We start from the raw sequence: 269,113 nt of genomic DNA on the forward strand, positions 1-269,113 counted from the left end.
AATCGACCTGGTGTGTTGTCTAAATGTGTGGTCTGTAATGCCAGTGGAAGTGCCACAGGCAGGTAAATTGCAATGTTTAAATGACATGTGGGTAAGGGCATGGATAGGAAAGATTTAGAGGGATATGGGCAAAATGCAGGCAAATGGGACTAGCTCAAAAAGGCTCCTTGGTTCCCATGGGCTAGTTAAGCTGAAGTGCCTAATTCTGTGATGAATAACTCTAATGTTGATTACAGAAAGACACTCTTTTGCAGCTGTCCTAGTAAGCTCAGAAAACCAAATGGTGCAACACGTTAGACCATAAGATCATAAGACATAGGAACAGAATTAGGCCATTCAACTCATTGAGTCTGCTCAGCCATTTTGTCATGGCTGATTTATTAACCCCCTTCAACCCCATTCTCCTGCCTTCGCCCCATAACCATTGACACCCTTAATAATCAACGTATCCACCTTTGCTTTAAATATACCCAAACACTTGACCGCCACAACAATCTGTGGCAATGAATTTCACAGATTCATCACCCTCAGACTAAAGAAATCCTTAAGAAATGTTCCTGCTTATAAGCAACAAATGGGTAATTCCTTAACAGCAACAGCCCTGCTGTTGGAGGTGAGTGGGAGGGTGTTATCGGGTGCAAGTTGAAGGGAAATACCGAAAAGGATGATCCAGCTGAATGGTGGAGCCAGCTCAAGGGGCAAGCGGCCGTCTCCAGCTCGTTGTGCCCTTGTGTTCCTGGAGAAGCAGCATGCGATACACACTGGTACAATGGGGGAATACTGAGACCCGTGGATGTCGCAGAGGCTTAAGTGCAGTCTGATGGGGTGACTGTGTTACAATTTGAACTTGTAAATAGTGTGAATTATTGTCAGTCCCTCCAGTTGAACTTTGTCTTTTTGTGTGTTTTCCCCCTAGCCGTCAGTCTGTGGTTTTGTATTGCCATGTGCTTGTTTGTTTTCATGCCCAATGTGCTCCTGTCCCTGCTCCTGCTCCACTCCAGCCCCTGTATTACTGAGTACTCCGCCTCGCACCAGTTTCTCATTATTACCTGTTTTGCTGCCACACCTGTCTCATTGTGCTCCACCTAACATCTGCCTCTCTGTTTATTGCTCAGTGTATTTTAGTCCTGTGTTTTCATCAATTTATTGCCAGATTATGCCAGTGAGTTTTAGAACACAGAATAGAAACATAGAAAACCTACAGCACAATACAGGTCCTTCGGCCCACAAAGCTGTGCTGAACATATCTCTACCTTAAAACTACCTAGGCTTACCCATAGCCCTCTATTTTTCAAAGCTCCATGTACCTATCCAGGAGCCTCTTAAAAGACCCTATCATTTTTGCCTTCACCACCACTGCCAGCAGCCCATTCCACACACTCACCACTCTCTGCATAAAATACTTACCCCTGACATCTCCTCTGTACCTACTTCCAAGCACCTTAAAACTATGCCCTCTCATGCTAGCCATTTCAGCCCTGGGAAAAAGCCTCTGACTATCCACACAATCAACGCCTCTCAATATCTTATACACCTCTATCAGGTCACCTCTCATCCTCTGTCGCTTCAAGGAGAAAAGGCCAAGTTCACTCAATCTATTCTCATAAGGCATGCTCCCCAATCCAGGCAACATCCTTCTAAATCTCCTCTGCACCCTCTCTATGATTTCTACGTCCTTCCTGTAGTGAGGCAATCAGAACTTAGCACAGTACCCCAAGTGAGGTCTGACCAGGGTCCTATATAGCTGCAACATTACCTCTTGGCTCTTAAACTCAATCCCAGGATTGATGAAGGCCAATGCACCGTATGCCTTCTTAACCACAGAGTCAACCTGCGCAGCTGCTTTGAGTGTCCTATGGACTCGGACCCCAAGATCCCTCTGATCCTCCACACTGCCAAGAGTCTTACCATTAATGTTATATTCTGCATTAAATTTGACCTACCAAAATGAACCACCTCACACATATCTGGGTTGAACTCTATCTGCCACTTCTCAGCTCAGTTTTGCATCCTATCAATGAACCGCTGTAACCTCTGACATCCCTCCACACTGTCCACAACATCCCCAACCTTTGTGTTATCGACAGATTTACTAACACATTCCTGCACTTCCTCATCCAGGTCATTTATAAAAATTATGAAGAGTAGGGGTCCCAGAACAGATCCCTGAGGCACACCACTGGTCACTGACCTCCATGCAGAATATGACCCATCTACAACCACTCTTTGCCTTCTGTGGGCAAGCCAGTTCTGGATCTACAAAGCAATGTCCCCTTGGATCCCATGCCTCCTTACTTTCTCAATGAGCCTTGCATGGGGTACCTTATCATATGTCTTGCTGAAATCCATATACACTACAACTACTGCTCTTCCTTCATCAATGTATTTAGTCACATCCTCAAAAAATTCAATCAGGCTATTACTGTATGACCTGCCTTTCACAAATCCATGCTGACTATTCCTAATCATTTTATGCCTCTCCAAATATTCATAAATCCTGCCTCGCAGGATCTTGTCCATCAACTTACCAACCACTGAAGTAAGACTCACTGGCCTATAATTTCCTGGGCTATCTCTATTTTCCTGAACCTTTCCAGCATTCGTATCTGAACTCTGTCCATCCGAATATTGACTCTGCCTGTTTCTCGATTCTGGTTTTTGGACTCCTCTGGAATTTTTGATCTCCGCCTGAACTTTGATGCTGACTTTGTTGCCTCTCTGGATTTGCTGCTCAGTAAATATCACAGTACGCATAGTACTTGGTCTGCAATTGGGTCCCTGCTTCAGTACCCTGACAGTAACAGAGAGAATGCTCAGGCTTTGATTATGCTGGCTGTCTTAAGGAAGCAGTGAGAAACTCATGGTCTCTGTGACGTGCTAAATTACATCCCTTACTCTCAAAGTCTAAGCCAAAGACAAAGTAAATTTATTATCAAATGTATATGTCACTTTATACTGCCTTGAGTTCATTTTCTTGAAGGCATTTACAGGAAAATAAAGTACAATAAAACTATACATAAATAATGACTGCAGCCAACCAATGTTCAAAAGAAGACAAAGTTTGCAAGTTAAATATGTCTAAAAACAAAATAATCCTCAGGACACGAGTTGCAGAGTGCTTGACACTGAGTCTAGAGATCGTGAAACCAGTTCAGAACATTCTGTGGCTTCTTGTGGTCCCAGGCAGAGTGGATTGGATAAGGTGAGTGTATGTGGCCTTATAGCCTATCAATAGGGTTATGACAGAGAGATTCACCAGGGTGTTGCTGGGATTAGAGGACTTCAGTAATGAGGAGACTTTGAATAAGGTTGTCTTCTTTTCCCCGAAGCTAGAGGTTGGAGGATGTCCTGAATTGACATTATTTTATTTCTTACATCCTTCACATACATGAGGAGTAAAAATCTTTATGTTATATCTCTGTCTAAATGTGTAATGTGCAATTTACAGTAATTTGTAATAACTATGTACAACAGGACAGTCTATATAGCATAGAAATACAGTTGTATCAGTGTGTATGAGATTATGAGAGGCATAGATAGTCAGAACTCTTTACACATGGTTGTAGTATCAAAAAGCAGGCATAAGTTTAAGGTGAGAGGAAAGAGTTTTAAAGAGAAGTTTGAAAAATAACTATTTTCTTTAAAAAAACAGTTTATATCTGGCCTCACTGGCAGAGGAGTCATTGTTAGATATCATCACTATACTTAAGAGATATTTAGGCAGACACTTAGGTGGGAAAGGCATAGAAGATATAGCCCGAATATAGGCGTGGGATTAGTGTATATTGGCAAAAAGATTAGCGTTGACTTCAACGTCGAAGTCAATTAATTATCAAAGACTCAGATTCAGAATATCACTGGCATGTCATGAGATTTGTTGTTTTGTGGCAGCAGTAATAAAAAACTATAAATTACAATAAAAAAAATGCAAGAGCAAATTAGAAAAAAATAGTGAGGAAGTGTTCATGGGTTCATTGTCCATTCAGAAATCTGATGGTGGAGGGGAAGAAGCTGTTCCTGAAATGTTGAGTTTGTGTATTCGAACTCCTGTACCTCCTCCCTGATGGTAGCAATGAGAAGAAGGCATGTTCTGGGCGACAAGGGTCCTTAATGATGAATGCTGCCTTTTTGAAATATGTAAATGTCACCATATAGAACCTTGAGGTTTATTTGCTTGCAGGCATTTACAGGAAAATAAAGAAATGTAATAGAATTTGTGAAAACTGACTGACAAATAACCAATGTGCAAAAGATGACAAATTGTGTAAATAAAAAATGTAAATAGTACTGTGAACATGAGTTGTGGAGTCCTTAAAAATGAGCCTGTAGGCTATGGAATGAGTTCAGAGTTAAGGTGAGTGAAGTTATCACACTGGTTCGGGAACCTGATGGCTGTAGGGTAATAACTGCTCTTGAACCCGCTGGTGTGGGACCCAAGACTCCTGTACCTCCTGCCCAATGGTAGGAGCAAGAAAGATGTGATGGGTCAAAGGCCTCTTTCTGTTTTGTACAATGCCTTGACTCTATCACTTTACGATAATATGGATCAATGTAAACATCTGCCCCCTTACCATCCTGAGGCCAGTACTTAACCTTAGTGAATGAAATGGCCTGAGTTATTCTAACATTGGACCCAAACGCACCTACTGTTGGCCAATGGTTTGGAAGAGAATCTCTGGCCAGGATCTCCTCATGAATCACTGGATTTTCAGCTTGCACACCACAAATGCATTGGAGACCTTATACCAGCATATCCTGCCCTTGGCGCTGTCACTGGGACTCTGCAGTGAGTGTGTATGACACAAGTTCTCCACAAGGCAGGACACCAGCATTGTGAGAAATCCAATAAACTGGCTTGAGTCTTTTTAAAATTAATTATTTATTTCAGTTAAATGTGTTTTAAATAAATATCTGTACAATCTTATTTAAAATACTTTGAGAGTTTCTAAACATCTCTGAGCATCAGAGAGACATTGGAAGAAACATAGAAACATAGAAAATAGGTGGAGTAGGCCATTCGGCCCTTCGAGCCTGCACCGCCATTCATTACGATCATGGCTGATCATCCAACTCAAAACCCTGTACCTGCCTTCTCTCCATACCCCCGATCCCTTTAGCCACAAGGGCCTCATCTAACTCTCTCTTAAATATGGCTAATGAACTGGCCTCAACTGTTTACTGTGGCAGAGAATTCCACAGATTCACCACTCTCTGTGTGAAGAAGTTTTTCCTCATCTCGGTCCTAAAAGGCTTCCCCTTTATCCTCAAACCGTGACCCCTCATTCTGGAATTCCCCAACATCGGGAACAATCTTCCTGCATCTAGCCTGTCCAATCCCTTTAGAATTTTATACGTTTCAATCAGATCCCCCCTCAATCTTCTAAATTCCAGAGAGTATAAGCCTAGTCAATCCAGCCTTTCATCATATGAAAGTCCTGCCATCCCAGGAATCAATCTGGTGAACCTTCTTTGTACTCCCTCTATGGCAAGGATGTCTTTCCTCAGATAAGGGGACCAAAACTGCACACAATACTCCAGGTGTGGTCTCACCAAGGCTTTGTACAACTGCAGTAGAACCTCCCTGCTCCTGTACTCGAATCCTCTCGCTATAAATGCCAGCATACCATCCGCCTTTTTCACCGCCTGCTGTACCTGCATGCCCACTTTCAATGACTGGTGTACAATGACACCCAGGTCTCGTTACACCTCCCCTTTTCCTAATCGGCCACCATTAAGATAATCATCTGTTTTCCTGTTCTTGCCACCAGAGTGGATAACCTCACATTTATCCAAATTAAATATCATCTGCCATGAATTTGCCCACTCACTTAACTTATCCAAGTCACCCTGCATCCTCTTAGCATCCTCCTCACAGCTAACACTGCCGCCCAGCTTCGTGTCATCCGCAAACTTGGAGATGCTGCATTTAGTTCCCTCATCTAAGTCATTAATATATATTGTAAACAACTGGGGTCCCAGCACTGAGCCTTGCGGTACCCCACTAGTCACTGCCTGCCATTCTGAAAAGGCCCCGTTTATTCCCACTCTTTGCTTCCTGTCTGCCAACCAATTCTCTATCCACATCAATACCATACCCCCAATACCGTGTGCTTTAAGCTTGCACACTAATCTCCTGTGTGGGACCTTGTCAAAAGCCTTTTGAAAATCCAAATATACCACATCCACTGGTTCTCCCCTATCCACTCTACTAGTTACATCCTCAAAAAATTCTATAAGGTTCGTCAGACATGATTTTCCTTTCACAAATCCATGCTGACTTTGTCTGATGATTTCACCGCTTTCCAAATGTGCTGTTATCACATCTTTGATAACTGACTCCAGCATTTTCCCCACCACCGATGTCAGGCTCACCGGTCTGAGGCAGCAAACTCTCCAAGGATATTTGGGTATCTGGGTCCCAGAGCCTCATGTTCCAGCACCTGAAGCCTAGTTTCTGGCAGGGCAGGACAGGGCAGCTGGCAGGGCAGGACAGGGCAGCTGAAGCAGTAGGTTCTGAGCTCTGTTTGAACCACAGGACAGCAAACAGTTCATGCGACTGCCCAAGCAAGTCATGGGCTGGATCATGCACCATCTGATCCATTTTTGACAGTGGGAGCTATTTGGCCACAAATTGACTTCCACACTGCCCTGCATTGCAGCAATAATGGACAAGTGGCTGTGACTACATTAGGATAGGAAAGGTCTGGAGGGATATGGGCCAAATCCAGGCAAATGGGACTAGCTTAGATGGGAATCTTGATTGGCATAGGCTGATGGGACTAGTCCCATGACGTACGACTTCAGGAGGATGAACTGAGGTAGCAAAAGGTGGGAGGTACAGTGTATTGAAATTCCAGCCTCTCTACCAGTGACTCACTGCCATGAGGAGGAGTCACGGGGAAAGATGCTGCTTGCCAACTGAACACAGCCCTGATGAATTCATCAGGCATTCCACTATCTGATTAGAAACTCTCCTCCTCCACAGAGGATTTAGCTCCTTCTCAATGACCCAGCCCCTCCACAGCAGGGCAGCCAGCCTCTCTCACTAATTCTTCATCACGTACCTGGTTCAGAGGTTTACTTTATAGATTCATTCCTTTCCTGAAATGCCGCAGATGGCAATGGTGGAATTTATCGATTACCCTTGAGACAGTGGGTGCGTGACCCCTCTGGTGATAAGGTTTTGATAGCACTGTTCTGGAGGGAACTCCCAAGTGTCGACCCAGTGAAAATGAAGAATTATGTGGGACTTGTAGAGGGGAAGCTGCTAGTTAGTGGTGGTGGTCCCACTGTTGACTTGACCTGCAGGTGGATCCAGACACATTAAACTCCTCTGAAGGACGATGGAACATTTTCCAAATAATGCAAGTTGTTTATCATAACACTGTAAAATTTTAATAGGCTAGCACTCTTGGTCAGATTGTCCAAGTAATTGGATGTTCATTATTAAAATTACAACAAACTTCTATTTCACTTTTACAGTAGTTGGAATATTTTTTAACAAACCTGGAGAGTTTAAAGAGAGCCGGCTGTATCGATGTGCTTTGGATCTCATGTTCCTGACTATTATTATTCCAGACTGTGGCCCCTCCATTCCGGATACACACACTGCTCACATTCGGAATCCTGGCTCACCTTAAAACAGTTCAGCCACCATCCTGCCTTCTGGGCTGATGATCGAGTCAGATGCCAGACCATCAGGGTTACTGAACAACTGGATGCCGGATTAACAGAGTCATTAACAGAGGATTAGCTCCGTTTAGCTGCCTTGTAATGATGCAATTTAACTCCGCGCTTTAGGCCAAAGGGAAACGATTCACAGGGCAGTAAAGTGCACCAGAAAGAAAGACCCTTCCTTTGTCAACAATGCATTCGTCCGAGTGGAGGGAATTCACTCATTTTCCTAATGTCGTTGTTGAGGGAACCCGGGGGCAATGTTGAGGGTCCCTATTCCTCCTGGACGCTGAATCCTCCCAGACAGATTTCTAGTTAGGTTAGTTCCTGGGGAAATCGGATTGCTAGCTGCCACAGTATTACAGACGGTAGAGCCACTGTTTCACAGTGTCAGACCTCACAGTTCAGTCCTAGGGTGCTGCCCGCATGTCCTCCCGATGACTGTGGGGTTTCCCCAGGTACTCCGCTTTCCTCTCATATCCCAGAGACACGCTGGTTGGTGGGTTAGTTAACTTACTTATTGAGATCCAATGCACAACAGGCTTTTTTGCCTCTTCAAGCTGTACCACCCAGCAATTCCCCCAGTTTAATCCTAGCCTAATCACAGGACAAGTTACAATTGACCAGTTAACCTACCAACTGATAGGTCTTTGGTCTGTGGGACGAAACGCGAGCACTCAGAAGAAACCCACGGGGAGAACATACAAACTCCTTACAGGCAGGAATTGAACCGGGGTTACTGGTACTGCAAAGCGTTGTGCTAACCACCACACTATGTGTAGAATCTAGGGGTAGTTGATGAGGATGTGGGCAGAATAGAATGGGACTGACATAGGATTAGTGCAAATGGTTGCTTGAAGGTCAGCACAGTCTCAATGGGCCGAAGAGCCCATGTCCTATCTGTATCTCTCCATGACTGTGAGAGCTCTGATCAAAAGACTGGAGAACAAATGGCCTAGCAGTCTTAGCAAGATTGAGCTGGCACGAAGTAAGAGAAAAGCATAGTGCAAATCTCTGACCACATAGCAACAAATAAACTTAAAAACAAACAGTAAAACCATTTATTTTAAATGTTTCCAGCCTCTGAAAATTTGGCACTATTCTTATTGGCAGTGCAAGAGTCGATTGTCCTGGGGAGATGCTAGCTCTCCAGCCGAGAGCCGTGTTGTAGCAATATGACCTCTTTCAGGGTGGGGGTCTGTGGTTGCCACACTAAGGGGTACACTTTATGTACGCAGCCAACATAATCAAAGACCCCACGCATCCATCTCTCTTCTCCCCCCACCCCACAATCGTGTAGAGGATACACAACCCTGAAAACATACACCATTGGGATCATGAACAGCTTATACCCTGCTGTCATAAGATGAGTACAATAAGATGAACTTCTGGCCTTGCACTTATTGTCTGCCTACATTGCGCTTTCTGTAACTGTAACACTATATCTTGCATTCTGTTATTGTTTCACCTTGTACTACCTCAACACACTTGTAATGAAATGATATGATTTGTATGAACAGTACACCAAAGCTTTTCACTGTACCTTTCTACGTGTGCCAATAATAAACCAATATTAATAATAATAATGTTACTGATGAGTGAATGTTTGATCTGTACTTGTTCAGGATAATAAAGGTAATGATTGCTGCGTCGGTGACCAGTTACTCAGAAGACTAAAGAAATTCGACCTTCATTTTTTTAAAAGCAGATGAACCAAAGAAAGCATTCTATCTAGATACAGTCACAGCTTGGTATAGCAATTGCTCTACCAAAGATTGCAAGAAATTGCTGAGAGTTGTGGACACAGCCCATTTCCAACACAAAAACCAGCCTCCCCTCCCTTGACTCTGCCTACACTTCCCACTGCCTTGGGAAAGTACCCAACATAATCAATGACCCTTACACTCCAATCATTCCTTCTTCAAACACTTAAATTTGGACAGAAGATCAAAAAGCTTGAGAACACATGTCGAGGACAGCTTCTATATCACTCATCACATTCTTGAATGGATCTCTGGTATACCAGAGATGAACTCCTGACCTCCAAACCTACCTTGTCATGGTCCTTGCATTTGATTTATCTACCTACACTTTTCTTGGTATATTCTGCATTGCTTTGTTTTTTCTTCCTCATTGTAATTATGTATGGAATGACCTGTATGGATGGCACAAAAGGACAGAAGTTTTTCACAGCATCTCGGTACATGTGACAATAATAAACTAACAACCAAGTTGGTTTTACCTTGCCCTTCCTGAACTATTCACCAATCCTGCATCTTCACCGGAGCAAGGCTTATGCAAGCTACAAAACGAATTGAAGTGCTTTTGAAAAGCCACAAGGAGCACAGTGGCACAGCAGGTCGAGCTGCCGCCTCACCCCTTCAGCATCCACTTCGGGCAATGCATTAGTCCACATGACCTTCCACATTCGTTTCCCCCAGCAACTCCAGTTCCCTTCCACATCCCAAAGGCACAATGGTAGGCTAACAGACTGTTGAAAATGGCTCTTAGTGGAAGTTAATGGCAAAAAAACAAAAACCCAAGAGGAATTGATGGACTTCTGAAAATGAGTGGCAGGAGAAGGAAAATAAGGACGGAGATGGGATATGTGGGTTGATGTCCTCAAAGCTGGCAAGATCCAGTGTGTTCCCTGGGTTTAATCAGACATTAAACCACAGTCCCATCTGACCTCTCAAGCAAATAAAGTATTACAGGATTGTTAGAGCAGAAAAGGAGGCCATTCAGACCATGCTCTTAGTAAGAATAATCCTGTAAACCCTTTTCTTTTGAATGCTACAAATGAACCTGCCTCCTTCACTCTAGCACTGAGCTCCAGACCCCAACTATATGGTACTGTATGTATCTTCATGTTGAGCTCCTATTGCTAGCTACCTTGATTCTGTGGTTCTTGTTTCTTGACCCCCTTACTAACAGGGATAGTTACTGTCTGTATCCTTCGTGATTTTAAACACCACATCACCCGCTCCTCCACTCTAAGGAGGAGCCAGCTTCTTCAGTCTATCCCTCACTCCTGGAATCATCTTGGTAAACCTCATTGCCATTGTTTCCTGAGCAGCTAACCCTTCCTTGAAGCGCAATACCCAGAATCGGATTGGAAGAGGATTGAAAACAGCGACAGAAGGTTCTAAACTCAGCCAACTCCATCAAGGGCACTGGCCTCCTCAGCATTGTGGAAACGTTCAAAAGGCAATTCCTCAAAAAAAGAGATGACACCCATTATTAAAGACACCAGTCACCCAAGACACACTCTCAATATTTTAAAAACTGCTTCTTCCTTTCCACCAGGTTTCTGAATGAACAATGAACTCATGAACACTACCTCACTACTTTTTGCTCTCTTTTTGCACTACTAATATAATTTTTAAAATATGCATATATTTCTTATTGTAATTTATAGATTTTTTATGTATTCCACTGTACAGTTGCCACAATGCAACAAGTTTCACAACATACAGTTTGCCAGTAACATGAAACCCGATTATGATTCAGAACTGGACACAATATAGGGGTAGAGGCCAAACAAGTGTTTCATAAAGGTTCATTGTGATTCCCCTTATTCTTGTACTTTGCGTTTCAGCAAGGTCCTAGATCCCGTGCACTCACTGTACCTGCTCTGCACCACTTCACATTTCTCTGCATTAAATTCCATTTGCCATCTTTCGTCACAACTCCTCCAGCCTGTTTCTATGTCCTTAAGTGTACAGCTCACTACACCTCCCAGCACCGATTTACCTGCAGATATGCATGTTGTTCTCTGCACACCCGTCCAAATTCAGAAGACCTCAAAGGAGCCTGATAAAAGTTAATAAAATTATGAAAGAGATTGGACTAGACAGCCGGCATGATTCACCTAAGTTCTAAATGTCTAATACAAGTATGCATTCTCTTAAAGTGAGAGGGTGAAAAGTTCAATAGGAGATGTGCAGGGCAATTTATTTTAAAAGCAGTGATGGGTGCCTGTATTAAGCTGCCAGGGACATTGGTAAAGGCAGAAACAACATAGGTTCTTAGCCAGGCCCATGGATATATAGAGAATGGCGGGAAAGGAATCACATGCAGATAGAAGGAATTGGATGTCATTTGCTTAATTAGTTCAACACAATATTGTGGGCAGAAGGGCCTCTCCCAGGGTATTATACTGTTCTATTTTCTAAAAACATACAATACAGATATGAAAATGTTGGAAACAGCCAGGAGAATGGAATTCCATTACACTGTTCCATTGTTGATAACTGCAAGAAAATGAATTTCAAGGTAGTGTTCGGTAACATATATACTGTAGTATATACGTTGATACTAAATTTTCTTTGAGTTTTTGAATTCAGCTTTAAATGTAAGCACAATGTGAATACAGTGTTTACACTTCAAAACATGAGGACACAAACTAAGCATCACACAGGATGGTAGATACTTCGTCCACTGGCTGGAAGTGTCTTGGGAAATTCGGCATCCATTCCAGCAGCTCGGAATGCCTGACTCAGTGGGGAGAAGGCACGCTCCTAAATCTGAAGGTTGCCTCTTCAAGCCTCACTGTAAATAATTGAATTCAAAATCATAACCTCAAAATGTTGTCTACTATTTATATATTTGCAACAATGGAACACAATCAAACCAAATGTATTTGTCTTTAAAGAAAGTGTAGCATTTTATGGTCATGATTAATGAATAATCTCTGGATAATTGTTGTTATAGAAACATGACCTCCAAAAGTTCTTCATACTCAATTGAATAGATTGGAATTTTAGTCAGTATTGTAATGTTGGAAACGCAGCAGCCAATTTTTGCACAGTAAGCTCACACAAGGTGCTAAAAAAACAATTAATCTCCTTCTTTGACATTGGTTGACGGATTATTGTTGGCCATTCTCAGAAAAAAAACTTCCCATTTTCAGTTTTGCAAGAGTACCAAGAGATTTTTCATGCTGATCTCAGGGAATAGATGGTGAACTTAAATTAATGTTCCAGCTAAAGTGCACCAAACCATTGTTTTAAAAACTCCCTTAGATGTGTGAGTTGTTCCCAATACTACGTTGAAGTGCCAGTATAGTTAACATGTTTAAAGCATTTGCTTTGAAATTATTTTGCACTTTTGTCTCAAGCAAGATGTTAGATTTTAATCTGATGTGACACAGGGAAATGTACACACTAACATGGATTGTGACCAGAGGAGTGTCGTCCAATCTTACTCAAAACAATCACTGACACTGTTTATTCAAGTCAGGTTCAAGTTTATTGTCATCTGACTGTACATATACACAGCCAAACAAAACAGAGTTCCTCCAGACCACAGTGCAGCCACACAGCATACATCACATACAGCACGTAAACCAAAATCTTATGCTATAAATAAGTTAATAAAGAATACTTCAGAGTGCTTGTAGAAAAGCTCAGCACAGGTAAACAGTAAACAGCTCGCTGGCCCAGTGACGAGAGCTCAGTGGCAGGTTCATTAATGTCACAGCCTGAGGGAAGAAGCTGTTACCCAGTCTTGCAGTCCTAGTCCTTCTATACCTCCCTCATGATGGTTGTGAATCAAAGAGATTGTAGGAAGTGTTGTAGCAATGCTTCCTTCAGACCCTCCTCCTGCAATGCTCCTGGAAAATGTCACAAATAGGGGAAAGAAAATGCCGATGATCCTCTTGGTGGTTTTTACTGTCCGCTGTAGTGTCGGCAGTCCAATGCCTTGCAGTTTGCATACCACACAGTGATGCAGTCAGACAGGACACTTCTGATGGTGCTCCTGTAGAAAGTTGTTAGAGTTGGGGAGGGAGACTTGATCACCTCAGTCTCCTGAGAAAGTATAGATGCTGCTGTGCCGTCTTGACTGGTGAGGAGTTGTTGTGGGTCCATATTAGATCATCCATTATCTGCACACCAAGGAACTTTGTGCTCTTCACTCTCTCCACAGCAGAGCCATTGATGTGTAATAGAGAGTGGTCGACCTGTGCCTTCCTGAAGTCCACAAGTCATCTCTTTTGTCCACGTTGAGACACAGGTTGCTCTTGCACCACTTGACAAGCCTCTCTACCTCCTCTCTGTATGCCGACTCATCATTGTTGCTGATGAGGCCAAGCACTGTCGTATCATCAGCTAACTTGATGAAGCGGTTTCAGCTGAATGAGGCGGTGCAGTTGTGAGTCAACAGCATGAACAGCGTTGGGCTGAGCACACAACCCTGGGGGCACCAGTGATCAGCGTGGTGGAGCTTGAGATGTTGTTGCCAACTCAAACTGACTGCGGTCTTTCCATCAAGAAGTCCAAGGTCCAGTTACAAAGAGGGCTGTTGAGTCCCAACGAGGAGAATTTACCCACCAGCCTCTGAGGGATGATCATGTTAAATGCCGAGCTGAAATCAATGAACAACATCCTGGCATACGAGGCGTTGTTCTCTCAGTGGGACAGGATGGAGTGGAGATCTGAGGCTAAGGCAGCATCAGTGGGCCATTTGAGCAGCAGAGAAATTGGAAAGTGTCCAATGCAGCAGGAAGGTAAGATGTTATGCACTCCATAACCAACTGCTCAAAGCACTTCATGGTTGTTGAAGTAATCATTTAGGCCAGTTACCATCGCTCACTTGGGCACTGGTATGATGGTGGCTGTCTTGAAGCCTGTGGGGTCGGTGGACTGTTTCAGCCAGTTGTTAAAGATGACATTAAGACTACTGTGAACTGGGCTGCACAATCCCTCAGCACCTGACCAGGTATATTGTACGGCTCTGCTGTTTTGTGGCAGTTTATCCTGGCTAGGGTCCCCCTCACCTTGGCTGCGGCTAGATAGGGTGCCTGTTCCTCTGGAAGAAAGGGGACTTTCCTCGATGTCACATCATTCAATTGGTCAAATCGTTCAGAAAACACATTCACCCTTGTCAGGAAGGGATGTGTCACTGTCATCGACGCACAGGGTGGACTTACAATCAGTTATGGTTTACATACCTTGTCACATGCGCTGTGTATTCTGGGTTGAAAAAGAATTGCACAAATATGTAATTGAATTTTATGAATGGGATTTGATTCACCCTCTTCTCCTCGTCACGTACCATCAGAAAGTGGAAGAGCAATACAACACAGATGCAGGTAGGCCCTTCGGCCCAAGTTCATGCCAACAACGATGCCTACCAAAATTCCTGCACTCAGCTCAGATCCCACCAGGCCCCTCCACATCGAATCACAGATAGAGTGAAGTACTTAACGAATGGCAACCCAATCACTCTAATTTAGAAGACAATTTGAAGAAAGAATTTGCACTCATTCACGCAAACACGAGGAAATCTGCAGATGCTGGAATTTCAAGCAACACACATCAAAGTTGCTGGTGAACACAGCAGGCCAGGCAGCATCTATTGGAAGAGGTACAGTCGACGTTTCGGGCCGAGACCCTTTGTAAGGACTAACTGAAGGAAGAGTTAGTAAGAGATTTGAAAGTGGGAGGGGGAGGGGGAGATCCGAAATGATAGCAGAAGACAGGAGGGAGAGGGATGGAGCCAAGAGCTGGACAGTTGATTGGCAAAAGGGATATGAGAGGATCATGGGACAGGAGGCCTAGGGATAAAGAAAAGGGGGGGGAGGGACTCACAGGTGAGGCGACACTTCACCTGTGAGCCGGCCGGGGTGATATACTGCGTCCGGTGCTCCCAACGTGGCCTTGTATATATTGGCGAGATCCGACGCAGACTGGGAGATCGTTTCGCTGAACACCTACGCTCTGTTCGCCAGAGAAAGCAGGATCTCCCAGTGGCCACACATTTTAATTCCACATCCCATTCTGATATGTCTATCCACAGCCTCCTCTACTGTAAAGATGAAGCCACACTCAGGTTGGAAGAAAAACACCCTATATTCCATCTGGGTAGCCTCCAACGTGATGGCATGAACATTGACTTCTCAAACTTCCATTAATGCCCCACCTCCCCCTTGTACCCTATCCGTTATTTATTTATATACACATTCTTTCTCTCACTCTCCTTTTTCTCCCTCTGTCCCTCTCACTATACCCCTTGCCCATCCCCTTGTCTTTCTCCTTAGGCCTCCTGTCCCAAGATCCTCTCATATCCCCTTTTGCCAATCACCTGTCCAGCTCTTGGCTCCATCCCTCCCCCTCCTGTCTTCTATCATTTTGGATCTCCCCCTCCCGCTCCCACTTTCAAATCTCTTACTAGCTCTTCCTTCAGTTAGTCCTGACGAAGGGTCTCGGCCCGAAACGTCGACTGTACCTCTTCCTAGAGATGCTGCCTGGCCTGCTGCGTTCACCAGCAACTTTGATGTGTGTTGCTTGCACTCATCCAGTTGTCTTTCATTATCTTAATACATCCGAAGACATTCTACAGCCAATAATGTTTAACCACTGTTACAGTGTAGAAAAATGGGCCGGGTTCAACTGAGAAGTTTTTTTGCATAACAAAAACAAGTTCCCTTCCATTAGTTATGCTCAAATCAAGACCAGGCACATCACAACAACAACAAAAAACCGTTTGTCAGAGCTTGACCAGTCAATCCATGCTCATGGTTCAAATAACCATTCCAGTGAGACTGCCATTGGTTGGGGTCAACTATGGATGCTGCATCTCAGCAGTCTACATGATATGTAAACCAAGGCAGTACGATATGAGGAGCAAGCTGTTGAAGCTACCATTGTAGTACACAGAACCATTCGAGTATACATCAGAGTAGTGCTCAGTTTTAGCTGCTGAGAACAAGATATTTGGACTCTAGGAAGTCCAGCTTCTGGAGAATGAACTGTTACCTCCAATGGCCAAAGATATTCCCTCAAACCAAGCAACAGGGGAGCAAATTAAATAATTAAGCATGCCTGGGGATAAAGAAAGTACAGATAGATATTACCCAATCCTTGCAGATAGCTCACAATTCTCTAGGGCCTAGGCTATACAAGCCTCCATCTCCTGCTCCCATTGTTCACCAGCCCACATCCCTTTAAAGACAAGGGTCAACACATGACCATGAGATCATCCACCTTCAACCAATCAGAGCTGTCTTTACCTCTTTTACCCATATATGGACTTGTACCCATTCTGATTCTCCTTGAGGTCCTCGACAGACAATTTTAATCTCTCAGGTGGGAGTAACAGTACAGTGATTGCAAGCACAGGCACTCATCAAATGAAATTTTTAGAAGCAGTGTTTATATTTAACCGATGAGGAAAGAGGTGTTGATTATGAGGATTAAACAAAACAATGTTCCTTCCTTCCATCCTTTATAAATCAGAGCTCAAGTGAGCTGTTACAACACGTGTCCCCACACACACTGGTCCTCACACACCCATCATCCTGCACTCACCAACCGATGCAAGAATCGACTTCATTTCTTTTTGCTCGAATTGCGTTCTTCCTTGCAAGAATTGTGTATATACAATATTGAGTTTATGTTTTTTTTGTGAATGCTGATGATAAAATGCAACGTGCCATCGATGCTGCTCAAGTAGGCTTTACATTGCACCTGTGCCTACATGCACTTGCGTGTATGGCAATAGTCATAGTCATACTCATACTTTATTGATCCCGGGGGAAATTGGATTTTCATTACAGTTGCTCCATAAATAATAAATAGTAAAAAACCATAAATAGTTAAATAGTAATATGTAAATTATGCCAGGAAATAAGTCCAGGACCAACCTATTGGCTCAGGGTGTCTGACCCTCCAAGGGAGGAGTTGTAAAGTTTGATGGCCACAGGCAGGAATGACTTCCTATGACGCTCTGTGTTGCATCTCGGTGGAATGAGTCTCTGGCTGAATGTACTCCTGTGCCCAACCATTACATTATGTAGTGGATGGGAGACATTGTCCAAGATGGCATGCAACTTAGACAGCATCCTCTTTTCAGACACCACTGTGAGAGAGTCCAGTTCCATCCCCACAACATCACTGGCCTTCTGAATGAGTTTGTTGATTCTGTTGGTGTCTGCTACCCTCAGCCTGCTGCCCCAGCACACAACAGCAAACATGATAGCATTGGCCACCACAGACTCATAGAACATCCTCAGCATCGTCCGGCAGATGTTAAAGGACCTCGGTCTCCTCAGGAAATAGAGACGGCTCTGACCCTTCCTGTTAAACCTGACCTTGACCCTCTAATGCTTTGAAGACATCCCTCCTGCAAGACTTCCATTTTAAACAGTGCTTGATGGATCCACTGCCTCCCAGTTTCAGAGATATGGGTTCAATCCTCACCTTGGGATATATGGAGTTTGCAAGTTCTCCCTATGGCCAAGAGTGCTTCCCCTTGGGGCTCCGGGTTACTCCCACATCCCGAAGTTGTGCGTAATTGTTGGTTAATTGACAGCTGTAAACGACCCTTTGAATGAAGGTGAGGGGTAGAATCTGGGACATTGATGGGAATATGAGGAGGATGAATGTAAAAAGGTGGATGAAGGCCAGTGAAGAGTTTGTTTTGTGCTGTAGCTCTCTATTGCAACCCCATCCTTATATTCAGATCATTCTGCCTCTTCCCCATCTCATTCCTTAATTCCATATTGTCTCCTGTGATCTCCACACTTCTTTCTCCAAAACTAGCCTCTTGCTCAACTCTTCATCTTGTCTGTCCTGCAGTGGCGGCAGCCTGAGCCCAAGCTCTGGAAATTCTTCCTTAAACCTCTCACGTCCATTGAAAAGTTTCAATAGGGCTTTTTAACAGCTTCAGGATGATCCAATTGTCGACAGCCGAACACCTGTTTGTATGTCTGAATGGATGACACCCTTGTGGATGATATCAAACTTGGAGGTGTGGTTGATAGAGTAGGCTATAGCAGGATTTAGACCAACTGTAAAAGTGGGTCAAGCAATGACAGTTGGAATCTAGCCAGGACTTTACAGTGAATGACAGGGCTCTGAGGAGTGTTGGAGAACAGGGAGACCTAGGGGTACAAGTTTATAGTTCTCTGCAAGTGGTGACATACTGTAGGCGGGCTCTAAAGATGTACAGCACATCTGTCTTCATCAGGCAGGGCATTAAGTACATCACCTTATAGCTGTACAAGATGCTGGTGAGAGGGCATCAGGAATATGGTATACAGTTCTGGTTGCCTAGCATAGAAGGATGGCCTAAGAGGGCACAGAAAAGACTCACGCTGTGTTTCTGGGACTGAATTGTTTGATTTATAAGGAGATACTGGATAGGCTGGGATTGTTTTCCCTGGAGTGGATGAACCAACAGGTGGACTTTACAGAAGTTTATAAAATCATTTGGATGGGTTGTCATAGTCTTTTCCCCAGAGAATGGAAAGCCAAAACCAGAGGGGGTAGGTTTAAAGAGAGATAGAATTAAAGGGGACCCGAGGGAAAAGTCTCTCACACAAAGAATGAGGACATGGAACCACCTCCCAGAGGAAATGGTAGAGGCAGGGGCCATTACCTGGATAGGAAAGGTTTTGAGGAATATGGGCAAAATAAAAGGTAAATGGGACTAGCTCAGGAAAACGCTTTGGTCAGTTTGGACGAGTTATTGAAGGACCTGTTTCCATGCTGTATGTATCTAACCTTTTACATGATGTGTGCTCCATTGACAAGACCAGCATTTATTTCCCATCCCTAATTGTCCCAAAACTGAATGGCTTGTTGCGCCTTGTCAGAGTTAGACACATGAGGAGGCCTGGAGTGTGTTATAGACCAGACCGGGAAAAACAAAACTTTCCCTCTGTAAAGAACTTTATTGGGTTTTATGATAACCCACTATGTTCATCATCACCTTTATTAATAGGAGGTTTTGAATTTAGATTTACTTATGTAACAGAACTTTACCCAAACTGTCAGATCCAATATTTTAATAACCAAGTATTCTAAAATCTTATCCATGGTTTTACTTGTTCTCATGTCCTGCAGGTTAGTCTTTAATCTGTGGAGATTCCAGGCCAACCCTGGATAATTTGCAGCTCTAATGAAGTGTGAAGGTTACCAAAATGAGCTGAGCAGCACAAATTCACAGAGTCCTCATCCCACTGCTTGAAAAGTACAGCACCAAAATACCCAACCTGGTCAACACTGTGTTTTATAGCATTCAAAGCAAATTGGCCCCTTGTTTCTTTGTTATTTCTCTGACAGAGCTACCCACAGTATTATTTTCATTGGTGGTATCTAGAGGAGACATTGCCTCAACAAGGTAACATCTATCATTCAAGATCCTCACCACCTGGGCCATGCCATCTTCTCACAGCTGCCATTGGGCATGAGGTCAATCCCAAACCACCAATTTCAAGAACTTCTCTTTTCCTTCAACCACTTGGTTCTTGAACCAAACAGCACAACCCTTTTTTAGTACAGTTTAGAAACATTGACATTTTGATCACTTTGCACTAAATGGACTTCGTTTTCTTTTCATGATGCCATGAACCCATGATGCTGCTGCAAGTAGGTTTTTCATTGCACAAGTACATGTATGCACAAGTGTAAAGGACAATAAACTCGACTTAAACTTCAAAACTCATTCACTCCTTCAACAGAGACAGACAAAGTGCCACAAAATTAGTGCATAAAATTGCTTTATTTATTTTCACATATACTTGATCTGAAAAAAATGCATAAAAACCTCCCTAATTTTTTTCTTATCCCACATCATTTGATAAAAAAAAATCATCATTGCTAGCACAGAAAGTTGTTTATATTAATCCAACATCTCATGATGTTGCCATTTTTACCTATTCGGCAAGCTACAGTTAAATGCAACATCTTTACACTTCTCCCACAAGGGCAATCACCGGCCCTGTGGAGATTATTAGTGACTTAAGTGGCTCAAGGTGCATATGAGAGATTACAAATGTACACAGTCTATCACAGAGGGAGGAATGGGCTGAGGTTATGACTGGGAGTAGCAAGGCAGAGTTCATATACTGCCCATCCTTCACTGGTTTATGGTCCCCCCTTCAACCTTCGCTCCCAGAATTTACAGTAATGAAAATATTAACACAAAGTAATGAATGTTTGGTATTTCAGTGAATGATTGAAGTGATTCAGTAGTCAAATGCATTTCAAGTATAATCACATTGGAAGACTTCGTGTGCAGTGATGGGTAGAAGAAAAACACACTATGTCACATCCCAGGAGTCCTGTTAACCCAGCCCTGTACTCAGAGACCTACACTGGCTCCTTGCCTGGAAACACTGCCTTTAAAATTCTCATCCTCTTCATGGGCTCGCGTTGTCATCTCTGTCCACTGGCCCACCCCTGCTCCCACTGACAACTCTGTCTTCACCTGCCAAGACCGTTGCTGAACCTCCGATCCTCCCTCCTCCTTTAATACCCAGCTCCCTGTCCTCCTCAGTCTTGTCCTGCCCACCGCTTGGTTTGCTTGTGTTAGCGGGCTGTAGGTAGAAGCTGTAGTTCCCTGCTGCTCCCTGTAAAGGCTGAAATTTCAACACTGCTATTTTAGGAATGGATTAAATGAAACACTTTTCTACAAAAGACTGCAATCATTTGCCAAGTAGACTTAAATGTCCTGGGTGTGTGCCTCACATTGCGTAAGGATGTGTAGACTTGGATTGAAATGTTCAACATTACAATTCTCCTACCAAATTTCTGCTAGTTAAACCTCATGTGGCTTTAATCCATGACCACTGTGTTAGAGTATCCAACAGCAGTCAGTTTCCTGATAGATATGAGAGGTTATAAATGTCTCTCTCTCCTCCTAGGAAACAGAGAGCCAGTAACCAGTGCCAACGTTGCCATGAGTTGACTGGTATAAAGTGTCATCTTCTAAAGTCATCTTTCAGATTTCACAGTACGCAGAGCATACCTACCACACATCAGGTGACTGCTGAGATGCAGAATGCTTCAGAATTTTCAGTACGGCTCGGGTTTATCTTACAATGAACTTGCAGGATTGCTCATTTGACCAAACTGAATATATATCAGGATTACATTAAACCTGCATTAGGTCTGCGGGACTGTTTTTCTGTGTTTCCCCACCCCTATTTTACAACCCTCCATACCATCTCCCCATTCTTTACTACTGCCTGTCTGTCAATCTCCCATCCCTTCCCACTTCCACATTTTCCAATCCATCACCAACCTAATTCCCCAATTTCCTGCTCCCCACTTCCATCGCTTCCACCCCCTCTATACAAATTAGCCAATGATGTGCTCTGAGTGCAACTGATCAAGGCTAGGTAAGATGCCCATCCCTCTTCCTGTATCTACATTGACAAACACGCACTCCTCGACACTCTGAAACCACTTCTCCGATGAAATCACATCAACAACTATTGGCCCTTTGACAACGCTTACCCTCTCTGGTATTGGGGGGATGTAACAAGTAGAATGTCATATAGTGAGCTCTGAGAAAACCATCCTCACTCCAGAGCCCACCTCACCCCTCACTGACATTGGTAATACCGAACAGGGCAAACGTCATTCACAACTCTGGTTATATGAATTATTGATGCAAACAAGCATTTGATTGGAAGAGAGAGAGAGAGAGAGAGAGAGAGAGAGAGACAGACAGACAGACAGATAAAGAAACGCAGGTGGGTATCTCAACTGCACATTCTTAAAGAGCTTCAGCAAGAAGCACAAGGAATAGAAGCAGTAGGTCCTTCAGCTCTTCCAACCTGTTATGACATTCAATATGATTGTTGCAGATTCTGTGGATCAAGCCCACCTTCCTCCACCAGCCACCCTATGTCCCTGATTCCAGGTCTCCAAAACCTGACCAATAGCATTGGGCAACCAATCAGCCAAGCTTGTATATTCTCAGTGACTGAGTCTCTACAGTTCTCAAGGGAAGAGAAATTCTAGTATTCACAGCCCCCCAAGTGAAGAAATCCCTCATCTGTATTAGTTGGCTGGCCCCTTATAATGAGAGAATTTCTCCAGCTCCAGGCTCCACAGCCTGAGGTAACTGTCTTATACAGTGAGATTACCCCTCAGCCAGGGAATACCTTTCATCTCCACATAGGAAGATCCCAAGTCCCAGAGTATCTCTCTGCATTAGCCCAAACATCTCCAAGTATTCTGAACACAGTCAGTTCAATCTTCTAACATAACGGATAGTACATCCTTTCATGCACTGTATAGGAGAAGCTGAAACAATTCAAGATCACCAAAGGTTTTAAAGGAATAAAGAGGTTAACAGGGCTGATAGAGAGTATCTACTAGTGGTGGGGCAGAACCTTAAACTCAGCAGCCATTCAAGGATAATATCAGGAATGTCTTCCTCATACGAAGGTCAGTCTGGGGCCCTCCTGCCCAGAGAGTAACCAAGACTAGGGTCAAATGGATTTTTTTGAAACTGAGGGCGACTTTTGCTGGATGAGGGAATGAGCATTAAGGAACCAAGGCAGGGAGATGGAATTTGAGATGGGATCAAGCAGAGTTTAATTTTATCATGGACCAGGTTTGCATTTTGAGAATGTGACTACATAGATAAGGATAACTGGTAGATAAGGTGTACTGGAATTAGCAGGCCTTCTAGAATGTTCCGAGAAGGAGGGTGGCCAACAAGTTTCATCCACAAGGAATTGAGGGGAAAGCATTGTTGTGTTGAGGAATATTTGTCAGATATAAAGCAGAGTGGGGATAAATAGATCTTTCTTAGTTTGGAACCATAGGGACCAGTGCTTGAACCTCACTTACTCACAATCTCTTTCAATAAATTGACTGAGGGGACCCAATGTCAAATCTCCACATTTGCCAATGCTACAAATTTAGGTGGGACTATGAATAAGGAGAAGGGTGTAAAGAGGCACCCAGGGAATATGGACAAGTGAATGAGTGGGAAAGAACATGGCAGATGGAATGTAGTGTGGAAAATGGTATAAAAGAGAAAAGCAGAACATTTTTTAAACAATACATTGTTTTGAATTTGAAAGTGACCTGAATATTCAAGTACACAAGTCACTGAGATCTGATATGTGATTAGGGTGGCAAATAGTATATTAGTCTTTATTATGATAGGATATGAGAGGAATAAAGATATCTTACCCAAGTATATTGAGCCTTGATGAGACTGCATCTAAAGCATTGTGTACAGTTTTAAATCCCTTATATAAAGGAGGAAATAAATGCCATAGGAGGTATACAGAAATAATTCACGAGGATTGCCACTCATTGCCAGTCTATGACTTTACCATATCAGGAGAGACTGAGTGGAATTCTCGAGAGCCCAGAAGAATCAGAGATCTTATTAAAACTTACAAAATTCTTAAGGGCTGGACAGGGAGAATGCTATTCCTGGCTGAGGTGTCTGGGACATAAGGAGTCACAGAACAAGGGGTCGGCCATTTACGACTGAGAAGGAAGTTCTTCACTCAGTGGGTGACGAGCCTTTGGAATACATCACCTTGAGGTGTTGTGAAGGCTCAGTCACTCAGTTCATTTAACACAGAAATCAGTAGATTTCTGGATGTTAAGGGAATCAGGGAGATGGTACAGGGATATAGCAGTACAGAAATCATCCATGATTTTGATAAAACGAAGAACAAACTTGAAAGGTCAAATGGCTGCCATCTGCTCCTGTTATGTTTGTATGTGTGGATGAATGGTCTTCAGTTGCCACTTCCCTGGACTGAACCTCAGCTTGGTTGTGCCTAATGTAGACGTTACACTGAAGACAGTTGTAGTTCATTTCTGAACCTGCTTTGTGGATCCAACAGAAAGGTCGGAAGAACAGTACCCGACCCACACTTGGGGAGGACACCACCTCGGAACTCAGCGTAACCTTCTCTGTGGCCATTCCAACAGCACAGGCGGGCAGCACAATCCAACAATAAAGGGGATATCTGCCTTCTGTGCTCAAGCCAAGATTTATGAATTGAAATAGTTCCTCTGTACCAAGGGGCAATATTCTAATCCAACGTGACCATCACAAAACTACTGAGATTAACGGAGAGTGACAGAAGACGGGTTAAAATCAGCGCCTCGCCCAGTCCTGCAGGCTAAATTAGCACTGTGCTGAAGTTGTCCTCCGCTCAATCCCAGAAGCAAGTGGGCCGTCCACCAGCAAGTATGCATGAGCACAGAGCACGTGGGGTATTGAAGCAAAGGGCTTGCATCTTGGTCCCCGAGTTAATTAAAATCATTATTCTATTTTTACATGTGGGAGAATAAGGCTAAGCACTGTACAAAAAAAGTGTCGTTTAAAAATAATTATTTAAATTACTGCTTGGTCACAAATAAAGTAATAGTTTTAATCTCTCGCAATGCTTTAAAAAGGGCTTCAAAGATGTGTTCAAGAGTGTTAATGATCTAGTGACCCCAGTTTTAACTTTTCAGATTGAGATTAATAATCACAGCGGTATACAATAATAATCATTTGTACAGAATTTCTGTCACTCTAGAAATGAGAGGTAGAGCTTTGTCTGACTACAGACTGTGTCTGCCGCTAGATAATAATATATCCCACCTGATAATTACTGGATCAAATGATAAAAGGAGTTCAATATAAGATGTCAGGTGTGAAGAGACTATGATGTATCTGTAATTAGTTTATCCAGCAAGCAGGGCAAAAGTGTCATTGGAAAAATAACCTTTGCATAGTCAGCAATTCCCCGCTAGTCCTTCATTTTGGCTCTTAATAAGGTCATAAGGAATAACTGAGCTAGACTGGTCTGCAATGGCAGAATAGTTAAAAGAGGAGAGGAGCATCTTGCTGCTGTAGCGTACCAAACTGGCCTCTCCTCAATTCCCCACCTGCCTCTTACATTCTTCAAGAAGGACGTTAGTCCTGGAAGGGTGTGGAGGGCTCCTTGAAAGAGTTCGTGGGGTGGGGTAGGTTGCGTAGATGGAGAGCAAAAGAAAGGTGCCTCGTGCCTTCCCCAGCTTTCTGACCAGACTACAATTCCCAAACACAAGGTGAGTCTGTCTCGCAGCGTTGGCGGATGAGAGTGTGTGCGGACTGCACTGGGTCGCTGGCTCAGAGCGCTGTTTCTGTTCCCTTGCTTCTCCATAAGGAACCTGGTTCGTAGTCGGGCTCAAGTTCGATTCTTATCTGAGGCACAGTTCTCAATGGAGTGGTTGGAGGGCTGCAAAACAGATGGAACAAGCTTTAATGAGTGGGTAATTAAAGATCAACAAACCCCTCTCCACCACAGCAGTGCTCTGTAATGAAGCCCCACCACAGCACTGGTTTGGAATTGGAGCTAAACAGGACAGGTAGAGGCCACTCAGAGAAACATACAATGCTGCAGCAGCTGTGGACCTTTTGGCTCTTCGAGCCTAGCCCAGGACCTGAAACAATCCTGGCTAAACCTGACCGCAGTTACGAAGCACTAGGTCAGTGGCTCATATGCAAGGTTTTAATCTGAATCACTGACTATCCCTCTCTCCCCACAGATGCTGCTCGACCCACCGCGTTCCTCCAGAAAACCGTGGCTTGCTCCCAGTTCCAGCTTCTGCAGTCCCTTGGGTGATCCCAAAACTCGGCCTGGTGAACCTTTGCGGCACTCACTCTATAGTAAGTAGACCCTTCCTTCCTAAGATGTGGAGACCAAAACTGCACATAATACCCCGTAGTCTTACCAATCTCCTAGTCAACTTTATCATAGGCATAAAGGGAGGATGTCCTGAAGGGAGCATTTAAGGAGTTAGGTAGAAAATGGAAAAGTGGGACTTCCAGAGTAGTAATCTCTGGGTTGCTGCCTGTGCCACATATCAGTGAAGGTAAGAATAGGATGGTTTGGCAGATGAATGCGTGGCTGAGGAACTGGTGCAGGGGGCAGGGCTTCAGATTTTTGGATTACTGGGATTTTTTTTTTTATATAGATGCACCGTAGAAAGCATTCTTCTAGGGTGCATCACAACCTGGTACGGAAGTTGTCCTGTCCAAGATCGAAAGAAGCTGCAGAAGATCGTGAACATGGCGCAGCACATCACACAAACCAATCTTCCGTCCTTGGACTCACTTTACACCGCACGCTGTCAGAGCAGTGCTGCCAGGATAATCAAGGACACGACCCACATAGCCAACACACTTTTCGTCCCTCTTCCCTTCGGGAGAAGGCTCAGGAGCTTGAGGACTCATACAGCCAGATTTGGGAACAGCTTCTTTCCAACTGTGATAAGACTGCTGAACGGATCCTGACCCGGATCTGGGCCGTACCCTCCAAATATCCGGACCTGCCTCTCGGTTTTTTTTGCACTACCTTACTTTCCATTTTTCTATTTTCTATTTATGATTTATAATTTAATTTTTAAATATTTACTATATTTACTAATTTTTACTATTTTAAATATTTAATATTTGTAATCCAGGGAGCAGGAAGTGCAGAATCAAATATCGCTATGATGATTGTACGGTCCGGTACCAATTGTTTGGCGACAATAAAGTATCTCTTCTGGGGAAGGTATGACCTGTACAAAAGGGATGGGTTACACCTGTGGGCAGGTTTGTAAGAGCTTTTGGGGAGGGTTTAAACTAATTTGGCAAGGGGGATAGAAAACTGAGTGACAGGGCTGAGGATGGGCGGTTGGTATACAAGCAGATGCAGAGTGTAGTGAGGCTGTCAGGAAGGACAGGCAGATGACGGGGTAAAATTGCAGTCAGTGGGATGAGTTGCACAGTAGCATGGGGACAGAATCAAAAAGGATGATGAATACAAGACTGCAGGTGATATATTGAATGTACACAGTGCACGGAATAAGGTAGATGAACTTGCTGGAGAGGTATTAATGGAGAGTCAAGGAAATGGCTGATAAACTAAATAAGTATTTTGCATTGGTCTTCACTGCGGAAGACACCATCAAAATGCTGGAGGTTCAAGAGTGTCAGGGGGCAGAAGTGAGTGCGGATACTATAATTAGGGAGAAGGTGCTTAGGAAGCTCAAAGGTCTGAAGATAGACAAATCACTTGGACCAGATGAACTACATCCCAGGGTTCTGAAAGAGGTGCCTGAAGAGATCATGGGGTCATTAGTAATGATCTTTCAAGAATCACTAGATTCTGGCATGGTTCTGGAGGACTGGAAAATAGCAAATGTCACTTGGAGAAGGGAGGAAGCAGAAGAAAGGAAATTATAGGCCAGTTAGCCTGACCTCAGTGGTTGGGAAGATGTTGAAGTCAATTGTTACGGATGAGGTAGCAGGGTACTTGGAGGCACATAAAATAGGCCAAAATCAACAAGGTTTCCTTAAGGGGAAATCTTACCTGACAAATCTATTGGAATACTTTGAGGAAATAACAAATAGGATAGACAAAGGAGACTGGTAAATGTTGTGTACTTGGATTTTCAGTAGGTCTTTGACAAGGTGCTGCACATGAGGCTGCTTAACAAGATAAGAGCCCATGGTAGTACAGGAAAGATACTAGAAAGGACAGAGCATTGACTGACTGGCTGGAGGCAAGGGTGGGAATAAAGGGAGCCTTTTCTGTTTGGCTGCCAGTGACGAGTGGTGCTCCTCAGGGGTCTGTGCTGGGATTGATTCTTTTTACGTTATAGGTCAATGACTTGGGTGATGGAATTGATGGCTTTGTTGCAAAGTTTGCGGACGATATGAAGATAGGTGGAGGGGTAGGTAGTGCTGAGGAAGCAGGGAGTTTGAAGAAGGACAAACAGACTAGGAGAATGGGCAAAGGAGTGGAAGATAGAACACATTGAAGGGAATTGCATGGCTATGCACTTCGGTAAAAGGAATAGAAGTGTAGACTACTTTCTAAACAGGGTGCAAAGAGTCTTGGGAGTAAGGGCTAGATGAGTTAGGTCTTTTCTTTTTGGAGCAAAGGAGAATAAGAGGTGACTAGATAGAAGTGTATAGATAGAGTGGACAGCCAGTGCCTTTTTCCTAGGGCAGCAATGACTTAGCTCACCCAACCTTTACTCAAAAAACATGGTCTCTAATCTAGAGAGCATCCTAGTAGATTTTCTCCACACCCTCTCTAAGGCCTTCCTCATTTCTTCCCCCTGCAACATTAGCTCACATGATCCCTCTCCACAGATGCTATCTGATTTTCTGGGTGTTTCGACGAAATGCTGTTCTCTGCACTTAACACTTCTAACCAGAAGATCACAATCTGTTTGGATTGGTAATAACTTCTCCTCCTTGCCGATGATCAACGCTGGCGCACCTCAGGAATGTGTGCTTAGCTCACTGCTCTACTCTCTCATCTATCCATGACTGTGCGGCTTGGCATAGCTCAAATGCCATCAGTAAATTTGCTGATGATACAACCATTGTTGGCAGAATCTCAGATGGGGATGAGAGGGCGTACAGGAGTGAGATATGCCAACTAGTGGAGTGGTGTCGCAGCAACAACCATGCACTCAACATGAGTAAGACGAAAGAGCTGATTGTGGACTTCAGGAAGGGTCGGCTGAGGGAACATGAACCAATCCTCATAGAGGGATCAGAAGTGGAGAGAGTGAGTAATTTCAGGTTCCTGGGTGTCAACATCTCTGAGGATCCCAACATATTGATGCAGCTACAAAGAAGGCAAGCAGCGGCTATACTTCATTAGGAGTTTGAGGAGATTTGGTTTGTCACCTAAAACCCTCAAAAATTTCTACAGATGTATATTTCTCACCCTTATGGGTGGTGTGCATGTGTATTTTCCCATCAAACTAGGGTCCTCTGCCAGAGGTCTGGGAGCTTGAGGGTTTGGTGCAGTATTCTAGCTGTTCCTAGTAGTGCGCTCTTCTGCATAGAGATCTCAGATGTTGTTCCCGGGAATTGTTGGAGCCACTCTCCCAGTCCAACTGTCACACTCCAGGTGTTCCTATCACCACAGGGATTACTCTGGCTTTAACCTCCCACATCCTTTCTATCTGCTCTTTCAAGCCCCGGTATTTCTCCAGCATCTCGTATTCTTTCTTCCTGATGTTACTGTCATTCGGGATTGCCACAGCTATTGTTTTCTTCTGTTCCTTGTCCAGTATTACAATGTCTGGCTGGTTGGCCAGTACCTGCTTATCAGTCTGTATTTGGTCTGAATCCCACAGGATCTTAGCTCTGTCGTTCTCTGCTGCCTTCTCGAGTGTTTCCCATTTGGATTTGGGATTGTCCAATCCATACTCAGCACAGATGTTCCTGTACACAATTCCTGCAACTTGGTTATGCCATTCAGTGTATGCTGTCTCTGTCTGCATCTTGCACCCTGCTACTATGTGCTGGATGGTTTCAGTAGATTCCTTGCACAGTCTGCATCTTGGGTCTTGTCTGGTGTGATAGACCCCTGCTTCTGTTGCTCTTGTGCTCAGCGTCTGTTCCTGTGCAGCCATGAGCAGTGCCCTCTGTGCTGTCCCTCAGCCCTGCCATTTCCAGCCATCGGTAGGACTTTCTGATGTCAGCCACCTCTGATATCTGGTGATTGTACATCCCGTGCAGTGGCTTGTCCTGCCATGGCCTCTGCTCCTCTGGCTCTGCTTCACCCACTTCCACTTCCACGTCCCCTGCCTGCTGCCTGAGGTATTCTCCTAGCAGGTCGTCACTAGGGGCTACCTTCCTGACATACTCATGGATATATCACTTTTCTTCCAGGACCATGGCCTTGACACTTCCAAGTCCCTGTCCTTCTTTATTCCGACAAGTGTACAGTCACTCAGCGTTGGACTTTGGATGGAATCCTCCATGTATTGTTAGTAGTTTCCGGGTATCAATGTCAGCGGTTTCCAGTTCATTCCTTAGCCAGCACACTATTGCGGCTGGGTATCTGAGGACGGGTAGGGTGAATGTGTTGATGGCTCTGATCTTGTCCTTCCCATTCAGCTGGCTTTTTAGGACCTGTCTCACTCTTTGGAGGAACTTGGATGTTGCAGCCTTCCTTGTGTCCTCATCGTGGCTTCCATGCACCCACAGGATCTCCAGGTATTTGTAGCTTCCTGTACCTCTGGTATGTGGTCTTCAGGTAACTTGGCTCCTTCAGTCTGGATGAGTTTGCCTCTTTTCACTACCATCCAGCTGCACTTTTCCAGTACAAAAGACATCCCGATGTCTCGGCTGTACACCTTTGTCAGGTGGATAAGTGAGCCAATGTCTCTTTCATTTCTGGCAGACAGCTTGATGTCATCAATTACAGGAGGTCACTGATGATCACTCCACTCTTGAACCTGTACCCATATCCACTCTTTGAGATGAACTGGCTGAGTTTCCCTTCCTTTCTTATAACAGGATGACCAAAACCATACACTGCATTCCAACTGGAGTCTCACTGATGCCTTTTACAGCTCCATTTCCACTTCAGGTTTCCAGTATCTGCAGAACTCTTTCTGATTGAACCCTGGTCGCAGGTGCAGCAAGGCTGACGTTCTGTCAGTGCAGTCCCAGTTTTATGTCAATATGTTGAGTTGTGTTGTTGGACACTCAGTGCCTTTATCTGTCCATGGGACATGGACTTCATGGGCAATTAGGATCAATCACATTAGTTCCCCTGGTTACAGGTTGGTAAGACTAGGGAAGGAAGAACATTGGACGAGTTTTTGCTAGAATCCACTAGTTTAGCTGTGACGATAACTGACACAAGGTCTTCCTGTTCCAGATTAATTGAATTGACATGCCAAAATTCAATTTGAACTCATGTTTCTTTATCAAAGCTCCAAATTCTTGGTCCACTTGTTTAAAACACTGTAAGATTTTTTTCCTCTTCTAGTTGCCCAGAGAATGCAAGCAAGCTTGAACAATGGAAGAGTACAATCAAACCTGTTTGAAACACATTGTAGCTATGCTCGAAACTTTGCTAGAACTTTTTGCATAAACACAAAACTGTGATGGTGTCATTACTGCAGGAGTGTACCCGAGTACTGACAGTGAGACTGGCTTACCTTGGTATAGAGATTGACTGGAAGAAAGGGATTGGATCAGCACGAAGTGTGTCGTTCAAGGAATGTCGGTGGCTTTTCTCCTGGATTGAAAAGGGGCACAATTTGTTACTTCATCAGTCTAAAACTAAATTTACACGGCAACCATTCCACACAGGACACTGACACAAAGGAATAGACCTTCCTGCTATTGGAAATGGTGAACAGCTGTACTGTGCTCCACACTTTCTGAATTATGCCAAGGCCTTGGAGAAATATGGAAGGGATGTACCAGAACCGTCTCAGGGATACAGGGACGAGGTGTTGGTGGTGGTTGGGACTGTTCTCCACAGCAGAGAGGACGTTAAGGAGATATGGAGATGTGGGGAGGGAATCTCATTGAAACTTACTGCATGTTGAAAGGCCGGGATTGAATGTATGTGGATAGGATGGTTCCATTAGAAGGAGAGTCTGGGACCTGAAGGCACAGCTTCAGAATAAAAGGACATCCCTCTAAAACTGAGGAGAAGGAATTTCTTCAGGCAGAGGGTGGTGAGCCTGCTGAATTTGTTGCCTTGGAGGGTTATGGTGGCTACGTCAATGGGTGTATTTAAGGCAGAAATTGATAGGTTCTTAATTTATAAGGGAGTTTAATGTTAAGGAGAAAAGGTGGGAGATTGGGGTTGGAAATAAATCAGCCATGACTGAAGTTCAAAGCGGATTTGAACGGCTGGAGGGCCTAATTCCACTCCTGTATCTTGTGTTCAAAATGATGTGGAGTTTTCCATTGGGTAAATCAGAACCAGTGACAAGGACATGGATTTGATACAACCATTAAAGGAACCAGAGTGTGGGGAGAGGGAAATATTTGTATGGGTCTCTGTGGAAATGTCATGAACTGGATAGCAGTGGGTGGAAAGGCCTCCTGTGCACACTACGATTAGCAGTGGGTGGAAAGGCCTCCTGTGCACACTACGATTACCAGACGTGATTGTTCTATCTCAGTTCTTCTTTGTGTTGTCTCTATGGCCCCTTAATATACCCAAAAGCAGGAAAATCTCCCTCAGTGGATGCAAGAAGCTGGAACCATTACCCACTCATCCTGTGCCACAGGGTTTCAGGCTTAGCACAGACTTACTGCAAGTTCAAAACCAACCCACAAATACACTGTTCATGGTCAAAAGGTCTCAGCTTCATGTCCACCAAGATTTCCTTCAGTGTTCACTTCTGGATGGTGAGCAATCCACATCTGGGCAGTAGACTGCCCACATTCCTAGAAGAAGTCAGGCCATATGTGGTCCAAAGAGTCTCCAGACAACCAAGTGGTGGGAATGTACCCTCCAATTCAGATCCAGGTGGGAAACCCGGGATATCCAATTAATCTCATCTGCCAGGGACTGTTATCCAGACCAGTTACTGCTACAGTGAATGGAGAGTGACTGGTTGACTAACACCAATGGCAAGGGAAAGTGAGTGGGAGTTATCACTCACCAGTGGTCCAACAAATTTGTTCCCAGGGTGGTGGCATATTTTGGAAGGTGCTGAGCTCCTGAGACAAGTTGTGTGGGCATCATTACCATGAACAGTGATTCGAAGTGACAATTAGTACCCAGCACTTCCAATGTGCATGATTTGGAACAGATTGCCTACCTGTATGACCTTTCACCTCCTGCCATAGAGGCACTGCAGGCCGAGTTTGGAAAACCATGTGCTGATCACGTGTGAGTAGCTGTGTACTGTCATGCCTAACTGTAACCCCACTCCCACCCCATCCCATAATAACCTGAATGCAACTAGGCTGGGAAACATAGACTGAAGTGGGATGGGAATGGAGTTTGAACTACTGTTGAGCAGAAGCTGGTGAGGATGGTATTGAGAGACAGCAAAAATAACTCGCATTAATTTCATTCTACTTTCAAAACTCTGCCTATTTACTGCCACGGATGTGAAACTCTGACCAAAGGAAGGAGGTTGACCCCCCTCAGATCACTGCCCGGAACCCAGAGAGAAAAGGCCAGGGGGTCTGTACTGGAAGGGAGTAGGAAGTTGACTCCCTCAGCTTATCACTGCCCGGAACCCAGAGAGAAAAGGCCAGGGGGTCTGTACTGGAAGGGAGTATAGCACAGAGCCTATGGATCTATGATCAGCGGGCAAGGGTATGTTTCACCTCCATCACCAGATGGGGGCGTAGCATTCGATGCCCACTCCAATCACGAAAGATGATCATCTCAGCTAGATCATGGGACCTTCACATCTACCTGTGGTCCAGTCACCAAGCATTTCCAAGTGACTGACACCCAATAAAAAACTGAGCACCGAATAAAAAAAACTGGACAAATGTGGACAAGGCTACTGACTGCCCAACATCTTCATGGAGGTAGTTCTCAATTGCACAAGGTCAGACCCCTACCTGGGATCTGAGGAACACAGTGAAAGTCACCCCCCAACAACCCTGTTCTAACTGACCTTCAACCCCACAAAGGACAAGGACCTAGAAATTAAACTTTTGGTGCACATCTACTTTATTAGAGGCAGTACTGGGAGGAGAGAGAGGTCCAGTGTTAACATCTATTGTCAATTTTATGAGTAGCAAGTCATCAGAATGGCCTCTTAAGAGACAGGATGCTTCAGAAATATCAAAGGACAAGAGGAACATGGGAATCCATCAACCTTGTCTAGGACAAGGGGTAGTACTGTAGTGTAGCGGTTAACATAATGCTATTATTTTATCAGTGTGGAATAGACCCTTCTGACTCTTCAAGCCACACCTCCCATCAAACCCCCCACCCCCCCAATTTAACCCAGATTTAACCACGGGACAATTCACAATGACCAATTAACCTACTAACTGGTACGTCTTTGGACTGGGGGTAGAAACTGGAGCACCCAGAGGAAACCCATACATTGCATGAGGAGGACATACCGGTTCCATACAGACGACATCGGAACTGAACTCTGACCCCCTAAGCTGTAACAGCATCGCACTAACTGCTCCACTACCGTAGCGCCAGCGACCTGCGTTCAATTCCACTGCTGACTGTAAGGAGTTTGCACGTTCTCCCCATGACTGCCCGGGTTCCCTCCGAGTGCTCTGGTTTCCTCTCAGTCCAAAGACGTTTGGGCTGTTAGGTTAATTACCCACATGGGTGTAGTTGGGCAGCGTGTGCTCATTGGGCCAGAAGGGCCTGTTACCCTGCTGTACCCCCAAACAAATAAAAATAAATAACAAAATCTTGGAAATATATCACTGTCTCTCATTGTCAGAGGGTCCATATCCTGCAACGTCTCTCTGTGGGACTACCTCCACCCCAAGGGCTGCACTGTTTACTGGGGCAATAAATGGTGGTCCAGATCCAGGAGGGGCTTTGCCTCAGGAAAGAGAGGGGTAGGGACAGGGCGGAGTATGCCGTCTCTTACACGCACATGGTTTGCCTTTACTCCTACTGCGTGCAGTGGTCACATACTGAAGGGCAAATTTTCAGAATGATTTTGCAAAGCAGAAATCCATACCATGCAGTACGAAGGGCAGGTTGTAGTGGAACAGTGACTGCTTTCAAAGGACAGGGTGTAAGCACAACCTCCCAATCACATTCTCTGTGCTGATTAAGAGAAAGAGCGTGCGGATAAAGCAAAGGAATTCACTGACCTGAAACACAAAGGAAACGACAGCAAAAGGGAGACAAAAGACAGAGGGTTAACATTTGGTTATGGCTTCCAGTGAAGCACAGTTAGCTGATGATTGTTGGCCACAGAGCTTTAACAGCACAGTTCATGTGAGGTCCAGGAGGGTGGCAAGAAAAACAGAGAGAGAGAGAGACAGAGAGGCAGAGAGAGAGAGAGAGAGACAGAGAGGCAGAAAGAGAGAGAGAGATGGAGACAGAGAGAAAAAGAGAGGGAGACAGAGAGATGGAGGTGGGAAATGGTAGAAATGGGGAATAAGTAAAAGAGTTGGTGGTATTGGACATTGTGAGATGTGGGTGAGAGCAAAAAGTGTGAGTGAAATGATCCCATTGACAGAATGGAATTGTGGCAGTCACAAGGTTTTACTCACTCTCAGAAGATTTTTTACTGCCTAGGAAGGGTTCTTGTTCCATCATGTCCATTGAAATTTTAATTGCAGGAACTTTTTCTGAGTATGGGTAATCAGACTGTGAAGGAAATGTTTACAATGCTTAAAAACAGCACATCACAAATTGGACCTCAAAACTCATGAATGAGAATGACCATACCAGCTGCTGAGGATGGGTGAGGGTTTTGTGTGTGTGTGCTGGTAATGGGTACCAACTCTTAAATAAAAGATCTGAGTGGACTTTGTTATGGCATTAATTGCTTGTTGTAGATGTTGTTGTCTTTCAGTGGCTGTTAGGGCTGTAACCTGAATACTCAACAATGCAGAGGATCATCAGTCACCTGGTTAACTGACTGAAAACAAAGGGCTTACATCAATGCCACTGCACTGGTAAAGGAGGGACTGCCACCCTGTAATTCCACTCTTTCACGGGTGTTTCTGCAGCATGAACAGAATGGGTCCAAAAGGTACGTTGTTAGATTTAGTTCAGAGATCCCGCTGGATCTGGAGGGTGTCTCACAGACACACACAAACTCACAGAAGTACACAAACACACACTAGTATACAAGCACTCATAGAAGCACACTCTCAAACACACACACACTCTTTACACACTCACAGAAGCACTATACACAAATACGACACACATGTACACACTTACAGAAGCATGCACATGGACACACCCACAGCACACACATACTGTCATGGAAGTGTGCTCTCATTCACTCTCCCACACAGTCTTTCATACACACAGACACACGAGAAACACTCTTTCACAAGCACACTCACTCTCTCCTACACATGCACAACACGCACAAACACACTCACTCACAGATGCCTAAAAGGACAAGTGGAGAAATTTACAGGTACTGGCAGGAAGAGGCATGACATAGAGGACATGGGGGGCACCGGGGCAGTTACATTGCATTGAGGGTTACACAGATAATTCATGACATGTGGCAGCATCAAAGTCCATCTGGTCAAAGGACAAAGTTTCCCATGGGACATATTCACAAAGGAGCAGAAACATGATTCAGTACTGAAAAACATTTCAGAAGGTATGTTAAACAAGACAACAGCAATGCACAAAACACAAAAAAAGCTACTCCCAGCCAATAAGAAATGTAAATAATGAACTCTGTCAAGTACTATCATAAACATTTTGATGGGTGCAACAGGATTTGGGCTTGGCTTGCCTTGCTGGGATCCAACCTGGAGAAACACCATGCGAGTTAAGCCATCCTGAGTACATCCATTGCTGGCTGCTTAACCTCACTCCACATGATGTTTTGATATTGCAGCCTTGATCCTACGAGTCTGTGGTGGCCAGTGCTATCATGTTTGCTGTTGTGTGCTGGGGCAGTAGGCTGAGGGTAGCAGACACCAACAGAATCAACAAACTCATTCGTAAGGCCAGTGATGTTGTGGGGATGGAACTGGAATCTCTGACGGTGGTGTCTGCAAAGGGGATGCTGTCTAAGTTGCATGCCATCTTGGACAATGTCTCCCATCCACTACTGGTTGGGCACAGGAGTACATTCAACCAGAGACTCATTCCACAGAGATGCAACACAGAGTGTCATAGGAAGTCATTCCTGCCTGTGGCCATCAAACTTTACAACTCCTCCCTTGGAGGGTCAGACACCCTGAGCCAATAGGCTGGTCCTGGACTTATTTCCTGGCATAACTTACATATTACTATTTAACTATTTATGGTTTTATTACTATTTATTATTTATGGTGCAACTGTAACGAAAACCAATTTCCCCTGGGATCAATAAAGTATGACTATGACTATTACCAATGATAACAATCAGACCATTACTGAGAGGAAGGAGGTACAGAAGCCTGAAGACACATAGAGTTTCTTCCCTCTGCCATATGATTTCTAAATGGATATTGAACCCATGAACACCACCTCACTATTTTTTTTACATTTCTGTTTTTGCACTACTTACCTTAATTTAACTATTTAATATTTATTACATATACTTACAGTAATTCAGTTTTTTCTATATTTATCATGTATTGCATTGTACTGCTGCCACAAAGTTAACAATTTTGATGACATGCCAGTGATAATAAACCTGATTCTGATTCACCAATGGTCAACAGTCTTCAACGCATCACCTCAAGGTGATTGTCTTGGCCTCAGGCTGGGAGAAAGCCAAGCCAAAGAGAGAGAATGTACAGTAAAGGAGAGACTGAGATGACCTGGGCCAGCATTAAGCTTTTTCCCCAACAACAGAGCCTCAGCAAGAGCCAACAGAGCTCCTAACCTTGGCCTGAAGTTTATTCGTACTTAAGTAACCTTTTGGCCACTCATCAGAGATATCCAAGAGTCAAACAGTAAAGTCTTGCTGGTTGCAAGACAACTGGTAAATGAACTACTTGCTTTCCACAACCAAAGCATCCAATCAGGAAGTCAACTGACTGCTTGCTTTCTGATTGATGAGGAGAAAGCGGGTAACAGGAAGGACGAGCATGTCAAAGACCTACGGCAAGATGGCAGTCAGCGATGATCTAATGAAATCTCCAGGAACATGTAGCCTAGAACTGGCAACACACACAAAATGCTGGTGGAACGCAGCAGGCCAGGCAGCATCTATAGGAAGAAGTACAGTTGACGTTTCAGGCCGAGACGTCGACTATACCTCTTTGGATAGATGCTGCATTCCACCAGCATCTTGTGTGTGTTGCTTGAATTTCCAGCATCTGCACATTCTCTCATGTTAGCCTAGAACTGGCAAGCCTAACTCTCCAAATTGTGGAGAGTTAATTTTGACTGCAACAGGGGGTATTACAAAGGAGGTGTATGGTGCATTTTTTTTTTACACATTTCATGGTAGGTCTGTGGAATACTCTGCCAGATACGATAGAGGCAGTTAACTGATACTTAAATAGGTACATGAAAGTGTAGAGAATGGAGGGACGTGAACATTGTGTTGGCAGAAGGGATTAGTTTAATTATGCATTTTATTACCATTTTAATAGTTAAACAAGTTTACTAGTTTGGCACAACATCAAGGACTGAAGTGCATATCCCTCTGTTTACTGTACTGTGTTCTATGTTTACATTAACAAACGTCATCGTGCACATGAGTTTGTGCAGACTTTATGTTGGAAAACAACTGGGAACACTGGGGGCTATTTGACCACTCCTCCTCTTCATTGTTAATTACAGCAAGACCCCAACACCCACACTGACCTACATCAAATGGAGTGACCATGATATTGACGTGGATAGGTTTTATAGAGAATTGTCACCATCTCACCAAGACCCATAAACATGAAGAGGTTCCTCTTCGAGTCATGGAAACACAATTGCATTTAGCCTCAAGTCTTCCTGACCCTTCTGGTCATAGACAAAGGTAGTACTTAATAACCAGCAATTTACATATCAATTATTCATAGCACTCTTGGTTGTGCTGAGTTCCAACTGGGCGAAGGGATGATCACGTCTTCGACATGAGTTGGTTTCTGTTCCTGGACAGTAGATAGTTCACTGTGACAATGTATTCATATCATGAGAGTGAGAGGTAATTTTGGAATAATTGATTGTGATGAGTCCTGAACAAAAGAGTCATTAAGATTTAGAGCACGGCAGTTCAGTTGTGACCTCAGAAAGACTAGAAACAGGGAGAGGAGATCTGAGCTCTTTCTCCTAGACCAGAGGGTCAATACAAACCTTCTCTCTTAAAAGACACTTTCTTAAAATAAACAATATTACTGCAGTGATACAGCACCAATAACATCACTCTCAGCCAGGGATCACTTCCCTGGGTCAGTTTCCATGTGTTAAAAGGCAAACTGTGATTGGATGAGTTGCCAGATGATGAAGCAGGTCACATGGACCATCTGTGATGCAGAAGAGCTTCAATGGGGAGAAGTGGGAGAATTGGTAACCAGACGACACAGATTGAAACACCACACTAGCCAACCATGGCAACATGTTGCGGGCAGCTTAAAAAACTTCTAAATATATGGAACTACTCTCACTGCAATCTGTAGCCTGCAATTTCCCTCTAAGCAACATACTTTTGAACTGTCTTATAGCAAACTAGCAATTTCATGATCTTCTGATGGACTCGGCAGACAATTCTCAGGAATGCTTTAAGCAGACAAAGGTACATCACCAGGGCTGAAAGAAAGGTAGGAAGGGGGACCCCTAAGCAGCTAAAATGAAGAGGCATCAGACATACTCTACTCAGCATCTTGTTAGCAACCATACAGCCACTGGAGAATAAGGCTGGGGACCTAAGAACAAGATTATTGTATAAGAGGGAAATGAGAAATGGCTGCCTTCTGTTTCATGGAGACATAGCTCATTCTGGACACACTGGATGGTAAGACCCGAGGGCTTTTTGATACACAGGATGGATTGGACTGCTGATTTAGAGAAGGAAACGTCCCTGACCTTGAACATTTAATGATTAAGTGGCAACCATTCTACTTACCATGCGGTTTTCTTCATGATCCTGACTGCAGTTTACAAACTGCCACAGGGCAGGGTTGGGCAGGGTTATACAGGGACTCGCTGTATTGAATGCTGCCAACAGCAAATAAGAAACAGCCTTACCCGCTGTCTTTCAAATCATTGTCGGGGACTTCAATCAGGTTTGTTTGAAGCAATCTCTGCCCAATTATCATCAACATATCACCTGCAGCACCAGAGGTCCCAATACACTTGACCACTGTTACACTCTGCTTAGTAATGCCTACCGTTCCATGCTTAGACCACAGTTCAGGAAATCTGATCACTCAGCTGTCCTCCTCCGACCTGCATACTGGCAGAGGCTAAAGAACAAGCCTCCAGAGATAAGGACAACAAAGAGGTGGTCACAGGAGGCAAAGGGGCAGCTACGAGACTGTTTCTCGTCAGTGGACTGGGCCATATTCAAGGACTCATCAGAAGATCTGAACCAATACACCATGGTTTTCACAGACTTTATAAAAGCAGTTGTAGATGAGTATAACTCCACAATATCATTCACAGCGTTCCCCAACCAGAAGCCCTGGAGGAACCATGAAACGTATAATCTGCTGAGGGGCAGATCATTGGAATTCAGGTCTGGTGACCAAGTAAAATACAAGAGGTTCAAATAGGATCTCCGGAAAGCCATCTCATGAGCAAAGTGGCAAACCCAGATTAAACTTGAATCACTGAAGGATGCTCGACAGCAGTGGCAGGACTTGAATGCTATCACCTGCTACAAAAAGCAACCGAGCCACACAGGTGACCACAAGGCTTTGCCCCCAGATGAGCTCAATGCCTTTTATGCTCAGTTTCAAAAGTCAAAATGTGGCGGCACCTTCACAAACTCCCACAGTCTCCGATGAACCTGTGATTTCAGTCTTTGAAGATGACGTGGGAGCATCCTTCATGAGGGTGAACCCATGGAAAGCAGCTGGATCAGACAGCATACCTGGCTGAGTTCTACAGAATTGTGCTGTAATTGTCCAACTGACTGGGACGTTCACCAATATCCTTAACCTCTTGCTTCAGCCGTCTGAGGTGCCCACCTGCTTCAGGTAGGCTTCAATTACACCAGTGTCTAAAAAGAACATGGTAACCTGCCTCAACATCTCCATCAGCACGGGTGCACCACAAGACTATGTGCTTAGCCTCCGCTTTACTGGCTTTATACTCACAACTGTGAGGTTAAGCACAACTCGAATGCCATTTTAAATTTGCTGCTGACGCCATTGTCGCTGGCTGAATCAAAGGTGGTGACAAATCTGCATATGGGAGGGAGATTGAAAATCTGGCTGCGTGGCGTCACAACAACAGCCTCGCACGCAATGTCAGCAAAGCCAAGGAGCTGATTATTGACTTTAGGAGGAGGAAAGTAGAGGTCCATGAGACAGTTCTTATCAGGGGATCAGAGTCGGAGATGGTTAGCAATTTTAAAATCTTCGGTGTCATCACTTCAGAGGATCTGTCCTGGATCCAGCTCGTAAGTGGCACTAAGAAGAAAGCATGGCAGCAGCTCTACTTTCTTAGAAACTTACAAAGATTCAGCATGTCATCTAAAATTTTGATACACTTCCATAGATGTGAGGTGGAGAGCATAGTGACTGGTTGCATCGTGGTCTGTATGGAAACACCTATGAAAAAGCCTACAAAAAGTAGTGGATATGGACCAATCCATCACGGTGAAAGCCCTCCCCATCACTGAGCACATCTACATGGAGTTCTATTGCAGGAAAGCAGCATCCATCTCTAAGGACACCCACCATCCAGACCATGCTCTCTTCTCGCTGGTACAGGAGCCTCAGGACTCACACCGCCAACTTCAGGAACAGTTATTATCCCTCAACCACCAAGCTCTTGAACCAGATGGGATAACTTCACTCAACTTCATTCACCTGACCACTGAACTGTTCCAACAACCTGTGGACTCTCTTTCAAGGACTCCTCATTTCATGTTCTCGATATTTATTGCTTATTTATTTATTACTATTATTTCTCTTTTTTATATGTGCAGAATTTGCTGTTTTTTGTAAATTGATTGTTCTCTGTCCTGCTGGGGTGGTCTTTCATTGACACTATGGCATTTCTTCTACTTACTGTGAATGCCCACAAGAAAATGAATCTCATGGTTGTATATGGCGACAGATATATACACTTTGATAATATACTTACTTTGAACTTTGAATAGACAGAAATTCTTCAATAGCAGGTTTAGTGGGACCTTTCTCAAGGAAACTAGCAACAATTTTTTTAAAATGCAGGGAACTAGCAGGCCTAATAGGAGAGCCTGTAACAGGTATGACTGGCTGAAAGCCATCTGTGGTGGAAAAAATTTGAAATTCATTTCTGATGGATTATTGCCTAAAGTGGGAATTATATTTTACCATTTATTAGCCACATATTTCAGTTATGGTTGGATCTGGAGGATTAATTTAACAGCCAGTTACTAAATTACTTAGCTGTTCCTTACATCTTCGTTATCACTGTCTGCACTCATCTTCTTCTTTTTCTTCTTGTCATCCTCTTTCTTTTTCTTATCCTTCTCTGGGATGACATCATCCAGGAAGCTAAGGTTATGTTGGGTGAAGATGTAGTCCATTGCTTTCCTTACGGCTACCAGCGCCAGGATCTGTAGACACCAAGGAGAATCCATTATATTACTCCAAAGCTGCAGTGGTTAATTGAAACACAGCCAGCATATTCCAACCCTAATGTCACATTCTATCTGCCAGGGAATTAGGCTTCACAATCATCCTCATCTCGCTCCTGTGCTCTTGTGTTGATTTAGAGTGGCCTGGATTTGATCAATAGTAATCAGGGACATTACCACTCACCATAATTTTGGAGTAAATCAGACGTGACTTTACTGGAGAGGGAGTGGGGAGATTTGTGTGTACTGATGTGTGTTTTGGAAAGGGTACACTGGAGGTTCACCAGGATGTTGCCTGGATTAGACGGTATAAGCTACAGTACAAGGAGAAGTTGGAGAAATTTATGTTGGTTTCTCTGAAGTTATGGAGACTGAGTGGAATCCTAGTGTAATTATCGCCTCATTGCTACCGTCAATGTAACCAGAGCACAACTGTAGGCTGAGAACTTTGGAAAGACTTTTTCCTTAAATGCAGACCAGTAAAGGGATCCATGGTGGGAGGGAGTGGGGAAGAGATATAGAGATAGAGGTAGGGATAGAGCACCTGGGGGAAACCTAAGTGGTCACAGAGAGAATGTGCAAACTCCACACCAACAGCCCAACAGCACCCGAGGCTTGCAGTGAACTCTGTAAAAAAAAGTGAGGCAACCTACCATGACTGGAAAGATGATGGCTGCCACAGTTGACTTCAGGACCCACAGCAAGGTGAGGCAGACTGCTTGAATGAAGGTGAAGAGGTGCACTCTGCGCAGGGGGACGTGACGCAGGTAGATGAAGTCTGGTTGGTGCTTTGGAGGCATCAGCAGCAACTTCAACCGGTCCATGAACTGAAACCATGAAGCAGAGCCCTTACCCTCAATCCACTGCTCCCTCAGCCTCAAGAACAAGTCCTCTCACTGAATCCTCACCTCCTGGCACCTCAAGGCCCTTCACCATCTACAAGGCACATCAGGATTGTGATGGAGTACGTCCCACTTGCCTGAGTGGATGCGGAGGTTTGGCACCATCCAGGACAAAGCAGCCCCCTCAGTTGTCACTCAGAGAGTACAGGTTTAAGGGTAAGAGGGGAAAGGTTTAAAATGGACCAGAAAAGCAAGTTTTTCACACAGAAGGTGGTGGGTGTGTGGAACAAGGTGCCCAAGGAAGTACGAGCAATGGATATAATTGCAATGTTTAAAAGGCAGCTGGACATGTGTCCAGATAAGGAAGATTTAGAGGACTAGGGGGCAAATGCAGGCAAATGGGAATAGTTGAGATAGGCAATTTGCTTGGCATAGATGAATTGGGCTGAGGAGCCTATTCCCTTACTGTATAACTTTATGGCTCCATTAATAGGGAGATATGGGGTGTCCAGAGAGGGGTAGCACCTCTGGTGAAGGGGCTTGTTGTGTCCAACCTGGAGCTGCTCACTCATCTTTGGTCCCCACCGGACACTCAGCTCTCTTCTGAGGCTCCAAGTAGCTGTTTGCATGTGACAGTAGCCAAGCCCCACTAACCCAGTGATAAAGGGACATGCCTGTTCTAGCACATAAAGTCAGCTCCCGCGGACTGGGCAGACAAGATCTACAGTGAGACCCAGCAGCTAGGAAGGTGGTTTCTGCAACGTTCCGCGGAGAGCGAAGGGCATGATGAGGCACAGAAGTCACGGCCATCCACTGCAACCAAGGAAGACCCCAGTTGTGATGACTGCTCGTACCACTGGACCGAGACTCTGGAGGTTGAGAGAGTGGAATTGCCCCACTGCAGCGGCTTTTCCACTTTAAAAACTCACGCAGACAAGTTTCTTGTCATCAACCGTTCTGAAGGAGAACCACCATTAATTGGCTCAAGGTGGTTGAAGTCATCTGGAGTTTCAGGGAGAATCTCTTTAGTTATGGTCATAGTGAACTACAGCACAGTTACAGACCCTCTGACCCATCTAATCCATGCTGACCTGATCTTCTGCCTAGTCCCACCTACCTGCATCCAGGACATATCCCTCCCAACACCTCCCATCCATGTTACCTATTCAAGCTTCTCTCAACTGTTACAATCGAACCCACCTCTATCAATTCCGCCGGCAGCTCGTTCCACACCAGCATCAATCACCCTCTGAGTGAAGTTTCCTCTCAGGTTCCCCGTAAATATTTCACCTTTCACTATAAACCTCTTGTTCTAGTCCCACCCAACCCAAGGGGAAAAAGCCTGCATGGAGTCACCCTAGCGATACACATAATTTTGTACACCTCTTTGATTATATTCGCCCCATAGGTATTCACTCCAACCGTAAAGGTTATAATGGCCTAATAACCACAAGGGAGTTTGTCTGGAGTACTGTGAACTCGGAACAGTGGCTACTCACCTGCACACCATTCAGGGAGGCAACACCCATGTACAGAAATACTCCATAGAGTACTGGCATCGGGATGAACTAGAAGCAAGAAAGAAGTCATAGTAACACAGGTGGGGTACAAACGCAACAGTACAGTCGTGGGCACGGTCTGTCAGGTCAAGTCACGGTGAACCCATTGTCAGAAGCACAAGTATGGCGAGGTACAGGTACAATGAAAAACTTGCTCACAGCAGTATCGTAAGTATTTAAGGACAGACAACACAAAATATAAATTATACTTAAAATGATACCGTACAGTGACCGAGCAAAAGCAAGACCTTCATACAAAAACAAACCGAGACAATATGTGGTCCATAGTGTTCTGTGACTGAGCGAGGGCTCGTGCAGGTCAGTTCCAGAACCTGCTGGATGCAGGAAAGTGGCTGATCCTGGAAGTGGTGGTGTGGGGCTTCCGGGCTCTGTACCTCCTGCCTGAAGGTAACAGCAAGAAGGGGTCATGATCTGGATGGAGGGGACCCTTGATGCCGGATTCCGCCTTCTTAAGACTGTGGCTCCTTTGGATGCTGCCATTGGTTTAAAACGGAGGCTCCAAATGCTCTCGGCTACACACAAAAAGACTACACAGGAACCAAGGGAGATTTTCCTGACGTTTGGGCTGATGTTTATCCTTGAACAATCAGCTAACACCTTTCCTTCATTATTACAGCCCCTACACATCTCACTGGCTGTGCAGTGTTTGAGATGTCTGTAAGCTGTGGTGTGCCTTCTAAGCGCATGTTACTCTGATCTAACTCCATCTGCAAATGACTCTCCACTCTAGTGGGCTGGATCTCCAATAATGACAGGACAGACTACCAGTAGGGGATCAGACAAGAGATTGTCCCTCAACGTCAGCAAAAGCAAAGAGCTAGTCATTGACTTCAGGAATCAGGGCAGAACACATACCCCTCAATGCATCAGTGATGCTGAGCTGGAGATGGTCGACAGCTTCACGTTTCTAGGTATATACAACACTAATAGCCTGTCCTGGTCCAGCTATGGAGACACAATGGCCAGGAAAACTCACCAGTGCCTCAGCTTCCTCAGAAGACTAAAGAAATTGGCATGCTCTTGTAGACCCTCACCAATTTTTACAGATACACCATAGAAAGCATTCTGTCTGGATGCAAACATGAGGAAATCTGCAGATGCTGGAAATTCAAGCAACACACACAAAAAGTGCTGGTGAATGCAGCAGGCCAGGCAGCATCTATAGGAAGAGGTATAGTCGATGTTTTGGGCCGAGACCCTTCGTCAGGACTAACTGAAAGTAGTTAGTCCTGACAAAGGGTCTCGGCCCAAAACATCGACTGTACCTCTTCCAACAGTTGCTGCCTGGCCTGCTGCGTTCACCAGCATTTTTTGTGTGTGTTGCTATCTGGATGCATCACAGCTTGGTATGGCAAGTGCTCTGCCCAAGACCGCAAGAAATTCCAGAAAGTGGTGCACACAGCCCAGTCCACCATGCCAACCAGCCTCACTTACTTCCATTGACTCTGTCTGAACTTCTCGATACCTTAGAAAAGTAGCCAGTATAGTCAAAGTCTACCCATCCGAGACACTCTCTCTTCTCCCACTTCCATTGGGCAGGAGATACAAAAGCTTGAAAACACATACCATCAGGGTCAAGGGCAGGTTTTACCCCACTGCTATAAAAGTTCTGGAATGGACCTCTGAACCTCACAATCTACCTCGACATGCCCACTGCACATTATGGTTTGCTTGCCTGAAGTTTCTCTTTAATTACAACATATAATCTAAATGTTGTTATTGCTTATCCCTTCTACCACATTCATGTAACTTATGATGGCATTCAAAACAAAGCATTGACTGTATCTTCAGAATCAGGTTCATAATCACCGGCATGTGATGTGAAATTTGTTAACTTAGCAGCTGCAGTTCAATGCAATACATAATCTTGGTACGCGTGGCAATAATAAACCCATTTAATAACCAATTCCTTTATCTATAGCCATCAGACAGAGCACTGTGTGTGTGTTTGTTTGTTTGTTTGGATAGGGGAAGCAAGCTTCACCAGGAGTGCTGGACAGATATTTGTGCATCAGCCCACCTGATCTTCCAGACTGCACAGGGTCCAAATCATAACGATCATTGTCATACCTTCAATCAGGATCATCTTCACCTTCCCCACCCCATCAAAATACTCTCAGGGCTTAGCAAACACATGGACAGCATTTCTCTCACAGTGGGTAGAGAATCCCACACCTCATAGTCCACCTTAACCCACAGTAGGAGAAGGTGTTGATTTTCCAAAGTGAAAATAAATCTTTTTAGCATTTTGAGGGTGGGTAAGCCTCAACAAATAGCACGAGTCAGTTTGCTCGATATGTCTTTGAAGCACTGGCACACAATTGTCACAAGGAGGCAGAAGTGTGCTGTAGCAGTGAAACAAAGCAGCAGTTCACAATTTCTCTATGCGTGTGCGTGTGTGTGTGTGTATGTATGCTCGCATTGATTTCTGCATGTTTGACTGCGTGAGTAACTGTGTACATATATTTGTGCCTTTGAGGGTGAGTGTGTGTGTGTGTATACGCGCAGACATGTGCCTAGCTTGTGTTACTAATTTCCTGTTGCGATCATGAGACACACAGTAGGTTAAATGGTGTTCTCCTACCAGAGGGAAACTGAAACGTCAACAAAGAGACAACAGAAACACAGTGGGTCAATGGTGTTCAATTGTGCAGTCAATTACAACACATAAAAACATTTCTTTTTAAATTAATAAATGTTTAAATAAGGTACCTTTAGAATGGGAGCCAAGAAGACAGAGACTCCAGTCAGAATGAAGACAACAACACCCGTTACTCGTTGCTCCCTGGACACAAAGCAAATCAGCAGCAGCTCAACAAGGAAGTCAGCTTAAAACTCACAGAACTTTACAAAACAGGAATTGTGGTTGTCTGGTTCACTGAGCATCCCCATCCTACAGCACGTGACGGTGGAGTTTGGAGTGATGTACTTACACTGCTGACGAGCTCAGGGATTTGGGTACAAAGGTTCTTTCAGATGGAGTGCTGCACTGCCAGAGGAACAGACTCAAAGGTGTTGAACTGAGAGCCCACCCCCTCTCTCAGATAGTTGTGGAAGATCCTGGCACCAAGTCAACTCAGGAGCTGTCCCTGGTTTCCTCACCATCATAAGCATAGATGGACCGCTAGTTATCTCAGTGGCCTGATTGTCTTGCTGTCCTTGTTGTCACACACTCTTAGCCCTGGTTGGTTCAGTATCCTGGTTACCCCACTGCCTCCCTTATCTCGCTGGCCTGGTCTGACGAGGCTTTTGGCAGGTTGGCCTTCATCAGTCAGGATAATGAGTACAGAAATTGGGAGGATATTGCTGTCGCGTACAAGATGCTGCTGAGGTTATACTTGGAGTCCTGTTTTCAGTTTTGGTCACACTGCTACAGGAAAGAGGTTATTAAACCGGGAAGAGTGCTGGGAAGATATCAAGGTTGTTGCTAGGCCTTGTGGGACTAAGTTATAGGGAGAGGTTGTACAGGCCAGATCTGTTTTCCTTGGAGTGTAAGAGACTGAGGGGTAATCTTATAACATCACGAAGGGCACAGAGGGGGTGAATGCACTAAGTCATTTTCACAGATTTGGGAAATCAAGAACTGGAGGAAATGGTTTTAAGGTGAGAGGGGAAAGATTTAAATAGGAACTTGAGAGGCAATTTTTTGTTTAACATGAACGGTTGTATCTGTGTGGAATAAGCTGCCAGGAAGTGGATGAGACAAGTACTATAATCAACTTTTAAAAGACAGTTGGACAGGTACATGGACTTGTAGGAGGTTATGGGCCAAATGCTGGCAAATGGTACTAAGTTGGATGGCGGATCTTGATTGGCATGGACCAACTGGGCATACGGTCCGTTTTCATGCCGTGTGACTCTCCATTGAGGCAATATTCCCCATATCCTCTCTGCATTTTAGAAAAAGGGATATGGGAATTGGAGAGTAAAGTGAGTTGAGATGGAAGCTCAGAGGTTACTGAATAGTAGCAGAGACTGCTTATGCACTGATCTCTATCCTTGATAAGCAGTTTGTATCACACATTTGTTGCACAAATCCCAGCTTCCCAGCCCAGCACAGGAAATGTTACCCACCTGACTCCCAAGAACTTGGGCAGTTCTCCAGGTGCTGCGGTTTCAGTCTCCATCTTCAAGCTGTCAATGTGGGCAATAGAGATGACAGTGGCTGCTACGTACCACGGCAACCCCATGAAGGAGCAGATAGCCATCAGGACTGCCACCCAAAAGAGGTCGAGGTGATAGCCAGCCCCTTTCTGCAAAAACAGAGAACGCAGAATCTATGTCACAGTTGTGGCATTAAACATAGTTCATTGTTCCCTGGAAACGTATCACAGGTAGGCAAGGCGGTGAAGAAGGCTTCTGGCATGCTGGTCCCCGCCGGTCAGGGCACTGAGTATAGAAGTTGGTCTGCCATTTTGCAGCTGTGCAAGACACTGGTGAGACCACATCCGGAGTTTCGTGTACCAATTTGGTTATCCTGTTAAAAGAATGATAGCATTAAGCTGGAAAGAGCATAGAAAAGATTTATAAGGACGTTGCCAGGATTCAAGGGATTGGGTTACAGGGAGAGGGGAGAGGGTGGGTAGAGTAGGACTTCATTCCTTACAGCATAGCAGACTGATGGGTAAACTCATAAAGGTCTATAAAATCATGAGGGACACAGATAGGGTGAAGGCACAGTCTTTTTCACAGCTTTTCCAGAGTGTTGGGGTTCTAAGATTTAATAGAAATGCGGGGGTAACTTCTTACATAGGGTATGGTCAATATATGGAATGACCTAATGAGGTAAGGGGTTTTGATACAAAGTTTTTTTCGCCAGAGGAAGTGATTAAGACACATACATTAACACGCTAAAAAAAAATTATCAGGTAGATGGATAGGATAGAGGGATTTGAGTCAAACTCAGACAAATGGGACTAGCTATGGGCATCTTAGATGTCATGGATGAGTTGTGTTGAAGGGCCTCTTTCTGTGCTGTATGATGCTACGACACTAAATGAGGAGGCAGGCGTAAAGACAAATGGTCGTGGGAGGAAGAGACCTGCTGACAGAAAGGCTCCTTGAGCCAAATGGTAGGTTAGTGATGTGGTTGCTCCTTGTGATTCTACGCGAGGCTCACATCAGGTAGAGATACCCTGCCTTCCTCCCACAGACCCGATGATTAGTTCCCAGGAGTTGGGCACTACCTGCAGGACCAGCATTTATTGCTCATCCCTAAGTGCTCTTGAGAAGTTGGGGTGGGTGAACCACCTTCCAGTGAAGGTGTTCCCATGGTGATATTGGATGGTAAGTTCAACATTCAAAGTAAATTTAGTATTTAAACAACGTAGAGTACATGTTACCATATACTACCTGGAGATTCATTTTCTTGCAGGCAGTGATGGGGAAAAGAAGCCAATAGAATTCACGAAAACTATACATAAACACACAAAGACTGACAAACACCCAATGAGCAAAAGACGACGAACAATGCAAATAAGAAATAATACTGAGACCATAGCACATTACTGCACAGTACAGGAGGGTCAGCTCAGTTCATGGAGTTGTGCCGATGTTTTTAATCTACTCTATGTAACACTTCCCTCCTACATAGGCCTCCACTCTCTACTATCCGCATGCCTATCTAAGATTTTCTTAAATGCCCCTAACGTATCTAGTTGTAAAGACTCCTTAAAAAAGTGAGTCTGTAGGTTGTAGAATTAGTTGAGAGGAGCAGTGATTGGTAGTGGGAGTTCCAGTGGGAGTCCAAGTCCATGCTGCCTTGGATGTCATGACCAGCCTGACTCAGGAACATTTCCTCCTTCGCTTATTGATGATGCACAATCCACCGCTGACTTCTTTCAGCATCACTGATTTGCGTGAAGCTGCCTTGACCTGTTCTTGGCAGTCAGCTTCGGAACTAGTGTAAAATAGAGCAGGATTAGCAACGCCTTACATTTTTGTTTCTTTTTCTTGTTCTACAGGAATTGTTTTTAAGTGGCTGCAATCTCTATTCTTGCCTTTTATCTGACTGCAATCGCTCCAGTTGCTCTGGGATACACAGCCACCTCCCCGATTACCTCATTGTTTCAGAGAAAAGGCAGAAATAGCTTAAAGTCAGCTTGTTCCTAGGGAGGGGTACACTGAAAGTGTGAAAGAGGCAGGCGTGAGAGTGGGGGCACAGGAGGGTGGAAAGGTTACTGACACCATTCAATCAGTATTTATGATGGTGAATGTCGATGAGCCGAGTTCACCCTAAAACACTATTTCTGCTTTTTCTCTCTTTCTAGGCATCTAAGTTCAATCCAACCACTCGTTTTGTATGAAAACGTGGGCTTCACAGGCTTTTAATTGCCCATCATCGAGAAGGTGGTGGGGAATTTCCTTACTGAAGCTCTGCACTCCTTAAGGTGTGGGTGTACCCACAATGCTGTTAGGAAGGGAGTTCCAGGATTTTGATCCCAGAGACAGGGGAGGAATGGCAATATATTTCCAAGTCTGGATGGTGAAGGCTTGAAAGGCAACTTCCCAGTTGGCAGAGTTCCCCATAGTTTTGCTGCCCTGTCCATTGAGTTGGTAGAGGACTATCTCAACAACAGCAGCTTCTGTTTACATAAAATGCATGGAAAAATTACCTCAAAATATTTCGGGGAGTACTATCAAACAAAATCAAGCTGATTCCACGCTACAGCAGTAACTAAAGATGTGGCCAAGGAGATAAGGTCAAGGGACATCTCAAAGTAGCAGAGGTCTATGGGAGGAAAATCCCGAATTTGGTGCTCTGTCCGTAGGTGTGGCAACCAGTGGTTGAATAATGGCCTAAAGGGCAGAGCAAGAGGCCAAAGTCTGCACGGACACAAGAACAGGCAGGGAATGAAGGGGTATAGACCACGTGCGAGCAGATGGTATTAGTTTAGATTGGTATCTTAGTCAGCAGTCATGGTGGGCCAATGGGCTGTTCCTGCCCTGTGTTCTAGGGTGAAAGGGAGCAGAGATCTCGCATCGCTGTGGGGTTAGAGAAGGACTGCTAGACGTGTTCCTCTGCGTGATTAAAGTCAGCACGAACTCTTGCCAAGAAGGGCCTGGCATCAAGTGATCAAAATTCCTGGAAAGACAGGTGTGTGAAGGCAGAGCCAACAGATAACCCTTTATCCTGATGCAGGATGGTCCTCCCAGTCAGCATCTGAATCCCATATGGCCGAGCTGATCTTATGGTCACTAAAACCAAGTGCCTGGACCTCAGAAACCTAAGTCCCCAGCTGATGACACCAATAACTTGCAGCCCAGACACATTAGAGTGGGGCTACAGAATGGTTTCAGGGCTGTCCAGGGGTTGTTGGCTGAAGACGAGGAAATTTAATAGGAGTTTCAGGATTACAAATGATTCGGGTTAATGAAACATATAGAGTCAGAAAACATGGATTATACCAATTGAAAGATTTAAGATATTCTGAGAAAGAACCAGAGAGGATAATATCTTCTGTTATTAATTCATTAAGCCATTAATTCCATCATCCAAATCATCGACGTACAACATAACGGATCTGGGAATACAGATACAAAATTCTCTAAAAGTGGCGTCACAGGTAGATAGGGTCGTAAAGAGAGCTTTTGGTACATTGGCCTTTATTAATCGAAGTATTGAGTATAAGAGCTAGAATGTTATGATGAGGTTGTATAAGGCATTGGTGAGGCTGAATCTGGAGTATTGTGTTCAGTTTTGGTCACCAAATTACAGGAAGGATATAAATAAGGTTGAAAGAGTGCAGAGAAGGTTTACAAGGATGTTGCCGGGACTTGAGAAACTCAGTTACAGAGAAAGATTGAATAGGTTAGGACTTTATTCCCTGGAGCGTAGAAGAATGAGGGGAGATTTGATAGAGGTATATAAAATTATGATGGGTATTGATAGAGTGAATGCAAGCAGGCTTTTCCCACTGAGGCAAGGGGAGAAAAAAACCAGAGGACATGGGTTAAGGGTGAGGGGGGAAAAGTTTAAAGGGAATATAGGGGGGGGGCTTCTTCACACAGAGAGTGGTGGGAGTATGGAATGAGCTGCCAGACGAGGTGGTAAATGCGGGTTCTTTTTTAACATTTAAGAATAAATTGGACAGATACATGGATGGGAGGTGTATGGAGGGATATGGTCCGTGTGCAGGTCAGTGGGACTAGGCAGAAAATGGTTCAGCACAGCCAAGAAGGGCCAAAAGGCCTGTTTCTGTGCTGTAGTTTTCTATGGTTTCTATAAAAAGAAGTGGTCCTAATATTGACCCCTGCGGAACACCAACAGTCACTGGGAGCTATTCAGAAAAAGCTCCCTGTATTCCCACTCTTTGTCTCATGCCAATCAACCAATGATTTATCCATGCTAGCATCTTTTCTGTAACACCACGCATTTTTAACTTGTTAAGCAGCCTCATGTTAGCACCTTGTCAAAGACCTTCTGAAAGTACAAGTACACAACATCCACCAATTCGCTTTTGTCTATCCTGCTTATTATTTCTTCAAAGAATTCCAACAGATTTGTCAGGCAAGATTTTCCCTTAAGGAAACCATGCTGACTTTGGTCTATTTCATCATGTGCCTCCATATAACCCGAAACCATATCCTTAACAATCGACTCCAACATATTTCCAACTACTGAGGTCAGCCTAACTGGGCTATAATTTCCTTTCTTATGCCTCCCTCCTTTCTTGAAGAATGGAGTGACATTTGTATCTTTCCAGTCCTCCAGAACCATGCTGGAATCTATTGATTCTTGAAATATTATCACCAATGCTTCCATAATTTCTTCAGCTACCTTTTTCAGAACTCTGGGATGTAGTCCATCTGGTCCAGGTGACTAATCTACCTTCAGACTTTTCAGTTTCCCAAGCACCTTCTTCTTAGTAATGGCAACTGCACTAATTTCTACCTCCTGACACTCTCAAACTTTCAGCATACTACTCGTGTTTTCCACGGTGCAGACTGATGCAAAATACTTATTCAGTTTGTCTGCCATTTCCTTATCCCCCATTACTAACTCTCCAGAATCATTTTCCAGCAGCCCAATATCTATACTTACCTTTCTTTTGCTCTTTATATATCGGAAAAAAAAATGTTTGGTATCCTCTTTAATACTGTTAGCTAGCTTATGTCAATATTTCATCTTTTCCAACTTTATGGCTTTTTTAGTTGCCTTCTGTTGGTTTCTAAAAGCTTCCCAATCCTCTAACTTCTCACTAACTTTTGCTCTATTATATGCCTTTTTTTTGCTTTTATCTTGGCATTGACTTCCCTTGTCAGCCACGGTTGTGTCATCCTGCCTTTAGAAGACGACTTCTTCTTTGGGATGTACCTTCCGAATTGAACCAGATACTCCAGCCACTGCTGTTTTGCCATCATTGCTGCTTGTGCCCCCTCCCAATCAACTTTGGCCAGCTCCTCTCTCATTCCTCTGTAATTCCCTTTACTCCACCGTAATACTCATACATCTGAGTTCAGCTTCTTCTCAAATTGCAGGGTGAATTCCATCATATTGTGATCTATGTCCCCCAAAGAGTTCCTTTATCTTAAGATAAAGCTTCCTAATCAAATCCGGTTCATTACGCAACACCCAATCCAGAATAGCTGATGCTCTAGTAGGTTCAACCATAAGCTGCTCTAGAAAAGCTATCTTGTAGCATTCTAAAAACCTCTCATGGGACCCAGCACCAACCTGATTTTACTAATCTACCTGTATACTGAAATCCTCTATGACTATCATAACACTGCCCTTTTAACATGCCTTTTCTGCCTCTCGTTGTAATTTGTCGCCCATATTCTGACTATTGTTCAGAGGCCTGTCTATAACTCCCATTAGGGTTATGCTTCTTAACTCGACTCGTAAGGATTCTATGTTATCCAATCCTATGGCACCTTTGTTAAGGATTTGATTTAATTTTTTACTAACAGAGCAACGCCATTCTCTCTGCCTACCTGCCTGTCCTGTCGATACAATGAGTATCTTTGGATGTTAAGCTCCCAACTATGATCTTCTTTCAGCCTCGACTAAGTAATGCCCACAACATCATACCTGCCAATCTATAACTGCGCTACAAGGTCACCTACGTTATTCATATATTGCATGCGTTCAACTATAACAACGGGAACTCAGTGCCAATGTTCCCCAGAAAACTGGATAAAGATTTCCATATCCTGCATGCAATTAAGTATAACTCCGGGAGTCAGTGGAAACTTTCCCACTGGAAATTGGAAAAACATTCATGACTGGCCCTGCAGAAAGCAGAGGAGTCTGACCAACTGAAAACCCTTAGGATGAGACAATGAGTGGACCAAACCCCATCAGATCACCAAGAAACATCAAATGCTGACCTTTAGTTTGTGCTCCTTCCTGTTGACGATGACGGCTGTGATTTGTTGGTCCATAAAGATCAGGATGGTGATAAGGAGAGCTGGGAGGCCAGCGGCCAGACACACCCACCACGGGTTGCCTCCAAATGGCGGCACAAACCAGCCTCTCTTTGGGTTGGTTGGCTGAGGGAGGAACGGTAAGTTAGAAAGTTAGAAAACAAGGCAATAACCATCATCAGGAACACACATTCCTGTCGACAACCTCCCCGCCCCCGCAAAAACACATTAACTTGAATTAGTCATAGAGTCAATTAGAATGGGAAGAGGCCCTTCAGCCAGACTAATTCATGCCAACTGTGTTTCCCTGTGAGCTCGTCCCATTTGCCCATATTTGGCCTATAGCTCTCTAAACATCTTCTATCCATGTACTTACCTCAATGGCTTTTAAACATTGCTTATGTGCCTGGGTCAACCACAATTTCTGTCAGCTCATTCTAAACATGCACCACCTTATGTATGAAAAAGCTGCCCCTGATGTCCTTCATAAATTCCTTGCCTCTGCTCTTAACCTTTTCCCACTTTATTTTGGCACCTCTTCCCTGGGAAAAAGGCTATCTGCTTCACGCTGTGTATGCCCCCATGATCATACATGACCATACATGCCTCTGTCAGGCACCCCCTACATTCGAGGGAATAAAATCCTCTCCCGGTAACTTAGGCCCCCCAAGTCCAGGCAACATCCCAATATACCTTTTTCTGCCCCCTTTCTAGTTCAATAACATCTTTCCTATAAAAGGGTGATCAAAACTGATGACAATGCTCCAAGTGAATTATAATCACAGTACGATGAAGCACAGAACCCCAAGATCAATCATCCTTGCACCTTTGCCAGAGTCATGTGGGTCATGTCAGTCGCTGGATGACACCCCCAGGAGAATAACACTCACAACACGCTGGAGGAACTCAGCAGGTCGGGCCGCATCCGTGGAAACATGTGCTCAACCTCCCACACAGGATGTCTCAGCAGAACATCTGTGCCAATGCCCAAGTGTCAAATGAAGTGTGTGCTGCCTCTTTTGACTGAGATACTAAGCCACGCCACCACCTGGTTAGTCAGCGGAACCGGGGCATCTTAGTCGGCGTGGACTAGATTGGGCCTAATGACTCATTTCCACGCTGGCAAACTCTGTGCCTCTTAGCGGTTGCAGATAGTTATGGACAAGTCAAATGCGTGGGCAAAGATCAGGTAGCAGGAGTGTAATGTGGGGAAAATGTGAAATTACTCATTTTGGTAAATAAAATGAAAAGGAGGCATATTATTGAAATAGCGAGAGATTACAGCTATTGAGGGATCTGACTTCTCCGTGGATTGTCACCTTGTCGTGGTGGAGAAGCCTGTGTGGTCCTGAGATCCCGAGAGTGATACCGTCTGGAGCTATGCTCCTGGTAGGGTCACCCATGGCGGTAAGGTCGAGAGTGAGGTCCCTGACAAGGAACAATCCAACCAAGACCTCAACGGTGGAACAGGTGGACAAAGTTACTTTGAACTCAACGGCTGTGAAGGCGGATGAAGGCTGCAACAAGTCCAACAGCTCCAATCGTTGTGGTTTCCATGCCATTGGAATCAGTTGGTTGATTTGTGAAGTATCGTGTGCTTCTTGGAGTGCAACATCAAGTACACGTTAAACAAATACACGCTCAGGCATCTTCACTCTGTGGGCCACTTCTTCAAGTCTTTCGGCGATCGGGGGAGGGCGATGGGAGCAAGCAATGTGATGGCTGGAAGCTCCTGGACAAGAACCGGCACGAAAGCAGTGAATACTTGATTCTGTCGCTCAACTTTTGGACAGAAGCAAGAAAGTTGTTCGGTAGCAGTATTCACATCTGAGCAGCCCCACTTAGGATCCATTCTGCTCACCCTGAACTGGGAAGGGGCTAGAAAAGGTGCCCTAAAAATAGTCTGCTTCACCCCATCCTGTCCGGAAAGCCACGTCCAGAGTGATCACCATGATGAGGTCAAAAAACATCGAGAAGTGAAACTATGACATTTGGAACCTGGAATATACGAACTCTGATGGATAACACAAACTCAGACCGACCAGAGAGGAGAACTGCCTTTGTTGCCGGGGAACTCCAAAAATTCAACTTTGACCTTGTTGCTCTGAGTGAGACCCGCAGAGCTGGAGAAGGGCAACTAAAGGAAGAGCAAGGCCAATACACCTTTTTCTGGAAAGGACTTGATCCTGAACAACCGAGGATCCATGGAGTAGGTTTTGCCATCCGAAACAGCCTACCTCAGAAGCTGACAGAGCAACCACTGGGAATCAACGAACGTCTCATGACTCTGCGAATCCAGCTTGTCAAGAACCAACACGCCATCATCATCAGCGCCTATGCTCCACTCTGGACGCTGAAGATGAAGTAAAGATGAACTTCTACGCTCAACTTGACGACATCTTTTCCTCTGTTCCCAACAACGACAAGATCATTCTCCTGGAAGACTTCAATGTCAGAGTCGGGAAAGATCATAGGCTCCAGACTGGAATAATAAGCAAGGAAGGAGTTGGCAAGGTCAACACCAATGGAACACTCCTCCTCACCAGATGTGCTGAACACAACCTGGTGATCACAAACACTCTATTTTGCCAGAAAAACAGGCACAAAGTCTCCTGGCAGCATCTACGCTCCAAACACTGGCACCTCATCGACTACATCATCGTACGATCTCAGGACCAACAAGAGCTGTTACTGGTGCCGACGAGTGCTGGCCAGACCATCGACTTATCTCGTCCACCATGAGAATGAAGATTCGGCCCAAAAGGAAACATCAAAATCAGAACACTATTAAGAAATTCAATGTTGACATCCTTCAAGACATGAACCATGGAGGGGAGGAGAAGATGGCGGTGCGACGCAGCATGTGCGGCTTCTCCGAATTGATATCGTATTTGTGAAGTAGGAGGCTGCGCACAATCCAGATTTGATGGAGACAGCTGTGAGAAGCACGGAGGAACATCTGGAGAAACTTTTGAAATACCTGCTTCGCTGCCGCTGCTATTGTGCGATCAAGAATCTCTGGAGGGGAAGGCCCCAAATCCTTGGCTTTGCCTACTGCCTGTTGCCGGGGCCAGGGTCGAAGTGCTCGGCAGAGATGGTGCTCGTTGCTCAGTGTCGGAGAGCTGGTCGGAGGCTCAAAGTTTTCGGACGGACTCAGAGTCAGGTGCTTCCAGAATGCTGCATCAGCAAGTTTGCGGTGCTGGTCGCTCATGGCAGGAAGAGTTTTCTTCCTTGAACCGTTTGTGTGAGATGGTGGGACTTTCGAGAGATTTTGAGATTTTTTTTTACCGTGCCCATGGTCTGTTCTTCTATCAAGTTACAGTATTGCTTGCACTGTTGTAACTATATGTTATAATTATGTGGCTTTTGTCAGCTTTTTTTAGTATTGGTTTGTCTTGTGTTTCTGTGATATCATTCTGGAGGAACAAATTGTATCATTTCTTAATGCATGCATTACTAAATGACAATAAAAGAGGACTGCGTGTCCTCATAATCTAATCTAATGTACAGAAGTTCCAACAAAATCTTCAAGAACAACTGCATCAACAAATCCCACTATTTATAGAAGAACACTGGTATCAATTGAAGAATGCTATCACCACCCACTGCAAAGAAACAATTGGGTTCAAGACGAAAAAACATCAGGGTTGGTTCAATGATAACAACAAACTACTCCAACAACTCATCGACAAAAAGAGAAAAGCTTTCATCACCTTACAAAATGACCAACAATCGGCTACCAAAAGGAAACGCTATCAGGAATGCAAGGCTGCAGTCCAGAAGAGCACCCGAAACACCAATGGTGGAGGGAGAAAGCTCAGGAAATCCAACAACTAGCAGACACCAACGACACTTGAAGCTTTTTCAACGCAACTAAAGATATTTTTGGCCCATCCACTCATGGTCAAGCCCCCCTCAAAAGCAAAAATGGTTCAACCATCCTGAAGAGCAATGCTGACATCAATTCTAGATGGAGGGAGCACTTTGAAGATCTTCTAAATCAAACTGTCTCATTTGACAGGAATGTGATTAACAACATTCCAAAACAACCCGTTGATGACTCCCTAAGCAAAATACCAACACTTGAAGAAGTCAAGGAAGCCATCAAAACCTTGAAAAACCATCACATGGAGCAACCGTCATGATCTTCACAATGCGACAACTACAAGAAAAATGTCCTGAACAACTTCAACCTTTGTATATAGCAGCGGTCCCCAACCCAACCACAGGGCCGCGGGCTAGTACTGGGCCGCAAAGTATGTGCTACCGGGCCGCGAGGAAACGATATGATTTGGCGATATGAGTCAGCTGCACCTTTCCTCATTCCTGTCACGCCCACTGTTGAGCTTGAACACACGCGAGGTCATTACCCGCGCGTCATCCATGTTAGCGCGGGAAGGAGATCAACTCCTCGAGCTTGCAAATGATGGTGGGCTGAAAAGTATGTTTGACATAACATCTCTGCTGGCATTCTGGATCAAAGTCAAGACTAAATATCCTGAGATAGCCACAAAAGCACTGAAAACGTTGCTTCCATTTCCAAAGTATCTCTGCAATGAATGCAACGAAAACTAAATTGCGGAATAGACTGGACATACCCCCTTCGAGTATCGCTGTCTCCTATCACCCCTCGATAGGACCGTGTTGTTGCAGGGAAACAAGCCCAGGGCTCCCACTGATTCAGCGATATTGGTGTGTTGCAATTATCTTATATGTTCATACGGGGAAAATATGTGCTGTGTGTTTAATATCCAAACATTACTTAAAATGTTATGATGCTATTGACTTATAAGTGACTCATATAACCATATAACAATTACAGCACGGAAACAGGCGATCTCGGCCCTTTTAGTCCATGCCGAACGCTACTCTCACCTAGTCCCACCGACCTGCACTCAGCCCATAACCCTCCATTCCTTTCCTGTCCATGTACCTATCCAATTTTTCTTTGAATGATAAAATTGAACCTGCCTCTACCACTTCTACTGGAAGTTCGTTCAACACTTACTTCAAGCTCCGCTGTCCTCCCCTGATAATTGACTTATCACTATATTCATGTGAGGAAAATATGCGCTGTGTTTAATATTAAATTTGTTAGATAAACCCTTTTAGAAATGAAATTGAGTGTATTAGCCACTTATCACCTATATTCCGGTCGTGACTAACACCGCCCCCCACCCCCAAACAGAATCGTCAAAAACGATTTGTAGGAAAAAAATCGGCACGTACACGCATGTGCACTGGTGCCCGCACAAGGCTTCATGGTTAATGCAGTCTTTCTCGGGGTAAACACAATGTATTTGACTGCTACTCTTGTCCGTTGGCAACCCTATACCCCCCCCCCACCACCCCGTCGGCTGGTCCGCAAGAATACTGTCAATATAAAAGCAGTCTGCAGTGCAAAAAAGGTTGGGGATTCCTGGTATATAGCATTCATCGACCTCACCAAAGCCTTTGACTCAGTATCAAGGGAACCCCTATGGGATGTCCTATCCACCTATGGATGCCCTGAAAAGTACATTCGAATCCCGAGACTCCTTCACGATGGCATGCTTACCACAGTCATGGCCAGCAACAGTAACTGTGAGCCTTTTCAAGTTAGATCAGGAGTAAAACAGGGATGCGTGATTGCCCTACCTTTGCTCACCATCTTCATTGTGACAATCATCCACATTATTAAGGACGACCTACCCCCAGGAATCAAAATTGTCTACAGAACAGATGGCAGACTTTTCAATCTTGCCCGTCTCAAGTCCAAAAACAAGACATCCACGAGTTCCCTCATCGAGTTCCAATATGCAGATGACAACAGTGTTGCCGCTTTCTCAGAAAACCACCTACAACAGATTCTGACTGCCTTCAACCATGCATACACAAAACTTGAACTCTCCATCAATTCCAAGAAGACAGATCATCTACCAACCGTCACCAACTGAGACAAATTGGATAGAACCATCAATTCAACTTGGCGAAACAACCCTGGAAAACGTGGACCACTTTCCGTATCTTGGAAGTCACCTCTCATCCAATGTTGACCTTAGTGACGAGATCCAACATCATCTTAAATGCGCTGGAACAGCTTTTGGACATCTCCGAACAAGAGTCTTTCATGATCATGACATCTGAACAGACACCAAAATGTTAGTGTACAAAGCAGTGGTAATCCCACCGCTCCTGTATGCATCAGAAACCTGGACAACATACTGACGACATCTGAAGGCACTTGAAAAGCTCCATCAATGCTGTCTTCGGAACATCTTAAATATCAGCTGGGAAGATAGAAGAACCAACGTCAGCGTGTTAAATGAAGCAAAAAGAACAAGCAGTGAAGCCTACGTCATCAAGAACCAACTAAGATGGAGCAGTCATGTTGTTCGGATGAAAGACGAACATCTGCTGAAACAAATCTTCTACTCCCAGCTTAAAGAAGGCAACCGTAAAAGAGGCAGACAACGGAAGAGATTCAAAGATGTCTTAAAAGCCAATATGAAGAAATGTAACATCGACATCAACAATTGGGAAACCAATGCCAAGGACAGGAAACTCTGGCAAGCCATCATCCAAGAAGGAACAGCAACTTTTGAAGCCAACAGATGTGCAGAATTAGAAGAAAAGTGAAGAAAATGTAAAGAGAGACAGCAACAACTGAAGTCCGATCTGCCATCTGGAACTACCTGTCCTGAATGCCGAAGAACTTTCAAAGCCAAGATTGGACTCATAAGCCACTTGAGAGCCCATAAATAGATCAACAGAACGAAGACCATCATCTTCAACCTCGAGGGATAGTCACGATGACGATTGAGGGATCTCAGCATGATTTACTAAAGGCTCAGATGCAAGTACAGCAAGTATTTATGAAAGCCAATCAATAAATTAGACAGCTAATATCTTTTTCTCGGTGTCAAAATAGCTCATACCAGACAGCATGTACTTAGTGTGAGAGGGAGTAAGTTCAAAGATGATGTGCAGGACAAGTTTTTTTTTACCCAGAGAGTGGTGGGTGCCTGGAATGTGTTGCCAAGGGTGGGGGTGGAGACAAGTACAATAGAGGCTCTTAGATAAGCAGATGCAGTTCTGGTCTCCTTACTCCGGTAAAGATATACTGGCTTTGGAGGCAGAGCAGAGGAGGTTCACCAGGTTGATTCCGGAGATGAGGGGGTTAGCCTATGAGGAGAGATTGAGTTGCCTACAATTCAGAAGAATAAGAGGGTATCTGATAGAAACATATAAAATTATGAAAGGGATAGATAAGACAGAGACAGGAAAAGTGTTTCTACTGGTGAGTGAGACTAGAGAACTTAGCCTCAAGATTCAGGGGAATAGATTTAGGACAGAGATGAAGAGAAAATGCTTTTTCGAGTGGAGTGAATCTGTGGAATTCTCTGCCTAGGGGAACGATAGAGGCTACCTCATTGAATATATTTAAGGTAATTAGGTTTTAACATAGCAGGGAAATTATGAGTTATGGGGAAAGAGTCGGTAGGTGGAGTTCACAACCAGACCAGTCGTAATCTTATTGAATGGCAAAGCAGGCTTAACCGACCAGTTTGCCGTCTGCTGTTCCTATTCCTTTTGTTCTCATGAATGTACAAAGAAGGGAAGGATATGGATCGTGTGTAGGCAGAAGGGATCAGTTTTGTCAGCTGTTTAATTACTCGTTTAATTGGTTCAGCACAACATCATGGGCTGAAGGCCCTGTTCCTCTTCTACATTCAATGTTCTAATAAAAAGTTACCATTTATTGCTGATGGAATTGAAGGTAAAAGTTAGGGACATTTTGTCTTAGTTCAAATTCAAGATCAAGTTTAATAATCATTCAACCATACATGAATATAGCCAAACGAAACGGCGTCCCTCCGGGCCCAAGGTGCAATACCCATTATCAACAGCACACAGCACACTGCACAAGTAGCACATATGGTTATGATTTCAAAAACGTAGTCACAAAGAAGAAAAAAATTTTCCCCATGTCCCAGAGTAGAATGACTGTAAATTGATGGTAAGTTGTCCTGGTCCAGCTTGTTCTTCCACACAGTTAACATCGGAGACAGCAATGAGTGAACACCAGAGAGCAGTGCTGAGCGAACACTAGAGGGCAGCACCAACAGGCGAGACCAACCCCTAACCAACATGGACTCCAGTGCATCCTTCACACCTCTGCTCTCTCTCACACCAATTTTGGTATCTTTCCCCTGGACTGATGCAACAGTCGATCCTGTGGCATGGGCCTAATCCTCGCCATAACCGAAGCAGCACAGTTTCCTCATCGTCGGTCTCGCCAATGAACCAGTGAACTGGACTTGCAGTATTCTACACTACCAATGGTCAACAGGGTCTTGCAATTAAAATAAAAATGTCTAAGGCAGTCACTGGCTCTGTTTGTTGCATCACACTCCGCCTTGACACAATGGTACACAAGTCCAGGTGACAACACAACAACAAAACACAGCAAGTCCAGCTCCATCATTATCAAGCAACTCATTGACGAGATAGTCCTGCAGAACTTGATGTTTTTAGTATCCAGTCGTGACTTGCAATTGTAAAAAAGATGTACAGAACATACAAGTACACCTTTGAATGGACCTGGAGTGGCCACAGCAGCCAAGTGTGCCACCATCTTCTCGACTTGTTCTTTGGTGTGATTTGACTCCTCATTGAAGAAAGGACGTTAATGCATTAGAAGCAGTTCAGAACATTTACAACACCCAGAAAGGAAGGATTGGACTGGCCTGTGCCCTATACAGAAGAGTGAGTGGAGATTTGAGCACCAGCTCCTGAGGATGAGGACTGACTTGGAGAGGAAAATATGGGTGTAAGACCAAAACCAGTAGTGAGAATTCCTATGGATATATCCATCGGAAGGAGGGGGCTAAGGCACGTGTGGAACCTCCCCACCTGGCGTCCATGGACCCCCCGATTAATGGTAAGGGTCCATGGCATAAAGAAGGTTGGGAGCCCCTGCTCTAAAGAGCAATGTTTGTGAATTAGTAACTGGAACAAAGAAATAACAGATATGCTAGGCCATTTCTTTATACCAGTCTTCACAGTGGAAGTCACAGCAAATATCTGTAATGCGGAGGAATTTGTAAAAAATCCCAGTCACAAGGCAGAAAGTATTAGAGAATCTCACAGGTTGTAAAGGTGATCAAGTCATCAGGATCTGACAGCCTGCACCCAGGGTTTTAAAGGAGATGGAGCCATTCAGCCGAAATTTCTCAAATTGCAGGAGTCATCAATAGATTGGGAAATAGCCAATGTGGCTCCCTCGTTCGAAGGGGGAGGAAGACAGAAGTTTCATCATCTGTTGTTGGCTAGAGTCAGAGATAAGACCTTTCCACTTCCTCTTCTTCCCTCCAAGCACGTTAACTCTGAGTACACAGACAGACTGACCAGTGGCTTCCCTCAGGGGGAAGGGTTTTGTCATCCTTGTGCAACACACACAAAACTCAGTATCTATGGAGGAGAATAAACAGTCGACATTTCAGGCCGAGACACTTCATCAGCACCCTTTCATCTCTGTGACCGAGGAAGGGTTGTACATGTAAGGCAGACTCGCTGACTATTTGATCCCAATTGTATCTGTGTCGGATGGCATGGTGCTCATTGAAACTAAAGCTGGCAGTTTAAGTTTCTTTTCACCGCACCTGACATGTGCCCTTTTGTGAGTGTGCACTGCTGATGTGCGGACCGAGTCCAGCCGACCTTATCTGCACAGCTACCATTGGCATCTCCAGCTCGACCCGAGAGGGCCGGTTTAACAGGAAGTTTTGAAAAGGTTTGCTGAGCAGTGGGAATTGAGCTGTACCAGACATCTGCTTCAGAGTGCTGGCACAGGCATTGTGGAACAGCCTCCTTGTACATGGTATGTGACCGTCAGGTCTTTTCTTGAACAAACCACACGCCACCTCAATGCTTTACCTTCTGATAAAGCTGCTGGCGGCTCAGAATGGATGCATCAAGGGCTCTGAGTGGGCGCCTGGTGCAATTCCTCCCAGTTGTTCTGTGTTCTGAAGTGGAATGGGGAGCAAGCAGAGCCACTGCCCGACAACTCCAGCTGCGCAGGTTCTATCCCGGCCTCCAGCATTGTCTGTTTGGTGGTTGGATGTTCTCCCTGTGACCACCTGGGTTTCCCCTGGGTGCTTCCGTTTCCTCCCACCGCTCAAAAATGTGGGGGTTGGTGGGTCAACTGGCCACTGTAAGTTGCCCCTCATGTAGTGGAGGGGTGGTTGATGGTCCACATGGGGCAGGTAGGCCAGGAGGTCCATTGCCCTGCTGTACAGCTCTGCCACTCCATGAGAGCCAACCACTGTGGGCACAGTCTGCGGACCAGTGGTTTCACATGATCTGTCGCTTGGACAAAGGGAATCCTTCACAGTTTTGGGATGTGGGATGAAATTCAGCCCCGGCGGGGAACCCACCAGGTAACAGAGAGAGACTGCATCTAAGGTCAGGATTGATCCAGGATGTCCGGAGCTGCATTACTTGCTGCACCACTATGCCATCCCAGTGATGAGAGGAAACACAGTCACAGGGATCAGCAAAGGATCTAAAGGAGCAAAGGGGAGACTGACTCTTCCTTTTGCAGCAGTGTCCAGCAATGATTGACAGTTGCAGATTCAATAGGAAATTTCTAAAGAGAAATAGATAAACATCTAGAAAACACTAACTGGTAGTGTCATTAATTTGATTGTAATTAGAAAGAGCCAGGAGAGGCAGAACAGCCTCACGCAGCTGAATGTTTATGAGAAAGACAATGAGCAGATGTTCTGAAACTTCAGGAGTCTTTATCAACAGTGGTCAGTCACAGCAGCCAATATCAGTTTAAACTCCCGGAAACGCATTGAGAATGCTTCAGAGATGGACACAGAAAGACTCATACCTTGAACTCGCTTGGCACGATTAGCTTTGGTGTGTCGACTCCCACCAGGACATCCAAGCCGCAGAAGATCAGAATGGTCAGGATGATGGCAAAGTCACTGATCAGCTTCCGGATCTGATGTGGGGGGGGGGTTGTAAACAGAGGAAGAGATGAGTGAGTGGGGATCCTGCACACTAAGCCAGGCATTATTTGGGAAAATTTTCAGCAAGTGGGAGTCCTCCTGAGAAGTTTAACTCTCCTCCCAATCCTGACTGGCTCACCAAGCTGCTGCTTCCGTACAATTAGAAAGACACAGCTGAACCTGGGATCAGATACAGCCCCATAATCTGACCACTCCTGTGAGACCTTGTTCAGAATGTAAACCTTTTCACTGTTTTCTATTCCTCTTTTCCACTATTTATGTCTTGTAACTTACAGCACTTTTATGTATTGTGTTGTACTGCTGCCACAAAACAAAATGTTTGATGATATGTCAGTGATATTCAAACTGCTTCTGTTCATTTGTCTGTCCCCTTGAGCAGTTGGACAGTGGTGGAACTATCCCTGGCAAAACACTATTATTAAGCTCTCAACCATGTCACAAACAGCTTAATATTATAGTTATTATTTTATTTTGTCTCATTACATCTTTGTTTCAGACCACAATTTCAAAGGTTTCTGAAAGGTTCTGAATTTGACAGAATTCAAATTCTGAGGGCATAGGTCCAGAGGCAAGGGACTTAGAAGGGACATTGGGGCAGCAGCCTCTTCTTGAAAAGGGTGGTGTCTATTTGGAAAGAACAAATGTTTGAGTCAAGAACATCAGAAACATTTAAAAGCCATTTAGGTAAGTACAGTTGAAGTCAGAAGTTTACATACACCTTAGCCAAATACATTTAAACTCAGTTTTTCACAATTCCTGACATTTAATCCTAGCAAACATTCCCTGTCTTAGGTCAGTTAGGATCACAACTTTATTTTAAGAATGTGAAATGTCAGAATGATAGTAGAGAGAATGATTTATTTCAGCTTTTATTTATTTCATCACCAACTTTCCCAGTTGGTTAGAAGCTTACATACACTTTCTTAGTAGTTGGTAGCATTGCCTTTAAATTGTTTAACTTGGGTCAAACATTTTGGGTAGCCTTCTGGAAACTTCTCACAGTAAGTTACTGGAATTCTGTTCCATTCCTCCAGACAGAACTGGTGTAACTGAGTCAGGTTTGTAGGCCTCCTTGCTCGCACACACTTTTTCAGTTCTGCCCACAAATTTTCTATTGGATTGAGGTCAGGGTTTTGTGATGGCCACTCCAATACCTTGACTTTGTTGTCCTTAAGCAACTTTGCCACAACTTTGGAGGTAAGCTTGCGGTCATTGTCCATTTGGAAGACACATTTGCGACCGAGCTTTAACTTCCTGGCTGATGTCTTGAGATGTTGCTTCATAATTTTCCTTCCTCATGATGCCATCTATTTTGTGAAGTGCACCAGTTCCTCCTGCAGCAAAGCACCCCCACAATATGATGCTGCCACCCCCATGCTTCAAGGTTGGGATGGAGTTCTTCGGCTTGCAAGCCTCTCCCTTTTTCCTCCAAACATAACGATGGTCATTATGGCCAAACAGTTCAATTTTTGTTTCATCAGACCAGAGGACATTTCTCTAAAAAGTAAGATCTTTGTCCCCATGTGTACTTGCAAACTGTAGTCTGGCTTTTTTATGGTGGTTTTGGAGCAGTAGCTTCTTCCTTGCTGAGCAGCCGTTCAGGTTATGTCGATACAGGACTCGTTTTACTGTGGATATAGATACTGGTCTACCTGTTTCCTCCAGCATCTTCACAAGGTCCTTTGCTGTTGTTCTGGGATTGATTAGCATTTTTCGCACCATCTCTAGGAGACAGATTGTATCTCCTTCCTGAGCGGTATGACGGCTGCGTGGTCCCATGGTGTTTATACTTGTTTGTACAGATGAACGTGGTACCTTCAGGTGTTTGAAAATTGCTCCCAAGGATGAACCAGACTTGACACCATTTTCTGACCTCAATCCGACAGAAAATTTGTGGGCAGAACTGAAAAAGCGTGTGCGAGCAAGGAGGCCTACAAACCTGACTCAGTTACACCAGTTCTGTCTGGAGGAATGGAACAAAATTCCAGCAACTTACTGTGAGAAGCTTGTGGAAGGCTACCCAAAACATTTGACCCAAGTTAAACAATTTAAGGGCAATGCTACCAAATGCTAAGAAAGTGTATGTAAGCTTCTAACCCACTGGGAAAGTAATGAAAGAAATAAAAGCTGAAATAAATCATTCTCTCTCCTATTATTCTGACATTTCACATTCTTAAAATAAAGTAGTGATCCTAACTGACCTATGATGGGGAATATTTTATAGAATTAAATGTCAGAAATTGTGAAAAACTAAGTTTAAATGTATTTGGCTAAGGTGTATGTAAACTTCTGACTTCAACTGTATATGGAGAGGAGAAATCCAGAGGACAATAGGCCAAACGCAGGCAGATCTGATTGTCAAGTTCACTGATGATGGCAGTGGGGCTTATTGCTATCAACGATGAGATGGCCTACAGACAGGAGGTGGAAGAGCTTGAGGCCTGGGAAGACAAATCTCAGGGTAGTACGCTGCATACATACTTTGATAATAAAATAATCTTTGAACCTTTGAAATAGCCCCAGCCTGTCCGTTCTATCCTTGTAACTCAAACCCTCCAGTCCTGGCAACATGCTTGTCAAAAGCAAACTATTGGAGGACCTCAGCGGGTCGAGCAGCATCCGTGGGGAAGAGCAACAGTTGATGTTTTGGGTCCTGGTGCAGGGTGTCATCCCGAATTGTCGACAGTTCCTTTCCCATTACTGATGCTATTTGACCTGCTGAGTTTCTCCAGCAGACTGAGTGTTGCTCCAGAATCCAGCACCTTTCATCTCTTGTGTCAACATACCTCTGAACGTTGTCTGCATTTTCACTAGCTTAATCACTTCCTTCCTATAGTATAGCAGCTCGGACAGCATAAAAAGTGCAGTCTCACTGACATTCAGTCAGGTGGTCGTGCAGTGTAAGAGCTCATACAAGGCAGCAGACCCTGCTAACAAGGCTTCCGTTAGCAGCCTCTTGGCTGCACAGATATCTGATGGCAACAGAATTTCCATTCTGGTTTTGAGTTACAGGTTGTTTTTTGCCCTGATGCAGCTAGTTTATTATGTTTCTCTTTGTTCCCTTGCCTGCTGATCTCTCACGGTGAATCTGATTTCACGAAGACACATGCATGCTGAACTCACTCTGATGTTCCAGAGAGGCACATTCTGAACACCACACAGCAGCATCCCACAGATCGACAATCACTTGGTCTGGGCTGAATAAAAGGCATGGGGTGGAGGCTGGTACAGAATATGTCACTGAACACCAGGTTCCTCTGCTCCACACCAGTCATGACACCTGCAGAAAGCTCCTCCCAGTCCACACACCCACAGTATAATCTCATATGGCTTCACATAACTTGTGAAAGGCACCATAGAAATCTAAGGCACTGCACTTCACCCAGTTACGGCAGGTAGTACCACTGACTCGTGGCTCCAAGGGGTCCAAGACCTTGTTTGCCGTCTCTGTGGAGTTTGCATGCTCTCCCAGTGACTGTGTGGGTTGGCTGGTTAACTGCACACTGTAAATAGTAGTAGTGGAATCCGGAAGGTGTTTTAATACAGAGTTAAAGTTACAGGGAAAATTAATGAAGAACGGATTGCGCTGTGAGCCAACACAGACCCAATGGGTTGAATGGCCTTCCTCTGTATTGTAAATATGTAGTATTTTCTTTAAGTTGTAGAAATTAATCCTAGTGTTCAGTGAATGGTGGGAGAAGTTTGGGGTGGGAATGGATGGGGATGTGAGTGGAAAATTGTATCATTATTATTATTGTTGTGTGTTTATTTTTTCTCAGCTCAAGCTGGTAAACCCGAGGCTGGGAAAAGCCACGCACAAGTTACAGGAAGGATACTAGCATGGATAAAGCAGTGGCTGATTGGCAGGAGGCAAAGAGTGGGAAAAAGGGGAGCCTTGCAACACACATTAAAAGGCTGAAGTAACTCAGCAGGACAGGCAGCATCTATAGAAAAGAGTACAGTCGATATTTTGGGCCCAGACCCTTCAGTAGGTCTGCCTTAGATGCTGCCTGGCCTGCTGAGTTCCTCCAGCATTTTCTGTGCGTTGTTTGGATTTCCAGCATCTGCAGACTTTCTCTTGTTTGTGATAGAGGGAGCCTTTTCTGGTTGGCTACTGGTGACAGGTGGTGTTCCACAGGGGTTTGTGTTGGGACCACTGCTTTTTACATTATATGTCAATGACTTGAATGATGGAATTGATGGCTTTGTTACGAAGTCTGCAGATAATACGAAGGTAGGTGGAGGGGCAGGTAATTTTGAGGAAGTAGAGAGACTACAGAAGAACTTAGACAGATTAGAAGAATGGGCATAGAAGTGGCAGATGGAACACAGTGTTGAGAACTATATGATCATGCACGTTGGTAGAAGAAATAAAAGCATAGACTATTTTTTAAATGGAGAGAAAATTCAAAAATCTGAGGTGTAAAGGGACTTGGGAGTCCCTGTGCAGGATTCCCGAAAGGTTAATTTTCAGGGTAAGTCCGTAGTGAGGAGGGCAAATGCAATGTTAGCATTCATTTCAAGAGGACTAGAATATAAAAGCAAGGATGTAGTGTTGAGACTTTATAAAGCACTGGTGAGGCCTCACTTGGACTATTGTGACCAGTTTTGGGCCTGTTATCTTAGAAAGGATGTGCTGACACTGGAGATTGTTCAAGAAGGTTTCATGAAAATGATTCTAGGATTGAATGGCTTGTCATATGAAGAGCATTTGATGGTTCTGGACCTGTATTCACCAGAATTCAGAAAAACGAGGGGTGACCTCATTGAAGCCTATCGAATGGTGAAAGGCCTTGATAGAGTGCATGTGGATAGGACATTTCCTCCGGTGGGAGAGTCTAGGACCAGAGGACACAGCTTCAGAATAGAAGGGTATTCTTTTAGAACAGAGGTGAGGAGGAATTTCTTTAGCCAGAGAGAGGTGAATCTGTGGAATTCGTTGCCACAAGCAGCTGTGAAGGCCAAGTGTTTATGAATATTTATGGCAGAGGTAGATAGATTCTTGATTGGTCAGAGCATGAAAGGATACACGGAGAAGGCAGAAGATTGGGGCCGAGAGGAAAAAAGGTTTCAGCTATGATGAAATGACGGAGCAGACTCGATGGGCCAAGAGGCCTAATTCTGCTCCTATATCTAATGGCCCTATGATACCTGTTGCAGATATTACTATTGGGACAATGACTACTATATTATTATTTTTGTTATTATTATGTTTCTTCTTGAGTGTTTCCTGGCTTGCTTTACAGTAATTTCAAAAATGCATATTTTGGTAGTCAGTGGGCTAAAAGGCCTGCACCCAAGCCTGAGACCGACCAGAATTATTGATTGGCCCAGATTTTTGATACCGATGGGTTTGCTTCCTCGACCCACCATCTTGCTCCAGTAGCCATTGGGCTGTATCCGGGTTTCTCTGCTGTGTATCGCGGTGATATGAAAGAGCTGTGCTCCAACATTGAATTGACTGGATAGCTGGGATTGTTTTCCCTGCAGCACAGGAGACTGAGGGGCAGCTTTAGGGAGGTTGAGGGGCATTGATAAGATGAGTGTATACGGTCTTTTTTTCCCCCCAGTGTAGGGGAGTGCAGAACTAGATGACTTGGGTTGAGGTTGAGAGGAGATATATATTTAAAGGGGGTCTGAGGGGAGGTGGGTAGCAGTGGTGTGTTCCATCAGTATATTCAAGAAGTTCCCAAAACAAAGTTTTGCAGGACAGTTAACAATAGATTATTGGCAGGGGACAGGAGCATTCCCCATGATAAAATCTGCTCAATAACCCCAATGCCCTCCTGCACAGACCCCACTTTCTGCCACCCTCACATCATCCAGACCTCTGTCGAACTGTATCCCACACCTATCAGTCAACTGTGTTCCCAATCTAACTGCGTCCGTAGTTCCCTCCCAAATCACTGACCTCTCCCAGTCCCGTCACCCTGCGAGACCCCTGCATTCCCCCATCCCTGGCTCCAGTTTCCATGCCTCGGCCTCTGCCCTGGATTTACCATTTATTGGATAAGAACGCTCCCAGCATTATGTGTGACAGGTCCACCTCTGAGTTCACACTCTTTGCCGGTAGCTTAACATGTAATACAAACTAAATAGCCTCTCGTAGAAGTGTTGGTCTATATAACTCACCCTGGTTGGGAAATAGGGGCTGGTTTTGAAGTTCTTTAGTGTCATTGAACAGCTGTAGGTACCGAGGAAAAGGATGAATGACATCAGGGTGACATCTGGGACATAGTGACAGCTTGCACCAACCATGTGGCCTCCGTATTTCAGGCATTCTTTCTTGGACAGTAACGACCAGTCAATGCTTGTGTTCTGGGAAAAGCAAAAACAAAAATCACTTTCTTGGAAGTCCACACAATGATTATAATCCTTATTACATTGTATCTGTTTGAACTTTTCATGTGAGGTTTAATCAAGTTTCTGTACAAACTGAATGGTTTCCATTTGTTACTCAATTTTCAGCAAATGAACCAGATCAATGTTTTGATGGCTGCATTAACCCAGTTGCCCGTTGAATCATTAACCCATTCAGAGTATTTCTCAAGTTCAGCACATCTTCTTTGCATTTCACACCAAAATGCAACATCGCACTTGTCTACACTGAAGTTAGTTACTCTGTGCTGATGCATTGTAAAAGTTTATTAATTTCTGAATGTGTTGCATCTTCTTCAGCATAAATCATGTATCAACAATCAATTTCATTTGAAAATGTAGTAACTGCCTTTCATTTCTCAGGTCCAAGTTATTCCTGGTATTGATCACTGCTTCCCTGCTTTACCCTGTCCTTCCAGAGTTCTGCTCAGCAGCCAGTCTCCCAGTGATTCTGATACCCCGACTCAACAGTTCTGGACACTCTTTGAGCATTCTGTGAAACACCTTATCAAATGTCTGTTGTAATTTAAAATATATTCATCTGCTTCATTACCCTTATCTATTTCTGACGGTACTTCTTCAGTGAGCACAATCCTTCTTCAGAATTCACGCTGAGTGCTCTCTCTATTATATCACTAGTAATGAGATTATCTTTCCATTACATCTAGTTACTACCATCCATGTTAAGCTAATTTGTCTATAGTTCCCTCAGTTTGTTTCATCACCAACTTACATACACAGGAATCACATTAGCTGTCAGTCAGACCTTTGTCATTATCTTTAGATGAACAGTCTGTGCGTATAACAGTGCATATCATCCTTAAATCCTTTCAACACATTTGAATAGTCTCCCTAGACCTAGCAGTTTCACATGAGCCTTGCTCTATGATGTCAAGTGTACAGCACAAGAAAAAGTCATATGACCCGCCTGCTCAGAGCTAGCTCTCTGGACCTTCCACTGTCTTCCTGTGCTTCTGCAGCTTTCCCCTTGTGTGTTTACCCAGCCTCCTACAACCCATCCCCATTGACCTTTGTCAGCAGAAAGGAGATCTCTCTGAACTCCACAATGGATTCGTTAGTTACCTTCTTACATTGAAAGCACCTCAATAATGGCAAATTAAATTGGTAACTTCATTTATTGTTGTCACACTGTACATGAGCTATAGTGGAAAAATTTGTTTTGCATGCCATCCACACTGATAATTTCATCACATCAGTGCATTGAGGCACAACAGAATGCCTAATAAAGTGATACAGTTACAGAGAGCGTGCAGTGCTGGTAGACAATAAGGTGCAAAGTTGTGGCAACCTTGCCTTGGATTGTGAGGTCAAGAGTCCATCTTTTTGTACTAGGGGACCATTCGGAAGCTTTATAACAGCAGTATGGAGCTGTGCTTGAGCCTGGTGGAACAAATTCCCTGCACCTGTCCTCTTTGTGCTTTCAGCATCTTTTAAACAGTTATCCTCTGATTAGATGAGCAATCATCCCGCTCTGGTTCCACCTAAAATTCAGACAGATCTGTTTTGGAACATTTTGGAAATCTGAAATAAGACAAAATGCTGGAAGTACTCAGCATGACAGGCAGTATCTGTGGAAAGGGAAACAGATCAAAGACTCAATAGAATTGGGATAAGAGAAAACACCACACAAAATGCTGGAGAAACTCAGCAGGTAAGGCAGCATCTATGGAAATGAATAAATAGTTGATGTTTTGGACTGAGACCTGATAAAGGGTCTCGGACCAAAATGTCAAATGTTTATTCATAGATGCTGCCTGAGCTGCTGAGCCCCTCTGGCATTTTGTGTGTTGCTCTGGATTTCCAGCATTTGTAGAATCTCTTGTGTTTAAGAGAAAAAAAACAAGTTAATTTTAAGTTGCAAAAGAGGGTGATGGGGGGGGGTAGATATAGATGATGAATGCCACTGATAGGGTAAGGTCAGGTTTGCCATGGGGATGAGTGGCAGATGTCACCTAGCTGCTGAATTAATAGGGGCAGTTAGAGAGAGAAAATGCAATGAAAGCAGAGATGAGGGCTCCTAGAGAATGCAAACAAAGCTGGTTTAATGGAGAAGGAACAACTGAGTTCATCGCACAATGGGATGACAGTTTTGAAGCAGCCAGTGCAAATATAGACAGAGAAAGTGATTATGTGAATTTATAGAATTCAGAAAATTACAAAGTACTCAGATGGACGATGAAGTGCCATTCCTCAGGCTTGTATTGAGCCTCATCAGAACAGTGCAGGAGGTCATAGGCAGGTAGCTCAGATTGGGAGTGGGATCAAGAATTCAAGTGGCAAGCAATGAGAACCTCAGAGTTACTCGCTGGTGCTTAACAAAGTGGTCGTATCAAAGTGGCCAGCTGAGGTTGAGAATACATTGAGAGAAGTGCAAATGAATCACTTGGAAAGGCTGTCTTTGTCTCTGAATGGTGGGCATGGTAGAGGTTTAAGGACAGGTGAGACTTCACAGAGGATCTTCACTGGGTTAAAACCACTACCTTTGTATTAGGCCTGTCAAATACCTTCTTTGTCAGTCAGAAAGTTCTCCTGCTTCACTGGAAAATCAAGTGAATCTACATCAGTGTCCTCTCCCAGGCCAACATTCCCAATCCTGGATTGGCTGCATTAGGCAGGCCTCATCAATTGCATTTCCAAACTTGAAAACAAACACTATTCCGAGCTCTGTTGTATTAAAGGATTATCAAACAAGCAGAGGAAACAATTCAAGGATGTCCTCTAAAACTTGATAAAGAATTTCAACATCTCCACCATCCCCATTCAACATCCCCAGCCCGTGACTGCTCAAAATGGAAAAGGTGAGATTGGGATGAGGATGAGAATATCGAAGGCAAGCACATAGAAGTCCAGCGTACATAGCAGAATGGATGAATGACTTCATAAACTACCCACACACGTACCCCATCAGGCACCCCTTACCCCATCCATGGAAGTCTTTAAATTCCACATCAGCTTCACCAGTCAATTCAGAACCCAGACAACAGGAGACTCAGACCAGCAGGACTAAGAATGATAAGACTAGGCTAAAGGTGCCGTGTGAACAGATCATTTTTGAGGGAGGTTGTGTGTTTCAGAACTTCTATCAGTCATAAATCTCTTGCCTTCTCTTCCTCCAACTCACTAATTGAAGCTTGCCAGTTCTTCTATCTGCATCCCTATTAATTTGACAAAAGCAGTTGATGTGGGCAATCTCTCCAGTTAGCAGAGAAAACTTGTACATTCTCCTATTCTTCAGAAAAAGTTCTTCCCAATTAGAAAAGCTTAGCTGAAATTTGATAATGCAATTGCTTTTTTAACCACAAAGATACGAGCATGTGGCAGTATAATTCATTCACTCTCTGGATCACACTCTCCCCTTTGAGTCAGATGATTCTGGGCTCTTTCTATTCAGAAACTGGATCATAAGGTTGGGTGGTGGGGTGGACATACATCTCTATCAAAGGATGTGCAAGTGCTCTTTCCCTCCACTAGCCTGCAGGTCACCCTTGAGCAAAGTGTACTACCTGTTTAGCCCCATGATCAGGGTCATGAGAAGCTCTGGGAGCAGGTGGTGGATAGTCATATGAGCAGCTGGTGCATATCACAAGTACTGGTTATGTGACCACAGACACCAGGCATACAATCTTTGAAGAGTATTGATAATGCTGGGGTCACTTGTCTAGTAAAGACACTGTCAAGAAGGTGGCCATGGCAAACTACTTCAGCAGAAAACTTTGCCAAGCACAAACATGGTCATGGAAAGACCAAGATCACCTTCGTCATAAAACATGGCACATAATGAATAAACAAATGACTACAGTGCAGTACAAGGGGAGGACTGCACTCTTAGAGAAGTTGTACCTTGGATGCGAAGTTAAACCACCTGCCATCTTAAGCTAAAGTAAATTGTTCTGAAACATATTTGGGTACTCATTCCTCATGGTGTGGGACAATTTTTACTCTCTTCACCAACAGCTAAAAATAAAGATCCTCAAGCAGTTGTTCCTGCACATTTGCACGCTGTGGTCCTAGATTATATAAAATTTACACTTGAAAAAGAATTGTAAAGTGTTGGAGGTGTACTTAATTTATAAAAGTCCAGCACAGAAAAAGCAAACACTTTCTGTTGCTGTCTGATGAAGCAGGTTTTCATCATCACCAGCCATGTCAGGGACTGTGGAAGATCACCCTAACACCCGAGTTCATCTGAATAAAACCCAACCGTCCCAAGCTCAGTCCCCAGGGTTAAAAACTCAAGTTCAAGTGTAACTGTACATGAACACCCATGAATAGAACCAAATGAAATAGAGTTCCTCTGGGTCCAAGGTGCAAACTACAGAACCGGCAGTCACACACTGCACAAAGCACATAAGATAGCAGTAAACATACTTTCACACAAAACAAACAAAACACCCCATATAGTGAAGCATCAGCACCTCAGCCATGACATTAGGGTAGTCAGTCAGAATCTTCTTCCTATGATAAGGGGTATCAAAAACAAAAGGGCATAAGTTTAGGGTGAGAGCAAAGGGGATCAGTTTTTTTTCTGCAGACAGAATGGTTGATATTCGAACGTGCACCAGAGGTGGTGGTTAGATCAGACTTGCGAGTTATTTAGACAAGTAGGCAAGGCATGGTGGACTTAATATGGTCGAATAAGATTAGTGTAGATCGACAAAACAGTTGGCATAGAGATGATGGGGCAATGTGTCGCATTGTTCTGGGACTCCATGATGACAGCATGCATTTTTAAGGCACCCTTCTCATCCCCTTTGGACATCCTAAAGTGCTTTACAGTCAATGTTTCAAATGTTTGCAATGTCAGGAAACACAGAGCCTATTCTGCAGACAGCATCGTGGTGCAGCAGGGAGTGCAGATACATCACAGCCTCAGGATCAATCCTGACCTCTGGTGCTGTCTGGGTGGAGTTTGAGTGTTCTCCCTGTAACCATGTGGGTTTCCTCTGAGTGCTCAGCTTTATCCCACATCCTAAAGACAGATAGCATAATTGGCAGACTGCAAATTGTGCCTGGAGTAGGTTAATGATAAAAGGAATCATTCAATGGTCATATGAGAGAGAGCACGAGGGAGAGAGAGAGAGAGAGAGAGAGAGCATGAGAGAGAGAGAGAGCACGAGAGAGAGAGAGAGAGAGAGAGAGAGAGAGAGAGAGAGAGAGAGAGAGAGAGAGAGTGATAGATAGATAGAAAGAAAGAAAGAAAGTTGCAGGGCTACAATGGAGGAATATGACCAATGTTTGCTCCTTCGGGACCCTACATGATACTGATGGGCTGTACAGCTGTCTTCTGTGCCATACACTTCCTGTTGCTTTGGGAAAGCAGCAAAGGACCCAGTCGTTGTCTCTTCCCTCCACTCCCATCGAACAGAAGATTCAAAAACCTGACACGTCCCCAGGCTCATGGACCTCATCATGAACATTTCAGTTTATTTATATACATGCACTGCACTTTCTCTGTAACCGTGGCACCATATTAGGAAACATAGAAAACCTACAGCACAATACAGGCCCTTCAGCCCACAATGCTGTACCAAGCACGTACTTACTTTAGAAATTACCCAGGGTTACCCATAGCCCTTATTTTTCTAAGCTCCATGTACCTATCCAGGAGTCTCTTAAAAGACCCTATTGTATCCACCTCTACCACCATCGCCAGCAACCCATTCCATGCACTCACCACTCTCTGCATAAAAAACTTACCCCTGACATCTCCTCTGTACCTACTTCCAAGCACCTTAAAACTGTGCCTACTTGTGCTAGCCATTCCAGCCCTGAGAAAAAACCTCTGACTATCCACACGATCAATGCCTCTCGTCATTTTATACACCTCTATCAGGTCACCTCTCATTCTCCGTCGCTCCAAGGAGAGAAGACCAAGTTCACTCAACCTATTCTCATAAGGCATGCTCCCCAATCCAGGCAACATCCTTCTAAATCTCCTCTACATCCTTTCTATGGTTTCCACATCCTTCCTGTAGTGACGTGACCAGAACTGAGCATAGTACTCCAGGTGGAGTCCGACAAGGCCCTATATAGCTATAACATTACCTCTCGGCTCTTAAACTCAATCCCACGATTGATGAAGGCCAATACACTGTATGCCTTCTTAACCACACAGTCAACCTGTGTAGCAGCTTTGAGTGGCCTATGGACTTGGACCCCAAGATCCCTCTGATGCTCCACACTGCCAAGAGTCTTACCATTAATGCTATATTCTGCCACCATACTTGACCTACCAAAATGAACCACCTCACACTTATCTGGGTTGAACTCTATCTGCACTTCTCAGCCCAGTTTTGCATCCTATCAATGTCCTGCTGTAACATCCGATGGCCCTCCACACTATCCACAACACCCCCAACCTTTGTGTCATCAGCAAATTTAATAACCCATCCCTCCACTTCCTCATCCAGGTCATTTATAAAAATCATGAAGAGTAGGGGTCCCAGAACAGATCCCTGAGGCACACCACTAGTCACCGACCTCCATGCAGTATATGACCCATCTACAACCAGTCTTTGCCTTTTGTGGGCAAACCTACTCTGGATTCACAAAGCAAGGTCCCCTTAGATCCTGTGCCCCCTTACTTTCTCAATAAGCCTTGCAAGGGGTACCTTATCAAATGCCTTGCTGAAATCCATATACACTACATCTACTGCTCTACCTTTATCAATGTGTTTTGTCACATCCTCAAAAAATTCAATCAGGCTCGTAAGGCACGACTTGCAGTACAATACAGCACATGACTATTCCTAATCATATTATGCCTCTCCAAAGGTTCATAAATCCTGCCTCTCAGGACCTTCTCCATCAATTTACCAACCACTGAATTAAGACCCGCTGATCTATAATTTCCTGGGCTATCTCTACTCCCTTTCTTGAATACGGGAACAACATCTGCAACCCTCCAATCCTGCAGAACCTCGCCAGAGGCTCAGCAATCTCCTCCCTCACCTCCCACAGTAGCCTGGGGTATATCTTATCCAGTCCTGGTGACTTAGCCAACTTGATGCTTTCCAAAAGCTCCAGCACATCCTCTTTCTTAATGTCTATATGCTCAAGCTTTTCAGTCCGCTGTAAGTCATCCCCACAATTGCCAAGGTCCTTTTCCATAGTGAATACTGAAGCAAAGTATTCATTAAGTGTCTCTGCCATCTCCTCCAGTTCCATTCACACTTTACCACTGTCATATTTGATTGGTCCTATTTTCTTACGTCTTATCCTCTTTCTCTTCACATTCTTGTAGAATGCCTTGGGGTTTTCCTTAATCATGTCCACCAAGTAGTGTTGGATCTCTTAAAGAGCAGGAAGATGTACAAGTCCCCAGAGCCTGATGGGATATACCCTTGGCTATTGAGGGAGGCAATAGAAGAGATTGCTGGGGCCTTGACCAATATCTACATGTCCTCTTTAGCCACAGACAAGATCTTGGAGGACAGGTGAGTAGCTCATGTTCCATTATTCAAGAACCAAACCAGGGATAATCCTGGGAACTATAGACTGGTGACTCACACACTAGTGGTAGGGAAGTTACTAGAGAGAATTCTTGGTGATAGGATTCATGAGCATTTGGAAAACAATGGCTTAATTAAGGACAGCCAGCATGGCCTTGTGCACAGCAAACGGAATGTGGTCTTTCTAACTTGACTGAATTTTATGACAAGGCGATGAGGTTGATCGATGAAGGTGGAAATTTAGATGTTGTCTACATGAATTTTAGGAAGGCGTTTAACAAAGTCCCTCGTGGGAGGCTCATCCAGAAGATGCATGGGATCCATGGTGAATTGGCTATTTAGATACAGAATTGGCTTGCTTTTAGAAGACAGAAGGTACTGTCAAAGGGACCCATTCTAGCTGGAGGTCTGTGATTAGTGATGTTCCTCATGGACCTCTGCTGTTTGTGATGCACTACATATAAATGACCTCATAAAAATGTAGGTGGGTGGGTTAGTAAGCTTGCAGTTGATATGGTTGTGTTGTGGATAGTGTAGAAGACTGGCAAAGAGTACAGTAGGATATAGATCAGTCGCGGATATGGGTGGAGAAATGACAGACAGAGTTTAACCCCAGCCAGATGTGAAGTGTTCCACCTTGGCAGGTCAAATGCAAAGAGACAGTACACCGTTGAGTGCAAGACCTTTAACAATGTTGATGAGCGGAGGGATCTTGGGATCAAAGTTCATAGCTCCCTGAAACAGGATGCACCGGTTGATAGGCGGGTGAAAAAGGCATATGATATGCTTGCCTTTATTACTAAATTCAAAAGTCAGGAACTTACAATGCAGCTTTATAAAACTCAAGTTAGGCTGCATCTGGAGTTTTGCATACAGTTCTGGTTGCCTCATTATAGGAAAGATGTTGAGGCTTTGGAGAGGGTGCAGAAGAGGTTTACCAGGAGGGTCCATGGATTAGAGGGCATGTGCTATAACAAAAGGTTGGACAAACTTGAGTTGTTTTTTCTGGAGTGGCAGGCTTCTAGTGGGAGATCTGATAGAGTTTTATAAGATTATGAAAGGCATAAATAAGAATAGACAGATAGTGCCTTGTTCTCAGAATTGAAATGTCCAACACCACAGCCCATGCATTTAAGGTGAGAGGGGGTAATTTCAATGGAAATGTGAGGAGTAAGTTCTTCACAGAGAGAGTGGTAGGTGTCTGGAATGTGTTGCCTGCAGTGGTGCTAGAGGCAAACACATTAGGGACTTTTAAGGGATGTTTAGATAGGCGTATGAATGCGAAGAAAATGGATGGATGTAGACATTGTGTAGGTTGAAGAGCTTAGTTTAGTTGATCATTTGATAACTAATTTAATTGATACAGCACAACACTGTGTGCCAAAAGGCCTGTTCCTGTGCTGAACTCTTCTACATTCTATGTTTTAGGAGGCATTTCACAAGTTAACAGGAGGTGAGTATGCTGAGGCTGGGTGGCTGGTGGAGAGAACCGCTGTTAGGGAGTGGTACCTCTGGTTTGGGAGTGGTTAGAGACTAGCAGGCAGTGTTCTAGAATCAGATATGTGGGTCTGAATCCAAGTCATGTTGAGTCGAGTCTATTGTCATGTACACAAATACAGTGAGGTACAGGCACAATGAAAAACTTGCAGCAACATCACAGGCATGTAGTTTTAGATAACACGCAAAATATAAATGATATAAGTTATACTATATGTTGGAAAAAAGACTAGAAAAGCAAGACCTCAGCGCAAAATGCAACATTAACAGCTGAGAATTCAAGCAATGAATTGAAACAGTGGGCTCCAGCAGTTGTTACACAATCCACTTGGCTCACTGAAATACTTCAGGGGAGGTAACCCACTGTCCTTATCCAGCATGGTCTAACTGTGACTCCAGTCTCACCAACATGGTTAACTCTTAACTACCTCTTCAGTCCAGGGGCAGTAAGGGATGGACAATAAATATCAGCATTTCCGGTGAAGTTTACATTCCATAAATTAAAAAAAAAATCACTCTTTCATATCACAAATTTTTGTTGAGCTCTATAAATAACCAGAGATTGGTTTTCTGAACGTATACTCTAGATTGGTACAATCGATCTATGTGATTACATTAAATCTTCGCTTTCTGGACCTCTCATGTATCGGGGTAATTAGTAGTTATTGCAAAGGCTCTGTTGTGCAATGTCCTGTGTGTGCATTTGCTATAACATGAACAAACAGATAGCAATCTGATTTGGGCTTTGAACAGAAACTCTGCCAAGCCAACAATTCCTATGACCACAACAGTCATTTGATTTATGAATGGGATCCACAAATCCATTCAAGAAACAGCTTCCTTCAGGTAGGTCTCAGAGCAAACCTGGCTAGGTCCTGATTCTGTTATCACGATAGGTTTACCAAAACAAAACCGAGAACGAAAGGGTTGAGTATGAGACAAGTACAGACCCCAAATCCATACTTGAGAGCTGCCCTGGTATATATTGCCATCAAATACATTTGGGTCAATTACTTCAGTAACAACATCCATTTATAGAGCAGCAAATATGTAAATTAAGTAAGAAAATGTTCTTGGGTACACTACAAGCCATTACCAAACAATGAACTCAAACAAGATACATAAAGTAATACTTGAGCCACTTCTTGGGAAATTAAATCAGAGTAGGACATGCACAGCGAACGGCAGGGCCCTGGGGAGTGTTGTAGACCAAGGTTCGAACAGCTTTCCCTGAAAATGGGAACACAGGTAGACAGGCTGGCGAGGAAGTCATTTGGCATGCTCGCCTTCATTGGCTGAGGTATTCAGTACTAGAGTTAGAATGTCAGGTTGCAGATGTGCAAAACGTTAGCGAAGCTGAACCTACAACCCTTTGTGCAGATCAACACAATATGAACTCAGTGGCCACCTTATTATGTATAGGAGTGAAACCCAGTGTGGTCTTCTGCTGCTGTGGCCCATCCACTTGAAGGTTCAATATGTGTTGTGCTTTCAGAGATGCTCTTCTGCACACCACTGTTGTAACATATGGCTACTTGAGTTACTGTTGCCTTCCTGTTAGCTTGAATCAGTAGGGCCATTCTCTTCTGACCTCTCTCTTTAACAAGGCGTGCTGCTCACTGGATTTTTTTAAATTATTTTTTTGCACACTTTTCTGTAAACTCTAGAGACTATTATGCATAAAAATCCCAGGAAATCAGCAATTTCTGAGATACTCAAACCACTCCATCTGACACCAACAATTATTCCAGTCAGTCAATTAGATCATATTTCTTCCCCATTCTGATGTTTGGTCTGAACAACAACTGAACTTCTTGACCATATCTGCTTGCTTTTATGTACTGAGTTGATGCTGCATGATTGGTTGATTAGATATTTGTATTAACGAGCAAGTGTACAAGTGTACTGAATAAAGTGGTCAGTGTTGGAAGGATGAGATTAAGCTAGAAAGGGTACAGGAAAGAATCACAAATTTGCTGCCTGGTTTGGAAGACTTGAGTTATCAAGCTAGACTGGATAATCTGTTTTCCCTCGAGCGAAGGAGGCCGAGAAGTGACATGACAGAGGTATATATGTACAATAAGGAGGAATGCATAGATGGAGTCTGTTTCCTATTGCATAGGGACCTAAAACTAGAAGGCATAGGCTTAAGGTAAAAGGGGTTTACAGGGGATCTGAAGGGTAGGTTCTCCACTCAAAGAGTAGCTGGTATCTGCCATGAGTTGCCAGTGGAGATGCTGGAGGCAGGAAGGGTAGCAACACTTAGAAGGCATCTGGACAGCATTTGAAGGAGCAGGGTTCAGAGGGATATGGAATTAATACAGGCGAGAGGGATGAATATAGATAGGTATGCTACCAGCATAGACACAGTGGGCCAAATGGCCTTGTTTATTATGCTGTGCAAATCCAGGACTCTAGGACTCAATTTCTGGGAACAGAAAACAAAGTTAATGCTTCATGCCAAAGACCTTTAGTCTGAGCTTAGTAGCTTCTGTAGCATTTGTCCACATGCGCTTTCTGTTCATTTCCAACTTACGGACTGTTTGTCCAGGGATAGTTCTCAGGAATGGGACCTTCTTGTAACGCAAGGGATGCCTGTGCAGGGCATGTTGGAGACAGGGAGAGGGAGTAGTTCAGTTCAAGGGAAAAGAATCTCAAAATAGGACCTCAATGTTCAAGGTGACTTAGAAAGCTCTTACCCTTCCAGAGACTCCCACTACAATGTGAGACCATCTAAAGATTCCTTTGTTTGGTCAGGGGGATCCAGGGTTACATAACAAAGTGCGGTGGTGGACCTTGATCTGCCTGTGTGGGGGAACATGTTTGAGAGGCAACAGAATACCACAGACCACCTCTTCCATCGTCCTGGACATCTTCGATAGAACACAGAACATGGAAAAGTACAACACTTGGCAGGCCATTCAGCCCACAATTTTGTGCTGATCTTGAAGCCAGTTTATACCAAATGTCCCCCCCCGTGTATCATCCATATCCTTCCACATTCATGTGTCTATCCAAAAGCCTCTTAAATTCCAACCAACTGTCTGCTTCCACTAATACCCCTGGTAACCCACTCCAGGCACCCACTAGTCAAAATCAAAGATGGTGTCCTTGTTTTGTTTTTACACTGTGTTGTCCTTGCACACCTCTTTTTGTCACTGTATGGTATAATTTAATGTGTGTGTTGTCTGTACTTACATGCTTATAAAACTTCTGTAAGCAAGTTTTTCTGTTATACCTGACTGTACTTGTGCATCTGACATTAGGAATCAACTCAGCTTGACTCAACTGAGCGGCCTCCTCCTGTACATTTATAACCTGTACATCTATAACCATGTACATTTATAACCTGTACATTATAACCCTGTACATTTATAAACCAGGTACATTTATAACCCTGTACATCTATAACCGTGTACATTTATAACCTGTACTTCTATAACCTGTACATTTCTAACCTGTACATCTATAACCTGTACATCTATAACAAGGTACATTTATAACCTGTACATTATAACCTGTACTTCTATAACTGTACATCTATAACCTGTACATTATAACCATGTACATCTATAAACCATGTACATTTATAACCTGTACGTTTCTAACCTGTACTTCTATAACCTGTACCTTTATAAAATGTACATCTATAACCTGTACATCTATAACCATGTACATTTATAACCTGTACATTATAACCATGTACATCTATAACCTGTACATCTATAACCTTTACATCTATAACCTGTACATTATAACCATGTATATCTATAACCTGTACTTCTATAACCTGTACTTCTATAACCATGTACATCTATAACCTGTACTTCTATAACCTGTACTTCTATAACCATGTACATCTATAACCCCGTACATCTATAACCATGTACATTTATAACCTGTACATCTATAACCATGTACATTTATAACCCTGTACATTTATAACCTTGTACATTTATAACCTGTACATTTATAACCATGTAGCCACAACCCATTGTTTTGTTGAGTCATTTTGAAATCCCCTCCAAAAATTGCAGCTGGGACTTTACTGAACGTGAGAGAGCAGAGTAAAGTCCCACAGTTCAGCACAGAACTGGCTGATACAGGCTCCTCCTGGGTGACAAGCCCTCTCCACCTTTCGTCTCCTTATCTCACTTGGGATAGTACCTCCACCTGATCCTGTAGCTGGAGTGACATACAGAATGCCAGCAGGGAGGTCCGTCTGGCTTTCCAGCCCAGTGTCTCGGACTACAGCTGTTCTGAGGCACACTGTGAGAAAGAGGTAGACTTAGGCATTTAAACACCCCCAGCAAGCCGGTCAGGATCAACTACCCAGGACAACTGGTGTCTGAAGTAAAATGTGCAGCTGCCATTCACAAACGCATAACAATCTGCACATATTTCAAAGGCTGGAACCTGTTAAATGGAGTCAATATCAAATATCAGTGAAGGGATGAAAGGGAGAGGTTCTGTCTCAGCTCTGTCTTCCGGCACAATCCCTTAAAAACCACCACTGCTCACACTGCAGTACAGGCTCATCGCTTCCTTCCATCCACTCCATGTTCATGGAGTCAGGAAGGCTAACAGTATTGCCAAGAACATCGACCACCCTAATGCCCATTCTCTTTTCTCTTGTCAATGTACCTTCACGGGCAGGAGCTTGAATGCTTAATGTCTAGCTTCTTTCCCACTGCTATCAGACTTCTGAACTCATGACCTCTTTCACATCCCTTTCCTGCTGGGGCTGCTATGTTTTCAAATCCTTAATTCTTATCTCGTCTGTTATTGTCAACTTAACATTTCCTTTTGCAAGACCTCACTTTGCACTAGCTGGGTTTGGAGGCTGGCCCCTCCCATCAGTGCTCGCTTGGTGGAAGACAAGCTGGATTGCATTCGTCTGCAGACTGGGCTTATTAGAGTTATAGAGAAGTGTCACACAGAAACATAGTACATAGAATAGTACAGCACATTACAGTCACAAGCCTCCAGTCAGAGAGGCAACCATCTACTACCACTCTCTGGTTTCTCCCAAAAAGCCAATGTCTAATCCAATTTATTACCTCATCCTGAATGCCAAACAACTGAACCTTCTTGACCAGCCTCACATGCAGGACCTTGTCAAACTAGTGAGGGAAAATGTCACAGCTGTTCTCTGTCAGAATGGACTGGAGAACTCAACTAGTGAGCATTATGGGTGGAACTGAGAAATAAGAAAGGTATGACCACAAATGTTGTTCTTGCACCATGGATCTACATACATGATACTCGGGATTTGGGCGGTATTTTTTTTTGTGTGGCTGTAGATTTACTTCTCTTATATGTGCTCTATGTGCCTTGTGCTGTGTGTGGCTGTTGGCACTGTGCTTTGCACCTTGGCCCCAGGATAACACTGTTTGGCTGTATTCATGTATGGCTGAATTACAATTAAACTTGAACTTGAAGTAGTATATTTTGCACCAATCTGTCACTGTACTTATTGTGGTATTTGTTATTACTATGCATACTCTTTACTCTGTAACCTTCATGCAGGTACGGAAATTCATTTCACCCCAATGAACTAATCTGAATCCGAATCTTCTGCCTGTGCCTGATCAATTGCGCCCCCTCCCCCCCATTCCCCTCTCTCGCACTTGTAAGAGCAGCCAGAGAATTTAATAGGTTCGATCTCCATTTACATCTGAATTTGTGGATTGCTCTGTGCTGTTTAGTAAGTTAAACTCCCCACAACATACCCCACACAGAGAAGGGACAAAAGGAACCTAGCCCCAGTGTCACGAGCTCCATCGCCGTGCCCCAGAATGATAAGCACTTACTCTGTGAATGGTGTCATTGTGTATCCTGGGAATGGCTGAAATCAGCGAGTCAGAGCTATTCCAAAGAAGGCTTGAATTCACACCTGCAGAACAGCATGAGAGAAAGGGTCAGTCAACTCAAGAAGAATTGAAGGAATGACCTCTCCCAGATTTGCCCGAGATGCTTTGCATACCTCAAGCATAACAGAAATCATTATTCACTTAATCAACACTAAAGGGACTGTCAGTCAAATATTCATCTTGCAGAGTGCTGATAAGACAGATTCTTAGCTGTTGTCACCACACGAGTCACGGTATTTTGGGTCATTCAAATTAAAGTTGTGACTGTTGCGTTTTGCCTGCCTCTGTCCAAGTTCCAGATACACCACTATACAGGGAGATCCTGAGGCAGAAACTAGGTGAGATGTTAAATTGTTCCCTCAGTTGTATGTGAAGTTTTCTCTGGGGTTCTGATCAACAATCTAGCCATCAACCAACATCATCTTCGGTTGTGAGAATCTGTGGTGTGCAAATTGCCTACCACTTTCCCTTCATTACAATAATGATTAATCAAATTATTTCATTAACTGGAGGGACATATGAATGTCCTCAGTCATAGGGGGTACAACCAACTGTTAACTCTTTTCTTATCAGAGGGGAAAGACATTGTCAGTGGTTACTGGTAGTTGACAGACAAGGTGCAGGTCCATGGGAACCAATTCCAAGTTGAGGGCTTCATTTGGACCCACCACAGTGAGCACGTTCCAAATCCTGACTGTGCAATATGTTGTGTTACCTCAATATGCCAGTAAGAAAAACTGTTGCTGCATATTTGGAAGCATCTGCTATCGTACAAAGACTTGGGTTATATTGGCAGGATTATCAACAAGGACAACCCTGTTAGAAAACAGAGAGTGCACTGGGGCATTATGCCCATCCCTTGGCATGCCAGCGGTCTAGACCGGAAGGCTTTCAACCTACTCGCTTCTCAATTACAGATTCGGGCTATGCACCAGGTTGTTTTATTTTTATGGACTTTGCTGCACACACAGAGTAGAGACCAGTGGAGTTCTGTACACACTCTTCCTAAACCCTGCCAGTCAGGTGTGAAACTTCAAATGAACATCAGGCTCAGGTTTGTTGGCATTGACTTCGTCATGATGTTTTGTGGCAGCAGTACAGTGCAGGCAGAACCATTGGTACAATAAACAGTTAGATAAATAATGCAAAAGAGGAATATATAACCATATAATCACATAACCATTACAGCACGGAAACAGGCCATCTCGGCCCTTCTAGTCCGTGCGGAACTCTTAGTCTCACCTAGTCCCATCGACCTGCACTCAGCCCATAACCCTCCATTCCTTTCCTGTCCATATAATGGTGAGATAGGGTCGGTAAGTTGAAGACCAGAGTAACTAGAGCTGGAAGCTCTCAGTGAAATCTTACCAAGTCAGGAAGATTCAATCCTCCCAGTATCCGATCCACTCAAAGAGTGCTCATTTGTTGACACTATGAGGGACAACTGACAGTTCCTGATAAATAAATAGGACCAACAGTGGGTGGTGAGGTTTACAATGAGCCTTGATTGTGCAGACATGGTAAAATTTTCTCCACCTTTTGAGTCCAAGGCAGCTCTACATCAGAGCAATTCAACCAGTCCTTCATCTTTGGATTACTGTCCAACTACAACTGAACCATGCATGCCTATTCAGATGGTCAAGGTGATGGTTCCATATTATATTGATGAGTAGAAACTCTGTTCCAGACATTTTCTTTTTCTTTCTTTCTCTCTCTCTCTCTTCACAGAGTCCCGCTTCACCAATAGACACACTGCCCCATAACAGACATCTTTTCGCGGAATACAGTATCTGCACCAAAGGTTGGTACCTTTGGTTATGTGGCAAATTGGTTTATTATTGTCACGTACTGGTGTCATCCCAATTGTTCACACCAATCTCTCCCTGCGCACCCCTTCCATTCTCTGCAGAAAGGAGATTCCCCTGAATTCCTCAATAGATTTATTAGTCACTGTCTTACATCTCAGGCTTCCTAAATATTGGTAAATTAAACTGATAAATTGGTAACTTGATTCACCATTGTCTTATGTACAATAAAACAGTGCAAGATTTTGTTTTGCATACCATCCACACAGTTCATTTCAACACATCAATACATTAAAGGAGTACAAGCTGAAATTAATAACAGAATGCCAAATGAAGTGTAGCAGTTTCAGAGAAAGTGCAGTGCAGGCAGACAATGAGCTACAAGCCATGATGGTGTAGACTGTCAGGTCAAAAGTCCACCTTATTGTACAATCGTCTGATAACAGTGGGTTCAAAGCTGTCCTTGAGCCTGGTGGTACATGCTTTCATATCTTCTGTCCAGTGGGAGATGTTGGGGAGAAGAGAGAGTGTCTGGAGTGGGTGTGATCTTACTGAGGCAGCAGGAAGTGCAGACAGAGTCCATGGAGGAGAGGCTGGTTTCTGTGATGTGCTGAGCTGTGTTATGTTGCCTTTGTTCAGTTTTATAGAGTAGCCCAGAGTCCCATGTTTAACCGGATAAGTTGGGACCAATATAAATTTGTTCATGAGTGGAGGTGAAGGAGAACCAATGACTGAGTTATGGCACAGAGAGCAGCCCTTCTCACGTGGACCTGAGCTTCACTCCCCAACACAGGGACCATTACTGACACACATTCCATAATTACCTTCACTGCAGGCAGCAACCAAGTTAGTTTTGAGCATGTAAAAATGTCAGTGGGTCTAAGACTTAATGACCATTCTACACTTAAAGCAAAAGACAGAAGAGGAGTGACTAGTTGGTTTATTTCAGTTCATCTACAGTCCAGAGATCACCATCACCACAGCTTCAAGCTTTTCCCAACTTGGAAACTAGCCAGAAACACGAAGTGGGTCATTTTTTGTCACACAGTGATCAATCAGATTGCAGGTCTCTCTGTGCACACTAATCAACCGCCTGTCAGTGCACATCATCCTAATCAGATTTTTAGTTTTCACATTTGATATTTAATTAAAAATCTAAAGCTGCCAAAGCTGGAAATAAAAAAAGACACAGGAATGCAAGAAATATTCAATAGTCCACAGATGTGTGTCTCTACATATATGCTACCTGACCTTTATGTTAATTTTAATAGTCAAGAACGTGGGAAACCCCCTCCAGTTTGACCTGCCAGTCAGCTAGAACCTGAATGACTTGTATCCCAACTCTCGGTCCTGTAAACTCTCTGACTCCATGAAAACTGAACAACCTCAGTTCTGAAATTTGAACAGCCACCCAAGAGCAGCTCTCCGGGAAGATCTGAGACACTCTCTGCCCTTGCTGCTAGGGGGAGCTTCCTGGCATCACCCTGAGCTCTGAGATTGTTCCACCTCTTTGCCTTGCATTCTCCCTCTCCTTCAGGAAGGAAGACCTTCTTGTAGGTTTACCCTCCATTATTTAGAGGAAGCATTTGGAAAAACAGGTTGAAAAATTACAGATGGAATTTAATCCAGACAAGTGTGAAGTGTAGCACTTTGGAAGGACAAATCAGCATAGGATTTACCTGGTGAACGGTAGGGCATTGAGGAGTGCAAAGAGATCCGGGAATACAAATCCATAATTCCTTGGAAGTGGTGTTACAGGTAGGGCTGTAGAGGGCTTTTGGCATACTAACCCTTATACTGTAAATTAAGAGTGTTTCATACAGGAGTTGGGTTGTTATATTAGACGGTCAGAGCTGTCTCTGTTTCCTGAGGAGACTGAGGTCCTTTAACATCTGCCGGACGATGCTGAGGATGTTCTACGAGTCTGTGGTGGCCAGTGCTATCATGTTTGCTGTTGTGTGCTGAGGCAGCAGGCTGAGGGTAGCAGACACCAACAGAATCAATGAACTCATCCGTAAGGCCAGTGATGCTGTGGGGATGGAACTGGACTCTCTCACGGTGGTGTCTGAAAAGAGGATGCTGTCTAAATTGCATGCCATCTTGGTCAATGTCTCCCATCCACTACATAATGTACTGGGTGGGCACAGGAGTACATTCAGCCAGAGACTCATTCCACCGGGATGCAACACAGAGCATCATAGGAAGTCATTCCTGCCCGTGGCCATCAAACTTTACAACTCTTCCCTTGGAGGGTCAGACACCCTGAGCCAATAGGCTGGTCCTGGACTTATTTCATAATTTACTGGCATAATTTACATATTACTATTTAACTATTTATGGTTTTACTACTATTTATTATTTATGGTGCAACTGTAACAAAAACCAATTTCCCCCGGGATCAATAAAGTATGACTATGACTATATGACTACTATTAAAGTTGTATAAAAGATTGGTGAGGCCAATTCAGGTCCCTATGTAGAATAGAGAAAATTAACAAGTATGTTATGTAATTACCTCATGGCTTTAAGGTAAGGGGTGGGAAGTTCAAGAGGGATATTAGAGGAAGGTTTTTTACTCAGAGAGTGTTTCGTGCGTGGAATGCACTGCCTGAGTCAGTGGTGGAGGCAGATACACTAGTGAAGTTTAAGACACTACTATACAGGTATATGGAGGAATTTAAGGTGGGGGCTTATATGGGAGGCAGGGTTTGAGGGTCGGCACAACATTGAGTGTGTGGAATGAGCTGCCAGTGGAAGTGATGGTTGTGGGTTCAATTTCAACATTTAAGAGAGATTTGGATAAGTACATGGATGGGAGGGGGATGGAAGGCTACGTTCCGGGTGTGGGTCAATGGGACTAGGCAGATAACAGATTGGCATGGACCACTTGGACCGAACAGCCTTTATCTGTGCTGGAGTGCTCTATAATTCTAAACCTCTATTTGTTTTAACCACCTTGATTAGATCAATCTCGCCAAAAGAACATAGACCTGATCAAGCAACACACATAAAAAATGCTGGTGAACACAGCATGCCGGGCAGCATCTCTAGGAAGAGGTACAGTCGGTGTTTCGGGCCGAGACCCTTCATCAGGACTAACTGAGAGAAGAGATAGTAAGAGATTTGAAAGTGGGAGGGGGAGGGGGAGGGGGAGATCCAAAATGATAGGAGAAGACAGGAGGGGGAGGGATGGAGCTAAAAGCTGGAATGTTGATTGGCAAAAGTGATACGAGGCTGGAGAAGGGAGGGTATCATGGGACGGGAGGCCAAAGGAGAAAGGGGGTGGGGGGGGGAGCCCAGAGGATGGGCAAGGAGTTATAGTGAGAGGGACAGAGGGAGAAAAAAAAAAGAAATAAACAAACAAACAAACAAACAAACAAGGGATGGGGTACAAAGGGGAGGTGGGGCATTAACGGAAGTTAGAGAAGTCAATGTTCATGCGATTAGGTTGGAGGAATTAAAATGTGTGGCCACTGGGAGATCCTGCTTTCTCTGGCGGACAGAGCGTAGGTGTTCAGCAAAGCGATCTCCCAGCCTGCGTCGGGTCTCGCCAATATATAGAAGGCCACATCAGGAGCAACGGACGCAGTCTATCACCCCAGCCGACTCACAGGTGAAGTGTCGTCTCACCTGGAAGGACTGTCTGGGGCCCTGAATGGTGGTAAAGGAGGAAGTGTAAGGGCATGTATAGCACTTGTTCTACTTACAAGGATAAGTGCCAGGAGGGAGATCGGTGGGAAGGCATGGGGAGGGAGCGAATGGACAAGGGAGTCGCGTAGGGAGCGATCCCTGCAGAAAGCAGAAGGGTGGGGGGAGGGAAAGATGTGCTTAGTGGTGGGATCCCGTTGGAGGTGGCCACACATTTTAATTCTACATCCCATTCCCATTCTGATATGTCTATCCACGGCCTCCTCTACTGTCAAGATGAAACCACACTCAGGTTGGAGGAACACCACCTTATATTCCGTCTGGGTAGCCTCCAACCTGATGGCATGAACGTTGACTTCTTTAACTTCCGCTAATGCCCCACCTCCCTTATTTATTTATTTTCTCTTTCTTTTTTCTCCCTCTGTCCCTCTCACTATATTCCTTGCCCATCCTCTGGGCTCCCCCCCACCTTTCTTTCTCCCTAGGCCTCCCGTCTCATGATCCTCTCCCTTCTTCAGCCTCGTATCCCTTTTGCCAATCAACTTTCCAGCTCTTGGCTCCATCCCTCCCCCTCCTGTCTTCTCCTATCATTTTGGATCTCCCCCTCCCACTTTCAAATCTCTTTCTATCTCTTCTTTCAGTTAGTCCTGACGAAGGGCCTCGGCCCAAAATGTCGACTGTACCTCTTCCTACAGATGCTGCCTGGCCTGCTGCATTCACCAGCATTTTTAATGTGCGTTGCTTGAATTTCCAGCATCTGCAGATTTCCTCGTGTTTTCGTATAGGCCTGATCAATGTAACTTATACTTAACCTTTGCAGAGAATAATCATTTTGTTGAACCTGACATGTATCAATCTGAACAGACACTTGTGTATGAACAGTGTGTTTAGCAAGAGGTGATTTCTCAGCACTCAGAAACAATTAGCAATGATCAGTCCTGATCAGCCCCTTCCCTCTACAGTCCTGACGAAGGGCTCTGGCCTGAAACGTCGACCGATCTTTTCCACGGATCCTGCCCGACCTGCTGAGTTCCTCCAGTGTGTTGTGAGTGTTGCTTTGACCCCAGCATCTGCAGATTATTTTGTGTTTAAATTCCTTCTCACCTTCTTAAATAGGGCAGTCCCTATTCTGAAACCATTTTCCCTAGTACAATACATCCCCACTGGAGGAAGCAGCTCCTCAGCATCCATCACATCAATCCCCCTCAGAATCTTTTAAATTGCAATGTATTAATCCAATCGGGTTACTCTATCATCACCTGCTCAATCTTTCATCTCAAAAGTCAGCCTAGTGAAGCTACTCTAAACCCCATTGCAAGTATATTTGTTCTCATTTAAGGTGAGCACAACTATACATGGCAGTTCAGATGCGTTCTCCCCACCGCCCTATACCGCCGAGGCAAGACTTCTCTATTTCTATATTCCACCACCAAGTGCCAAGAGGCACGATGGAGTGGAAGTGAGCAGAGAGCAGCACTAGCATGGACTAGATAGGTTAAACAGCCTCCTTCTGTGCTGTAAACTCTTTATAATTCAGGGATCAGCACGGTAACAGGAACCTTGTGTGAACACTGTCAAGGTCTTTGGTGAGGTGGAAGGGGCGGGCATAGTGGTGTGATTGGGACACATGGTGCACAAAGGTAGCCAATGAACTCATCGTCATGAGAAAGGCTTGTCCAATTAGTTATCGTCAGCAAGATTACAAGTGGACTTTGCTCACCCAAATTGTCGGGCAGCCTTCAGACTGAATGAGCCTCAACATTGTTTGCCAATGTTCTGGGGACTTGTCAACTTTAAAGAGGTTAAATTGCATTCATAATTCTTCTTAACAGTGAACAAGGAGAATTATTAATAGGGACTTCAGATCATTCCCACCTAGACATAATCTGCAACAATCTGCATTTATAAAACAAGACTAATGCAATGAAATTGTCGCTAGTAGTTTCATAAGGTTATTAAAGTAATAGAGTTACTAGATGTTCTGCATGGAAACATGCCTTACAATCCAAATTGCACATCAACCCCTCCTGGATTCTTTTGCTAAGCGCCTACATGAAGGGTAATTTACTATTCAGATTATTGCCACCTTGATGTTACTGTAGGTGGGAATGATCTGAAGTCCATTTTAATAATTCTCCTTGTTCAGTGTTAAGAAGAATTATGAACACATTTAACCTCTCTAAAGTTGACAAGTCGCCAGAACCTTGGCAAGCAACACTGAGGCTCATTCATCTTCGGGATATGCTGAAGGCCTCCAGCAGACACCCATGTGGGGGCAGGGAGAGCATGCTAACTCCACACAGACAGGACCCGATCGGGACAAGATCAAAGGTGCAAAAGAAATCTGCTGGCCATTTAGACATATCCAATAACAAGGCAATGATGTCAAGAAATGGTCAGGGCTGCTAAACCCTGGCTTGCCTAACCAGCAAAATGACCAAGTGTCCCAGACTTGGAAGGTTAACAGTTTCTTTATCCACTGATGCTGCCCGGACTGTTTCTGTTTCAGGTTTCTAACATCTGCAGTGTTTTTGATTTCGATACACAGAGTTGCTACGTTCTGAGCAGTCTTACTGAGCACCAGAAAAAAATACTCCCGGCATGTTCTCCCAGATTGCTTGGTTCACTCTGATGTCCAGAGGCTCACTGTCAGCAAATCATAGTTTGTCAAACAAAGCAGGGAAGGTGTGACCCTTGTTTCAAGAATCAATCCACCTCATCACAGCTATAACTTGGAAAACAACATTCTTCACAAGATACCTTAACAAAGAGTAAAACATCTCTTCATCTGTAGCTAATTTTTTTTTTACAGTGGTTCTCTAGGCAGACAGTGGAACTAAATTGAGAGGTCTGGCCTGAGAAATTAGCAGGTCAGACACTACAATGCTCTACTCTACTGAGACAAGACCACCTCCAACTTTTATTTAAAGTCTCCCAGAACACATCGGATTTCTGGAGAAGAGAGTCTGTCATCGCTTCTCTTTACACTGTACACAGAGTATACGTTTGTGGTTTTCTACTGCTGTAGACCATCCACTTTAAGGTTCGATGTGTGCATTCAGACGTCTGTTGTAACACATGGTTATCTGAGTTACCATCACCTTCCTGTCAGCTTGAACAAGTCTAGCCATTCTCCCCTGACCTCTCTCATTAACAAAGCATTTTTGCCCAGACCTGCAGCTCACTTTTTTTGATTTTTGCACCATTCTCTGTAAACTGTTGTGGGTGAAACTCCCAGGGCATCAGCAGCTTCTGAGACACTCAACCACTCCGTCTGGCACCAACAACCATTGCACAGTTAAAGGCACTTAGATCGCATTTCTTCCCTGTTCTGATGTTTGGTCTGAATCTTTTGACCATGTCTGCAAGCGCTGAGTTGCTGCCATATGATTGGTTGATTAGATATTTGTATTAACGAGCAGGTGTACCTAATAAAGTATGTCTTAGTTCATGGTATGAGCGTATTTGGGGTTCACTCCCTAATCATTCACTCTGGCCAAGGAAAATTTCTCTTTGACTACTTTTCCAATTCTCCTAAAAGCTACCTTCACGACTCAGCCTCCACTACCTCCCAGATCCTGACCTCTTCTGAAAACCTCCTCCTGCCTTCTTTGGTCCTTAAGCCATCAGGCCACGGGGGTGTAGCAGGTAGCACCATGTTTCACCGCTGTTCAATCCTGGTCTAAGGTCTGACTGTGCAGAGTTTGAGCGTTCTCCCTGTAACTGCTTGTGTTTCCCATATCGCAATGGCCACCTGGAAGGTTAACTGGCCACTGTAAGTTATCCCTATCAAAGCAAAGTGGAAAAATAGTCAATGGGGACTTGATAGTCATGAGAAGAAGTATAAGTTGCAGCTCAAAGGGAGGGTTGGACAGGCATTGAAAGGGAAAGGGAATGCTGGGAGCTGGCACGAAGTGATGGACCAAGTGGCCTCCACCTCTGCTGCCTGCTTATTAGAACGTTTCTATCTCAACCAAACTCCTCCTCATTCTGATCTCCCTTTAACCTGGTCTGCTCCTGAGAGAGCAACCCTGACTTCTCCAGCCTCCGGGCATCTGCTCCAATTAATCTCCTTGACAATGGGATCTGTTTGTATGCACAGCCTGATAGTCCGGTATCGGACTCATTTATTCGCCAGCAATGTGAGCGAGGGGTCCAGATGCAAGTGGGATGTGTGGCCTGAGCTGAACGGTGGGCTCCAGAGTGTGGGCTGAGTGAGTGAGCATCCACATCTCCCACTCCCTTTAGCTCATCGGGTTCACTAGAAAATTCATAACGTGTAATAAGTGAAGTAAAGGTGCGTATGAGTATTAATATCCAATAGTCCATGACAGGGTAGTGATTAGTGGGACACTATTACAGCTAGGGGCATTGGAGTTTGAACTTCAATCCTGGTGTCCTCTCTGAGGAGTCCGTACACCCTCCCCATGGAATGTGTGGGTTTTCTCTGGGTCCTCCTGTTTCCTCCCACAGTCCGAAGATGTATTGATTAGGTTCATTGGTCATTGTGAACCATCCTGTGATCAGGGTTGTCGGGAGTTGCAAGGTGGTGCAGACTGAAAGGCCTATTCTGCACTGTATCTCTACATAGGTCCAGAAACTCAGCCAGTCCTGAAGGTGCTGGATTATTGGAGTTTTACTGTATATGCCCCTAAAAGAGTTGGCCCAGAAATGGATACAAGACTCCAGCAAGGGTTTCACAAAGATTCATGTGCTTCCATAATCCATAATCATTGACCTTCATGCTGTTTCCAAATTTGAAATGAAAACATGTGGCAAAAATAAAAAAATTAATGCAATTCTTTCAGGCTTTAACTGCATAGAATCTGTGCTTTAACTGAGCTAACTGAATTTTGAGAGTGAACACTGCCAGCAATTCACAACGTACAAGATAACACAGGTAACACAATGCAAACCACAGCACACACACCTGTCAAGTTTATCTCCACACAAGCAATGCCCAGATTGAGCAAGATCCAGCCTGGCTGGAACCTAGTGCGAGGAATACACTTTCTGGAAAGACTTTTTGTTGTTAGTGGCATAGTTCTGGGAAGTATACATGAACGAACACCTTGATGTCTACGTACACTGAATTGGCTGAGCACAATGGCAACTGGTTGATAAGAGCACTTGGGTGCATTAATCAAAGCTCAGACCAGTGGTTCTCAATTTTTTTCTGCACGTGGCCCACTTGAGACTTTCATTTAACTCTGTCCTCACCGTGTGCAGCCTCCATTAGTTGCTAAAGTTTGCTTTGGTTAAGTGTACTAATTATTCTAATATGTGAGCACATGGCCAAGTGGCTAAGGCATTGGACTAGCGACCTGAAGGTCGTGAGCTCAAGCCCCAGCCGTGAGAACGTGTTGTGTCCTTGAGCAAGGCACTTAACCACACAGTGCTCTGCGACGACACTGGTGCCAAGCTGTATGGGTCCTAATGCCCTTCCCTTTGACAACATTGGTGTCGTGGAGAGAGGAGACTTGCAGCATGGGCAACTGCTGGTCTTCCATACAACCTTGCCCAGGCCTCCAGACCTGCGCCTTGAAGACTTTCCAGGTGCAGATCCATGGTCTCGCAAGACTAACAGATGGCTTTTATTCTAATATACAGTCAATATTTGGAAGTCATGTCACGCTTGACTCAGTGGAAGGCAAACAGAAGAAGCCTCTTGCTGCATCTCTCTCTCTCTCTCTCTATATATATATATATATATATATATATATAACCAACCCATAGGATGATGATGGTTCTTTCCAGTCAGTTAGTGGGGTGGTACCCCACTCCTCAGAAAGGAACAACGTGTGCGTGGATGGATTTTAGGTGAGTAGGGGGTTGCACAGGTCCAGACCCACCCTCTCGACATCCCCTCCCGGATCCAGCGGCATGGTGGGGTCCAAGACGGCTGGGGGAAGTTCTGTTGCAGTGAATGGCCAGACCAAGCTTCGATGCAAGGGATGCCCTTTCCGCGCTTCACGGCAAGCGTTTACTAGATGGCCGTTGACCCTACGAGAGGGTTCATTTGCCCTTTGACAGGTCTTGTTTTTCATCCTGCAGGGTGTCTAGCCACCCTCCTCACCAGGCAAGCCTGGTGAGGGAGCTGGTTTAGTCACTGACCACCTGACCATGTGACAGGTAGTCCTGGGTTACTTGGTACCAGTAGCACTCAGACGAGTGGCTCTTGCTGTGTACTCGCTGACTGGCCTCACTACAGATAGCCCCACCCAACCTGCAGTTTGCGATTTGGTGGTGGATGAGGAATGGGACGTGTTCCCGCGCGCGTGCACACACACACACACACTAATTGTTTTACTTCCTCGTTTGCATCATTTGGCATATTCTTCCCATTCATTTTATTCAGTTCCAAATTAATGATATATTTTCATTTTTTTTATTGATATATTTCAATAAAACAGTAAGCTTATCATGGCCCGTTCAGGAACTCATGTGGCCCAGTTTCTTGTTTTTTTTTTACTTGTGGCCCCTATGAAATGCAGCATGGCCTCCATTGAGTACCACTGGCTTAGAACATGAAAGCAAAGATATGCCAGGAGATTCCCCTGCCTGGGGCATCTGGAACCAGAGATCAGAGTCTCCAAGATAAATGATCTTCCATTCAGGGCTGGAATATAAATCACTGGGAAAATCCCACCTGCTGAAAATCTTTCATAATAGTCATAGTCATACTTTATTGATCCCGGGGGAAATTGGGGGAAAGACCATAAGATATAGGAGCAGCAGCAAGCCATTTGACCCATTGAGTCTGCTCCGCCATTCAATCATGAGCTGATCCAGTTCTTCCAGTCATCCCCAACGCCCTGGAGTGATCCACGGAACAATGTGGAATGTGCTCCTGGGAACAACGATGCGGGTTGATTCCAAAACCAGTTTCTAAAAGGGATTTGGACTGTGCCTGAAGATGATCAAAGTGCGGGGGTACAGACAAGTTAAAGACTGAGCACAAGTCACATGAGTAGCTGTCTTCAAAAATATCTAATCTGATATTTAAATTGAATAGGGCCAGAAAGATAATGTTGAAGGGATGGAGATATGAGGGGAGCTGGGAATCAAAGCAGAAGAAAGAGAGACAGAGAAATAAAGAGGGGGCAAGGTGGGGGCAGCGGCGGGGTGGTCAGAGGGGGACAGTTCCAGAGATCAGGCTAATATGCTTTCCTTCATGTCACCTCACACTATGATGGTGAGCTTCTAACCTGTTATCCAACATCCTAGAAATGACTGATGGAGGAATTTTGTTTTAGTTCTATTGACTTTTATGTCATTACTTCAATTTATCTATAGCCACAATTTTGAGATAAGGTCCTGTTCCAATGTTCTGCACGTGGGAGCGGCAGGAAATAAATAACTCCTTCCAAAACCCACACGATCTATGAAAGCAAATAGAGATGAACAGGGACGGGGGGGGTCATCCAGCCCACGTGTCTGCTGTCCATACGAGATTATCCGTTCCTGTAAATTTCCTGTCTGACCCCTTATTCGTCAATCCTTCTAATGTTCAGGAATTAATTGATCTGTTTTCAATCAGCTCAATTGAAGACTGAGCTGCCACAGTCTTCTGGGGCAGAGAATTTCAAAGACTCAACCCCCTCAGGAGAGCTCAGAAGAGGAATTTGTTGGGTCTGGGGGCATTTGGACTGTGCTCTGTAACTTCTCTACCCTGCATGCCTCTGAGGGCTTGGAATGGACTGTGAATGGGGGAGAGAGAGGCACAACATGAATATTAGTTTTTCCAGGATCCAGTCTGGTGTATGGAGAGTAATCAGCAGTAGGGATGCCATTTATTCTGAAAGGCAAGGTCATGGCTCAGTGGATAAACCCCCTAATCTCATAGGTCTCCTTCCTGAACAGCAGCCCATAACAGAATCTGCAATTTGACTGTCTTGGAAGTACTCTGGGAGGTCCCTCGGTTCCACGAGATGTCAGGTACGCTTTCCAACATCTTTCTCCCACTACACACACTGTTGACCCACAGGCTTCCCCCACCACCATTTGGTTCTGGTTCTATCTGTCATTCTCCTCTCCCCTAATGGTCCCCATGACTATATCCTTTACTTATCAGAGTCCGGCACTGGAAGCCCTTTGTGTTTCTGCTCATCTCCCTCCAACCGCTGTCTCTGCTTTTTGCATTCCCTTCTCCACACCCCACCCCACCTGTCTCACAGCTCTGGCCTCTCTTGCTCTCTCTGTGTTTTATTTATAACTACAACACGGTAACAGTTCCTCCCAGCCCATGAGCCCCCGCTTCCATTTACACCCACGTGACGACTAACCCGCACGTCTTTGGAATGTGGAAGGAAACAGGAGTACCTGGAGGAAACTCACATGGTCCAGGGGAGAATGTACACAGACCTTACAGACAGTGGCAGAACTGAACCTGGGTCATTGGTGCAGTGACAGTATTACGCTACCATACTGCCCCTAACCCTAACCTCTCCTCCTATGGTTGGAAAGGGCAATGATTTCCTCTGGCAGGGAGAGTGTGGAATCCTGAGAAAAAGGAGCAGGGTAACATTAGGATCATGTCCAGAAGCAGTTCCCACTATCCTCAAGCGCACCAGGATATCCCCCCCACCCAGCCCGCTGACACCACGGGGCAGATCAAGATCAGTGGGTCTTACTGCAGTAAAGATAGGCAAGTAAACAGAGAGTATCCAAGCTGAGTGCCGAATGGCCTCTGTGACCCTGGCAATGGACAGCCCAAACCGAGCAGTCTGGCACCCTGCTGGGGAACAGTAAGTGTTGAGACACTGTGTGATCAGTCAGACTGGGAAAGAGCTGGAGGAAACGATGGATCAGTGGGGTGAGTGATCACGCCCTAGAAAGTCAAGGTTTTGCCAGTGCCTGGAGACAGAATGAATCACCTTCCCACTAAAAGTGATTTGTTTCCGTGCATTCTCGAGCCGTGTATTGCTGATTGATATCAGTCTGAAACTGGCAGGTTTTCACACACACTCTCAGAACTGGGCAGTCAGTGACCCACCTCACCCTCTACAACCCAGATCCCATTACTTTAGTCCAAGATTTATGACTTATTCACAAGTTAGGGCAGGGAAGGTTGGAAACTCCGGACTTTTCTCAGCACAGAGTTCCTGTTCGTTAGAGGCTTAACCCAGCTGTATGACATGATATTTCTCGGGATACTGGGATCAGTGGGAGAGTGGGGCAGTGGGTGCAAGGACTGGGCAACTCAGAAACCTGGATGGCAGGTGGTCAGACAAAATAGGCTGATGGGAATCAAGAAAAGCAGCAGACAGGAGAAAATGGGAATGCCCTGACACAGCAGACTGTGGTATCCGGAAATGACTGGCCAACAGGAACCTTCAAAAGGAAAACGCGTTAAATGCTGGGAGAAAAATGTGCAGGGCTGCAGAGAAAGACTGACTCAGCCCATCAAAGAGTTAGTATAGGCATGCTGGGTTGAATGGCCTTCCCTAATGATGTGATGATCCATAAACTTATGTCCCTAGTCCAGTCTAATCCATTTCCCCTCAGGTATTAATACAGGATGCACTGCTAAATCTCACTGACTCCTTAGACAGCAGATTCCAAACCCAACTCCTCTACCAGCCAGAAGGACAAGGGCAGCAAAAGCACAGGGAACTCCAGCAACTGGAGTTTGCCCACTCTGCCACACACCATCCTGGCATGGAAATATATCAATATTCCTTCACTGCCCCCGGGGGACAATACTGGAACTCTCTCCGTGGCAGCATTAGCTGGCATCTGCTCTGCCTGAGTCCACAGGAAACCACAGACTTGGGGACACATCTCAGCACATCATGGAATGCAGCCTCCTCTCCATGGATTCTGTCTGTACTTCTCTCACTGCCTCAGTAAAGTGGCCAGCTAAGTCAAAGATACCACCTACCCCAAACATTCCCTTGTCTGCCCCACCTCCCACCCATCAAATATAAGATCCAAAAAGATTGAAAGCATGTACCACCAGGATTAAGGACAGCCTCAATTCTGCTTTTATAAGACTATCAAATGGTCACCAAGTACAATAAGATGAATGTCAAACCTCACCATCTTCCTCATGTAACACCCTGGGAAAGGTTTCACAGCTAGCATAATGGTCTTTCTGTACAAGCAATGTTTGGGTTATGATTAGAGATAACAGGGGCTTTGGAATGTGAGCCATCTAATGAAGGGAGTGTGTTATTCGCGTTGTGTGTGTGTGCTGGGTCTCGGTTTCGGCGGGAGATGAAGGGAGGAGATGCCGGAGAGAAGAGGTCGTAGGACTTGACCCAGAACAGGGTCATGATCCAACAAAGACCTGGGAGATCGAAGGAGGATCGGCAAAGGGGAAACCATGAGCTCCAACTTGTGCACCTTAGACTGTTTCATTAAAACGGGCCATTTTCTTTTTTTTTATGCTTTTTCTTTACTAAGCCCTTTAGTCAAGTTAAGAATTATAAAGCTAAATCGTGTATTTGTATGCGGTGTACCGTCTGTTATTTTCTGGTACTGATTTGTAACGGGGAAACAAATCACGCAGCATGCACACAAACAGGGGTATTGGAGTAGACTTACACCTCAATCTCACACTTTTGGCAGGTCCAGAGATGGTCTTCCCTAGACTTACGCAGACGACAGAACCAGAGTGTGTCACTCATTACGGCTTGCATCTGATTGCCTATCTGCACATCACTTTCTCTGTAACTGAACTACTCTAGTCTGCAACACACACAAAAAATGCTGATGAAGGCAGCAAGCCAGGCAGCATCTCTTGGAAGAGGTACAGTCGACGTTTCGGGCCGAGACCCTTCGTCAGGACTAACTGAAAGCTTAGCTCTTCTTTCATTAAAGAATGCCAACTTTTATATGTGTTGCTTGAAATTCCAGCATCTGCAGATTTCCTCATGTTTACTCTAGTCTGCATTCTGTTATCGTTTTCCCTTGCACTACCTCAATGCACAGATGGGATAAAATAATCTGTATGAATGGCATGCAAAACAAAGCTTTCCCCACTGAACCTGGGAGAGTCCAAGACTGGAGGATCCAATCTCAGAACAGAGGGGCGTCCTTTTAGAAAGGAGGTGAGGAGGAATTTCTTTAGCCAGAGAGCAGTGAACCTGTGGGATTCTTTGCCATAGGCAGCTGTGGAGGACAAGTCTTTATGTATACTTAAGGCAGAGGTTGATAGATTCTTGACTGGTCAGGCCATGAGGGGATACGGGGAGAAGGCAGGACACTGGGGCTGAGAGGATAATTGGATCAGGTGTAATAAAATGGCACAGCAGACTCGATGGGCCAAATGGCATAATTCTGCTCCTATATCTCATGGTCTTATCTCGGTACACGTGGCAACAATAAACCAGATTACCAATTTGCGGGTAGACCCATACCTAAAGGACAGCAGCAGTTCAAAAAGGCAGCTTACCATCACCTTTCTCAAGGGCAACGATGGATGGGCGTTAAATGCTGGCTCTGCCTGCAAAGCCCATGCCCCTTGAATAAGTGAAAATACAACAGTCCCACCATCTCAGGTGAATCTTCACTGCATGCTCTCTATAGCAGGGAGGTGAGGAGACCAAAACTGTACACGTTATTCCAGGTGGAGTCTCACTACACATCTCTGGCACTCACTTCACTTCAAGTAAATCACTCTTTGACATTCTACATCAATGTTGTAATGCAGGAGGACTGAAGTTCAATTTGTGTATAGCAAGCTCCCACAGACAATGAGGGTCTGTTTCTTCAAAGCACTGACAAACATTTCTCACTGCCTTAGTAAAGCACCCAGCATACTGTTACCATCAGGAATGAGGCACAGAAGCCTAAAGCACACACTCAGCAATTCAGGAATAGCTTCTTCCTCTCTGCCATCCGATTTCTAAATGGACATTACCTCATTACTTTTTTATTTCTGCTTTTTGCACTACTGATTTTAATTTAACTATTCAATAGTCACATATATACTTAATGGACCTCAGTTTTTTTCCTCTATATTTATTTATTATGTATGTCACTGTACTGTTGCCATAGGTTAACAAATATCACGACATATGCTGGTGATATTGAACCTGATTCTGATAATTAAAGATCCACCCACCTTGGATGTTTGCGACTCTCCCCTCTTCCACGGGGCAGAAGATGCATAAACAAACAGCACATACTGCCAGCCTCAAGCACAGCTTCTACTTTGTATCAGAGAATGATTTAATAGTCTTAAAAAGCAATCACATGAACTCATGACCTCACAATCTACCTCATTATGGCCTTACACCTTATTGTTTACCTGCACTGCACATTCTCTGTAGCTGGTGCACTTTATTCCCCATTGTTATTGTTTTAGCTTGTCCTACCTCAATGCACTGTGTAATGATTTGATCTTTATGAACAGCTTGCAAGTCAAACTTTTCACTGTATCATGGTATATGTGACAATAAATAAACTAGTTCTAATTGCAATTCCACAGGGGAAGAACACTGCTCTTCCTTGAAGCAGGTACCCCAGGATACCATACATCTCCCTGAGAATAGACTCGGGCTTCAATGGTGCAATGGCTTTTCAATATTTGTGTCTGTAAAACCTCTCCTGAACCTTTATGCTCTTCGTTTTTGAGCCACAATGACAACTGATTGTTAATTATGTTTGCCTGGTCTCTCTCAGAACAAGAGTTTAGAACAGTGGGTTGTGGAGCCAAACAGGGAGCACGTTTCACTAGACTTGGTATTGTGCAACTGGACAGGATGAATTGATAACTTTATTGTGAAGGCATCTCTAGGTAACAGACAGAAATAAAACGACAGAATTTTGCATTCTGTCTGGGGAAGAATCCATTCAAGACAAGTATTTAGAATTAAATAAAGACAACAATGAGGACAAGAGATGAAGTTAACTGGCAAACTAAGTTCAGGAATGATTCAAATGAGATGTAGATAATATAGACATTCAGCCCAAATACCACACCAACCAACAACTACCCCAAGATTCTACCCCATACCCACACACTGGGGGCAACTTACAGGAGCTAACTAACCCACCAAGTCAGACATCTTTGGGATGTGGGAGGAAATCAGAGTATGTGGGGGAAACTCACACGGTCACAGGGAGAACATGCAAACCGCACACAGATTAAAACTGAACCTGCACCTCACAGTGCAGCACTTAGGAGGATATTTCAGAATACACAAATAAATACACTCCTATGAGAAAGAAAATTTTCAAAAGCAGGATTCACCTGCAACCCTGAGATCCATTTTCTTATGGACATACTCAACAAATCTATGGAATAATAACTACAACAGAATCACCCAAGCAGGGTTTTCAACCAGACAGCAGAAGACAACAAACTGCACAAGTACAAAAAGAAGAAACAATAATAATAGATAAACACTAAATATGGAGAACATGAGATGAAGAGTCCTTGAAAGCGAGTCCGTAGTTTCAATGACGGGGCAAGAGAAGTTGAGTGAAGTTATCCCCTTTGGTTTAAAATCTGATGGTTGAGGGGGGGTAATAACTGTTCCGGAACTTGGCGATATGAGTCCTGAGGCTATTGTACCTTCTTCCTGATGACAGCAGTGAGAAGAGGGCATGGCCTGTGTGGTGGGGGTCCGTGATGATCGACGCTGCTTTCCTGCAACAGCGGCTCAGGTAGATGTGCTCAATGGTTGGGAGGGCTTTACCTGTGATGGACTGGGCCGTATCTACTGGCTATTGTAGGATTTGTAGATATAAAAGCCCCAAAGCACATCCCACCAGACTCGAGGACAGCCACTATTTTGCTGTTATAAGACTATTGAATGGCTCCTTATTATGATAATTTAGACTCCTGACCTCACAATCTAGCTTCTTATAGCCTTGCACATTACTATCTGCCTGCAGTGCACTTTCTATGTAACTGTAACACTTTATTCTGCATTCTGTTATTGCTTTCCCCTTGTATCTCCTCAATGCACTGATATGATGAAATGATCTGTGCAGATGGCATGCAAAACTAAATTTTTCATATTCCTCGGTACATATGACAATAATAAACCAATTTGTTAAAAATTTTAAATGTAATCTTAAGCTAAAAGAAAAACTCATGTAACTGCAGGTGGTAGGTCAGAAGATTAGGCAGTATTACAAAAAAAAACAGCAACAGATGATTCAAACCTTTACTATGAAAGGGGAAAAAAAGTAAAAGGTAAAATTAACCAGTGATATAAAAGCAGATGCTAAGAGTTTCTACAGATACGTTATAAATATGGAATGCACTGCCAGTGACAGTGGTAGAGGCGGATACAATAGGGTCTTTTAAGAGACTCTTAGATAGGTACATGGAGTTTAGAAAAATAGAGGGCTATGCAATAGGGAAATTCTAGGCAGTTTCTAGAGTAGGTTACATGGTCAGCACAACATTGTGGGCCGAAGGGCCTGTAATGTGCTGTAGATTTCTATGTTCTATATCCAAATAATGTGTTAGTAAGTGAGCATTGGTCCTATAGAGAGTGTGGCTATTGGAATTGAATATAAAAGTAGGAGATCATGCTTCAATTATATAGATCATTGGTAAGACTACATCTGCAGTACCACATTCATTGTTAGTCTCCTTATTTAAGAAAGGATGGTAATGATTTGGAAACAGTTCAGAGAAGGTTTACAGAACTAATATCTAAAATAGATGGGTTGTGTTATGAGGAAAGGTTGGACAAGATAGACTAGATTTGATTGAAATGTGTTATAGCTTGACAAATCTTGTCAGGATGGACAGAGAGGATGTTTCCTCTTTCGGGAGAATCTAGGATGAGGTGTTACATTAAAATCAAGTGTCAAGCGTTTAAAATAGAGGTGAGGCAAAGCTCTTCCTCTCAGAGGGCTCCAGGTCTTTGGAAGTCTCTTCCACAAAGGGCTGCAGAAGCGGAGTATTTGAAAACTTTTCAGGTGGAGTCGTTTCATGTAGCACCATGGTCCTGGAGGAACGTTGTTTCATTTTTACTGTGTATTGTACCAGCAGTTTATGGTCGAAATGGCAATAAAAAGCGACTTGACTTGAAGTTAGAAACAGATGAACGCCCCACACCCCATCCTGGCTCCCTCTTCAAGAAACAACTTCATGTTGCAATACACCACACCGTTCTGAAACATAAACATGGCTTTCCTCCCAAAATTCCGCCATCCTGTTTGGCACGAAGGACTTTAAAGTTCAATCAAGAGCACAGGAGATAGGAGCAAGAACAGGTTATTCAACCCCTTCTGACGTTCACTGAAACCAAAAGCAATCCAACCTCTGTCATTCTCCTGTTCCCAGAATACTTCTGATCTCAGTAAATATATTTAAATATATTTAATTTAAATCCTGAACGCTAAAAAGAGGGCATTCAGAAATGGAAATAGGGAGGAGCTGAGGGCAATACAGAGGGACCTGAAAGCCAGGTTCAGGGAGGCTAAAGACAGGTACAGGAGGAAGCTTGAGTGGAAACTCCAGCAGAACAACATGAAAGAGGTCTGGAGGGGGATGAGGACCATCACTGGGTTCCGGCAAACTAACAACAGAGGAGCGGAAGGCAGTGTGGACAGGGCCAACGAACTTAACCTGTTCTTTAACAGATTTGACATTGTGGCCCCTGCCCATCCCCCACGAGTCATCTGTTGTTGGCCCCCAACCAAAACATATTCCACTCTCCCCTCCTGCCCGTCCTCACAGTCCCCCACCCTGCTCTCATGACTATACCCCTTCCCCACACAAAACCACCACGGTGGGCTTCACAGCTGAACAGGTGAGAAGATAGCTGAAATATCTCAACCCAAGCAAGGCTGCAGGACCGGATGGTGTCAGTACCAGGGTGCTCAAGCCTGTGCCCCTCAGCTATGTGGAGTACTTCGCCATGTCTTCAACCTGAGCCTGAGGCTCCAGAGGGTTCCTGTGCTGTGGAAGACATCCTGCCTCGTCCCTGTGCCGAAGACGCCGCTCCCCAGCGGCCTCAATGACTACAGACCGGTGGCATTGACCTCCCACATCATGAAGACCCTGGAGAGACTTGTTCTGGAGCTGCTCCGGCCTATGGTCAGGCCACACTTAGATCCTCTCCAGTTCACCTACCAGCCCCGACTAGGAGTTGAGGATGCCATCGTCTACCTGCTGAACCGTGTCTACGCCCACCTGGACAAGCCAGCGAGCACTGTGAGGGTCATGTTTTTTGACTTTTCCAGTGCATTCAACACCATCCGCCCTGCTCTGCTGGGGGAGAAGCTGACAGCGATGCAGGTGGATGCTTCCCTGGTGTCACGGATTCTTGATTATCTGACTGGCAGACCACAGTACGTGTGCTTGCAACACTGTGTGTCCGACACAGTGATCAGCAGCACTGGGGCTCCACAGGGGACTGTCTTGTCTCCCTCTCTCTTCACCATTTACACCTCGGACTTCAACTACTGCACAGAGCCTTGTCATCTTCAGAAGTTTTCGGATGACTCTGCCATAGTTGGATGCATCAGCAAGGGAGATGGGGCTGAGTACAGGTCTACGGTAGGAAACTTTGTCACATGGTGTGAGTAGAATTATCTGCAGCTTAATGTGAAAAAGACTAAGGAGCTGGTGGTAGACCTGAGGAGAGCTAAGGTACCAGTGACCCCTGTTTCCATCCAGGGGGTCAGTGTGGACATGGTGGAGGATTACAAATACCTGGGGATACGAATCAACAATAAACTGGACTGGTCAAAGAACACTGAGGCTGTCTACAAGAAGGGCCAGAGCTGTCTCTATTTCCTGAGGAGACTGAGGTCCTTTAACATCTGTCGGACGATGTTAAGGATGTTTTACGAGTCTGTGGTGGCCAGTGCAATCATGTTTGCTGTTGTGTGCTGGGGCAGCAGGCTGAGGGTAGCAGACACCAACAGAATCAACAAACTCATTCGTAAGGCCAGTGATGTTGTGGGGATGGAATTGGACTCTCTGATGGTGGTGTCTGAAAAGAGGATGCTGTCCAAGTTGCATGCCATCTTGGACAATGTCTCCCATCCACTACATAATGGACTGATTGTGCACAGGAGTACATTCACCCAGAGAGACTCATTCCACCGAGATGCAACACAGAGTGTCATAGGAAGTCATTCCTGCCTGTGGCCATCAAACTTTACAACTCATCCCTTGGAGGGTCAGACACCCTGAGCCAATAGGCTGGTCCTGGACTTATTTCATAATTTACTGACATAATTTACATATTACTATTAACTATTTATGGTTTTATTACTATTTAATTATTTATGGTGCAACTGTAATGAAAACCAATTTCCCCCGGGATCAATAAAGTATGACTATGACTATGACTATTTAAATGTATTCAGCAGTTTCTAGGGTATTTAACACCACCAAGCTTCCCTGATTAGATTAAACTGAACTGATATGAAATGAAATGAGCTAATCTGCCTGAGGTAGATCCACATAAACCACAGCTGGCCTCTGGGGCATTGGCCTTGACCCACGGAAACATTCTACAGCAACCACTCAGTCAACTGCCTACTTAAAGAGGGAACAAACTATAGAATAACTTCTAAAGAGATACAGTGAACAAGGGAGAACAATAAAGAAATTTATCAGTCTCAGTCATCGACAACAGTGCAAGTTACTTAAGATGCGGCTGGGTGTGTTTTAACCACTGTGCAACTTTCAAGTAGCATGCTATCAGAAACAAAGAAAATATCAGAGCTACAGTAAATGTCACCACTAATAACTTGAGCCAATTATTCCAGCAACACTGTGGAAGCACCTTCACCACAAGGACTGCAGGGGTTGAAGAGGCGCTGCCCCACCATTTTCCCAAGGGCAGACTGAGAATGATAATAAGTGTGCTCAGCGAGTGATAGAGTCAACGGTCACTGAAAAAGGGCCTCTGGACCAACTTGACCATTCCGACCAATATTCTGATATAAACTAGTCCCATTTGCCCATGTTTGACTCGTATCTCACTATGTATGCACAGGGATGTTTCCTGTTCAAAAGTCTTTGAAATGTTGTAGCTGCCTCAGCCACTTCTTCTGGTAGCTTGCTCCATCTACGTATCACCCACTGGGTGAAGAAGTTCAGGTTTCTATAGAATCCCTCCCCTCTCACCTTATACCCATGTCCTCTAGCTCTTCATTCCCCAACCCTGGAAAAAAACCACTGTGTGTTCACCCTATCTATGCCTCTCATTGCCCGCCGCCGGCCCCCTAGGCCTGAGTCGACGTAGTAGTAGAATGGCCCTCATGATTTTATAACATTTCCATGAGATCACTCAATCTCAAACAAGTCCTAGCCTACTCAACCTCTCTCTATAACCCAGATGCTCAAGTCCTGACAACATCTCGTAAAACTTTTCTGCATTCTTTCTAGCGTAGCGGCATCTTTTCTATAACTGGCTGACCCTGCGCAGGTCAATGGGACTGAGCAGAATAACAGTTTGGGCCAAGGGGCCTGTCATGCTCTACCACTTCTAAATTGACCACAGTACTCAAAGTGTGGCCTCAGCAATGCCTTACACAGTGCCAGTAATGCCCAGATCACAAAGATCATTTCAATAAAACCTCATCGTGTTTAGCCAAAACCGTTTAAGCGTTCCTACCTTGGTCAGGCGGCAGGCACGTACAGCTGAACAGAGTGATGTAGTCCACCTTGAAGTCTGCGTTGATGGGGTAGTAGTGGGACAGTTTAATCATCTTCTTGAAGGCATCATAAATGAAGATGAAGCTGATCAATGATGAGAAGCCTTCTTCAGTGAAACGGGTGAAATACTGGACCAGGAAACTGGCGTCAGTGGCAACGAGGATGAGAGTCAGGAAGGACGACCACAACCCGATCCAAAGGCGGAACTCCAGGTAGTCAAAAGCGTTGTCTCTGGAAGAAATGTTAAGATTAGTGAATGCTGCACTGGCTTAGTCTTCAGTACGTTGCAGCTTGAGACTCCCATAGGGATAAGACCATTTAAACACAAAGGCATTGTTTCTGCCTTCAACAGACTGCGCCACTCTGGGAGGGTAGAGTTGATGCTGAGAATCTGTGCAGGAAACAGTTGAGCATTAAGAAGCATAACTAAACAGCTAAATATTTACAAAACGAATTATAAATAGAAACAAAGAGCAAGGAAGTCACAATGACCCTTCATAAAACACTGGTTCAGTCACAACCGGAGAACTGCACCACACCTTGGGAAAGATTTTGCAGAGAATGCAGAAGATTTGCTGGAATAATTCTAGGGATGAGGGATGTAGCTTTGATGATAGACAGAAAAATCTGGGGCTGTTCTTGGAACAAGGAAGATAGTGAAGAGTTCTGGTGAAGATATCTAAAAATCACAATATAGGGTGAACAGAGAGAAAATGTTCTCCTGGAGTCATAAAGTGAAGGAAGATGAAGGTGTTTAATTATGTTGCAACATAACCTCACAGATTTTATATTTCATGTCCTGACCTATGAAGGCAAGTATGTCATATGTCTTCTTCACAACCCTATCTCCCTGTGTTGTCACTTGCAAAGAACTATGGATTTGAAGTTTAAGTTTCCTATGCTTACAAATATTCCTTGGCACCGGACCCTTTACTGCATATGCTCTACCCTTAGTTGATCTCCCAAAACGCACCACCTTGTACTTCAAAGTAAATTTATTATCTAATTATCTAAGTATGTATATATTACCATATACTACCTTGAGATACATCTTCTTGCAGACATTTATAGGGAAAAAACAAATGCAATAGAATTTAGGATTAAATTCCATCTGCCAATGCTTTGCCCACCTTCTCATCTGATCCTGCTGTAGCCTTAGCCAATCTCTCTTACCACCAACTTAGATATCATCCACAGAGTTATTATTTATTCCTACTGAGGTGTATGGGGTGTCAGGGAGTGGTAACACCTCTGGTGGGGGAAAATGTCGCGTCCTTTTCAAGGCGGATATTCCACCTTTGGTCCCCACCTGGCACTCAGCTCTCACCTGTGGCTCCTCGTATCTGTTTGCATATGACAGCAGCCACACCCCGGGCAACGGCTTCGACAAGCCGGCTAAACCAGGTGAGGGTAGCCGATGGGTCTCAAACCCTCGGTGAAATAGGGAGATGCCTATCTCAGCATGAGACTCCGGCTGATTGAGCGGACGAGACCAATGGAAGGTCCAACGGTCAAGAAGGTGGTCTCTGCAAGCGTCGTGGAACATGTAGAGCAGGACAAGACACAGAAGACATCCTGGTTATCCACTGCGCCTAATCCCATCTCCAGCCGTCTCGACTCTGTCTTGCCGCTGGATCCAGGTGGGAACTGGGAAGAGAGAGTGAGGCTGACGCTGCGCAACTCTCCCTCACTTAAATCCAAATCACGCGCTAGTCTCGACACCTTCAATGGTGTCAAGGTCTTCATCGACGACGACGATAGACGAACGTGGATTTATTCCTTCTACATTCACATGCAAAACACTAGGAATTCATGGAGGAAGCAGTGTGGACTCAGTCCCCAGCCTTATACCGTGTGCTATACACAGTTCCTCCCAGCCTCCGTCCAGCCAAGGAACCATCCTCGTACAGACTCCATTCGCTTTGTATTGGCCAAAACCCACCTCATCATGGACGATCATCACTCATATGTCATGAAATGTGTTATTTCTGCAGCAGCAGCAGTACAGTGCAATACATAAAATTACTACACTACTGTGCATAGTCCTACTCATGGAGCAAAACATGCCATAGTTGCCTTTATCAAATGAAATGCAAGGAACAGTCAAACAGAAGGGCAGGCCTTCAGGTACATCCTGGAGGAGAAGGTCAGAGAAGCGTCTAGGTGGGTGGGATGAAGAAGCATTTGATGGCTCTGGGCCTATTTTCATAACATGAAGGGAGATCTCATAAAAACCGAATGAATATTGAAGGTCTGGGTGGAGTGGATGTAAGTAGTAGTAGGGTCTAGAACCAGAGGGTACAGCCTCAGAATAAAAAGGACATCTCTTTAAAACCGGGATGAGGAGGAATTTTTTTTAGCCAGAGGGTGGACAATCAATGGAATTCATTGTCACAGATGGCTTTGGAGGCCAAGTCATTTGGCTGGTTTAGAGCGAAGGTTGATAGGTTCTTGATTGAAAAGATTGTCAGGGTAGAAGGCAGGAGAATGGGATTGAATGAATAATATATCAGCCATGATCAAATGGTGCAGCAGACTCAATGGGCTGAATGGCCTAGTTATGCGCCTATGTCTTATGGGACAATTAAAATCAAAGATTTAGGACTAGAATCGGGGAACACAGTTATACAGCTGGAAGGGATTATAAAGACCAGGAGGGAAAAGGTCCTGGAGAGAACTGAACATAAGAATGAGAACTTTTAACACAAAGCTTTGCTTTATCAGAAGGTGAGGCTGGTGAAAGGAAACAACCATTGACTGGTAAACTCTCAGGGGCAGACAGCACATGCCCAGTGACTGAACAGGAGACAAGAGTTCAAATCCTACACAACAACTGGGGAGATTAAATTCAAGGAATTAAATAAATCTGTTAATGGTGATCACAAATTTTCTTTTATATAGAAAGTAAATCTAGTATCCCTATCTAGACAGATTCATATTTAGTGTCCCTACCTAGGCTACCTGTACAAATGACCATTGGGGTTATGGGATGGGCAATAAACAAGAAGTCAGCCTGGGTCTCATTATAAATTTGTCTTATATTCTCGCTTATCTTCTCAGTACTAAGCAAACATTTCAGTCTGCTGTGGATAATATAATTGTTCACTGATCTGTAAAGTGAGCCTGTCCAGTCTGGAAACACAGCACAATTATATAATTGTGAGGGATTTCTTTAAAGTCAACAGAAGCACATGAATCGTGGCTTCAATATTCTCCGCATGGAAGCAGCTTCGCCTGTAATCATTGTTTCCTGCAACGACGGCCTTTCATCACGTTTGCTCAGAGATCCAATCTCAGTGCGAGAACGCAACGCCATCCTGACCAAACTGGAGATGACAAAGGCAGCATTTTCTCACGTCTGAGAGGGCCATTGTACCAGCAGTGATGGTGAAGATTGTGCCGTGTCACGGGACTCCCAATTAAAACGTTCTCAGCTCGCTCCCATGAACTATCAGAGCTGCCAGGAACATGTTTTCAGAAGGATTCCTTCAGATTCGGCCTCACACAGTCCCATGGGCTTAACTGATCCTCATCCTCTGGGATCCTTGATTCTCAAATAGGTGGTGAGAATCAAGACCAAGACCCCTCCCACCTTGGATATCTTCTCTTCTCCACTCCCTACCCCCCAGGAAGCAGAAGATACAACAACCTGAACACAGGTACCACCAGGCTCAAGGACAGCTTCTACCCCACTCTTGTAAGACCGATGAATAGTTTCCCAGTATGGTGAGGTGGACTCTTGACCTCACAAACTATCTCATTATGAGCTTCTATCACATTGTTTACCGTCACTGCATTTTCTCTGTAGCCGTTACATTTTATTCTGCACAATCATTGCTTTACCTCAACACACTGGACCGTACGAACAGTTTGCAAGACAAGCTTATCACCGAATTTCAGTTCATGTGACAGTAATAAACCAAAACCAACAAGCCTCTATTCTGCATTCTGTTCTTGCTTTCCCTTGTAGTATCTCAATGAATGGATGTGATGACATAATCTGTATGAACTAAGTTTTACACTTTATCTCAGTACACGTGACAACAATAAGTCAATCTACCCATAGAACAGAGGTTCCCAACCCTTTTTTTAATGCTGTGGATCAATGACGTTAAGCAAGGGGCCGGTAAACCCCAGGTTGGTGGTGGTGGACTCAAACCCCATTCCTGATGTGTCGCTACATACATCTAGTCTGATGCTCGAGTGCAATACTGGGAGGGTGCTGCCTTGTTGAATGTACTCTAACAGTAAGCTGATAGGGAATCAGCCATATAACTTTACTCATAAGGAATACAAGTTACTTTTACCCCGATCCCCTCTCTGGTGTACAGAGATGATTCTGTGACTTTGTCTTGAGGAAGAGCAGTTATCGCAGTATCCTGGTTACTGATGACCCCTTATTAACACAGATTGACGTAGCTGTGGGAGCACGCCATACAGAAACTAGCTCTTGAGTGTTGTCTATGCTTCAGTGAGAAGTGCTCTTGGACATACTGAGCTGGTGAAAGTTGCTAATATAATGCGGTTCTGTCTTTAAACTTTATCAAGGGCCCCTTTGGCTCTGAAATCACAGATCAGGATGATTAGTTCTCTGAACCCTACAACCTTTGCACAGTGTTCATAGGTCAGTGGGAACAGGGCCAGTGACTCACTGAAGGGAGCTCCAACCTGTCTCCAAGTCACGTGCCTGCTTCATGTAGCATGACCTCTTAGAGCACAGAAGGCAGCCATTTTGTCCCATCAAGCCTATTCTAACTCACTGTCCAATCCATTCCCCCATTAATTCCCCCTGCTGTCTGTTTTCCTCATATTCCTATTATCTGCCCTCAGATTCTATCACTCAGCTGCATGCTCTGGTTAGGATGCGGGTAAGTTAAGGTTTGGGCTTGGGGAAGTTACAGCATTCTTCCAATTTGCCCACATCAGCAATGATCCTGATCTAAACTAGTCCCATTCGTCAGTGTGTGGCCCATTACCCTCTAAACTGTTCCTATCCACGTACATGCTCAAGTTCCTTAATATTGCTATTGTACCTCTAGTAGCATGTTTCATATATGAACATAGAACAGTATAGCACAATACAGGCCTTCAGCCCACAATGTTGTACTGACCTTTTAACGTACTCTAAGATCAATCCAACCCTTCCCTCCCACATAGCCCTCTATTTTTCTATCTTCCATGTGCCTATCTAAGAGTTTCTTTAATATTCCTAATGTTTTGACCTTTACCACCACCCCTGCCAGGGTGTTCCATGCATCCTCCACTCAGTGTAAAAAAAGAAAATTTACTTTTGACTCCCCCTCCCCATACTTTCCTCCAACCACCATAAAATTATGCCTGCTCTTATTAGCCATTTCCACCCCGGAAAAAATCCGTCTGTCCGCTCGACCTACACCTACTATCATCTTGTACACCAATAAAGTCACCTCTCTTCTTCCTTTGATCCAAAGAGAAAAGCGCTAGCTCACTCAATCTTAGCACATGCTCTCCAATCCAGGCATCATCCTGGTAAATCTCCTCTGCACCCTCTCTAAAGTGTCCACATCTTTCCCATGATGGGGTGACTAGAACTGAACACAATACTTGAAGTGTGGTCTATATGCTTGAAACATTTGATCCTCATGTCAGTTTTAATTCTCTCCCCTCTCACTTTAAACCGATGCCCTCCAGTTTTGGATTATCTTTCCCTGAGAAACTAGCTATGTGTATTGACCTTACCTGCTGTTCATGATTCTTTACTCCTCCATAGGTCCCTCCTTCATCACTAGGTCAGTTGTTTCCTGATGATACTAACTGGATTCAATAATCGCTTCTCTCACTGAGCTCACGACACAGAGGACAACTATTCTCTTCACAAAATCGCTTGACATCTCCTCTGTCCCTGACAGGCAGCTACATCCAGATTTCAACATCACACCTGGCACACGTGACATTGAACAGAGAAGCAATCTCTCACTACTGCAGCAGAGAGGCAGTGTGGAAGCCTGACACTCAGTTCTAGAGCAGGCGTACTCACAACCTCCTGACCGTGTGTGTGAGATAATTACAAAGAACTAGACAGCAAGGGACAGTATTTGAGAGAGCAACAGGCAGATGGATAGGTGGGGGGAGGGGTGATGGGGGAATGGGAGAGTTAGAGAGAGAGAGAGAGAGAGAGAGTGTGTTAGAGAGGGAGAGTGAGAGAGAGAGTGAGAGAGAGAGAGAGAGATAGACAGAGAGAGTTAGACAGAGGGAGTTAGACAGAGAGAGAGAGATATATAGAAAAATAATTGCGAAGGATTGAGAAATTATTAATAGACTGAAAGATACAGAGAGATGGAAGGGAAAGATATTGAAAAGGACAAAAATGTAAATGGAGTAAAAAGCAGAGGAAGATAGAGAGACAAAGAGACAGGGAGATAGAGAGAAAAGGTTAAGGACAAAGAGACATACAGAGATGGAGAAAATGATTTTACAGAGAGGGTCAGAGAAGGAGATGGAGCAGAGAGGCAGAAAAAGAGTCAGGCAGGCTACAGGAAGAAAGAGATGATGACAAATATTATGAGTGAGGATGAGATAGAGTGGGTCAGTGATGGAGAGAGAATGTGAAAGAGTGAGAGAGCAAGCGAGAGAGAGAGAGATGGGGGGGAGGGAGGGAGGGAGGGAGCTGGAGTGAGTGTGACAGATAGTGCCACCCACAGAGAAACAGCTGACACAGGAACAACACGTCTATTCCTGGCACAGGGTACTACTGCCAATACACAGCACCAGCCGGATACAGGAGATGGGACAGAACAAGTTACCCACCAGGAGCATCTGATCAGGGGACAGTGGAGGTCACACGAAGCCACTGACACCAATGCGTCCTGACTGGTGCAGATATCAGGAAGTGAAGTTTGGCTCAGTGCCGTGCCAAGAGCTCAGTGTGGACTGTCACCACCAAACACCACCCACTCCCAGTCTCTCCTCTCGGGAGAAACATTCAGGTGGCGGAAGAAGAAGGAAGGGATTTAGGGCATCATTACTACTGGATCAGTGCATCATGGGAGGGGTAGTACAGTGTGAATACCCGACTGTTGGAGGGGTAGTACAGTGTGAATACCCGACTGTTGGAGGGCAGTACAGTGTGAATACCCGACTGTTGGAGGGGTAGTACAGTGTGAATACCCGACTGTTGGAGAGGATAGTACAGTGTGAATACCCGACTGTTGGACGGCAGTACAGTGTGAATACCCAACTGTTGGAGAGGATAGTACAGTGTGAATACCCGACTGTTGGAGGGCAGTACAGTGTGAATACCCAACTGTTGGAGGGGATAGTACAGTGTGAATACCCGACTGTTGGAGGGGCAGCATCGTGGGATCACCGCACTGATGGTGGGGGTGGGGGAAATGTCCCACTGTGGGAGGGACCGAGGCAGTGTGGACCGTACTGAGGGAGTGCTGCACTGCATGAGGGACTGTACCCTCGGACTCTGTCAGCCACCACTGTAATTAACACCACTTCCCAATTAGCAGAGGGCAGTGGGAGATGCTGACATAACAACTTTAGTCACAGCATGGAAAAAGAGATCTAAATTTAAACACTCAGCACCTGACTGACTGTATTCACCTGAATCTCAGTGCTCACTGAGGCAGATCCAGCTGGAAATTGATCAATGCTAAGATTAATCTCAAGGTCTAAATATCATAAAAGTTTTAGACAGAGTAATTGTGCTCAGTGACAGGAGGGTGAGTGACCAGAGGACACAGAAGGCCCAAGGATATGGTGGAGGATGTCAGGCAGGAGGATGTGTGGATTTGAAATGCAACTCCATACAGAATATTGGAAACAATTTCAAAAGGAAACTTGATAAATACTTGAAAAGGGTTGCTGTACAGAAAATGAGGGGGAAGATAATTAATTGGCGACACTCTCAGAGCTTGCACCCGTGGTCTTCTGTCCTCTCAGGTCGTTCGTCATGAAGCCTTGGCCCAGAATTTACTTGCCCCCATGCCCTCTGACTTCTCACCCGGCTGCCATGGGTCACGCCTACTTTCTGATCCCTTCTCCAACCCTGCAGTGCTCAGTGTGCATTGACATCAAACCTACTTGCTGAAGCTGAAGAGGAGACGTTCGAAGACTAGCACTGGCCCCGTGCTGCTCAGAATGGTGAGAGGTTGTCCAGAAAAGAGACAGAAGGTGGCTCCACTGATGGCTGTGCCCAGGAAACTCTCCAGCACGCCCTGAGGAAGAGCAGAAATTGAATTAACAAACTGACAAATGCCTGGCCTTGAAGTTCCATTTGCCGGCCTTCCAACCTAGGGCAGAGGAAATACAGCAGAATTACATGGAGTGACCACTTGACCCTGACTGGCCAATGCCTCTTCCCTTCTTTCTCATCCTGTCTCTCTCTTGTTCACCGAGTTTCCGTAAGACACATCCATATTAGTTGTCTCAACCACTGCCTGTGCTCACATTTCCTGGCAGCGAATGTGCAAGGTACCATCAGTTCCCATCACTTCACTCAACAAGTGTTCTTGAGCCTTTAATTCTCTTTCTTACTCCCATGGTGACCTCTGTGTCTCTGGCTCCGTACAGTGTTCTAGTGAAGCCCAAGGGACTCCACTTGGTCTTCCATCCAGCATGCTACAGAAGTTGGGGCTCAACACAGAATCAACAATTTCAGATAAGCAGTCTTTCCAGTTTATGAGGGAATTGTTCTGTTCTGATGAAAGGTCATCAGCCTGTACCATTTCTGCCTCTCTTTATAGATGCTGCCTAACCTGCATAGTATCTCCAACATTTTCTGTATTGCTTTTCTGAATTTACATTTGCTACTTTGCAGAACCAAGCAAAAGAATAAGAGCTAAAGCAAGATCTGTGCTCGAGTTGGACAACCTCTCCACCATCAGTGTTATCTACAGGAGGCACTGCTTCATTATCAAAGATTCCCACTGTCCAGGCCAAGCCACCTTCTCACAGCTACCATCGGGCTGGAGGCATAGAAGCCCAAAATCCCATACCACCAGGTTCAAGAAGAGCTACTTCCATTTAACCATTCAATTCTCAACCGAACATCAGGTTTAGCATCACTATAATCACTTTGCATTAAAATTAACTTTTTTTGTTCTAATTGTGTTTTCTTGTCAAAGTTGTGCATAATTTATGTCTAATTTATGTTTTTATATGAAAGCTGCATCTGTGCAATATACCTGTTATGTCACCGCAAGTAGATTTTTCATTGCACCTGAGCATACATGTACCACAGCAACAGGAATAGTGGGAGAACTAGGGATAAGGGATGTGATGAAATGAAGTGTCTTTACTCGGAAGGTGAGAATCTTCGGCATTTTCTACCCCTGAATGAAGTAAATTGTCGGGCATCGAGTTTGTACAAAAGCAGGATCTATTGACTGGTGCCCGCAGAAGAATTTGAGGAATTGAGCAGTAAGCTGTTGATTTAGAAGATCAGCCATTGTTATTACGGAATGGTGGGCAGGATGTGAATGGTGCTTGGGTGGTGGGGCGTATCATGTACCTTCCTCCTGGTTCTATGTTAATCTGATGCCCAAGGTCAATGTCAGTGTGCAAGATGCATACAAAAAGACAATCATAATTGAGGAGCAGTGAAACCAGTCAACTGTGCCCTTTAATGCCATAACCCTAATTCTAATTATCACCAACTCTAGCCTGACCTAGCCACAATGCTTAGGCATACAATCACAAATCTATATAATGATGATCCTAATATAAAGATCCTTAAAATTTATAAGGTCTGATTGAGATGTTTCCACATTGGGCAAATATAAACCCAGCGACCACTGGTGTAAGAAAGTTACTGACAAATTGAGTAGATCTTTCAGAAGTAAAACCCCTCAAACAGGTTCTTCCATTCATTACCCAGACCACACTTTCTGGCAGTGACTGAGCCCAAATCCTGTGGTCCCCTTAAAAATTTTTTCAAAAATCCATCTTTTTGAGCCATGGTATCATACAATACGGAGAAAGCACCTCAGTCCGTCAGTCTATGGCAACCATCAGGCATCTATGTACACATGAATCCTATTTTGCTGTCCGTTATTCCCAAGAACTACTCACACATTCTATCCCTCACCTACATACTACAGTTAACATACCCAAACCCGTTAATCTACCACCTCGCATGTCTTCAGTCTTTCAGCAATGAGGGCATTGTGCGCAAGAGCTGGGACATTATTTTTCAAGATGACACTGAGCTGCGGTCTCCATCGAGGTCTTGGCTCAGACTTGGTTTTTTTTTAGTTATTTTTGGTCTGTAAGGATGCTTTTGGGGACAAGAGGGGAATTACAGGTCAAGTTCGGACTTAGGGACAGGGATGTGGGGGAATTATAGGACAGGCCAGAGTCGAAGCCTCTGCGTTCGAAGGGCAGCAGCGAGGTCGGGATCGGATGTCAGGCCCGCAGACCAGCAAGGATGTTTGGTGACAGTGAGACCGAAGTTCAAGCCCTAGATTTCAGGCTCCCATCATCGACAATTCTGGCATTTGAGCCCGAACTTCAGGCCCTCATCCATGATCCTCTTTCGTCAGCATCCAAAAGTCCTGGGTCAATACCGAAGATCAAGGCCCAAGGTTGATTAGATGTCCACATCAAAGCCTGAAGGTCATCCGGGCGTCCAGATCAAAGGCCAAAAGTTGACCAGGCATCCAGATCAAAGGCCAAAGGTCGACTGGACATCAAGATCAAAGGCCGAAGGTCGACTGTACATCAAGATCAAAGGCCGAAGGTCGACCGGACGTCAAGATCAAAGGCCAAAGTTCGAGCCGATGTCCAGATCAAAGGCTGAAGGTCGACCAGGCGTCCAGATTGAAGCCCGAAGGTCGATCAGGCGTCTAGATCAAATCTTGAAGGTCAATTAGACATCTAGATCAAAACCTGAAGGTCAGTAGATGAGACCCAATGGCTGGAGCCTGGGTCTGAGAATCTCTGTGAGTTCATTGGGGAAGTCAGGACCCCTTGCCTGCGAATCCAGGAGTCCACTGGTGACGGCAGCCTGTCCTGGGGTTTGAGGACTGTGTATGTGCATGAGTTTCGCTGTTGCTGGTTGTGTTCTGTGTTTTTCTGCCAAGCATTGTGGGCATACAATGTTGGCACTGGAATGTGTGGTGATGGTTGTGGGCTGCCCTCAACACATTCTTGGGTGTTTTGGCTGTTAACGTAAATGTCACATTTCACTGTACATGTGCTAGATAAATCCAAACCTGAAACCTGAAATCAGGTCACAGCTGTGCATCGCACTCGGAGGGAAGGTGCAGTTAAACTGGAAAGAGTGCAGATATATAAAGATGTTGGTCGGACTGGAGGTCGGAGTTATAGGGAGAGGCTGGCAGGGCTAGGGCTTCATTCCTTAGAACGTAGGAGAATGAGGGAGAACCTCACAGATGTATGTACAATCACGATAGGCATAAATAGGGTAGCTGGTCTTTTCCCCAAGGTTGGGGAATTGAAAACAAAGGGTCATAATTTTAAGTTGAGAAGGAAAAGATTTAAAAGGCACCTGAGAGGAACTTTTCTGTACTGAGGGTGGTGAGTATATGGAACAAACTGCTAGGGAGAGTGGTTCAGGCAGGTACAGTTGTGTCATTAAGAAGCATTTGGCTGGGTACGTGGACAGGAGGAGCCTGAAAGGATCTGGCCTGAAGACAGGAAATTGGAATTAACACTGTGGTCAACATGGACTCAATGGACCAAAGGGCCTGTACTCATGCTGTATTGCTCTATGTGTATGGGGGGAAACCAGAATGCCTGGAGGAAACCCACACAGTCACAGGGAGATCATGTGAACTCCACAAAGACAGCGCCGAAGCTCAAACGTACTGAGTGATGGAGAGATTCAAAGATTCACCATCCTCTGATGGAAGGATTTCTTTTCCTCTCTGCCCTCTACATGACGTTCATAACTCAGCACAACATCGTGGGCTGACAGGCCTGTTCCCATTCTGCATTGTTCTGACCACACATTTTGGGACTGGTTCAAAACCCAATCCAACCGGCTCTCGTCGTAGACACTCTCTCTTCTCTCCACTTCCTTTGGTCAGAACATACAAAAGCTTGAAAACACAAACCACTATCATCAAAGACAACTTCTACCCTGATGCTACAAGGCTGTAGAACCAACTCCTTGTCAGGTAAAGATGAACTCCTGATCTCCCAGACTACCTCACCATGGCACTTGTACTTTATTTGCCTGGACTGCACATTCTCTGTAACTGTAACACTGTTCTGCATTCCATTCTGCTTTTCACTATCTCAATGTAATTACGAATGAACTGTCAGAACAGATGCAAACAAAAGCATTTCACTGTAACTTGCTGCAAGACCATAATAAACCAAGTACCAATTACCAGCCAGGGAAACCGCTATCTTTACATCTGGCTTGTCCAGCCCCATAGTTCACTGGGGACGCCCCTCAATATTCTCAAATCATTCTGCTCACTGACACCTCACACACAGTGTGATGTGACACCACCACGCTTGCCATCCCAGGGAGTGAAAATTCTGCGCAGTATCTGCAATGTAATCATACGTGTGATTAACACACTGAGCCCCCGGTCGGAACGTGTATCTGTCAAGTCATCAGAGCCCCGAACCTGCATGTTGTCCGTTGCGTCTCCAAGGAGTCCTCCGAAGGTGATGGCGTTGGTTACGGTCCCCAGGTAGATGAACATGATGGCAGACAAAGACTGGATGCTCAGTGCGTCATAAAAATCGCTGGCATACCACGGGATTTTCCTCTTGATGTCTGCCACAAAACCACCGAAGAATCTAAGGTGTCAGACAAAAGAAAAGTTTAATAAAATCAGACAGTGGACAGTGAAATACTTTCTATCAGGGTAGAAATGTCCAACGTTAGGAGACATTCATTGAAAGTGAGAGGAGGAAAATTTAAAGGAGATGTGCAGAGAAATTCTTTATTTATTTTTACACACAGAGAATAGTGTGCCTCAGGACCGATGTTCCCTCTAATTTGTTATGACCAGTGTGCGCAAAATTCTTGCGCTGTGCAACCTTTTCCCCAGTGACAACATGTGCGCACTGAATAATTTCTTCAATAAAAACAGTATAGATAAGCCAGTTCTAAAATCTGCACACAAATCGTCACAAACTCCACGTTGTCAACACCGTCCGCGTCAGAAACTGGAAAAGGAAATTTGATTATGTATGATTGTGAGTTATACTTAACATGCCAATGAGGGAGAGGGTGACAGCCATTTGTGCTCAGTTTAAATTTCTTTGTGCGCGCGCGTGTATATATATATATATATATATATATATATATATATATATATATATATATATATATATACACACACACACGCACACACACACACCTCAGAGGGAACATTGCTCCGCACTTTCACCACCAGGTTCAGGAACAGTTACTACCCCTCAACCATCAGGCTCTTGAACAAAAGGGGATCGATACACTCATTCCATTTCTGATGCTCCCACAACTGACGGTCTCACTTTAAGGACTCTTTATCTTGTTATTTCATACTTGTTATTTATTGCTATTTATTTATATTTGCATTTTTGCTCAGAATCAAGGACGACTTGTTTCCACCCTGGCTCTGAGGGTCCATAGGTCACCGATAAAGACAAAAGTTCAAAGCAACTGAAGATGGCGTTCCCAACAATCTACCATCTTTCAGTTCGAGGAATTGGTCATTCCCATAGAACCCATGTCAATATAATTCATCTGGGAAGTTCGATTTTAGGAAAACACCTCCTTTGGGTTAGACTTCCCCTGACAGGAATAATAATAAAAAGAAAAAATAAACATTGAAACTCCGAATTCTCCATGAATAATCCATCATAGTGTCACAGTGTTATACAGCACGGAAAAAGGCCCTTCATCCCAACTCGCCATGCCAGTCTAAACCAGTCCCATTCGCCTGCGTTTGGATCTTATCCCTCTAACCTTTCCAACTACATAACATGGCACAATTTCAATGTTTCAAGGTTTAATGAAACCGAGCAATCCATATAAATTCAGACATCAAACAGCCATATTTTGGGAAATAATCACTGAATTTTACCATCTATTGAACACAGTCTATTAACAGATTCTAAAGTTGATTTACAGGCTCTCCAGCGCTTGTCATGTCTATGGCCAGGACAAGACAGTGTATCATGTATATATGGAACATGAGAAGTTGCAGCCTCTATCTGAATACCTGAAAGGGGTGCTCAAGTTTAGCCCCATGCTCCTGATCTCTGGTCAACAGGTGGGTCAACTGGGGGATCTCCTGGTCAGTTTGATCCTTGACCTGGCCAAAATGGTCATTCACAGCTCTAAGAGGTAGGTGGGCAGTTGAGGGCTCTGCCCTCTTCCTAGGTTACACCTGTCCCCATGTGTACCTGGAGAAGGAGCACTCTGTATACATCGATACAAAGCAGGATTTCCAGGAATAATGGGTGTGACACGGGTTTGAGTGTGTTCCGGCTTAATTAAATGTAAACAGCCTGAATGGCAGAATACAGCAGTAATGATATGATTCGGTAATCAATTAATAAATCTATATTGGAAAAGGAAAAAAGTATATCAAAGGCATTGGCGTGTGTCACAAAGCACCACCCACTCTAGCCCCAACAATGCCCAGAATGCAGCCAAACACTAGACTTGATGGTAACCTTTACTAATGTCACAGAATTTCTGGTCTTACCTTCCGGTTTTCTTCAGTTCATCCGGCACCTCATGGCTCCCACCTGCACCACCACTGTCATGGGGCATGTCTCCATTCATCTGGATACTCTCTCCTCCTGAAATCATGTTCTTCCTGTTCAAAGAAATAACAGTGTTAGACCCATTTGTCTTTGGCTGTCTCTCTCTCACACACACACACACACACACACACACACACACACTTCTTTGCCGAAATGGGCAGTTTAGCACTTTGGCGTCTGGTTGGTGTTCCTGCTTCACACCAGCCTCCCCTCCTCCACCCCTTGACATCAATTCACCATCAGCTTCTACTCCTCCATCCATGTCAATTCAACAATGCATGAAGCAGGCCATTCGGCCCCTCAAACCCGGTCTATCATTCGCCGAGCTCTTGGCTGGTCTTCTACCTCAACATCATTTCCCTGTATTATTCCTATTCCATCAATATCCAAAAGATCTACTCATCTCCGTTTGGCATGAACTCAACGGCTGAACTATTAGAGTCTCACAGGGTAGAGAATTCCAAAGTCTCATGAGCCTCTGAGTGCAGAAATTTCTCAACTCAGCCTTAAACCATTGACTGTTACCCGAGTTATTAACATCTGTGTCAGGGATAAATCCTCCTTGCATCCAGCCAGGGGAGGCTTTTCTAAATATCGCAAGTTTCAAAGAGATCTTCTCTCACTCTTTGAATGAATCCTTCTTCCCCTGTGAATGGAAATTGAACCTATGGACACTGCTGCACAACATTTTTTTCTTATTATTCTCTTCTCTCTTTCTCCTTTCTATGTATTTAATTTAAATTTTAAAATAATATTAACTGTAATTTACAATTTCTGTTATTACGTATTGAAATATACTACACAACAACAAATTTCACAACATATGCCAATATTAAACCTGATTCTGAAGACAATACAATCCAAATCTATTCAAAGGTTCATTTTATTGTCAAAGTATGCATTATTAATACAACTCTGATCTTTGTCTTCTCCAGATGGCCATTAAATACAGAAAGACCATGGGTGTTGATGAAAGAAAAAATATCAACTCTCCACCCCGGCACAAAAAAAAAATCAATACTTGCAGACCCCAAAAAATCCCCTCCCTTCCTCGCAGTAAAAAAAAGTGACAATAACAATCTTTGACCCTGTCACTCACATAAAAAAAAATACAAATCTTTCCTCATATGACAAACCGACCATCCCTGGAACCAGTCTGGCGAAACTTCACTGCACTCCGTCCGTGGCAAGTACATCCTTCCTTGGGTTAAGAGACCAGAACTGCATATAATATTCCAGATGAGGGTTTACTAAGGACCAGGAGAAATGCAATACAATTCCTTTACTCCTGTCCTCAAACCCTCTCAATATGGCCATTTTAACAACTGCATTCCTTGCACTTGCCTCACCTACTTGTTGGTTTTCGATGACATGCCTACAAACACATCCAGATACCTCTGAACATTGACTCCGTCCCCACTTATTTACCAATTTAACAATTCAATGCGGAGCAGACCCTGCTGGCCCTTTGAGCCATGCCACCCTTGCAACTCTAACCTGATCACAGAACAAGTCACGACGACCAATTAACCTACCCCGTACAGCTTGGGACTGTGGGAGGAAACACAGCAGCCTTCACTAGGAGCTTGTGCAAATTCAGTACGTCACCAAGGACTATTACAAATTTCCAGAGATGTACGAAGCAGAGCATTTTGACAGGTTGCATCACAACCTGGTGAGCAGACTGTAAAGCAGGGCAGGCACTTCTCTCCCACTATCAAGAAAATCCCTTTGAGGCCGCATCCATCACCAGGATCCTCACCATCCAAGAAGTGGCCACCATCAGGGAGGAGCTTCAGGAGCCTGAAGACCCACGTTCAACAATTCAGCCTTTACTCCTCCACCATCAGATTCCTGAATGGTCCATGAACCCATGAATGCTCTCATTATTCCTTTCTCCAGACTATTTTTGTACTTTTACACTGTACTGCCACTGCTGTTGCACAAAAAACAAATTCACGCCAGTGAGAATAAATCTAATTTCCATTCTGACTCTTGACATTCTGCTTCTCCACTTTACGCAGATGGTGAATAACTTCTCATTTTTCCACACTGCATGGTTATCCCCATAAATCCATCCATGCCATCTCCCTGTGGGGTGATTTCCAGATCCCGTAACTCCCTGGATAAAGGAGATAGTCATGGATACCTTATTAGAGTCATAGAGTACAGCACAGAAATAGGCCTTTCGGCCCATCTAGTCCATGTGAAAACCATTTAAACGGCCCATTCCCATCAACCTGCATTGGGACCATAGTTCTCCATATTCCTGCTATTCATGTACCTATCCAAACTCCACTTAAACATTGAAATTACGCTGGCGTGCACCACTTGTGCTGGCAGCTCATTCCACACTCTCAGGACCCTCTGAGCGAAGAAGTTTCCCCTCATGTTCCCTTTAATCTTCCCACCTTTTTCCCTTAACCCATGACCTCTAGTAGTAGTCCCACCCAACCTCAGTGGAAAACTCCTGCTTGCATTTGCCGTAATTTTGTTATTGGATCTTTGATGACACTCTTATAATGAACGTTCCATTGTCCCTGGAAAGGAGAATGTGGAGAGGTGGGATTTTGTAGATAAAGACACAAGAGGGCAGATGCTGGAATCTGGAACAACAAACGAGTTACTGGAGGAACTTGGAGGGTCAAGTAACCTTTGTGGGGAGGGAAGAAATTGATAACATTTTGGCTCAAAATATGATGCAGAGTTTCAAACAGAAACATCAACAATTACTTTCCTCCACAGATGCTGCTCAACCCAAAGGATTCCTCCAGCAGATTGTGTGACTGTGTGTTGCTGCAGTTCTTTTAGATTGAATGTAGACCAGTACAGTACAGGAACAGGCCCTTCGGCCCACAAAGTGGTGCTGAACCAATTCAATTAGTAATCAAATGGCCAACTAAACTAATCCCCTCTGCCAACACAATGTTCATATCCTTTTATTTCCCTAACATTCATGTGCCTATCTAACTATCTCTTAAAATTCCCTAATATATCTGCCTCCACTCCCACCCCTGGCAACATAATTCCAGACACCCACCACTCTCTGTGTAAAAAACTTTCCCCTCACATCTCCTTTGAACTTACTCCCTCTCACCTTAAATCAGGGGTCCCCAACCTTTTTTGCACCGTAGACCGGTTTAACATTGACAATATTCTTGCGGACCAGCCCGGGGGGGGGGGGGGGGGCGGGCGTTGCCAACTTACTCACTGTGTTTACGCCGAGAAAGACTACCATGACCATGAAGCCTTGCGCGGGCACCTGTGTGCGCATACATAACGTGCGCATCAGTGTATGTGCTGATTTTTTTCCTACAAATCGGTTTTGGTGATTCTGTTCGGTGAAACTCACTGTACATACATTATTTCTACTTTATATAGGCTGTGTATTTATCATATCATTCCTGCTTTTACTATATGTTAGTGTTATTTTAGGTTTTATGTGTTATTTGGTATGATTTGGTAGGTCATTTTTTGGGTCTGGGAACGCTCAAAAATTTTTCCCATATAAATTAATGGTAATTGGTTTTTGCTTTACACCATTTTTGTATGAAAGGTTTCATAGGAACACTACCTTAGGGGGGGAAATATGGGACAAACCAATTTAGCCCAATATACAGGATGTCCCGGCTAATATGGGACATCCCTAGTGGTGCTGGTGGGGGTGTTAATCATGACCGGAATATAGGTGATAAGTCAACTATAAGTCACTTATAAGTGGCTAATAAACCCTTTTAGAAATGAAATTAAGTGTATCTAACGAATTTAATATTAAACACATAAGCGCATATTTTCCCCGTATGAACCTATAAAATCATTCATTGCAACACTCCAATATCGCTGAATCAGTGGGAGCCTTGGGCTTGTTTCCCTGCAACAACACGGTCCTATCGAGGGGTGATAGGAGACATCGATACTCAAAGGGGATTCCTCATGTCCAGTCTATTCCGCAATTTAGTTTTCGTTGCATTCAGTGCAGAGATATGTTGGAAATGGAAGCAACGTTTTCAGTGCTTTCATGGCTACCTCAGGATATTTAGCTTTGACTTTGATCCAGAATGCCGGCAGAGATGTTATGTCAAACATACTTTTCAGTCTGCCATCATTTGCAAGCTCGGGGAGTTCATCTTCTTCCCGCGCTGACATGGATGACGCGTGGGTAATGACCTCACGTGCTTTCAAGTTCAACAGTTGGTGTGACAGGGAATGAGGAAAGGTACAGCTGACTCATATCATTTCATATTGCCAAATCATATCATTTCCTCGCGGCCCAGTAGCACATGCTTTGCGGCCCGGTGGTTGGGGACCACTGCCTTAAGTGCATGGCCTCTGGTATTAGACATTTCAACCCCAGGAAAAAGGATACTGTTGGTCTACTCTATCTTATAAACCTCTATCAGATTTCCCCTCAGCCTCTGTTCCAGAGAAAACAACCCAAGTTTGTCCAACCTCTCATTATAGCACATGCCCTATAGTCCAGGCAGCATCCTGGTAAACCACTTCCACACCCTCAACATCCTTCCTATAATGGAGTGACCAGAACTGTACAGGTGTCCCCTGCTTTTCGAATGCTCGCTTTACGAAACCTCACTGTTATGAAAGACCTACATTAGTTACCTGTTTTCGCTAACAGAAGGTGTTTTCACTGTTACGAAAAAGGCAGCGCACGCTCCGAGCAGCCAAGCTCCTCCCTCGGAACTGCATTCTAGCCGCCATTGCTTAAACACGTGCCTGTGAGCAGCCGTTAGCAAGATGAGTTCTAAGGTATCGGAAAGGCTTAAAAGAGCTCGTAAGGGTGTTACACTTGGTGTAAAACTAGACATAATTAAGCGTTTTGATCGTGGTGAACGAAGTAAGGACAAAGTGAGTTTGGCTTGTGGAAGTTGACGAAGATGATGTTGAAGAGGTTTTGGCATCCCATGACCAAGAACTGATAGATGAAGAGCTGGTGCAATTGGAAGAGGAAAGGATAACAATCGAAACCGAATGCAGTAGCGAACGGACTGAAAGTGAAGTCGTCCAGGAATTGAACGTGAAGCAACTGCGTGAGATTTTCGCTGCATTGTTTGCAGAAAAGTACGACTTAAATTTTGAAAGGTTACGTCGGTTTAGGGCATATTTGCAAGATGGTTTGAGTGCTTACAAAGAACTGTATGATAGAAAAATGCACGAGGCTAAGCAGTCAAGCAAGCCTTCCACATCAGCCACAGCAGACGACAAACCTCGACCTTCGACATTGAGGCAGGCAGACATAGAAGAAGATGACTTGGCTGCCCTGATGGAAACAGATGACGATGAGATAACACCCCAGTGTCCCACCACACCAACCTCCGGGCCGTGGACAGATACTGATCCGTGGAGAATGCAGCGGTAGCCAGGACGCACCCAGCACATCTTTAAGAAAAAAGCCCACTGTGTCGCCTCTGATCTGGGCCGACATTTATGTGCCGGGCGGCACCTAATTAATTAGCTTGTTTATTTCGGCTTTTTTCTTAAAGATGTGCTGGGTGCGCCCCTGCTACCGCTGTACCCTTGCATGCTTCGCGGATCGGTATTGGTCGGTGGCCTGGAGGGTGGGGGCCACTGCACCACCACAACCTCCGATATCTCAGCCTAACACACTATCATTAGTGTGCTCAGCGCTGTCTTCCCGATTCCGGTAAGTGATACTATACTGTACATACACTATTTCTACTTTATATAGGCTATGTATTTTTATGCATTATTTGGTATGATTTAGCAGCTTCATACCTTAAAGGTTACTGGAGAGAGTGTTTCTGCTGAGAGCGCTTGTGTGAGATTTTCGCTACGGAGAACAGTGCGGCAATGATTGTAGGAAAGTATTTTTACTTTATATAGGCTGTGTATTTATCATATCATTCCTGCTTTTATTATACGTTACTGTTATTTTAGGTTTTATGTGTTATTTGGCATGATTTGGTAGGGTATTTTTGGTCTGCAAATGCTCACAAATTTTTCCCATATAAATAAATGGTAATTGCTTCTTCACTTTACGACATTCCGGCTTACGACCGTTTCACAGGAACGCTCTACCTTCGGATGGCGGGGGAAACCTGTATGCGTATCTCCAGGTGCAGCCTAACTGGAATTATATAAAGTTGCAGCATAACTTCCTGAGCTTTGAACTCAGTGTCTCAACTAAAAAAGGCCAGCATATCATGTGCCTTCTTCACCAGGCTACCAATCTTTCAGGGAGCTATGAACTTGGACCCCAAGATATCTCTGTCTCTTTACATTTGACCTACCAAGGTGTACTACTTCACATTTGGCAATTTTCCCTCCCATATCTGCAACTGTATTCTTCGACAGTCTTCTATGCCAGGAGTCCTCAACTTTCTTCTGCTCATGGACCACTTGTGACTTTCATTTATCCCTGTGCCCACCCCCACCCCTATCACCCTCCACAGTCTGTGTTAATTGCTGATGGTTTATTTTTGGTCAACTGTAAAATTATTCCTATATACAGTCAATATTTATGTTTTGACAGGTTATAGGAATTATTGTATGTTAAACATAATGTTACAGGTGTATATGAAAAACTATTTCAATCCTCTGAAGAGGATACTTTATTTATAATATAGATAATACTCTTCCAACCAGCAATGAAAAAGCACTTAATATTGTTACTTAGGGTACTTGGTGACATCTTTGCAACTGATACAAACTAGTGGGTTTTGGAATATCCAGTTTCAACTTGGTTAAAGATAATTGAAAATCACCTCTTTTTCACAATGTCATGACAGTTATGAGCTTTTGATAGGTGAAGAGCTTGACTCAAACCACATTCAGCTAGTAAAAAGGTGGAAAACCCAATTAAAAACAATTTTGCTTTGTCCTAGAGCTGTGGAAACTTATTTTGAATATCACTAGTTACCCAGGAATTTTGCTTGCTGCGTTTGAATTTGCTTGAGCTGTTCTATCACTTTGCAGCTCAGCAAGACATTCATGCAATGTGGTGTCGATATCAGTCACATTCACTCCAAATGGATCCACCACCCAATCTGGAATATGCACCTCCAGCAGGTCTCTGGACTGAAATTCTGCATCAGTGTGTCGTTGTTTCACGATATACAATCAAATCATCATCTTACAGTTCTAATTTTAAGAGTGGCCACTGAAGGAAATTACATAAACTCACAACATCCAATACTGCTGCTGAAAAGTTGCATGAGTTTTCCAAGGGATGTGGTAATAGCCTCTTTGTATATGAGATTGCAGTTTTTTTCCTTGTAGCTGTTTGTTTAATAAATTCAGTTTTTCAAACCTATCTGAGGTAATATATGTCAGCTGTTTTGCATAATCTAGCATATTTTACATTCAGGATTCCAATTAAATTAAATATATTCATTTATTTTTTTTTATTTATATCGTTTAGTAATAAAACAGCAAACTCATGGCCTACTCAGAAACTCCTGTGGCTTCAATTTCTTGTTTTTGTTTTACTTGTGGCCTCTTCAAAATCCAGCATGGCCTCCTGGGGAGCCATATGGCCCACGTTGAGAACCACTGTTCTACGCTATCTACAACACTATGAATTTTCTTATCATCTGCAAACTTACAAACCTACTTATCTACATTTTCATAAAGGTCATTTATAATACATCTCAAACAGCAGAGGTCCACATCTCTGAAGAACATCACTATTCACAGACCTCCAGCTAGAATATGTCCCATTGACCACCATCTTCTGTCGTCTACGGGCAAGCCAAAATGAATTCAAACAGCCAAGATGTTTGACGGGATTGCCATGGAAAGAAACCTTTTCTCCCCATATCTATCAAGTTGGATTGATCTAGGAGCAGGTCAATCCTTCCCTACCATTCAACAAGACGTGGCTAACCTCAACTCCACCTCTCTATCTAACCTACATAACCTTAGCTCACCCACAGTCACTCACTGACAAATCTGTTCACAAACAAGAGAAAATCTGCAGATGCTAGAAATCCGAGCAACACACACAAAATGCTGGAGGAACTCAGCAGGGCCAGGCAGCATCTATTGAAAAGAGTATAGTCAACGTTTCAGGCTGGGACCCTTCAGCAGGACTGAAATATCCACTGTACTCCTTTTCATAGATGCTGCCTGGCCTGCTGAGTTCCTCCAGCACTTTGTGAATGTGTCACTGACAATCTGTTGAGCTTTGCCTGAAACATAATTGGAACCATTGCTTGCCCCACCATTTCAGGAAGAGATTTCCAAAGGCTCATGCTCAGAGAGACGGAAGCTAACCCTTTATTTTACAAAAGTGATGAACTAGGCACAGGAGGAAACGGGTTAATGACCTGATAGATATAACCTTAATCCTGGCACTGACTTTGTGAGTCTTCTTGCATCTTCTTCAGTATACTGAGGCCAGGGTCATCTATGTTCCAACACAGGCATGTAACCATTTACATCTTATCTGTACCTTACTATTTATCCCTTGCATAGTAAAGGCATCCCTTAGTCTTGTGAGACCGTGGATCTGCGCCTGGAAAGTCTTCATTCTTCAGGGCCCAGGCCTGGGCGAGGTTGTGTGGAAGACCAGCAGTTGCCCATGCTGCAAGTCTCCCCTCTTTGCAACACCAATGTTGTCCAAGGGAAGGGCATTAGGACCCATACAGCTTGGCACCAGTGTCGGCGCAGAGCAATATGTGATTAAGTGCCTTGCTCAAGGACACAGCACGTTACCTCGGCTGGGACTCGAACTCATGACCTTCAGGTCGCTAGTCCAATGCCTTAACCACTTGGCCACGTGCCCACTCCCTCGCATAATTAGTCTCATTAATAACCTTTAATTATTTGTGAACCTTTACTCAAGAAACTTAGGCTCATGTTGCCTAAATAGCTTGCTGACTTTGACCTAACCATTTACACGGTCATTTTGTAAGCCTTGTATCCCGTTACGGTCCTCCTTGGTATTAACATCCCCTCTAATCGATGAGGAAAGGAGTTGCTTGCTGTTGGATCTTCTGCTCTGCTGAAGCTTAAGAGGAGAAACATTCACCCCTCCAGAACTGAACACCAACAGTTCTCTGTTACAAGGACCTTTGGTAACACAGAAGCTCGGAGGGGGCAAATGGAATTGTGCCAACTCCCTCTCCCTAACCTTCCCTCTCTACTGACGCCAGTGGGGAGGACGGCAGGTGGGAGAGCCCAGCTTCAACATCTGCAAACACGCGACAGGCGCAGCTACTTACATTAAAACTAACACGCAGGCAAAGTGGTAAGGAAGATCCCACAGCCAGTCCAGGACAGCACAGTTTGCAGAGCCAGTACAGCCACTATCGCACAGCTCCGCAAGGTACCGTGGAGTTGGCACGTTCTCCGTGACCGTGTGTGTTTCCCTGGGTACTGCGATTTCCTCTCACGTCCCCGTGACGTGTGGGTCTGTGGGTCAATTGGCCAGAGTGAGGGTAAGGGGTAGAGTCTGGGCAGTGCTGCTGGGAACGTGGGGAGCATGAAACGTGATTGATGTGAATGGCTGGTTGATTTTCAGCATGGAAACAGTAGGCTGAAAGGCCTTTTGCCATGCTGTATCTCTTCAGGAGTCTCTATAACTGACCTCAGGGGGAATTTGGTTGAGGGTTACCCTACCCTAGCTGGGTCCCAGTTCGTTACTGTCTTATCATTCATGATACATGGTCACCTTCTTACTGTTGGCATCATGAGCCAAAACAGCGTCGTAATTAATGTCATTACATATTCACAAGGAAACGGGGATATTGCAGGATCAGGGAGTTGAGTTAGATCAGCCCTGACCTTGCCAAATGGTGGGACAGGCGTAAAGGGCCAAACGGCCTACTCCTGCTCCCATTTGTTATGTTTAAACCTCTTAATGACCAACGAAGTGTCTTTGAAGTGGTGCCACTGCTACGACATCATAGTCATAGTCATTATTGATCCAGAGGGAAATTGTGTTTCGTTACAGTTGCACCAACCAAGAATAGAGTATAGATATAGCAATATAAAAACCATAAATAATTAAATAATAATATGCTATCAGTCAAATTAACTGCTACTGAGATCACTTGCATTCCCCTGAGACATGATACAGTTTTGCATGTTATCCAGGAGGCAGTACGTATTCCCAGAGAACTCACCAGGTTGGACTAGAAACCGCAGCCTCGGTTCTTATCAGCATTTGCATTGTGTGTGGGTAGGTTTACACCTGAGCAAATTATCTCATTACAGAGAGTGTTCAGTCGATGAGGTCACAGTTAAAGAGTTGGGCGTTTTCGTATCTGTTTACTGAGAGGAAGCAATGGTTTTATTAAGGGTGAAAGTACCAGTAACTGTCGTATCTTATCTTGCAATGATTCTACCTGTAAGCTTTTTAAAACTGGTCGGAACTGGAATTGCTTGTAAGGGTTCAAAATTAAAACCTGCTTATTATAGAAAAGTGAAACAATTCAAAAAATTTTGCAATCTGACAGCCATCAATCAGCTCCTTTATCTTATCTATGGTTTATGTAGTTATTGCCCTGTAGGTCCAGTCTGGCTGGTTGATGGAGCAGCTCTTTCTGGAACATCACACTACAAGGCTTATTTCAATGGGCCATCGAGCTTCTCCACAGAGTCTCGAGCTCCTTGTGTCCCATCGTAAACCCCTCCACCCCATTAACGTTAGTCTGACCACTGAGGCCAGGAATCAGGAGACAGAGCGCACCCTTTAATTGGTGTCTCTTTTGTGATGAGCTCATGGTGTTCCAGTGAGTAAATACTGAAGGGACACAAGAGACTCCAGATGCCGGAACGTGAAACAAACAGACAAAACTGCTGGAGGAACTCAGCAGGTCAGGTAGTGCCTGTGAAGGGACGTGGAGCATCAACGTTTCAGGTCAACATTTCAATTCTACTCTTCCAGTCCAACTGGTATGTCTGGACCCAAAACACCGACTGTCCATATGTTGTCAGACTCACTGAGTTCCTCCAGCACTTTGTTTGTTGCTAATAACAAAGGAAGTCCATTTCCCACAACCCCTGGAGGAACTGTGTGTTGTGTGGCCAGGAACTTCATTAGATGCATGACCTGGATATTATTAGGTACATGACCTACGGGTTCATTACGTGCACAACTGCCTCGGGGAGAGTATCAGCCATGCCACATCAGGACATTGCTGGGACAATATCCCACTGGTCTTCAATCGACCTGGAAATAATCTTCAATACAATCTAACAGGCGAGTAACCACTCCCACTAAAGCCACATCTCTGAAGTGGAATGCTTATCAGCACCTTAACTCACACAGACCACAAAGGCAAACAACATTCAAAATGCAATCAGTGAAATACCCGATTACGAATAAGCGTGTTCACGTCCTGATTAAGCGTGTTCTCTGTACACAGACACTGCTTGACCTGCTGAGGTTTTCCAGCATTTTCTGTTTTTATTTCTGATTTCTAATATCTGGAGCAACATGTGGAGGAACTTAGCAGGTTGATCATTACCTGTGGGAGGACAGGACTGGTCAAAGCTTCGGGTTGAAACCTGCATCGGGACTTGTAATACAGAATTTCAACCCAAAACATTGACAATTCCCCTCCCCCCACCCCACAGAGGCTGCTGATTCTGCCACGACATTGCTTATTGCTGCAGATTCCAGCATCTACAGTCTTTGTATTGGCTTTTCACCTCTGTAGTCTTTCTTTGCTTGATCTTCCTTTGCTATGAAAGTGCCATTACTATTTTGGCATGTGAATTATTTTTAATATAGTTGAAGGCTTAACCAATCTGTTGTCCTCCACTTCTGATTGGATCCCATCTGCACTAAGCAATGAGAATTGATTCCTAGTTAACACACACAAAATGCTGGAGGGACTCAGCAGGCCAGGCTGCACCTATGGAAAAGAGATGCCTGGCTTGCTGAATTCCGCCAGCATATTGTGTGTGTTGCTTAGATGTCCAGCATATGCAGATTCTCTCTTGTTTGTGATTCCTAGTTACCTTCACAACAAATCACAAACGTCTGCTTCTGGTTCAGGTTAGCTTGGGCTGGGAAGGTCGAGGCATCAGCTACCTCCTACCCCCATGTGCTCTACTCCATAAACAAATGTCCACCTGTTGCTTTTCCGCTTACTTTCCAGTGCCCCTGGAGATCAGAGCAGCCTGAGTATGTTCCCCAAGGTGACAGCCTTCACTCACCATGAACTATGATTTTATCCTCTCCATTTTTTCGTTACAAAATAATTAAAGCTAATATGGAGGGGTGAGGGCTCTACTCACCCACTGTCACAGGCTACATTAGCCTTGGATGGAGTGCAGCGAGGATCCCACTCCAAGTGTTAATTAACCAAGACAGGTTTCACAGACTCGGTTTCCTGGTCTTTCTGTCTCTCTCTCTTATATATAAAAAAATAATAGGTATAAGAGAGAGCGAGAGAGAGAGAATATAAAATATGATACCTCAGACCAATTCCCCTTTCACACTCCCGAACACACAACCAAAGGTAACAAAGACCCAAAGCTGACAAACGAGGGGCTATCCAGCATGGTCACAAGCCTGCAATCTCTCTGTGTCAAATCGGTTTCCCATGTTACCTCGAAACCAGGGTCTGGGTCCTGCTGAAGTACAAAACTAGGCTGACAGCGCAGTGCAGCAAAGGAGGAGGGACTGCATTTTGGATGAGACACTTCAAGGTGATACAGTATTCCATTTAGAAGAGGAAGAAGAGTCCACTCTTCTAAACTGTTCATGAGTAAATTCTCCTCCTTCCCTCCATTCCTGCCTCCCTCCCTCCTCCACTCCAAGTGTCCAACTGCTGATTGTGGGAGCTCACTGTGTACACACTGGTAACAGAAAGATAGCAATCAAAGCAAAAATATTACCATGGAAACCAACACAGGCCACGCTCCTTCACAGGCCCCGAAGCTATTTGGTTTCACAGAGATACCAGTCTGTGACTTGCAGATGCTGGAATCAGTGGGTCGAGCAGCACCAGTGGGGGAGAAGGGATGGAGACCCTTCAAATGAACGGATGTAGGCAGGTCCTGATGCAGGCCCTCAACCCAAAACCTTGGCTATTCCTCTGCTTCCACAACTCTGCCTGACCCACTGAGTTCCTTCAGCAATTTGTTCCTTGTAGTTTGGAGACCACTGGAGAGAGGGAATGTGTTGTCTGAAGCTACTTGCCGGAGAGGCTGCAGCAAATAATTGCATTGTACCTGTACCTGACCATACTTGTGCACATGACAACAAACTTGACTTGCCTGGAGAAAGCAAGAAAAGAATGGATGGAGGAAAGGAGAGGGGATAGGGGAATGATGCAAATCGATTGTATCATGCAGAAATAGGTTTTACTGTGGGGGAGGGGGTATTTTAGAGTCTCGAAGACAATACCAGGTGAGATGTGAAATCGGCTTATCCCATCTGCTTCCCAATAGGTGAGTTGGGTTAAAATTACCCCAGAGAAAGAGGGGAAGAGAAGGAGAGTGAGAGGGGATCGAGAAAGAAAAACTGGGGCATGGGAACTAGCAACGGAGGGAGGAGACTTTAAAGACCATCAAACAATTGTAACCCTATCTTTGTGCTTTCACGTGTGAGTGAAGGCATGGATACAATAAACACAGTGAACACTGGTGCAATGGTGGCATTGCCTTATTGATCAGCACATCATTTCAACACAGTGGGAGGCCATTCAGCCCACTGAGTCAATGCTGGAAGTGGTGAAGAGTGGGAGCACACTGTACAATGGACATTTTGCTGAAAAACTGTGTGTAATCTTACACCTATTTTGAGCTCCGGTCTTTAATCAGCCACAGGGGAACTTTGGCTTGCCCCTTGACAACCCCTAGCCCAAACTTGACCGTGACCTTCATATTATAATTACCATGACTTTACTCACACCTCGGTGCCTTATATCATTTAGCTTTTAAAGAATTTAAAACTGGAAAGACACCATCCAGGAAGAGATCAGCAATTTGTTCATTGTTCACACTCTCTGCAATAGAAAGCAGAGAAAAAAATTTCATTTGTTTGTCCTCCCTGTTGGCATAGAGACACGAGAATCTACCCAAGTTTTGTAAATAGACAGTAACGCACTGAATAATACATTGGTTTCTTGCTTCTCCTCGCACTGTTGGCAGTGCTGACTGACAAACACCATTCACGTTGTATTCTGCCAACAGCTTGCAGTCAGGGGAACAATTAATGGCTCACACTTACACACAACCCCTCCTGACCTTGGCACGCCCCAAGGCCAATCCAGTGCCAGCACTGCTGCAGTATGAAAATGGCAGCCACCAGTTCACACAAACAACTCATTGGATAATGGAGTAATCTCGTAATTCAGCACAAAAACAGAGCATTCCGTCCAACTCATCCAGATTCCCATTTAAGTTATTCTTCTAAAACTTTCCCCTCCATGTTCCTGTCCGAGTGCCTTTTAAGTGTTGTGCATTTGCCTCAACCACTCTGCAGCATGAAGTAAGGCGATGTGATACCATAGACTGCCAGCAAACCAAACTCAATTTCTACCATTGTCTGTAAAGAGTTTGTACATTCTCCCCGTGACCACATGGGTTTCCTCCAGGTGCTCTGGTTTCCTCCCACAATCCAATGACGTCCGGGTTTGGACACTGTGGGCATGGTAAGTTGGTGCCAGAGGCACGGCAACACATGTGGGCTGCCCCCAGCATATCCTTGGACTGTGTTGGTCATTGACGCAAACGACGTATTTCACTGCATGTTTCAATGTTTCATGTGACAAATAAAGATAATCTTTAATGTTCGTCTGGTAGCTCATTCCATATACCGTTCGACTACCTGCTCTGTAAAAAGTTGCCCCTGAGGTTCCTATTAAATCTCTCCCCCTTAACTTAAACCCATGCCCTCTAGTTCTTGATTCCTCAACTCTGTGAAAAAGACTGCGTATACCTTATCCATAACTCTCATGATTTTATACACATCTATAAAATAACTTCTCATTCTCCTGCACTCCAGTTAATAAAGACCCAACTTGTCCAATTTCTTTCTATAATTTAAATCTTGACAATGTCCTCATAAATTCTATCATGCTACTTACAGCAAGAATTTGGGCCTGAACACTGAGGAGAACTTCCCCGATTTTCTTTGAAAGCCTTGCATGATCCGAGATGGATAAATGGGATCATCTCCAAAGAATGGGGGATTCTTCCCTCTGGCTGCCTGGCCCATAGAGGACAAGGGATTTGCTGAGCTTTTGCTGGCCTGTCTGGCTCCCCGAACACAGATCATCTGTGGCACCGTTTTCTGCAGAAATAAAAGCTCCGTTTACCTTTTATCAGAAGAAGGCAGCGACTTTGGAGGCTCAATCCTGATCTCAGGATCCCACTCGCCTGGCGGCAGGACAATTACTTCATCCAGGAACTCGTCGATTCCAGCCAGAAGATCTTCATTATCCTTGGCTTTGTAAGCAATGTCATGAAATAGCTAAATCGATCGACAGAGAGAAAAGTAACCTTTCAATGAACATTAAACAACAGTGGCAAATGCCACAAAATACAGTCTTCCATGATCATGCCCCAACTGGGAAAGTAAGAACAGGTAAAGGCCATTCAGTCTTTCAAACCTGCAGTGAATCCAGTTTAGCCAATGCAGGACAGGTACAGATTTGAAGGGTTAAATGGCTTTGCTCTATTCTGACTTCGGGACAGAATAGGGAATATTTATCTTTATGATTTAACCCTTAAACCCTTTCTCAGCAAAAAACCTACTGTAGGTGCAAGAAATTTGAAATAAAAACAGCGAATACTAGAAACACTCAGCAAGTTGGGCAGCAGAAACAGTGATACTGTTTCAGGTTTGATGCCCTTTTTAGCAGTCTCAGTTTTGAAATGGGACCATTAAAATGATTCAGTGTAATGTCTCGACCCAGAAAAGCGTGAACAGATACAATTAACGACACCTGGATCAGGGAGGACAGGTTACATGTGCTCTGCCCGAGACAGTAAGAGAGTTGTGGACATGGCTCAGCACATCACAAAATCCAGCCTCCCCTCTACACGTCTCACTGCCTCAGTAAAGCAGCCAGCATAATCAAAGACCCCAGTCACTCTACACATTCTCTCTGCTCCACCCCCTCCCATCGGGCAGAAGATATAAAAGCCAGAAATCTTATACCACCAGGGTCAAAGGCAGCTTCCATCCTGCTGGTATCAGACTATTGAATGGCCATCTAATACGTTAAGGTGGACTCCAGACTTCAAAACTTATCTAGCCTATTGTCTGCCTGCATTGCACTTCCTCTGTAACTCGATCACTAGATTCTGGAATGGTTCCACAGTCACAGTACTTGAAAATTCCAAATGGCACTCCACTCTTCAAGAAGGGGGAGAGGTAAAGGAAAGGAAATTATAGGTCAGTTAGCCAGACTTCACTGGTTGGGAAGATGTTGAATTCTACTATTAAGGACTAGGTTTCGGACTACATGATAAATTAGCCCAAAGTCAGTATGGTTTTCTGATGAAGAAATCTTGCCTGACAAACCTGTTGGAATTCTTTTGAGGAAATAACAGGCAGGATAGACAAAGGAAAGTCAGTAGATGTTGTTTATTTGGATTTTCAGAAGGCCTTTGACAAGGTGCCACACATGAGGATACTTAACAAGATAAGAGCTCATGGTATGACAGAAAAGGTACTAGGATGAATAGGAGATTGGCTGACTGCATGAGGTAAAGAGTGGGAATAAAGGCCACCTTTTCTGGTTGGCTGCCAGTGACTAGTGGTGTGCCACGGGGGTCAGTTTGGGACCACTTCTTTTCACATTATATGTCAATGATTTGGATGAAGGAATTGATGGCTTTGTGGCCAAGTTGGTGGATGAAATGATGATAGGTGGATGGGCAGGTAGTGATAGAAAGCAGGGTGCCTTCAGAAGAACTTAGACAGAATGGGGGAACGGGCAAGGTAGTGACGGATGGAATACAGTGCTGGGAAGTGCATGATCATGCACTTTGGCAGAAGGAATAAAGGTGTGGAATATTTTCTAATTGGGGAGAAAATTCAAAAATCAGAGGTACAAAGGGAGTTAGGAGTCCTTGTGCAGGGTTCCCTAAAGGTTAACTTGCAGGTCGTGTCTGTGGTAAGGAAGGCAAATGCAATGCTAGCATTCATTACGAGAGGACTAGAATATTAGAGCAAAGATGTAATGCTGAGGTTTAATACGGCATCAGTTTTGTGAGCAGTTTTTGGCCCCGACGTGCCAAAGGTGCGTTGTCATTGGAGGGGGTTCAGAGGAGATACACAAGAATCATGCTAGGAATGAAAGGGTTAACACATGAGGAACATTCGATGGCTATGGGCCTGTACTCACTGGAGTTTAGAAGAACGAAGGGGAAACCTCATTGAAACCTATCGAATATTGAAAGGCCGAGGTAGAGTGGATGTGGAGAGAATGTCCCTAAAGTGGGGGAGTCTAGGACCAGAGGGCACAGCCTCACAACTGAGGAACATTCATTTAGAACAGAGATGAGGAAACATTTCTTTAGCCAGAGGCTGGTGAAACCATGGGATTCATTGCCGCAGACTGCTGTATGGACCAACTCATTGGGTATATTTAACGTGGAGGTTGATAGGTTCTTGACTAATCAGGGCATCAAAGATTACGGAGAGAAGGCAGGAGAATGTGGTTGAGAGGGATAATAATTCAGCCATGATAGATAGCATTGTAGACTCAATAGGCTGAATGGCCTAATTCTGCTCCTCTGTCTTATGGTCTTACCATGCCATATTCTGTTTGTGTTTTCCTTTGTACTGCCTTAATGAAGTGATATATAGATATCAGTTTACCAATTACTGTTCACACCTTCCAGATGGATGTTTATGTAAGTTAAAAGGTAGAAGGATGAGTGGGAAGCAAAGGAAGGGAAATATAGGGAGTTGTTGGGAAGCTGACATTAGTTGCAGAGATGCTGGAGGCAGACACACCACCGCACTTTGACCAGAACTGGTGTTGTGAGAGGACTAAGAGTACAACACAATGTGCATGACACAGTGGTGCAGACGGTAGAACACTGCCTCATAGCTTCAGAGACCCAGATTCAATCCTGACCTCAGCCACTGACTATGTGGAGTTTGCATGTTCTCCCTGTGATCATGTGCGCTTCCCCCAAGTGCCCTGGCTTCTTCTCACGTTCCAAAGACGTGTGGGTTGGTGGGTTAATTAAATTACCACCAGCATGTGGGTGAGGGAGAACAAAAAGGGGACTTGTGTAGGATTACTGTAAATGGTTGGTTGAACAGGATGGGCTGAAGGGCCTGTTTCCGTGCCATATCTCTCTGTGACTTGAGGACAACCCCGGAGAGCACGATGAACTTGTTGTTTGTTCGGGAATCCCTTTACAAGTGTGCAGCAGTGGGACTGGTCTGTGACAGGAGCAGAGGGACAGTGAACAAGTGAGTCTTTGCTGATGCTTGCAAGGGGAACTCATGTGAAGTGATGAACAAGGAAGAGCCAACCTCAAGGTTGATTCAATTCCACGTTTAGTGCTTCCTGCACAGGAAACCACAGGCTCAGGAGGGTGTCCAGTTGGCACATTTGCTGTGTCCCTGCAGTCTGCCAAGAAACATTGATGTGACTTGGGGTGGGATCTCATTCAGCAGGACAATGCTGGAACGCCCTGCGCCACAGACAAGGAGGGTTGACAGATGTCAGGCTTTTGGTGACTGTGTTGTCATGGGGCCAATTAGAAACTGCAGTGTCCAGTCCAGAATTCAAAAAGGTGAAGGGGCAGAGTTCCTGGTCTACAGCCCTGTCCAATTTTCATTAGACAACTGATTAGTGTAAAATAAAAGCAGAGAACTTTGAACATTACAGCACAGGAACAGGGTCTTTGACTCACAATATCTATGCTGAACACAATGCAAAGTTAACTGATCTCTTCTGCCTGCACCTGAGCCATATTCCTACATTCCTGAATATTCATGTGTCTAGGAGTCTCATAAATACCATTATCATTTCAGTTTCCACCACCAGCCCATTCCAGACATCTATGACTGTGTAAAAACTGCACATCCCCTTTAACCTTTTTAACCTCTCTCACCTTTAATGCACGTCCTCCAATATTTGACATTCCTACCACAGGGAGATTTAAAAAGACCATTCATCTGTGCCATTCATAATTTTTTTTAAAAAAAGTTCCAGCTTATGCCTCTCCAGAGTAAACAACACAAGCCTGATCAATCTCTCCTTAGAGCCCATGCTTTCTAATCCAGGCAGCATTGTGGTAACACACATCAAAGTTGCTGATGAACGCAGCAGGCCTTCCACATGATCTGAGCATTATGGTAAACCTTTTCTGCCTCCTTTCCAAAGCCTTCATATCCTTCCTGTAATGAGGTGACCAGAACTGCATATGAAACTCTGATACACCATACCCTGACTCACCAAGGCCATTCCCAGTCCTGATGGAATGTTTTAACCTCCACCACCACCCACCCACCCACCCCACACCACACAGATGCTGCTCAATCTGCCCAATTCTTCCAGCAGCCTGTTCGGTGCTCCAGATTCTAGTATCTGCAGTCTCCTGTTCCAAGCTTTTAACAGACGACCCACCTAACTCCCATCAACCTCAAGAATGTCATTGACCTGTTGTAGAAGTAACACCAAGTACAGGGGCATGCAAAAGTTTGGGCACCCCTGGTCAAAATTTCTGTTACTGTGAATAGCTAAGCAAATAAAAGATTTCCAAAAGGCATAAAGTTAAAGATGACACATTTATTTAATATTTTAAGATTACTTTTTTATTTCCTTCACAGTTTCAAAATAACAAAAAAGGAAAAGGGACCAAAGCAAAAGTTTGGGCAGCCTGCATGGTCAGTACTTAGTAACACCCCCTTTGGCAAGTATCACAGCTTGTAAACACTTTTTGTAGCCAGCTAAGAGTCTTTCAATTCTTGTTTGGGGGATTTTCACCCATTCTTCCTTGCAAAAGGCTTCTAGTTCTGTGAGATTCTTGGGCTGTCTTGCATGCACTGCTCTTTTGAGGTCTATCCACAGATTCTCGATGATGTTTCGGTCAGGGGACTGTGAGGGCCATGGCAAAACCCTCAGCTTGCACCTCTTGAGGTAGTCCATTGTGGATTTTGAGGTGTGTTTAGGATCATTATCCCGTTGTAGAAGCCATCCTCTTTTTATCTTCAGCTTTTTTTTTTTTTTTTTTTACAGACAGTGTGATGTTTGCTTCCAGACTTTGCTGGTATTTAACTGAATTCATTCTTCCCTCTACCAGTGAAATGTTCCCCGTGCCACTGGCTGCAACACAAGCCCAAAGCATGATTGATCCATCCCCCGTGCTTAACAGTTGGAGAGGTGTACTTTTCATGAAATTCTGCACCCTTTTTTCTCCAAACATACCTTTGCTCATTGCAGCCAAAAAGTTCTATTTTAACTTCATCAGTCCACAGGACTTGTTTCCAAAATGCATCAGGCTTGTTTAGATGTTGCTTTGCAAACCTCTGACTCTGAATTTTGTGGTGAGGACGCAGAAAAGGTTTTCTTCTGATGACTCTTCCATGAAGGTCATATTTGTGCAGGTGTCGCTGCACAGCAGAACAGTGCACCACCACTCCAGAGTCTGCTAAATCTTCCTGAAGGTCTTTTGCAGTCAAACAGGGGTTTTGATTTGCCTTTCTAGCAATCCTACGAGCAGTTCTCTCAGAAGGTTTTCTTGGTCTTCCAGACATCAACTTGACCTCCACCGTTCCTGTTAAATGCCATTTCTTAATTACATTACCAGCTGAGGAAACGGCTACCTGAAAACACTTTGCCTTCTCCTGCTTTGTGGGCATCATTTATTTTAATTTTCAGAGTGCTAGGCAGCTGCTTAGAGGAGTCCATGGCTGCTGATTGTTGGGACAAGGTTTGAGGAGTCAGGGTATTTATAAAGCTTTGAAATTTGCATCACTTGGCCTTTCCTAATGATGACTGTGAACAAGCCATAGCCCTAACAAGCTAGGTAAGGTCTGAGACCTTGGTAAAAGTTATCTGAGAGCTCAAATCTCTTAGGGTGCCCAAACTTCTGCGTGGTGCTCCTTTCCTTTTTTTATCCCTCACTCTAAAATTGTACAAAACAAAAATAATACACTAATCTTACTTAAAATATTGAAAAGAATGTTTCATCTTTAACTTATGACTTTTGGAGATCAGTTCATCTTCTACTCACTTAACTATTCACAGTAGCAGAAATTTTGACTGGGGTGCCCAAACTTTTGCATGCCACTGTACTGATCCAGTTCAGGCAACCGGTGTCACAATACTGAGTACATCTTCCTCTCCTGGATAAAGTCCAGAGCTGAACCAGCCCAATTTAACTCTCCATGCTTCTTTTTGGGAAAATATATGTGATCAAGCCAAAAACATAGTTTGAAACTGCCAGTCTCCAATCAGGTACCAGCTTCTCATTCAGAATTTGATTGAAACTGCAGGACTATGAATTAGACTTCAGAAAGTGCCATAAAACTCACTTGGAACGGAATAAGACCATAAGGAATAGAAACAAGCCATTTGGTTCAAGTCTACTCCGCCATTCTATCAACCCCATTTTCTGGCCTTCTCTCCGTAACTTTTAACCACCACTACTAATCAAGCACCTACCAACCTCTGCCTTAAAAACTCTCAAAGACTTGGCCTCCACTTTCCTCTGTGGCAACGAATTCTTAGATTCACCACTCTATGCCTGAAGAAATTCCTTTAGATCTCAGATGTAAAAGGACCATCCTTAACCATCCTTTATTTTGAGGCTGTGCCTTGGATCCTGGATTCAGCTACTGATGTAAACAGCCTCTCCATATCCACTTTCAGCTTTTGGTAGGATGTTCAAGACTTTGGCAATGTCATATGACAAGTAAGTTAGCCTGTTGGGCATTATTTTTGAGTAAAACTCTCAACAAATTTGAAATTCTATATTTTTAAATGTTACATGTTGTGAGAAAAACAAACTTTCCAGTAAGACCAGTTAATTGTTGACAGTAGCGTGGCCGTGAGTGTAATGTTTCACAGCATCATTGACTCAGGTTCAATTCCCACCACTGTCTGTAAGGAGTTAGTATGTTCTCCACGTGACTGCATGGGCTTCCTCTATGTGCTCCAGTTTCCTCCCACATTCTAAAGCTGTATGGGTTAGAAAATTGGGAGCATGCTACGTTGGCACCAGAAACATGGCTCCAAGCACACCCACCCTCAGGCTGTGTGGGTCATTGATGCAAACGACACAATTCACTGTTTGTTTTGATGTTCTGACGTACACATGGCAAATAAAGCTAACCTTTCTAATTTTTTCCCTAAGTTACAGGAAGTGTGGAAAACAGAACCATGTACATTTGTTGAAGTGCAAAAACTGGGATCTCAGAGAGGAACCGGGGTCCGAGGCAGAGTGGGGGCCAGAGATTGAAGTGCTGAACCATAAGGATTTCTGGAATAGTCAGACATTGTGTAACTTGGGTTTTACTGAGTGTGGAATGGTGGCTGGCAAGGGGATCCCGGTGGATCCACTCCACCTGACCGGGAAGCCCAGGAATTCCGGTATTGGTGTCACGAGGTGGTGACAGGCTCATCAGTCTCACCTCATCTGACATGAGCGTAGCAATCGCCCTTCCGATCTCGTGGTAGGATTTAGCCTTGCCTTTCGGTCCCAGCAGAACAAACAGGAATCTGGATAAACAGAAAAATAACTTTATTCCCATTAAAAATCACACCAGGTCTAATGATTACATTATCCACCTCACATCTGGACTCACTGACCCGCCTTGGAATCCAATATGCCAACTTCACCATGTCTTTATCTCCCCCCTCTCTCACTGCCTCTGTCACTCCTCCAGCCCTGCCACCCTCCAAGATCTCTGCTCTGCTCCATTCCAGTGACTGGGACGCCCCCAGCTATTACCATCCCGATGGTGACCATGCCTTCTGCTGCCAAAGTCCCAAGTTCTGGAAATTTCTCCTTATCCCTCTTCTCCCTTTAACTCATTCCTTGAAGTGTCTCCCTTCACCAAGAATTCAGTCATCTCACCTGAAACACATGGACCTGTGATAAATAATGAATCATTCTGTACAGATCTCTCTGTAATCAGGGCAATTGTTTTGATTTATAACATTAAATTCAATGTATAATTCTAGTCAGAGTTATACTGCACAGAATAAGGCCCTTTGGCCCAACTTGTCCATGCCGGTCTTAACCAATCCTTTTTGGTCCATATCCCTCTAAACCTTTCATATTAAACATTGTAAATGCAACACCCACCCTCCCACACCACCACTTCCTCTAGCAGCTTGTACAATATACAGTACCTACCATCCTCCATGCGAAAAACCTGCCACTTGGGTCCCCTTTAAATCTTTCTCCTTAAACTGATGGCCTCTAGTTTTGGACTCCCTTACCCTGAGAAGACGACTGTGACTATGCACTTTATCGATACCTCTTATAATGTTATAAACCTCTACACAGTCACCTCTCAGCCTCCTTTACTCCAGTTATACACTCATTATGTTTCCTTCTAACTCGAGCCCTTCCACAACTTTGAGAGTCTTTTCTGCACCTTCCCTAGCTTAATCACATCCTTCCTGTGGTATGGCAGCCACAACAGTACAGACTATTCCAGGGGCTACCACTTGTTAGAACAACCCTCTCATCCCAGGAATTAGTAAGGTGAATCAAATTTGGGCCATCTCTACGACTACAAGATTTACCTATTTAAAAAAACCCTGTTATAATAAAGCCTAACATGCAATTTGACCCTTTAACTACTTGCTGAAACTCAATACTAATCTTTTGTGATTCTCCTTCATAACTCAAGCCTCCAGTCAAGACAACATCCTTGTAAATCATTTCTGCACCCTCTTTGGATTAATGACAAGAATATACAGGTCACTTAATTTATCTATCAACAGATTAGCCATCAATGCTGCATGCCCTCAGCACTGCGCCGGTACCTATGGATCTGAACTCCTATCTCAGGGGCGGGACAACTCCTACCCATCAGTGACCAGAGTCATCACTGATCCCCAGCCGATGATGGGACCGGCCTGTGGAAGCTGGAGAGGCCTCCAGCATCCACTCACCTGGTTGGCACAGGGACCTCTGTCAGAGCCCCCAGCATCACAGCCTGCTGCAGGCGCACAAAGGCAATGAAGGGAGTCTCCAGGAAATCCACTTCCCCCACCAGCACATTGGAGGCCTCAGCGTCCCGAGGCAACTTCTTCATGAACTTGTTCTTCAGCTGGAACGAGAAAACCAAAAAGTGGTGGTTAGGGAAGGTAGATGGGGAGTAAAAGGCTGCTTGGCACTTTGGCTCAGAGATGGCTCTGTATAGGAAAACTTAAAACTGGAGAGCTGGGTGTGAAACGGTCACTAGCAATTCAAAAGCAGAGCTCAGAAAAAATTCTCTCCCTTGGGAGTAGGGAGAGAATGGAACTCATTCCCACAGAGGTAGCCTTAAGGGGAAGTTTGATGAACACATGGGAAGAGCAGAGGGGACAAATAGGCTGGCTTTGCACTCTAATGTCAATGGTTGGCTGTTTCTCAACTGTAAACAAACTGAGTCAAAGCAACACAGGTTGAGCATAACTCCAGACACAACAACAGCACTGAGGGCGTGCTAACTATCTACAAGGCCATGTACCAGCTAAGACCCATCAAGGCCCTGCTGCCCTGATGGGAATGATGGTGTAGCTGAAGTTCAAAGGGGAGCAGTAGTTAGCCCCAGAGTCAATACTTATCCCTCAACAAACATGACTGGAAATAATAGATACAACTTTGATTATCACTTTGTAATGACCTGACAACTGTCTTCAATATCTAGTCATGGAGCTATAGAGCTGAACAGCACGGACCAACTCATCCTTGCCAACCAAAATACCCAACTGAGCTGTCTGGTGAGCGTAGAACGTTGGGCTCCGAGATTTCTAAAGGTCCTGTACTTGTTAATTGTTGTCTTAACAGGAGTTGTTAAACCCTTGCGCTTTCTGTTTAATCTTGTCAACTGTGACTGGCACAGGTTTTCCACATACTGTGATTATTTAAAGTGGGCTCTCGACCAGTGCTTACCACAGAGTCCTTGTTTTGAGAAGGATTTGTCTGACAGTGTTGCTTGGTCGATCCATCAACATTCTATTGGAAGTCCTATGTATAAACTCATGTTTCCATCTCCACATGGGAGTCTGTCGTTCCTCCTCACTGTTGTTCAGTCGTTACTGTGACACAGTCCCATTTGATATGTTTGGGACATATCTCTACTGTTCCTGTCCATGACCCTGCCCAAATGCTGTTATTGTACCTGCCTCTATCACTTCCTTTGACACCTCACCACTCAGTTGCCACTCAGATCAACTTTAAATCTTTCCTCCCTTTAACATTCAACTTTACCTCTGAAACTCAGCTCAAGTCCTGGCAACACCTATACAAATTTTCTCTGTACTCTTTCAAGTTTATTGATACTTTTCCTATAGGTGGGTGACCAGAACTGCACACAATACTCTAAAGTTGCCCAATTCATCAACGCCATATCCAACTTCAACGCAACATCCCAACTGCTGTCCTCAATACCCAGATGTATGAAGGCCAATCTACCAAAAGCTCTCTTTACAACCCCATCTACCTGTAATGACACTTTCAAGGAATTACTTATCTGGATAACGGCATCTTCTCTTTCATGTGCATGAGCTGATGGCATGACTGACAAAACCAGCATTTATTGTCCATCCCTAAATGAGCTGAAGATGGTATTGACATGTCTGCTTGAATTGACAACTAGAGATTTATAAAATCATGAGGAGTATCAATAAGGTGAATGGTCAGTCTTTACTCCAGAACTAGAGGGCACAGATTTAAAGTGAGAGGGCGAGTATTTAAAAGGGACATGAGGGGCAGCTTCTTCCACACAGAGGGAGATGAGTACATGGAACGAGCTGCCTGAAGAATGGGTGGCTCAGTGGTGCAGTTTGCTGCCTCTGAGCTCCAGAGACCACGGTTCAGTCCTGACCTCGGCTACCGCCTGCACGGAGCTTGGATGTTTTCCCTGTAAATGCGTGGGTTTCCCCTGGGTATTCCGGTTTCCTTCCACACCCTAAAATCGTGCAAGTTGGTCAGTTAACTGGCCGCAATAAATTGACTGCAGTGTGTCGCAGAGGGGGGAAGATGGTGGGAGTTGATGGGAACGTAGAGAGAATAAAATGGGATTAGTGTCGGATTATCGAATTGCTTAAAATTAAGTATTATAAAATTGTTTAAAATTATGAGAAGCATAGGTAAAGCAGACATTAAAAGTAGCTTTCCCAGGGTACAGAAGTCCAAAACTAGAGGACACATAGATTTAGGGTGGGAGGGGAAAGGTTTAAACAAGTGTTGAGAGGACATTTTTCCATGCAAGGGTGTTGAGTCTATGGAATGAGCTGCCAGGGGAAGTCGTTGAGGTAAGTACAATAATATCAGTTCAGAAGCACTTGGACAGGTACATGGAGAGATGGTGCTTGGGATGTGGGCTGAACACTGGAAATTGGGCCTTGCTGGGTGGGCACCATGGGCAATATGGACTCGCTGGCCAAGCAGTCTATATATGTGTCGTATATCTCTATGGCTTTACGGGAATAAATTAACCACTGACTTTAGTCCTATGTTATGTTCCTCTACGACCAATCTCTTACCTGGTCCTTGTCTGGTTTGTCCGAGATGTCATTCATGCTGGTTGCGGTCAGGTTGCGATGCATTAACGCTGGGCTACCTGAAAGAGAGAACCAATGGCGGGGATTCAAACAGAACAAGGCAAGTTGTTCAGGGAAGCTTGAACTCAGAAAAAACGAATACAATTGGGAGAACAGATTCAGAAAGAATCTACATTCTTATAAGCATCTAATTCTATACTTCCGGTTTACACCTGCAACCTGCGGCTGTGCCCTTTACATTCTTGGTTTAGAACACAAGGACTGTGGCCTGCTTGTATCCCCTGGCTTCAGAAGAGTCAGCACGGAACTGAAGCTAGCTGCACCCATGTGGGATAGAATAGCATGGTTGTCTTATACCACAATTTGCACACTGAAAGCTCTCACAAGTAAAAACAGAAAATGTGGGGGATATTCAACAGGTCAGGAGCAGAAAATAGAGTTAATGTCTCTGGTTGGTGAACTTGTGTCTGACTTTACCAATGATAGGTCCAAAACATGAAACATTAATTCTGTTTTCCGCTCCACAGATGCTGCTTAACCTGCAGAGCATTCCCACCATTTTTTCTGAAATTTCAGATTTTCACCATCAGCTTTTTGCAGTTCAATTAATGTAATAACCTCCTCGGTTTTTGAAATGGTGGTCATGGTGTTCCGTACCCCTACCCATCAGAGCAGGTAGGGCCTTAATATTTGGAAGAGCACACAGTATAGCGCTCTCTCAGTACTGGATGAGTTCAAATCCCTGAAGAGGGGCTTGAACACACAAAGTGCTGAGCCACACTAACACTGTGATCATGGAGAGCCTCAGACATTGGTACCCACCTCCATCCCCTCTTTCCCACCCACCTGCCACCGTGTGAGAAAGCTAGTACCAGCTGAAAGGAAAGTAGTTCAGGGCTGCGGTGTTGCGGGTTAGATAAAGCTGTTAGTTGCAAACACCCTGGACCAGTGCATTGTCGTTTCTCTCAGGAATCCACAACCACCCACCCACCCCCCCCCCCAACACCAGCATTGATCACTGCCCCCGAGCCCCTCAGCATCAGGTAGAGTAGAGACATAGGCCCTTCACCCCACCAAGTCCGTGCCAACCTTAATTCACCCATTTATGCTAATTCACATTTGATCCAGCACACGAGAAAAGTCTGTGCACACTATTGTCTCCAAGGAGACCGAATGCTAAAGTGATTCAATGGTTTAAAGCCAATAAATGAAATTCTAAGCAGATCCCCTCTAATCTGTGTTTATAATACTTACTCTGAATTAGCACAAAGGGGTTAATGCTGCCTTATTAATCCACATTGCTGGCGACATGTTATTTGCTGCAGCCTCTCCACTCCACTGCTTCATAATCATAAAGGAACAGTAGTCCTGGGGGTTTGAGATCTGCCCAGAGACTTAATGTGGTGTCAAGATTCTTCTAGATCGTATAATTTGAGGGATTATGTAACGGTATGACCTGCTAGACGTTAATGGGGGTGAAGGTAATGGGAGGAAGAGGGATGGGCTACGATGGACCATAATGGTAAATGACAGGTGATGGAAGGCTCCATGGAAGTTTCACTCACTGTTATTGGCCAACAATGAACGTAGGGTCTGCTTTGAGGTAAAGGGTCTTATCATCATCATCACCCACATTAGAGTAGATTTACCCACAACACCATCACCTCCCAACAATGGATAAAGTGGGTCTCCAAACACCCACAGACTGAAGTTCCTGGTTTTGCCAATCTCAATCCAAAAGTGCAAAGTATTTTTCCCTTTGAAGGCCATTTAGTCCCTAAATCCCACCTTTCCACTCAAACATATCAGTAATTCTCTTTACTTGCCTTGGGCTGAAAATCGTTGCTATCCCCACACAACAATTCCCTCTCTGGTACCTCCCTTGTCCTTGTGAACTCTTCCAACCTTCGACATTACTGGGAGGCAGTAGTCCAGATTCCCATCCCCCTCGGAATGAGCATTCCCAGAGCTTCAGACTCTGTCCCCTTACTTGGTCTCCCCTTTTCCTACCAGAAGAAAGAAGCTTTTCTCTCTCCCCCCTCATCTCCTGTGAAGCAGTTCACCAGGAGTTACACGTTAACTTTCTGCTCTCTAAGGAAGCCAGGTCCCAGCTGCAATGGTAAATGAAGCCCAGAGATTTTACTGTGGCCCAGGTCACATCATGGCATCACCCCACCGCTGTGTGTTGGCACAGGTTGGACTTACAGGGCAGTGCCATGCTCTGGCTCCGTGGGACTCGCAGGTCCTGATCTGAGCGTCGGAACGCAAGGCACGGCAGCGAGCTGTCGAGCGGAACGCAAGCTTATTGCAGGCCATCGAGAGCAGGCGGAGTGTTTAGAGCCACAAAGCAAAAGGCAAGAGAGAAAGAAAAAAATTCCAGCAACAGCGAAGGCAGATTGGGCTTGCAGCAAGGTGGCAGAATGTCCAAGTGAAAAATGAAAAAAGTGTGTACATAGCAGCTTATCATCAAGTAATTACCAGAACAACCAATACATCACATGTCTGTCATCAGGCTGCTGTTAAACTTACCAACCAGAGCAATGATGCAAGAGATTTTGCTTCATTAGTCTATACATATTTATCCCAATTTTTCCCCCAAATAAATATGCAAGATTTAGCCCAAGCTTTCAAAAGTTTCAGCTTTAAATTTGCCAGTGAATATTTAAAATCCAACACCTGGTGAATATAAACCACACAAAGGACACATCAAGCAATGCATTAGCAAAATGGATTGGAAATTTGAAGTTTCTGCTTATAATGGCACTGCTCTGATTGCCCTGGTCTTACAGTTGAACAAGCAAACAAATTAAAATGGAGACTATCTATTGCATATCCTTCACTTTGTAAAGAAAGAGACGGCACAGTCAAACTTTCTCCTCGATCACTGGGGCTAGATATGCAATATTGTTGTGACTGGTGGATTTGCTAACTCTGAAAGTCAGCTGGATTAAACTTACTGGAATCAACTGTTTGAGTGTTGCCACAGCTATATTGTGCAGTCAGGATCAGTTCTCGAGGACAAAGTCTGTCCCATTGTGTTTACTTTGATACTTTGACAGATAGAGGTGAATTAATGAATTCAATCCAGTTGCATTTCACCCATTGTAACCAATGTCAGCTTTAAGACGGATATGCAATATCAGAAATTATTAAAACTTCAGATTAGTGTACAACATTGGAGCAAACAATCAAAGCACAACCGTGTGAAGTTTGTGAGACAGATTTCCCAGCGTTGGATCTCAGTTAAGCAGTGAGAGAAGAGGGCAGGGTTACGGGCCTTCATATTACTGATGGGGGACCACATTTTGGTTACGCCTTCCACACCTCCAATGCATGACCGTAGTCTCGGTGTTTCCACGGGATCAGAGTCTCACAAGGTCCACCCGGGTGCAATAACTAAGATCCAATCTACACGGCAACCGACTTTCCAAATGATTCCATGTATGGCATTCATACCAAAAGATATTGTAGTGACTGACTGGCTTCTGTTTGGCCATGGGTGACACACACAACAGCGTCCATGGCAGACGAGTGAACGATATCAATCTGGAGCTTAGGAGAATATTGGAGATATATCCAAGTGTTCCACATCATCAGAAGGGACGATCAATTATAATGCAATAGTATTGTATATGTCTTCATAGCTTTCTGAAGATTTTCCAGCCTATTTCGGGTTTCAAATCACCGGGACAGATTCAATTTCACACAGTAAGTGACTGTATCTCACTGCTGGTAAGTGTGATGTGAGGAGATCAGTAGGAAAGCTTGGAAAGGAACTGCACAAGTACTTGGTCAGTGGAACTTACTGAAGGTTTAGTACTGGGATGCCATTACACCTGTGGGTTTAACGGCCTCCCCTGTGCTGTAAGTTTCTATGATTCCAGATTGTTTTGGGAGGAAATAAAATACATCACAAATTAGCCAGTCAATCAGTACTTCATCTCATGGTCCAATCAGTTTCAAAGTCAAAGGATAAAGATAGAAGGACTATGTGTAGTAGGTGGAAATTCCTCCCATGTAAAATTACAGCAATGCCATGACAGGTTGTCAATGGGAGCAGCTGGGACCTATTCCTGGGCAGCAATACCGAAGAACTCTTTATAAGAAGTCTGTGGAGGAGGCTCACTAATGAAGCAGAGGCAAGGGACCGACTAAGGGACCGAACCAACTGTCAAATGATACCTATGAGGCCTTAACCTGCCACAGCCAAGTGCAAAGCTGGGCCATTCAAAACATTCCCCCGGATAAAGCTCTCCGTCTTGTTCACTGTGACTGATTGCAATTGTATCAGTCCCAATTGTTGTCCATTTAATGGATCAGGGGTTGTAGTGAGTTGAACAGACTGCACTGGGGGGTGGGGTGGGGGGGGGGACAGGTAGCAGTGCAGTCACCATCTACGTGTATATTATGGAGCTACAGACATTCAGCTCTTCAATGTCTTCTGGGAGGACTTCCATGTGGATGGGGGTAAGGGGCTGGCTGAGTTGCTCTTGCATAGAGCCAGCATGGGTTTAACAGGCCACACGGCATCCTTTCTTGTTACAACCACTCAGTAATTCTGTCCCAAACACTTCCTGAACACTTGATTCTTTCTTCACACAAAGTGGAACAGAAGCCTAAAGCTCACTCCACACAGGACTGTAAAAGGGTCAGATGAAGATGGTGGAATTCTACTTTAATAGATGAGAGAATTACAGGATAGGAACCAAGGTGGTAGGCGGCATTAAGTTACAGATTAAACATGATCTAACTATATGTTTTGGTTTTCATATGCAATTTGCCTCCTGCTGTTCCAAGGGGATCTGGTGTTAATTAATTCAGTGGCTGTCTCTATTAATCTTTGTGCATTGTAAGGACCTTGAGACTGATGAGCAACTGAGGAAATGGCTGCTCTGGGTCTTGTCCACTGGGGCAGTGCATTTTGCATTCTATGATATGACGCCATACATGTAAGGAGGGAAGGGAGGATGTTAGCAATGAAATGGACAATGATGGTGAGGTAGTAAGAGGGGAGGACACTGCAGCAAATTGGCTCCTGTATTACCATTATCTGATGTGGAAAACAGCCTACTTGCACTGGATACCGTCTTCCCGATTTCAGCCAGGGAACGGAGGTTGGATTTTTTGGTCTGGTGCCGGTGTTTCCGAAGCAGAGTGTAGGTCACCTTCTCCTTCAGCTCAGCTTTCAACAGCCCTTTGGCAACTTGTTCATCAATGATCGTCTCTGTCGGAACACAAAGGGTCAGCAGGGTTGGCGGGAAACACACAGAGGGCCACTCGGCTAGAGACATGCTAAACGTTACGATCTTCATCATCTTCGGAACATCCCAAAACACCCAACGGACAGGGAAATACTTTGGAAGGGTTGTCTCTATTGAGCGATGGTAGACATGCAATTCTGTACACAGCAAGTTCCCTAAACTCTGAGAATGTGACTTAGCCCAGTGAAATTGATCTCATGATAAATATTGGCCAGGAGACTGGGAAAACCCCCTGCATTAAACCATGTAACCTTCTACATCCATCTGAGAGGGCAGGGCAGGGACTGCCTCAGCTAGCAACTCATCTGCAGGAAGGTGCCTCTCCCAGTACTGCACCAGGCGCCTGTCTGAAGCTTTATCCTCACTCCTCCAGAACCGCCGGCCTTCAGGCACAGTGATGCGAGTGTAGCCCAGCATACAGTTAACAAAGTCTGTGTTCAGGGCGTGTTGTTACTCACACTCAGTTCCCAAAGTAACCTTCAATGATTAGAAGTTATAGGGATAAGAAGAAGGTCATCCACCAGCTGCTTCTCCAAGCCATGTGTGAACCTGATTTGAAAATGTGTCATGGGATCTCTACCATCGCCAGGTCAAAATCCCAGAGCTCCCCCCCTGCCCCTCCACCCAGTAGCACTATGGAAGCACCTTCACCAGACGTACTACAGTAGTCCAAAAAACTGGCTCATTACCACCTTCTCAGGGGCAAATAAGAAAGGGCAATATATACTGGCCTCACCTGTAACACACAGATTTCAATAAGGTAAAAAAAGCATGGCAAGATCTTGTACAGATGGGAACGGGGAGATGATTCCTTTTCCCAGAGAACTGGGAGCTTCTGGAATGAGTACTGACTCTTTAAGAGGGAGATAGATTGGTACTGACTACACCTGCAACCTCATCTCATGGAAGGCCACAGCTGTCGGACATGACAATCTATGACAATCTATGTGATCCCCTGGACAAATTTCCACCTTCTCAGCAGCTCAGAGAGAAATTTCCCAGATTATTTCTCTCTGAGATTTTCCCCTCTATCTTCTCCACTGCCAGGACATGGCATAGGTAAGGAGGATGATGGCGGGGGGGAAATGTTCGTGTGTGAAGACCCACTCCCTCAAGGTGTGAGGCAGATCTCAGAAGTCACATTTTCATCATAGTAACAACCCCAAATATGATCCAGTGATCTGGGTCAGGGAAGAAGGAAAGTAAGCTTACCCACAATCTGAGGGAGAGTTGAAGCTTCCATATCCAACATGACCGTTCCCTTCTCTATACAAGTGCGGAGTTCAAATAAGCTGTGTAGGGAGAGTGTGGCCACATGCGGCTTGCTCCATCTCTCGCCCCCTTCTTCAACCTTCTCCTCAAACTTGATCCACCTGGAGAACAGCGAAGGAGATTTTTAAATGACCACATCCCCGCCAGAGTGGGTAAAGCAGGGCAGAGATTAAGTTGTTAGAATAGCAGCTAGAGTGTTGGATCATGACTCCACAGTCATGAGTTCAAATCTCACTACAGCAACTTTGGAATTCAGTAAATTCATCTGAAATTAATAAAGAAATTAATTTCAATAATGTTGACCATGAAACGACTGGTATGTTGTAAAAACCCATCTGGTTCATTAATGTTATCCAGGAAAGGAAGTCCTTTATCCTTACCCCATACAATGGTTATGATCACACAACTTATTGACACCTACATACAAGAGAGCTCCTGCTGTAGTATTAAATTGAAAAGGCCCATCTATGTACATTTGCTTGTTCCTGCAAATGACAGAAATGAGTTCATTCATTCTCTCTCTCTCTCTCTCTCTTGTAGTTCTTATCAGCTTTTGATGCCATTCATTATGATATTGTAGAGGCATGATTACCGTAGAGTGATTTTTTTTTTGGTCTATTTTCTGACATGGACAAACATCATCTGTAAAAACAGAAGGCTATTGTTACCTGGAGACATCAGTATGTGGCTCCAGACCCACTAAACATGGTCATCTCTGCACTTTAAGGTAACTAGTGTTGAACAATGAATATTTACATTACCAGCTACCCCCACATCTCGTATCAGAGCATCACTCCCTATGTTCTAGTTAATCTGCCGTGCATCATTTAAAATCACTACCACCCACTGTGGTGTGCAGGCTAAATAATCCTGCTTTTCATCAGGAGAACATGCTGTAGGCCCAGTTGAATTCAGAGACATCTCACTGACAATACACTTCTGTTGTAGCTTATGAATGAATTAGAACACACAAGCCTTGCCCTCAAGTGCAAAGGATTGGTTAAACTCAAAGTGTCAATATTTATTCCATAAATAAAGAGACAACTGAAAGTTCAGCTGAGAGTTGCTCTTCATCATTATTCACTGTTTACATTCAACATGCTGCAGATTAGATTAATACACTCAGTTAGTGATGACGAAGAGATTGTTTTCTAAATAAAATAAATTTCTCTAGTGTAGTATGTTAGCACTTGTTTCCAAACTTAGATCTCCTGTTAAATGCAGTTCTTAGCATTTCTAAAAAGCCTCTCAAGGTGTCACACAGCTGACAAAGTACTCTTTGATGTGCAGTCACTGTTGCAATGGAGGAAAGGTGGCAGCCAAATTATATATAGCAAGATCCCGCTAACAATGTAAACAGATAACCTGTTAAAGGTGAAGCCGACCAATGGATTAACGAGCCAGGGCATTGGGGTAACCTCCTTTGCCCTTTAAAGCATGTTAGTAAGGAAAATGAGGAAGGGCTTGGTGCTGTGGAAGGTGAAAGGGTGCAAGTCCATTGAGAAGGAAGTTTAATGAAGATTCTGCTCCTTGAAGACCATTGCCCAGGTCCATTGTGTCACCTTAACTGATGCAGGAAGGTGGGCCTGATGGTCAGTGGCTTAGTGGAAATGCGATTGAGGGAGCCAGAGATGGGAGTTCTGGACAAGATAATCTTGGGTAGAGCACGGAGAAACTGGGATGAGGGGCTTGGTGTAGGAACAAAATCATGGTTTGCAAAGGGTGCAGAGGGGAAGAGTAACTGATGTAGCTCTCAATCAAGGTGGCAAAGAAACACTAGGGACTGCTTACACTTGTTCCATTGGAGATTGGAGGAGAAATGGAATATTCATTGACTTCTGTGGGATCTTGCTGTCCCAATGTTACAGCAGTGACTCTACTTTAGACATCGAGCCCCTAGTTCTAAAAAGTGTTTGGACCAACCAAGGTTTGTGAGAGGGTCGATCTAAAGGTACAGCTCATAGTGAGTGAGATGTTGGCAAGGCTTTCCTACCTGGCCGTCTCCTTCCATTCCATCTCCTGCCCATCAACAGCCAAAAGTTCATCCATCTCCGTGAAGAGCTGGGGCGCAGGGCTCTCGTCATCCTCCCCGAGGATGAAACGGATTCTCTCCGCTGCAGGTGAAACTACAGGGAGACAAACAGTGCTCGTTACCGTTCGAAGTACAGCACAAATACAACTACTCAAGCTCCAGGTTCCAGCAACGCCCCACCACCTGAGGCCCAATTTCAAACAGTGAGCCCTGAACCACACCAAGGTCAGGGCAGATGACCACAAGCTTGATCAGAGAGGGAAGCTTTAAGCACTGCCCTCCAGGAGGGTTCGAAAAGGAATTGCAGAGCTCAGGACCCAGGCAGCTGAAGGCACAACCAATATGGTGGAAGAATGGAAACTGGAATGGTGGAGAGACATTCAAGATGACAGGGATAAAAGAGCACAGGTTTTATACAGGGGTGTATGGTAGGAGAGGCATTACAGAGATGGAAAGTGTAGGGGCAAGAGATTGTGAGCAAGTAAGGGGTTAAAGAGGTAACACAGATAGGGAGGGGTGAAGGGGTTTCAACATACATTTACTATCATATTTTGTCTGCAGTAAACAAATCTGAGATTCATCCTCCCACAAACAGCCAGGAAACAAAGAAACAACACGGAACCTGTTTAAATATCAAACACCCAAAGCGAAAGAAAAAGAACAAATTGCGCCAACAACAAATAACAAACAGAATATTAAACGCCAAATCACACAGTCCCGGAAACGGTCCAGGAGTGACAGCCACCAGTCAGTTCAGTTTAGCACTGTGTCAATGACTGCAGGCCTCAGCCACAGGGACAGTTCCGCACCAGAGTGCCTCGATCAAATCACACAAATAGCAAAAAGAGAGTATCCAGAAATAGGTGGAACATGAACCACAAAGTCCTCCAAGAAACGAGCCCACAGCCGCAGAGTGCGTCAGCGCTGAGGATATTAAACATCAAACTGCAGAAATCCCACCCCCCTCCACAAAAAAAAAGTTCCACAGCAATGAGCCACGATCAAACCTTCCAGTTTGGGGCCCCAAGACTCCTGCACTTTCCTTGGCAGTAGCAAGAGGGAGAGTGGTCAAACGCACGCACACAGCGCCGAACACCCGCTTGCCTTCCACTCTCATCCTCGATTTCAATCTTGTTCGGCGCCTTAGTCGGCGAGGAGTAACGGAGCTGACTGAGGGTTTGTGTTCCGCCATCAGGAAACGACGGCTGCACACGCCGTTCTCAAACTCGCCAAAATCTCCAGGCAACAGCAAGAGTGCCAGATCGCTCACTTGGACCAAAAATACATACACCATCAAAATGGAAAATACAGGCTGCAATCAATCACAGTTCAGGAGAGAAATGTATTTAAAAGAAGAAGAAATAGCTTCCTGAGCTGTCTGCAGGAGGGCCCCATTGGCCGCTGGCACCATCTTGAGTACCAGGTGTAGAGGAGGTTACGGACACAGGGAGGTGTTTATGGGTTGGAGGAAGGTTGAGGAGATGGGGAGAAATACAGAAGCTGGAAGGAATTACAGAAATGGGGAGGGGTTAGGGTGGGTGGGGCTTAGAGGGGCCTCTAACCCCTCTAGAGTTGGAGGTGTGTAGGGGCCAGAGGATACTACAGAGAATGCTGCAGAGAAAAGGGAGGGGTTTAGAGATATAGAGGGGGATATACGAGACAGAGGGGGTCACGGAGATAGGGAGGAGTGACGGTGCTGGAGGGTGTTACAGTTATGGAAATTACGTTGAGAGTGAGGAATCTGGGAGCTAGAATTTACAGAGATGGTGGGGGAGGAGATGTAGATTAAGGACGTACACAGATGGGGATATAAGGGGTGCAGGGGTTTTGAGACAATTAGGAAGCTGTGTTGGAATGGAAGGGTTTGCAGAGATGAGGAGAGGTAATGGAAGGGTTTGAAAACAAGAATAAAGATTTTGAAATTGAGGTATTGTAGGCCAGGGATCCCCAACCTTTTTTGCGCTGTGGACTGGTTTCATACAATATTCTTGCGGACCGGCCGACCGGTGGGGGGCGGGGGGTAGGGTTGCCAACGTACAAGAGTAGCAGTCAAATACGTTGGGTTTACCCCCAGAAAGACTACAATGACCATGAAGCCTTGCGCGGGCACCAGTGCGCATGCATAACTTGCGCATGCGTTTGCGTGCCGATTTCTTAAGAATTGTTTTTGCCGATTCTGTTGGCAGCGGCGGGGGTGTGTGTTAATCACGACCGGAATATAGGTGATAAGTGGCTAATACACTCAATTTCGTTTCTAAAAGGGTTTATCTAACGAATTTAATATTAAACACACCGCATATTTTCCTCGCATGAATATAGCGATAAGACAATTATCAGGGGAGGACAGGGGAGCTTGAAGTGTTGAACAAACTTCCAGTAGAAGTGGTAGAGGCAGGTTCGATATAATCATTTAAAGAAAAATTGGATGGGTATATGGACAGGAAAGGAATGGAGGGTTATGGGCTGAGTGCAGGTCGGTGGGACTAGGTGAGACTAGCGTTCGGCACGGACTAGAAGGGCGAGATCGCCTGTTTCCATGCCATAATTGTTACATGGTTATATAAGTCACTTATAATAGCATCATAACATTTTAAGTAACGTTTGGATATTAAACACACAGCGCATATTTTCCTCGTATGAACATATAAAATCATTGCAACGCACCAATATCGCTGAATCAGTGGGAGCCCTGGGCTTGTTTTCCTGCAACAAGATGGTCCCATCGAGGGGTGATTGGAGACAGCGATACGCGAAAGGGGTTCCTTATGTCCAGTCTGTTCCACAGCTTAGTTTTCGTTGCATTCATTGCAGAGATATGTTGGAAATGGAAGCAACGTTTTCAGTGCTTTCCTGACTATCTCAGGATATTTAGCCTTGACTTTGATCTGGAATGCCGGCAGAGATGTTATGTCAAACATACTTTTCAGCCCGCCGTCATTTGCAAGCTCGAGGAGTTGATCTCCTTCCCGCGCTGACATGGATGATGCGCGGGTAATGACCTCGCGTGTGTTCAAGCTCAACAGTAGGTGTAACAGGGAATGAGGAAAGGTGCAGCTGACTCCTATCGCCCATTCATATCGTTTCTTCGCGGCCCCGTAGCGCATGTCTTGTGGCCCGGTGGTTGGGGACTGCTGTTGTAGGCTAAAGAGACCCACTTACGTCCTCACCACTGTGTTGACTAGTTTGCTGTGGGTTGAGGGAAAGCAAAGTTGCTCCATTGCTTTGCAGTGGAAGTAACAGTTTCTGAAAGGAAGTGTGTAGTTTGGGGAGAACTCAGTATTCATCTCTAGCCCCCGGTGCCACTGCTGTGTTTAATGATCTCTTGCCTCAGACTGTTAAATCATCTGGAGCTTTTCTGTTCAAGAGAAGTTGTTTGATAAAATTAAACGGAGATGAGGGAGATAGAGAGATGGAGAGAGACAGACAGAGACAAACACACACACATACACACACACACACACACACACACACAGCTGTAACAACATTACTGATCAAAGTTTACACATCAGACTCCAGAGAGGAATCCAATTTCAAACACTGGCCTAAAGTATTGTGTGGGATGTGTGAGTCAGCAAGGTACTTCTGCCATTATGTGTCCACAAATATAGGATAGTAACTAATACATCCAGTACGATATTTAGGAGAAACCTCTCTGCAGTGGGAATGGTAAATGTGCTCCCACAGGGGGTGTTTTTGGTATATTGCAGTGGCTTATCCAAGTATGGCCAGAGTCGGTGGGACAAAGAGGGTGGGAGGGAGATCACAGAGCAATGGACTGCAAGGATAGACTAGAGAAATGGGGTTGTTACCCTAGGAACAGAGAAGATCAAGAGGGGATTTGGCAGGTGTTCAAAGTCAGGAGGGGATTGAAAGTGAACTCACGAGGTGAAAGTCCGGGCAAATAAGTCGTCACTTTTTATTGTCATTTCGACTATAACTGCTGGTACAGTACACAGTAAAAACAAGACAACGTTTTTCAGGATCATGGTGCTACATGAAACAACACAAAAACTACACTAGACTACAGACCTACCCGGGACTGCATAAAGTACACAGAACAGTGCAGGCATTACAATAAATAATAAACAAGACAATAGACAATAGACAAAGGAGAACTGAGGAGAAAATTTTGTATCTAGGATGTCTTCAACACCAGGATTCATCATCAGGGAAGGTGATGAAACCAGACTCCACAGGCAGCTTCTAAAAGCCATTGGACCGACTGGGACCATGATTATGTTACAGCTGTACGAGTCACAGTTAACTTTAAAGTTGGTGATAAGCTTTGGTCACCCTGTTATATGAAATATGCAGTTAAACTGGAAAGAATGCAGAAAAGATTTGAGGATTTTTGTCTATTTATTTGAGATACGCTCCCAGAGCGCCTCGAGGCAACTCATGTGGCAGCAGAACTCTCGATGGATATGATTAAATATTCTAGTTTCAGCCTGATACAGCTAAAAATCACAACTGCTTCCAAGGTCAGTGCAGTCAACAAAGATATCTTAATGCATTTAAACAAACTATTGCTGCTTAAAACTGACGGAAACAACACCGATTGTGGACAGATTCCACGCCCTCACTTTAGGAAGTCTGATCACCTAGCTGTACTTCTACTCACTGAGTATAGGCAGAGGCTGAAGACTGCAGCACCAGCAGTGAGGACCAAGAAGGTATGGACGAGGGAAGCACAGGAACGCCTACAGGACTGCTTTGAATCGGTGGACTGGACTGTATTCAGGGATTCATCTGTGAACCTGGATGAGTGTGCTGCAGTTGCTACCGACTTCATTAAAATCTGTGTGGATGAGTGTGTGCCCACAAAGACTTACTGTACATTCGCAAACCAAACGCTGTGGATGAACTAGGAGGTATGTTATCTGCTGAAGGCTAGATCTGTAGCATTCAAGTCTGATGACCCAGGTATGTACCAGAAAATAAGGTATGATTTGTGGAGGGCTATTTCAAGGGCAAAGAGACAATTCTGAATGTGGTTGGAGGCGACATGGGATGTACGACAACTCTGGCAGGGTTTGCAAGACATTACTTCCTACAAAGCAAAACCCAGTAGCATGAATGGCAGCGATGCTTTACTACCAGATGAATCCAACACCTTCTAGACACGCTTTGAAAGGGAGAATATACTACAGCTGTGAAAATCCCTGCTACACTCTATCTTTAAAGCAGGTGAACCATCACAAAGCAGAAAGTCCTGATGGAGTACTTGGTAAGGCTCTGAAAACCTGCGCCAACCAACTAGCGGGAGTATTCAAGGACATTTTCAACCTCTCACTGCTATGGGCAGAAGTTCCCACTTGCTTCAAAAAGGCAACAATTATACCAGTGCTTAAGAAGAATAATGTGGGCTACCTTAATGACCATCTCCCGGTAGCACTCAAAACTACAGTGATGAAATGCTTTGAGAGGTTGGTCATGAATAGACTGAACTCCTGCCTCAGCAAGGACCTGGACCCATTGCAATTTGCCTATTGTCACAATAGGTCAACGGCAGATGCAATCTCAATGGCTCTTCACATGGCCTTAAACCTCCTAGACAACACAAACACCTACATCAGGATGCTGTTCACCAGCTATAGCTCTGCATTTAATATCATCATTCCCACAATCTTGATTGAGAAGTTGCAGAACCTGGGCCTCTGTACCTCCCTCTGCAATTGCATCCTTGACTTTCTACCTGGAAGACCACAATCTGGGTGGATTGGTGTGTGCTTAGCCCACTGCCCTACTCTCTCTATACCCATGACTGTGTGCCTAGGCATAGCTCAAATACCATTTAGAAATTTGCTGACGATACAACCAGTGTTGGTAGAATCTCAGATGGAGTCAAGAGGGCATACAGGAGCAAGATATGCCAACTAGTGGAGTGGTGCCGTAGCAACAACCTGGCACTCAACGTCAGTAAGACGAAAGAGCTGATTGTGGACTTCAGGAAGGGTAAGACAGATCACATACCAATCCTCATAAAAGGATCAGAAGTGGAGAGAGTGAGCATTTTCAAGTTCCTGGGTGTCAAATCTCTGAAGACCTAACCTGGTCCCAACATATCGATGTAGTTATAAAGAAAGCAAGACAGCGACTATATTTCATTAGGTGTTTGAAGAGATTTGGCATGTCAACAAATACACTCAAAAACTTCTATAGATGTACTGCGGAGAGCATTCTGATGGGGTACATCACTATCTGGTATGGGGGGGGGGGGCTACTGCACAGGACCAAAAGAAGCTACAGAGAGTTGTAAATTTAGTCGGTTTCATCTTGGGTACTAGCCTACAAAGTACCCATGATAATTTCAAGGAGCAATGGACCTCCAGCACCCAGGGCAGGCCCTTCTCTCACTGTTACCATCAGGTAGGAGGTACAGAAGCCTGAAGGCACTCATTCAGTGGTTCAGGAACAGCTTCTTCCCCTCTGCCATCCGATTCCTAAATGGACATTGAACCCTTGCACACTACCTCACTTTTTTAATATCTATTATTTCTGGTTTTTGCATGATTTTTAATCTATTTAATATACGCATACTGTAATTGATTGACTGATTTATTTATTAATACTATTATTTCATTTCCTCTTCTATATTATGTATTGTATTGAACTGCTGCTGCTCATAAGTTGACAAATTTCACGACACATGCTGGTGATAATAAACCCGATTCTGATTCTGATTCATCACACAATGGATCCTTCGAGCCGCCCAGCAATCTCCTGATATAATCCCAGTATAATCACTGGACAATTTGCAATGACCAATTAACTGGAACGTCTTTGGACAGTGGGAGGAAACTGGAGCACCCGGAGGATACCCAGAAAATGTTGCCATGACGAGATGGCCTGAGTTATAGGGAGAGGATGGTAGGGCTAGAATTTTATTCCTTGGAATGCAGGAGAATGAAGAGAAAAAATATAGAGGTTATAAAATCATGAGGGACATAGATTAGGTGATGGTTACAGTCTCCCCCCCCCTCCCCAGTGTAAAGGAATCCAAAACTAGGGCACGTATGTTTAGAATAAGAAGGGGAAGACTTGAAAGTCACACGGTAGGCTTATTCAGAAAGTTAGAAGGCATGGGATCCAGGGAAGTTTGGCCCGGTGGATTCAGAATTGGCTTGCCTGCAGAAGGCAGAGGGTGGTGGTGGTGGAGGGAGTACATTCAGATTGGAGGATTGTGACTAGTGGTGTCCCACAAGGACCTGTTCTGGGACCTCTACTTTTCGTGATTTTTATTAACGACCTGGATATGGGGGTAGAAGGGTGGGTTGGCAAGTTTGCAGACGACACAAAGGTTGGTGGTGTTGTAGATAGTGTACAGGATTGTCAAAGATTGCAGAGAGACATTGATAGGATGCAGAAGTGGACTGAGAAGTGGCAGATGGAGTTCAACCCGGAGAAGTGTGAGATGGTACACTTTGGAAGGACAAACTCCAAGGCAGAGTACAAAGTAAATGGCAGGATACTTGGTAGTGTGGAGGAGCAGAGGCATCTCGGGGCACATGTCCACAGATCCCTGAAAGTTGCCTCACAGGTGGATAGGGTAGTTAAGAAAGCTTATGGGGTGTTAGCTTTCATAAGTCGAGGGATAGAGTTTAAGAGTCGCGATGTAATGATGCAGCTCTATAAAACTCTGGTTAGGCCACACTTGGAGTACTGTGTCCAGTTCTGGTCGCCTCACTATAGGAAGGATGTGGAAGCATTGGAAAAGGTACAGAGGAGATTTACCAGGATGCTGCCTGGTTTAGAAAGTATGCATTATGATCAGAGATTAAGGGAGCTAGGGCTTTACTCTTTGGAGAGAAGGAGGATGAGAGGAGACATGATAGAGGTGTACAAGATAATAAGAGGAATAGATAGAGTGGATAGCCAACGCCTCTTCCCCAGGGCACCACTGCTCAATACAAGAGGACATGGCTTTAAGGTAAGGGGTGGGAAGTTCAAGGGGGATATTAGAGGAAGGTTTTTTTACTCAGAGAGTGGTTGGTGTGTGGAATGCACTGCCTGAGTCAGTAGTGGAGGCAGATACACTAGTGAGGTTTAAGAGACTACTAGACGGGTATATGGAGGAACTTAAGGCGGGAGCTTATATGGGAGGCAGGGTCTGAGGGTCGGCACAACATTGTGGGCTGAAGGGCCTGTACTGTGCTGTACTATTCAAAAAAAAGAAAGGGACTTGAGAGGTAACTTTTTCCACACTGAGTGTTTGGAATGAGCTGCTAGTGGAAGTGGTTAAAGGAGGTACAACAGCACTTGGATAGGTAAATAGAGGGGCAGGGCTTAGGGATATGGACCGAGCGCAGGAAATTGGGACTGAGTGGGCACAGTGGTTGGCATAAACTATTTGGGCAGAAGGACCTGCTTCCAAGCTATGACTTTATATTTTCAAGGCCAAGCAAACAAGCTTCTTGATATGTGAGCCAGAGAAAGGATACCGGATCTGCTTGAAATACCATCAGATGGTTGTGATCTTATTGAATGTCAAAGCACAATCCAAGGCCCAAGTGACCCGGCCCCCAATTCATAAATCTGAATGAGTTCCCTCCGCATCTGTTTTTGTGGTTTCACATGCATTCATTCAGCATTTCTGAGTGTGCCAGGCTAATAGATGTCCGGGTGGCACTTGGCCACACCGACACTCTGTGCAAGGCCTTGTCCTGGCCTAGCCAGAGAGAAGGCCAGCACGCTGCTGTAACCTGTCTTAACAGCAAATCCTGACAAGGCTCACACACCAGCAGGAAGGGATTATAAACAAAGTGACTGAGTGAATTTTGGATTCAATATAAATGCCACTCACAAGTCTATCAAACAGAACATGAGTGGAGGAATTTACTCTGCCAGCTATGCAAGTCACTTTTGTAAAGGTTAGAAAGCTTTTCTGATTATGCAGACCTCTTCCTTGGGCTGTTGCCCCTAGCAACATTGACACAGTAAGGTGCACGTCACTCAAATAGTACACAAAGACAAGCAAGAGGAAAGATTGGCAAGCTGCTAATGTGTTTCTGAATCACTTTACATCCATAAAATCATGTAGCTGTTTTCTTCTGTCAACAGTCATATAGCATGTCTCAAAACATTTCACTTAGCTCCACACACCTCGCATTTAGACACCTCGAAAGAGCTACCATGACCAGCAGATCTCAAAGGCCGGTGTTCTGACCAGAACTGCAGATGATCCCAAAGGAGTGATACCAAAGCCACATGATGGACGCACCTCAGAATCACCACGAAACGAAGATCAGTCTTTAAAGTAACACCATAAGGAAAAGAAATTCCAGGGGAAACACCACAGGAGTGTTAGAAAGTTTTGACTGGTTTCCATTGACAGACCAGTTTTTCTTGATTGCCTTATAATCCTGGGACAAAGAGGACAATGATTGACTGCCAGCACGAACGTCCCCCATCACCTCAAACCCCGACCTCTATTAGCAATCATCCACTTAGACAACAAAGAATCTGTATGCCCCACATCTGGGAGAACAGTTCTGACAAAGGGTCTCCAACTTGAAACGTCAACTCCGTTTCTTCCTCCACAGACGCTCCCTGCCCTGCTGTGTGTTTTAATTTTGTTTTTATTTATTTACAGACAGAGCGCAAAAAGAGGCACTTCCTGCCCACGAGCTCGTGCCACCCAATTACACCCACGTAACCAATTAGCACCTACTGGCCTATTTGGAATGTGATAGGAAACTGGAGCATCTGGAGGAAACAGTTGCAGTCACGAGGAGAATGTACAAACTCGGTACAGAGAGCGGCAGGAAAAGCCTAATCGCGTTACACTAACTGCTATGTGCTGCCCCAAAGTGCTTCCGGCGTTTTCTGTGTCCGATGACAAGAGTGCTACTGGGGAGCTAGACATGTGGGCAATCTCCAAGATGGTGTACCGGGATGGTTTTGGGAGCTTTAAGCCATCATGGAAAGACTGATGCTCCCTTGTTTCTGTTTACATTGAGGCCCCCCCCCCCTCATCTGAGCAGGGGTTTACAAATGGCTGCCACAGGAAAATGAGTGAAATGAAAAGGTCAAGTAAAGGAAATGCAGGCGGCGAATCTCACAACCTTACCATTGACCTGAACAGTTCTATAGTTGTGCTGATGGCACACATTGATATCAACATCACAGGAGGTTGCAAGGAAGAGTGGTTCTTGCTGATCATTGAGCCGTACTGCAGACAGTGCAAATCTGACATAAGCACTTCTGAAGACCAAACATGGTCTGGAGAGGACAAGGGAGAGATTATTTAGAAAACTACTCTGACAAAAGATGGAAAGGCAGAGCAAGGAGCTCATACACAGATCGAGACACATTCCCACTGCAAACATGGTTCGAACATACCTGGGTCCACTACTTGATGTAATTAGTTGGCATGGATGAGTTGGTCAGAAGGACCTATTCCTGTGCTGTACAATTTTGATTCTGCGATCGTTAGGGGACATTTCTGACAGATGCAGCACTGTTGCTGCACAGAGAAACCCAACACCACTGCACTGCAAACCTGGCATCTGACTGCATTTTCAGCAAATCTTTCACAAACAGTGCTCAGTAATCCAGAACACTCTCTCAGTGCTAATGGACAGCACAAATCAGCTCCAAGGATGGCACAGCACTGCTCGCTCAGAGCAGTACCGTTACATCTGCCAGTTATCTCTCAGTGGGACTGGACCTCACCAACTCAAAAACCTCAAAGTCAACTTGTCCAACTCAGTCGTTTCAGCCCAGAACGTCGACCGTACTTTTCTCCAGCATTCTGTGTGTGTTTCTCAGTCACTTACGGCGCATTGTAGCTGTTAGCATCTCAGCTGCAGCTGTGCAGGAATGACAACTACACCGTGAAAGAGTTAATTAGATTTTCAACCTTCACACATGAATGCTTAACAAGTTCCCAATTGCAACAGACCTCCAGATGTACAAAGATCAATAATTCATACCTTCCACAATCAATTTCAGTACCTGTGCAAAATTTAAACTGTCAACAAGCGTGCAGGGAGTGCGCTGCGAGCTCCGTGCAGGATTATTTGCCTGGTCACTCCCACTTTGGAGAATACTAATTGTGGAAACAGACCCAGGGAGGTTCCGACGTCACAACCAGTATCAAATGTAACTCCACCAGCCTCTCCAGCAGTTAAGGAATTAAAGACTGAAATGCCAGACACTGAGACCTAAGGCCCAGGTGAGCTGAACTGCTTTGTGACACAAATGTCAACATGGGATGGGTGATCATACCCCATCAACCTACGACTGGTCCCAGGTCTAATCAGTGCAGAAAAGATTGGACTGTCCACTACAACTTCAGCTAAAACCCTACTATCACAACTAAACAGAACCCCACCTTGAGTCTGGAGTAAGTCATGTGATACTAGGTACCCGGTACTAGAGGAACAGCAAATCATAAGCACAGGAGATCCTGCAGATGCTGGAAATCCAGAGCAACACACACAAAACGTTGGAGGAACTCAGTAGGTCAGGCAGCATCTATAGAAAGGAATAAATAGTCGATGTTCGAGCAAAGTCCTCCTTTCAATATACGCTGCCTGATCTGCTGAGTTCCTCCAGCACTGTGTGTGTGCTACACAGACCTCTTGCTTAATGGTACTGGTCCATAGCATAAAAAAGTTTGGGAATACCAGCTCCAGAGGAATAGAACTCATTGAACTAGGAGAGAAAAGTACACTGTTACTTCTTTGTAAGCTTTAGTTTTATAAGGATTAAAATACTGAAAATAGAATGGGAGGAGTTTGGGCACTTTTGACCATGTGGAATCATGGAGCCAAGAATTTAACCTGCAGAAAAATTTCCAGATGTTAACAGTTTGCAGAATTGGTAAACCTGACCGATTTTAATTACTTAAGTTCTGAAGAAACCCTATAGTTCCCTACCATCCTACTGACTGGGGTAACTGCAAATGAGGAAAACACACAGGGTTTAATATTTTATTGAAAGGGGATCAGATTTACAAACTTGTTTTATCCGGTTATACATCCTCAACTTAGCAAAGGTCCAGTTGTTGTCAAAAATGACAGGGCCACCCTCAGGATTGAGGAACATCCCCATCACCAGCGTCACTGAGGGCAATTCCCAACCCTGAAGATGAGGACCAAACACAACATCGATGTTATTGGGGACCACACCCGATGCTGATGTTATTACGGACCATCCCCAACACCACTGAGGTCTTTTTTCATCACTGATGTTACCAAGGACCACCCCCAACATTGAAATTAAGCCTACATGGCCTCCCTTCACTCAGCATTTCAAAGGGATTATTCCTTGCACAAACATCGCGTCCACTTTATCATCTCCACCAAACGGGACCAGCTCAGGTCAGCACGCCTATGTTGGGCTGACGGTCCCCTTTCATGCTGCGTAACATTATGAATACAAACACTCCCCTTCTCACTGCTGCTTCCCCTGCAGTTATCCTTTTGTTTTTAAAATCTCCCCACCATGTAGAGCCCCAACCAGTCCTTCCAGAAGAAGCAGCAATTCATCATCACTTCTTCCAATCTAGAGGATGGATTCAGTGCTCACTGCTTCACTGGAGAGGTCAAATATAGTTCAGCAGAGTAGCTCCCGTCAGTCTGCAAAACAGCCCCGAGGTTCCAGTCAGCTGCCACTCTCCACCCCACTCCCATTCTAGCCCCTCAGCTCAATGTATGGCTCACTTGAGATCATGGATCAGCTTCATCCATCAGCCAGGGATGTCTTGGCCTGTCAGCCTCAGTACTTAAAGATAATCAGCATTCCCGGACCTTCCATTCCAGATTTGCAGCATTCCATTCACATTCCTTTGGTAATTGCTGTCATTCATTCAGCATTTCAACTTTTCTACATTTTAGTTACCTGTACAATCGCTGTGTCCCCACAGATCTCTCCTCCTCTCTTCTGCGTCTGCAAACTTGTTCATTTCCAACTAACCACTTCGGAGGGCCAGCCAGAAATGTTAACAAGTTCCCTCTCCACAGCTGCTGCCTCACTTACTGAGGTCTTCCCACGTTCTCCTTTTCTCTCAGATTTCCAGCATCTGCAGTATTCGGTTTACAGAAGTTGCCCTGACCTCTCCGCAGAGCAGCTCTGGCAAAGTGGGCAGTGACTTCAGCTCAAACTCTCCAGAAATGAGGCAGGTCCTTCTTCAGCAAGAGAAAATCTGCAGATGCTAGAAATCCAAGCAACACACGCAAAATGCTGGACAGGCAGGAACTACGGAGTAAAGAGTAAACAGTTGACATTTCAGGCTGAGACTTTTCATCAGCATTGGAGGAAAAGATAGAAGTCAGAGTAAAGTGGTGGAGGGGGGAGCTGGGTGGAAGAAATACAAGGTAGCAGGTGATAGGTGAAACTGGGAAAGGGGGAGGGGTGAAGTAAAGAGCTGGGCAGTCAATTGGTGAAAGGGATAAAGGGCTGGAGAACGATAACCTGATAGGAGACAGAAGGCCATGGAAGGAAGAAAAGGGGGAGGAGCACCAGAGGGAGGTGATGGGCAGGTAAGGAGATAAGGTGAGTGAGGGAAATGGAAATGGGGAATGGTGAAGGGGTGGGGAGGCCATTACCAGAAGTTCAAGAAATCGATGTTCATGATATCAGGTTGTAGGTTACCCAGACGGAATATAAGGTGTTGCTCCTCCAACCTGAGTGTGGCCTCATCGTAGCTGTAGAGGAGGCTGGACCGACACGTCGGAATGGGAATGGGAATGGAAAGATCCTGCTTTTTCTGGCAGTCAGAGCGTAGAAGCGGTCTCTCAATCTACATGAGGTCTCACCGATGTGCAGAAGGCCACAGCAGGAGCACTGGGTACAGGAGATGACCCCTACAGAGCGACAGGTGAAGTGTCACCTCACCTGGAAGGGCTGTTTGCAGCCCTGAATGGTAGTGAGGGAGGAGGTGTAGCACTTGTTACACTGGCAAGGATAAGTGCCAGGAGGGAGATCAGTGGGGAGGGTGGAATGGACAAGGGAATCGCATAGGGAGCGATCCTGATGGAAACAGAAAGGGATAGGGAAGGGAAAGATGTGCTTGGTGGTGGGATTCCATTGGAGGTGGCAGAAGTTACGGAGAATTATGTGCCGGATGTAGAGGTTGGTGGGATGGTAGGTGAGGACAAGAGGAACCCTATCCCTGCTGGGGCGGTGGTACGATGGGGTGAGGCCAGACATGCATGAAATGGAAGAGATGCGGTTGAGGGCAGCATTGACGGTGGAGGAAGGGAAGCCGCTCTCTTGGAAGAAGGAGGGCATCTTCTTTCTGGAATGAAAAGCCTTATCTTGAGAGCAGATGCAATGGACACAGAGGAATTGAGAGAAGGGGATTACAAGTAACAGGGTGGGAAGGGGTATAGTCTCGGTAGCTGAGAGAATCAGTGGGTTTACAAAAGGTGTCAGTAGATAAGTTGTCTCCAGAGATAGTTGTCTCAGCTGCATCTGCTCTCAAGATGAGGCTTTTCATTCCAGAACTAACCCGCATCTCTCCCATTTCACACTCATCTGCCCTTATCTCATCCTTCCACCACTCCAGCAGGGATAGGGTTCCTCTTGTCCTCACATACCATCCCACCAGCCTGCATGTCCAACACATAATTCTCCGTAACTTCCACCATCTCCAATGAGATCCCACTGCCAAGCACATCTTTACCTACCCCCCAATTTCCACAGGGATCTTTTCCATTCGTCCCTCCCCACTGATCTCCCTCCTCCCTCACTACCATTCAGTGCCCCAGAGAGTCCTTCCAGGTGAGGTGACACTTCACCTGCAAGTCTTTGGGGTCATCCACTATATTCAGCGCTCCCAGTGTGGCCTCCTGTATATTGGTGAGACCCGACGTAGATTGGGAGACCGCTTCCCCAAACACCTACGCTCTGTCTGCCAGAAAAGCGGGAACTTCCAGTGGCCACCGATTTTAATTTTACTTCCCATTCCGATATGCCAGGCTATGGCCTCCTCTACTGCCGTGACGAGGACAAACTCAGGTTGGTGAAGGAACACCTAATGTTCCATCTGGATAGTCTCCAATCTGATGGCATGAACATCGATTTCTCAGACTTCTAGTAATGCCCCCCCACTTCACCATACCCATTTCCCTCCCTCACCTTATCTCCTAGCTGGGCAATAACCTCCCTCTGGTGCTCCTCCCCCTTTCCTTTCCTCCATGGCCTTCTGTCCTCTCCTATGAGATTCCCCCTTCTCCAGCCCTTTATCTCTTTCACCAATCAACTTCCAGCTCTTTACTCGACCCTTCCCCCTGTCCTGGTTTCACCCCCACCAACTACTTCATATTTCTTCCTCTCCTCCCCCACCTCCTTACTCTGACTTCATTTTTCTTTTCTCCAGTCCTGAAGCAGAGCCCTACTCCATCTTCACTTTACAACACAGAAAGCCCAACTGAACTCACCCTCTCGGAATCCACTTGCCCCACTAATCTGACCTGTCACGTTTAACCCAGTTCCTCTTCATGTCTCCTATAACATAGGCCATTTGACCCATCAAGTCTACGATAGCTCTCAGAGCAATTCCATCCACCTATGAACTTTCCCTGCAGCTGTTCTACATCCATTCACATCCCCGCAGGTTCTACCCCTTACCCACAACAGCGGCCAATTAAAGCAGATCCTTGGGAATTGCAAGGAAATCGGAGTGCCCGGGGAAACCCATGCAATCCCAGGGAGAACATGGAAACTCCAGACAGTATTGGGGGTCAGAACTGAACTCAGGAGCTGTGAGCCAATGGCACTACCTGCTGAGCCACTTCGATCTCTGTATGTCCCTCCCAGCCTCTCCCTCTCTCAGCATTGCCTTGAATACTTCACTTGAAACGACCGCATTCCAATACAACCAGCCAGCCTGTCCAATTTCCTGGTGATCCTGGAGTCGAATGAGGTAATAGGCCCTTTGGCCCATTGTCTCCATACTGGCCATCAGCATAGAGACAATGGGTCGAAGATCCATACTGATCTTTTCTTATCCCATTTTCGAGCCGCACACAAGGTGCTGGAGAAACTCTGTGGGTCTACGGAGGGAGATGAACAGCTGGCATTTCAGATCGAGATCCTTCATCAGGAACGAAAGTGCAGAGGGGAGATAACTGATATAATGAGATGAAAGAAGAGGTGGGGAGAGAGCTAGCAGGTGATAGGTGGATCCAGCTGAGGAAGGATGATCTGCAGATGGTGGAGGGAAGAGCTGGAATAGCGACAGAGGCTGGGAGGCGAGAGGGTTGAAGATAATGTAATCTGATTGGAGAGGCAGGTGGAACATGGAATCGAGTGAGGGAGGTGGGAAGAGCAGATAGGAACAGTGGGGGCAAGGGGGGCAGTGGGAGGAGTGTAGTGCCCACCTGCCCATCATCTACACACTCTTCCACAAGGCCATAAGACATAGGAGCAGAATTGGGCAATTCGGTCCATTGAGTCTGCTCCCCAAACCCACTGCAATCCCTCTCCCATGGCCACTTCCCTCCACAGATGCTGCCTAACAAGCAGAGTTCCTCCAGCAGATTGTTTGTTGCTCCGGTTTACAGTGTCTGCAGTTTCTTGTGTCTCTAGCCTTCAGTTCACTACCTGTGCACATCCGAATACTCCCTAACTGTTGTCAGTCTGTCTGCGGCCACACTTCCTCACCCAAGGACAAAGAGCATCGTCAGCCCTGGAAATTAATTTTCTTGTTCTTTTCAAGCACCTGAAGTGAACAACAGTTCACTGGACCATAATGATGCAAGAATCAAAGCAGGAGGAAGCAATTCAGCCCCCCGCGCTCGTTCCACCGTGCGTGGCTGATCCTTTCCTCTGATTCAGATCAGATTCACTCACTCATCACGTGTACATTGAAACACACAGTGAAACGTGTTGTTCTGTAAACAACCAACACAACCTAAGGGTGCGTTGGGGGCAGCCCACAAGGGTGTCACACATTCCGGCGCCCATAACGTGCCCATAATGCTCAGGAGAACAACACCAGCCACAATAACAAGCCCCTTCCCCTCCCACCTACACATGCAGACAGGCCTCCAACCTCAGGACAGACAATCTCCAATCCTCGGTCCAGACTGGGCCTCGACCTCAGAGGGCTAAGGAGATCTGGCGTGTCCCCACTGACTCTTACCAGACGCACCATAGACAGCATCCTATCCAGATGCATCACGACTTTGTATTGGGCAAGAATGCAAGAAATTGTCGAGTTTTGGACACAGCCCAGTCCATTACAAACTTCTCTCTGTGGCCTCTGCAGACATCCCACCCTGCAAAAACTCATTTCAGGGAGGTAGCACCATCAATTTGCGGGAGACTTCCGGGAGGGGTGAGATGTCTGCAATAGAGTAGCTCCTCAGCAGCTAGCCAGCTAGTTTGAATAACGTTAGCTATGCTGTTAAACTCACCTCAACATGTCTTTTACAGTCTTAACCCTTTTCCATGGGCAATAGAAAAGTCACTGTTGCAAACAGTGCAGCGAGTAACACTGTCATTATTTTGACCCCTATTAGGCAGGGGTACACTTTAGTGTAGTCCAGGGTGACGTACGTTTTATATATTTTTTTTGGAACACTCTGCCACTCTGACTTTTTTTGGAACTCTCTCGCTCTTGCGCTTTCTTGCTCATGGTCGCTCTCTCGCGCTTGCTTTCTCGCTCTCTCTCTCACACTTGCTTTCTCACTCTTGCTTTTATGCTCTCTCTCTCACTTGCTCTCGCGCTTGCTTTCTCGCTCTTGCTCTCGCACTCTCTCTCCCTCGCGCTCTCTCTCTCTCGCACTTGCTTTCTCACTCTCTCTCTCTCCCTTTACTCTCTCGCTCTCACTCCCTCTAGCGCTTGCTTTCTCACTCTCACGCGCGCGCTCTCGCTCTCTCTCTCTCTCGTGGTCGCTCTCACTCGCACTCGCTCTCTCGTGCTTGCTTTCTTGCTCTTGCGCACGGTCTCTCATGCTCGCTCTCAAAAAAAAACAATTTCCGGGACATTGTATATAATTTGCGGGCATCAGGGAGCCATTATTAATATGCCGGAGACTCCCAGACCTTCCGGGAGAGGTGGGATGTCTGCCTCTGGCTACATTTCCTGCTGCCTCTGGAAAGTAGTCAACATAATCAAGGGCTCTTCCCACCCCACTCATTCTCTCCTCTCCCCCACCCGTTGGACAGAAGGTACCATAGTGCGAGAGCACGGGCGGCCAGACAGATCCTCCGCCACTGAAAGACAGGACAAACTAGGGTTGCTTTCGCTGAATCTTTGGAGGGCAAGGGGAGACCTGATAGAAACTTATCAGGTTGTGAGAGGCATCGATACAGTAAACACCAGTACCTTCTTTGATGTGGGTCTAAATATTTAATACTAGAGAGCGTGCGTTTAAGATGAGGGAATAATTTTAAGGAAGATACGCAGGGCAACTTCTTTTTACGCCAGAAGTGTTGGATGCTTTGAACTGCACTGCCAGGGGTGATGGTGGGGGGGAAATATAATAGAGGCTCTTAGAAAGGCACGTGAATATCCAGAGAGTGGAATAATATAGATATTGTGTATGCCATTAGTTTAGTTAGCTGTTTAATTGCTACATTAATTAGTTTGGCACAACATTGTGGGCTGAAGGGCCTGATTTTGTGCGACACTGCACCGTTCAATGTTCTATGCTAGCAGATTCTCAATGGGCCTCTCATACACTAAAGGATGATTTCCTGATCTCCCAATATCCCTCACTGTAGCACTTTCTACCTGTTCTACACTTTCTCTGCAACTGCAACAGTACATTTCTGATTTCACTTCACTACCGTAATTTCACATGATCTGCCCCGAGAGCATGCAGACAAGAGTTTTACACTGTACCTTGGCACACGTGGTAATAATAAACTAGTATCGATAAATCAATACCACTTTCCGGCACTAACCCCCATACTCCTCGATTTCAGGAACAGACAAAAATCTGGTCTGGAATGACTGACTCTGCACACTCAGACGTCCACCACACTGTGGGGAAAGGAACATCTTGCCTCAGTGAATGGCTGAGTACTTACTCTGAGGCCCTGACCCCCGTTTCAGCACAGCCCAGCCAGGGAGAAACATCGTCTTTGCATCGTACCCACTGGGCCCCGTAAGAATGTTGTATCTTTCAATGATATCACCGTTTCACTCGGGAATCGCCTGGGAGATACTGTGATCTAATTTACAGCGCAGCAATGTTGTGATTAAAAATTAATCAGCATTATAGAAGGAAGTCTGAGTGTGCCTCTGACTCCAAATGGCTTAAGCCCCTAAAATTCCATTGTGAGTGCTTGTTGGGCCCACTGACACCAATCCCCTGATTATCTCACAGCCCAACTGTGACACCAGTTGTCGGTCACTAAAAATAATAGCCAGGGTGCAGCTCACAGAGCCCAAAGACTGGTGTCAGCCCCTTGGACTTGTCCCATGGGAATGTGACTCCAGCCAGTGTTAAAACAATAGATTAACAGGTCCAACTTGTCCTGGCTGAAAAAGGGATCTAGCTGGGCTGGTCCAATAGATTAAGATCACTCTAAGTCTTTCCTATCCATTCACCTGTCTAAATATCTTTTAAAGTTTGCAGCTGTACCTGCCTCTACCACTTGCTCATTCAGTCTTTGGGATATTTGCAGAGGCATCAGAAGACACAATAGATCTTAATTCTGGAGCAACACACACAAAATGCCGGACGAACTCAGACGGTTGGGCAGCATTTGTGGGAAGACAACATTTTGGGCCGAGATACTCCATCAGGAGTCTGCTGCATGGTCTCAGCTCAGGTTAACTCTGGCCTGGCCCGGCCCAGCAGCCTTTCACCATGGCAACAAAGGTTGGGCAGCAGTGAGGAAGAGATCTTCAGCCCTGTTCGGTGAGTAGCTGCAGGGTAAGCACTTCCATTGCAACACTTTGACGAATAAGCCCCGCCAGGAATCCAGACGACCCTCCTTACCTGAAGGCAGTGAGAATGGAGCACACTCCCATCAGAAGTGGATGAGACAGACACACTGTGAGGGTGGGGCGCTTCTTGGTTAATCTCAAGGGTGGAGAGGGACAGAAGACGATGGTATTTGGGGTGATGGACAGCGGCTACATGCTTGCGTGGAGCAAATACCTTCGCACAGAAGTCATCTGTGCAGGGAATTCACTAAGTCGGTGACATAAACACCTACAGTTTACCAAGTCCATGCTGACACCAACCTTACAATAATCCACCTTTTTATTCTTCCCACATTCCCATTAACTCCCCCCAGACTTTACCTGTCACTCTCACGCTAGTGGTAATTTACAGCATCCATTCATTGCACCACCCCACAGATCTTTGGGACGTGGGAGAAATCCAGAGTACCGGAATGAACCCCACACAGTCATAGGGAGAACGTGCAGACTCCACACAAACAGAGCCCTTGCTCACTGGGGTTGAACAACTGCTGCAGTACTAGCAGTGAAGGATTTGTCCTGTCTCATTCTGTATTGTTCATTCATCTGATGGCAAACGATCGCCCAGAATTTTACTGCCTGGCATTTTACTGCTGGGGTTAATTCGTTCATTCGAAGTCAGACTGGAAACTTGGTGGCAGCATCACCTGTTAATGCAGAGTTCTGGACGGTCATGGAGGAGGGAGAAATACTGCCAGAGATTAGCTGACTAGGGAGTGGGAACTGCAGATCTGAACATTACACAGGGAACAAAACAAGGTGCCTACTCACTGATCAGTCTGAGTTCCAGCTATCAGATGTCCAACAGGTACCAGGGTACAAGCAGGATAAGCTGATTCCCCTCCCCAGCATCTCCCACCAGCACTCAGGAGTTCCTCTCATGGTCAACTCTTACAATTCCTCACCCCTCTCCATCTCCTCATCTCCTCCTACCACACTCATCTGCCTCCACTCTGTTCCTCACCATCCCCTCCTCCCCGGTCAAAGATGGCAGCACACCGAGAGGCAGCACCTACTCCAGCTCCCAATAATGGTGCGAGCTCTAAATTCTTAGAGAGTGTTTCAAAGTTTCTAGTCTGGGATTTCAGTCATCCAAAACTCCACAAGGAGAAACCAGAGTGAGGAGGAGGAGAAGGGGGAAGAACGAGTGTAAGGAGAGACAAGAACGAGGAGAGTGAGGAGGAGAAGGAGGAGGAGGAGAAACAAGACTGAGGAGGAGTAGAATGAGAAACCTGTCAGGAGAAAGGGAAGGAGAAACAAGAGTGGGAGAAGGAGAGACAAAAGTGAGGAGAAGGAGAAAAAAGTAGACTGAGGAGAAGGGGAAGGAGAAACAAGAGTGAGGAAAAGGAGGAGGATGATAGTTGAAAAGTTTTTAGTGGAACATGAGAGGGAATTTCTTCAATCAGAGAGTGGTGAGCTTGTGGAACGAGCTGCCAGCGCAAGTGCTGGATACCGGTTTGATTTCAACACTTGAAAAGAAATTTGGATAGGGTCATGGATGGGAGAGGTATGGATTGCTATGATTTGGGTGCAGGTCGATGTGAGTAGGTGATTCATTGGTTTGGCACCAACCAGACGGTCCAAAGGGCCTGTTTCTGTGCCTTAGTGTTCTACGACTCGATAGATGTTTTGATTAGGTGCTGCTGAAGTCCTAGACAAAATTACAGTTAGTCCGCTGGCAGTGGAGTTAATATCGATGCTCAACGGACTAACGATTGTACGGACCCGGAACCGGTGACGGCAACCTGGACTATGCAGCTCAGCCGAGGACGCGGCAGATGCAGGAGGTGTGAGAGGAACCAGAAACACAGCCAGAAAGCTTTGGTGGTAGCTAGGCCAAGAGCTAACCCGGCCAGACCGGCAGTACCATCACTTTCCCTTGCCAACCTCCGTTAGCTAGATAATCAAATAGGCTCACTGAGACTGAGAATGAATGCACGGAACAAGAGATGAGAAACTGTTGCATTCTGGTTTACACCAAAACATGGTTAAACAACAACATGCTCGACTCAATGCTTCAACTCGAAGGATAACTCTGCTCTGCGCAGACAGGAACTCCCTGTCAGGGAAATCAAAGGGAGGTGGAATCTGGGTGTGCATTAACAAAGGTTAGGGTTAGTGTACAAACTCACCTGTAGTTAGCAGTAACTGTCCTTGGGGGGGGGGGGGGAGGGGAGATTCATATTATAATTAAATGCCAGCCACGTTACCTGTACAGGAAGTTTACTGTTGTATTCACCTCCACTGTCTCAATACCCCCTCCCCAACGCAAACGCCAGAGTTGCACTGGGAGAGTTTTACAGTATCGTCAGCTCTCTACAAAACAAGCATCCAGACAGTCTCTTCATAATTGCAGGAGATGTCAATCATGCTAACCTGCAGGACATTTTACCCAAATTCCACCAACTTACAAAGCCACCCCACACCCCCAGCTTGGCCTCTCTGACCCCATCTCCACAGTGCTAATCCCAGCATACCGACCGGTGCTGGAAATAGAGAAACCATTCATGAGGACCATCACTGTATGGCCCAAAGAGGCAATCTCTATGCTTCGGGACTGTTTCGAATGGGCTACCTGGCTAATGTTCAAAGAGGCCAGCACTTGGCTACCTCAGTAAGCGCATAGACGATGTTGGTACATCAAGTGCAATCGTCTCATGGCCCGACCAGAAGCCCTGGCTGAAAACAGAGGTGCACCCCTACTGAAAGCCTGGATGCTACCTTCAGGTCTGGTGACTTCACAGCTCTCAGAGTAGCCGGAGAAACGTCATCTTCGGCATCAAGATGGCAAAGGCCACCTACACACACAAAATTCAGGAAAACCTGTCCGAAAACTATGTCCGGTGTACGAGGCTGCGCTTCAAGGGTATTAGTGTCTACGTAAGGAAAAACAGCATCAACTATATCAGCAATGCCTCTCTCCCTGATGCACTAAACAACTTTTATGCATGCCTTGAGCAACACCGGCCATGAAAGCTACCCACCCCACAGGTGAGTAACAGCAGCAGACGCCAGGAGGACTCTGCAGGGAGTCAACCCTGTAAAGCAGCCAGGGTGGAGATCTCTGGCCGAGTGTGTACACACCAGCTCACTGACATCTTCAACACTCCACTCATCCAGACACGCCTCAAATCAGCCACTGTCATCCCCGTACCAAAGAACTCTGCACCTTCGGAACTAAACAAAGAATTTGTGCTGCCTTATTCTTTACCGTTCTTTCATCTGATGGTGGCACTGACGCCGATCATCATGAACTGCTTTGAACAGCTGATATTGGCGCATATCAACAACTCCATTCTTGCCACATGGGACACTCACCAATATGCTTCCTGACAGGACCACCCTATGACAGATGCCCTAGTGTCCGTCATGCACCTGGCCCTGACACACCTAGAAAACAAGGACTCTTACGTCAGAATGCCATTTCTGGACTCCAGTACAGCATTCAACACTCTCATCCACAGACCTTGGTGAACAAACTCTTACTCCCCAGTCTGAATACACCTCTATGCAATGGTTGGACTTCCTAACCAACAGACCTCAGATCAGCAGAATGCACAACCGCTCCTCCCTCCCCATCTTCTTCAACACAGGTGCCCCACAGGGCCGTGTGCTACACCCTGCTCACGCACGACTGTGCGGCCAAGCTCACAAGTAATCACATTGTCAAGTTTGCCGATGACACGACAGTGATGGGGCTCATTATCAACAACGATGAGGCGGCTTACGAAGAGCTAAAAGAGCTCGCAGCCTGGTGCCAGGCAAATCATCTCTTTCTGAATGTCAATAAGACCAAAGAGATGGTTATCAACTTCAGAGGAAGTCAGACGCCCTCCCCCCCTCCCCCCATTACATTGGCGGCACAGCAATAGAAACTGCAAGCACTTTCAAACTCCTGGATGCGCACATCACACACAACCTCTCATGGTCTCAGAACACGTCCTACAGAGTCAAGAAAGCTCACCAACACCTCTACTTTCAGAGGAGGATGAAGAGAGCTGGACTTTGCTCATCTATACTCACGTATTTTACAGATGTGCAGTAGAGAGCATCCTGACAAGCTGCATCACTGCTCGGTACGGAAATGGCACTGCGACGGACAAGAATGCTCTACCACAAGCAGTCAAAACTGCTCAATGCATCACTGGCACCGGGTTCAAGGACATATATACAGAAAGGTGCTGGAAAAAGTCCAGTAACATCATGAAGGATTCCACCCACTCTATTCGTGGACTCTTTGTTCTACTCCCATCAGGGACGAGGCTACATAGCATCCACACCAGGACCACCAGACTCAAAATCAGTTACTTTCCCCAAGCAGTAAGACTGATCAACACCTCCAATCAATAATTCCACCACTACTTTATTACTTTCTGTCAGTTATCTTGTGTATAACCTAGTGCCACTTTATGGACGTACAATCAATCCATCAGGCTTAATCATACAGTTTACGACAGCACCACTGAGAGCAAGTGACTCCTTACTGGTGGTTACCAAAACAAGGAATACAATTACTTTGTTATTATCACTTTTTCTGTGAAAGAAAAAACTACGGTAAATGATCACCGCAAACAATGGAGAGGCGAGCCAAGGCAAGGTTGAGTCAAGGGTTGAAGCTTGCGGGTGCAAGATGAAGTCGGGGCGAGATCAAGGTGTATTCAAGGCGAAGCTGAGGCAAGTGGAGGAGAGGCAGATTTGAAGCCCGTCCACCTCAACCAAGAGCGAGGTTTGATTGATCTAAGCCCTGGGCCGTTTTGGAAAGGTTGGGTACGGGCCAAGATGTGGCAGCAGGGTCCAGGCCCAGAGCCTATTGATGCGACAGGCTCCAGGTCCTAGAGCGAGGAACAATGTTCCCTCTAATTTTTAGTAGTCAGTGTGCGCAAAAATCTTATGTTGTGCAAATTTTTCTCCTGTGACAAAAGTATGTGTGCACTGAATGTACACATGGCACAGTTTATGTAGGTTTACAAAATATTTGACATAAAACTGCACAGAATAACAAAATAACATACATATTTAAGTCACTCCATTATTTTTTCTCTCTCCTGTCTTTGGCATTTACCCATTCTTTGTAATCTCTATCTAGACTAATAGAACTTCCATCCAATTGATAGCTTTTGATTCTCATTAACATATCCAAATGATATTCACCTAAACCGTTTCTCAGCTTGTTTTTGAGTTGATTCATTAGGCTAAAACCTCGCTCACAGTCTGCACTAGACGCAAGAAAGGTTCCCCCAATGTCCATCAACTGTGCAAGGTGGCAAAACTGTTCATTTTGAAGTACAAATGCCACCATTTGAGCAAAGTTTGAAATCAGTTTGGATTTAATTTTTTTCTTGCACAGAAAATTTGAAAGCATTAAACTGTCTAACTATTAAAGTATCTTCAGCTAGAAAATCATAATATTTTAGACATAAGGCATAAACTTGTTCATCGCCAAACGCAAAGTCACAATCTGCAATTGCAGAGAAATCAAAAGCTGAGCATTCTTGTATCTCAACTTTGATCTCCTCTGGGTTTGATCATTTTCACTCTCATTCATCTGCACTCAACCGTAACATGCGTAGCACTCCTGTAATGGGTAATGAGGGGTTCTGTTGCCTGAGCTTTTGCACACCATCCAAATGCGATTTACTTGCCAAATGATGCTTCAAAGTCAAGTTTCCAAATATTATCCCACTTCTTTCCACTAGCAAATTCTCCAGCAACTTTCGCATCATGACAATACAAACAGATAACTCCAGTTTCCGAATCATACATAAGTATTTCTTGTAGCTGAACATTCATGACCTCATGAGCTCTCGGTGTAGCAGTTTCTACTATTCTGTTAAGCCATTCAACTTTAAGTAAATCTGCAGTTCTTTTGCGCTTCACGCCCTTCGCTTCTTTTGAATTAAATATAGTGAACCAATACTTTTTTCAATAAAAACTTAGTAAACTATCTACAGGATTTGAAACAGATATGAACACTGTCCGCCAAACATGGCTGCCGCCGTGATGCAGCTATACAAACCGGAACAGGATGGATGAGGTGATGTAAATTAGTGATGTGCGTTGTGGGATTTGAAAAACTGACTAACTAGTTAACAGAAACAGTTAGCTAAAAGATTATTTTCAATAAGTATAATTATTAATTACTACATAATTTTAGGTAACTAACCTTTCATGTGCATATTAATTTCCTTTGTGCGCTGGTTGAAAAACGTGTGCACGTGCACAGCTTAGAGAGAACTATGGCAAGGAACGACCTAATGTTTGGACCATTTAAATGCCTGGGCAGATGGATTGAAAAGGCAATACGTCGGGACCATTGGTGAGGGTCGGACTGGCTCTGCTCACTTCTCCACAACATTTATTCTTCGCTGCACTGAGGCTGAGGCCTGCTTCAGGCTCCATGTCTGCAGGCTCTGTGACATTTACTCCAGTATGTGCTGAACTAAGGCTGAGGCTTTGTGCCTGAGGACTCACTTTCATTCTAAATGCTATTTGCTTACTTTTATTGATTGCACAATTTGTGTTTTTTCTCTCTGCACATTGGGTGCTCAAGAGTCTTTTTTAAAGTGGTTCTTTTGAGTTTCTTTGTTTTGTGGCTGCTTGTAAGGAGATGAATCTCAAGGCCGTATAATGTATACTTTGATAATAAATGTACTTTGAACTCTGTATACAAGCTAACATATATGTATACTTATTGTTTTTTTTATTATTGTGTTCTTTATCTTTTGTGTGGTTTTTAAATGCTGCATCAGATCTGGCGTGACATTATTTTGTTCTCCTTTACATGTGTGTACAGGAAATTACATTAAACCATCTTGAATAATCCTTATCCACTCCTCTCCTTTTTCTGACACACTCTCTCCCCATCTCCATTTATCGCTCTCACACACAAACACACTCTCTCTTATTCTCCTCCTCTCTCTCCGTCTGTGGCATGTTTCAGTGAGAGCAGGGAGCACACAGTAACCAGCCAAGCACCAGCCCCTTACAATGAGAACTTTGTCTCTGACCACTACTATTTGTGATCTGAATGAAACCTTCAGCTGCCACATATTCACTGGCTCAATGGTGTAACATTAGCCGGTAGGATTAGGGACTATTTTAATGATGGCGTTTTCCTTTTAAACTGATTACTTTTAAATTAACGAACTATTAATTTTACTTGACTGAGCTCGGATGATTATAGGAGATTACCATAACTTTTTCCCACCCTCCCTCCCCCCCCCCCATTTTAATCCACTAAAGAGATTGCAAGTTGAGTTGGTGGTAGGTCACGCACATTCTGCCCAACTAGCCATCAGTAATCTACTGTTCTGGCTCGCACGGCCAGAAAGCCGAAAAGTGAAATGTCAGAAAACATTTTAAGCACATCCCTCAAATCCTTGAACAGGTTTCACTACATCTCTGCATTCCTGAAACCTAGGGTCCTTACTGCAGTCCCATCACTTCTGATTCGACAGGTCACTGAATCCTCAATGCACAATGCAGTTTAAATGTTACTATGCACATCCTCAGCAAACATTTAATACCTGATGAACTGCTCATCTCCTGCACATTGGCTCACCCACGCCTCAGCGGGCTCCACTCTCACCTCTGTGTCAGGAGCTTGTGTGGTCAAATAGCTCCTGAGGCTTATCCTTAAGACATAGGAGCAGAATTAGGCCTTTTGGCCCATTGAGTCTGCTCTGCCATTCCACCATGGCTGATTTATTATCCCCTTCTCAATCGCATTCTCCTGCCTTCTCTCCATAACCTTTGACACTTGACTAATTGAAGAACCTGTCAACCTCCACTTTAAGGATACCCAATGACTTGTCCTCCACAGCCGTCTGAGGTAATGAATTCCACAGATTCAACACCTTGTGGCTAAAGAAATTCTTTCTCATCTCTGCTCTAAAGAGGCATCCCTGTATTCTGAGTCTGTGCCCTCTGGTGCTAGACTCCCCCACTATTAGAAATCTGCTCTCAAAGTTCATTCTATCTAGACTTTCAAAAATTTGATAGGTTTCAATGAGATCCACCACCCCCCCCCATTCCTCTAAACTCCAACAAGTACAGGGCCAGAGCCATCAAATACTCCTCATATGTTAACCTTTTCATTCCCGGGATCACTCTAGTGAACCTCCTCGAGATCCCCTCGATTGCCAGCACATCCTTTCTTGGATAAGGTGCCTACAACTGCTCACATTAGTCCAAATGCGGTCTGACCAGTGCCTTATAAAGCCTTAGCATTATATCCTTGCTTTTATATTCCGTGTACATACATCTACTGATGCTTCTGAACACATCTTCAGTGATGTTCCTGGAATCATCGGGTGTTTCGGGTCTTTCAACATCATACAACCTCCTCCAGGTGACCCAGCCGGGGCTGATCAGACCCCAGCTTGTGTCCAGATGGCTAGCTACTTATGACTCCATGGCTCCCCTCTTTTGAGCCACTGCCATCTTGAGGCCCTCTCTGCCACATCGGTAGTACTGCGGATGGCTCTCCTCTTCCTCTCTCCCTCGATGCCCAAAATGCTGAAGGGTCTAACTAAGGAATGGGCTGCGAATCCCCTACAACCAACCTCCACTGGGAGACACCTCGCTCTCCACCCAGCCTGCTGACAGTTGCTGACCAGTCCTGCGTACTTGGAGAGCTTCCTTTCAAAGGCCTCTTCCAAGTGATCTTCCCATGAGACTGTCAGCTCCAGCAGCACCACTTGCTTAGTAGACTCAGACACAAGGACAATGTCTGGTCGCAGGGTGGTGCTTGCGATATGATTAGGGAACTTCAGCTGTCCTTCGAGGTCCACCAACAGCTGCCAGTCCCTTGCAGAGGTCAGGATGCCTGCAGATGTTCTTTTGGCAGCTATTGGCTGCTCCCCAGCTCTGACAAAGGCAATGGTCTGTTTGGAGGGTCGGGACCACTTCGCCCACTCAATTCCTGCGCTGATGGCTTCAGCGATGGTCTTCAGGACCTGATCATACCTCCACCTGTACCATCCCTCACCAAGTGCCCTTGTGCAGCCGCTGAGGATGTGCTCCAGGATTCCTCACTTGGAGCACAGTGGGCAAACAGATGGCTCTGCTCTACCCCATGTGTGCAGGTTTGATGGGCTTGGAAGCACATCGAACACTGCCTGGATGAGAAATTGGATGCGGTGTCCAAACGAATGCTAACATTGCATTTGCTTTCCCACAAAAGCCCAAAGTTGTTAGGCTGGTTCCTCACTTAATATCCCACTAATGCAGTGTCCATGATGTGATACGAGTCAGAGGGAGATTCAGAATGGAAACCGAACCCCTCAAACACACACTAATCCTATTTTATTCTCCCCACATTCCCATTAACTTGCCCCAGATTCTATCCCCTCACCAACACATTAGGGACATTTATACTGGCCTATTAACTTTACCAGCCCACATGACTTTGGGATGTAGGACGAAATCAAAGCACCTAAGGGAACATGCAGACTCCACACAGACATCAGGGTCAGTTAAACGCAGGAGCTGAGAGGCAGTAGTGCAACGAGCTGCACAACTATGCCACACCAGGGATATAAGCATGTATACACTTGGAATAGCACTTGCCCAAACCACCACTTACGCTTCCTTCATGCACCTGTGGTAACAGCTGAGGCCTGAGGTACCCAGGCTACGGTCAAGGTGGTCTAGCACACACCAGGCTGAGATCATTGTAGCTTCATCATCAATGTCTTGAGTTCTGGACCTCCAACACCTTCACCATGTTTAAGATGTGTGGAGTTTGCACACTCTGCCTGTGACCACGTGGATTACCCTCAGGAACTCTAGCTTCTTCTCAATCACACATAGGGTAGTGCGCTAACTGGATATTGTAAACTAACCCTGGTTCAGGTGGGTGTAAAGGAGAATTAATTACAGGGAAATGTGGGTGAATTTGATTTTTCAGAGAGCTTGCATAGACTTGATGGCTCAAATGGCCTCATTTCACAATGTAAGTTAAGAGTATTCTGCACAGATTTGATCACCCTGTTATAGGAATGATGTGGTTAAACTGCAAAGAGTGCAGACAAGATCTACAAGGATGATATCAATGCTGGAAGACCTGATTTACAGGAAGATGTTGGCCAGGCTAGGTATTTATTCCTTAGGATGTAAAAGAATGAGGAGGAACTTTATGGAAATATTTAAATTAATGAGAAGCATAGAGATTGAGCCTGACCTCAGTGGTTGGGAAGATGTTGGAGTAAATTGTTAAGCACTTGGTGACACAGGACAAGATAGGACAAAGTCAGCATGGTCTCCTTAAGGGAAAATCTTGCCTGACGAATCTGTTAGAATTCTTTGAGGAACTACAAGTCAGATGGATAAAGGGGGTGCAGTGGATATTGTATATTTGGACTTTCAGAAGGCCTTTGACAAGGTGCCACACATGAGGCTGCTTGCCAAGTTAGGAGCCCATGGTATTACAGGAAAGTTACTAACATGGTTAGAGTATTGGCTGACTGGTAGGAGGCAGCAAGTGGGAATAAAACAATCCTTTTCTGTTTGGCTGCCCGTGACTAGTGGTGTTCCACAGGGGTCAGTGTTGGGACCACTTCTTTTTCTGCTGTATATCAATGATGATGGAATAGGTGGCTTTGTTGCCAAGTTTGCAGATGATACGAAGATTGGTGGAAGAGCAGGTAGTGTTGAGGAAACAGGTAGGATGCAAAAGGACTTAAACAGATTAGGAGAATGGGCAAGAAAGTGGCAAGTGAAATACAATGTTGGAAAATGTGTGGTCATGCACCTTGGTAGAAGAAATAAATGTGCAGGCTAATTTCTAAACGGGGAGAAAATTTCAAAAATCTGAAATGCAAAGGGACTTGGGAGTCCTGTGCAGAACACACTAAAGTTTAACTTGCAGGTTGAGTTAGTGGTAAGGAAGGCAAATGTATTCATTTCAAGAGGTCTTGAATACAAGAGCAGGGATGTGATGCTGAGGTTTTATAAGGCACTGGTGAGGCCTCTCCTTGAATATTGTGAACAGATTGGGCTCCTTATCTAAGATAAGATGTGTTGGCATGGGAGAGGGTCCAGAGGAAGTTCACAAGGATGATTCCGCAAATGAAAGGGTTATCATACGAGGAATGTTTGGTGGCTCTGTGTCTGTACTCGCTGGAGTTAAGAAGGACTAGGGAGAATTTCATTGAAATCTTTTGAATGTTGAAAGGCCTAGACAGAGTAGATGTGGAAGGGATGTTTCCCATGATGGGGTATTCTAGGACAAGGGGGCACAGCCTCAGGACAGAGGGGCATCCATTTAAAACAGACATGCAGAGAAATTTCTCTAGCCAGAGGGTGATGGGTTTGTGGAATTTGTTACCACAGGCAGCTGTGGAGGCAGGTCGTTGGGTGTATTTAAGGTGGAGATCGATGGGATCTTGATTCGTCATGGCATCCAAGGTTACAGGGAGAAGGTCAGGAAGTGGAGCTGAGGAGGGGAAAAAAGGATCATCCACGATTAAATGGCGGTGCAGACTCAATGGGCCAAATAGTCTGATTCTGATCCTATATCTTAGGGTCTTACAAGCTTGAAGGTCAGGGTACTTTCCCCAAGGGAGGGGAGTCCAAAACTAGGGGCCATCGATTTAAGGTGAGACAGGAAAGATTTAAAAGTGTCCTGAGGGGCTGCCTTTTCCACACATAGGGAGGTGAGTATATGGAATGAACAGGTTGAGGCAGGTGCAATATTATCAGTGAAGATGCACTTGAACAGATATATGGAGGGGAGGGGCTTTAACCCAATGGGCCAAATGCAGGAAGTTGGAACGAGGTAGGATTATTCAGAGTTTTAGCCAACTGTTTGATGCCTTGCTCCATGCGGGGCTTGTATACAAGCCAAAAATAATGTTAAATATACTTTGGTTTACAAGTGTTGTTGATATGAGATGATTTGAACAACAGAAATATGGGTGAACAAAGTGGTCACTATAGATTGGTAGGATCTGAAGGGCCTGTATGCATCATGTTTTGCTCTATCGCCCTATGACTTGATAAGGAATTTTAGGAAAAGAGCAGTTGGGGAATAACAGTAAAGTGAAAAACACAATCCGTCCATTATTAGACACTCAGTCAGCTCCATCTCTCGAGGCAGGACGTGTCCACAGGACGGAGTGGTGATACCCTGCCATTCTACATGGTGATGCAGGACAGCAGCACGTTCAGCAGCTCTTGGCTACTAGCTGCATCCCAGTGAGCTGCGTAAACTCTCACAGAGTACGTTCTTTATTGCTGCTGACTCCTGTTTTACCACGGCACGGTCTCCTTCACCTGGTGAAGGAGCACAGCAGTATGTCAGCCTGGCCACCTCACCTTCCCAAACTCCCACCGGAAACACTGCTGCCCCCAAGCATTCCCCAGCCACAGGTAACCTGTGTCCGATAACTGACACGTGAATACAGAGTGGACAGACTTTGGCAAAGTATTAACAAAGCCTAGCTAATTATAATCAAAGCACAGGCTCACAGATCTAAGGATTAAAGTCTGCTGGTCTCTCCATTGGTCAGGCTGGGTTCCACTGTGAACTCATCAAGTTAATGAGGCCGTGATGACCCTGTGGGTCTTGTGTATGTTGTACAAAATCCTTATTAAAAACATGTGAAAGCCTTTCCCAGCCTCAGCTGTGGTGCTTTTGTAAAGTTAAAGACTGGTCTACACTAGAGCTCTCCCTGGTATAAGCAGAATATGAGAGGTGGTGAAGAAAAGATTTACAAGAATTATATTCCATCGGGGGTGGGGGGGGGGATGTGGGATCACGGACACTGAATGTTCTAAGAATCTGTCCCCAAAACAAAGAAATCTTGGAGATCTGTGGCTTTCAGCCCCTACTGGTCTATGTTGGCAAAGAAACCAATCTGATTATCTATTTATAGAGATACAGTGTGGCAAAGGAACCAATCTGATATTCTATTTATAGAGTTACAGTCTACCTCTATGCAGATCTGGATAGAGGTAGTACCTTTGATGTCTGGCACGCTGCTCCCTACCAGACAAGGCGGACGGGCATCACTGGCCCTCATCCATCTCCTAACTCTCTCACGTTTTGGCTCCAAGCGCCATACCCTGGTAAACCGCTTCAGCTGGCGGGCTAAACCACGTGAGGGGGTGGTGTTAACACGGCACCACTGGGCAAATAACTTCCATGATGAAGTCACCGGCCAGGATGGAAAGGTTCTCAGATGAACTACAACAGCCACCTAGTTGGAGGAAATCGGCTGTGGTCAAACGTGGAGAGGGATGGGCTCCGCCAGGTTTCAGATGCCCAGGACACACCACATGATGAGCACACCAAACTGGTGCAAAGCTTGTCATGACGGCACCCCGACGACTCCACCAGGAGTTAAGGGCGCAAGAAGAAGAAGAAGAGTTAAAGTGTGGAATAGGCCTTTCCAGCCTATCGAGCCACGCCGTCCAGTAATCCCTCGATTTTTAATCCTAGCCTAATGACGGGACAATTTACAATGACCAACTGACCTACCAACCGGAACGTCTTTGGACCGTGGAGGAAACCGGAGCACACGGAGGAAACCCACACAGCCATGGGGTGAGAACGTACAAACTCCTGACAGACAGCGGCAGGAATTGAACCCGGGTCGCCTGCACCGTAACGCGTTGTGCGAACCACTACGCTACCAAGCCACAGTCCCATTTACCTGCATTTGGCCCACACCCCTCTGAACCTTGGCTCTGCTTGTAACTACCCTTGTGCCCTTAACTGGTCACATGGGTGTAACTGGACAGTGTATGCTCATGGTCCCTAAGGGCCCGTTACTATGCTGTATCTCGAAATAGATAAAATAAAAGATTTTACTGTGTAGGGACAAAGAAGTTTCCACCTGGGTGAGACCAGAGCTAGCAACCAACAATATTTGATACCTTCAATTATATACAACACCAATACCAATCAATTTATTCAGGAAACAAGCAGGAATCTGCAGAGTGAAAATGTGGAACTCTCTCTCACCAGAGTGGCTTTTCTCTGCATCTCACTACAGTATAGAAAGCTATTTGGCCCACTTGGTCCATGCTATCTCACAGACTAATTGAATTACCCCACTAATTTTCTCTAAAACCTTTTCTATTGACATGCCTATGAACACCCCACTCAGCCACACATTACGGATGATTTACAGCAGCTAATTAATTCCCCTGACTGCACACCTTTGGGACGTGGGCAGAACCCAGAGCACCTGGGAGAAACTCGCACGGTCACAGGGAGAATGTGCAACTCCAAGCAGGCAGCACTTGAGGTCAGGATCAAACCCAGGTCACTGGAGCTGGGAGGAAACAGCTCTACCAGCTGTGCTGCCGATCGTGGTTTGCTTGTAGTTAAAGGCAGATTGGATCCACAGAGAAGGAAGAAGACAATAAACTGGGAGATGAAGAGGAGTGGAGTGGGGCTGAATGGTTTCATTCTTATGGTGTCCTTAAGTCCCTAATTAGCCCAGACAGCCCCAGTCTAGCATGATCCAACACAAGTCCTGCAGGAAGTGATCCTGGGACAGTACTGACCCTCAGACCTTTCCTGCCCGGGATTTGAGATCAACATCCAGAACCCATAATCCAGTCACAGCCCACTGTCTGGTGCCTGGCAGTTTCTGGAATCTTGCTGGCCACAGACATAGCAGAGTTGATGACAATGCGAAAGATTTGCAGGCTACAGGGATGCATGAGTCACAGTATCACAGTACAGAAACAGGCCCTTTGTTCATGAGTCACAGTATCACAGTGCAGAAACAGGCCCTTTGTTCATGCTGACCACGGAACTCACCTACACCAGTCCCATCTGCCTGCCTGTGGCCCATATCCCTCTAAACCCCTCCTATACACGTACTTATCCAATGTAAACATATTGATACGAGGAAGGCATGCCAGCAGCTACATTTCATTAGGAGCTTGAGGAGATTTGGTATGTCACCATAGACTCTAACAAATTTATAACTGGTTGCATCGCCATCTGACATGCACAGGATCAGAAAAAGCTGCAGAGGGTCATAAATTCAGCTAGCTCCACCATGGGCACAATCCACACCTTCAAAGATATTTTAAAAAGGCAATTACCTTAAGAAAGCAGTATCCATCATTTGGGATCCCCACCGCCCCAGACATGCTGTCAGGGCTCGCACCTCTAGGTTCAACAGTTACTACCCCTCACCCATCAGGCTCTTGAACCAAAGGGGATAACTTCCCTCAACTTCACTTGCCCCATCATTGAGATGTTCCCACAACCTATGGACTCACTTTCAAGGACTCTATCTCATTTTCTCGATATTTATTGCTCATTTCCTTTCTTTTTGTATTTACAGAGCTTGTTGTTCTTTGCACACCCTCAAGTTGGAGTGGTCCTTCATTGATCCTACTGTGGTTCACATTCTACTTTGGATATATAGAGCATCCCCACAGAAAATGAATCTCTGGGTGGCATATAATACTTTGAAACTTTGTACTGCTGCCACAAAACAACTAATTTTGCAACATCCACTCAATGCCCACTTTATTCGGTGCAGCTGTACACCTGCTCGTTAATGCAAATACCTAATCAGCCAATCACATGGCAGCAGCTCAATGCATAAATACATGCAGACATGGTCAAGTGTGTCAGTTGTTGTTCAGACCAAACATCAGAATGGAGAAGAAATGTGACCCAAGTGATTTTGACCATGGAATGATTATTGGCGCCAGATGGGGCGGTTTGAGTTTCACAGAAACTGCTGATCTGGGATTTTCACGCGCAAAAGTTTACAGAGAATGGTGTGAAAAACAAAACAAAAACTTCCAGTGAGCGACAGTTCTGTGGGTATTGTTAATGAGGCCAGAGGAGAATGACTAGACTGGTTCAAGCTGATAGGAATGCCATAGTAACTCAAATAATCACGCATTACAACAGTGGCGTGCCGAACAGCATTTCTGAAGTGGATGGGCTACAGCAGTAGAAGACCGTGAACATACACTCAGTGGCCACTTTATTAGGTACAGGAAGTACCTCATAAAGTGACTACTGAGTGCCAGTTACTGTTAATAAACCGGATTCTGATTCTAAATGCCATTATTGTACCAGCCTCAACCACTTTCTCTAGCAGTTCAGTCCATTGACCCAGCATCCCCTTCATAAAAGTTGCTTCTTGGGTTATTTTTTTTTTAAATCTTTCATCTCTCACCGGAAAAGGAAGTCGTTGACTACATCTGAAGTAAGTGTAGCTTGAGTGGTCCAGGAGTCCAACCCTGGTGGTGAGCAGGTGGGATGGGGAGGAAAACTTTACTCAAAGAGGTGCAGAAGCCACAATGTAGCTGGAATCGTTGGGTCAGTAGTGAAATCTGCATCTTGGCTTCAGAATGGCAGCAGAGCAAAAGATGAACCTTCGTTCTCACTGCTTCCTGGTCCATGTCTTGCCACCCCTCTAATACAGGGCAGTAAGGTGGACAATCAGCATGTCTGTCTCTGCACTGTGGCCTAGTCAGTAGGTGAGAAAGGGCTAGCTCGTTCCTGATTGCAACACCCTGTTCAGCTGAAACCTGGCACCTTAAAAGAGAGAGTCCTTTCCTTTTCACTGACCAACCGTTGCGTCTCCATGGAGACATCAGAGTTCGAACCATACACCAGTGCTGATGTGCACAGGAGGTCCTGGCTTGAACAGCGGTCAGGGAGCGGGCTAGACATCAGTGGAAATAAACTTTTGAGTAATCTTCCACTGGAACTCACAACAGGTACATTCAGACCCTTAAATTATTCTCTCCTGCCACAGGCAGTCGAAGTGGAAAAGGAAATGTGTGGTAGAGGCCATGGGCCTGCAGGGAAACTCGATACCGAGTTTGCTGAGCAAACAATTCCACCTGTGGCAGCTGGCAGCAACTACAACACTGAGTAGCCTTTGCAGTCCCTCCCTCCCGATCCCTGGGACGGCACAAGCCTGAAGCCCCAGCCTCTGGAATTCCCTCCCGGAATCTCTCTGCAAGCAATCCTCCACTCGCCCTGTGGTAGAGTCGGTGGTTAGGTGCCCCCCACCCCCACCCCCAGGTTTGACCACTGACGCTCCCGCCAAGTAAAGTGGCTGTAGGAGCCTGCCCTTTCAGTGGGGCCACAGGCCAGCAAACTAGATCCCAGAGAGCAGCGGCTGGTAGTGCAACTGGCCACTGCATAATAGCCCATGGTGTGTAGGGGGAGGGGGAGGTAGAATCTTGGCAGGGGTGGGGTGGGGGGGAATTGTTGATGGAAAATGTGAAGAGAATAAGGACAATGGGATTAGTATACGATTAGATCAATGGGTGGCAGTACAGAACCAGTACTGTGAGCCAAAGGGCTCGTTTCCTTGCTGTGTAAGTGTGTGGATGGGTGAGTGAGTGAGTGGGGGGGAACAGGGTTCACTTTGTTGCTAGGCTTGTTCTGTTTCTTTGTCTTCTGTGCTGGCCTCTGCTGAGCGTGGTAGAAATGTAGTGCTGGCGCCGGAACGTGCAGCAACACCTGCGGGCTGTCCCCAGCACGTCCTTGGCTGCATTGGTTTTTAACGCATCTCACTGGATGTTTCCATATACATGTGACAAGTGAAACTGAATCCTGAATCTGTCTGTACATCCACGTCTGCTCAGTGGCCACTTTAGCTGATACTCCCTGTACCCCAATAAAGTGGCCACTGAGTGTGTGATCGTGGTCATCTGCTGCTGTGGCCCATACACTTCAGGGTTTGACCTATTGTCTATTCGGAGATGCTCCTCTGAGCACCATTGCTGTAATGAGTAGCTGTCTGAACCGCCTCTACACTCCTGTCAGCTGGAACCAGTCTGGCTGTTCTCCTCCGATCTCTCTCATTAACAAGACATTTTCACCCACACAACTGCCACTCACTGGATGTTTTCTTTTTGTTTTTGCACCATTTTCTGTAAACTCCAGATCTGGTTGTGCATGGAAATCCCAGGAAGTTGGGTGGTATCTGAGATACTCAAAGCACCCCATCTGGCACCAACAATCACTCCATGGTCAAAATCATTTAGATCATAAGTGTACCTAATAAAGTGCCACTGGGGGTAAATCTATGACTCTGACATCTACATACATCCAGACAGAGTGGGTCACCCACCTCTCCAGCACCCTCAGCCTCGCAAAAACCTCCCACAGCATCTCATTCTGACACGAGGGAGTTAGTGATGGGTCCCACCCAGGTGCCAGCTCTTTCTTGCCAACTTTGATAGCAGATAACAGGAGGGGAACACTGTCACTCCACGGTTAGGACAGGTGATGAGGGTCACCACAAAGCCAAACTTGCCAATGGGTTAGTGTCGCACTCACTGTGGGGTTTGAACAGGCTCCCGCCTGTCTGGTCTTCATTAGTTTCTGTATCAGAACGGTCCAAAGCCTCAGCTGTTTTTTCTCGCTCTTTGTTCCTCTCCTTCTGGCCAACACCCCGTCGCCGATGTCGCCTCCTTCTCCGATAGCTCTTAGGCACGTGAACCCCAATATAAACCGTGTGATGGCCTGAAAGTCAAAGCACAAAGGGTTAATCTCCATTCAGTCACCTACATGTCTGTATGACTCAGCTTCAACTCTCTGCACCAACGCACTGAAGAACAAGGAAGAGGAATTTAGCATCGAGAGGAAATTTACCTATAATAATAGAAAATGCTGGAAATATTCATTAGGCTGTGGAGAGAGAGAGAATTAATATTTCAGTAGATGGCTATTCATTAAATCTTTGGCATTTGGTTTTGGAAAAATCCTTCAATCTGGGTTTTGAAATTTTCATTTAACTCTGACCTCAGCAGCTTTCTCAGCAGTAACTTTCTCACCGACACTCCCATTCCCCAGGAGGAGGAAAGAGTCTTTCTTCACCAACACGAGCAGCTCCTCTCATGATACAGAACACCCCAGCAAGGTTACTTCAATTCGACAACGGCTTGTTGATATAAGCTGTGATGCTTATTCTGATGCTCTGCCTCCAGTCTAGATGCCCCCAGTATGGATCTCTCCCCTCAGGTTGGTATGGATGAGTTGGGCCAGAGGGCCTCATTCCATGCGTATGATTCTGTGGCTCTTGGACTCTATAACTTGTCCACTCTGACCAAAGTGCCTACCTGAGCTAGTCCCATTTGCATGTGTTTGGCCCATATCCCTCTAAAATAGGGGTTCAAACTTGGGGTCCTTGGACCCCTCTGTTAATGGAAGGGGCCCACTGCATAAAAAGGGTTGGGAACCCCTTATGCTAAACCTGTCCAAATGTCTTTTAAGTGTTATAGTTATACCCACCTCTACCACTTCCTCAGACATCTTGTTCAATATACCCACCACCTTCTGTATGGAAAATGTGCCTCTCAAGCCCCCTTTATCTTTCCCCTCTCAGCTTAAACTTATGTCATCTAGGTCTGGACTTCCCTACCCTGAGAGAAAGACTATAACGGTCACCCAATGTTTGCCCCCCCATGTTTTTATAAGCCTCTGTAATGTCACTGCTCAGTCTCCTACAGTACATGCTACAGAAAGCAGCCCAGCCTGTCCAGCCTTTCCTTACACCCCCTCCAATCCTGGTAACATGTGAGGAAGCGCTTTAACCAAGCATGCAGTGCCACAAGGGAAACAGGACCTGTATAGCAGTGGTATTCTGTAACATAGCAAGCGCGCCCAGAACAAGTTTTCCTTTCAGCTTCCTCTCCCACCCCACGGCCCAAACACAACCATCTGAACACCTGCCATCTCACAAAGGATAATGGATTAAATCCTGTGAGGGAGGGATTAGCCCGTCAGTTGCTGTGACGATAGTTTTAGTATTGTCTGAGAGTGTTTATGGCTCAAGAGCCATTTACAGTTTATCTTGGGGCTATGGGGATCCCAGCCAGCTCACTGTATTGTATAAGGAGGCCGTTCAGCCCACATTGTCCATACAAGCCCAAAAACAGCCAGTCCAGACAATCTCCCTTCTCAGCTCTGGGTTCATGGCTCTTCAAGCACTTTTTAAACAATAAATCATTTAAACCGGTAGATTGCTTTATTATTATTGGACATACTGTGAAAAACTTGCATATTGTACATGCAGATCCATTTATAGTAACAGTACGACTTTGAGGTCATACAAGGTAAAATATCAGAATACAAAGTGTTGCAGTTACAAAGAAAATGCATGCAGTCAGACAATAAGTGCAAAGTCATAACGAGGTAGATTGTGAGGTCAAGAGTCCATCTTGTCATACTAGACAATGGTTCATTAGTCCTATAACAGCCGGGTAGAAGCTGTTCTTGAGCCTGGTGGAGTATGCTCTCACACTTTTCTATCTTCTGTCTGATGGAAGGGGGAAGAAGATAGAATGACCGTGGTGGGAGGGGACCTTAACATAGGACAGGGGGAAATACAGACAGAACCCATGGAGGGGAGGCAGGTTTTCATGAAGAAGTCAGCTGTTTCTACCTCCTCCATCCTTGCAGGTAGTGGGATCCTTGCAGACCCCACCACCCTCTGGTGGGTGGGGAGGGGAATCACTTGCTGACTGGATATCTCCCCCCCACCCCTACTAATCACTGACAATTCTGTCAAGGGAAAAATCCTTCCAATTCACACTATCCAAGTATGTGTGTTGCCTCTATTCAGAACAAAACTACCCACAGCCGTCACCTTGGACCTTTATAAACTACTGGGTCAGATAGAGCTGATTACTGTGTCCAGTTGGGCTTTGGACAGGGTGCAGATGTGGCTACCAAAATAATTCCAGGAATGAGAGACTTAGCTGGATGGATAGGCTGGACAAGCTGAAGTTATTCATACAGTAGTACAGCACAGAAACTGGCCTTTTGGCCCAACCGGTCAATTCTGACTACAGCATGCTCCCTGCTAGTCCCAGTTCAGCCTAGAACCCTCTAAGCCCTTCTCCTCAATGTACCTATATAAATCTGCTTAAATGTTGTAATTGTACCTGCTTCGGACATTTCTTCTGGCTTATACCAGGCACTCACTACGCTCTGTGTAAAGAAGTTACGTCTCAAGGTCCCTTCACAGAGTTTGTGGAATGGTTGTAGCAATATCTACTTGTCACTTTTGGTTCGTCTGCCAGACATCTTCTGAACCAAAAGTGACAAAAGGATTTTGCTTTAAGCACAGAGAGGGTTGGCATCTGGAATATGTAGTCAGAGAGAGAGTATGGGGAATTGTAGAGTAGGGTTCAAAGGGAGATGGATCAGCCTCTGAAAGGAAAAGGAATTGTAGCTGTATGGGAGAGGTCAAAGGGGAGAGCTCTGGTCTACACTTGCAGGAGCCAGTATAAACTGAACGGGCTGAAGGCCTCCTCTTATACCATCATTATTCTACAATTCTGTGAACCCAAATCCAGAAAATCCACTGCTCTTGCACCACAAAAATTAAATTACTCATTGGAAAATGTCTGTGAGCTACTCATGGGGTGTGAGCATCCCTGATAAAGTGTGTATCTACTGGCCAGAATGTACTAGTGAGTAGTCGTGTTGAACTGCTGGAGACGCTGGAATCTGGAGCAACTCAGCAGACATCCGTGGGGGGAGAAAAAGATTCGTCATTGTTTATGGTCTGAACTCTGCAAGGTTTCAAGACAAAATATGAACAATTTCTCCCCCTCCCCACAGATGCTGCTCAAATCACTGAGTTACTCCAGCTAATTGTTGCTCTTGGACTGCTGCTGCCTTTCAGTGAGGTCTGGGAATTCCAGCAACAGTGAAGAAATAATTACTTCTGTACCAGGATAACATTTGATCCCAAGGGAAAGTTGGAGATGCCAATGATTTCTGCATCCACTGTCCAGTTTTTTCTTGCCCTTGAAGATCACAGGATTGAAGTATCCTGGGAAATTTTGCAGAAGATGCTTCAGACAAGAGTGTATTGGTGGTGGAGGGAAGGAGCGCTTCGAATAGCAGGTAGGGTGCGAATCAAGTTTGCTTCCTGGCTCACACATTTAAAGAGGATTACTCCAGAACCATGGACCTGGAGTGGGGAAGCAGGAGAAGCCAGAATGGCTCTTTTCGCCCTGTATGGATAGAATGTCCTTCTGTGCAATACGATGATCACAAAGGATAGACCAGGATTCCACCACCCCACATTATTCAAGTCATAACCACCCCCCACCCCAAGCTAAATAGTCCCTGAGACATAAACAATCCCAGACAGTACTAAAAATATTGTGTATTGTCATGGCAACTGACAGGCTAATCCAGGGATAGGAATGAGTTTAATCCATTATCATTTGTAACGTAGCGGGTGTTCGGATGATGGTGTCTGGGGTGTGGGGAGGGAGAAGTGGCTGAGGGAAAAGCTTACCTCCCGAAGAGGGACCGAGGGGCCGTCCCAGATGGGGTGAACACCTCAAGTGTTGGAGCTGCACTCACCCAGAGCACTGGTGAGCATCCCATCACACTGCCAACTTGTGCTCTTCCAGGGAGAAAGCCTTTGGGAAGGCAGGAGATTAAGTGGATAATTTAAGTAAAACTCCAGGAACAGCAGCTTTCCTACAACTTTCAAGGTCTTGAAGCAACCTGCACAACTCTGACACTGACTCAGCAATGGAATACGGTAGTCTACCTCCTGCACGCTCATGGACTCGTCCCTATTCGTGTTCTGTTTTTGCACTAATCTCTTGTTTTGACAGTCTTTCTTCATACAACTCTTGTACAATTTATGATTCATTCACATTGTGTGTTGTCTGTACCTACTTGCCTGTGATGCTGCTGCAAGATTTTTGTTGTACCTGTACCTCATTGTACCTTCACACAAGACAATAAACTCAACTGATTATTTAAGGGCATAAGCTATGTGCCTGAATTCGTTCAAAATCGAAGTCCAGTTTTTTGTCATCTGCACAAGTCCGTATGTATATAGGTACAATGAAAAACCTATTTGCAGTAGTAATACAGCAATAACATCAAATAAGCAGCATTCACAAGAGAAAACACAAATTAAATACAAATTATATTCAATATTTATAAAGAGGAAACCTAATAGCATAAAAGCAGCTCATTTTTATGCGTCGCGTACATAGTGCTGCTAAGTTGTAGTGATTATGGTTGAACAGGTTGATTCAAGAACCAAACAGTCGAAGGGAAGTAGCTGTTCTTGATCTTGGTGGTATGGGACTTCAGGCTTCTGTACACCATTACTGATGCTAAAATGTGTGGCTGATAAAGAAACATGTCCCTTTTAATGGACAGACACGACAGTGGATGGAAGGAAATTCCCTATCACTATGATCAGCATCTCTCATACCTTGGTCCTCACCACCCAGGCCATGCTCTTTTCTTGCTGCTGCCATCAGGTAGAAGGGACTAGAGCCTCAAGACTCGCACCACCAGATCCAAGAACAGTTACTACCCCTCAGCCATCAGGCTCTTGAACAAGAGAGGATAACTACACTCCCTGTATTTCTGGTATTCCCACAACCAACGAACTCCGTCTAAGGCCTCGTCATCTTGTTCTTTCATGCTCTCGCTATTTGTTGCTATTTACTTGTATCTGCATTTGCACAGTTTGATGCTTATTGATCCTGTCTACTGTTACTGTTCGATAGATTTGCTGAGTATGCCCACAGGAAACAGAACCTCAGGGTTGTATGTGGTGACATGTTTGTACTCTAATAATAAATGTTACTTTGAACTTTGGTCACAGGTCATGAGCTCAATCCCAGAGCAGAAGATGGTCAGATCAATCACCTGGAGATCCTTCAGACAGCAAGAGGGACATTCAGCCCTTCCCTTCCGTGAGAAAGGCGTTAATGAAATATAGGTTCAATATCTCATTACTACCTTCCTGCCCATTTTCTCAATTGCCTTCATATGTAAATAACTAGTGAATACGTTCACACCATCTTGGATAACCTTGCACTCTGCCACTGCTCGCAGTGCAACTAGACTTGAGGAGCAAGTCCTTAACTTGGCAGCACACCACTTCACCCCCAAGGTCCGTCCCTCCCTGTTCTCCCCTTGTTTGCACCTTCTCCTGGTGATCTCAGGAGTTTTCCCTGATGTTGTGGTTTCCTCCCACACCCCCAAAGGTATGCAAGCTGGTGGATCAATTGGATATGCTGTGATAAGCAAGAGAAAATCTGCAGGCTGAGGACTCATCTTTTTTTCTCCAGACCTGATGAGGGGTCTCGGCCTGGAATGTCAGCTGTTCTCTTTTCCATTAATGCTGAGACCTTCCAGCACTTTGTGTGTGTTGCTTAAATATGCTGTGAATTGCCCCTAGGAATAAGCATGGCTACTCTGGATTCACTGAGGGCAAACTGGAGGGAAGAATACCCTCCCACCATGGGCTATACCTTTGATGGGAAGTTCATACCATGGGCACTCCTCTTATCTCTGTCCATGGATACAACATTTTTTTTAAACTAGATGTGCCAACCTGACTCCTCACTACCACTGCATCATTCCCACAGAGACTTTTTTTTTTCTCTATATAGTTGTAAGAAAAACTTTGTGAACCCTTTGCAATTACTTGGTTTTCTGCATTAGTTACTCTCTAAAATGTAGTCTGATCTTCATCCAAGTCATAATGATAGACAAACGCAATCGGTCTAAACTAATAACACACAAACAATTGTACTTTTCATGTCTTTATTGAACACATTGTTTAATCATTCACAGTCCAGGCTGGAAAAAGTACGTGAACCCTTGTATTTAATAACTGGTAGAACTTCCTTTAGCAGTAATAACCTTCCTGTAGTTGCTAATCAGACTTGCACAATGACGAGGAGGAAATTTAGACCATTCCTCCATACAAAACTAGTTCAGTTCATCAATATTTCTAGGATACCTTGCATGAACAGACCCCTCATCAAAGTTGTTTGAATTTCCAGCATCTGCAGAATTCCTCCTGTTTATGAGCAGACCCCCTTCAGATCATGCCACAGCATCTCAAATGGGTGAAGGTCTGGCCTCTAACATGGCCATTCTGAAACAAAAATCATCTTCTTTTTAACCATTCTGGTATTGATTTACTCTTATGTTTCAGACCATTGCCTTGTTGCATTATCCAATTTCTATTAAGCTTCAGGTGTTGGAGCACTACCCTTGCAAAATGTCTTGATACAATTTTGAATTCATTGTTACCTCAATGATTGTAAGCTGTCCAGGCCCTGAGGCAGCAGAGCAACCCCAAACCATGATATACCTTCCACCATGCTTCACAGTTGGGATGAGGTTTTGATGTTGCTGTGTAATGCCCTTTCTCCTGTTCAACTTTTGTCTCACCTGTCCACAGAACATTGTCCCAGAAGTGTCGTGGAACATCCAGGTAGTCTTTTGCAAATGTGAGATGTGCAGCAATTTATTTATTTATCTTCAGAGAGCAGTTGCTTTCTCCATGGTGTCCTTCCATGACCACCATTCTTGTTGTGTTTTTCTTATACCTTTACACATGAACAGAGATTTCTGCAGGTCTTTTGCTGTTACCCTTGGGTTCGTTATCACCATCTTCAGAATTGCACATTGTGCTCTGGATGTGATCTTTGCAGGATGCCTACTCCTAGGGAGAGTAGCAACAGCACTGAGTTGCCTCCATTTGTAGACAATTTCTCTCACTGTGGACTGACGAACACTCCAGTCTTTAGAAATGCCTTCGTAGCCTTTTCCATATTCATGCATCTCTACAATTCTAAGGTCCTCTGAAAGTTGTTTTGATTGAGGCATGGGCGCACGTAAAGAGATCTTTCTTGAGAAAAGCAGGCTCTGTCAGTAACCTGAATTTACGTGTCTTCTTTATAGGGCACCTCTATAAACCACACCTCCAATCTCATAGATTGCAATACCCGACTCCAAATAGCTTTTATAGAAGATATTACCCTAGAAGTTCACATACTTTTTTGAATCTAGACTGATTGTTTAAAATGGAATACCCTGTACTGATGAGAAGTACAATTGTTTGTATGCTATTAGCTTAGGCAGATTGTGTTTGTCTATTATTGTGACTTGGATGAACATTAGACCACGTTTTATGAGTAATTAATGCAGAAAACCAGGTAATTACAAAAGGTTCACAAACATTTTTCTTGCATCTTTCTTCACACCATTTCCATGTGCTATCACTTAGAATCACAGCTTCACCGAGAAGCAGCAAAAGAAATTGCCCTTCAGCCCATCAAATCCATGCTGACTACCCTCCTACATTAATCCTATTTTATTTACTCCCCTCCATATTGCCATTCGCTCCTCTTCACGCGAGGGGAAATTTACAGCAGCCAGTTAATGTGCCAAACACACATCTTGCTCCAGGGAAATTGGAGCACCTAGATGAAACTCAGATCATGTGCAAACTCCACACAGACAACACCCAAGGTCAGGAACAAACTTGGGTCTCTTGGTGCTACAAGACAGTGACTTTACTGGTTGCACCACTATGCTGCCCCATTTCTTAGTTATGCTTCCTTGATCTATTACATACTCTTCTCCTCCCAACCCTTCCTCAGTCTGCACGTCCTCAAAGTCTGTTACAACTCTAATGCACAGAGATCATAACTTGGCACGCCTCACTCCACAGCCGACAGTGGCCTGCTGAGGGTTTCCGGGACTTGTTGCTTCCACTCTGAATCTCGCTAGTTTGTCACTACTCAAATGGCTCTCCTGATGCTGGTTTGTGAAATCCCAGACAGACAGTGAAGCCTAAAGTGTTGCCCCACCATTTAAGATCAAGGCTGATCTAACCAGAACCTCAATTCTACATTTCCATCTCCCTCACTTTTATAAACTATCAAAACTCCCCTCAACCGCTGGTACTCAGAGGAAACTGCCACAGCTTGTTCAGCCTCTCCTCATAGCACATTTCCTGCAAACCAGACAGCATTCTGGTAAAGCTCCTCTGCACCCAGTCCAAAGCCTCCACGTCCTTCCTAGAATGTAGAAGGACCAGAATTGAACACAATGTTCCAAGTGTACTGAGGTGCAGTGAGAAACCTTGTTTTGCACGCCATCCGTACAGATCACATCAGCACAGTGAAATAGTACAAGGGAAAAGCAATAACTGAATGCAGAGTATAATATTACAGTCACAGAGAAAATGCAATGTCAGTAGATAGGTACTGTCCGAGAGCCATAACTTAGTCGTAGTCACAGTCATACTTTATTGATCCCGAGGGAAATTGGTTAAGAAAACTAGACGGAGCGACTGTAACAGGCTGCATGCACGACCGGCGCATGCGTACTGATAAGGGAGACTGTGAGGTCAAAAGTGCACCTTATCATACAAGATGGACTCTCGACCTCATCATGGCCTTGCACCTTATTGCCGGCCTGCGCTGCACTTCCTCTGTAAAATCAGGAGGTGATGGTGGGAGTCTGGGTGGGCTCAAGGTGGATCGACTGCCTGTACAAAGTGGGGCCAGTGGGAATCTGAATGATGGAAGCTGGTAAATCACCGATGATACCCTGGTCAAAAATCTACAGATCGGGAGAAGGTGCATAACAACAGGCAGACTGCAAATATGGATTGCAAACATCGTACAAACTTTCAGAAGGGGTGCAGGAAATAAACCTCAGTGTTGGGAACAGTTCTAGAAACAGTAATCAGGGGCAGAATTAGCAGTTGCTTGATGAATAAGGGAACTGTGAAAGACAATCTATAGTGAAGTAATGGACAGGGAGAATGAGGGCAATGCAATTGTTATACAGGAAACAGTAACAGATAAAAAGGAAGTGTACTCTGCAAACTCCGAGATTAGTACAAGATCTATTGAATTGATTAATCAAATCATAGAGTCACAGAGCCTGGAAACAGACCCTTTGGCTCATCTGAAAATCAAAGAAAACCTGAGCACATTCCACTGGTTTTGTTATCGTTACAATGGCTCCCTATGTCCTTCAGGGTCAATTTTTAAATACTCTTAATTGTATACAAGGCTCTGAATAATCTGGCTGCTCCATATATTTTGGAGGGTCCATTCCCTTACATTCCTCATCATAATCATAGATCTGTGAATACTGGCTTGCTTTGTGTTCCAAGAGCCAGGCAAATGAGAACTGGTGATTCGGCCTTTTGCTCTTATACACCTGGAATACTCTACTGACTGAGATATGCCCGGCTAGGTTTCAAAATACTTCTAAAAATCTATTTTTTTCAAAATTAGGCCTATTTATAGGATTACTTCATAACTGTTGATGTTGATTTATATAACGTTTGTCTTTACTTATGATTTTTAGTCTTGTCTCATATCTTTATGATCACTTTGCAATCACTTTGAGCCTGCAAGTTAATGTATGAAAGGTGCTATATAAAGCTATTATTATTATTATCTGATTCATGCTGACTATTATCCCCAGCAAGCTAAGCCCAACTACTCACATTTGACCTACAGCCTCTAAACCTCTCCTCTCCATATGTTCTGCAACAGTCTTGGGCACCCTTGCTATGCCCAAGACCGTTGCACAGTACTGACATAATAGTACGTATTGCACTGTACCACCGCTGCAAAGAAACAAAATTTCATGACACGTCAGTGATGATAAGCCTGGTTTGGATATGGGTCTCCATTGTGGACTGAGAGTGGGAGGGGGCAGGGAGAGGGGAATCATGGTTGGGAAAAGGGGAACAGGGAGGGAACGAGTAGCACCAGAGAGACAGTTTGCAATGATCAGTAAACCAGCTGTTTGGAATGAAATGATATTGCCTAGAGTCTCAAAGTAGGGCATGTCTGCAACCACCCCATCTCCCAACCTGGCACCCCTGTCCCACACCACACTCGCGGCTCTCCATCCTCGCCACTCCCAACATCTTCCCTCCAGATTTACAAACTTGCTTTCCGCTCCACAGTGACAAATACTGTATCGTGCCAAAGCCTAAGGCACCCCAGCCCAGTGCTGTAGATGTCTTTTAAATGGTGCTAATGTGCCCTCCCCAAGCACCATTTCGGACAGCTCATTCCAAATACACATCACCCTTTGTGTGAAGAAGCTTCCCTGTTATTCCTTTTAAATCTCTTTTCTCTCATCTTAAACATATGCCCTCTTGCTTTTAACACCCCTTCCCTGGGAAAACAACTATGTGCTTTCACCCTCCTGTCCCCTGTGATCTCTTATATACCTCTATCAGGTCAGCCTCAGACTCCTGCATACCAGGGAATAAAATTCTTGTTTCTGCATCCTCTTTGTACTCCAGTCCCCTAATTCCAGGCAACATCCAAGTAAATCCAAGCAACACACACACAAAATGCTGGAGGAACTCAGCAGGCTAGGCAGCATCTATGGAAAAAGAGTAAACAGTCGATGTTTCGGGCCGAGACCCTTCATCAGGACATTGCCCAGAATGTCGACTGTTTACTTTTTTTTTTCCACAGATGCTGCCTGGCCTGCTGAGTTCCTCCAGAATTTTGTGCATCTTGCTTGGGTTTCCAGCATCTGCAGATTTTCTCCTGTCTATGACCCTGGTAAATCTTTTCTGCACTTCCTAATTTCATAACATCTTTCCTATAATAGGGCAAATGAAAAATATACACAATACTCCAAGTGCAGCCTTGCCAATGTCTTATATAATTAAGTTAAATATAATTAAGTATTAATGGCTTAGGCCCAGTTTCCAAATCTGCAGATATTACATTCGGCTAGCATGGTAGCATAGTAGTTAGCACAACTCTTTACAGCACCAGCGATCCAGGCTGAATTCCTGTCAGCGAGGAGTTCGCACATTCTCCCGGTGACCATGTGGGTTTCCTCAGCGTGCTCTGATTTCCTCCCACATTCCAAAAGACATAGGGGTTAGTAGGTTAATTGATCAGATGGGATTATTGGGCGGCACAGGTTCGCTGGGCTGGAAGGCCCTGTTTCAGTGCTGCATCTCCACAAGAACAACATGACATCCATTATTATTCTCCCCGCAGTTCAATACAGCTCCAAGGGGAAAGAGACAGCCTGGTGGAGTGGGCTGACAGATGGCAGATGGAGTCTAACGTTGAGAAATGTGAAGGGTTACACTTTGGCAGACGAAGAAAAAAACACCCCAGAACTAGTTTGCCTCCCAGTCAATAATTATCCTTAAGTCAACCTCAGTAAAAATTAGTTTATCTGCTTACCATCTAGAACATGCTCTCTTCTCACTGCTGACATCAGGAAGGTGGTACAGGAGTCTCAGGACTGACACCATCAGGATCAGGTAGAGTTACTACCTCTTAATCATCAGGATCTTAAACCAGAGGGGATAACTTCGCTCAGCTTCACTTGCCCAATCGTGGAAATGCACCCATAACCTATGGACTCACTTTCAAGGATGCTTCGTCTCATATTCTCAACATTTATTGCTTATTTATTATTACTATTATCATTATTACTTCTTTCTCTTTGTACTTGCACAGTCCGTTGTCTTTTGCACACTGGTTGAATGTCCAGTTGGTGAGGTCTTTCATTGCTTCTGTTATGGTTATTATTCTATAGATTTATTGAGTATGCCCACAAGAAAATGAATCTCAGGGTTGTATATGTTGTGTACTTTAATAATAAAGCACGGTCACAGGGAAAATGTACAAACTCCTTACAGGCAGTAGTGGGAATTGAACCTGGGTCACCTGTTCCGTAAAGCGTTGTGCTAACCACTACGCTACCACCCTGCCCTAAAACTGCCCACCAGTACAGATCCAGATGAAAGGTCTCAAACCAAAATGTTGACCATCCATTGCCCTCCACAGATGACACAAAGTTCAATCTGATGAACGGCCACAGTCCGATCTCCCCTCGATTTGTCCTCTCCCATGAGATCAGAGCTTGCTGTGCTGAAACTGACTGCTGGATTTAGGAATGTTCTCCCTGTCAGGAACATGTGGGGAGCGCACACACACACACACACACACACACACACACACACACACACACACACACACACACACACACACAGAGCAGAAGAGTGTGCAATAATTTGGCCATCTCACTCATCCATCTCATCAAACTCCACCCACCTTCCCAAAAGAATTTAATCACACAGCTGTGCAACCGCACAGCAACAGCGGAAGTGAGCTACTGTGCCCCACGGGACTGCCTCAGAGGGTTACTATGGCGTAGGAGACTCTTCAAGTATGATCCACTTCACTAGATTGGAGGCCAAATATCACTGAGAAATCCTCAGTGGACTAAGCCCGGTCAGTCCGCTCAATGGAACATCTGCCAGGCCTTCTCTTTTTACGCAAGCTTGTTTGTGAGTGGTTTCTTCAAATGAAACAATAAGGACACATCTGGCTTCATGATGTTCTTTAATGCCTACTGCTTTAAATCTGAAAATTCAGTTATATCAGTGAACAACATGTGTAAAGTAATCATTTTGATTTGTGCTTCTGGTTGTTGTTTAGAGGGTGCCAAGGCACCAAAACGTGTTAACATGCTTTTGTAAAACAAGTATTTGTTCAACTCATCTTTAACATCTATTGTTGGATTTCATTAAATCTCAGTTCAGGCAACACATTCCAAATTACTGCAACAAGCAATTTAGAAAAAGAACTTCAACTGGATTTTTTCCAGTCATTTTCAATCTGTACCCTGTGTTGATTGACTCTTCTGGTGAAAAGAGTTTATCTACTGCTTTGAATTCAAAGTAAATGTATTACCTAAGGTGCATATATGTCACCATACGAGTTTCGTTTTCTTGTGGGCGTACTCCATAAATCCATAATAGAAATGGAACACTACACTAACCTGCGCCCAACAAACATTGTTTTTGAAGCTGCCAGTTTTTTAAAAATATAAATTGCTACTGCCACCTTAATGTTAAATCAGCAACATCGTTTCAAAGTGTCCAACATTTTTGATAATTCTTATAACTGGTTTTGCTATTATATTTGGTGCTTGACCTTTTTTAAAAAGTTGATTTTACAAAACACTAATGTGGAGGGAGAAGTGGATGGATGGGTTTGTAAATTTGCTGATGACACAAAGGTTAGAGGTGGTGTGGATAGTGTGGAGGACCGTCAGAGGTTACAAAGGGACATTGATAGGATGCAAAACTGGGCTGAGAAGTGGCAGATGGAGTTCAACCTAGCCAAGTGTGAGGTGGTTCATGTTGGTAGGTCAAATATGATGGCAGAATATAGTATTAATGGTAAGACTCTTAGCAGTGTGGAGGATCAGAGGGATCTTGGGGTCCGAGTCCATAGGACACTCAAAGCTGCTGCGCAGGTTGACTCTGTGGTTAAGAAGGCATACGGAGCATTGGCCTTCATCAATCGTGGGACTGAGTTTAGGAGCTGAGAGGTGATGTTGCAGCTATATAGGACCCTGGTCAGACCCCACCTGGAGTACTGTGCTCAGTTCTGGTCGCCTCACTACAGGAAGGATGTGGAAACCATCGAAAGGATACAGAGGAGATTTACAAGGATGTTGCCTGCATTGGGAAACATGCCTTATGAAAATAGGTTGAGTGAACTCAGCCTTTTTTCCTTGGAGCGACAGAGGATGAGAGGTGACCTGATAGAGGTGTATAAAATGATGAGAGGCATTGATCGTGTGGATAGTCAGAGGCTTTTTCCCAGGGCTGAAATGACTAGCACAAGAGGACACAGTTTTAAGGTGCTTAGAAGTAGGTACAGGAGTCAGTTGTTTTTTTTTTAAAAAACGCAGAGAGCGGTGAGTGCATGGAATAGGCTGCCAGTGACAGTGGTGGAGGCGGATACGATGGGGTCTTTTAAGACACTCTTGGACATGTACATGGAGCTCAGAAAAATAGAGGCCTATGGGCAAGCCTGTGTGGCACGTGGCCAAGTGGTTAGGGTGTTGGGCCCATGATCTGAAGGTCGTGGGTTCGAGTCTCGGCCAAGGCAGCGTGTTGTGTCTTTGAGCAAGGCATTTAACCACACACTGCTCCAGTCCACCCAGCTGAAAATGGGTACCGGCAAATGCTGGGGGTTAACCTCACGATAGACTGGCATCCTATCCGGGTGGGGGGAGTCTCGTACTCAGTCGCTTCACGTCACAGAAACCGGCATAAGCACCGGCCTGATGGGCAACAAGGCTCGGGACAGACTTTGACTTTAATGGGCAAGCCTAGGTAATTTCTAAGGTACAGCCTTGTGGGCCGAAGGGCCTGTGTTGTGCTGTAGGTTTTCTGTGTTATTGGCTGAAAAACCTCAGCATGCCCTGAACTTGTGAAAGGTCCCACAGAAATACCAATTGGTCTTGTTTTAAATAGCAGAGAAATAGAAATGAATAGCAAAGATGATGAGGTGGTAAAAACCTTTGTTACATTAGACAGAGCTCAGTGACCACATTACAAAAGGGAATACAGCCAAAGTACAAAACCAACAGGTGAATGGAGAGGAAAGGCAGGAACCGGATGAAGCAGTTTTTACTAGAAAAGGGAACTCTTAACTGTATGGCAGGGTTTGATTGTATGGAGGCAGAGGAGTTCCCATTTCTGAGAAACAGCCAGAACTAGCACTCATGAATAGATGGCAGCATCAGGAATTCAGGTGAAACTGCCTTCCTCCGAGAGTGGGTGGGAATGTGGGCAGTGAGTGGTTGGGTTGTACAGCGGTTTAAGGTGGTGGGTGAACACACAGGCAAAGAGGAATGGAGAGAAGGGGTGTTGGGGAGAGTCAGAGAGGGGCAAGGTGTGGCAGCTGGATGAAAAGGTAATTACTGCCAGAAAGACTAACTGACCCCCATTTCTCTACAGCTCACACAGTGATGCACAGGGGGTTAAAGCATTCACTATAAAGGTAGAACACTGAAAATACTTCTCTAAAAGCCAAACAGATAGTAATTCTCCAAAGAAAGGGAGGACAGGGCCAAATAATGTCAGAACCTGGAAGTGATTGGGGGCTTCAGAAATAAAGATTTTCAATTAATTAATGAGAACATGGAAAACTGCTCATCACCTGGAGCTTGTGACTCGGCCCCTCACAGGCTCATTACCACTCAAAGTAAAATTCTCATCTTAATCTTAAAATCCTTATGGAATTCACATTCCTTGTCTCTAACCTGCCCTGGCCCCTTCAACCTTCCCTATGTCTGTAACCCACCCAGGGCTCTATACTCCTCCCTCTGTACAACTCCCTCCAGCCCCTACAGACTTCCCCATCTCTGGAAACCTCCTCTGGCCCTTACACCCCCCACTATTTGCATCACCCTCAGCCCCGACATCCCTCCCTCCCTCTGGCCCCTGTACCTCCCTTTTGCTGTCCCACTCCAGGGAATATGCTCTTCCCCTTATAGCCTCAGTGTCCATCTTCCTGTAGCTGAATTCCCCACCACCCCGCAAAATCCACACACACACACACACACACACACACACCAATCCATTTTGGCAGCAGTTCCTTCCACTGTCAAGGCCCCAGACTCTGGAATTCCCATCCTTATCACCTCCTCTAAGACAGATTTTAAAGCTTGCTCCTGAAACCTATCCCCAGTATGAGCAGCTCTGTGTCAACAGATATCTCATGTTGACTAAGTGTGACACAGATTTCGGAACGGCCTGTGTTTTTGCTGAACATTGTGGGCAGGTTATGAAGGCATCAGGCTGCCTCAAGCATTGGCTGCTAATACAGAGGAAGTGTTTCACTTTATATTCCCATGTACATGTGATTAATATAGGAAACAAATGAATTTAAATGTAAAAGTGTTGAAGGGGAAGTGAAACAACATCCAAGAACCATAGCCAAGTGTTTCCCAGTCTCTCCCCCCAATGAAACTTTGTACCTCCATTCAGAGAAAGTAATGTGTTTTTCTAGCAATTTTCACCTCTTCCAAAACTTTTCAGTGCCTTCTAAGTGTTGTACTCTGACCAGTAACAGTGTGGCTACATCTCGGAATTAACAATCAGATCAAAGAGCAGACCATTTGCATGTGGTGACAGCGATATTGCTCGGGGCATTGAAGATGGCTCTTCTCTCCTACTCCACAACTTTGACCTGGGATCTCGTCCATTCTCCCTGAGACAGCAGATGGAGCCCTGGCACAACATTTCATCCAAAACTGTGGCATGCCAGCCCTGAGCTGAGACCAGTTCCCTGAACCCGAAAATCTCCAGTGTCAAAGGCACATCCCACTGCTCGCCCTGCTGAACCACAACCAACAAACATCATTAAAAAAAAAGGGAATTTGCTCCACATACCCTCTACTTCCTCCGCATCGCAGACATGTTTAATGAAGGAGGCTCCTCTATCCAACACCGCCTCATCTTCCATCCTGTAGTAATAGAAGAGAAAGAAAGATTGGTCGCATTTTTCCTGAGGTGTGCTGTTTGTACTAATTCTAGCTTCAGGAGCCGGCAACATGTGAACCTTGGCTCATCATTCCCCGTCAGCTGCAACCCACAACATTGAAGATCCTGCCCTTCAAAGGACCGCTGCCTTGCAAGGTATAAGCAAGTTAATCCCAGCCAGACTGGCCCACTTAAAGCAGATTGAGTTTGACGTGCCGTGATGTGACGGGGTCGGGCAGCCAATGCAGTCGTAGCGCAGTGGGCTGGGAGAGGCCGGAGAGAGGCCTCCCATGGGACTCAGAGGCCAGGGAGCACTGCCACTCCCACTCCTGAAGCAACCCTGAGCCATGCCTTCAGATACAAAGTAAGTCACCTCAAGGTTATCTGTGACAATTTCTGCAGTACAAGGGTTGTTTGGAAGGTCAGGGAGGGACACAATGAGCTGGGCCTCACGTGGTCAGAGAGCAGAGCCACTCCCTCTCCCGAAGCAACCTTTCGCCGTTCTTCACATACAAAGTAAGTTACCAGTGACAACTTTCTCTGTACAATGTCTGTTTTAGAAAGGAATGAAAACATCCCAGGTGAAAGCTGGAAGACAAAAACTGGGACGAAATATTTGGACTTACTGATGCAATTACAAAGAAGGCACAACAGCGGCTATATTTCAAACAGGAGAAAAATATGCAGATGCTGGAAATGCAAGACCCACACACAGACCCACACACAAAAACACATCCCCCCACCACCTACCTACAGGAACTCAGCATCTATGGAAAAGTACTGGGTCTCGGCATGAACTGTCTCTTCTGCACAGATGCTGCTTGACCTGCTGAGTTCCTCCAGCATTGTGTGCACGTTGCAGCTGCTATATTTCATTAGGACCTTGAGAAGACCTGGTATGTCACCAAAGATTATCGCAAGTTTCTACAGATGTACCATGATGGCACCACTATCTGGTACGGAGGGGCTACTGCACAGGATCGGATAAAAACTCGGAAGCTGTAAACTCAGCCAGCTCCATCATTGTCACTAACCTATCCATCATCAAGAACACCTTCAAAAGTCCATACCTCAAAAAGGTGGCATCGATCATTAAATAACCCCCACCCAAATCACCCAGGACATCACCTCCTCATTGTTACCATCAAGGAGAAAACACAGGAACCTAAAGACACACACTCAATGTTTGAGGAACAGCTTCTTCCCCCTCGCCATCAGATTTCTGGATGGGCTGTGAACCCATGAACACTACCTCACTATTTTTTTTTGCTTTTCGAATTATGTATTGCAATGTACTGCTGGGACAAAACAACAAATTTCTTGACATATGCCAATGACATTAAATCGGATTCTGTTGAATCACGAAGGAAGACAAATCATTGCTGGAGGGATGAAACATGCAAGATGTGACAGAGAACACTTGATTCACCAATGTGAAGAATGAAGATTCATGGGAGGGTAATGGAGATGTGATTGCATTGATATTTTGGTCAGACCAAAATTCCATCATTTTATTGTGTCAGCCTTACTCACTTCAGTTCAATGCCCAAGGTAAACCATCTCCTGCAAAGTAAAACAGGCACCATGAGCTTGCCGGCTGTTGGTGGTGGAGAACTGGACGACTCATTGGTAACAGGCTTACTATTGTCACATGTACTGAGATACAGTGACAAAGCTTTGTCTGTATGCCATGCAGACAAGCCAATACACACACACACACACACACACACACACACACACACACACAGTGGCCACTTTATTAGGTACACCAGCCTGTTAATGAAACTATCTCACAAGCCAATCATGTGGCAGCAACTCAATGCACAAGAACAGGGTCACCAGTTTCAATTGTTGTTCGGACCAAACACCAGAATAGGGAAGAAATGTGATCTAAGCCACTGATTGTGCAATGACTGTTGGTGCCAGATGGGGTGGTTTGAGTATCTCAGAAACTGCTGATCTCCTGGGATTTTAACACACAGTCTCTAGAGTTTACAGTGAATGGTGTGAGAAACGTTAAAACATCCAGTTCTGTGGGTGAAAACACCTTGTTAATGAGAGAGGTCAGAGGAGAACAGAGGAGAATGGCTAGACTGGTTCAGGCTGACGAGGTGACAGTAACTCAAATAAGCACGCGTTACAACAGTGGTGTGCTGAAGAGTGTCTCTGAATGCACAACATGTCGAACCGTGAAGTGGATGGGTTACAGCAGCAGAAGACCATGAGCATACACTCAGTGGTCACTTCATGAGGTAGAGGAGGTACCTCATAAAGTGACAACTGAGTGCAAGTACATTGAGGTAGTGGAAAAGGAGAATATTGACAGAATGTAGAATAACATCATCATTATTGTATCTTCTTGTACCAGTGGGACAGCAGCTGTCCTGGAGTCTGGTGGTACATGTTCTCATACCCTTCTATCTTTTGTCCAATGGAAAGGTGGCTAGGGCCTTTGATTACGCTGACTACTGTCTCAAGGCAGTGTGGTACTTAGACAGAGGCAGGTGCAGATGGGGAAAGTGGGAACCCCAGCAGCTGGCACTTTCACTCCTGGCTGGCACAGGCAGGATGGGGTGAATGGCCTTCTCCTGCCCCACAAATGGCTGACTTGCCAAGTGGAGCACAATTTACCATCTTCAGTTATAAGCTCAGAGCTAATGATTCAGGTCAGCTGTGTTTCATTAACAAAGAAACACAGCTGGAACATCATCGCCTGTAACTTAGCTCTGCCCCTCTCTCTATACAGTGGCATGCAAAAGTTTGGGCACCCCACTCAAAATTTCTGAATAGCTAAGCGAGTAAAAGATGAACTGATTTCCAAGAGGCACAAAGTTAAAGATGACACATTTCTATAATATTTTAAGCAAGATTATTTTTTTTTTTTTAAAAATTATTTCCATCTTTTGCAGTTTCAAAATAACAAAAAAGGAAAAAGGCCCGAAGCAAAAGTTTGGGCACCCTGCATGGTCAGTACTGCATGACATGGTCAACACCCCCTTTGGCAAGTATCACAGCTTGTAAACGCTTTTTGTAGCCAGCTGAGTCTTTCAATTCTTGTTTGGGGGACTTTCACCCATTCTTCCTTGCAAAAAGCTTCTAGTTCTGTGAGATTCTTGGGCCGTCTTGCATGCACTGCTCTTTTCAGGTCTATCCATTGTGGATTTTGAGGTGCATTTAGGTTCATTAGCCTGTTGTAGAAGCCATCCTCTTTTCATCTCTGGCCTTTTTTTTTTTATTAAGAAAAAACAGACAGTGCGATGTTTGCTTCCAGAATTTGCTGGTATTTAATCGAATTCATTCTTCCCCGTGCCACTGGCTGCAACACAAGCCCAAAGCATGATCGATTCACCCCCGTGCTTAACAGTTGGAGAGGTGCAGAATTTCATGAAAAGAACACCCTTTTTTCTCCAAACATAACTTTGCTCATTGCGGCCAAAAAGTTCTATTTTAACTTCATCAGTTCACAGGACTTGTTTCCAAAACGCATCAGGCTTGTTTAGATGTTCCTTTGAACCTTTTGAATAGAACTTTTTGGCCACAATGAGCAAAGGTATGTTTGGAGAAAAAAAGGTGCAGAATTGCATGAAGAACCCCTCTCCAACTGTTAAGCACGGGGGTGGATCAATCATGCTTTGGACTTGTGTTGCAGCCAGTGGCACGGGGAACATTTACTGGTAGAGGGAAGAATGAATTCAATTAAATACCAGCAAATTCTGGAAGTAAACATCACACCATCTGTAAAAAAAAGCCGGAGATGTAAAGAGGATGGCTTCTACAACAGGATAATGAACCTAAACACACCTCAAAATCCACAGTGGACTACCTCAAGAAGTGCAAGCTGAAGGTTTTGCCATGGCCCTCACAGACCCCGATCTAAACGTCCTCGAAAATCTGTGGATAGACCTCAAAAGAGCAGTGCATGCAAGATGGCCGAAGAATCTCGCAGAACTAGAAGCTTTTTGCAAGGAAGAATGGGCAAAAATCCCCCAAACAAGAATTGAAAGACTCTTAGCTGGCTACAAAAAGCATTTACAAGCTGTGATGTTTGCCAAAGGGGGTGTTATTATGTACTACCATGCAGGGTGCCCAAACTTTTGCTTCAGGCCCTTTTCCTTTTTTGTTATTTTGAAACTGTAAAAGATGGAAATAAAAGTTTTCTTGCTTAACATATTAAAGACGTGTCATCTTTAACGTTATGCCTTTTGGAAACCAGTTCATCTTTTACTCACTTAACTATTCACAGTAACAGAAATTTTGACCGGGGTGCCCAAACTTTTGCATGCCACTGTAGATGCCAGCCAATGTGCAGAGTGTTTCCCCGCATTCTCCTTCCTTCAGTCTTCCATATTTCACTTGTCTATTTCACTAATCTAATCAGCTGCATTCACTGAAGGAACAGGTCATAGCATTCTGTATAGGATTTGTCAGCCAGATAGCAAGAATCCTTTCCAAGCAACAAAAAAAGGCAGCAGAGAAACTCAGCAGGTCAGGCAGCATCCAAGGAGAGAAATGGACAGGCAATATTTAGGTTGACTGCCGTTACACGTCAGTCAATTGGAGTGCAGATGAAGGTTTTTGACCAAAAACATCAATGGTCTATTCTTAGCCAAAGATGCTCTCTGACGTGCTGAAATCCTCCAGAGTTGTCACTGTTGCTCCAAGTCCAACATTTCTAGTCTCGAGTTGACCTTTGCCAATGCTGCATGCCCTCGTGCCCCTGAAAGTGGTAGCTTACATCTATTGTAACTGGTCTACTTTTAAATTTAAATTATTTGACTTTAAGAATTACCAGACTTGTAAATCTGTTTACAGGTCTGGCAATTTTCAGACCCCCTGGAGACTTGCTCTTAATTTCTCAATCTTGTTGTTGCCCTTACACCTCATTACCTACCTGCACTTCACTGTCTGTGTAACTAACACTCTATTCTGCGTTTTCTAGTTGTTTTTCCCTTTGTACTACCCTGAAGCACTTCTGCCTCGCTGAACAAAGCTTTTCACTCTACCTCAGTACATGTGACAATAAACCACCATCAGCAGCTCCACCTGCTCCGCACAATTTCAGTCCACTTGCTCAAGAACAACTTTAGTAACACAGCGGCAGTCCAGAGATTTACAAGATTAATTCCTGAGATGAGGGTGTCCTATCTCAAACAGCTAAAAAATGAATCTCAAGGTAGTATATGGTAACATATATGCATTTTGACAACACATTTTACTATCTTTGAAGTTGTTGGATCTGTATTCCTTGGAGTTTGGAAGAACCAGGGTGATTTTGTTGAAACATATAAAGTCCTAAGGGGGAAGTAAAGGTATTTCCATCAGTGGCAAATCCTCAAACACAGAGACATAGCTACAAGGGGAAGACCCTTTAAATCTAAAGTATATTGAGCATATGATTCAAAAGCTTTAAAGTATGTACCACCAGGCTTAAAGACAGCTCCTACCCTACCATTATAAGGCTACTGAATGGTCCTATAGTACAATAAAATAGACTCCTGACCTCACAATCTGCATCATTCTGACCTTGTAGCTTATTGTCCACCTATACTGCACTTTCACTTTAACTGTAACACTTTATTCTGCATCTTTATTTCTGATATCCCATGTACTCCCTCAGTACATGTACTCCCTCAGTACACTGTCGCAAGAAATGATCTGCATGGATTCGATGCAAAGTCATGTTTTCACTGCTGCCTTTATACATACATGTAACAATATAAACCAATTTACCAATTTCTTCACGCAGAGGTTGGAGAGTCGCTAGAATTCTGTACCCTAGAGTTTTGTGGATATGGGGTTTAATGAGGGGATGGAGAAATTCTTACAAGACCTATGGAGAATTGGCACAGAAGTGGAATATGGCTGAGATCATACTGAATGATAAAGCAGCTCGAGGAACCGAGTAACCTACACCTGCTCCTACTATCTTTTGCTGTGCAAGTTGGGCAGAACATGTCAATGTTAGCATGGCATTTCAGCTTCAACTTTCATATGAAATCATGCCGTGCACGTGAGAACATTCAGGCCAACTTTGAAAAATCTTCCCAGCTAGTCCCCTGATCTTCCCTCAAGGTGCAGTGTGGTCTTAAGCAAACTCTTCACCAAATGCTAGTTGATGCAAAGATTTAAAAATTAAATTTGAATCAATCACACAGTTCATCACAGCCCACCCAGATGTTCAAACACAAAATAACGAGCTCAAGGTGAGAACCCAAATGTTCAAAAGATATCTTCGTAACAGACAAACTCCAACCATTTAAGATCAGCACCCCAGATCATGCCCATCCCTCAATCTGTCTGGACTCTCTTCATCCCATTTTGGTTGGCCTTGGTAACACTCTAAAATTTGGGGCCCCATAACTTTTTTGATATATATACCCCAAGTTTGCAGACCTGCTGAGTTCCTCCAGCAGATTGTTTACTGCTCCAGATTCCAGCACCTGCAGACTCTTGTGTCTCCAGACTTTTTTTGTCTTCTTTGTAGTTTTCTTATGAATACTGTTGTGTTGACTGACTTCTAAAGGGTCAAATTTGACACAAGTTGTGCCACGACATTCACCCTTCTCAAGATTAACATCAATGGTTAATTTATAAAAATAATGAGTCATGTTGCACTGAAGGCGGCAATCAGCACAGGAACCCAAAAAAACAGCAGATTTCCTGTGCCTAGGTTTGCTAGCTCTGGTTGTTCATAGTCTTGTAATTTTTGGCACACGGTGTGCCATATGACATGGTGACGATAACAGAAACTTGGCTAAATAATGGCAGGATAGGGCATTAAGTACTACTGGGTGTAAAGTGCTCAGGAAGGCGAGGAAAGGAAAAAAAGGAGGATATTACAGTGGTCGAGAGAAGATGGCACTGAGAGATCAAATGACTGAATCTAGTTGGTTAGGACTAAGAAACAGTAGAAGGAACGTTACACAGTTGGGTGCATCATACAGGTCACCGACTGGGAGATTGATAGAGGAGAAAATATACTGACATATTAAAGAGATATGTGAAAAACTATAGGGTAATTATAATGGAGCATAGTGGTAAGACAGGGGGTTTCAGAACTGTGTCCAGGAAAATTTCCTGGAGTAGCAGGCTTCCAGTTTGAGGAGGGAGGCATTGCTCAACTTGGTTCTGGGGAATGAAGTGGGATGAGTGGATTTTGGTAGGGGCGCATTTGGGTGACAGTGATCATAACATAAGGTTTAGGTTAGCAATAGAAAATGACAAGGAGCAACCTAAAATAAAAGTAACTAATTGGAAGGAGACAACTTCAATGGAATGAGAATTGAGTGAACTAGAAACAGAAGTTGACAGGAAAATCTGTAGCAGAATGGTGGGCTGTCTTTGAGTAAAGAAAGCTTCCTCAATAACAAAAACGTGCAGGTGAGGATACAGAGGAAGCCAAAGCTGTGTGTCACAAGTGTGGGGTTTGTGAATGCCAACAAAAAAAACAAGGTTACTAAAGAATTAGAGAGAAATGAAAATTAAAATCAGGTAGGCCAAGAAAGGATAAATAGGTGGAAACTCACAAGTGTTCTATGGACGCATAAATAGTCATGGTGGAGTAGGACCTATTGAGAACTAAACTGGGTGCTGGCCCATGGATGCTGATAGCACTGTTAACGAAATTAATGAGAGCTTTGCATCTGTCTTCACCGAGAAAGATAGTGCTTCCAAAGTAATGGTGAACAAGGAGATCATTCAGGCATTGGATATGTTCAATATTGTAGCATGGAGGTTGAAGAAACATTGGATGCAGTGAAACTAGTTAAGTCACCAGATCAGATGGGATGCATCCTAGGACTCAGAGGGGAAACACGGGAAGAAATCATGGGCGGAGTGCTGGTAATACTACAGGAGATGGTGCTGGAAGGTTGTAGAGTGATGGACATTGCACGAATGTTCAAACAGAAACTCATCAACTACAGGCTAGCTAGTTTAACCACAGTGTGAGAAGACGTTCATAACATTAATCCTGGCCAGGATTAATAATCACTTGGAGGAAAATGGATTGATGAAAGCAAGACAGGGTCAACCTATTTGGGGCAAATTGTGTTTATCCAAAATTTTTAAAAACTGCAGATGCTGAAGTCCAAGATAAACACAGAAAATGCTGGAGATACAAAGTAGGACAGGCCACAGCCTTGGGAGGAGAAACAGAGTTAATATTTCAGATTGAAGACCCTTTGACATAATTGGAAAGGAGACAATATAAGCTTGTTAAGCCGCAGGGAGGGTGGTAGAGGGGATGTCTCTGAGAGGGAAAAGCCCAGGTGACAATGGGGATAAACTGTGAACAGGCTATCTCATCAATGGGAAGCCATCAGGGAATGAAGACATCAGAGTACACAAAAATGTTGGAATTGTGAAATGCAGAGCATGAGGTTGTGCCCAGCATGTCAGGCTGGTCTGTCTTCTACTCCCAGAGAAACAAACAATATTCTGAGACAATATCACAGGTGGACGACTCATACTGATAGAAAGCAAGACAACTGAAGTTGGCAAATTCAGTACTGAATCTAGTAGGCTGTGACGTGTCCAGGTAGGAGGCGAGGTGCAGTCCCTCAAGCTTGCATTAGGCCTCTCTGTAACATTGCAGGATGTCACAGACCGATAGGTCAGAGTAGAAAATTGAAATGTCAGGGACTGGGAAAAGAATTGAATGTGGGTGTCAGCATCTGGTTTCATTTCTCCAATGTAGAGACCACATTGTGAACTGTTGCAGTTCATTAGATTGGGAGAAGTGCTGACAAATTACAGACACCATTGTGACCTGACCTGCTGAGTACTTCCAGCATTTTCTATTTAGATTTGCACTTATTCAAGTTTGATGAGATGCGGGAAAACATTTACGAAGGTATTGTAATGGATGGGTTCTGAAGGATGAGAGGGGATCTGATTGAAACATATAGATTATTAGGGGATTGGACACGCTAGAGGCAGGAAACATGTTCCCGATGTTGGGGGAGTCCAGAACCAGAGGCCACAGTTTAAGAATAAGGGGTAGACAATTTAGAACGGAGTTGAGGAAAAACTTTTTCACTCAGAGAGTTGTGGTTCTGTGGAATGCTCTGCCTCAGAAGGCAGTGGAGGCCAATTCTCTGGATGCTTTCAAGAAAGAGTTAGATAGAGCTCTTAAAGATAGCGGAGTCAAGGGATATGGGGAGAAGGCAGGAACAGGGTACTGATTGTGGATGATCAGCCATGATCACAGTGAATGGGGGTGCTGGCTTGAAGGGCTGAATGGCCTACTCCTGCACCTACTGTCCATTGTCTATTGACAGGGTGCCACATAACAGGGCTACCTGCAAAGTTGTGCATGCTGGCAAAGAAAGGGCTGTGGGTGGAGGCAGACTCCATTGCGGAGCTCAGGAGGGAATTAGACCCACACAGGCCTCAGAGAAGGGCCTGGGCAGGATGGAACTAGTGCAAAGCTGCAGTGGGCACCGAGGACATGGAGCTAAAGTTAAAAGATGAGATGGTTGCATTTCAGACTGGAGGAAGGTGACTAGCATGATAAGCAAGAGAAAATCTGAAGATGATGGAAATCCAAAGCAACACACAAAAAAAATGCTGGAGGAACTCTTTTCCATATATGCTGCCTGAATTTGAGTTCCTTCAGCATTTTGTGTGAATAGCATGATATCATTGTGGTCAGCATAATGCTTTACAGTGCCAGCAAGACCCAGGTTCAATTCCCGCTGATGTCTGTAAGGAATATTAATGTTCTCCCCATGACCATGTGGGTTTCCTCCGGGTGCTACGGTTTCTTCCCACATTGGTAGGTTAGGATTAGTGAGTTGTGGGAATGCTCTGTTGGCACCGGAAACGTGGTGATGCTTGAGTGGCTGTCCAGCACCATCTTCTCGCTGACTTGACACACGATGCATTTCAATGTATGTTTCAATGTAAACGTGACAAATAAAACCAATCTTTAAATTCTGTGTTTTTTTATTGATCTGTGTGATTGACCCAAGTTTGGTGGTGATATCAAAATGTCTAAACTTGCCAATGGCATCAAACTTCACAGTGCAAAGAGGAGAGTCCTAGACTGCAGCAAAATGGATATGAACAGCCTGGTGGAGTTCACTGCGGAGAAATGTTACTTAATGGATCACGATCCAAACAAGAAGCAGCAAAATGCAACAACAGATACTATTCAAAATGGGGAGCAAATGAAGGGGTAAGTGTGCACGAAACATTGAAAGTGACAGGGCAGGCTGGAAGGTAAATGAACACATGTGGCTCTGGGCTTTATCAGCAGAGGAAGAGTACATAACATCAGCACACCATGTCAGATTAAACATTTACAAAACAGTGGGCCTTCCTCAACTAGAGTATTACTCATTTCTGGTCACCTTGATATGAGAAGGAAGTGAGGGCATCAGAGAGAGTCCAGATAAGGCTCATGAGAATGGTTCATGGGTTGAGGGACTATAGCTACAAGGATTGAAAGGTTGAGGGAAATTTAATAGACGTATACTTAAATGGTGAAGAGTCTGGATGGGGTATATTTGGAGGCCCTTCCCATTGGTTGAGAGGCCAGAGATTGTGCAAGTTACAAACTAGTGGATCTGTAGAGACAGGGGATGGTCAATGCTTCGGATCAAGACCCCTGCATCAGGACTAAAGACTGTAGAGAGGAGATGCCCAGTATAAGAAGTCAATTATAAATTATTATAAATTACTGATTGCACGTGTGGCACGTGGCCAAGTGGTTAGGGCGTTGGACTAGCGAACTGAAGGTTGTGGGTTTAAACCTCAGCCAAGGCAGCATGTGTCCTTGAGCAAGGCACTTAACCACACAATGCTCCAGTCTACCCAGCTGAGAATGGGTACCGGCAAAAATGCTGGGGGTTAACCTCATGATAGATTGGCGTTCTATCCGGGGGGGGGGGGGGCGGGGGGAGTCTCGTACTCTCATTCGCTTCACGCCACAGAAACCAGCATAAGCACCGGCCTGATGGGCCACAAGGCTCATGACAGACTTTAATCTTTAATGATTGCACATTTAGACGGAGACGCAATGTAAAGATTTTTACTCCTCAGGTACGTGAAGGATGAAAGAAATAAAGTCAATTCAATTGAATTCGAGTCAGAGGCAGGAAGGTGATAAGTAGAACCAAGTGAGGAGATGGTTGGTGAACAGACAACCAACTGCTGGAGGTGGAGAGATGGAATTGGAGGATAACAGCTGATGGTTGATAATACAGATAAAGAAAGAGGGAAAAAAAAGGGAAAGAGGGCAGGAAGAAAAGGGTTAAGGACTGGAGATCAAAGAGAATTAATCACTCCATCATGGGCACAACACTCCCCATCATTGAGGAAATCTTCAAGAAATGGTGCCTCAAGGAAGTGACACCCATCACAAGGGCCCTCACCGTCCAAGACGTATTTCTCCTCGTTACTATCATCAAGGAGGCAGCACAGGATCCTGAAGACACACACTCAACAATCAGAAACAGCCTTCACCCCTCTGCCATTAGATTTCTGAATGATTCATTAATCTACTAAAATTACCAGTCTTTTTTTCTACTTACTTATTTCTGTAAGTTATAGGAATTTAATGTTTTTGTAGTGTACTGCTACCACAAAACAACAAATTTCACATCATACAAATCAATGACAATAAACCTGATTTTTGATATGAAGAGAAATGTTCTTGTGCAGTGGGTGGAGATGTGATGGAGAAGGGTTCCACTATGGTCTCCAAGACGGAATTAGATCAATAGATAGGAAGGAGAATTTTCAATGACTCAGAACGGCTTCAGTAAGATAGAACTAGCAGACAGCGAGTGTGGACATGACGTTTTGTAACCTATCCAATACCAACTTGCAGTTCCTCTTCCTCCCCTTCCCATCATTGACTACCTGACATCACAGTACCCAGGATCCACCACAACCAAAACTTCTCATTGAATCAGTTCCGACCTAATAAAGAGCCATTCTTCCATGACCAATATGTTGGATAATAAGGTGTCCCAAGTAATTTAAGGGAAATGCATTGAATGGGAAATAAAGCTATCATATTTAAAGGATGTTTTGTTTTAAATAAAACATAAAACATCCCAAGTTTATCTTCATACATCCTTTAATCCAACACACAATCTGATTATTAAGTTCATAATAATATTCTTTCATGCATGAACACTAACTCTGAAAAACGATCTCTGTTGTAAACTCTGGATATGATAACAACCCACATTATAAAGTCCTGGAACAGATCTTTGACCTAACACGTTAATTTTGTTTCTCCATCTACAGATACCATCTGAACCTCTACCTCCAGAATTTATCGATAAAGTAATGATGGTGTAATCACATCAAATGGCAAAGATAACAGAATAAGATGCAATCATTTATGTTACTGCTACAGAATGAAAGTTGAAAAGGGAAACACATATCACACATATTAACAAAAAAAGGTAAAAAGGTTAAAATTGTTGGGTGCCCTTTGACCCACCTAATCAGTAAACCCTACTAATTTATGATTTTGTCGTCCTTATACTTCTATGCCTGTTTCCCAACCTGCTGCACAAGACCATTAGCACAACGATGAGAAATTCATATCCAAATTGTATGAACTATTAACAAGTAATCAGCTGCTACAGTGCTAACAATGACAGGATGGAAACAGAAAGGCTCTGATTGGACACAGGGCAAAGAGAAGTCACGAGATGCATATGGCAGGCAAGGTAAGGAAAATCCCAAGATATTCTACATGTATATTAAGAGTAAATGTGGGGTTATGGAGAGAATAGGACTTCTCAAGTATCAGCATGGCTGTGTGTGAGAGTGTGCGGAGCAACAGGAGATAAGTGCAATTTTTAATTGAAACTTCCCACCAGTTTTTACTGTGGAGAATGTCACAGAAGCCGAGAGGTTGAGGCAAATGAGTGATAAGCAAAGAGGAGGTATTGGTAGCCAGAAGTACTTTAAAGTAGATAAATCCCCAGGGTCTCACTCTGTGTGGGATGCCAGGGAAATAATTGCCGAGGCCCTTGCACAGATACTTGCATCATTTTTACCCACAGGCTCTTTATACACCAGCTGTGTGGCCAAAAAAAAAAAGAGCACAACAGCATCTCTTCCACCTCAGGTGACTGATGAAATCCGGTATGAGTCCCCAAATCCTCAATACCTTCTACAGGGCCACCATTGAGCATCCTGACTGGCTGTATCACCACCTGGTACAGGAACTGCACCAACCTTGATCGCTGGGCACTGTAGAGAGTGATACGAACAGCCCAGCGCATCAGTGAATGTGAACTTTCCTCCATTAAGGACATTTACAGCAGCAGGTGCATAAAGGAGGCCTGGAAGATCGTCGCGGAAACCAGTCACCCCAACCATAAACTGTTTCAGTTGTTTCCGTCTGGAAAACGGTACCACAGAATTAAAACCAGGACCTACAGGTTCCGGGGCAGCTTCTTTCTACAAGCCATTAGATTTATAAGTTCACATGTCTGTACGTTGCGACAGAGTCATAATGCAAACATTTGTACTCCCTCACACTGTGGGATAGATGCAAGATGTAAATAAATTCATTTCAATTCACAAGTGAAGTTCTGGAAGACCGGAGAGTGACCAATGTTGTACTGTTATTTAGGAAAGGGAGCAAAGAGAAGACAGGGAACCACAGCCTACTGATCCTGACTTCAGTGATGAATAAGTTACTGGAGGGGACTCTGAGGGACACGTTCTAGCATTTGGATAGACAGGGATCAACTAGACAGCATAGGAAATTACGTCTCACAAAGGATGTGGAAGCATTGGAAAGGGTACAGAGGACATTTACCAGGATGCTGCCTGGTTTAGAGAGTATGCATTATGATCAGAGATTAAGGGAGCTAGGGCTTTACTCTTTGGAGAGGAGGAGGATGAGAGGAGACATGATTGAGGTGTACAAGATAATAAGAGGAATAGATAGAGTGGATAGCCAGTGCCTCTTCCCCAGGGAACCACTGGTCAATACAAGGGGACATGGCTTTAAGGTAAGGGGTGGGAAGTTCAAGGGGGATATTAGAGGAAGGTTTTTTACTCAGAGAGTGGTTGGTGCGTGGAATGCACTGCCTGACTCAGTGGTGGAGGCAGAAACACTAGTGAAGTTTAAGAGACTACTAGACAGGTGTCTGGAGGAATCTAAGGTGGGGGCTTATATGGGAGGCAGGGTTTGAGGGTCGGCACAGCAATGTGGGCCGAAGGGCCTGTACTGTGCTGTACTGTTCTATGTTCTAAATCTGTTAAGAGTTTTTTTGAAGAGGTAACCAAGGTAATTGATGAGGTTTGCAGATGACACGGAAATAGGTGGCATCATATAATGATAAAGAAGCTGCTTATCAATAGTTACAGGGTAACGTTGATGGCTTCCAACTCAGATAAGCATTGCGTTTTGGAAAGTCAAACCAGGGTAGGACTTTTCATAGTGAGAGGCCGGATCCTGAGTGTTGTAGAACAGCAAGATCTAGGAGTACAAGTACACAGTTCCTTGAGAGTGACATCTCAGGTTGACGGGGTGGTGAAGAAGGGTTCTCGCACATTGACCATCATCAGTTAGGGCACTGAGTACAGGGGTTGGGATATTATGTTGCAGTTGTATAAAACACTGGTGAGACTGCTCGCTGAGTATTGTGTACAGTACCCTGTTAAAGGAAGGACATCCTTAAGCAGGAAAGAGTACAAAGAAAATTTACAATAATGTTCCCATGACTCAAGGGCCTGGGCCCGCTAGCCTGATGGATGTGTATAAAATCACAAGGGGCTTAGACAGGGTGAAAGCAGATAGTTGTTTTCATGGGGAAGGAGAACTAAAAATTAGAGGGCTAAGGTTTCAAGTGAGAGAGAGAGTCAATAGACAATAGGTGCAGGAGTAGGCCATTCAGCCCTTCGAGCCAGCACCGCCATTCACTGTGATCATGGCTGATCATCCACAATCAGTATCCAGTTCCTGCCTTATCCCCATAACCTTTGATTCCACTGTCTTTAAGAGTTCTATCCATCTCTTTCTTGAAAGCATCCAGAGACTTGGCCTTCACAGCCTTCTGGGGCAGAGCATTCCATATATCCACCACTCTCTGGGTGAAAAAGTTTTTCCTCAACTCTGTTCTAAATGGCCTACCCCTTATTCTTAAACTGTGGCCTCTGGTTCTGGACTCACCCATCAGCAGGAACATGCTTCCTGCCTCCAACATGTCCAATCCCTTAATAATCTTATATGTTTCAATAAGATCCCCTCTCAGCCTTCTAAGTTCCAGAGTATACAAGCCCAGTCGCTCCAATTTTTTGACATATGACAGTCCCGCCATCCCGGGAGTTAACCTTGTGAACCTACGCTGCACTCCCTTGATAGCAAGAATGTCCTTCCTCAAATTTGGAAACCAAAACTGCACACACTACTCCAGGTGTGGTCTCACCAGGGCCCTGTACAGCTGCAGAAGGACCTCTTTGCTCTTGTACTCAATTTCCCTTGTTATAAAGACCAGCATGCCATTAGCTTTCTTCACTGCCTGCTGTACTTGCATGCTTGCTTTCAGTGACTGATGTACAAGAACACCTAGATCTCATTGTACTCCCCCTTTTCTTAACTTGACTCCATTTAGATAATAATCTGCCTTCCTGTTCTTACACCAAAGTGGATAACCTCACATTTATCCACATTAAACTGCATCTACCCACTCACCCAGCCTGTCCAAGTCACCCTGCATTCTCATAACATCCTCCTCACATTTCACACTGCCACCCAGCATTGTGCCATTGGCAAATTTGCTAATGTTACTTTTAATTCCCTCATCTAAATCATTAATATTGTAAACAGCTGCGGTCCCAGCACTGAACCCTGCGGTACCCCACTGGTCACCGCCTGCCATTCTGAAAGGGGCCCATTAATCGCTATTCTTTGTTTTCTGTCAGCCAGCCAATTTTCAATCCATGTCAGTACTCTGCCCCCAAAACCATGTGCCCTAATTTTGCCCACTAATCTCCTATGTGGGACTTCATCAAAGGCTTTCTGAAAGTCCAGGTACACTACATCCACTGGCTCTCCCTTGTCCATTTTCATAGTTACATCCTCAAAAAATTCCAGAAGATTAGTCAAGCACGATTTTCCCTTCGTAAATCCATGCTGACTCGGACCGATCCCGTTACTGCTATCCAGATGTGTCATAATTTCATCTTTTATTATTGACTCCAGCATCTTTCCCACCACTGACGTCAGGCTAACTGGTCTATAATTCCCTGTTTTCTCTCTTCCTCCCTTCTTGAAGAGAGGGACAACATTAGCCACTCTCCAATCCACGGGAACTGATCTTGAATCTATAGAACATTGGAAAATGATTACCAATGCGTCCACGATTTCTAAAGCCACCTCCTTAAGTACCCTGGGATGCAGACCATCAGGTCCTGGGGACTTATCAGCCTTCAGACCCAACAGTCTGTCCAACACCATTTCCTGCCTAATATAAATTTCCTTCAGTTCATCCATTACCCTAGGTCCTTTGGCCTCTAGTATATCTGGGAGATTGTTTATATTTTCCCTAGTGAAGACAGATCCAAAGTACCTGTTCAACTCGTCTGTCATTTCCTTGTTCCCCAGAATAAATTCACCCGCTTCTGCCTTCAAGGGCCCAATTTTGGTCTTAACTATTTTTTTCCTTTTCACATACTTAAAGAAGCTTTTACTATCCTCCTTTATATTCTTGGCTAGTTTACCTTCATACCTCATTTTGCCTTTTTATTACCTTCTGTTGCTCTTTAAAAGTTTCCCAATCATCCGGCTTCCCACTCATCTTTGCTATGTTATACTTCTCTTTTATTCTTATACTGTCCATCACTTCCCTTGTCAGCCACGGCCTCCCCTTACTCCCCTTAGGATCTTTCTTCCTCTTTGGAATGAACTGGTCCTGCACCTTCCACATTACTTGCCATTGCTGTTCCACTGTCATCCCTGCTAGGGTATTGTTCCATTGAGCTTTGGTCAGCTCCTCCCTCATAGCACCATAGTTCCCTTTGTTCAACTGTAATACTGACACTTCCGAGTTTCCCTTCTCCCTCTCAAACTGTAGATTAAAACTTACCATATTACGGTCACTACCTCCTAATGGCTCCCTTACCTCGAGGTCCCTGATCAAATCCGGTTCATTGCACAACACTAAATCTAGAATTGCGTTCTCTCTGGCCCATTCAAGATGGGCCTGAAGGTTACCTTCTTCACACAGAGGGTGGTGTACATATGGAACAGCCTGCCAGCGAAAGTGGTTCAGGGAGATACAATAACAATATTCAAAAGACATTTAGATAATTACATGGGCAGGAGGGGCTCAGGGAGATATGGGTCACACAAAGACAATGGGGCCAGCTCGGTGGGCACCGTGGTTGGCACGGACAAGTTGGGCCACAGGCCCTGTTTCTGTGCCGTATTGCACTATGATTCTAATAACCCTGAGGTTCCTGTTCGTTTCTGCTTGACCCTGGAAGTTAACCTTGCGAGATTGGTAAATGAAGCCTTATCACTAACATGGAACTGTGGGAGGTGCAAGATCATTAAACTTAAAGTGCAGGCATTTGCCAGGTTATTCTATTGCCAGATATGAAATAATGGCAAATGACACTCCCAGCTGGGCATGATTGTTAGATCAACAAAGGTATTAATAGTTATGCTATTTATGCAAGCTTAGATGGTGTTATCAGCTCAGACATTGCTGGCCTGAAGACGAAAGAGAACTTAATCAAACACGCAGGAGGTGCGTCTGGCGGTCAGTGCTAATTTCAAACAGTTGATCCCAACGAGAGCTGTCAAGCATTTGGCCCTGGTAAACAACAATGTGTCCACCCTCCCCCCCTATGCCTCATCACCAGTCCCCCTGCCCCCAGGGTCACACCTACCTCAGGCCATTCAGCCCACTGGGCAGTGTTGGACCTGAATGAGCCCTTTAATCAGTCCCCCTACCCAGTCCCCCGCATACCTTTCCAGCTCCTGGTGAACCCTGTCCAAGCGACCCTCGCAGGGGTAGGCCACCCCATTCTTCATCCTTTCCAGTTCAGCACCCTTTCCCCCCTTCCCCCTACCCCTGCTGCCCTCCTCCATCCCACTCCCACTCACTCCACATCCTGCAGCTTCTCCTCTCTCTATCAGACCCTCTCAGCAAACATGGGACCAGATGTACCTGCACCTTAATCGTCCCAAACACAAAATATTCTGGTATTCTCCCCCCTCCCATGTAGAGGACAGTGAATGGCCCAAAGTCGCACACTGAGATTAGCCCTAGGGTAACACTCTCATAACACTGACCCTAGCGCACACACTCTGCAGCAAAGCAGAGGCTGGAGACCATATGATGAACACCTGGTCAGCATCTACGAAGAGTTCATACAGAGATCAGCTAAGACCCAACCTGCCCTCCCCTCTATCAATCAACACATCCCTCCCACCTCAGTGACCCCACCTTCTCCCTACAAACAGAAACACACACAGGCACGCATACAGATACAGAGGAAGACACTATCCTCTCCTTCTCTGTTCTGTTTTCTCACTGCTCCTCAGGTCATCCAGCCCATCTGACCTTTGTTACTCTACACCCAAGCCCACCTCGCCTCACTTCACTCTGTTAGCATAACCATGACTGTTACTTTTCCCAGTTTCTTCCCATTTCTCTGTCTCACATTTGACCTTTCCCTCTTTCTTGTGCATCTCTCTGCTTCTGTTTGTCTCTCTCAGTGTTTCACCCCCCTTTTACTTTGCTCTCTCTCTCTCTCTCTGGCTCTAATTGTCTCAGTCTCTCTCATGCTGTCCTCTCTCTCTCTGTGCTACTCTCCCTCTCCATTTCTCCGTTTCCCTTTCTCTGCCTTTCTATCTCCCTTCTGTCTTGTTTCTCTTTATCTTTCTGTTTCCCTTTCTTAGTCTCTCTGCTCTCTTCATCTCTGTAACTCTCAATCTACTACTCTCTCTCACACACACACACACACACACACACACACACACACACACACACACACAGCATGCCCCCTCCTCCCGAACTCCTCTGTTGATTGGAAGGCTCTGTCTCTCTACTAGACATTTACATAAAGCACATTCTTGAAGCCCGATTGAGCCACTGACACAAAACCGCCTTCTCCTGGTGTGGCCTCTCTCAGTACTCAGTGGCCGAGTCTCCGTTCACAACCAAAGTGCACCGAGTCCCCCGCCTGGGGGTGAAGGTATCCGGTCGACGTGAGACCGAACACTGTATTCCCTCACCGGCCAGTAACACCTCAGCTCAACTTAAGTTACTTGAAACACCAATTACAAACAAAAAGCTCACAAATTAATAAAGCATAAATGAAATTGCTGAACTACAGGAAATCCCAATAACTTATCAATCAGGACACAAGCAGAGAATGACGGATTATGGGGAAAGGAGGGGGTGGGAGGAAGACCAGGAGTGAGGAGAGGATTGTTGGCTGTCATCTCTCCTGTGCAGCCACTCTGCCTGAGCCACATTACTTCAGCACCTGTCAGGGGCTCGGTACAGCCCTATGCAGAGACAGGGTAGCTAATGACACACAGCAAGATCCCACAAACAGCAGTATGACTGTGTCCTGATGCTGTGCTTTTCACATCCACTGAGGGATAACCATCAACAACAACTAAAGGACTGCGGGGGCTCCCACATTTGGGAGCTGGCCCAATATTATCCCTTAACGTTAACCATGGATGAACAGCCAGAGTCACTCTAACAGTGACCCCATGACTGAAGCTGTGACTCAGAACTTAGGGAGAGCGGGAGTAGGGAGTCAACAGGGTTTTTCGGCGCAGGGACCACCATTAGCTGCAGTAGAAAGGAGGGATCTGCTTTGTTGACTATGCGAGGAGGGGGTTATTGAATCACATTAAAAGAGGAGAGAGGTTATCTGTAAACAATGCTCTGCACTCCTGCACCAGTTTTCACAACACAAGACGCCCCAATACACTCTACAGCCAATGAAGTACCTTCCTAAGAGTAGTCGCAATGGGATGGTAGGAAGCCTTGCAAGTGATTTGTGGACAACAAACGACCAAGTTTTCAGGAATGCTGATGAGGAACAGATTTCAGCTGGGACTCTGGGGAAAACTACCTGCTCTTCTTTTACGTAGTGACGGTGGAATCTTTGGCAGTCAGCGGAGTGCAGGCAAAGCTTTGCTTTAACCATTGCAAGTTTCTTTCCTGTGGATCTTGATTAAGGTTCACTCTGTGCGTCCCATTATCCACGACAGTTCCTGCACTGGTGATGGGATAGCTTTCAGTAACTGCCACAGGACAAAGCCAGCCATGGCAGCTTACACTGGGCGACGAGAACAATTAAAATAAAACCTGCTATTAATGAATTTGGCCTGGACAATAAACACTTGTAACACCACCATGGACGGTCCTAACCCCAGCTGCGAAAGGAGAGGGGTGGGCACAGGGCTAGCAACCCCATCCCATAATGACCCAAAGCTACAACAATGCCAGCAGAAGCTCCAAAGACCTCATCCCTGGGAGACGAAGGATCTTTCAAGATGGGTTACACCTGGGGACCACTTGGAAGACTGACCCAGGAGAGAGGACCCTGGCCAGCTGCTGTTGGTAGCCTATGCCCCAGTAGGAACGACGGGCCTGTGAACCAGTTTCTCGGCGATCTACCAGATCACTAACAGCAGCCCATTCCCAGCCTCCAGGCACAATCCCACGGAGGCGAGGCAGCACCACAATGGGAAGGAGTTACCAGGGCTTTCTCACATGGATCAGGGCAACTTGAGGGCTTCTGGTTAAAGGTTGTTTGTCACACAAACATTGAAACATACAGTGAAATGTGTCATTTGCATCAAAGATCAAGAGTCGAAGGACGCACTGGGGGCATCCTGCAAGTGTTGGCCTGCCTCTGGTGCCAACATAGCCAGCCTCACTGGTTATACAATGGTGCTCACAATCCGAGCCAATCTCCCAGTGCAGGACGGAGGGAGCGTGGAGTGTCAGAGCACCAGGCATCACCATCATAGTCACGATGGCCAGAGAACACTCACAGTCTTGCCCTCCTGGGTGAACGTCCAAAACAAAAGGGTAAAGGTTTGAAGTGAGAGCGGAAAGATTTGCAAAGGGACCCAAGGGGCAGATTTGTCACAGGGGTGGTGGAAATTGCTGCCAGTGGAAGAGGTAGAGGCCAAAGATCTCTGATCCATATTTAGACAAGTACAGGAATAGGACGGTGCCAAACACAGGCAAGTGGGACTGGCTCGGTTAGGCAACTTGGGAGCCCTATGATTCAATCAGAAGATGCTGTGTCCGTTCCCTTGGAGTGGAACCAGTGCTCATCCGACAATGCTGAAACCCAGGCTAGAATCACACTGCTCTTTGTGGAGGTTACCGTGCACGGATAGGACTGTGTGAACCCAGCCGCACTCTAAGTTACTTCAGCAAGGACAGCATGAGAGATGGCACCCGACTGACCAGCAGGCTGTTTCTGATTTCTATTTCAGATTTCTGTTATCTGCGGTTTAGTCACCTAGGTTAAGTAAGGTCAATAAGCCATTGTCCACGGTGAATTCCTTTCTCACACTGCCAGACAGAGGAGCGTGCTGGGTTTGGATCTGACATTGGGAAAGTGAAGGGTGTCCCATACCAAGAGGCACCAGCTGATTTCCTCCCCCACCCCCCCATCCCAGCAGCCCTGCTGGAAGAATTGGACAAGGCAGGCAACTTGGCCTCTACGTGACAAAGCCAGAAAACGGGGAACACAAAAACCACACCGCACAGGGACAAGCCCTTCAGCTCTGCTGAACATTATGTCAAATTAAACTAAATCGCATATGATTGACATAGTCATGAAAACAGGCCCTTCGGCCCAACTTGTCGGTGCCATCCAAACTCTGCAAGTTAGTCCCATCTGCCTGTGTTTGGCCCATAATCCTCTACACATCTTCTCTCCATGTATTTACCTGTCCCTCCATTCCTCACATATTCTAACAGCCTCTTAAACGCCACTATGGTATCTGACTCTACCACCAGCCCCGGGAGCCTATTCTAGGCCCCCGCCACACTCTATTAGAATAACTTGACTTCCACATCTCCTTTAAGCGTTCCAGTTTTCGCCCTAAATGCACGTCCTCTGGTTTTTGACATTTCCACCCTATTCTCTGTCCTATCAAAGCCTCACATAATCTCACAAACTTCCACAAGTATCATCCCCTCAGCCTCCGCCGTTGCAAAGAAAGCATCCATTCCCGGCCACCCCTCACGGCTACGAGCCGATGCTGGCGACCAAAACAACCAGCTGAGGTAATGGGGGTACAGGGATATTGTCTCGGTCAGGGTGCTCCAGACCGACCGGACAATACTCCGCCTTTCCCTTCACCTCGGTAAGCGAGAGGGCAACTGATGCAGAGTTGAATCCCACCTGGAGAAGGCAGTTAGCACTCCCTCAGCCCAAGGGACGGGCTGTCGCCAGCACCCACACACTCTTTCTGACCAATACTCTCCGAAAGCACGTGGCGTCCCCGGACGCTGTCCCGTGCCTCACGGAACCGGCTCCATCTTCAAACCAGACACGGCCAACAGAAGAGGCAAACTTCTGACCTGCGCCGGCTTTGGACCCCAGATTGAGTATCGCAGCTCTCCCAGACGAACGGCCGGAGCAGCTCTGGAGATTCCTTTGTCCCGGCGGCGGCGGCGAGCGGAACGGCGCATTCTGGGTGAATTGTGTCTTCGCCCCGACAACAGTACACCCGGACACACGGTACCGTACACCCAAACCTACAATACAGTACAGTCGTGTGCACTGTGCCCGACACTCGCCGTGGGCACAGTGGTATACACACTTACATCCACATACATACACACTCACAAGTCCACACACTCTCCAACGAAATTACACTCCCACCTTATCATACGCACAAATTCACACTCTTGTGCACACACACAGTGTCATATACGCACGTATACAAACAAGCTGACACAATTCCCACACTGGCTGGTTTAATTCCCCACACAAAGACACCAAACGGAGCCCGAGCTCTCCCTACCTCGAAGCTATGTGCTCGAGTTCCACTTTGCAGTAATATCCGGAGAGAGGGGGTTTGAGAGCCTTCTCACTGTCCCTGCCTCAGCACAGGCACCATGAAACACACAGCCGGGGGATTTCCTCTCTCTCTCTCTCTCTCTCGGTTGCGACCACGCCGGGGTAAGGTAACACAACCTGCGAGTCAGAGACTGGCTGTGTTTGCGAGAGCCTCTCTCTAGTCAAGATACTCGCCGGGCAATTTTATTTCCATATTTAAAGCGCTAACACGTCACTGTACAAAGTAGGAGGCAAGATCTCATAAAGGGTCAAAGTGCCCACCTCTTTCGAAGGAACTTTCGCCCTGGGCGTTACATTGTTTTGAAATCCGATCCTGGCAAACTAACTTCACATCCTCAGCACTTGCTCCGTGGTAATGCTTTGTCTGGTAAATGCCTCCGATCTGGACCCACCTGCTGAAGCTGAAGCTGCTAAAATAGAGGAAATCACAATTGGTAAAATAATGGAATAATGCACATCGTCAACTGCGACGTTTTAAGGAGCCAAAAAAAGCTCTGGTTTCCAGTTCGGATATTTATTTTCCTGCCCCGAGAGTTTCTCTTCCTTTACTGTAATTTCCTTCTACGTTTCAGTTTTTTATATATATACACACAGTAAAAGTATTTTTAGTTAATAAACAGCACGTTTAAATTAAAGCACTCAATCTGACTTTTCCAAAAGTTCAAGTAAACGAAATTGTTTGTGATCACTGTCCAGAAGCAGGGTTTGCTTTCGCTGTTCTTGTGGCTGATTGTAGTTTTGTTAAGATACGCGTCTTTCAGCCAGAGATGTGCAGCGGCTGCAGACCGCGGAGAAGGCGCCCCCTTGTGGTTTCTAACGCTAACACTAACACACCCACCCACACACAGACAGACACACAAACACTAACACACACACACACACACACACACACACACAAACACTAACACACACACACAGACACACACACACACACACACACACACACACACACACACACACACACACACACGCTCTTCTTCGGTTGCCCATCGAAATCCGATGACGATGTCCACTCCTTTAACAGTGAGATCTCTGATGACTTTACAAGCTGTATTGCAGGTGGGACATGATATGTAGTAGTGGTGGTGGTAGTGGTGGCAACCATGGCTGTATTTCTCCTGGCTCTCTTCTCCTGTCTTCTGGTTGTTCTTTCCATCTCCGGAATACAAACCCCGTCCCTACACAGCTGTCGCCAAGTCAGCAGCAACCTCCTCCAGGTCCTCGGGTCTGATCTTTCCTTAAAGCATTCTTCATCTGATCCTCATAGCGCTTCTTCGGCCCTCCAGCTGAGCGTCGACCATAATGTAGTTGGCCGTATAACACTCTGTGGGGTAGCCGACATGGGGGCATCCTTATCACGTGCCCCAGCCGCTGCAGCTGACGCTGGGTGATCATGGCTTCAATACTTCTGCAGTTGGTCTTTACAAGTATTTCAGTGTGAGGCACCCACTCACGCCAGGTAATTCCCAGGATGCGCTGGAAGCAGCTTATGTGGAAGCGCTCCAAGGACTTGATGTGACAGCTGTAGGTTATCCAAGCTTCACAGCTATAAAGGAGGGTGATGACACAGACCGTTTGGTATACGGCGACCTTTGTGGAGGGACGAAGGCTCCTGTTCTGGAAACTCTACGAGCCCTTCCTTGTACGCACAGGGGTGAGGCAGGGGTGTGTGCCAGCGCCTGTGCTCTTTAACATCTTCCTCTTGTGTGTTACCAAGCTTCTCCACAACCAGATTGAAGACAACAGCGGTGTGGCAGCGGACGTAAGGTTAGATGGCAACCTCTTTGACATCAGGAGGCTCCACGCAACCACCAAACTCCATAGAGAGCGGGTCCTGGAGCTGCAGTATGCAGACGACTGTGCTCTTGTGCCAGTGGCTTATGGAGGATTTTCAGACTGTCCTTGCTGTGACAGTGAGAGCGTACAGCATGTTGGGCTGACTGTCAATACCACCAAGACAGAAGTGGTTTGCCAATGGAGTACCAGTGTCCCATCCACTCTACCTGCCTCCACTGTTGGTGATGAGAAGCTGTCAGTAGTGCCATCTTTCAAATATCTGGGGACCATTCTCTCTGAGGATAGCGACATTAACAACAACATCCAGAGCCACATTAAACAGGCATCAGCTGCCTTTGGGAGACTTCAGCGTAGAGTCTTTCAGAACAGGACACACACACACACACACACACACACATGAACAAATATAGTCACGTACAAAAATATGGGTACACACACATAAACAAAGACAAGCACATACACACAAACACATCACAAAACAAGGACAGAAGTACACATGTAATTACACACGTATACACACTGACACATAGACACACACACACGCATACATATAGACAAATACACAAAAATTAAGATACTCAGACATACTTTGTCACACAGGTACACATACACACAAACACAGACAGAAACAGTGGACAGTCTTCCTGTGCACCTCTGAGCAGGTCTCTGTGTTGTCCCTCAGCCCTGCCATTTCCAGCCATGGGTAGGACTGCACTGTGATCTCAGATGGTTTTCCTGGGAATTGTTGGAGCCACTCTCCCAGTCCAGTTGTCACACTCCAAGTGCTCCCATCACCACCGGGATTACTCTGGCTTTAACCTTCAACATCTTTTCTATTTGCTCTTTCAAGCCCTGGTATTTCTCCAGCTTCTCGTATTCTTTCTTCCTGATGTTACTGTCATTCGGGATTGCCACAGCTATTGTTCTCTTCTGTTCCTTGTCCAGTATTACTACATCTGGCTGGTTGGCCAGTACCTGCTTATCAGTCTGTATTTGGAAGTCCCACAGGATCTTAGCTCCGTCATTTTCTGTTACCTTCTTGAGTGTTTCCCATTTGGATTTGGGAGTGTCCAATCCATACTCAGCACAGATGTTCCTGTACACAATTCCTGCAACTTGGTTATGCTGTTCAGTGTATGCTGTCCCTGTCTGCATCTTGCACCTTGCTACCATGTGCTGGATGGTTTCAGTAGATTCATTGCACAGTCTGTATCTTGGGTCTTGTCTGGTGTGATAGACCCGTCCTCCTATTGCTCTTGTGCTCAGCGTCTGTTCCTGTGCAGCCATGAGCAGTGCCCTCTGTGCTGTCCCTCAGCCCTGCCATTTCCAGCCATTGGTAGGACTTTCTGATGTCAGCCACCTCTGATATCTGGTGATTGTACATCCCGTGCAGTGGCTTGTCCTGCCATGGCCTCTGGTCCTCTGGCTCTGCTATATATATATATATATATATATATATATATATATATATATATATATATATATATATATATATATAATAGTTAAACTAAATAAGTAATGCAAAAATAGAAATAAAAAAGTAGTGAGGTAGTGTTCATGGGTTCCCAGCATCTGTAGACTTTCTCATGTTCATGAGTTCAATGTCCATTCAGAAATCGGATGGCAGAGGGGAAGAAGCTATTCCAGAATCATTGAGTGTGTGCCTCCAGGGTCCTGTACCTCCTTCCTCATGGTAGCAATGAGAACAAGGCATGACCTGGGTGATTGGGGTCCTTAATGATGGACACCACCTCTTTGAAGCATCCTTGAAGATTGTTTTGGGTTCATTTCTGATCTTGGGCACAATTTGTTCTCCCTGTGACTGTACTGGTTTCTTCCAACATCCCTGAAAGTGGTTCTTTTTGATCCTCGTCGAAGTCGAGTTTAGTATCACATGCACAAGTATGTGTATGCTCAGGTCAATGAAAAACTTACATGCAACAGCATCACAGGAACATAGCATCAGATAAGCAGCATTCACAAGGAAGACTCAAACATAAATTATACACAAGGTTTACAAGAAAGGGCATGATAAAAACAAAAGAAACTGTCGCTATAGTGCAAAGTGATCAGAGTAGTCATACTTTGCTAAACAGTAGTGATTCGTGCTGTGCCGATTTGTTCAATAACTAAATGGCTGAAGGGAAGTAGTTGTTCTTGAACCTAGTGGTGTGGGACTTCAGGATGTCAGAGTGTGTGTCGGGGTAGAATCTGGAGTATTAGATAGGAGTGTTGAAGAATAAACTAAGATTAAGGCAGAACATTGAACATTGAACATAGAACTGTAAATTGATGACATTTCGGGTCAAAATCTGATGCAGGGTTTCAAGCAGAATCATCAATAATTCCTTTCCTCCCACAGATGCTGCCCAACCCACTGAGTACCTCCAGCAGACTGTATGCTCTGTTCCCTCTAAGCTGCGCAGGTGCACAGTCCCCCATGACTGGAACGCTCCCGTGCAGGCAATCTTTGTTGCCTCGCAGCTGAAATTTTCTTTCATATAATGTTAATTTAAAATGCCGTGCAGTTTTCAGGCCGTGTAAAGGTTACCTGCTCAGAGCGATGGTTGGTCCGCACAGCTGTAAAAACAAATTAGAGGGAACGTTGATTGTGTGTTGCTCCAGATTTTGTAGGTAGATTGTAGAACACAGAGCAGTACAACATGGGAACCGGCCCTTCAGTCCACAGTGTGATGCCAGAACAATTAATATAGTAGCTCAATCAAATGGCCAACTAAACTTATCCCTTCTGCCTACACAATGTCCATATCCTTCCAATTCCCTCACATTTGTCTGCCTATCTCAATGTCTCTTAAAATTCCCAATGTATCTGCGTCTATCACCACCCCAGGAAGTACATTTCCAGGCACCCACCACTCTCTGTGTAAAAAGATTTGACCTACACATCTGCTCTGAACTTACCCCCCTCTCCTTAAATGCCCTTTCGTACTGGACATTTCAACCATGGGGAAGAAATATTGTCTGTCTACTTCATCTATGCCTCTCGTAATTTTATAAACCTTTCTCAGATCTCCCCTCAGGGTCCACCTTTCCAGAGAAAATAACCTGAGATTGTCCAGTCTCTCATTATAGCAATCTAATCCAGAAAGCATCCCAGTAAATTTCTTCTGCACCCTCTTCAAAGCCTTGACATTCTTCCTATAATGGGGTGACCAAAACCGTATGCAATACTTCAAATATGGCCTAAGTAGAGTTTTATAAAGCTGCAACATAACTTCCTGACATTTGAACTTATAGGAGTAGGCGGCCGTCAATCCCATGGGCACAAGCCTGGGCGGGAAGATTGGAAGGGCCGGCTGTTGTCCATGCAGTGGGCTCCCCCTCTCCACGTCACTGATGTAGTCTGAGCGAAGGGCAAGTGCCGATACAGCTTGGCACCAGTGTCGTCACAGAGGTTGCCAGAGTGAAGTTGTAAACAACATCAAACTGCCTGAGGGACCCCGGCTCCGGATTTCTTCCTCGGGGTTTACTCCCGAAGCCTTTCCCACGGGTGGGTGTGGCCGCAAGGCACTGGAGGTTTAAAATCAGAGTTTTCCTTCTCCTGGGCAGGCTGCCATACATGGCTGACGAGCCCCACCTGCCCGAAGCAACTCGTTTTGAGGTGTCAGTGGTCCACCTTTGCCCCTCCTCTTTTCAACGGAAACAGTTCCACCAGGCGTAGTAGCTAAGTCACACATGAAGGCCAAGAGTTGTACATGGTAGTCAGAGGCTGTTAGAGACACACGCCATTTGAAGCACTTTATAGGTAATGGGAACTTATCCCCACTACCACCCCCAGCTTTTGAACCTAATGCCTCAACTAATAGCAGCAAGCATCCCAAATGCCTTCTTAACTACCCTGTCAATCCATTTTCAGGGAGCTATGAGCTTGGACCCCAAGAATGGAGGGATGAATGGACATGGGAATCATAGAGGGGATGATCCTTGCGGAAAACTGAAAGGGGGGGGGGAGGTAAAGATATGTTTAGTGGTAGGATCCCTTTGGAGGTGACAGAAGTTGCAGAGTTGTGTTGGATGCAGAGACTGCTGAGGCGGTAGGTAAGGACAAGTGGAACTATCACTATTACGGCTGTGGGAAGATGGGCTGAGCACAGATGTATGGGAAATGGAGGAGATACGGATGAGGGCAGCATTAATAGTAGAGGAAGGGAAACCCCATTCTTTAAAGAAGGGGAGCTCCTCTACATTGGTGCGACCCATCGTAAATTGGGGGACTGCTTCATTAAGCACCTCCACACCATCAACCACCAGCAGGACTTCCCGGTGGCCAAACATTTTAATTTCCTTTCTGACGTGTGGGTCCATCCCCTCCTCTTGTGCCTGGGTGAGGCTATCCTCAGGATGGAGAAGCAACACCATATGTTCTGTCTGGGTACCCTCCAGCTTGATGGCATGAATATCGATTTCTCCTTCTGGTAAACAAATCCCCCCCCCCACCTCCTCTATTCCCCACTCTGATCTTCTCACCTGCCTATTACTTTCCCCTGCGTCCCCTCCTTCCATTTCTCCTATGGCCCACTCTCCTCTCCTATCAGATCCTTTCTTCTCCAGCCCATCACCTTTCCCACCCACCTGGCTTCACCCGTCACCATCCAGCTAGCCTCTTTCCCCGACCACCACCTTCTTTTATTCTAGCATCTTCCGCTTTCCTTCTCAGTTCTGAGAAGGGTCTCGGCCCAAAATGTTTATTCTTTTTCATAGATGCTGCCTGACCTGCTGAGATCCTTCAGCATTTTGTGGATGTTGCTGTCTTTCGGTGGGACAATCATATTGGAAATACAAGAGAGTAATGCTGAAAATAATCAGCAGGTCAATAATGTGCCCAGTTTTGTTAAATTGTTGACCAGAAACGGAACCCAAAGGAGACGAACGACGTGAAGAAGACAGAAAGAGATGGGTGATGGGGCTCGGAGAAAAGGGTATGGAGGGGAGTGGTTACCTTTGATCAGAATTGTACTGTATCTCCAGTCAGAACGCCACCTCTGGTCCAACAAACAATGTGCTGGATTGCTCGTTACTCCAGCTTCCAGCGTCTGCAGTCTCTTGTACCACCGTCCCTGGTCCTGAGCTTCCATCCTAACTCATCTGGAACAGTGCTGCCATGGCAACGTTCACTTGTCAATCCAGCGAAGCCCAATGCAAACAGTTCATTAACCTGCATCCCCCACCCAGGGATTTTACTCACCAACTCCTTCTCCTCCTCCTCCCCTCCAGCATCTTGTTCTGTTTCCATCTTTCTTTCACTTCTCTACTCACAATCACCTTCCTTGCTTGTCAGATTCTGGCTCTGGTAGACCTTTGGAAGAGGTGTTGGAAGAATTCTGAGGGTTGGGTGGCATCTGTTGATGGCAGGGTGGGGTTGGGTGGTAGGAACTGCTGGTGCTTCAGGTCAACAGGACTGAGAGTGGAGAGGCAAGATGCCCTCTGTAAAGAGGAGAAGGGGAGTGGTAAGAATGGCTTCTGAGTTGATTGGTGGATTCAGGAGGGGTGTATGGTAACAGGTAGGAGAAGTGAGCGCAGGGTGGAGTTCAAAGACAGTGAGTGATAGATGGAGGCAAGCAGAGAGAAAGAGGAAGATAACAGATGGCACGTCGGGGAATAGTGTGAAGGCTGGAAACAGCTACTGGCAGGAGATAAACAGGAATATAAAGGGTGACTGGTGCTGGACTGATAAGTGAAGGGGGTGAGAATGAAAACCATTAGGGGAGAGATGAACAACAGCTGGAACCAGATGTGGTGGTCTGGTGTTCCAGGTCTGGTAGACCTTTGTGTCCCTGCTTACCTCCCTCGAGCAATTGTCTCCATCTTTTCCCTATCTCTCTTCCTGGGCCATCTTCCTTCTTTATGGCTGCTTCCTTCAGTCATTGACGCCTCTATTTCCTAAGTGGTTGAGGCAGGTACAATAACAATTTTATAAAAGACATTTAGGCAGGTACATGAATGAGAAAGGACTACAACTTTGTGGGTCAAAAGTCAGCAAAAATCTAGCTTAGCATGTTGGTCGGCGTGGTGCAGCTGGGCCTACTTCCATGCTCTACAGCTATACTCTAACCCTCCCATCCTTCAGCTGGCTCGATATTCCCATCGTCCTTCCATGCTCTACAACTACTCTAACCCCTCCCATCCCTTAGCTGGCTCGATATGCCCGTCGTCCTTCCACTTTCCTTCACCTGTCAGTCCACCGATCACCTCTGGCTCCTCTCCCCCACTCACCTTCCTAACTCTCCACTCTCAGTCTCAATGCAGGTTTTTGGCCTGAAATATCAACAATTCCCCTGCCCCACAAGTGCTGCCAGATTCACTGATTTCCTCCAGCAAGTTGTTTACCACTCCAGATTCCAGCATCTGTAGCTCCTGTTCCCTCAATAACTAGAGGTGAGGAGATATAAATAATCAGAAACAGGAGTTGGGCGAATCGACTTCAGGAGAACATTAACGAGAAGACAAATACCCAGTTTTGGGGATCTGCACCGTGACTTTCAAGTTTGCTGCAAAGAGTTCTAAAGACAACTCACGAGAAGTCTGCTTGGAAATTAAATTATTGATTGCCTTGGTCTCCTTTGAGAAAGGACCGAAAACAGATAGAAGATCTCTGGTAAATCACTCCTGGACATGACTCACACTCTCAACTCTCCATGGTTTCCATTCACAACAAGGTTTGATTTCCCAGCCATTTAATTAGCAATGTAATTGTAACAATTCATCAGCAATTTCTACATTTGGACATTTTGCCTAAAGTATTCCCTGTGCCACTAAATGACTGTTTACTCCTTAAATAATTCTGCACAAAATAAGTTTTGCAGATTGTGATTGTTTCTCTAAACTTCTTTTTTTCTCCTACTATCTGGTGGAATCAGTAGTTTTCTTTTTTTGTTTCCCAACAGCCTTCCTCCTTGGTTTGTGCTTTGGGTATATTTAAGGCAGAGATTGGTAGGGCCTTGATTGGTAAAGTTGGTCTGGGATCATGTGGAGAAGGTGAGAAAAGGGTTGAATTTGTTGCTTCTAACAGGGGAGAATCATGAGGAGGGCCAGGCTAGGAAGGGAATTCTAGTACTTCAGGAATAGCTGAAGAATGAGATATTTAGAATTAAGGAATGGCATATGATGGTTTAGCTAAGGCTGGACAGCACCCGTTAGTCTTGTGAGACCATGGATCTGCGCCAAGAAAGTCTTCACTCTCCAGGGCGCAGGGTTTGTATGGAAGACCAGCAGTTGCCCATGCTGCAAGTCTCCCCTCTCCACGACACCGATGTTGTCCAAGGGAAGGGCACTAGGGCCGATACAGCTTGGCACCAGTGTCGTTGCAGAGCAATGTGTGGTTAAGTGCCTTGCTCAAGGACACAACATGCTGCCTCGGCTGGGGCTCGAACTCACAACCTTCAGGTCGCTAGTCGAATGCCCTAACCACTTGGCCACATGCCCACATAACTGGACAGCAGAACTGCAAATAACCTTCCTTATACTCAGGTCCATGCTGCCTTCTCAGGGGAGCAAAGCTATTTGTTGTATCCCGCTTTCAGGTTTGCTTGTCTCTTTGCGACTTACTCTCTTTCACACGCCTGTCAACTCTCCCTTGATTCTCTTGTCACTTGCCCAGGCTAAGGGTAGTTTCCAGCAGCCAGTTACATCCTAGGGGTGTGAGAAGAAACCAAAGCACCCATGAGGTCACCGGGAGAACATGCAGACAACAGTGGTCAGGATCGAACTTGCCTCACTGGAGCTAAGGGGTAGCCGCATCTCTCTGAGTCACCTTCAGACTATGATGCACAGAAGGGGTGAAGCTGCAGTGGGCTGTGGAGTTAAGTCCAGGTGCAGTAAAAGATTCTCAGAGGCCAGTACTGTGAGGCATGTAGAAGCAGTGTAGGGCTGGAAGCAATGAGAGCTGATGTACGATCAGTACCAGACCCAATCAAACATGACATCAAACCAGGCTGGTAACAGCTCTGCTGGGCTTAACCAGTGGGAAGATTCGACTCAATGTTGGTGAACATAGTTTGTGGTGGGAGCATTCACAATGGTTGGCTCTGCAACATGGCTTTGGTGGAAATTGATTGGTAGTACTTTGACGCAATCTCTAAGAAGGCATGCCAGTGGGTCTACTTAGTCAACACACACAAAATGCTGGTGAACACAGCAGGCCAGGCAGCATCTATAGGAAGAGGTACGGTCGACGTTTCGGGCCGAGAACCTTTGTCAGGACTAACTGAAAGAAGAGATAGTAAGTGATTTGAAAGTGGGAGTGGGAGGGGGAGATCCGAAATGATAGGAGGGGGAGGGATGGAGCTAAGAGCTAGGAAGTTAATTGGCAAAAGGGATATGAGGCTAGAGAAGGGAGAGGATCATGGGATGGGAGGCCTAGGGAGAAAGAATGGGGGAGGGGAGCCCAGAGGATGGGCAAGGAGTTATAGTGAGAGGGACAGAGGGAGAAAAAAGAGAGAGAGAGAAAAAAATAATAAATAAGGGATACAAATAAGGGGTGCGAAAGAGAGGTGGGGCATTAACGGAAGTTAGAGAAGTCAATGATCATTTCGGATCTCCCCCTTGCCCTCCCACTTTCAAATCTCTTACTATCTCTTCTTTCAGTTAGTCCTGACGAAAGGTCTCGGCCCAAAACGTCGACTGTACCTCTTCCTATAGATGCTGCCTGGCCTGCTTCGTTCCACCAGCATTTTTTGTGTGTGTTGATTGAATTTCCAGCATCTGCAGATTTCCTTGTGTTTGTGGCTCTACTTAGTTATGAATCTGAGGAACACAACAGCACAGTACAGTTGGTCCATGTCTTGTTGTGCTGATCTTTTAACCTTCTCCATAAACTCTTGCAAGTTTCTATAGATGCATTCTGAGTGGTTGCTTCACAGCCTGGCAATGGAGGCTCCAATGCGCAGGATCACAAGAAGCTCAACCATCTCCATGGACACATCCCTCCCCAACCTCAAAGATATCTTCACCAAACAGTGCCCCAAGCTAAGGACCCTCTCCATCCTACATATGCCCTCTTCTTGTTACTACCATCAGAGATGAGATACAGGAGATACACACTCAACAATTCAGGGTCAGCTTCTTTCATGTCAGCACCAGCTTTTTGAATGGCCTATGAACCCATGACAATAACTTGCTATTCCTCTTCTCTTGCACTATTACTTAGAGTGATTTAACTTGGAGTGATTTTACGTCTTTGCACTGTACTTCTTCTGCCTGTCATACAAGTCAGTGATTATAAACCAGATTCCAATTCTCATTCTGATTCTGAGAATTAGTCTGATAATAAAGAGCTATTAGTGGAGGAGAGAGTGTGGGTACGTGCAACATTTTCAGCAGTGAGCACATGAATTTGCCAAGGCAAATTTCAGAGCGGAAGGGATTGAATGATTGATCCCTGAGTACACCAGGGGTATCTGTAGCTGAGGAGCGGGCCTCCACAGCTGGAGACCCTCTGCCTATGGCTGAATGGAGTCAGTATGGACAAACAAAATACGATAGGTATAGGAATTCTGTAATAAAACAGCAGATCATTAAAATATTCAGCTGAACAGGCAGCATCTGCAGAGAGAGCAAAAAGGAGTTAACGTAGAACATTGAAGAGTATAGTGCAGAAAAAGGCCTTTGGCCCACCATATCTCTACTGACCACAACACCAAATTAAACTAATCCCACCTGTATCACATCTGGATACATAGACCACACCTGCACATTGTCTATATCCCTCCATTCCCTGCCGGTTCTTGTGTCCCACTAACAGCCTATCACCACTACCAGTAAAAGTCCATACCTGGCACCTGCTACCACCCTGATCAGAATCAGAATCGGGTTTAATGCCACCGGCATATGTCATGAAATTTGTTAACGTTGCGGCAGCAGTAAAACGTAATACATAATAATAGAGAGAAAAAATGTAAACTAAAGTAAATATATATATATAAAGTAGTTAAATTAAATAAGTAATGCAAAAAATAGAAATAAAAATTAGTGAGGTAGTGTTCATGGGTTCAATGTCCTTTCAGAAAACAGATGGCAGAGGGGAAGAAGCTGTTGCTGAAGTGTTGAGTGTGTGCCTTCAGGCTTCTGTACCTCCTTCCTGATGGTAGCAATGAGAAGAGGGCATGCCCTGGGTGCTGGGGGTCCTTAATGATGAACACTGCCTTCTTGAGGCACCGCTCCTTGAAGTTGTCATGGATACTATGGAGACTGTGCCCAGGATGGAGCTGACTAATTTTATAACTGTGTGCAGTAGCTCTCCCCCACCCCCGCCTCCCATACCAGACAATAATGCAGCCAGTTAGAATGCCCTCCACTGTACATCTGTAGAAATCTGCAAGTGTTTTTAATGACATGCCAAATCTCCTCAAACTCTTAATGAAATACAGCCACCATCTTGCCCTCTTTATGGCTGCATCGATATGTTGGGTCTAGGTTAGGTACTCAGAGATATTAACACTGAGGAACTTAAAATTGCTCACTCTCTCCACTTCTGATCCTTCTATGAAAACAGGTGCATGTTCCCTTGTCTTACCTTTTCTGAAGTCCACAATCAGTTCCTTGGTCTTACTGACATAGAATGCGAGTTTGTTGCTGCAATACCACTCAACAAGCTGATATATCTCAGGCCTGTGCGCCCTCTGGTCTCCATCTGAGATTCTGCTAACAATCATCAGCCGATTTCTCTTCATCTCCAGATGTCCCAGAGAAAACAGTCTAAGCTTGTCCAATTTCTCCTTTGTGTTATGTACTATATGCATGGAGCAAGAATAACAACAGAGTAATTTGATCACATGTTTTACTGAGTCATGTTGGCAATGGTACATGCTGGGTAACTTAGTATGAGAGCTACAAACCGGGCCTGTTTAGTCAAGAACATGCACACTTGAAAGCCCACGCACAAAAGACAGTACCTCCCACGCGTAGCAGGCCCAGTCGCTTCACCACGCAATAAACTGGCTGCATGTGCACTTGATAATTCTTGCAACTAAACTGATACTGTTCATTCTGGTTTATGATCTTTCATCAAAAGGAAGGAGTGGTTATCTAAAGATGATGAATTCATTATTGAACCCTAATAGTTGTAATGCACCCAGTCAGAAGGTAAGGTGCTGTTCCTCAAACTTACATTAGATGTCACTGTCAGAGTGAAAGGAAGTTGGAGATATTACATAATTTGAGAATAAAAACTCAGTGAATGAAAATAAAAGGAACTGCAGATGCTAGAAATCTGAAATAAAAACAGAAAATGATGGAAATATTCAGCAGGTCAGGCAGCATCTGTGGAAAGTGAAATAGACTGAATATTTCAGGTCAGAGACCCATTGTCAGAATTGGAAGTTCAGGAGCATCCTTGTGGAGATTGAGAATATTCTGCAGTCACATGATCTGCATTTGCTTTCTCCAAGTGGGCAACCACTGACTTCTATGACATTAAATTTGTTGATTTGCGGCAGCAGTGCAGTGCAAAGAAATAAAATTACAATAAATTACAAAGATAAATAAATGATGCACAAAAGAGCGAATAATGAGATAGTGTTCATTGGTTCCTGGACATTCAGAAATCTGACGGCAGAGGGGAAGAAGTAGTTCCTAAATCGTTAAGTGGTGGTCTTCAGGCTCCTGTACCTCGTCTGCCGTGGTGGTAATGGAAGAGCATGCCCTGGATGGTGAAGGTCTGTAGTGATGGATGTAAGCTTCCTGAGGCACTTCCTGTTGAAGGTGTTCTTGATGCCTCGATAATGTGGGGGGGGGGGAGGGAAGTGTTGTGCCCATGATGGACTGCCTGAATCTACAACCCTCTGCAGCCTTTTGTGATCCTCAGCATTGAGGACTCCACACCAGGCTGTGATCCATTCAGTGAGAATGCTCTCCAACATACATGTGGAAAAATTTGCAAAGGTCTTTGGTCATGGACTGAACACCCTCAAAGTCCTATTGAAGTAGAACAATTGCCGTGCCTTCTTCAACCAGACAAGTGTAGATGTTGCTGCGAGGGGCAGATTACGGGGGGGACAGTGTGCTCATCACTGTCAGAGTGCTGGGTGGCTGAAGTGGAATAATCATGGTAACACGGGCGGCCATCGTGGCATTGGTAAGGATTGCACAGGAGAGTGACAGGGATGGAGACATGACTGCATGGATTTAATCTCAGAATTCTGAGCAACCTGATGATATATGAAACACAAATATTAGGATGAAGATAAACCAGAGAAGTGGAATGTTTGGTCCTAAAAATGGTGGCTGATCATTTACCTTAGCCCCTCTCTTGCAGTTTTACCATATCATTTTATTCTCTTAATATTCAAAATCAAGTAAACTCTGTCTTGAGTATACTTACCTGAATGACAAAGCCTTCACAGCCCTGCCTGGCAATGCATCTAAAGGGTTAACTCTCTGCATACAGAACCAGTTCTGAACAGCTGACCCATACTTAGAGACTGAGACCCTTGGTTCTAGATACTCAGCCAGAGGCAAGATCCACTCAGCATCTAACTCCTCTACTCCGAAAGACTTCTGTATATTTCCATGAAACTGCCACTCATTCTTCTAAATTCAAGAGTACGCACCCAATCTGTTTAATCCATGACATCATAAGGCACACAAGCAGAATTAGGCCATTCGACCCATCAAGTCTGCTCTCCATTCCATCATGGCTGATTTGGTATCCCTCTCAACCCTATTCTCCAGTTCTCTTGCCATATCTTTAGATGGCCTTACAAATATAAACCCATCAACCTCCGCTTTAAATATACCCAATGACTTGGCCTCCACAGCCATCTGTGGCAATGGATTCCACAGATACATCATCCTCTGACTAAAGGAATTCCTTCTCATCTCTGTTCTAAAGGGACGACTTGTATTCCAAGGGTGTGTCCTCTAGTTCTAGACTCCCCCCCGCCCCCTGCAGCAAAAATCCTCTCAATATCCACTCTATCTGGGACTCTCAATATTCAATATATTTCAATGAGACCCCCCTCATTCTCCTAAACCCCAACAAGGTCAAGCCCAGAGCCATTAAACACTACTCATAGCCCATCCCAGGAATCAAGCTGGTGAACAGGGGCAGGACAGTGGTGGAGATGGTAGAGCTGCCGTCTCACAGTGCCAGCGATCCAGGATCAATCTTCACCATGGCTGCTGGATGTGTGGAAGTGGTATGTTTTCTCTGTGACCACATGGGTTTCTCCGGGTGCTTCAGTCTCCCATTTCCCAATTGGCTAATTAGCTGCTATAAATTGCCTCTGGTAATAGGTGAGTGGTGGAATCTGAGAAGACCTGATGGGAACGTGGGGAGAATAAAAACGGGATTTGTGTAATATAGGTGTTGGATTAGTCTAAATGGACAGTCAAAGGCCCACATAGACTCATGGAACCAAGAGACTATTTTCATACTGAGCCTATAACTCTAGATCTACACTGTCTGTATGACAAGTCTGTCCTTCCGTAGGCATAGAGCCCAGGCTTGTACATATTATTCCATGTGTGGTTTCACTAGTGTTATTATTGGAGTAAAACATCTCTACTTGTGCACACATACCCTCTTGAAATAAAGGCCAATGTATTGTCTGCCATCTTAATGGCATGCTGCTATGCTGCTCCTAGCTGTTCACTTTCAATGATTCATGTGCTGGGACACCTGGGTTCCTCCGAACTCCCCAACAGCTTTCCATCTCCATGGAAAACGTCCTCCACTTTTTTACTTCAATAAAGTAATTGACCTTGTACTTTTCCACGTCTACCATGTCCTGCCCACTCTCTCAGTCTGTCTATAGAATATGCATAAGAAAGAGAAACAGTTGTATGCTAGTTGAGCCTACTCTACCATTACATAATATCACGATTGTCCAAATTGATTTCAATACCACTTTTCTGATCTCTTTCCAACCTACTGGCATTCCCAGCCCCTCCCCTTGTATCCTACTGTAGCCTCTATGCACTTTTTTTTCATAACCACATTGCCAAAGAGGTTAGCATTATCAGCGAACTGGCAATGTGTGAACAGCTCTGTCTCCACATTTAAGGAGGGATATATTGCACTGGAGGCGGTGAAGAAGATTCACCAGGATGGGTCCTGGGGGCAGCTATTGTTTTATGTAGAAAGGTTAGACAGACTGGGCCCATGCAGGCCTCTATTTCACCAATCCCCTACCCCACCCAACTCCATCTGACCTTTATCCCTCACCTTTCCTCAATCACCTTTTGACCTCTGTCTCACCCATCCCTTGCACCAATTTTTACTAGTTATATCCCCCTCCACTCTCAGTCCTGATGCAGGGTTTCAACCTGAAATATCGACAGTTCCTCCCCCCCCACCCCCCCCAACAGGTGCTGCTCAGCCTGCTGAGTTCCTTCTGTAGACTGTGTGTTGCTCCAGATTCCAGCATCTTCAGTCACTTGTATCTCCATATTATTCGAAGTTTGAAAAAATTAGAGCCCGTCTTATTGAAAGGTGTCATATCCTGGGGGGTCAATAGATAGGGAGGATGATGAGAGGATGTTTCTTTGAGTGGGAATATCCAGGAGACTGAATAAGAGGGAGGGGGTTGCCCAGTTAATGTGACGATGAGGGGAAATTTGTTCTCTCAGAGTCGTGGATCTTTGGAAGCCTCTCTGCCAGAAAATATGGAGGTGAAGTCAATGAATGTACTCAGGGTTGAATGAGACAGACTTTTGGAGAGTCAAGGGGTATAGGGAATTGGTAAAACACTGGAGCTGAGACCAGACTCGGATGAGCTGTGATCTCATTAAATGGCACAGCAAGCTTGAGGGGAAGGAAAACGTAACAGAATCCTATTCCTACTAAATATGTTCCATACAAAGTGCTGGAGGAACTCAGCAGGCCAGTCAGCATCAATGGAGAAGAGTACAGTCGATGTTTCGGGCCGAAACCCTTTGACAGGACCCTTCACCATAGATGCTGCCTGTCCTCTTTGTACTCTTCTCTATAGACGCTGCCTGGCCTGCTGAGTTCCTCCAGCATTCTGTGTGTGTGTGTTGCTCAGATTTCCAGCATCTGCAGATTTTCTCTTGTTTGAAATACGTTCCATACACTGAACTGCGTAGGTCAAATGAAGCATAGCAGCAATGTAAAACTACTTGGAGCATTATGTGCATATCTGGTGGCCTCATTATAGGAAGGATCTGGGGAGCCTTTGGAGAGGGTATAGAACAGATTTGCCAGGAGGTATGTTTGACCTATTGCTTGGACAAACTTGGGTTGCTTTCTCTGGAATGTCAGAAGTTGAGGGGAGACTCGATAGAGGCATGTATAATTGTGAGGAACATACTTAGGGTAAATTAGCATTTTTTTCACAGGGTTAAATGTCAAATACTAGAGGGCATAGTTTTAAGGAGAGACAGGGGAGGTTTAAAGCAGATTTATGAGGCAAGGTTTTTTTTCCACAGAAAATGTTAAAGTGCCTGGAACGAGCAGCCAGGTGTGTTGATGGAAACGGATACAACAGTGGCAATTCAGAAGCGTGTGCAGGAGAGAATTAATTTAAGTATTGGGGTTTAGGGCACTTTGCTCTGCTGTACTACACCGTGCTCTATGTACTAGACTGGCTCCTGCATTCACACACCATTAATGACAAGTCAAAGTGCAATAAATAATTCCAAATAGAAAACTATTAGCAGATTTTTAATTAGGGAAAACTCCCACCACTGCTCACCTCCAATCCTCTTTTGAAGCAGAGACCCTATTTTTGATGGAACCTGGTGCAGAGATGCAGCAGAGCCCAAGAGTGGTAAATACCAGGGAATCTGGGCATCTTCCTGCCCCAGCACAGGACCCTCTGTGGTGTCCAGCGGACAGGGGTAGGATCTGAGCAATGGTGCGCACTCAGAAAATCCAGGACTTCTCAGAACTCAGCAGGCCAGGCAGCATCTGTTGGAAGAGGTACAGTCGACGTTTTGGGCCGAGACCCTACAGTAGAGGAGGCCGTGGATGGACATATCAGAATGGGAATGGGCTTTCCTCCACAGTACTCCGAAGGTCCTCTACTGTCAAGATGAAGCCACACTCAGGTTGGAGGAACAACACCTTATATTCCGTCTGGGTAGCCTCCAACCTGATGGCATGAACATTGACTTCTCAAATTTCCGCTAATGCCCCACCTCCCCCTTGTACCCCATCCGTTATTTATTTATATACACAACATTCTTTCTCTCTCTCCTTTTTCTCCCTCTGTCCCTCTGACTATACCCCTTGCCCATCCTCTGGGTTTTCCCCCCTCCCCCTTTTCTTTCTCCCTGGGCCTCCCGTCCCATGATCCTCTCATATCCCTTTTGCCAATCACCTGTCCAGCTCTTGGCTCCATCCCTCCCCCTCCTGTCTTCTCCTATCATTTCGGATCTCCTCCTCCCCTTCCCACCTTCAAATCTCTTACTAGCTCTTCTTTCAGTTAGTCCTGACGAAGGGTCTCGGCCCGAAATGTTGACTGTACCTCTTCCAACGATGCTGCCTCGCCTGCTGCATTCACCAGCAACTTTGATGTGTGTTGCTTGAAATTCCAGCATCTGCAGATTTCCTTGTGTTTGCAACTTCTCAGAACTCACCAGCGGGCACCAGCATTTCAGAGTGGAGTTTCCAGCAACTTCCAGAAGAATCCAAGCTGTTTATCAGAACGTAGTAGTGAAGCTGGTACAGCTGGTGCTTCTCAGCACAAGAGCAGGGCTTCAACTTGCCTTCTGGTGTTGTCTGTGTGGAGTTTGCACATTTGCCCTGTGAGCATATGGGGTTCCCACCCCCCCGCCCCCATTGTCCTCCCATGTCCCATAGAAGGGCAGAGGGCTCGGGTTAGGGCCCGGTGGGGGGTGGGGGGTGGTGGGGGGGGGATGGGTTGGCTCAACCATGGTTAGTGTGGGTGGAAGTGGGTGTAGATTATGGTGTGTGAGGGATAGGGTGGAATATTTTCTACTAAAACTCACTTTTAACAACTTACACATTATAATAAAACCTTAATTATAATTTGCAAAAATAATTTATTCACTTTTGCAATCTATAGTAGTTTAATATCTATGCACTGTGTTGCTGCCGCAAATCAACATAGTTCACGTCACTTAAGTCACTGACAATAAATCTGATTCTGATTGTGAATGTGGGAGAATAGAATGGGGCTGGGTTGAATTAGTCTAATCAGCATCAGCTCAATGGGCAGAAGGCCTGTTTCCACGCCCTATCACGCAACGACTCAATAAAACTGAGCCGGTAGCTTGCGTGACATTGACCACACGAGAGCTGTTAATCAAGTTCCACTGCGAATGTGTCCCACCACTCTGTGCTACAACACACTTCCGCCACTTTTCTGAACCACGTTTAACAACTGATATCAGAGTGCGTTGCAGCATTATCACATGCTGGAGATTGCACACCAGAGACTGACAATGACGTTGCTGCGGTCTTTGCAGCTCAGAACACTTGATAAACAGCTATGGATGTATGTACCTCCATGTAGGTTAAAATTGAATTGCAATTATCAAAGTTATGTTAAACGTTGACAGATCCCTACTTCTGCCCAGCTAGAACACCATGTCCCAGTCTGGGCCGTGGCCCTGGGTAGGGTGTCCAACACTCGTGGTGGACGGGGAGGAGAGCAGCTAGATAGGTCTGAAGAGGTTCTCGAGAATCCCGAGTTGCTCTTCTTACAGCAGAGATTGGATGGAGGCGTTTAACATGATGAATTTTACTGAAGTGAGGAGCAACTAATTCTGGCGGCGGGAGGGCGAGTGAGCAGAGGGATATAGAGTAAAGCAATCAGCAGAGGGGGAAGGGCACAGAAACAGGCTGTTTGGCCCATTGTGTTAAAACCAACCAGCAAGCACCCAACTAAACTAAATTTGGTAAAGTGCCTTTACTAAAAGGGATGTGAATGTAAACACAGAACTTTTTTATTCCTGATATGTGTACACAGTACAAGTAAGTTCAGTAAAAACAGTAAAACAGAGTCTCTGTACATGTATGTTTGCAAGGTTTTCTTTTACACAGCCACTTGTACCCTTTGGTGAGGGCAGATTCCATAAGAGTTCTTAAAAGGGGGTTGAGTAAAATTGGGAAAAGGTGAGATGGGCTCACTTTGGGAATAACTCATTCCCTCTATCCAGTGGCCTGTCATAATGCTCCCAACCCTTGCTGGGATGTCAAATCTGGTACAGACACAATGGTGAAAATGATTCTGCTGCACTGCCTAATGCTGGGTTAAAGTCTTGCATTATTTTCTTGACTGAGGTGGTATAAATTGTAATCTGCTATTGTCAGCGAAATCCGTTTCCTCTGCCACTGAGTGCGGCAGGAAGTGATTGCAGCTGTGGTATTGTACCTGCGGCTGCCTTGAGAGCGGAGAGCTTCACCCGCAGAGACAGAACCGCCCAGTGATGGAGAGACTGGGGCGTTGCTGGCAGACCCCACCCCTGGCCCTGACAAAACGGAGTAGGTAATTTGTAATTGGCGTAGAATTGTAATGTGCTACCAAGGTGCAGTGGAAAGCTTTTGTTTGCGTGCCATCCTGATAGATCATTCCATAAACAAGTACATCGAGCGAGCACAAAAAGTAGACAAAAACAGGATGCAGAATAATGATACTAATGCAGCGAAGATTGACAAAGTGCAATAATGATTGGAAGATCAAGAGTTCATCTTCAGCAAATAAGAGATCCATTCAAGACTCAAAGTCAAAGTTGGGTTTATTGTTATCTGCACAAGTCCATCTATGCACAGGTGCAATGAAAAACTTACCTGCAGCAGTGTCACAGGCTCAGAGCATCAGATAAACAGCATTCACAGGAAGAAGATAAATTTAACACATTAAATACAAATTTTACCAGAATGAGCACAGAAGAAAAATAAGAAACCTAGTCTATCTTAGTGTAAGCAACACACACAAAATGCTGGAGGAACTCTGCAGGCCAGGCAGCATCTACGGTGAAAAATACAACTGAGTAGTGTAAAGTGGTCATCGTGTTGCTAAACTTTAGAGGATTAAGAGAGGGAAAATGGATAGGCCATGATGACCTGGCAGAACAGACTCGGTGGGCTGACTGGCCGAATTCTGCTCCTATGTCTTAAGGTCTAAGTTATACTGATTACTTCAAGAGCTGAATGATTGTAGCTGGTCTTAAACCTGGTCGTGAGGGCCTTCAGGTTTCTGTGAGAGATGGCATGGTCCAAACAGTGGGGAACTTTGATGGCGCGTTGTTGCCTCCTTGAACAAGTGTCTCTGGAATTAGACAACAGCAGAATAAAAAGCCTGATAACAGTGGTATGGAAGCTGTTCTTGAGTCTGGTGGTGTGTGTTCCCGGGCTTTGGTAGCTTCTGGATCTCAGTCTAGAGCAGGGAGTTCACAGTAAACCTCACTATCCCAGAATCTCTGACTGTGGTTCAGGGCAGGGCAATCTGTGGTGTTGTACAATAAAGCACAATCTCTCTATGTGTTTAATGACACCACTGATTTTTATGAATCAACTTGGCCTGTTGAACAATTGTCACTTTTTACAGTGGCTGTGTTGGGACAAGGCAGAATGAGGAAGGGTTGGCAGCCCCTCCGTTTTTGGTGGATACACCCACACCTTGAAAACACTGCTTATGACTCATCCTCATCAATGTCTTTCTCAAACACAAACTCATTCACACAGAAGAGGATACCTCCACTCAAGATGTTTCCAAGCACCCTGATGATATTGCAAAACCTGCTCTCTGTAGCAAATGGAGGGGTTTACAATGGGAAGGTTCTGAGGTCTGGAGTGCACTACAGAGATGGGAAGGGGTGAAGGGGCTGGTTGGGTTACAGATACAGGGAGCGATATAGGGGGCCAGATGTGGCAATAGAGGCAAGGAGAGGTAGAGGGGCTAGAGTGATGTAGGGGATGGAGGAGGCACAGGAAGGGATGAAAACTGAGAAATCTGCCATAGCGTTTTGCATAAACTAGGGTTGTGTTTTCTGGAGTTTAGAATTCTGAGAGTTTTTCGGATGGACACTCTCAGGATTGTACGTACATGGATCAGAAGAAGAGTATCCATTCCTCCTGGCCAGGTTGTCTGGGATCGGCGACACAGCCATTCTGAAGGGAAATTGGAAAGACTCCCATATGCAGAGGGTGAGAGAAGACAGAAGCCATCTTCACATCAGTGATCAGTGCCTGGTGAATTGCTGGTTTCATGTTTTCTAAAGCAGACAGTATCCTGGTAAATCTCCTCTGCATGGTCTCTCATCCTTCCTGCAGTGAGGTGACCGGGACAGAATGCAACATCCCAAGTAATCTCCAAGTTGAGATGGGCTCTGAGAGAGAGAGAGAGATGACTGAGGCTTCCTGTTGGAAAACTAACAATCGTTAGATATCACAATGAAAGCAGAAGCTATCATTGACTGTAAATGCACCGTTTCACAATAATTTCTTCCACAATATTTTCCAAAGATTGCTGTGGAAGACTATCTACCTCCCCAAGTCAGTGCTACCAGGCTGAACATTTCAGCACCATCTCACCCACTTTCAAGTTCCTCAGACCCCCCCCCCCGACAAAAACTTACTGTGAGCTTTGTAGTGATCAGCCCCAACAAGTCAGCAGAGAGGGGTTTCACACCTTGCTTGCCCTCAGAAGACAGAAGTCCTAACCAAACAGCCAAATGTCAGGGCTCCAAACCTCAGCCTCTGCTCTCTTGTTCTCAAAATATCTCCTCCCACCAGAAGAGACCTTTCATGTTTAACACCTCGATCTGCCAAACCCGTAATCTCCAGCCCGCGAGGGGTTCAGAAACAGTATCTTGCTGCCCTCCTGAACCACTTCATCTTGGAAATGGAGGGAGCTGAGGCCAAAGCTCTGATGCCATCTGACTGAATGAGGATAGACACAGTTCTAGAACCTTCCCAACCACCCTGATCCTATCCTTAATTTCACACGTTTTATTTTTTTATTTTTGCCCTGGTCTCGTTCACCGCAGAACAACACAATGTATTTCATAACCCCTCAGTCCACCTGATGTGTTGGGCAGATGAAGGAAACAATAAGCAGCAGCAAACAAACTGCTGGAAGAACCCAGCAGGTCAGGCAGCTTCTGCGGAGAGAAGTGGGCAGTCGAAGTTTTGAGTCAAGACCCTTCGCCTGGCTGTCCCTGGGTTGATACAGTTCTCGTTTCACTGCCACAAGGCTAGTCTTAACTCGGTCTGGAGGAAGCCCTCTCCTCACTACACTAGGAGAAAGAGCCAGAGGGGAGATTGTGGGGTTGGTGGAGAGGGGGTCCTTCCCCCCCTCCCCGTTGTGAACTGGACATGTTGCCTGAAAGGGCTGTGTAAGCTACCTCAACCACAGCATTCCATGGGAAATTCGAGGAAAAGAGGGAAACATGCAGGGCTGTGGGTTGGGGTGTGGGCCAGGCTGCAGAGCTTGATCACAGAGCCAACACTGGCCACAGCATAAGGCTCCATATCGGGGCTGGTGCAGGGGGGAGAGAAAGCAAACACAAAGCTTGATTTCTGGACAGAGGAGTTGATGTGTGAGGGGAGGTTGGGTAGGCTAGGCCTGCATTCATTGGAGTTCAGATGAATGAGAGGTGATCTCATTCAAGTCTGAATCTGAAGGGAATGGACAAGGTGGACATGGAGAGGATGGTTCTCCTGCTGGGGAAAGTGAGAGGTAGGGTCCAGCAGATTTCTACTAGCTGTATGGTGAAGTGCATTCTGACCCGCTGCCTCACCACCCATGATGGAACGAGGCTGCAGAGGGTTGTAAACTCAGCCAGCTCCATCATGGGCACCACCCTCCCAGTCATCGAAGATATCTTCAATAGGCAATGCCCCAAGGAGGTGGCATCTGCCATAAAGGAACCTCATCACCCAGGGTATGCCATCCTCTCATTAGCACCATCAGGCAGGAATTACAGGAGCCTGAAGACCCATGCTCAGTGCTTTAGGAACAGCTTCTTCCCCTCTGCCATTAGATTTCTGAACAGCCCATAAATTCATGTACACTACCCCACTATTCCTTTTTTTTACATTTTTGTTTTATTTCTTATTGTAATTTACAATAATTGTTAATGACAAACTGTACTGCTGCCACAAAACAACATATATCAGTGACAATGAAACAGAATCTGATCCCAATTCAAAATAAGGGCGCACTATTTAAGGGGGAGATCAGGAGAACTTTTCACAGAAGACTCCAGAATTACTCACGCTGGAGAAGAAGACACTGGATACAGTCGAGGGAGAGATGGACTCGGAGACACCAAGGGAAACAGAGAGAACGGGGAAAGATGAGGAAGATGAGGATCACACTTGAGGTTCAACAGGAAAACTTGCGGAAAAAAATTAATAAAGATATTGCCAGTTCTGAGTTAAAGGGACAGATTGGACGGGCTAGGTCTTTATTCCTTGGAACATAAAAGGATAGAAGTGGTTTAAAATTCTGAAAGGCATAAATAGAATGACTATTACAAGTCTTTTCCCAAGGTATGGGAGTCCAAAAAAAGGGGCATAGACTTAGGGTGAAAGCAGGAAGGTTTACAAGGGCGTTAAGGGTAACTTTTTCATGCACAATATATGAACAAGCTGAGGAAGATGTGGTTGCAGCAGGTAAAATTGTATCATTTAAGAAGCACTTGGCCAGGTACATGGACAGGAGGGGCCTGGAGGGATACAGGCCAAGTGCAGGAAATTGGGATTAGCTCAGTGACAATGGGGTTGGCATGAATTGGTTGGGCAGAAGGGCCTATATTACTTTGCTGTATTGTTCTATGACTTTATCATTCCTGAGTTTGGTGGGCTAAATGGCCTTCTCCTGAACTGGGCTCTGGTTCTTGTTTCCTTCTTACCTACAGCACCTGCAGAGTATTACAGATGTGATGGGAGCCACCCATCTCTTTATGAACATATTTTCAGAATTGCACAAGCACCCGTGGAAGATGGAGAACAGAAATCCAGATCTCCCTGGGAAGGGTTCATCCTGAATCCAAACACTGGGACTGTGGTGCCCTCTGGTGGAGTGAGTGTTGTTCAGCCCTCACACATAAGGAATGTAGGTGCTGGTCCAACGTATTCAGGGAATTAATTCACTTGTTTTGCATTTTAACAATGACTCAAGTTAATCACATTTACTTGAAAAGAAAAACAGCTGAGATGTTTATAAAACTCTAGTAAGGCTGCATCTGCTGTATTGTATTCAATTCGGATCAGCCCATTGTAGGAAGGGTATTGAGGGTTTGGAGAAGCTGTAGAAGGGGATGGTGCCTGGATTAGAGGATATGTGCTATAAGGGAAGGTTAGACAAATTTGATATCTCCCCCCCTCTGGAGCACCAGAGGCTGAGGGGAGATCTGACAGAAGTTTGTAAAATTATGAGAGGCATAGATAGTTACAGTCAACATCTGATACCTTTTTCTCAGGGGATACATTTAAGGTGAAAGGGGAAGAGGTCAAAGGAGATGTGCAGGGTAGGTTTTTACACAGAGAGTGGTGGGGGAGGCAAATGTGATAGAACTTTTTAAGAAGCTCTTAGATAGGTACATGCAACGGCACCAGAGTGGGGCACCTTGTTACAAGCTGATCTCTGTAGATTCACTCATTTCTCCTATTATAATCATTATACTCTTTGAAATATCAATTCTTATGTCTATGACCTTTCGCCTACTTGTCTGCCTGCACTGCACTTTCTCAGTAACTATAACAGATTATTCTGCATTCTGTTATTGTTTTACTTTGTACAAGGCACCTCAATGTACTGCTGTAATGAGTTGATCTGTATGAATAGCATGAAGGACAGTTTTTCACAACACCTCAGTATATGTGACAATGATAAACCAATTCACCGATTCACCAATTCACCAATTTACATCAATGTGTAAAGAATGGAGGGATATGGGCCATGAGCAGGATGAAGGGATTAGTATAATTGAGCATCAGGAGCCCAATTCAGCTCAAGGTTTTGGGCCAAAGTGCCTGTTCCTGTTCTGTGCTGATCTATTGTATGTAATGGTTGTGGCGGTGCGGTGATGCAGTGGGTAGTGTTGCTACCTCACAGCCCCAGTGACTCAGCCAATAACATATTCCAGAGATCCCCAACTGTCCGTGGAGGGTACATCGATGAAATCTGGGCTACACACTTTCTCCAAGCGTTTGTACACATAATCCCAGGCAGTACAGCATCACTGTTTCGCAGCTGCAGTACAGTGACATACATTAAAATTACTGTAATTTACAACAAATTATTTAATTAATTGTGCAAAAGAGGAAGAGAAGGGATTTGTTTTTGTCCCAGAAATGATGGGAGCCTGAAATTCACTGGCTGAAGGTGTGATCAAGGCATAAACTCTCACCACAGTGAAACAGTCCTTCAGTATGCACTGTAAGTGCGGGGATCTCCCAAACTATCTGCCCAGTGTAAGAAGATGGGATGAAGCCGGAAAATTCTCTTTTAACTGGCCCAAACATGTTGGAGTGAATGGCCTTCTTCTGTCCATGATTCTAAAATTAACATTTTGAGTTGATTAATATTCAGCACAACAGGTTTAGTATAAAGAAAGACAAGAGACTGCATGTGCTGGAATCTGAAACAACAAATAATCTATGGAGGAACTCAGGGGGTTAAACAGCATCTGTGGGGGAGAAACGTTGACAATTCCTTTACTCCAACAGATGCTGATCAGCTGTTGGTTCCTCCAGTAGATTATTTGTTGCTCCATTTCTAATATATTCCTTTAATCAAATTGAGATCCCGTAACTGCTGAAACAGTCTTCATTCGAGGTTCATATGATGAACTCATTCTGGGTCTCTTTCTGTGTTGACCTTGTTCAGAGAGACAAGAGGCAACTTTTGCCCACTCTTTGTTTTTTTTAATCTCCTCAGTCAACCCACCAGTCTCTGCTCTCTCCTCACAATCCTATAAATTCTAGCTCAGCACTCGATACTATCGTCACCTTAAAACTAATCAATAAGCTTTGAGACCTAGGCCTCAAAACTCCCTGTGTAGCTGACATGCTTGATTTCACCACTTGCAGACCACAGTCATTTCAGATTGGCAATAATATTTACTCCACAGTCTCCCTCAGCTATGTGTCCATAGCCTCCTCCCCCACCCTATTCACTTCACACCTACAAATGTGAGCCTAAGCACAGTTCCAATGCCATATTTAAAATTGCCAATGATACCACAGTCGTTGACCAAGTCAAAGGTGGTGACAAATCATCATATAGGAGGGGAACTGAAAATCTGGTTGAGTGGTGCCACTGCAATGTCTGGCTTTATCATTCAGCAAGACCAAGGGAATGATTATAGACTTCAGGAGGAGGAAACTGGAGGTACACGAGTCAGTCCTCATTGGGGGATCAGAGGTGGAGAGAGTCAGCAACTTTAAATGCCTCGGTGTTATCATTTAAGAGGATCTGATCTGGGTCCAACACATAAGTGCCATTACGAAGAAAGCACGGCAGTGCCTCAACTTTCTTAGGAGTTTGCAGATTCGGCATGTCATCTAAAATGTTGACGAACTTATATAGATGTGTGGTGGGAAGTATACTGGCCGATTGCATCACGATGTGGTATGGAAACATCAATGCCCTTGTACGGAAAAGCCTAAAAAGTAGTGGATCCAGCCCAGTCTATCTTGGGTAAAGCCCTCCCCTCCGTTGAGCACATCTATATGGAGCACTGTCACAGGAAAGCAACATCCATCAACAGAGACCCCCACCAACCAGGTCATCCTCTCTTCTCACTCCTGCCATCAAGAAGAAGGTACAGGGGCCTCAGGACCCACAGCACCAGGTTCAGGAACGGCTCTCACTCCTCAACTGTCAGGATCTTGAACCAGAGGGGATAACTTCACTCACCCCGTCACTGAACGTTTCCCACAACCTATGGACACACCTTCAAGGATTCTTCTTCTCATGGTCTCGATATTTATTGCTCATTTATTTATTATTATTTATTTTGTTTTTCTTCTCTTACTTTTTGTATTTGCACAGTGTTTTTTTTGCACACTGGTTGTTGTTCATCCTGTTGGGTATGGTCTTTCATTGATTTCATTGTGTTTCTTGTATTTACTGTGAAAACCCACAAGAAAATAAATCTGTAATAGATGTAATTTGATAAGAAATTTACTTTGAACTTTGAATTCTCCCCTTCAACTCTTTCTCCAACTTTGTTTGAACAATCACCCATGCCTTTTCAGACAGCACATCCCCCAGATCAAAGCCATTTATCCTCTCCCTCCCCCACTTCAGTCCCTGTGCTGATGTCCTCTCTCCTTGTCCTCAGATCCCAATGCCAATACTCCTTGTCCTCAGATCTCTCTGCCAAGCCCCTCACTCCTCATTCTCAGGTTCCACTGCCAATCCCCTCACTCCTTGTCCTCAGTCTCTCTGCCAAGCCCCTCACTCCTTGTCCTCAGATCCCACTGCCAAGCCCCTCACTCCTTGTCCTCAGGTCTCTCTGCCAAGACCCTCACTCCTTGTCCTCGGGTCCCTCTGCCAAGCCCCTCACTCCTCATCCTCAGGTCCCACTGCCAATCCCCTCACTCCTTGTCCTCAGTCTCTCTGCCAAGCCCCTCACTCCTTGTCCTCAGATCTCTCTGCCAAGCCCCTCACTCCTTGTCCTCAGTCTCTCTGCCAAGCCCCTCACTCCTTGTCCTCAGATCCCACTGCCAAGCCCCTCACTCCTTGTCCTCAGATCCCACTGCCAAGCCCCTCACTCCTTGTCCTCAGTCCCTCCGCCAAATTCCTCACTCCTTGTCCTCAGATCTCTCTGCCAAGCCCCTCACTCCTTGTCCTCAGATCCCTCTGCCAAGCCCCTCACTCCTTGTCCTCGGGTCCCTCTGCCAAGCCCCTCATTCCTTGTCCTCGGGTCCCACTGCCAAGCCCCTCACTCCTTGTCCTCAGGTCCCACTGCCAAGCTCCTCACTCCTTGTCCTCGGTCTCTCTGCCAAATTCTTCACTCCTTGTCCTCAGGTCCCACTGCCAAGCCCCTCACTCCTTGTCCTCAGTCTCTCTGCCAAGCCCCTCACTCCTCATTCTCAGGTTCCACTGCCAATCCCCTCACTCCTTGTCCTCAGTCTCTCTGCCAAGCCCCTCACTCCTTGTCCTCAGATCCCACTGCCAAGCCCCTCACTCCTTGTCCTCAGGTCTCTCTGCCAAGCCCCTCACTCCTTGTCCTCAGGTCCCTCTGCCAAGCCCCTCACTCCTTGTCCTCAGGTCCCACTGCCAAGCCCCTCACTCCTTGTCCTCAGATCTCTCTGCCAAGACCCTCACTCCTCATCCTCAGATCTCTCTGCCAAGCCCCTCACTCCTCATCCTCAGATCTCTCTGCCAAGACCCTCACTCCTTGTCCTCGGGTCCCTCTGCCAAGCCCCTCACTCCTCATCCTCAGGTCCCACTGCCAATCCCCTCACTCCTTGTCCTCAGTCTCTCTGCCAAGCCCCTCACTCCTTGTCCTCAGATCTCTCTGCCAAGCCCCTCACTCCTTGTCCTCAGTCTCTCTGCCAAGCCCCTCACTCCTTGTCCTCAGATCCCACTGCCAAGCCCCTCACTCCTTGTCCTCAGATCCCACTGCCAAGCCCCTCACTCCTTGTCCTCAGTCCCTCCGCCAAATTCCTCACTCCTTGTCCTCAGATCTCTCTGCCAAGCCCCTCACTCCTTGTCCTCAGATCCCTCTGCCAAGCCCCTCACTCCTTGTCCTCGGGTCCCTCTGCCAAGCCCCTCATTCCTTGTCCTCGGGTCCCACTG

General features: G+C 45.0%; 1 protein-coding gene across 5 annotated transcripts; it reads right to left on the minus strand.

Annotated features, from left to right (window-relative positions):
- Window positions 1–20,172: 20,172 nt before the first annotated feature.
- Window positions 20,173–240,317, minus strand: LOC140196760 (electrogenic sodium bicarbonate cotransporter 1-like). 5 transcript variants are annotated; one of them, XM_072256490.1, is made up of 26 exons: window positions 240,262–240,317; window positions 239,874–240,022; window positions 216,459–216,532; window positions 199,733–199,918; window positions 161,514–161,646; window positions 159,461–159,621; window positions 158,032–158,211; window positions 152,970–153,046; window positions 150,390–150,547; window positions 148,895–148,982; window positions 141,606–141,760; window positions 126,291–126,404; window positions 124,215–124,389; window positions 119,695–119,828; window positions 111,584–111,855; window positions 87,523–87,605; window positions 72,495–72,680; window positions 66,221–66,334; window positions 55,306–55,467; window positions 49,048–49,226; window positions 47,686–47,758; window positions 44,893–44,961; window positions 43,205–43,378; window positions 42,372–42,530; window positions 31,383–31,462; window positions 20,173–25,654 (listed from the first exon to the last, which is right to left on the minus strand). In XM_072256490.1, the coding sequence occupies exons 3-26, from the start codon at window positions 216,529–216,531 to the stop codon at window positions 25,546–25,548; spliced, it is 3,294 nt and encodes a 1,097-aa protein (XP_072112591.1). In that variant the 5' UTR covers window position 216,532; window positions 239,874–240,022; window positions 240,262–240,317; the 3' UTR covers window positions 20,173–25,545. The 5 variants fall into 5 exon arrangements, with proteins under 5 accessions (XP_072112591.1, XP_072112593.1, XP_072112590.1 ...); XM_072256494.1 differs by lacking the exons at window positions 239,874–240,022; window positions 240,262–240,317 and adding exons at window positions 35,410–35,506; window positions 239,557–239,821 and having other exon boundaries at window positions 25,567–25,654; window positions 158,059–158,211; XM_072256493.1 differs by lacking the exons at window positions 239,874–240,022; window positions 240,262–240,317 and adding exons at window positions 35,410–35,506; window positions 239,557–239,821 and having other exon boundaries at window positions 25,567–25,654.
- Window positions 240,318–269,113: the final 28,796 nt, after the last annotated feature.

Source organism: Mobula birostris, chromosome 4, assembly GCF_030028105.1.
Source record: "Mobula birostris isolate sMobBir1 chromosome 4, sMobBir1.hap1, whole genome shotgun sequence".
Lineage (NCBI taxonomy): Eukaryota > Metazoa > Chordata > Chondrichthyes > Myliobatiformes > Myliobatidae > Mobula > Mobula birostris.

Bases quoted from the DNA above. Each gene is read 5' to 3' on its own strand.
- LOC140196760 (XM_072256490.1), bottom strand. From the start codon at position 216,531: ATGGAAGATGAGGCGGTGTTGGATAGAGGAGCCTCCTTCATTAAACAT. The intron at 158,212-159,460 runs GTAAGCTTACTT...GTGTTCCGACAG, and splicing joins AACTCTCCCTCAGATTGTGG to AGACGATCATTGATGAACAA. The intron at 124,390-126,290 runs GTAAGACCAGAA...CTGACACCTTAG, and splicing joins GAACTGAAGAAAACCGGAAG to ATTCTTCGGTGGTTTTGTGG.